The 249,351-nt window shown below is 43.5% G+C and overlaps 1 protein-coding gene across 7 annotated transcripts; it reads right to left on the bottom strand.

Annotated features, from left to right (window-relative positions):
* Positions 1–5,844: 5,844 nt before the first annotated feature.
* LIMS1 (LIM zinc finger domain containing 1) lies at positions 5,845–215,296 on the bottom strand. Of its 7 annotated transcripts, none has more exons than XM_030201468.1 (13): positions 215,156–215,296; positions 146,969–147,023; positions 111,999–112,115; positions 53,518–53,677; positions 50,959–51,025; positions 42,281–42,401; positions 31,731–31,880; positions 24,005–24,155; positions 22,784–22,876; positions 17,078–17,126; positions 11,286–11,361; positions 10,905–11,097; positions 6,582–6,665 (listed from the first exon to the last, which is right to left on the bottom strand). In XM_030201468.1, exons 4-12 carry the CDS (start codon positions 53,671–53,673, stop codon positions 10,950–10,952), a joined length of 1,011 nt encoding a protein of 336 aa, XP_030057328.1. In that variant the 5' UTR covers positions 53,674–53,677; positions 111,999–112,115; positions 146,969–147,023; positions 215,156–215,296; the 3' UTR covers positions 6,582–6,665; positions 10,905–10,949. The 7 variants fall into 7 exon arrangements, with proteins under 7 accessions (XP_030057327.1, XP_030057324.1, XP_030057328.1 ...); XM_030201470.1 differs by lacking the exon at positions 215,156–215,296 and adding an exon at positions 167,510–167,526; XM_030201469.1 differs by lacking the exon at positions 215,156–215,296 and adding an exon at positions 147,613–147,780.
* Positions 215,297–249,351: the final 34,055 nt, after the last annotated feature.

Here is a 249,351-nt window from a genome sequence, read left to right as displayed (position 1 = left end):
AAATGATAAAGGGGATAGGATGACTTCCCTATGAGGAAAGGCTAAAGCAGCTAGGGCTCTTCAGCTTGAAGAGATGGCTGACAGGAGTGGAACAGGTAGAGGTGATTTGCTTGTTTATTCTTTCCAAAAATACTAGGACTAGAGGGCATGCAATGACGCTACTAAAGTAGTAAATTTACAGCAAACAGGAGAAAATATTTCTTCAGTCAACTATGCAATTCGTTGCCAGAGAATGTGGTAAAAAAAAAAAAACAGTTATCTTAGTAGGGTTTTAAAAAGGTTTGGCTAATTTACTGAAAGTCCATAAGCCATTATTAAGATGGACTTGGGGAAATTTCATTGCGTATTTCTAGGATATACAACTTACAACAACTCCTTAGTAGAGGTAATGGTGGGAGGACAAAACAAAACTATTAACTTTTGTCATATGTTGGGAAAGTCTATTTCTAGGATAAGCAGTATAAAATCTGTTTTACTGTTCTGGGATCTTGCCAGGTATTTGTCACCTGGGTTGGCCACTGTTGGAAACAGGATACTGGGCTTGATGGACCTTCTGTCTGTCCCAGTATGGTAATGCTTATGTTCTTATGAGAATCACAAAGAGCAGTGAATCCCAGGAGCGATAGGCTCCTAAAGTTGTAAGCTCTCTCAGATATCTTAAGTTTTATGAAACATGCACAGCAAATGTCTTTGTACTGTGTTCATAGAAAAGGAACATGTCTTTTTATTTCTCCAGTGTAGCAGTACATGCCACCCAGTTCAGTTTTTGTAATCCCTTTTCTGTAGTTGGTGAGGATCTGTCAGTGTGATAGTAATGGCAGAGGGAGGCAGGGAGGAGAGGGGATCAGGAGGGGACCTAGCATGTGTAATACCAGCTATGACCTTTGTTGTAGCTGGTGGGGATCTCCAAGCATCATCAGCTGAGGACCTTCTCCAATGGTGGCCAGGGTAACATAGTAAATGACAGCAGATAAAGTCCTGAATGGTCCATCCAGTCTGCCCAAGAAGATAAACTAATTTTACATGGTATGTGATACTTTATATGTATACCTGAGTTGTATGTATACAAATTTATTTCATGCATATTCAGTGTGGTAATCCTGCAAACCTGACTGGCTAGGCTAGCTCTGCCTCTAGGCCAGGGCAGGGAAACTACCATCAAGGGTAGTGATAGGAACATAGTTGAGAGATTAGGGCAGTGGTTCCCATACCTGTCCTGAGGGAACCCTTCAAGCAGTCAGGTTTTCAGGCTATCCACAATAAATATTCATGAGAGATTTGCATGTAGTGGAATCTTGAAAACCTGACTGGCTTAGCCATTCCCCCAGGAAAGGTTTGGGATGGGGGGGGGGGGGGGGGGACAGAGATGGCCGGGGGGGATGCATTTCCCCTCGCAGCATTTCTTACTTTTGCTGGCAGATATGCCCAATCCCTGCCAGCCAATGAGATCCATGGGCAGAACTGTCCCAGTTCTGCCTCTGCAGGGAAGAAGTTGGCAGCCTCTCTTCCTGCCATTGGCACTCGTCGCACATGCTCAGTTCATGCAACTGAGCAGGCATGAGGTGGGCCAGTGTTGGTGGCAGGAAGGGAGGCTGTTGATTTCTTCCCTGCAGAGACAGCGCAGGTGTAACCTCTCAACTGTGTTCCTATCACTACCCTCTATGGCAGAGCTTCCTAACCCTATCCTAGAAGCAGACCTAGCCAGTCAGGTTTTTAGTACTGCCACAATGAAGATACATGAACAAGATCTGCATACAATGGGTCTCCAATCCCACACATCTTCATTGTGGAAATCCTGAAAACCTGACTGGCTAGGTGTACTTATGTACTTAGGTGTTCTCAATCCAGCAGGTTTTCAGGATACCTACAGTGAATATGCATGAGATTTGCATACAGTGGAGGTAGTGCATGTGCATTTCTCTCATGCATATTTTAGTTGTACAAGATATATCTTGAAAACCAGACTTGTGTGTCCCAAGGACTGGGTTGAGAATCCCTGCTCTAAGACAGTATTAGAAAACACTGTAGGTGGGCAACGGTAAGTAACCTGTATAGTGCTGCATCCTTTTGAAATAGGCTCACTCTAGATTTGAGATCTATTACTTCTCGCCCTAAATTCAAGACTGCCTTGAAACTTGGCTTTTTAGGTAGGCCTTCGAGTTCTTTTATCAGATGAAGATTAATTTTCTGACCCTCCTTTAGTTATCACCATTTATTCCATTGTGTCTTTTCTTTTTCACCCCCCCCCCCCCAATCCTATCGTGTTCAGCTATTTGCATGCTAGTTTATTGTACCAATTATAGCAGGCTGCTTTTTGTGCTATACCTCCCCCTCCCCTTTTAGTTACATTCCCCTCCACAATTCGATATCGAATGGCTGGCGGGGCTGCGCAATCCCTGCCAGCGAACAAGATCCACTACCCAAGGAGGAAGAAGTTAGCAGCCTCTTTTCCAGCCACTGTCTGCACTCTTCATGCGTGCTTTTCATTCATGCTGACAGGGATTGGGCATTCTCAGCAGCAAAGGTAAGATTAACAGTGGGGGGTGGAATACATTGCCCCCCCCCCCCCCCCCCCCCGAAAAAAAAAAAAAAAACCCAATCCAATGCTGGCTACGCCCTTGGTATGTTCAGTTCTTGGACTGTCATCTTTCAATGAATGAACAAATTATGCGTGTAGTTCAATCAGCTTTCCATCAATTGTGGATGTTGTTTCGTTTAAAACCCATGTTATGTACAGTAAGATTTTTAAGAGTGTTATTCAGGCTATCATTTTGTTAAAAATTGACTATTGTAATTCTCTTTATTTGGATGTGCCAGAGTACAGGATCAAAACTTTACAAGTAGTACAAAATGCAGCTGCTAGGTTAGTCTTTGGTTTTTCCAGATTTGAACATAACTCCACTTTTGAAACAACCTCATTGGTTACCTGTGAAATATCGAGTGCAGCATAAAGTTTTGAGTATAATTCATCAAGTAATATATGGTAAAATGCCTTGGCATTTTGGTTAAGTTTTTACTTTGTCTCCATTAGTAAGGTCTCTAAGAACAGATTTCTCCAAATGTCTGAGTTTGCAATTGGTGTCTTCAGTACATTGTTTTTACTCGGGTCTTAGCTTTCTCTATAGCATGAACACTCATGTGGAATGCCTTGCCAAGTCAGCTTCGTTTAACTACTAGTTTCCAACAATTTAAGAAACTATTAAAAGCACAGCTTTTTTTCAAGCCTTCCTTTGATTACAGTACAGTTTTGTAAGCTATGAGAGCTGCACTTTGTTTTGGATTATATTAGCAGCATTTTACATTATATTTTGTTAATTGAAGATGTTTTGTCTTACATTGGTATGCATGTTTTTATGGAAACACCTAGTTTATAGGTGGGTTAGAACTGTTTAAAATAAATAAATGTTATACCTTTTTGTAAGCTGCCTTAAGATCCCTGGGTCATTTGGAGGTAGAACAAATAGTTGCAAATATGCAGATATTTTTGCTGCACATACTTTGCAGCTATTTTTTTTCAAAGTGAATACATAGGCATTGTTTACTTTTGAAACTTGTTTGTGCAATGTACATTAATTAAAAGCACTCTTGTATTAACAGTGTGGAACATAAGTCCTTTGTTTTTCTCACACAAACTAAGCATGCTGCAAGGTAAAAATCCCCATTTTAATGTGGCTAAAAACCTGTCATTATGAACCCCAAGCTGTGAGGGCAATTTTCAAGCAGGTCAATTTACCTGCATAAATGGCTTTGGAAGTTGCCTTCTTTCTTTCTTTGTTATATTTGTACGTCGCGCTTTCCCACACATAGCAGGCTCAATGCGGCTTACATAGTAACAAGTAGAGTTACAAAGTCTTTAAGAAGATTATACAAATTATAGGAAACGTAATAATAATGGGGTAAACTGATGAGTAAATTGAGCATAGGAGGGATTAAGTATAGAAGGAAATGAACGTTAGGAGGTAGGCGTAGGGAGGATGGAAAGGAAAAGATAGGAGGGAGCATATGGGTATGGGAGACATGGTCAGTGTATAACAATCGTCAATATAGAATCATGTGGGTAGGCTTTAGTTAGTTGGATCATTGGGGAAGGCTTTCTTGAAGAGATGGGTCTTCAATGCTTTCCTGAAGGGCAAATGGCCATATCCAAAGGGCAAATATCCACATTATCTTAAGTATGTTTAGATTCCATTACACTGCAGGCTGCCACCACCTCCAATGATATGCTATTTCAGGCCTGGTCTTCTTGTTTGGTTCTTACTAGTCCCACATGTACTCCAACACCCAGTTTTCTTCCCCTGTGTTACCACCAAGTTTTATAATAACCCAAATGGCCATCAAAACTAGTGCTGCAGTTGTTGGATATAGAGGCCAACCGAAACAGAATATGTGGCCAAAATTCACTACTCAGTTTCAGCCAGAATCAAAACCGAACCAATCATGTCTGACTGGATCCACCGACCCACCCCCACACCTGCCCACCCCAACAGGGGAGAGACATGGTCCTTTGAGCCACCTAACCCCCTCTTCCCTGACCTACCTTAAACCCTGGTACCAATTTCGAGATTGCTCTTGCTTATGTCGGTGCCAGTCTCAAAATGGCTCCCAGGACATCCTGCGGAAGTCCTGGTGGCCATTTCCATTAAACAACTGGACCACCAGGGTTTGTTAAGGTAGGCCTGAAAAGGCAGAGGTCTCTACTGGGAGGGGGTATCTGTTTCTGATGAAAATACCCAACCACAACCCAGATTTTGGGCTGATTTTGGTGCCAAATTCAAAATTCCGTCAGCCTCTAGTCCGAAAATATCTGGCCACACCAGAGGTTCCTTGTGGGTTAACCCCGGCCTTCTTGAAGTCTGTAACTGTGTTGCGGTCAGATTGTTTTGAAGTAAATCTATACTAAATTTTGCAGTCTAGGAAAATATAACTTTGGGATTTATAGGAACATTTCATATTTTCTTGAGAAAGCAACAGGCAGCCAAGCTATTCATTTTATAGACTTTATTGATGTTGAAAAACTTTTAAATAGAAAGTGAGAACCAAACAGCAGTTAATTTTTTTGCAAATAGAATATATAATTTGAGATTTCAGCTTAACCTACATAATTGAAAATTTTTAGCTATTAATCCTCAAGTAAAAATAGTTTAACAAAAAATATCCACCTTTTCTTGTTGTATTTTAATGTCAGATTCCCATGTGGAAATGTGACTGTCAATGAAACTGGATTCTATCTGAATCTGAAACAAAATGATGCTGTTATACAAAGATCATCAAAAAGCCTCACATTATCAGGCTGTACCCACATTTATGGCTATAATAAGCAAGCCTTCGCAAGACTGTACTCCATTGTACTATAATATAGGCACATAAAATTCTTGATGCATGCTCTTATAAGAAACGCATAGGTGCAATATTGAAATGAAAAGTAATGTAAAATCTCTTGAAATGCTTAACCCAAACTTTCTGCCTAAAAAATAATAAAATAAGAAATAAAAGAATACATATTATCTTGATAAATATTTCAGCTATTACATTAGATAATGAAAGAGCAAGAAAAGCAATGTGAGAACATGCACAGACATAACTAATTACTCAGTAGAATATATGACATAAGTATTTCCCATTTTTTCTTTTCTTGTTATTGTGAAATGTATTCCAGGTTTCCTATTTAACACTGATTTGTATCTGCTGCTTATGTGAAGTATCTGAAGGCACTAGCCTTGCAATGGCTGTGAAACGTTTGCCTGAACACTATTTTTGGTTTAGCTTTTGGGCTGCCTGGCAGTTTCTTCTTCGGGGCTATGAGCATTTCTTTTTAATGACCCATTTTCCTCCGTTTATTTTTTATTTAACTGTGCACCCTCATAAAACAGCCATCACGGCATCTGTCTTTACCCCATGACTCCTTCAGAAGCTGGTTTTCATATACCTGAGTCTGGCCTACAGATACTGCCACTGCAACTCTCCATACCCAAAGACAATAAATATTGTCTCTGCAAAATCCCCAGTTCTGGTTGGCCCAAGAAGATGAAGACAGGTCTGGGAATCGCACTCAGATCTCCTGCATGTCAATAGTTAACATTACCACTAAGCAGTCTTTGTGACCCTATTCAAAACATGTGTAATTTGGAAGTTAAATATAGAAGATTACTACTAAAAAGTGAAGCTATGAACTTGCTGTATTTTGTGTAAAGCATTTTAGCATCCTTTGCATCTTCTGTTGTTTATAATCCACATAATATCTCGATATAGATATAACATACAAATTACAGCTCTAGAACCAAGAATGCACATTTGTAACAATTTACTAAAGCATAACTAGTTTGTTTTACAGTACCTGATGTAATAAAATATAAATGTATCTTTTGCAGACTATGTAGGAGAAATAACTCCAGCATAAAACTATTAACCAATGTCTATCAAAAGAAATTATTTTCTGTTTATCATGTTAGTGCAGATTTTAGCATCAACAAATTTAATCTCATGCTTTTCTGCCTTTACACAGCTGTAACATTTTGTCTTGTTGTCCAATTCAAAGAGAGGAGACTATTGGTTATTTTCTTCCTAAGGTTTCGGCCAGTTTTTTCAGTCTTTTCTTCAATTCCAGGGGGAACTTCTCATAGCACTTTTTACAGACTGGTTTCATGTCAAATTCCACAAACTTGTTTCTAAAATATGACAAATAGTAAGCAAATAAGGAATCGATTAAAAAGACTTCTCCTTGGTGTTTTATGGAAAATACATACAATGGCCTAAGCATCTTGAGTGCTTAAAAAAAATTCTTAGCCAATCTGATATTCAAGAAAATCGGAGGGGGGGCACTTACTAGCTTATCAAATATACTCATTTTATATAAATACATTGAATTTACCCCCCCCTCTTAATTACAAAGTGAATGGACTGTGTCAGCATTAACGCAAGGCATTGTGAAAAGGGGGGGTGTTAGTAAACAACCAGATTTCTTTCTGATTTGCATGCAGTTAGTGTTTGAAACCCATAATTTATATATTTTATGCAGTACTAGCCAGCGACTACAAAGCAACAATCTAAATGGCTGATGACATTGCCTTATCCCTTCTTCAATGAAAGATCACTATACAATGTTTCAGTATTCCTAAGAGGACAGTTAGGGGGCCAGGGGCTGTGTCTAGACATTTGTCTAGTACTCTGCTCCTATTTTTTTGCATTTCCAGTTATTTTGAAACAATTTGCACTGGGATATTGCACCAAATGCCTTCATACACAACTCTGCAGTCTCACCATTTTGGAGTTGCATCTAGCTCAGCTATTGCAACAACCACCCTTGTCTGGGGCCATAGGCCACAACTTTCTCCAGACCTTGATACATGAATATGCTCAATATGGCCTACAGATGCTGCATTAGAGCAACCACCCAGACAACCATATGCCAGACTGTCACTGAAACCAGATCTAGTGCATGGAAGCATGTAGCACTACGACTGTTGTCATTAAACCACCCCTATTATCTCATTTTTAAAACCGACTACAGCCACCCAACATACATACCATATATATGTGTGTCATTGTAGATAACCCCCCTATGGTCCATTGAATTCACACAGAATAATGTTAAGTCATAAAATTCTAGATACAAATTAGTGCCCGTATTTTACAAGGAAACAATAGGAATATAAAATTACAGGAGACATATTTCTACTAAAAAATAAATTTAATTTCTTGACTAGAAGTCATAAACATGAAATCCCTAGACTTTTTAATTGGGTCATGGAGGCATAGGGACATACCTGACTTACCAGATGTTAAACACAGTTGATGACAAGAGGCAAGTGAAACTCACATCACACAGCATGTCTCCTGAACTGTACAGAATTCTAGCTACTGTGCTATTTCTCCTTTTATGAGGGATATTATAAATATCTATCTTAGTTTATAGTAAGCCATTTTTTTTGGTAAACAATTTGAAAACTTATGAATAGAAACACAAAAATAGTTCACTGAGCTTAGTGAAACTACTAGCAATAATGCTGTGACAAGGTGGAGGTACCCTGCAGAATATGGCCAAGTCCTCAAAAGGGTTAAAATCATCATGTTGCTTCCAGAAATCCTGGAGGAATTCTGTGCAATACAGAATTTGCACAGAATTCCCCACCTGTGCCGAAATCTTGCATTTGCTGGACAGAGTTCTGCACAACTGTTGGCAGCTCTCTTCTATCCTTCCTCCCTTCCCTGTAGATATTGAGGCAACAAGAGGAGGTGGTAAGCAGCTGTACATCAGGTTGTGTCCTCCTCTGTCCTAGGTCCAAATGTTTTTCTGAACTGCAGGGCTGTATGGAGGCCCATACAGTTCAAATGGGACATGGGCTGATCCACAGTCACTTACTTCCTCCTCTTGGTACCGTGATCAGAGCACAGAGAAAAGACCAGCAGACAGATGTAGGGACGGGGGGGGGGGGGGGGGGGGGGGGGGGATGACTCAACTAGAGCAAGCTGGCTGAGGTGTGCTGCAGGGGTAGAAGTCACTGGAGTGATGTAGGGGGTATACGCCATGAGGAAGGGAGATAGATGTTGCCGGAGAGAATTGGCTGTGGTGTTCATGAGGGTAGGAGTCGCTGGAGCAAAGGGGGGGGGGGTCACTGGAGTCAAGTTGGGTGTGCGCGTGCTATGGGACGGGTGGTTTGCTGGATGAAGCTATAAGCATGTGTCAAGGCATTAGGTGGTCACTGGTGCAAGCTAGGGGAAGAGTGCCATGAGGATGAAGGTTGCGGGAGCAAGTTGCGGAGCAGTTTGCCGGGACAAACTGAAGTAGTGTAACACAGGGTAGGGGGGTTGCAGGAGCAATACTGTAAAAGCTGGGGGAAGAGTACAACATAGGTGGGGTTGAGGGGTTGCTGGAGTAGGCTTGGGATTTCTACAGAAAGCTAGATGTGTATTGAGGGAAAAACTAGAAGTGGGAGTATATGGTGGGGGGAGGGCAGAAAGGAGAGGCTGGGGTATGTACGTGAAGGGGAGGTAAGGCAAGGGAGCAGTATGTGTTGAAGGGAGAAAGACAGAGGGGTAAGGTATATACCTGGGTGGATGAGATGTGAGGGAAGAATATATGCATTGGGGAAACCCCAACAGGATTGGAGGTCTTTCTGGGAGATGGAGGGAGACAGAGAATCATGGCTGGAGCAAGAGAGAATTGACAGGGGGGAGATGTCTGGCCTTATGAGGGGGAATTTTGCACTACAAAATTTACAATGTATGCAAAATTTTTAAATATTGTGTGCAGAATTTTCAAAAATATTGTATAGAATATCTCCCATGAATAAATCTACGACTAAGCAATACAAGGCATCAGCAGAAATCACAACACAGCTCTAGGAATGTGCTTATTACACATGCAAATAACAGCCTAGGAAGGAGATTTTCTAGGATTCTGGGAAAGTGGAAATTTTCCACCACACTTTGCAACGACGGAATTCTCAATCAGGTAAGCCTAAAAAGGTACACCCTGTGAGCCATTACAAACCTGCTGGTACTAAGGAGTTTTGCTGTGCTAATGTAAAGAGCAAGGCTTGATAAAAATAATTGCTGTAGAGATAGCAAAGAGCAAGTAATGTAAAAGGAGAAGATTGTCAGAAGAAAGCTAACTGATGTGATCTGCTAGAAGGTTAAAAAAAAAAAAAACTTGGCTTGGAAATTTGTTTTCTCAGGCCCCAAGCTTGTGTCTCACAATGCCTGGTTTCCTTTTTTTGTATATAAATTTGCAAATGGTTACTACTACTAGCCAATTACAGGGCATATTTCAAAGTTCTCATTGACATCAGGAAATACTATAATCTCCCTAGGGTTTCAATTTTTATTTTGAAGAGAGAATTGACTTGCTTTGCATATTTCTGTACTTTATACTATACTCAGATACAGCACACATCACATTTTGTGATAAATGTGAAAGTGTGGTGACTGACGAGAGGTGGACAGCAAACTGAAATTAGGAACCTATATGATGGAAGAGACTTCCAAATCCATCTAACCTGCCCATCTTCTTCACCTCCTGCAATACTGCAGACCCTATGTTAACTTCAGCTTTAGTGCACCATTGCAATCCCTGCCCTCTCTCTTTTCTGGGGACCCCAACCCCAAATGTGGGCAAAAATACGTGTGTTGTGTGTTTGTATTTCTATCTGCATACAGAATGGGCAATTTTCAAGCAGCTAATTAAATCATTTTGAAAATTGCCTTTGGTAAGCCCCCTCTCCTGTAGCATACATGACCCAGGTCGTTAACTCACAGTTTACAAAGTTTATGATATATGTTCCACATCACTGTAACAGACCACCTCTGGGATTACCCAACCTCTGTATCATCCTAGAGAAGTGTCACAATTGGGCTTACCAACAATTTGTATAGATGTTATAGTCACCTTTTTTTTTCAGCAGGCTATATTGCATACCAGCAAAGAAAACATCAGAACTCAGATGAGGAGACATTGAATTTTTATTAGTATGTTGATATGCTTTTATATAGTTTTATACTTGTGTTTATATTATGTATGTTTTTGCTGTGAACTGCCTAGAATCAGAGAGCATGTGGGATATAAGAACTTTTACACCCCAACAGAACCTTCTGTAAAATGTCTGAAAAAGGGTTAGTTTTGTGAATACAATGACTGAAAATGTCCCAAGATAGGACATGCTAGATATGATCTCAATCGCTAAGATTTATGCTAGCCGATATCCTTAAAACAGATAAAACTGAAATGAAAGAAATCTATTCAATATACTGGTTTCAGTGTTACACAAAATCAAAAATATTTTCTAGGATAGGTTAATGTTTATTTTTTAACTTCTTAGAACTCCAAACCACATTGTAATTTGCTGGTATTCAACACCTGATTAGACACACACATGCCAAATAAAATAGTGCATTCTTTATGGACTAACCAAAGCAAGTGGTAGAAGAGGTGAATGCAGAAAGAAAAGGAAAGTTTACAAACAGATCGGCTTTTTCTTTTTCTGCTTATCTTTGTCTTTTGCTTCTCTCTCACGCTTGGCAAGTCGACGCTTAAATTCTTCAGGTATCTGCTCATAGCAGTGTCTACAGACGGGTTTTAGATCAATTTCAACAAATTTGTCCCTTTTGCGTGTGGCAGCAAGGAATGTAGGAAAGAAGAGCAGAGAGTTAAGAAGGAATGTCAACTGAAAGACAGCAACAATCAACCCATAAGTCAAATTCTGCCTTCATATTTGCCCAGAGCTATGCATCTCTGGTGGTACAGTGGTCTCTGTAAGCATGCAAAAATTACTTTATCCTTAAACACTTACTTGAGCGTTAATTTAGTGTTGCAAGTGGAACAAGCAAAACAGTTCACACACCAGGCCTTGTTCAGAGCAGAAACAACTGTTGCCAAAAAAAAAAAAAAAAAAAGGTTATGAATACCACCTAGCTTTCAGTAAAAATACCATGTACCTTGAAACCCTTTTGCTTTTCACAAAAAAAGATTACAAATAATGTCTGTTCAGTGTACAAAAAAATATTAATTTTATTTTTTTTCCATGTATTTTTATACCACCTTTCAAAGGAACATCAAAGTGATTAACAGAATTGATATAATATTTATTGTATTTATTTAGACATTTATACCCCACATTACCCTGAATGTACTCGTGTTCAATACGGCTTATAATAAATAAAACAGACAAGGGTTACAATACCATAAACAAAATATCAAATACGAACTGGGTAGCACAAATAAAGATACAAATAAAAAGTAAATAACAAACCATTGATGGCCAGTTACAATCTAACACACTCCATCAATGGGGTAGAAATCTCTCAAAGAGGAAAGTTTTCAGTCTTTTGTGAAATACCAAGTAACCAGGCTGACCCCCTGATTGCCATTAATACAATAGGGAGGTTGAGTAGCACAATAAAATTCAAATCAGACTGGAGTGATACAAACGGAACATGTAAGGAAGTTATTGTCTAAATTTAAAATATCTATATATATAAAAAAAAAAAAATTTTGAGAAACAAAACACCAAATCTATTTTATGGAAACTGAACCACAGGCCCAAACCCACGACTTGTAGAAAAATGAAGGTACATAAAGACCATATAGCCTATACAGTCTGCCCCTCCATACCATCTACTTTCCTTTTCTCTCCCTTATAGATCCTATGTACTTGTCTCAAGCTTTTTTTGAATTCTGACACGTTTTTTTTGTCTCTCTCCACCATCTCCTCTGGGAGGCCATTTCATTAGTTCACCACCCTTTCCGTGAAGTAGTATTTCTTCAGGTTACGTCTGAGGCTATTCTCTTTCACCTTCATCCTGTGCCCCCTCATTCCAGAGCTTCCTTTCAATTGAAAAACTTGCTGCCTGTGCATTTATGTCACATAACTATTGAAACATCTCCATCATATCTCCCCTCTCCCTCCTTTCTTCCAAAGTATACATATTGAGATCTTTTCTGTCCCCATACGCTTTATGACTAAGACCAAGCTCCATTTTATTAGCTGCCCTCTGGATCATCTCCATCTTCTTGAAGACGCAGTCTCCAGAATTGTTCACAATATTCTAAAGAGGTGTCACCAGAGTCTTATACAGGGGCATCATCACCTACTTTTTCATACTGACCATTCCTGTCCCTAAACACCCAAGCATCCTTCTACCTTTCACAGTCACCTTTACCCACCTTAAGATTATCATATACAATCATTTCAGATTAAAAGCTTGCTTGAATAACCAAGTTTTCAGTGCCATCTTACTATATATTTCCGATAGGAAACTTCCACTATAACTTCATGTGGAACAGTTCCAGAGCAAAGGACATGCAATTGCTGTGTGATGCGAGGAATCTAACCATAGGCATCTATGAGAGAGAACTGTCAGTTACACTGTGAGGATCGAAGAGTCCAAGTAGGGCGATATGAAGAGAGACAAGAGTGTAAGTAAGAATGCATTTTTATATAAAAAGCCCAGTGAGTTAAGAAGAGGATCAAGGAGGACTTTTTTTTTTGCCAAAGATCTGAACAGCTTCCAGGTGCAGTGTATTACTTTGGTTCATATTGACAGACACTGGTTTAAGACAGATAAGTGACACTATTAATCATGCATAAGTTTATGGTGCTTTATTTTGAGTATAGGACTAAGTTTCGCACACATTTATCTGAAATCTTTTTATTAATGTACAGTATTAATGGCCAAATATAACGAAGATAATAAAAAGGTTCAATCAAAATAAAACTTAATGTGAACATGTGAAGAAACAGTGTGTTTTAAAAGCCTGTAAAATGTAGTGGATATTTTCCTGCACAGATTATGTTCTGAAGTGTATTTCTCCTATTTGGCCAGCAGGTGGTGTTTCTTTGCTATAAAGCTGTTACAGAGAACCGAGGGGGTCTTTTACTAAAGCTTAGCTCGAGTTATCTGCAGCAGGGCCCATTTTATTCCTATGGCCCATGCTGCACAGAACTCGAGCTAAGCTTTAGTAAAGGACCCCCTTAGTGTTTTTTCTATAGTTTGACACAAACAGGAAGCAAGAAGCAGTATATATTTGAAATCTTGTTGACTGGGCTCTGATTGACCCAGGAGCTCATCTCATTTGGACTTTACTGGTTTTGAGTTTAGTTTCAGCCCAGGAGAAGGAGAGAGAGATCTCTTTGATGAAGCTCTGTGAATAGATATATGCCCTGATCTCCCCAGGTACTTTCTAGGAAGTATGCTAGTTAGCATTATAATTGATCCATATTTCAGTTACCTGTTATTGTTTGCCAATTGCACTATTTTGTTCTACTGTTCAATATCTTTTAAGATTTGTTCACCCTGTTTGGACTGACAAAGAATCCTGATAGTTTGTGTGTTGGGTCTGTGGGTGCTTTCTAGGAACTGTGGGAGCACTGGGAGTGTCTCCAGTAACCTAGAAATCACTGGGGATAATTGTAGAGCAGGATACTCGCCCAGAGGTGATTGTGACCGAGTTGGTGGGAGGAGGGTGCAGATGCTGGCGGACCCGAGCTGTGCTGGGGATAAATCCTCTAAGTGGCCGTGGGGTAACCCCAGTCGGGTGGCTAGGCATTTCATGACAGAATAGTATTAACTTCTGTGAACTGCTATATGTGACCAATAGCTTAGGAGAGAGGCTTTGTTTCTTATAGCCTTCTCCCCCTCTAATACCAAGTATCCCCTTCTAGCTCTTACCACCCCACCCCTCCACCTACTCTGTTTGTTGAATTAACTTAAAATGAAAGGGATGTGAACCCAAGCCCCTAAGCTTAACAGAGGAATCATAATTGCATCCTATTCAAAATCCTTCTCGGATTAAGGGGCTTAATATAGGAGTTTCGAACAGCTAAAAGTATGCAACTGGGTCCTCCATTGCCAATATGAAGGGGCTTCAGAGTGAATCCACTGTTGAAGAATACATTCCCCCCCCCCCCCCCCCCCACTAAGATGCTCATATACACCTTGTTTTTGACCCCTAGGTCCCCTGCACAGGCCAAAATTAAAATTTCAAAAGTGCCCTGTAATCATGATGTTAAGGGACTGACTATTTAAATGATAACCTCCTCCCAGAAAACCCTTATTTTGGGGCAGCCCAGAAAGCATGGAAAAATGTATCTTCACTTTTCCCACACTTAATACGTATCAGGCTCTATGAAGTATTCTATATTGACATGTACAATAATCAGCCTTGTGTGCCACCTGAGGAATGTCTAACTAGTTTCATAAAATTTAGTAGTCCTAAACCATACTTTTTCCAAGTTTCTAAGTTCTGGAAAGATTTATGCAAGCCAGAGATAGTCACTTTGTTGTCTGGGTCTGTTTGAAAAAAAAAAAATCCCTAAGTTTAATTCCAACAGGGCACTGTAGATTATTAAAACTGAGGAGTTTATATAATGTGATCATTGACAGTATGCAAATTGAGCACTCCGACAAGCCTGCAAATGTTGTAGAAGATCTTGAAAAGATTTTAATGTGCTTGCATCCTGTAAAAAATGTTCTACAACTGTGAAACCAGCTCTTTCCCACTTTAGAAAATCAGGCTGTCCAATCCAGGAGCAAAAGTTGCATTACCTTGAATGGGTAACAGAAATAACAAAGCTCCCCATAACCCCTCTAGATCCTTCCAAAGTTCCAGCAAGGGCTGGAACAGACAGCTCCATTTCAACTGGCACACATTTAATAGAAGTGAACACAAGTGAGCACAAAGGCACTTTCACATCATTTAGTGCCACGGGAAGACCTGATGAAAAGATAACTCACATGGTCACCTCAATACAAGGACCAGCTTTTGGGTGTAAGTTATGTTTGAGGGTTCTTCCCACTTACAAAATAATTTTATTAAGCTTATATATTGCTTAGCTATTTAAACTGGTTTTATTTGTAAACCTCTCATATATATATTTATTGTGGATATCTTGAAAAACCAGACTGGCTGGGTGTGTCCTGAGGACTGGTTTGAGAATCCTTGCCTTAGGCTTATCTGTACCTTTTACACCTGGGGTATTCTGCATGCTTTATTTTTAATTTTGTGTAGAATTTCTCCCATCATAAAGGCCTGGCTCCTCCCCACCCTAGGCCTGACACAAACAGAGAAACTGACAGCAGATAAGATCATATAGCCTACTCTTAGGTGCTGGGTGTTCTAAAGGTACAGAAGGAGAACTGCCTTCAACCATTTGGCCTATCTTCATCAAATATGCCTAATGCACTAAAAGATCAAAGTCTGGAGAAAATGTGGAAGTAACATCTATAGATCTCTGAGAAAGAGGTTCTGAAACAATAGGAATCCCAGGGATTGACTGATTTGACAACGTGGAGCCTGCTCTGCAAATTCAAAATGGTCACTGCTGCTGTGAAATCAGCAACAAGATTGCAGCTGTGCTGAAGAGAAGGAGCTTGCTCAGAAGCAGAACTGGAGGAGACTCCTGTAGAAACCAAGGTGCTGTCCCCTGGGTCGGCACTAAGAGAGGCTGATGGAGACTTACACAAAGCACACTGACCAAATGAAAGAAGTGATTGCACTCCACAGCAGGAGCACCATTTGATTGCCTCTGCAGGAGCCACCATAAGGAGAGATCCCTCCCCCTAACTCTGACGCAACCAAAACGAATCCTGAACAGAAAACTGAGCCAAGCCAGTTAGAAGATGGACAGGCAGGAAAAAACAGAAGTAAAACATGGCAAAAATGCAAGAAGAATCAAAGAAATAGAAAGTCAGTCAGACCACCCTGCTTACACTCGCTCAGGCTGCACGTCAAACTGCATTTTCAGGCTACACAGGACAAGCACTCTGCTCCCTCTGTTGAAAATGCTCAACTCTTTTTTTTTTCCTTTTTTTTTTTTGTTTCAAGGAAGGATGACAAATGTCTGAGGAGGAGAATGAAGAGAAAAGAAGTAAAGGAGGGACCCAGCACCTCCAGCCACCCACAATACCCCCTTTCTCAACTGGGAGCCAGCAGAAACTGTGGTACAGAAGCTAGCCTGAAGAGAATTCCAGGAGCTGTGGAGCACATCCACATCCACCTGCTGGAGATAACACTGAACTATTGGAGCAGTACACTGGCAATATAAGGTCAATTCTGTACTGTATCTCCACTTGCTGGTCAACGGGCATAACCCGCATCTTCTGGAATAACCTAGATGGATGTAAAGGAATCATTGTTTCTTTTACTGAGCATCAACAAGTAGAAGAGAAGTTCCCAATGTGCAACCCCTGTTCACATGGCTATGACTTGAGTCACTCAACAGGAATGAGCTATAATTGCTGGAAAACATCAAGAAAGTGGAGATTAATACCTGCCTCTGCCACTAATTTCAGCTGCCTCTGCCCCTAATTTCAGCTAAGTCTCAGAAAGAAAGGTCAGGCACAAAACTAGACTTTTGACTAAACCTAGATTTTTATGGTTGGTTAATTAAATATAAATAATCCCATTCTTCATATATGAGAGAAGAAATGAGGCTTTTTGTTTCCTCATTTATTTTATGCAGCAATTTTGTAAGACCTGTAGCTGATTTCCTCAAATTTCCAAGAGCATAGCAGTGACAGTCTTTTCCTAAATTGCTTCTGCTAGGTAATTGTAATAAGAAAAAGTAAATAGAAATATACTTACCATCACCTTCAATTACATGGTTACAGTGGAAACAAACATCACCAAATAACTGGCAAGACAAAAGGTTTTGAAAAAAAAAAAAAAGATATCTTTAGATATAATCTAGATGTAATCTAGATATTATAATAAAGCAGCTCCATCAAAGCACTTTGTTTTGAAAGAATCAAAGATTTCAATCCATGTTATTACAAATATTACAGCTTTAATCAATCCAATACACCTCCCTTCGCCCACAAAAAAAAAATAGAAGAACTTGTGTTTTGTGGATGAACAACTCAAGAATACCACCAGCAAGCTCAAACCAAGCAATATTCTTGGACGTGCAAGGTGCTGCTCTGATAAAAGACCTGGAAACATGGTTGCACATGCTAACAGTCTGTGTGACAGCCCTATCCCCCTCTTCCTCTGAATTTTTTAAAAATGTTTTTATTAACCACAACATAAGTAATACAGTATTTGTCAATGCAGCCAACAGACTGTTCAATTTCACCAAACAAACAAATACCAACTGAACTTCAATCCCCAGTTTTTGATAATTTTCTCCCTCCCCACCCCCCCCTTCCTCCCAATCCAAACCCCTCACCATCATGGCTGAATCCCCTGAATGTCCTCAACACTAGTCCATAGTCGCTCTAGTCTTTTGCATCAGGCTTATATCTGCCCAATCTCCTATCAGTCAGCTGCTCAAGTCCCACAATTCTCGATTCTCAATTTCCAGTCTATGATAGTGGGACCTATTCTCTGTTTCCAATGGGCCACAATCTCCAACTTTGTGGCTGCCAGCACCAGTCTTAAGCCGCTTTTGCCATTTCTGGCCCCTTTTATTTCCCCACCCTAACAAACACCATTTCGGTTCCGCCGGGAACTGAGTGTCCAGGATGCTTGTCAAATGCATAGCAACATCCACCCAAAAAGATTGTATAAGTGAACATGCCCACCATACATGTAAAAAATTTCCCAATTCTGCTTCACACCCACCGCCAGCATTGATCCGATACCGTAGGGTACATTCGTTTTAACCTGTCTGGAGTGTAATACCATCTGCTTAAAAGTTTGTAAGCATTTTCTTTAATTAACACACATACAGATGCCTTTTTCACCTCCAGACATACCCGCTCCCATTCTTTCACACTCATTTCAATATGTAAATCTCGCTCCCATGCTGTCATATAGGGTAATTTGTGCATTTTGTCTCCCCTGATGTACTTGTATAATCTGGAAACACCTCTCCTCCCTCCTTCCAGAGTTTCCCATATGTTTTCCAATGTCTCCCGTTCTCTCGGATCAGATTGTAACCACCCCTGCCCCCTCATATAATGCCTGACCTGCATGTATGCATAATAATCCGAATCTGGCAAGTCAAACTTCCTCTGTAAAGTTACAAACTCTCTTAATACCCCTTCGGACATAAGATCCCGGAATCTCCACAGGCCTTTCCGATTCCATTCCCTAAATACCCCCCCCCCCTCGTCCTGCAGGAAACTCAGCTTCATGGGTACTATAAGCCAGGGTAGAGGTTTTCACCCCCTTCCTAAATTTGCCTTTTAATAGATCCCATGTACGTTGCAAGTGTGCTATAAAAGGGCTAATATTCCTCTGATGTGTAGAGAGTACATCAGTTCAGACCCCCACACTCCTTTCTCCAGACAGCACCATGGCGCCAAGTTTTGCTCTAAGGTCGCCACAGGCGATCTGCCTCCTTTGCTCCATTCCGCCACCTGCTTTAGCTGTGCTGCCTGATAGTACCATGTTATATTGGGTAGCCCTCTCCCCCCTTTCTTCACACTCCCCCACATAACTTTTCGAAATTCTCGCCCGCCTTCCCCCCCATGCAAACCGGGAAATTTCTGATTGCAATTTATGCAGAGCCGCTGGAGGGACTTCCACTGGCAGTGTTTGAAAGAGGAATAACATCCGCGGGATCAGGTTCATCTTAACCACCGCTATCCTGCCCCACCAGGATAACAGACCATTCTTCCACCTACTCATATCTTTGTGCAGTTCCCTAAATAGGGGGGCATAATTTAATCCATATAGTTGTGCTAAATCCCGCAGTAGCCAAACTCCCAAATATTTAAAACTATCCCTAGCAGGCCTGAAAGAAAAATTGCGCAGCACCGTTTCTAAATTACAAGCGGACCCTGTTATACTCAAAATTTCAGATTTATCATAATTGACTTTAAATCCGGACATTTCTCCAAAAACTTGTAACTCAGTGCAGATGTAGGTTAAAGTCTCTTCAGGATGGCTGACATAGAAAAGAATGTCACCCGCGAACAAAGCTATTTTATGTTCCCTTGCTCCTATATGGAGACCCTGTACTTGGGCTGTTTCCCTAATCTTCTGTGCTAGAGGCTCAATTGCTATGGCAAAAAGCAGGGAAGACAGGGCACAACCCTGCCGGGTACCTCTTTGTATCTGCACCTGTTCCGAATATCCACCATTCACTTTTATCCGTGCCACCAGAGCTGCACATAATCCCTGAAGCCAAGTTAACACCCCTGGGCCAAACCCCATGGCCTCTAATACCTCCCACAGATACTGCCACTCCACCCGTTCGAAGGCCTTTTCTGCGTCCGTTGTTAAAAGCACAAAGGCCTCCTCCTGCCGCTGAGCCTCCCAAATGATATTTAGAGTTCTCCTGATGTTGTCAGCTACCTGCCTCTTAGGTATAAAACCAGCTTGATCTTTATGAATCAACTGAGGTAGGAAAATATTAATCCTCTCAGCCATTACTTTAGCCAGTATCTTAATATCAATATTTATTAGTAAGATAGGCCTGTAAGAACCACATATTGTTGGATCTTGCCCTGGTTTGGGAAGAACCGAGATCCCCGCCTCATACATACTCTTACTTAAAACATTCATTCCCTACCCTCACTAATAGTGGCCCTAATTCCTTCCCCAGTATCTTATAGAATTTTGCAATATACCCATCAAGCCCAAGTGCCTTCCCCCCTTTTCAGGCCTTTGATAACTCTATCATGATAGGCTTGATGTTCCCTCTGCTGCTCTGTAAGTCTGTGTAGGCCTAACCCGCTTAGGTATTTTTGAATCCCCTCCTTGCTTGAGCTTATTGCCTTAGTATACAGGGTTGAGTAATATTGGGCAAAACGCTCCCTAATCTCCTTATCCTGATATACCATTTGATCACCTGCCCCCTTCAATTTAGTGATAGTGTTACCTACCCGCCTTTGTCGTAGGCTACGTGCTAACATTCTTCCAGCTTTATTACTGAACTCAAAAAACTTCTGCCTCACTAGATTTCTGTGATACTCCATCTGTCTCATTTGTATTTGCAGTAGTTCAGCCCTGCATTCCTGCAGCTCCCCCCAGGTGCCAGGATTCCGCCCTCCCTGATGTTGTACTTCTAAAATGACTAGCCTCTGTCGTACTCTCAATTCCTGATTTTGACTCTCTCTCTTCCATTGACTACCTTTCTTAATCAAGTGCCCTCTCACAACCACCTTCAGAGCATCCCAAAGGGTCCCGTCAGAGACATCTCCATTATCATTATATGATAGGTAATCCTGCACCACAGTTTTAATTTCCCCACAGGCCTCTATGGTATCAAGTAAAGATTCATTTAATCTCCAGAATCTGTGCCCCCTTTCTCTCCCTAACCCCTTCCAAGAAATCCAAATGGGGGCGTGATCTGATGCATGAATGGTCCCAATTCCTGAACCCTTCCCCATAGTTTGCGGGAGCCCCAGAGTGTATCTATCCTTGTATAAGTATGCTGCGCATGAGAGTAGAACGAATAGGTCTGCTGCCCGGGATGTTGCATCCTCCCAACATCTATCAGATCCAGCTCCTTGGCCAATCTTAATAATTTAGCCGTATTGGCCTGCCCGCCTCCCTTCTTACCTTTGGAGTGATCTAGCTCTGTCAAAGCCCAGTTAAAATCACCCCCCAGAATAACCTCTCCTGACACAATTTGAAGCAATTCCAATCTTAAAGCCTCAAAAATTCCTCTGGATTTCTTACAGGAAGAAAGGGGGGGGGGGGGGGAGCTGCCAAGAGGACCATAAGCACATGCCACCTCAGTCCCGCACTCAGTACAATCTTTCTGTCCGTTCTATTCATTTGAGCAGTGTCGTGCCCTTCATACTTCTGTCAGTGAAGGAGGAACAGAGCGGAAGAAGTGAGTGGCAGAAGTCTTCAGTAAAGAGGGTGAGAATCGCAGCATTTTTGGGGGGTTTAATTGAAGTGGTTCATTATACATTAAAAATGGGACCCCTTACATAGTTTCAAAATACTTTATAATTGTTTAAACATTTAGTATGACCTTTGAAAATACATTAGTATAATGGGTTTTTTTCTTAGTTAATTTATAATTGATGTTCAAAGCGTTCTCCTTCAACCTTGACATTTTCACAAAGTCTGACGCCACTGGCCTGTTGGCTCAATGAATTCTGGGGTTTCATTAATTAAGAGCTCAACTGTTTTGTGAGCTTGAAGCGCTAGAGCGCCCATCCTGCTGAAAAAATAAGGTACTCAGAAATGTCTGTAATTTCAGGCAGGACATTTCTGGATTATTTGCAAAAATGTTGGGTGTCCCATTTTTTCTGAACACTTTGTGTAAACATTTATTAGTAGATAAATTTCAAATTTATTATTCAGTGACGTATACACACAAAAACGAGAATGAAATAACGAAAAGCTTAAGGAAACAAAGAAAACTTTAAAAAAATGTTTTATTAATGCAGCCATAACAAACATTGTAAACATACACCATAATTTGCATGTCAACAATTATTTAAAAAAAAAGTTAAACTAACTTATAAAGATAGATCATATTAATTTCTTCAACTGTAGCACTCCTTTTCAAGAGGTCAATTTTCCACAGAAAAATATTCTTAAATTTTCAGATTTATCTTGATTACATATCTTACTCTTGATGGAACTTTGTACCAAAAAGTTCAAAATTCTGCGCAAAAAAATTTTGAAATTCTGCAAGTTCTTTTAAACATCCACCCTCTCCCTGCAGCCACACTTCATCGATCTTACAGCCCCCCCTTCCCTGTACAGATACCATCCATGTTTATTTTTTTCAGCCCTCCCTGCTCCTGTACCCACACTTCACCCACCTTACAGCTCCCCTCCTCCTTCCATGTACACAAATACCAATCATCTTTTCCCAGCCCCCCCCCCCACCATCCCCACAGTCACCGGTCCTGTGTGGAAGGAGCTGCAGAGGCACATATCGGGAGTACCTCCTAGGGCAGGAAAGAACCATACTCTTTCCTGTCCACTGCCGCTGCTCTTCCCAGTACCACCACTTTTTCAACATGGCCACCGAGACTTCCTGCTGCAGTCTTGCAAGATTGCTGCTTGAAGTCTCGGTAGCCATTTTGAAGAAGCAGCGATACCAGCAAGAGTGGTAGCAGTGGGCAGGAAAATGTAGGGTTCTTTCCTGCTCCCAGAGAGGCCACTAAACAGACCACCAGGGCGTGTTAAGGAAGGCACAGGGAGGGCCCACTGAGGCTCGGGGCGGCCACCTGGCCTTTACCATAGTCTCCGTTTCCGTGGTACTGTACTGCACTGCGGGAACAGGAACCGCGATAAAGATTCTGCATGAAAAAAGTAAATTCTGCGCAACTGGCAAATTCTGCACTGCGCAGTTGTGCAGAATTCTGGCATGAGTAATATCTTGTTAAGACAAATGACTACATTAGTGTGATGTACAGTGAAATGTTACCTTACCTGATTGTAATGTGTTTCACAATAAGCCAAGCCTTTCCTCTCGTAGTGACGATGGCCAAGAAATGGCTTTTCACACTTTGCACACACAAAATGCTGCAGAAAGAATTGATGTTAGATTTAGAGGTTACATGAGTATTTAGCTAGAGGTCACGAGTTCCCTTCCAAGGTACTAGTGAATGTACTGTAGAAAATCTGATAAATACGAGCTAAAATCCTATGAACTCTTCTATGCCTACATCTAAATAAAAGCAATGCTACAGGACAAACCAAAAAGCTTGTGGTAAGGTTGCATAAACAGACTAGGACATAACACAAATTATTTGTAAGCTGTAGAAGACAGTTCCAGCCTTTGCTAAAGGGATGTCTAGCACAAGCACAGTGAGCTATAAACCCAATTTATTAAGTCTTCGAGGGGTTTATGCAGAAAGCCACATGTTTGAGTCACGTGTTGATGGCTGAGCGTGTGACTTCTACGATAAAATTAATTCCAAATATACCACAGAAAGGCAGTAGATCAATAAGCATGAAAATTGCTGAGGCATTAAAAAAACTAAGTAGTAATCTCCAGCTCATTGTGAAAATGTCCCCCTTCCAGACTGCATGAGCAGTTGCTGGGACTGTATGGCCTGAACATCACAAATCCCTGGCAGTCCAGTGGCCCCACTTCTGACCCCTGATATGACCTGCCCCACCATTAAAAAAAAAAAAATGACCTGGTGTCTCGTGGCCTCCCAAACCTTCAAGAGACAGGAGAAATACCCATTTGCTCCTGCCTCCATCTTGGAAAAGGCAGGCATCACTTCTGCTTCTTGAAGGCATGGGGGGAGGGGGGTGTTGAGGAAGGGTCATCATCCAGGGGGCCTGGAGGGGTCATGGGGGTAGGAAGATTTTTTTTTTTTTAAATGGCAGGGGAAGGGCACTAGATTGCCAGGGCTATTGCTTTGAGTATCAGGAAGGTGTTGCTAAAAACCAGGCCATTTGCTTTTCTGTCCCAATACAGAGGGTGAGCTAACCCTTCTCCACTTCCTCAGAAGTGGTGGTAAATTTCTCATGTTGCACTTGCCTTAAAATCTGTTTCTGTGCCATTTATGAAAAAAAAATTGAGATGCCCTCCTTTTTAACCCACATCATAGATATTGTCTATAAGATATGAAGAACTCCAGGGACCTTCATAAATAGATATGCATATTTATATTTATAACATATTAAGTTGAAGATTACCTCCACGTGCCACTGTTTTCCCATAGCATTTACAACACGCCCTTCAATTGGTCTTCTGCATGCTCCGCAAATGGGGACACCCATTTTATCATGGCAAGGCAAGCAGTACAATTCCCCTTTAAGTTCACGGGCATCAGAAGTAAGTTCCTTGCTATTCAAAGGAAAAGGCAGAGCAAATAAAACACAAAGAAATAAGAATATATACAATAAGATAAAACCAATGAATACAATATACAACATATCTATTATAATAAATATCAATAGGACAATGAGAGAGAGGAGTCGAAGATGACCCTAAGGTTACGAGCCGATAAGACAGGGAGGATGAGTGTGTTATCCACACAGAGAGAGAATGGGGGAAGAGGAGAGATTGGTTTAGGGGGAAAGATAAGAAGCCCAGTCTTGGTCATGCTTAGGTTCAGATGGTGGTGAGACATCCAGGCAGCAGTGTCAGACAGGCAGGCCGATACTTTGGCCTGGATTCCTGCTGAAATTTCTGGTGTGGAGCGGTAGATCTGGAAGTCATTAGCGTAAAGGTGATACTGAAAACCATGGGATGAGATCAGACTACCAAGGGAAGTCTAGAACCAAATTGAAGAATATTTAGAGAACCAATCCAGGAGGCTTAATTTGAGGCTGATAAATTTTCCTAGATCACCCTTAATTACACCGTTACAAATGGTTAAAAAATATCTAACTGAAATTCTAGGTATGTCAGAGGATTCTTTACCACCTATAACCTGGGCGTTTTATTTACAAGGTAATATTAAAAGGGATTCAGGTATTTTACAACCTCAGGGAGGTGAAGTAATGAACCTCACATCCTTTTTAGAATTCTCTTTAGAGGTTATAACTCAAAGAACAACTATGTTGGACTCTTTTGCTCTGGAGATGGACAGAGATGCAGTGTTAAAACCTTTCCTTGAGACACCTGGACTCTACATTTTTGGGATCTAAAATAAGAATTTACCCTGATTTCTCTAGAGAAAAGATGCAAAGTTTTTTTAGCTTTGCGTCTGAGGATTCTGGCAATAGATGCAAGCTTTGTACTTTAATTTCCTTGTATTTGTCGTACACTATTTCAATCTAAGCAATTTCAATTCTTTGATCCCAAACAATTAGAATTCTTATTAAGCAAGGAAGAGGTTAATGTAACAGTCTAGTCATAGCTTGGAGTAAGCCACCTGGGTAAGCTGTATCATTAATTTTAGTTAATTATAAGATGTATAAGTATATATATCTAATTCTTTTTTGTTATTACCTTTCTTGGATCAATTACCTAAAGATTATTGTGGTTGATATTTAATGAAAAATTTAGCTAAATGATCTATATTTCTTTAGATTTATTTTCCAAATCTGTGTATTATCACTCATAAGATGTACATTATGACTGTTATAAAATTTAATAAACAAAATTAAATATAAAGTGAAAAAAACCCAAATTGAAAATTACTCAAGCCATCATTCAAATCCAAGAAATCTTGCTGATTTAGAACTACCTTTTCCAAGATCTTAGCCAAAAACTTTACACTTGAAATAGGATGATAATTATTCAAATCATTGAGATCTCCTTTTTCATTCTTTATAATTGGAATCACAAACATTTCTTCAGATTAGTAGGAACATCAGCCTCTAACAAAGATTTATTAATCAAGTCACTTATAGGTCCCATCAAATCAGTTTTCAAAGCTTGTATTACTGAGGGGGAACAAACATCCAAAGAACACAGATTTGTATTCAATTTCATCAAAATCTCTTCTACCTGCTTTGGTGTGGACAAGGTGAAATCAGTCCATTTAGCAGATATGGTGGAAACACACTGAGATCTAAAATTTTGAAGAGATTGAGAAAGCAATTGAATCTTATCAAAGAAAGAGCCAAAGTCATGACAAGTTAAATTACCAAATAATTTAGTCAACCTAGAGCAAGTGAATTTCTTCACTATTGAAAACAGTTCTTTAGTTTCACTAGGTGCTTCAGAAATCATCTTATCAAAATAATCTTTTTTCGTAAGTTGCCGATACTCTTGCAAACCACAATGTAATATTCCAATGTATCTTGATTACACATTTTACACCACTTTCTCTCTCTCTTCTGTAAGTCTTGTTTTGCCAGATTAATATCTGAAAACCAAGGAGAAACACAAGCTTTTTCTGACACTAACTTCTAAAGGAGCTATCACATCAAAACTGTCCACTAAGAGGATTCCCAGAAATTGATTTCATTTTCTACTTTTAAATCATCCAAATAAGAAAGTTTAGGACACCAGGAGGAATGCAGTTCCTCTACCTCAAACTGGGGATATACTAATTTTCATTTAGATAAGCTAGAAGAATTCAAACCAACATCAACTGACAGAGTAACAGAAATCAAGTTATGATCTAAGCGTGGAGATGGTAGGATAGAGATGATGTGCTGTGATGATACTTGAATTCACTGTTTGCTGATCTTTGAAAGTAAAGTGACCATTAAGCAGCTTCAAACTCCTCAAGTGTATGCCAAAGTACCAGCGGAAGCACTGTCTGGAAACAGCTGCAGAGTTTAGTGTCGCATGATGAAATGCATGCTGAGAAACACCATGCACAGAAATTGCAAAGATGATCCATTACTGGAACCAACATCTGGTTACAAGGCTCTTACATTGCCGAACCTCAGAGACACCATGAGTTGCGCCACTTCAGTGGTGGAAAAGAAACATGAAGCGTCACATCTGGTCATTGCTAGACTGGCTATGAAATACTTACGAACACCAGCTACAACTGTCCCTTGTAAGCACTTGTTTTCCTTATCAAGACACACAGGCCTAGATTCAGTAAATTGCGCTAAAAAATCAGCACAGAAAAAATTATGCGTCAAACACTATTCTATAAAGGGCGTCTGCACTTTATAGAATAGCACCTAATCAATGCCTAACCTTAAGGCTCCTGCTGAAACCAGGTGTAAATGCTGGCACCTAAATTAGGCGTGGATCAGGCATAATCTATAAAAATGTGTGTAACTTAAAGGAATGTCCCCTAAATATGCTCCCTTGAAATTACGCAACATGTTACGCGCACTCACAGAATACAATGTGCACGCAATTCCAAATTATGGCCAATTAACGTCAATAATTGGTTAGCAGCCAATTATTGGCGCTGATTGGCTCATTAATCAAGTTGCACATGCAATTCGGCTGTGTGTGCTAATTTGTGTGTGCAACCTTAGACGCTATCAGACCTGTGAGTTTTTGTACCAAGTAGAGCGCTGCTGAGCCCGGTACTCAGACCAGGTTCTGCTTGGCAGCCAGACAACCCCAGGTTTCACTTGCGCTGACCGCCGTTCCCCAGAGGTTGAGCCCCTAGGCACGGGTGGCCTGCAGGGCTTACAAGATGGAGCAGGAAGCGGGGTGATGAACGTGACGGCCAGACAGGCAACAGGCAAGAGAGTGCTCCAGGTACAGGCAGAGTCAGGAGGCAGACAGCAGACACAAGAGTAATCCAGGTACAGGCAAGGTCAGGAGGCAGGCAGCAGACACAAGAGTAATCCAGGTACAGGCAAGGTCAGGAGGCAGGCAGCAGACACGAGAGTAATCCAGGTACAGGCAAGGTCAGGAGGCAGGCAGCAGACACGAGAGTAATCCAGGTACAGGCAAGGTCAGGAGGCAGGCAGCAGACACGAGAGTAATCCAGGTACAGGCAAGGTCAGGAGGCAGGCTGCAGACACTACTACTACTAGAGTAATCCAGGTACAGGCAAGGTCAGTAGGCAGGCAGCTGACACGAGAGTAATCCAGGTACAGGCAGAGCAGGCAGCAGACATGAGAATAATCCAGGCTAAGTCAGCAACAAAGAACAAAGTAGAGGAGAAGCACACTACTGAGCAAGTAACACCTACCAAAGTAGAAGCAAGAAGTCTAGGGAGAGCTCAGCTGATAAAGTGCTGGCATCTGACATCAGCAGGGGAAGGACGAGCCGGAAGACCAATAGGAGAGAAGCAAGGGAAGCCAGGCAGAGGAAGAGCAGACCCAGGTTGGTGGAAGCAAAGCAATCAAGGCGCCTGGAAGCCAGGCAGAGAGAGAGCACAGCCAGGTGCATGGAAGCAAAGCAATCAAGGAGCCTCCAGCCAGAGAAGAACTACACACACATGGCTCGGGGCGGTGCCAGTCAAGTGTGCGTGTCGACGGGACCCTGTGCAGCCTGAGGATGCCGCTTGCGTTGAGGTAGGGGACATGACAGTACCCCCCTCCTTAAGGGTGCCCCTCTGCCTAGGTCCGGGTTTGGATGGGCAGCGGGTATGGAACTCCTGGATCAATTCTGGTGCGTGGACGTTGGCAGCGGGCTCCCAGGAATTATCCTCGGGACCAAAGTGCTTCCAGGATAGCAAATAGAGCAGTTGTCCCCTTTGACGTTTGGAGTCCAGAACCTCATCTACCTCAAATTCAGGATCCGGCTCGGAATCAGGAACGATGATCTTCTTTGGGTGCCATTTCGAGGTCAAGAATGGCTTTAGCAGGGACATGTGGAAAGTATTGTGGACCTTGAGATTACCTGGTAACTGGAGACGATACGTGACAGCTCCCACCTGAGATCGTACTGAAAAGGGTCCAATGTATTGGGGAGCAAACTTGAAGGAGGGTAAATGGAGTCTCAAGTATTTGGTACTAAGCCAAACTTTTTGTCCAGGTTGAAAGGTCAGAGCAGACCGCCTCTTACAATCTGCGAAAAGCTTGCATCTAGCAGCGGCTCACTGAAGATGTTGTTGGACCCTGCTCCAAATGTCCCAGATATCAGTGAGGGTCTGTTGGAGCTGAAGCGAGGCTTGGGTCTGAGGAATCGGAAGTGGTAGTTGTGGGTGGCGCCCATATACTGTAAAAAATGGTGATGTACGAGAGGCAGTGTGGAGACCGTTGTTATACGCGAATTCAGCCCAGGGGAGTAATGTGGAGCAATTATCCTGTCGGTTATTAGTATACATTCGCAGGAAGGTCTTGAGCGTTTGATTGACCCTTTCCACTATTCCATTGGTCTGTGGGTGGTATGCAGATGAAAAATGGGTGGTGATGCCAAAAGCAGAACACAGTGCTCTCCAGAACCCAGAAGTGAATTGAGATCCCCGATCACTTATGATCTGGAGAGGTAGACCATGTAAACGAAAAATATGCTGGATGAAATTCTTGGCAAGAGTAGCGGCCGAGGGGAGAGATTTCATGGGAATGAAATGGGCCATACGGGAGAAACGATCCACCACTACCCAAATGACTGTGTGACCTTGGGATGGTGGTAAATCAGTAACAAAGTCCATGGATACTTCCTGCCAAGGGAGCTGTGGAACTGGCAGTGGCTGTAAGAATCCCCACGGCTTGCCAGGAGAGGATTTGTTTCGGGCACAGATGAGACAGGTGGAAACAAAATGTAAGACATCCTGAGCCATGCGTGGCCACCAATAATACTGAGATTAAATGAAAAGTCTTGCGGAATTCGGAGTGACCAGCAAACGTGGAGGAGTGTCCCCATTTGAGAACCTTCTTCCTGGACTGGGGTGGAACAGAGGTCTTCGTGCTGATGGAAGAAACTACAGTCATGGAGGCAAAGAAAAGAAACCAGTGTGCCTGTCACGGGTTTAGTCTCTTAGCATCCTGAAGGTATAAGAGATTCTTGTGGTTGGTGATTACTGTGATGGGGTGCAAGGCCCCATCCAGGAGATATCGCCATTCCTGGAGAGCCAATTTAAGGGCCAATAATTCCTGGTCCCCAATGGTGTAGTTACGCTCTGCCGGAGGAAATTTTTTGGAAAAAAAGAAACAGGGATGATGCTGGCCAGAGTGTCTGAGGTTTGAGACAGGACAGCCCCTGCCCCAGCGAAGAGGCATCCACCTCTAAAATGAATGTTTTTTGATATCCGGGCTTCGAAGCACAGGAGCAGAGAGAAAGGCTTGCTTTAAGGTGGCGAAAGCCTCCTGGGCCTCCGGTGTCCAGTTCCTCACAACAGCACCCTTCCTGGTCAGTGCGGTAAGAGGGGCAGTGATAAGGGAATATTGATGGATGAACTGCCGGAAGTAGTTAGCAAACCCCAAAAAACGTTGCAAGGCCCAGAGACCCTGGGGCATGGGCCAATCCCGGATGGCTCGGAGTTTGGTCCCATTTGGAGCCCCTCTGAAGAGACGATATATCCCAAGAATGGAATAGACCGTTGATGAAACTAACACTTCTCTAGTTTGGCGAAGAGACTGTAGTCCTGGAGGCGTTGGAGAACGGTGTGGAAATGACGAGGGTGGTCTTGAACAGAAGCAGAAAAAAACAAAATATCATCCAGGTAAACTATGACTGAAGTACAGGAGATCTTGAAAAATCAAGTTAATGAATTCCTGAAAGACCGCAGGTGCATTACAAAGGCCAAATGGCATGACATATTAGAAATGCCCTTTATGGGTATTAAAGGCGGTCTTCCATTCATCCCCATGTCAGATTCGGGCCAGATTGTAGGCGCCTCGGAGATCCAGCTTGGAAAAGATAGATGCTTCCTGCAGACGGTCAAAAAGTTCTGGAATCAGAGGACGCGGATACCGGTTCTTAATGGTGATTTCATTAAGACCCCGGTAGTCTATACAAGGTAGCAGAGAGCCATCCTTCTTGGTTACAAAGAAGAAACCTGCCCCCGCGGGAGAGGAGGAGGGTCTGATGAAGCCCCTTTTGGAGGTTTTCTTGAATGTATTCCCGCATGCTTCCAGACCTGATATGCACCGGGGCTGTGGGGCTGCTCGTAACACCCACCTCTTGTGATTCCAAACCCCCCTCCCCCCTTTAAGCTTCTATCTACCACCCAAGGGCCCCCCTTCCAGCAAAAGCCTCAATGCCCTTACCTGGTGGTCCAGTGGTTGCTGGGCAGAAGCGATCCCCTTTCACTCCTGCCCAGCTGGCGCCACATCCAAAATGGCACCCCTAGCAGTAGTCTCATGCTAATCCCATGCTAATCTCCAGCAGTATGAGACTACTGCTAGGGGCACCATTTTGGATGCTGCGCCAGCCGGGGCAGGAGCAAAGGGAGATAGTTCCTGCCCAGCGACCAGTGGACCACCAGGTAAGGGCCGTGGAGGGGGAGGAGCCCTCACTTGGGGGGGGGGGGGAGGAGGAGGAGGAGGAGGAGGCCTGGCTCAGGAAGGAGATTGCTGCTTTGAGGAGTGTGTGTGTGGTGTGTTACAAGTAGCCTCGCAACCACTTGAACAGAAGAATCAGGCCAAGAGTGTTCCTGGGAAGTAAAATAACCCCAGGATTTTAACGTGATTTCTGGGCCATAACATGACCTGCGGTGTGCACCCACTGCAGAGTGCAAGTCATGTTAGGGTAAAATAGATCAAGCTGTGTTAGTACCTTTATGAGGCAAATAACACAACTTAAAGACCTAATGCACCTTGATAAGGTCCCCTCTAAAAATATACACAAATTTCTATAGAGTCTTCCATCCAAGTAGCACTGTAATCCACATCATAATTCTGTACTGCAAAAATACAGGCAACTAGCCACCCACAATTTGAGTGCATAACCCTATGATTACTAGCACTTGGAATGCATGTACACTTTCAAAGGAGTAAAAGAGAACAGTGATCATCATCATACAATTACCAGTTAACCCCATAAGCAGGATATTAATGTCACAGAGGTCATGCGTCAATTTGTTTTTGGTTTGACTTGTAGCTCAGTACACTAACCACTAGCTCCTCCCTGCACATCATTGCATAAAAATGTACTTACCCGCAGTTGGCACAGTTAAAGTGATCTGGATGATAGGGATCATTCTTGAAAATAAGAGGTTGCTCTTCAATGATTGCATGGCATTTCTGACAAATATATTTGCCCAGACCCCTGGCTTTCTCTCGGTTGTGGCAAGGACGACAAAGGTGCCTATGAATATTAAACAAAAACAGTCTGGGGAGATCTAATGGGATTCAGTTATAAACACGCATTCAGCAAATGAAGGAAAAAAAAGCAATGAATGCATAAATGATTATTATACTTTTGGTGTTAATAAAAAATCATGGGAATTTTTTTAACATTTCTGAATAATGGTTATTACTTGGAGCTTCATAAGAGAAAATAGTCACAGTAATGACAGGTGGAATTACCCTAGTTTTCTGCAAAAAGGTCTTTCCAGTTCCATCCACCAGATGGGAGTGAAGCTTCTTTTACATCTTCAATGTTGCCACAGGCAAGAAATAGTTTCATTACATATGTCATAACAGTGTTTGCTTTCATTCTGTCAATCATTTACAGCAAACACTGAGGGAAGAGTAAAAACATCTAAAGCAAAATTTATAAGTTTGCTTTAGTCAATTTAGGACAGCTGATGTTGCTAGATCATAACTAGAGAATGACACAGGGACAAAGTTTGTCCCTGCCCCGTCCCCGTGAATTCTGTCTCTGTCCCCACAAGTTCTGTCTCCATCCCCTCCCCGCAAGCCCCGTCTCCATCCTCGCCCCATCCTGTTCCCGTGGGCTCTGTCCTCATCAACAGAAGCCTCGAACACTTATGATTTTATATTTAAATCTTTTTGTTAAAGAATAAAAATTAATATGCTTTGCAATTGTGTATAAATTGCAAACAGAAAACAATAACAACAACGAGCAGCTATAATAACCCTCCTTCCCACCATCACCTTCTAACCTTCCAACCCCAACAATAGCCGATTTCTACTACGATAAGGAATCCTAATCCACACTGTTAAAATGTCCAGGAGTATAAAATACAACCCATTCTGTATGCCCTATGAAGCACTGTTATGTTTTTTTTAAATCTGTGGATGAATAAGAAGTAATCAACAATCCCAGGATTCAATCTAGCTCTCCTGTCTTCCACAGTCTTTCTTACAATAGAAGATGTCTTCTTAGAAGATGTGCTCGTAGCAGGATGTACAAGATCCCCCATGCAAATTTTGCTAGTTGAGGCCAGCATGTTTGCTTGTTTTTCCAAAAATTCAAAACATCATTGTAGGTATCACTCAAACATAAATAACAGTCCAATTAATTAACAGGCTTCAAAGTAGAAAATGACACGCGGACAATGTTTGTCCCCGTGGGCTCTGTCCCCGTCCTCATCCCCATGGTTACTGCAAGTCTCCATCCCCATGTCATTCTCCAATTGTAACCTCATGAATGCATGAATGCATCAAGTGGGTACTTTTACAGAAGAAACAACTTTAAAGTAAGCATTAGTTGCTTAAAACTACCACTGCTACCCTTGTGAGCAGTCATAACAACATAAATGTTGCCATACTGGGACAGACTGAAGGTCCATCAAGTCCAGTATCCTGTTTCCAACAGTGACTATCCAGGTCACAAGTACTTGGCAAGATCCCAAAACAGTACAACAGATTTTATGCTGCTTATCCTAGAAATACTGTCAAAATACTATAAGGCGTTCTACTTATTATGTCCAAAAGAACAAAACTGGTATACTCAAAATAGAAAAGTAGAAAAGTTAATGCCACCAAGCACCGTTCTAGTTGAATATCAGGGACGTCTCATACAGTCACATTTGGCCGTGCATGCAAAAAAATACTTGTGTCTTCCAGCCGTGACAATCTTTAATCATTGACGACCCCCACCATCCAATTTTTATAAGTATTTTTTATGCAAAAATGTTAATGTGAAAGTGCTTGGGGCACACACTTTAAAACAGTAGGAAGGCCTCTGTTTTCACCACCACTATTTGTGCTGTATCATGTGAAAGCTCTGGCATTTAACAACTACGTGAGACTTTGTCACTTATCTGCATGCGTATTGAGGAGCGTCCAGGAAAACCACCAATACACGGCGCCATTTCTTTGTTTGCATAGAGAGAGCATGAGGCATTCCAGGAAGTTGAAACCGTAAGTCTTGAGCCAAGTATTTCAGTAAGAAGGTATTTAGAAAGTATTTTTATTTATCAATTTTTTATTTGTGTGTATTGGTGGTTTTGCAGGATTATCCCTTGACAAAGCAATCCAGCGAAACAGGTCCTGTCGGGATAATAAGTTCAGATCCTTGGTGGATTGTAACCTTTACAAGATACAATCTGAAGGTAGGGAAATAGAAGTTAATAAAAACAGAAAGATAAGGTGATTTTTTAATTAGACTAACAATATATTTCAAGATTAATTTTATAACGATATCTGAGCAGGAAAAGCATATGGTGAATTTGGTTCTTACCATATAATTTCCTTTCCTTGAGTCCTGCTAGACCAATCCAGACATGCATGTCATATTCCCCCTGCCAGCAGACTGGTGGAGATGGAGAACACAATGCATTTTCAGTGACATCACTGCTATAATGAGTGGTACCACCCTGGAACTTCCCAGTACAAATGAATGTCAAAGCAAAATAATGTAAAACTGACCCTCATAGGGTAACAGCCTAGACACTGTCCATACTGCCTGTCCCGCTGGCAAAGGCTCCATACACTTATGATCAACTAACTTGAGGAAGATGACCGTACCTGAGGAGAACATTTGTTGCATCCCTGGGCAGGAACTGGATTGGTCTAGCAGGATTCAAGGAAATCATTTAAGAACCAAATGTCACCTCTCATCATCCTACTAGATCAGTACAGACAAGGGAAGTACCAAAGCTTCACACAACCTGGCAGGAGGAAGACAGCACTGCCTCCCCAAAAGCAGAATCCTCTCAAACCTATACAAAGGAATGCAGTGATGACCTCATGGCCACCTTCCAAATATCTTCTGGGTCACAACACCTAAAAGTCAGTCCACAAGGCCATGTGAACTGCAGAATGAACTCAGATTACCTGGAACTAGCCAACATTTCTGAAGTATGCCAAGGCAATTGATCCACCAAGGAACCAATGACTGATGCCACTTCATAAGGGACAATAAATAGAACAAACAGCCTAAACAGTCTTCCAGAAAGCTTTCATCACCTCCAGCTACAAGAGTAGACACCTAATTATATCCAATAATTGGGGCATCTTATCCTTTAGGAATAGCCTAAAAGTTAGTGCAGTGGCCTGAGAATCAGGTTTGATTCCCACTGCAGCTCCTTGTAACTCTGGGTAAGTCACTTAACCCTCCACTGCCCCAGGTACAAAATAAGTACCTGTATATAATATGTAAACCGCTTTGACTGTAAGCGCAGAAAGGCGATATATATCAAATCCCACCCCCTTTTCCCTTACATGCTTCTTCGAAAAGGATGGAAGACACATCCCCTGGTTCAAATGGAATGGGGAGGCTACCTTTGGAAAGAAAGTGGGAACAGGAGAGATTTGATTTACCAGAAAAAGACAGAAGCCCTGCCAAGAGAACCTGTAGCTCAGAGATTTGACACATGGAACAAATAGTTGACAGAAAAACTAAAATACTTTCAAGTTGAGATCATTCAACGCAGGATGCTTCAACAGTTTAAACAAAGCACCCAATAACCTGATGAGGTCTGAAGAACTAGATTAGTGGTTCTCAACTCAGTCCTTGGAACATAACTAACCAGTTAGGTTTTCAGGATGTCCACAAGGAAAATGCATGAGATAGATTTGTATACAATGGAGGTAGCACAAGCAAATTTCTCTAATGCATATTTTTTGGGGGAATCTTGAAAATCTGATTGGCTAGGTATGCCGGAGAACTGGGTTAAGAACCACTGAATTGATGTTCCCACCGTGGAACCACCCACCTAAAAGGGGGATGGAAATACTTGACCCCTTGAAGAAAACAAAACCTCTGGCTGGGCTGCCAAACACCGCCCAAGAGTCTGACCCAAATAGGAGGCCAGAGCTGCCACTTGAATGCTCAAGAAATTCAAGGCCACCTCCTTCTCCAGCCAATGTTGCAGAAAGGCAAGAATTTTCCAACAACACACCAATAATAAATCACTCCCCAGACCAAAATGTAAGGCAGCAAAATGGAAGCTCTATAGGCTTAGAGGAGGGTTAAAACTACTGAAGATGGAGTAGCTTTTCCTACACAGCTGCCACCACCTCTCAAGAGCCAGACTAAGACTAAAGGAATATGGACTCTGCATATCAGGCCTTGTCGCAACAGATCTTGACCCTGGGCTAGCAGGAACAATGATTCAATTACTAGCCCATCATATCTGCTTATCATGGCCTCCTATACCAATCCAGGGCCACCAGGAAAGGGTATACTCCTGAGAATCCATCTGAGCAGAAGCTAAGGTGGGAACATGACTATGACCCGGTCAAGTAGTTCTAGGGGCATCCACTTCGAGGTTCTGGGGGGAGAGGGGGGAAGAGTTCCACCACTATAAATTCTGCCTGCACCGATAACAGGGAGCAGAAGAGGAATATTGAAATCCTAGTGAGATGAAAATGCTTCTCTAAAGAGGCCTCATGTGTGCCCTTGACAGGGTGCTGGTTCAAGAGTCACTACCATATACCCCAATATCGGGTATATAATTCCATATTCGAGAGCTTTCTGCAACTGAAAGCCAAACACGAAGCAGTTTAGCAAACTTGTCCTGAGGCAAGAACGCTATTCCCAGTTGGGTGTCAAAGTGTGCCCCCAAAAGTTATGGTGACTGAAGGCATGAGCTTGCTCTTGGCATACTTCACTATCCATCTCAGACTCCTTAGCATCCCTAACAACCCTGCGTGCATCTCTCCCACTTCATCTGGATGAGCCAGTTATTCAGGTACAGATAGACCATGATGCCCTGCTTGCTAAGGAAGGCCATTACTTTGAAGAATGCCTGAAGTGCCATGGTGAGATCAATATATTATTCAAATTTAGTGGGAATAGAAAAACCAAATCTTAGAAAGTTGTTGGTTAATTCTAATTTGACATACTCTATTTCAATTAGTGTTGTTCAGCCTTCAGCTGAAGAACTGGCTGGTTATTTTGCAACTAAAGTGAATTCTATTTATTATTCATTTGATAGTATCTCTTCTTGTAATGTGTTAGAATCTACATCAGTTACAGGTGGAGGGGCATTTTCGAAAGTAAAGTCCAAGTTTCGATTTGGACGTCCTTGCAAACAGCCCGATCCAGGGGCGGGGAAACCTGTATTTTTGAAACAAGATGGACGTCCATCTTTTGTTTTGAAAATACAGTCAGGGACGTCCAAATCCTTAAATTTGGTTGTCCCTAGATTTGGACGTCCTTAGACATGGATGTTTCTGATTTTCGAAACCAAAGACGTCCATGTCAGAAACGACCAAATGCAAGCCATATAGTCATGGGAGGAGCCAGCATTTGTAGTGCACTGGTCCCTCTGACATGCCAGGACACCAACCAGGCATCCTAGGGGGCGCTGCAGTGGACTTCATAAATTGCTCCCAGGAACATAGCTCCCTTACCTTGTGTGCTGAGCCCCCCAAAACCCACTACCCCTAACTGTACACCATTACCATAGCCCTTACTGGTGAAGCGGGGCACCTAGATGTGGGTACAGTGGGTTTGTGGTGGGTTTTGGAGGGCTCACATTTACCACCACAAGTGTAACAGGTAGGGGGGGATGGGCCTGGGTCCGTCTGCCTGAAGTGCACTGCAATACCCACTAAAACTGCTCCAGGGACCTGCATACTGCTGTCAGGGAGCTGGGTATGACATTTGAAGCTGGCAAAAAATATTTTTGATGGTTTTTTTTAGGGTGGGAGGGGGTTAGTGACCACTGGGGGAGTAAGGGGAGGTCATCCCCGATTCCCTCCGGTGGTCATCTGGTCATTTCGGGCACCTTTTTGTGCCTTAATCGTAAGAAAAACATGACCAGGTCAAAACGTCCAAGTGTTCGTCAAGGACGTCCTTGTTTTTTTCAATTATGGGTGAAATCTCGCCTTCGCTACGCCTCCAACACGCCCCCTTGAACTTTGGCCATCCTTGTGATGGAATGCAGTTGAAGACGTCCTAAATCGAGCTTCGATTATACCGATTTGGACGTCTCTGGGAGAAGAACGTCTATCTTCCGATTTATGTCGAAAGATGGGCGTCCTTCTCTTTCGAAAATGAGCCCAATAGTGTTCCAGCAGATAGGTGCTGGTCATCTTTTGATTTAGTTTCTGTTATTACATCAATTAAAAAGGTAGCCTTTTCCAATTGTCCTTTGGATAAGATTCCTTCCTATTTGATGAAGGATACTCCTTCTGATGCTATAAATCAGTTAACTCTATTTATCAATACTACACTAGATAATGGATGGTTTATATCTGATACAGGAAATATATATATATTTTTTTAATTTTAAATTTAAAAAAAAGCCATATATAACATTGTCTATGAAACAACATCCAAAAAATATATAACCTTAACAATAACTCATATATGGCTAACAAATATCTTTCCCTGTGCTATCTTAAGTCAGGGAGCTCTCCTTTCCTCCTGGTATGAGGTTGTAATTGAGGACCCCTTCCTTGGTGGGCTGAAAGTAACTGCTTCTGGGCCAAGCAGTCTTGAGTATAGAAGTTTTATTTCAGGAAAGGGAAAAAAAAAAGTTTTTGAGTTCCTCTATGCCCACTCTTATGTAGACCATAGGAAATCCCATCTGGCAAGAACTGTTCTGACTAATCCTCAGAGGGCTCCCAAGACACAGAAGGCTAATCTATGCTGTACCCTTCCCCTGACACTAGCAAACACCCGTTAAAACAAACACTGATATAGTTGTAGGCTTATAGTTATTTAAAGGAAGAGTAAAAGCAAACCTTTTTTTCTTAAGCTTGTTCCTTTTTTTCCCCCCCTGTTCCACAACCTCAATCGAGTATAAGCCATAAAGGAAAGGATTACAACCTGATTCTTCAGTTTCCACTGGTTCTGGAGTTGCATCTAGCTTTCCATGCTGTCTTGGTGTTTTTGCTGGAAGCTGCCACTCCCTATTTCTGGGGAGGGTTCACTGCATATTCATTAACCCCGCCAGGAACTCTCCATCAACTCCTTCTCCTGTCCCCAGCTGCTGGGTAGCCACCCTGAATTAGGCTGACGACACTCCCTGCATGCTGGCTGAGCGCTTATGTTCCTTCCTTCCTCTCTCCCTTGCCTTAGGAAAGGCTCTCTCTGATAAGAATTCAGGGTTAGTACTCAGAGGAATGGAGAGTTGCTTTTTCCTCTACAACGTGTCTCTTTTCCTATCAAACAGGTGTGCAACCCTGCCTTTCCTCACACCGAGCATCCTTAAGATGGGCAACACTGGACGACTTGTTTGTGGTTGTATCTCCCCCAGATCCTTGACAAGCTTCTCCAGATATTTACCCATTCAGCTTCCCCTTAAATGTACCACCTCCAGAGTCACATAGCCTCCACACATGGCTACCTGAATACCCACGGCACATGAAGCAAAGGTCTACTTCAAAAAGAACCTCGACCTTTTTATCCTGGTGTCCTTGAGGACTGCACCATCCTCCATTAGAATAGTTTATTTTAAAAATTTATAACCCACATTATGTAAAAATTCTAGGCAGGGTACAAATGAAACACACACTAATAAAACATACAATAAAAATAAAATCAGATGGTTGATCAAATCAAAAGCATCTGATATCTAGTATGTACATAAGTACATAAGTACATAAGTAGTGCCATACTGGGAAAGACCAAAGGTCCATCTAGCCCAGCATCCTGTCACCGACAGTGGCCAATCCAGGTCAAGGGCACCTGGCACGCTCCCCAAACGTAAAAACATTCCAGACAAGTTATACCTAAAAATGCGGAATTTTTCCAAGTCCATTTAATAGCGGTCTATGGACTTGTCCTTTAGGAATCTATCTAACCCCTTTTTAAACTCCGTCAAGCTAACCGCCCGTACCACGTTCTCCGGCAACGAATTCCAGAGTCTAATTACACGTTGGGTGAAGAAAAAGTTTCTCCGATTCGTTTTAAATTTACCACACTGTAGCTTCAACTCATGCCCTCTAGTCCTAGTATTTTTGGATAGCGTGAACAGTCGCTTCACATCCACCCGATCCATTCCACTCATTATTTTATACACTTCTATCATATCTCCCCTCAGCCGTCTCTTCTCCAAGCTGAAAAGCCCTAGCCTTCTCAGCCTCTCTTCATAGGGAAGTCGTCCCATCCCCACTATCATTTTCGTCGCCCTTCGCTGTACCTTTTCCAATTCTACTATATCTTTTTTGAGATACGGAGACCAGTACTGAACACAATACTCCAGGTGCGGTCGCACCATGGAGCGATACAACGGCATTATAACATCCGCACACCTGGACTCCATACCCTTCCTAACAACACCCAACATTCTATTCGCTTTCCTAGCCGCAGCAGCACACTGAGCAGAAGGTTTCAGCGTATCATCGACGACGACACCCAGATCCCTTTCTTGATCCGTAACTCCTAACGCGGAACCTTGCAAGACGTAGCTATAATTCGGGTTCCTCTTACCCACATGCATCACTTTGCACTTGTCAACATTGAACTTCATCTGCCACTTGCACGCCCATTCTCCCAGTCTCGCAAGGTCCTCCTGTAATCGTTCACATTCCTCCTGCGACTTGACGACCCTGAATAATTTTGTGTCATCGGCGAATTTAATTACCTCACTAGTTATTCCCATCTCTAGGTCATTTATAAATACATTAAAAAGCAACGGACCCAGCACAGACCCCTGCGGGACCCCACTAACTACCCTCCTCCACTGAGAATACTGGCCACGCAATCCTACTCTCTGCTTCCTATCTTTCAACCAGTTCTTAATCCATAATAATACCCTACCTCCGATTCCATGACTCTGCAATTTCTTCAGGAGTCTTTCGTGCGGCACTTTGTCAAACGCCTTCTGAAAATCCAGATATACAATATCAACCGGCTCCCCATTGTCCACATGTTTGCTTACCCCCTCAAAAAAATGCATTAGATTGGTGAGGCAAGACTTCCCTTCACTAAATCCGTGCTGACTTTGTCTCATCAGTCCATGTTTTTGTATATGCTCTGCAATTTTATTCTTAATAATAGCCTCCACCATCTTGCCCGGCACCGACGTCAGACTCACCGGTCTATAATTTCCCGGATCTCCTCTGGAACCCTTCTTAAAAATCGGAGTAACATTGGCTACCCTCCAGTCTTCCGGTACTACACTCGATTTTAGGGACAGATTGCATATTTCTAACAGTAGCTCCGCAAGTTCATTTTTTAGTTCTATTAATACTCTGGGATGAATACCATCAGGTCCCGGTGATTTACTACTCTTCAGCTTGCTGAACTGACCCATTACATCCTCCAAGGTTACAGAGTACAAAATCAAGTGTCCTTGTCAATATCCTTGTCAATATCTGTTTTAATGACATCTAAAGTTGAAATCAATAATGTTTCAGTATCATGATAGGCTGGAAAGCCATACAGATGTCAAAATATTGTTAGAATCAATAAAATCAGTTGGTTATACACTAACTTTTCTATGACTTTTGCCAAAAAAGGTAAACAATAGATGGGTCCTCTGTGTCACAGCTGTGACAAGGCATCCATCCTAGGGAGCCTAAATAACCCTTCCAGGCCTCTAGAGTCAGAGGATAAAAGCTTGCCTATGATCTTAATGCCCTTGAGTTCCTCTTTCTGGAGTCTCCCACTCTGTGAGGACCATCCTCCGGAAGACCTGGTGAAGAAGGAAAGACCTTGATGGAAGTTTTAATGTCCTTGAGGTTAGCATCGCCAATTCCTCCTGTGACACCTCCACTATCTGAAGAGAAAAGGTGGCCTAGGAAATCAGGGAGGACAACTCCCACTCCTTAAATAATCTTAGCATGGATGACCCCTTACTCTCAGCTGGGGAGAGTTCCCCTTAAGCCATCATCCATCTCTAGGACATCCTCTGGGGTGAAAGGAGTCCCTGGATTTGTCCTGGGCCTTTTCTATCAGGCGTGCTCTCTTGGGACCAAAAAGCCATGTCCCTTCAGGATATCCAAAGGCCTCAGAATGACTGAACATGGACCCCCAGTATCCTGTCCCAAGACAAAGCCTTCTGCAAAATATCCCAAAATTCTTGATGAGGAGAGCAGCTGGAGAGTGGCTTCCTAACTCTTGGGATCCTGGGCTCTTTAAATCCTTTGAGAGGCTTAAATGCTTGCTTGCTGACACAAAGTGGGAAAGGACTTTGCAGGAGCTGAAAGTGACACCTCCCCCAACATAGCTGCCATTCTTACAGACACATTCGTGAGCCTCTCCTACTGCAGTTGCACTGCAATCTGGCGAAAAGCACTGGAAATGGCGCACGTAGGAGTGGGAACTACTGCCAGGATGCTGCAGTAGCCCAGTGGTACTTCCTGTTCAGAGAGCGGTAAACTTAGTAAAAGACCCCCTTAAAGACTTACAATTGCATATCACTCTTCATAATCAGGCAAAATGGTTGCAAGACCTACCTGCCAGCATTCTTGACAAATCCAATATCTGCTAGAATTTGCTGACAGAGATCACAGCAAAAGCATTCAGGATGCCAGCTATTATTCATTGCTTTAATAACACGACCAATGATAAATTCACCTGTGAAAAAAACAGAATACAATAAAGTATATACTAGAGAAAACATGACAAGGAGGAGAGAAAAGACAGTTTAAATGCAAAAAGAGAAAAAAGTCCCAAATAAAATCCCAATAGAAACAAAATAATCTCATCTAATCAGATGTTTCTCATAAAATTTACAATAAGGATCTTCTTACATTAGCCTACATAAATTGGTTTAAATTGCTGCAATTAAAATCATGACTCCTTATCACCTACTATTTCCTAAGGGTGAATTTGTAACGTTATTTTCTAGGATTTACCAATACTCATGCATGTCTGTCTTACATCTAGGCTAGCACTGTTACTACTCTTGTGTTCTCAAACACATGAGAAATCAAATTTGCCAAGAATTGTCAGGCTGGCTTTGTGTATCCTCATGCTCCAGACAGTAAGAGGCTTCTGTAATAAGTTGCCCTATCCATTCGCACAGCAATTTACACTCAAGTTTCTGTGCTAATCTTACTCCCAATGTAGTAAGATTTTTTTTTTTTTTAGTGTAGAAAAATCAACAGTAAACCCACCATGCTAAAAGAGCTGAGTGGAGTACAGGCACCAATCTCTCGCCTGGCTACGCTGTGCTCGTAGTGGGTACCGGAGCAGAGCAAACATCTGACCAGACAATCCGGTGACCACTCCCATGAATCTTTAGTGCAGAGATGAACCCATTACTTCAAAGAGTAGTAAATAAATGGATTCAAGATATTGGAGATTAACATTGAAACTGAATAAAGGCCCGCTTCTGGCAGAATGTGTGCATCTTCAGGAACTTCATTACAGTTTTTTTCTGTGTACATATAATCATCCTGCCTGTGCACAGAAAACGGGCTTTTCCCACATATGGAAATGTTTTAAGTGTGGCATGGCTGATGTATAGGGGAAAAAAACAACAGTGAAGGCAACAAAAGTGGCTAGAGATCTTTAACAATTAATCAATCCGACTTGACCTGGCCGTGTTTCAGTGTCAGGAGTCTGCTACTCTCAGAAGGAGATTAGGTACAAAACAAAGTCGTCCCTTGACATTAGTGTTGAGAGACAGATTAACAACTCGATTGACAAGGGACTTTTTTGTTTCATACCTAATCTTCTTCTGAGAGTAGCAGACTCCTGATGCAGGCCCTGTCAGTGAAACACAGCCAGGTCAAATCGGATTGATGAATTGCTATTAAAGATCTCCAGCTACTTTTGTCACCTTCACTGTAGTTTTTTTTTGCCTGTACATAGCATCAGCCATGCCACATTTAAGACATTTCTGTATGAGGGAAAGCCCATTTTCCGCACATGGGCAGGATGAACATACGTACACAGAAAAAATTTGTAATGAAGTTCTTGAAGACACGCAAAGGAAGGAATCTGATCATCTTTTATATAGGGGGGAAGGGAAGAAAACTGAAAAGTTTTCATTCACTATTTTCTTGTATTTGTATACAGTTTTGTATTCCTTAGCATAATTGTTATCTTTCAGTGTTTGTGAAAAAGAGATTTACACATAAAACTTGGCAAACATTTGCTTTCCATCTGCTCATTGATGGGGTGGCTGCCTGTCTCTAAGCTGCCACAAACACCATCTTGGCAGCCAGGAGGAAAAAATTAAATTAAATCTTTACAGTTTGAGTATTTCCTCTAGCTCTGAAGCAAAGTCCAATAACATCAAAGTATAATCTATCAGGATGGATCTCTTCGTGACTGCAAGAATCTTTTGGGGCATTCTCCCAGAAGCTATGAAAATACACCTCTAATAGTAACATAGCAGATGACGGCAGAGAAAGACCTGTACCAGAATCAAGAGAGTGTCTGACATATCTTATGTCCGCACATTTTTCTGGTTTATTTGGTTGTGCTGTTTTTTTTCAACATATATACTAGAAGATTCACAACTGCGGTCTTCAGTACATTTGGTTTAATCAGATCTACCATATTTTGACAGTAGAGGATCATTGTGTAGCCCCTGAAGCAGCCCTGCTGGGCGAAACACGGCCTGTGTCGGGCTGTACTGTATATAATTTTTAATATATCTATTAATAAATTACATTTTTTCATCATGACTTGATTGGCATCTGCCATTTTCAGGGCACAGACTGTAGAAGTCTGCCCAACACTAGCCCCGCCTACCACCACCGATTCTGCCACCCAATCTCCACTAAGCTTCTGAGGATCCATTCCTTCTGAACAGGATTCCTTTATGTTTATCCCACACATTTTTAACTCCGTTACCTTTTTCATCTCCACCACCTCACCCGGGAGGGCAATCCAAGTATCCACCACTCTCTCCGTGAAAAAATACTTCTTGACATTTTTTTTTGAGTCTGCCCCCCTTCAATCTCATTTCATGTCCTCTAGTTCTACCGCCTTCCCATCTATGGAAAAGGTTCTGTTTTGTACTCTCTCTAAATGGGCAGTGCACATATAAATTTTATGAGTATTTAACCATATCTCCTCCTGTTGTTCTTTAGTGCAGCCGTCTCCACTATCCTTCTCCCACTTTTGTTGATGCAAATGAGGTAAATGTGTTCCATTTTTATTAAACACTTTATATATTTTAGCTATCAAGCCTATGCCCTCTTGCAGATTCCTGAATAGCTCTTCAACTGGTTTAATTTCCTTAATTAACAATGTTGCTGTGAGTGCAGAAAATGCTGTACCTGCAACAGCAAGAATATTCGGGGATTTGACATGCAGTTTACCTCAGACTCCCGCTTAGTAAGAATAGCTTGCTGTCCCACATGCAGATAGAGCCATCTTCTTTAATTGATTTAAATCCCCCTGGCGCATCTTCACCTGGTTTAAATTCTTTCTCTAACAGGATGGGTTTGACTGGGGACAAGATTGGATTGAACTTGAGCCAAGCAGCCACTATATGCCACATCCCAGATACTAGCCCAATGATGGGCTGTTTAAACAAGTTCTAAACTATCCTCTCTTCTTATACAGCAGGGCCTCCAAAGGGACTCTTTCCAAACCTACAGCCTCTATTGCCTGCCAGCGCTGATCCTCTTGATCTGCTGCCCAATACAGTGCTGTTCCGAGTTTAAAATTGTGAAGTGATAAACCTCCTCTTCTATCATGTTTGAATAAGTTTAAGAGCAGTCTGGATCTTATCATTCCATATAAATGTAGTCACCAATTTATCAAGTAAAAAAAAAAAAAATCTCCCTGGGAAAAAAACAAGGAAACAATGAGAATAGAACTAATTATCTGTGGCAAAATATTCACCTTACATTAATTCTATACAGAAGTGAAGGGGCAGGAAAAATCCAGTGAGCCATATCCTGTTATATGGATTCTAGCATTGGTGGATAATGCGAATTATAAAGGTCACCTAAGTTTGCTGAAAATATAGATCCCCATGTATTTAAATTTTTTTCTACCACTGAAATGGATGCTTTGGTTTTATTTGATTACCACCTCCTTTAGAAGGTTAACTTAAGTTTATACCCCGAGACCCTGCTGTGCTCCTCACATAAATACAAGAAGTCAGGGATCAATTTTCTTGGATTAAAAAAAAAAAAAAGCATCATTGATAAAGCCAATCTGTGAGGAATCCCTCCTATTACTACTCCCTGGACATCAGGTGAATCTATTTGTGCAAAGGGTTCCAGGGATATTCCAATAAGAAGGAATAAAGGGCATCCCTGCCAGATTTCTTTTCCTCACTGAAAAATTGGTGTGGGCTCCTCATTTATCCAAATTTTTGCTGTAGGCAAGTGAAAAATCGCTTTTCTCATTGACAAAGAAGGGGCCAAAGCTCAAAGTTTCCAAGAGGCAAAAAGAAAACTCCATTCCACTCACATCTAAAAGATACAAACACACACACACAAATCTCTGTAAACCTGGAAGACGTAATGGAAAATTGAAGAGCAGCAAATCACCAGGACCGGATGGTATACATCCCAGAGTATTGATAGAATTGAAAAATGAACTTGCAGAAATCAAGCATGGTACTGGAAGATTGGAGAGTGGCCAATGTAACCCCGATTTTTAAAAAGGGTTCCAGAGATGATCCGAGAAATTACAGACCAGTGAGCCTGATGTCTGTGCTGGGCAAGATGGTAGAGACTTTTATAAAGAACAAAATTACAGAGCATATTCAAAAGCATGGATTAATGAGACAAAGCCTAAATGGATTTAATGAAGGGAAATCTTGCCTCACCAATCTACTACATTTCTTTCAAGGGGTGAATGTGGATAAAGGTGAGTCGGTCGATATTGTGTATCTGGATTTTCAAAAGGCATTTGACATAGTACCTCATGAAAGACTCCAGAGGAAATTGGAAAGTCACTGGATATGAGGTAGTGTGGTTAAAGGATAGAAAACTGACAGTAGGGTTAAATAGTCAGTATTCTTGATGGAGAAGGGTAGATAGTGGGGCTTCACAGGGGTCTGTGTTGGGACCGCTGCTTTTTAACATATTTATAAATGATCTAGCTATGGGAATGACTAGTGAGGTAATTAAATTTGCTGACGATGAAGTTATTAAATTGCAAAAGGATTGTGAAAAATTGAAAGATAACCTTACGAGACTGGGAGCCTGGCATCCAAATAGCAGATGTTTAATGTGAGCAAGTGCAAAATAAAAATGAGGATATTATAATGCCTTTGTATTGCTCCATGGTGCGACCGCACCTTGAATTCTGCGTGCAATTCTAGTCACCACATCTCAAAAAAGATATAGTGGAATTAGAAAAGGTACAGAGAAGGGCGATGAAAATGATAAAGGGGATGGGACGACTTCCCTATGAGAAAAGGCTGAAGCGTCTAGGGCTCTTCAGCTTGGAGAAAAGACGGCTGACGGGAGATATGATAGAGGTCTATAAAATACTGAGTTGAATGGAACAGGTAGACGTGAATCACTTGTTTACTTTTTCCAAAAATACTAGGACTAGGGGGCACGCAATGAAGCTACAAAATAGTACATTTAAAATAAATCAGAGAAAATATTTCTTCACTCAACATGTAATTAAACTCTGGAATTTGTTACCAGAGAATGTGGTAAAAGCAGTTAGCTTAGCGGGCTTTAAAAAAAAAAAAAGGGTTGGATAGCTTCCTAAAAGAAAAGTCCATAAGCCATTATTAAAGTGGACTTGGGAAAATCCCCTGCTTATTTCTGGGATAAGCAGCATAAAATGTATTGTACTGTTTTGGGATCTTAACAGGTACTTGTGACCTGGAGTGCCCACAGTTGGAAACAGGATACTGGGCTTGATGGACCTTTGGTCTGTCCCAGTATGGCAACACTTACATACTTATATATATATATCATTTTTTTTCTTTTTTTGGATGGGGCCCCCATGCACTGAACAGTTTACCACCTCCTTTGCCGTCAGAGCAGAGATTTCATATATGTAAAGGGCTGTTAAAGACCCTCTTTTCAATAAGCCCTTGGTTTGCAGACATCGGTGTGAGCGATTAACCTCCAAATTGTATTCTATTTATTAATTGGATTGTATGGCTCTAGTGTATGTATGTAACCTTTCCTTTTTGAATTAATTTTCTTTTGTTTTTTTATTTCTTGGTTAAATTTATATAGTGTACACCACTCAGACCTGCTGGCCAGAATGAGCCGTATATTGAGTTCAATAAACAAACATAGTAACATAGTGACAGCAGATAAAGACCTGAATAGTCCATCCAGTCTATTCAACAGTAACATTCATTATCAATTCAAGATTTAAATCAACAATGAACGTGATATTATTTACTTGATCATGGTCTTTCTTTGGTGTTTCTGGGATATAGACCATAGAAGTCCACCCAGCTCTGTCCTGGCAGGTTACACTAGTATTCTATAAAGGAGACGCCTGCTTCCCTTTACAGAATAGACTCTTTTTTTTTTTTTTTTTTTTTTAACATTTTTTATTGATGCTGCAACACAATGAACGTTTTCATACAAACTCTGCACAGATCAAACATCAGATCCCAATGTGATTGTGCAATAATTGCTAAATAACAGGCATCAATTTTTATAACTTTTAATATTACTGTCTACCCCTCCCACTTCCTCCCTTCCCCCCTCTCCCATTCTCCTCTGGTAGCCAATTGCTTATTCTGTCAATGTTGTACCCTGATATTACAACTTCACTAAAGTGTACCTTTAACTTCAACAATGCTTATCAATTAAAAGCTCCACCATTACTGCATGCCTTGTTATAGAATTGCTTCCAGAGTAGGTAAATATTTTAAATAAATCACTGAATATGGAAACTGTACTTTTGGGGGAATTCTGCACAATTGTGCACTACAGATTTTGCACAGAATTTCTTACCTGTGTTGCATTCTACACTTGTCAGTCAGAATGCAGCAAGGACATAGCCAGACTTTGGCGAGAGGGGGGTCCAGAGCCCGAGGTGAGGGGGCACATTTTAGCCCCCCCCCCCGCCACCCCTCCCCTTTCGATCCCCCCTTCCCGCCGCCGTCAGGTACCTGTGCTGGCGGAGGTCCCCAACCCCCACCAGCTGAAGTCAGGACGACTCACACAGAAACAGAATCCTTCCATCCAGATCAGCTGCAGCAACGCGCTGGCCCGGAGACCGGCGCTTTAAAGGACTTCAGCTGGCGGGGGGTTGGGGACCCACACCAGCACAGGTACCTGACGGCAGCGGCGGGGAAGGGTTGGCGGCGGGGGGGGGGGGGGGGGGTCGAAAGGGTCTGTGGTGGGGGGGCAGGGCTAAATCTGGGGGGCCCATGCCCCCGTGCCCCACGTAGCTACGCCCCTGGAATGCAGCACAGGGACTAGGAGGCAACATCCCCAGCTCATGCAGCCAGGAGGAAGTTGTAGCATGGCTGAGTTGTTTGGATGAGTAGTAGAGTAGCTTCATGTCAGGCTGAGTTGTCATCTTCTGCCCCCACCCCGAATTTAACTGCCAATTCAAACTCCTGCTTCCACTTTGACTACATCCTGTTGTGATTAGCATTGGGGGTACAGGGGAGAGAACAGAACAAGTTAAGGGTGTGTGTGCTTGCTAAAGGGGAGCAGAGGGAGTTAGAGTTAATAAAGAGCTAGTGGAGGAGAGAGAAAAAAGGTTGGGGTGTCTACCCTGGTGAAGGCCAGAAAAGGCTGGGATTGGAACCTTGGATTGGGGGAAGGGGGAGTTAATGAGGGAGATCAGACCTAAGGAGTGCTTAATGCTAAATTGGAGAGAAAGTTGTGGAGGGTGTGCAGAGCCTGGGGAGAATGAAAGCTGAGAGGGTATCAGATTTCATGCAAGAAGGAGCCAGGCCTTATGAGGAAGGAACTCTGCATCAAAAACTTTAGAAATAAAGTCCCGCATAAGTTGAGAAATTTTGAGTAACTCCCCCCCCCCCCCCAATAAATGGTTGTCTTATCTATGAGGCTGACAAAATTTACCCCCCCCCCCCCCCATCCCATTGGCAGCACGATCCTGGGCCAGCACCTCACTCCCCCTACCTTCCACCTCTGGGGTCCAAAATTGCTCCCTCCTCCCTTCACCAGCCCGCGGGTTCAGTGTGTCAATCCCCAGTGCTCTTGCTGTGTACCTTCATAAGTAGCTTCTATAGAGATACGGCAGTGCAGCGATCCACCTATGCTGCTTTTGGCCTGCCCTGGAGCAAACTCTCTGATCCATCTCAACCCCTCTGACTCCACTTCCTGTTTGGCAGGACAAATTGGAGTGATTCAGAGCAGGCCACCAGCAGCCTAGGTCAGAGGATCACGCAGCTCTATAAAAGCTACTTTTGAAGGTACTCAGTGAGGGCAGTGGGGACTGACATGCTGAACCTGCAGGCTGGTGGAAGGAGGGGAGGGAAGGGGAGAGGGGGCGAGAGGTACAGGCCCAGGAGGAGGGAAACCTCAACTTATGCACAAGTGACAGGACTTTTGACCATTTTTAGTTGTAAAACTTCCCTCGACTTATGCATGGGATCAACTTGTAGTCAAGTATATATGGGTATGTAGAATTGTAAAATATTGTGCACAGGAGTTCAAAATGTTTACACATACCTTTTCAACACTTTTTTTAAACACACAGAATTCCTTTCTGAGTAAAGCTGGAGGAACAAGAAGTCAGGAAGGTGAGAAGTTTGAAACAAGAAGGAATGAGGAGAGAGTACAGTGCTGTAGAAGATCAAGAAAAACATTTAACGAGAGACAAAGTTTGGAAAGCAGTTTATTCAAATTTTGGCTCTTACAACAAAACCATATTCCATGATTCAACTCTTGCTTAGTTCATCTATCAAGTTTTCTGACAAGCCCAACTTTCCAAGCATGCACTTTAACAAAGTTCACTCTCAGTTGGGATGGGGGGAGGGAGTTAGGGAGGATCATTAATACTGATTATGCAGGTGTGGGGTCCTAAGAATCAAAGGCCCTGGACCAATGTTTTGATGTTGTATTTGTTAGTATCATCTTCTGAGGCATTTTTTTTTAACAGGAGGATAGAGGTGGGGGTTTACCTTTTCTTAGTACTGTATATTTCTGATGTCAAATGGTTCGATAATTCAATAAAAAGATTTTAAAATAATAACGTTTAAATAACAATGAATTATTATTGATGTTTCAGCAAACAAATTGTTAGTACTTACCACACTGATGGCAACATGGAGCAAAAAGCATTTGGAAATCATGTTCACAGTATTTTCTTCCCTCAAACTATAGGAATAAAAGCACAAAATTAGAAAATGTTATGTTGCATACATTATATCAGTATAAAAGTTCATACTTTATAGACACTACTATTGTCTTAAAAACCTGCTTAGAATGTTTATTGTTAATGTCATAGAACAATATATTGTCTTGACATCTTTGAATAAGGTTTATTTAAAAAACAAAAAAAAAGCAAAGTTGCTTACTTTTAATATGTTTTCTGGAGGCAGCAGAGCACCACTCATACATTGATGACTTTCTTAGAATCTTTAGGTGTTCTGTTTCTCACTATACCCAAAATGTGTATAAAACTTACTGAAAACCAGACTTATTGGGGATTCTTGAGGGATGGATTTTTGTAACCACTAATTCAGACCATACACAGCTAATTAGAAAGACAGTTTTTAATTGTTCAATATCAACTTGAGATGACGCAGCAAGCAAAGTGACATGGGGTTAACCTCAGGATAACAATCTTTTCAAATCGTAAATGATTTTTCTAAGCATGATAAATCAGAGGTATTTTCATTTTCCATATTCACACTATTACAAAAGAATATTGCTTCACAAGTGGATGATGTCAGCCAATCATTCAATGGAGCTGAAAGAGAACTACTTTCCCATAGCTCACTAACCCATTTAGAGAGATTGCTGCCCCTTCCCCCACCCCAAGGCAACTCAGAACGTAGTAGAAAAGTTTGAACATGCACAGCTCTTCCCACATGCAATGGTCTTGTCAGCTGCTCAGTTAGTTCTAAAGCTGTAGAAGGAAAAACTCCTTTTTGGAGGTCAGTGATTATCAATCTTGCTGCCTATGGAAAACATCTGTTAAATTTACAGGTAAGAAACATTGTTTTTTTCCATAGACAATCAGGATACAATGGATGACTCCTAAGCTTAGGGCTGCTAAATTGGTACTGAGTTCAGATCAGCCCACAGTGTCTGAGTGCGAGTTATTTGTTAACAAGGACATATTGGCCTTCATAGCTGGATTGAAGGCAGTGCAGTGTTGAGACATGTTCCCAAAGAGAAATGAGTCACCTTGTATCTTGACCACATGCTCTCTGAATGAGGATTATTGTGATGAGTTCCCTACAGAGCTCAAGATATCTGTAATCAAGACTGTTGCCACCACTGTGCAAAGAGTATGTCAACTGCTAGGCTGAATTTGTGAAACCACCACCGATATAAATGCAGTTAAGGTGGGGGGGGGGGGGAGGGAATGTTGATTTCATTTGGAATTTGAGACAACCTTTCAAGGAGTAGTAGTTAGAGAACATGAACAGCCACAGCTTGTACTCCAATTTTTGTAAGTATGCTCTGGGCTTTGACTGAATGACAGAAACCTGTGTCAGCGTAAGGCTGTGTTCTGCCTTCCTTAAGAAAGGCTTTTGATTTTTTAAAAGTGTCAGACTTGTCCTATAAATGAAATGTGATTGTTTGAATGTGTGGTGGAGTTTCAAAGTTGAAATCACCACCAGGTAACCTCCAAATCTATCAAAATCAGCTTTTCACCCACTAACCAGTATTTCATGAAAATACTTCTTGAATATAGGAATTCTCTTTCCAGACTTTGCTCAGAAAAGAGTTTAACATTTATAAAAATCCAATAATTCTACTTTTTCATGTTAAAAATCTCTGGATTCTTCTGACTATAGTTTCAATTGCAGTATATGGAAATTACACCTCTCTCTCAATCTATTTCTCTATCGAGTTAACATTGTAAACCATTGTAAAATATTATTGTGCATCTATAGCGGTACGACTGAAGTCTATAGAACGGGTAACAGTGAATCAATATTTCCTTCTTTCAAAAAGTACAAAGACCAGGGGGCACTCAATGAAATTACATGGAAATACTTTTAAAACAAATAAGAGGAAATATTTTTTCACTCAAAGAATAGTTAAGCTCTGGAACTTGCTGCCGGAGGATGTGGTAACAGAGGTCAGCGTATCTAGGTTTAAAAAAAGATTTGGCCAAGTTCCTGGAGGAAAAGTTCATAGTCTGCTGTTGAGATAGACATGGAGAAGCCACTGCTTGCCCCGGATTGGTAGCATGGAATTTTGCTACTAATTGGGTTTCTGCCAGGTACTTGTGACCTGGATTGGCCATTGTTGGAAGCAGGATACTGGACTAGATGGACCATTGGTCTCACCCAGTATGGCTATTCTTATCAAGCAATTGCAATAAATAATGACGTTTCTTTGATGTCCAACTAACTTTCTGCCATCTATCCATGAGCACAAGACACACAAAAAACTATTCAACATGGCATGGGTGACTATACTACTTTCATGTTTCTTCTTTATCATTTTACCAATGATCTTTCTGTAACACTAAATGTCTATTTTCTAATGTCATTCCACTATTCATGATGTATTGTAAGCCACACTGAGCATGCAAAGAGGTGGGAAAACGTGGGATACAAATGCAATAAATAAATAAATAAATAAAATATACATTAGGAAGTATTAGAAGTTAATTCTGACCCACTCACCTCATAGAAGAGTCCTTCTGGGAACTGCTGGAAGCACTGGGCACACACAAAGCACTGTTCATGATATAGCTCACCATTACTGTTAACAATCTTCTCAGCAGGTGCAAAGCCTGCCCGGCAGCGCTCACACATGGCATTAGCAAGAGCATTTGCCATGTTGCTGTAATGAAAGGAAATAAAAGCTTAGGTGCATCTGTCTACAACGAAGGGATAATTAGTAACATTACAAATTAAATTATATAAAAACTATATAAATGTCTGGAAAATAATGACCAGTACAACAATAAGCATTACTTCGCCATGAGATAAACAGATACTTCCAAAGATTTATGTACTCAGATCTGATTAACCCTGATTCTATAAAACACTCAGTGTGAATCTGAACTAAATGAAGCAAACATCATAAAGAATACAAAGAAAGTTACATAGCAATATAAAATATAAAAACAAAACCAAGAAATATAAAAGTTAAGAGAGAGAACTAATTTCCTAAAAATCACAAGAATACAAAAATCTTAAATTCTCAAATAAAAGCATAAAGCAATCAATCATGAAAATAATACATCTACAAATAAAATACTGATAGTGGATGAAATCACTGGGTTAGGTAGGATTAGTCCAGAAATACAATAAAAATTAGAAGATCAGGATTCTGCACAAAGTACTAAAATCAAGGGTGCTAATTAGCACAGATGGCAAAGGTTGAGTTTTACAGCTTCACCAGCTGTCCTCTCAGAAACCTGGAGATTTTAAGGCAATCCAATAAACAATTCACAACAAGGGGCATTTTCAATATGATATGCTAAAAACGTCCAAAATTCAAATGGGGAATATAGTCATTTTCAAAACAGAAAAATGTCTTCTTTTTTTTTTCAAAAACAGCTAAAGTCCAAGTGAAAAATGCACAAAGTCAAGCCATTGGGATGTAGGAGGAGCCAGCATTCTTAGTAGACTGGCCACACAGACATCCCAGGAGCACAGATGGTCAGTGGCTCAGCTGTTTGGGGAGGCTAAAGTAGGCAGAGCCAGGCCTGAGTCCTTAATTGCCTGAAAGCATATAGAAAGGACATCAAAATTGTGGCAGATAATACCTTTGGATCATTTAAAAAGTGTCAGTAGCCGAAACCTACTTCTCTGTAGGGGCCTGTAGTCCATCTGCCCCGTCCTTTTTCTCTCTCACATCCCACAGCCAGTCTGCCTCTCTCTCGAGCGCAGATATCTTCCCCTTCCACTCCCACCTTCAGAGAGCTTGTTGATTTTGCTGCCTCATGAGATTGGGAGCTGCAAGGTCAACAGGTTCTTCATGAACCTCAATTTGCTCAAATATGTCTGAGAACTCCATGGCTGCACAGTGCAGTTGGAAGGCACTGGGGAGGAAACTGCTGGACATGGGGTAGTGGAGGGAAGGAATACACTGGACCAGAGTGTAGAGATGCCAACATTATGATGTTATGACAAACTAAAATTAACTTTTTCATGCCACCTCATTAAGGCTAACACAATTCCTTCACTGTAAAACACTATACACAAACTTATAGTACAATAAGGTACAGAATGTGTTTTCAAACAGCAGCACTAACTTCCAGGACTCAAAAAGCAACAACTTTAGGCATGACAAGGCAGCACTGTAAATATTACACCATGCCCTAAAACACAGATACACCATCTAGTGAAAAAAATTTAAACAAACAGGACTGCAACAAGATCTCTACACAGACTCTACATGCTAACAGAATGCCATACCTTGCTCACACACACAAAACACAGAGACCCTTAACAAATGTGAAACAAGGGACCATCAGTAATAGAGATACGACGACAAAAAACTGAACTGGAAACCTCAGGAAGTCAAACTCTGCACACATCACTAAGAGAGAAAAAGAAACTCAAATGTAAAATACAAGATATGTATTTCTAAAAGCTGACATAGTCCAATTAATAAATTTAGAATAAAATACTTTTTTCTACCTTTGTTGTCTGAGTATTTTATTTTTCTATTCACTTTGGTTCCAATGTCTCTTTTCTGCTTTTGTGATTTTCTCCGTCTTTTCAGGGCTCCTGTGCATAAGATGTTTCTTCTCTCGCCATGTCCTCCCTCCATCTTTCCTCTGTGTACCTGTCCCTCCCCTCCATGTTCAACATCTGCCCTCTTAACATCCTTATCCTCCTCTATATTCATCATTTCTCCTCTGTGTCCCTAGGTTGACCTGTCCTGCATTTCCATCCTGTGTCTATATTCCTTTCCGTGATCAGCATTGCCCCTCTGTGTCCAACATTGCCCCTGTTTGTCTCTATTGCCTCTCTGTGTCCCTGTCCCTATGCTCCCTCCATGCCCAACATCTCTTCTGTCTTCCTGTCCCCTTCCTCCCACCCATGGGGCCAGTATCTCTCTTCCTTCCTGCTTCCCCAGTCCAGTGTCTTTCCCTCCTTCCTCATCTCAGTCTCTCTTCATCCCCTCCCTCTCCATTGTCTTTCCCCCTTTCTTCCTCTCCTCCACTCACTCAGACTGAGTCTTTCTCCCCCACCTCCCACTCTTTTCCTTTCCTCCAGTCCAGTCACTCTCGGTCTCTCTCTCACTTCCCTTTCTCTCCATCTCTCCTCCAGTCTAGCCAGTCTCAGTCTCTCTCTCCCGCTGATCCAGCGTCTCTCTTCTTTCCTTGCCCCCTCCCCATTCCAGTGTCTTCCCCTCTTCCAATCCAGCAGTCTCCCCTTGCCTCTTCCTGGCCCTCCTGTATCCAGCACCTTTTCCTGCCTGCCCCCCCCCCCAGGTCCAGTGGAGCAGTACCTACTACATCTCACTCTCCCTGGGTCCAGCACCTCCTTCCTCCTCCATTACTTCTAGTCCAGTGTCTCTTTCATCCCCCCCCCCCCGCCATTGCAGCATCTATCCCTCTCCCTCTTTTCAACCCCCCCATGCAGCATCTATCCCTCTCCCTCATTTTTCCCCCCATGCAGTATCCCCCGCCCTCATTTCTTCCCCCCCCCCCCCATTGCAACATCTATCCCTCGCAATCCCTCCCTGCAGTCCCTCTAATTTGATTAGATCGCCATCGGTAGCGCAGCAGCGGCAGTGTACTAACTAAAAAGCTTGCTTCAGGGCTTTGACTCGGCAGCCTTCCTTATGATGCATCCCACCCTCGCAGAAGCAGAAAGTTGTGTCAGAGGTGGCAGGACATGTCACAAGGAACGCCGTCAGGCCAAAGCCCTGAAGCAAGACGTTTTAATTAGCAAAGTGCTGGTGTGTCACTACCAGTGACAATCTAATCAATACCGGGTACCTATATCCAGAACAATGGGGCACCCTAGGAGGCACTGCAGTGGACTTCAAATAAATGCTACCAGGTACACATCTTACTGCTGCTTCCTTATCTTGTCTGCTGAGCCCCCAAAAACCCACTACTCCCAACTGTACACCACTACATTAGCCCTTATGGGTGAAGGAGGCACCTACATGTGGGTACAGTGGGGTTCTGGTGAGTTTTGGAGGGCTCACAGTTTCCACCACAAGTGTAACAGGTATGGGCCTAGGCCTACCTGACTGCAGTGCACTGCACCCACCACTAGACTACTCCAGAGACCTGCATACTGCTCTAATGGACCTGAGTATAACATCTGAGGCTGGCTGGAGGCTGGTAATGTTTTTAATCATATTTCTTTTGAGGGGGGAGGGGAGAGGTGGTTAGTGGCCACTGGGGGAGTAAGGGGAGGTCATCTGGTAATTTAGGGCATGTTTTGTGGCATATCTCTATATATAAAAGGCAACACCAACGTTCTGAAGCCTCCAGCCGGAAGTGTGAAGCGCCAGAGATATCCGGTTTCCCCATGAGTGAAGGAAAACAGCACAGCACGAAATCCCTGTCTGTAACAGTGAAGGACTTAGAGGGGGGAGGGGACAGAGACGCCCTCACTCTCTCTGTAACACAAACACAGTACAGCAGGAAACTTAACACTGAAGGACTGGACTCGGAGGGGGGAGGGAGAGAGAGAGAGAGGGCAGAGGGCAGGGACACACACACTCCCACATGCACACTCTGAAGAAAACCTTGCTAGCCCCCCCGTTTCATTTGCATCAGAAACGGGGCTTTTTTTTACTAGTTAGTTAATAAAACAGGTCTAGACCAAAACATACAACTTATAGCCCTGGATGTTTTTGGTTTGTTCCATTATCGCAGAAAAATGTCGTGTTAGGAACGGCCAGAGCCTGCCCTTAGCACACCCCTCACATGTCTCCTTGTGATTTGAACGTACTTCTGACAGACTTCATAGAAAAACGCCTAAAAACAGGTTTTGAAAATACCAATTTGGACGTTTTTGTGAGAAAAACATCCAAATGAAGATTTATGCCACTTTTTGGACATTTTTCTCTTTTGAAAATGAGCCCCATAGCCAACCAAGAAAGTGTAAGTGGGAGTGGAGATATTAGTAGGAAATCAGTGGGCTCAGAGCACTGTGGCTCATGCAGCAAGAGGCCTGCAGAGCAGGAACAGGAATGTACACAGAGCAGGCCATGTGATGACAGAGCACCAGGTGCAAATGCTGGCTGAATTCAGAGGCTTTCAGGTAGATTTTCTCACCAAGCTGCAGGAGGTAAAGGCTGGCATAAAATGGCTTAGAAGAAAAATTGTATGGCCTCACCTCTACAGTACAGACGTTAGAGAGAAGGATCTCAGACTTGGACTGAGGAGCCAGGAACAGAAGAGATGTTCACACGGATGCAGCAGCAGCAGATTGGGATGCTATAGAATAAAGTGATTGATCCACTCAAGCGTTAGGATAATTGGAGGCATATTTTCAAAGCAGTTTGGGAGGCTAAGTTCCATAGGTTTCTATGGAACTTTGGGAGGCTAAGTGCTTTGAAAATGAGCCTCTTGGGATCCCAGAGCGGCATGAGGGGAATAATGCCTTGAATTTTGTAAGAAAAATGCTAACAGAACTATTGAATCCAGGGGAGAAGGACCAAAGATTGAACCAGATTGGGTCCTAGCATTCTGGGCTGGAAGAGGGAATGGCAAAATATTTCTCTACCCTTTCTGGTTAAAGTGCATACATTTACTATTAAAGAATGGATTCTGTGAAGGGCCAGAAATATGAGGCACTTGATATTTGAGGAGCAACATGTGACCTTTTTTCCCAGATTACGATGCTGAAGAGAGACATGCTGCTTATTTTGATGTAAAGAAAGTGGAAGGACTTTACTACATCAGAGTGCATTGGCATTCTTTATATCCACAAACAAGACCTGGAGTAATACCACCAATGGACATACACGTGGAGTAGATGTAGTAGTTTTGCATGGATGAGAGTGGAGTTGGGAAATGGCAGCGTGTAGTGATCAGATGTGGCAGGGACTAGCCTATACTTCTGAAATACACTGATAAAAGATCAATCCAATCCTCATATGAAACTGTTCTGAGAGACTAGAATGATATGAGCGGGGGGAGTCAGCTGGATTTCGTGAAACAAAAATTGGAGGGAGGTGGTAGCAGCATTGCTAGTGGTATATCTAGAAAGATTTGAGACATGGGGCTTGCCAGTGGCATACATGTTTCCAGGATCACTGTGTGTGTGAGTGGGTAAGATGAGGGGGGAATTGCTCATGGGCAAAGGCTTGCCACCTGTTCTGTTGGGAGTAAGGGCTTGGCAAAAGAAAATGGGAAACGGGGGCATGACTGACTTGGGTACTTGGTACGATATGTGTGTGTATGAGGGATGTAAATGGTGCCAGATGATTGCAGTTATGAATAGGTGCGTATGGAAAGGTTATAAAATGTGAAGGGGGTGAATAACCTCATCATGCTAAAAAAGATACTCCATGTTACAAAAAAGAAAAAACCCACAGAAAATAAATGGTCTAAGAATATATTTTTGACTAGTTTTCAGAGGACAAAATCTCCTTCAAATCAGGATCTGTACTTGGACCCCTTCTTTTTTCAATCTACACCTCTTCCCTGGGCTCACTGATCTCATCTCATGGTTTCGAGTACCATCTTTATGCTGATGACACCCAGCTTTACCTCTCCACACCTGACATTACTGCGGAAACCCAGGCCAAAGTATCGGCCTGCTTGTCCGACATTGCTGCCTGGATGTCCAACCGCCACCTGAAGCTGAACATGGCCAAGACCGAGCTTATTGTCTTCCCACCCAAACCCTCTTCTCCTCTCCCTCCACTCTCTATCTCAGTTGACAACACCCTCATTATCCCCGTCTCATCTGCCCGCAACCTTGGAGTCATCTTCGACTCCTCCCTCTCCTTCTCTGCGCATATCCAGCAGATAGCCAAGACCTGTCGCTTCTTCCTTTACAACATTAGCAAAATTCGCCCTTTCCTCTCTGAGCACACCACCCGAACTCTCATTCACTCTCTCATCACCTCTCGCCTCGACTACTGCAACCTACTCCTCACTGGCCTCCCACTTTGCCACCTATCCCCCCTTCAGTCCGTTCAGAACTCTGCTGCACGTCTTATCTTCCCGCCTGGACCGATATACTCACATCTCCCCCTCCTCAAATCACTTCACTGGCTTCCGATCAGGTACGGCATACAGTTCAAGCTTCTCCTCCTAACCTACAAAGCACTCAATCTGCAGCCCCTCCCTACCTCTCTACCCTCATCTCCCCTTACGTTCCTACCCGTAACCTCCGCTCTCAAGACAAATCCCTCCTTTCAGTACCCTTCTCCACCACTGCCAACTCCAGGCTCTGCCCTTTCTGCCTCGCCTCACCCCATGCGTGGAATAATCTCCCTGAGCCCATACGCCAGGCCCCTTCCCATCTTCAAATCCCTGCTAAAAGCCCATCTCTTCAATGTCGCATTTGGCACCTAACCACTACTCAAGAAATCTAGACTACCCCAACTTGTCATTTCGTCCTTTAGATTGTAAGCTCTTTTGAACAGGGACTGCCCCTTTTTTGTTAAATTGTACAGCGCTGCAGAAATGTCAAGTAGTAGTAGTAGGATAGTATAATATAAATAGCAGGAAGGAGATGTTGACCTCTGAAAACTACTCAAAAATATATTATGTTAGACTTCCTAAAAGGGTATCTTATTTTCCGTTTTTTTCTTAATTTTTTTTACCATAGTGATTGGAATGTCAGTTTTTGAAATTTACACCTTCTATCTTTAAATTTTGCAGAGTACCGGGGTCATGCTTCACTATTTCTCTTTCTCTGGTGTTGCACTTTATGCAGTGTTTGGTTTGTTGGTGTATTGATGTACTAGTGCCCACTACAGAGTTTAAGGTGCTGTCTTTCCTAGGTAGGCCCTTGTGTGACTCCTGGATGTTGGTGCTATTATGGTATGATATGGTAGAATTACTGTAAAGGTCCTGAGTTTTGTATTACTTCACAATGTGCCTGGTATGGGATTTCAAATATATCATTTCTTTTCAGTATTAGCTCAAGGCAAGTTACATTCAGGTACAGTAGGAATTTTTTTTTTGTTCTTGGAGGGCTTACAGTTTAAGTATGTACCTGAGGGTAAGGAGTTAAGTGACTTGCCCTGGATCTCAAGGACTGGCAGTGAGATTTTCACCCTGGCTTCCATGGTTCTCAGCCCACTGCTGTTAGGTAGTTAATACAGATAATGCATATTCCAAACACATTTGGTAATTAAACTAAAGGCCAGTATATCTGAAACCCACCTACCAAAAAGAAAAAGGGGGGGGGGGGGGGACAAATCACTTTATGCATTGCCAGTAACCACAGTATTTCTGTTAAGTGCTGCTTAACACCACTGTTCACATAGAAGCATATTTTCAAAGCACTTAGCCTTCCAAAGTTCCATAGAAACCTATGGAACTTTGGAAGGCTAAGTGCTTTGAAAATATGCCTCATAGTCAACAGAAAGATACTGGACAGGGAGAGCCAGGGCTAACATCTCACACTTGAAGATCAAGCGAAAAATACAGCAAAAAAATGTTCTACTCAATGTGAAAACTTAAAAGAATCAAACCTTTCTTCCCAAGGGAAGTATTTCGCAGCCTAGTACAATCAATGGTGCTAAGCCATCTAGACTACTACAATGCCATTTATGCTGGATGTAAAGAACAAATCATTAAGAAGCTTCAAACCGCTCAAAATACAGCAGCCAGACTCATATTCGGGAAAGCGAAATACGAAAGCGCCAAACCCCTAAGAGAGAAACTACACTGGCTCCCACTAAAAGAACGAATTGCGTTCAAAGTTTGCACCCTGGTCCACAAAATCGTTCACGGGGAAGCCCCGACCTACATGTCAGACCTTATAGACTTGCCTACCAGGAATGCAAAGAGATCAGCACACACATTCCTCAATCTCCATTATCCTAACTGCAAAGGACTAAAATATAAATCCACACACGCGACCAGTTTCTCATACATCTGCAGGCAGCTATGGAACGCACTACTGAAGGCCATAAAAATAACGCAAGACCTAACTATCTTCCGAAGGATACTGAAAACAAATCTGTTCAAGAAGGCATACCATAAACACCAATCTTAAACACCAAAAAATGAGACTTTACACGACATAGACATAATTGAAATCTTATCACTTGAGTGATCAACCTCCTTACCACTAATGAATAAGCATAACCACTTCAATCTCTATGTCGAATATGGTCTCTCCATAGTCGATGACCTAAAGAATGATACAACCCCCAATTTCGTACTCAGGAACGTTCATGTATTACTATAATTTATTCTTCCAATTTCTTACTCAGGAACTTTCATGTATTACCATAATTTATTCTTCCTTAACATATATATGCACATGATATATATCTATACCATGATCTGTTCACGTATGTTATGTTACATGTATGTTACCATGTATGTATTCAACTTAACACATTACCATTTGTAATTCTGTTACCCGGAAATGGCAACCACCATTACGGCAAATGTAAGCCACATTGAGCCTGCAAATTGTTGGGAAAATGTGGGATACAAATGCTACAAATAAAATAAACAAACATAGCTAAGTATTAAAGTACCTACATATATTTCCAGAATTACATTACACTCTATTTTTATATCCTGCTAATACCAATAAGTTCTAAGCCGGTTACATATAACAAGAGAGCTAGGACATTCTCCTAGGATATCAAATTAACAAGGGATAATAATTAAGAGGTGAATTTTCTAAACTAGATATTTTCTAAAGGAGAGATATGAGTGAGAAAAAGAAAGTTGCACTGCAATATCCTTCCATAAACATGCTGCGTGAACAGCAAACAATCTATCAAAATGGAAAATCTCTTTAGCCCTCCAGTTGATGGAAAAGTAGAAAAAAAAACCTATTAATATCACCTCTCCTGGCTCTTTGAAATGAGACAAAACAGAAATGAGTAAATAACCAGGAATTTGACAATGCAATATTCTATAAAGAAAACATGCAAATTTAAAGTTTACCTGAGACTCTATGGGCAACCATGTCTATTTAGAAAGGAGAAACACTGTCAAATCTAGAAAGGCCATATATCAGTCTAACTGCCATATTCTGCACCGTTTGAAGTCTTTTAAATGAATGTTTTAGTACAGCCGAAGTATACCACAGTATGATAATCAATGAACCAGCCACTCAAACTGAGCAAATTCAAAACATTTCCTTATAAAATGCAATTTTTTCATCATAAAAAAACATTTTTAATAGCCAAGTTTATGTGAAATTCTAATGAGATCGAACAATCCAAATAAACACCCAGAATTTTAATATTTGGGGAAAGCGTGAAATCTACATTGTTGATTTTAATCAGAGGATTTAAATCTGGATGAAAATGAAAACACAAAATTTCAGTTTTCTCCGAGTTTAATTTTAGCTTATGGTCCTGCATCCATCCTTCCACCAATTTCTTACATAAATGAATGTATTATCTAAATCAGTAATCGACTGTATAGGAATTAGTACTGGAATATCATCAGCATAAATATAATGAATGAGCCATGTTTCTCCAATAAAACGCTTAAAGATTGCATAAATATGTTGAATAATACTGGAGAAAGTGAAGAACCCTGCAGAACACCACAAGGATTACTCCAGCTAATGGACAATTCCTCATGTGATTTTACTCTATACAACCTCCTAGTCACAAAACCTCTGAGCCAATCCAACACCACTCCTCAGTCACCCCTTCAGAAAAGATAATGGAACACTCACGCGTTGAAAAAAAAAAAAACACTCTACAGATGAAAACTAAAGACTCAACATGGCACTGTGTTTTGGCCAAACAGGCCTGACTTAGGAATCCCTATGGGTAACAAATGAACAAGCAGTCATAATACAAATAAAATAAATGCAGAAATAACAAATAAAATGCTTAGAATAAATATATTGTGAATGTAAAAAACAACTGCAAAGTACAGTAAGGCAAATATAAAAAAAAAGTCCATGATAGGATTACAAGGAGGAATACTAACCTTGTGATAGGGTGATAATATTTCAAGTCAATACCATACCCGCATAGTTTCTTCTTTTCTTCCCCAGTCCATAAGCGCGCAACGTGCTGACTCTTTTTGACTTGCACATGGTTTTCTACTCGTGCACGTTTCTTATTCTGCTTCTGCATGTTTTGTGTTTCATATTTTGCCTCCTTAGACCAATACGTTACAGCCTTTTGGCTAACTGAACTATCAACTTGAAACATCATCATTATTACTAGGTTAGTATTCCTCCTTGTAATCCTACCATGGACTTTTTTTATATTGTTTGCCCTACTATACTTTTATTTGTAGAGTCTTTTTATTTGATGTAAATCCTGTTTATATTTCCTATCATCAAGTATTTTATGTATTGTTTTAGTTTTTGACAACTACATAAGTGTTTTGGACCAATAATTCTATACTTTTTATCTTAATAATTGTACTTTGTCTTTTACATTCCTTTACTATGTATAGTTTTAGTTCTTTTTATTATGTAACTCTTAGGATCCATGAACATATTTATTTGATGTTTGCAATTGTACATTTATTCACAATGTATCTATTATAAGCATTTTATTTGTTATATTTCTGGATTTATTTTATTTGTATTGTGACTGCTTCTTCATTTGTTACCCATAGACTCCTGAGGCAGGCCTGTCTGGCTGAAACACAGTGCCGTGTTGAGTCTTTAGTTTTTATCAATAGTGTTTTTTCAATGCTTGAATGTTCCATGGTCTGTTTCTCAAGAACTAAAATCCAATTCCCACTCCTGTTCCTCTCTATTTAACTTAACATCACAGAACTTTTGGCATTATCCCACAAATTGTGAGCCCTCTAGGGATAGAGGAAGTACATATAATACGTATAGTACTGTGTACAGCGCTGTGTACATCTAGTTGCACTACAGAAATGATTAGTAGTAGTAGTATATGTTCTAGTGCATCATGATAATTTGTTAATAAAAACAGCAAGAACTGTATTCATCTACAGCATTTCAAGAATTACTGGAGGAGCAGCCTAGTGGTTAGTGCAGTGGACTTTAATCCTGGGGAACTGGGTTCGATTCCCACTGCAGTTCCTTATGACTCTGGTCACTTAATCCACCACTGCCCCAGGTACAAATAAGTACCTGTATATACTATGTAAACCTCTTTGAACATAGTTGCAAAAAACACAGAAAGGTGGTATATCAAGTCCCATTCCCTTTCCCTACAAATGCTGGATACAGATACCATTATACATTTACTAAATTTAGGCCATGAACAGAGATTTGTATACCTCAGTTTTTAAGTACTGACATAATACAATTCTAAGAACAAATTGTCATAGAAATTATATAAGCCCAAACACCACAGTAATGCATTTTTGGAACCCCCAATCTCCAAAACTTGATTAACTTACAATCTTGCATAAAAATCACACAATTCTTTGTACATTTTCACGTCACTGCGTCTACGTTGCAAGTTTGATACTGGTTTCTCGCTCTCAGTATCATTTCTCTCATTATCATGGTCATGAGCAACCATAACATGTCGAATTTCTGAATGTTCAGGAATCATGTAAGGGTGCCCTCTGTTCTGGAATTCCATCCTTCCTAATACAATTCACAAATTCCACAAGATGTGGCGATTATCCCGGTCAGAAATACACAGAAGACGCGAGTGTCCCAGTGATTTACTTCCAGAGTTTCAAGTCAGTTGCCCAAGCTTTCTGACAGCACTGCAGCGTTTGCTTCCCATTAAGTTCATCTGCTGCATGCCTGAACTGCCAGACTTCAACCAACCAAAGTGCACTAGCAGGAGCTGAGCACATTCCACTCTACTGATGTTCCTGTGGACGCTGCAGTTTAAAATACTGATGTAAAGAATTCCAGGCAGGCACAGTGGAAATTTATTGCTTTACTTTATTTGGATTTGCTATACCGTTTTAACCAACAAAAGGAGCCAGTTTACAGGCTAAATTCAGAAAGCACAGAGAAAGGAAGTACAAATTTGTAATAGGACAGTAAACCAGAAAGGAACTGATAGAGACAGTAGGATAGACAGGGGTAATGAGGGGAAGGTCAAAAGTAGAGTCAAGAAAACTATCTTTAGCGATAGCCCGAGAAAGCCATTTTAAAAAGTCAGGTTTTACTGTAAGCTATGACACACTGGTTTAGGAGTTTGAGGTCCAAAAGACTTTTACAGCACCCTCTGTTACGTAACCTCTATATCAACATTTTCTCAACAAAATTTTATTCAGAAAACCAATTTTACTAAACATACATATTTGTTCTATCCAAACCAGAATTTGGGGGGGGGGGGGGGGGGGGCAAGGGTAAGGTGGCAGAGAGGGATAGTTATCAGGGCAATTACCCTAAGCCTGCCTGAAGCTCAATGAGAAATAGCCTGAAGATGGTATTTGGGATCCCCTCTCTAGTTTCTGCCCTGGGACCCTAGCATGGCTAACACTGACCCTGCATTCTATCAATCAAGTATGTATATGATCTTTGAAACAGAGGCTGTGCTACATCACTAGCTACAAGTGTAGCTTTTTATATTTTGTTCTAATATCAGACTTTTTATTCATCTGCACAAGTCAAAGATACATACACTTATTCTAGATCATACTTTCCAAACATTCAAAGGCGTTTCTTTTAGGTTTACACATGAATGATATGGGCTTTAAAGGAAGATTACCACCAATTACGCTCAAGCCAAAGAGCATCATCACAGATCCCCTCCCAATATGAACCAAGGTTATTATCAGGGATGTAGCTATCATTGAGCGAGCCCAGCAAAGCACACACACAGGTCCTGGCAGCTCATCTTCCACCACGGTCTTCAGAATGTGCGGCAGAGGCAGTGATGTAAACAGACTGCCTCCAGCCGACCCCACTATTACCTTTCCTTTGCTGCATCCTGCCTCTGATGTCTCTTCCGGTGCACAGGATCCAGCAGAGTTAAGGCATAGGGGTCACGGGGGAGCTGGAGGCAGTCTGTTTACACTGCTGCCTCTGCTGGCTATCTGCCACACACTCCGAAGACCATGAGGGGGAGGAGGATGAGACAGAGTCTACATTCACACTGGGGGAGGGGGGAGCAGAGGAAGGGGTGTCAAAAGTAGATGAGAGAGAGAGAGACCTGGGGAAGGAAAGATGCTGGACCCAAGGGGATGAGTGGAGGGCCCAGAGACAGATGCCAGACAAAGGGAGGGGGATGAGGAGAGATGCTGGAATCAGGAGTAAGTGGAAGGACTGGACCCTGAGGGGGAGAAATGCTGGATTATGGGAGGGAACAGAAGAGAAACTGGACAAGGGTGGGGGTGTGAAATAAGGGGAGGAGAGACAAGCTGGAAAAGTAGAGGGAATGTAGGGACACAGACAGAGGAATGATGCTAGAGACAGGGGAAGGAGGAGGGACACCAAGAGATCAGGAGCTGAACATGGGAGGAGGATAAGGTCACTGAGGAAAGATGGATGGTAAAGAGAGAAAAAATGTGAAAAGGACAGAAGACCCTGGGGATGAGAGTTAAAAAAAAAAAAAAAAAAAAAAAGAGCAGGAGAAAAGCAAAAAAAAAAAAAAAGACACTGGGACCTTACTGGTTGGGAGAGATGGTGTTATGGTGGCCCTTTTTTTTTTCTGCCCAGGCCCCATTCAATCCTAGCTACACACTGGTCATAACTGTTGGGCAGTTTTGAAAATATTCCTACAAATACAGCCTATAAAGCTTAGGACCTTCTAGAAGTTTCAATCATATGTATTACAGAGGTGTAAGGGTGAGTGCATCTGAAGGATCTGTGGGGAGGGAAGTGTATCACCTGGGATACTGGCATTTGACTTCTGGAGAAGGTACCTAGATCTGGACCAGATTTGTCCTGGCCTAGCTTCAGACCATCTGGGCGATATTCAGCCACAGTCAGCCATGGACTAATCAGACCTAGTTATTCAATGCTGGGCAACATCCAGGCATTGCACTGAATATCTGGGTCTTTGGTTGACCTGAACGTATTCAGGTGCCACCCCCACATACCTAACTGGGCAAAGATAGGACTGCTTTTTATGCAGTCCTGTCTTCTCAGTTAGTCAATGTTGGTGCCTGCATACCTATCATAGATGCCAATATATCTTCCAGTCCTGCCCCCAGACCACCCCCAGGAAGTAACCAGACAGTGCCATGGCAGTCACACCGGACTTTCAGCAGCAGAGTAATTTTAAATAGTCCACTGGAGGGTAGCTAGGGAACCTGATCCCAACAGAAACATGGTATGCGCTCCTCTGAGCAGAGACCATTTTGCTAGAAAACGTGTTTTTTTTCACCAAAACTTACCCATATTCCTTCTTGTCTATCAGGGGTGTCCACTTGGCATAGTTTAAGCAGGCAGGAGCTTCTGCTGCCTGCTTAGCCCACTTAAACCATGCTGTGTACAAAGACACCAAAAGGGTGTCCTATCCCAAAGAGTGAGATTCATCACTGTAATGGGTGAAAGTGAAGGCCAATGTGGGGTTTTCTAGCGGTGCACCTGTGGTATACATTTGGAAAGATCTTTAAATTGTTTTGCTTAATAGGTGCCGCCGAGGCTCTAGGGAGTGGTTCTCAATCTTTTTTTTCAGTTGGACCATCCCTGATGGATGATGCCTACATATATGACACTGCATGCATCACCCTTGAGGACCTTTGGTATGATTCAAAGTTCTTATGAGTTAAATATAAACAGTCTGCATCTGCAAAAATCCAGCCTCCCCCCAACAGGTACAGATCAGAACCAGAATATTTCTCCATGGAAGTCACAATGCTCAAAGATCTGGCAGAACCAAAAATATCCTACTACTTAGGGGATATAAATGGAATACCGGAGTAATCAAATAACTATACACACAATAAATCCAGTAACTGTTTTTGAAATACAAAACACCCGTTTATTATATCAACGTGCCTTCACACACGACACTACTATCAATTAAAACTACATTCATCAACCAATCACCCGTTTTAAACCCATGGTTTTTTACAGCAACCCACAGTAATAAAAATTACTTTATATCATTAACATAAATTACATTAAATATAACTACAGTACTTAATGTCCTCAAAAATTGCACTGAAGGAATGTCTCTTAGTGCACTGCTGAATGTGCTGAACAATGCTCACGTCAGTTGGTTCATAAATCACTTATCAATTGATGCCGCACTTATCTCACGCTCTTCAGATGATGAAGATATCGATGTACCCTCTATCATGTAAACGGTCATCAAAAATCAATCTTCCTCCAGTCAGCAATCCTGAACACACCTTGCCAAATGACACCCCTTATGTTCACTCATGGGCCAAGGATGAGAGGTTACTGCAACCACCTCTTAATCAAACATATAACGACTCTTCTGAGGCAACACAGTCTCACTTCTGCAGTGTTAGGGTAACCTAGTTACAGGATAGATGTGAGTAACGTGTCTAAAGTAGACAGGCTTCTCCAACTAGTTCAACCAGAGGAAGAGATGCACTTTAGCTTTACAGTTGCCCCTGGTTTGGGACTGCAAAGTTCTAGGTCCCATCAAGCAGAAAATAGGCTATGGCATTGCAAAGTACAGAGAACATAGAATCTACACAGTTTGTGTCTGACAAAAATACTTTGTATAAGATGCTAAACAAATCCAACAACAAATGTTTGATATTACGTGTTTATGCTTGCTCAAGATTAAAATGCAAAAATAATCCCATGCGATAAGATCTTTTAATTTTGTTTTCCCATATGAAACCTAATACATTTACTATGCAAACTTACAAAGCTCACTACATATCATCTACTTTATCTTATTTGTATTTGAACAAACTGGATTTTGCCCCTTATGGGTGTATTTCTTAATCTAAATGACTTCTTGTCTTGTTATTTGAGGAACTACAGATGCAGGTGTAAATTAGATGGGTAATTATGCAAGGCTTCACTAGCATCAAATTGCTAATCGAGAAGTTCACTGAAAAGTCAAAAATGTCTTCCTTTGACAGTATTACAAGCAAGCAGAAAGCACTTTTACACTGTTTTTAGAACATCTTTTCCACACCTCCCTTTGATGATTATATAAGAATATAAAGAAAGCTATATTTGGTCAGACCAATGGTCCATCTAGCCCATTATCCTGCTTCCAACAGTGTCCAATCCAGGTCACAAGTACCTGGCAGAAACCCAAATAGTAGCAACATTCCTTGCTACCAATCCCGCGTAAGCAGTGGCTTCCCCATGTCCGTCTCAATAGCAGACTATGGAATTTTCCTTCTGGAATTTGTCCAATCCTTTTTTAAACTCATACGCTAACTGCTGTTACCACATCCTCCAGCAATGGGGTTCCATAGCTTAATTATTTGTTGAGTGTAAAAAATATTTCCTCCTATTTGTTAAAGTATTTCCATGTAAGTTCATCGAGTGTCCCCTAGTCTTTTTACTTTTTGAAAGAGTAAAAAAAACAATCAATTCACTTTTACTTGTTCTACAGTACTCAAGATTATAGCAACTGTGTGCATTTTGAAAAGATAAGCTCAAAGTGAAATCTGTAGTGAGTCCTAAATGTTTCACTTCATTCCACAAATAGATGTACCAAACATACATATCTGAGCTCGAAACAAGGTACTTAGCAACAGCAGCTGTACCAGACAATTTTTATTGCAATCTAGTCAAATCTGGTCAAAGAAACTCCAGACCGCTCAAAAGACTGCAGCCAGGCTGATATTTGGTAAAACACGATTCAAAAATGCCAAACCCCTCTGAGAAAAACTGCACTGGCTTCCTATCAAAGAACATATTACCTTCAAAATCTGCACCCTGGTCCACAAAATTATCTATGTCGATGTCCCAGGATACATGACAGACCTCATAGACGTACCAAACAAATATAACCGGATTATCTCGAACATACCTATGAGGCAGTGAGCAAAAGAAATTGAATAATTCTGAGAAATCATATGAAGGGTTAATTTTGTTTAAAGGTGCTCAGATATTATTTTAAATTCTCAGTTCTGCTAGCAAGTGAAGGAATGTTATCTGGTTTAGGTTATTTACGTTTGCCGGGCTGGGTTAGAAAGGTCAGAGACAGGAATTTCTTTCAACCTTGTGAGTGATGGATTGCTAAGCAAACACATGTATTCTATTATGAGCCGGTATATAGCAGGCTGTTTGTTTAGGATTAGTTTAAAATGCTTAGAAGAAATACTGTTTAGAGAGAGGCAATAGATTAGTATTTACAAGTTTTTGATATTTAGAATATGTCTTATAAGAAATACTGATTCTGTGTAGTTAAATGTAGAATACCTTTTTAAATCTAATGTTACTCTCTGCTGTATTTGCAAGGACTGCAGTGAAGAGGTCAAACATGTGTTTTGACTTATCTGCAGTTCTGGCTGGTTCAATGTATAAGCTGATAGGTGAACGAGGTCAGGGCTAGTTAGCTCTCTTCTCCTTGATTAATTATAAGCTAAGTGTAGGACTGGCCTCCTGAAAGAAATAACAGACCATAGCCGTATGCTATTAAATAAGATTAGCTTTTGACCCCTTTAATGAATGCCAGAGTCCAGTAAGCAATTTAAGCTATAGATGAGAAATCAATCATGATGAGAAGATAAGAGTTCTAGTGCCATATTGTTTGGCTTGAGGGGCCCCAGGTTAGAGGTCAGTTTGAGGAATACCAAACCTATGTAACTGATATTTCAAAAGTAATGATTGGTTGAGGCAAGGTGACCAATCTATTCCTTAACCAATTGGGAGTAAAGGGGGTTAGGCTAGGAGGAGGGCTTAGGACCCTATTTAAGTAGGAGCAGAAGCAGTTTATGTCAGAAGGAGCTCAGAAGAAAGAGAAGGACAGAAGGAGCTCAGAAGAAAGAGAAGGACAGAAGGAACAGATAGAAGAAGGAGAAGACACAGAGAGCTGAGAGAAAGACACAGAGAGCTGAGAGAAAGACACAGAGAGCTGAGAGAAAGAGAAGAAGAGACTTAATGCTGATGTCCTGCTTTGTTTGCTGGCAAATAAAGAAGATTTCTCTCTCATTCTGGTGTGTGCTGTCTGACTCCTGAAGTATCACAAATTCCTATCTCAATTCCTGCAACAATTCTTGGTGGCAGCGGTGGGATAAATCCTGCATTAATCCCAGCACCCAACTGACTGGAGAACATTCGCCGGGTATGTATTCTGTATTTTGTATTGTAATCCTAGCTAGGAAGTTGTAAACCAGCCCCTCAAGAAAGAGGGAAGGAGAATCTGATCAATTCTCAGCGAAGGCCCTAGTACCTTCTAGTCGCGGGGACTAGAAGCGAAACGCTTGAGCTTATCTGTATCTGAGAAATTTGAAATTGTTGGGTGGGATTTTCTGTATGGAATGTGTGATGCTTGAATGTTAGAAGAGTGCAGACCCCTTACTGCATTCTCAAAAACTCCTTCCCTCTTTGTGTGTTGTAACTGTAAGCATTATGGGTGGGACATCATCTAGAACAATTGCTACCCCCTAGATTGTATGCTTAGAAATTTCAAAAAAGGCTTTTAATTAATGATTATGGACAGACTTTAAGCTCAAGTACTTTAAGAACCTTGTGTGAAGTTGAGTGGCCATCTATGGGAGTGGGGTGGCCCCCTAGTGGCAGCTTAGATATTGAAGTAATCCGGAAGGTCTACAGCATAGTAGTAGGAGGACCAGAATATTCTGAACAACTCCCTTATATAGATTCCTGGGACAGCCTTGTGACTGACCCTCCCTCTTGGTTGAAAACTTATATGGGATCCCCAGTAAAATTCATGTTAGGCCGTGTTCAAAGAAAGATTAGAAAATCTAAACTAGAAGAGGGAAAGAGCCCTAGGAAGCCTACCACCCAATCGGTGGCTTCCGCCCCTACCCTGTCTGAGAAACCCATACTCTCTGATGACCCCTCAGATCTTGAGCCACCACCTTATGGCCCATTGTTGGGGTTCCGTGCTACCCCCAGAGATCCACGCCGCCCAGCCCAAGCCTCTCCAGCACAGGCTTCTCCGGATAGTTCTTCCCCTCCTGTGCCAAACCTGCCACACCCTAGGTTGGACTTTTCACCTGGCCTCTACCCTTCTGTGCCAAATCCTCTCCTGTTAACCTCTGAAGACCCGTTTTGGGTTCCACTCCCTGACTCCTCAACTCCCGACAGCCCAGCCTCTCCTTCTAATACCCCTACCCACTCATCAGGGGCCCGGCATCCCTTTCAATGGACTGACTCACCTGTGACCACCTCTCAGTCTATGAGTACCCCTCCCCATCCCTCAGGATTTCAACCTACCTCTACTGAATGGGTTAGACCCGCTGCAATTACCTTTGAGCATGATAGGAGGGTAGCTCCTAGCTCTACCTCAGGTTCCATTCCCACCTCCTCGAGAGTTCTGCCACTTCGTCAGGTAACTACCACTCGACCGGATCCTAATAATCAGGGTCAGGTTATACAGGCACAGGCCTATCAGTATGTACCCTTCACAACCACCGATCTCCTGAATTGGAAGACGCATTACCCCTCTTATACTGAAAAGCCTCAGGCAGTGGTGGACCTAGTGACTAGCATTATGGCCACCCATAACCCAACCTGGACTGATTGTCAACAACTTCTCCTGACCCTCTTCACAACTGAGGAGAGGCGGAAGATTTTGCAAAATGCTGAGGCCATCACGCGAGAGCGTGTCCCCGGGGGGATACAGGACCCAGAGGGATGGGTTAGAGCTCGGTTTCCTCGCGCAGCTCCAGATTGGGATCCAAATGATGGGCAGCACTATGAACTGTTGTCTGGCTATTGCCGGGACTTACTGGAAGGTATGAGGAAAGGCATAAAGAGGCCCATTAATCTGGCAAAGGTCTCTGAAATTCTCCAAGGGGCAACTGAATCCCCTGGGGCCTTCTTAGAGCGACTAATTGAAGCCTACAGAACATACACCCCATTTGACCCTGAAGCCCAAGAAAACCAGAGAATGGTGAATAGCGCATTGGTGGCCCAGAGTATGCCAGATATCCGGAAGAAGTTGCAGCGTCAGGAGGGATTCGCAGGGATGAATACCACCCAGCTAATTGAGATCGCAACCAAGGTTTTCATTAATAGAGATCAGGAGGTGCGCCGAGAGGCTGACCGGAAGATGCAGAAGAAGGCCGACCTTTTAGCGGCAGCCATTACTAATTCCACTCTTAATCGAGGTCGACCTCTAGCTAATGGGAAGCCAAAGTGGGATCCCGGACCACCAGCCAGGCCCCGAGATTCCTTCAATCAATCCCGGCCAAGGGGGGAGAATCCCAGACCAAGATTGGAGAAGGATCAGTGTGCCTATTGTAAGGAAAGAGGGCACTGGAAAGATGAATGCCCCCAGAGGCGCCAGGGACTGAGAAGGGGACCAGGAGATCGAGGAAGCCGAGGCCGAGTTCGAGAGGGAAGATATGAGCCTCCTGAATCTGACATCATCGGGATAGCCGAGATGGCAGAATGGGACGAATAGGACAGACCGGGTTCCTACAAACTGGGCTCCCAGGAACCTATGGTCAAGTTAACTATAGGGAGCCGCTCAATTCCATTTATGATTGATACAGGAGCTGAACATTCTGTTGAGACGGAGCGATTAGCGCCTGTGTCTGGAAAAACTGTCCGAGTGGTGGGAGCCACGGGGGTGCAGAACCGGAGGCCTTTCCTGACAACCCGTAGATGCCAATTAGGCTCACACATAGTCACTCATGAATTCCTGTATATGCCAGACTGTCCAATCCCTTTGTTAGGCCGAGACCTGCTGTCCAAGCTTAGGGCCCAAATTTCCTTTGACTCTGATGGCCAGACTTCAGTCTCCTTTCGGCCCCCAACATCCAGCCCTAAGGGTATATTGAGTTTCTGCTGCCCTCTTGAAGAAGAATGGCGGCTGCATCAGTCACAGGGCCAAGTTGACCTACCCCTGGCAGACAGCTTTCAGGTCAGAGGGGTATGGGCAGAAGATAATCCCCCAGGGTTGGCCCGAAATATTCCTCCTGTACATGTAGATTTACTTCCAAGTGCCCGGCCAATCCATCTTCGCCAATACCCAATTCCCAGAAAGGCTCTGGAAGGGATCCAAGCACATTTGAATCGTCTGTTATCCCATGGAATTATTCGTCCTTGCCAGTCTCCATGGAATACGCCACTATTGCCAGTTCAGAAGCCAGGGACTGAGGACTACCGGCCAGTCCAAGACTTACGAGTGGTCAACAAATCCACTATCTCATTACACCCTGTAGTGCCTAATCCATATGTCCTGCTAGGATTGATACCTTCTGGAGCTACCCATTTCACAACACTAGATTTAAAAGATGCCTTCTTTTGTATTCGGGTGGCCCCCGCCAGTCAATTGCTTTTTGCCTTTCAATGGGAAAACCCAGTAACAGGAAGGAAGCTTCAGTATACATGGACCCGCCTGCCACAGGGGTTCAAGAATTCCCCCACTATTTTTGGGACAGCCCTAGGACAAGACCTTAAGACTTTTAAATCTGAGCCTTCCAGGCGAGTTTTACTCCAGTATGTAGATGACCTCCTGATTGCAGCAGTGACCCAGGAAGAGTGTTTTGAGGCTACTAGAGAATTGCTGGAGCTACTCTTGGATGCAGGCTATAAGGTCTCACGCTCAAAGGCCCAACTTTGTCAGTCAGAAGTGAAGTATCTGGGCTTTTGCATTTCCCAGGGAAGTCGGAGATTGGATGCTAGTAGGAAGCAAGCAGTAGCTGCAATTCCCCCACCCAAGTCCAGAAGGGAAGTTAGGGAATTTCTGGGAGCAGCTGGATTCTGCAGAATTTGGATTCCAAATTTTGCATTGATGGCGAAACCCCTATACCAAGCCACAAAGGGGGGTGAAAAGGAACCATTTGAATGGGGATCTACTGCTCAACAATCTTTCATTGCCATAAAGAAAGCCCTACTCCAAGCCCCTGCGTTAGGCCTTCCTGATGTGGAGAAACCTTTCTCATTGTATGTCCACGAGCGACAGGGGGTTGCTCTGGGTGTGCTGACCCAGATGATGGGATCCTGGCAGAGGCCTGTTGCATACCTGTCTAAACAGTTGGATGGAGTGGCTAAAGGATGGCCAGCCTGCATGAGGGCCATTGCAGCAACAGCCTTACTGGTCCAGGAAGCTGATAAGTTGACCTTGGGGCAAGAACTGGTTGTTAAAGTCCCCCACGCAGTTCTTACCCTCATGGAGTATAAGGGCAATCACTGGTTTACAAATAACCGTATGGTTAAGTACCAAGCTAGTTTGTGTGAGAATCCACGGATACACCTGGAAACAGTGGCTACATTTAATCCTGCCACTCTTTTGCCAGCATCTGAGGGACCACCAGATCATGACTGTATCCAAACCATGGATGAAGTGTATTCCAGTCGACCAGATCTTAAAGATGTTCCATGGAGGGACCCAGATGTAATTTATTTCACAGATGGAAGCAGTTATGTGGAGAACTCCAAGCGACTGGCAGGCTATGCTGTGGTGACAGAAGACAAGGTGATAGAAGCAAGGGCCCTGCCCCAAGGAACTTCAGCCCAGAAAGCAGAACTTGTGGCCCTCATACGAGCTCTGGAGTTAGCAGCAGGACTGGTAACCAACATTTATACTGATTCCAAATATGCCTTCACAACTCTACATGCTCATGGAGCTTTGTATAAGGAAAAGGGACTCATAAATGCTGCAGGCCAACCTGTTAAGTATGGATCTGAAATACTTCAGCTGCTAGAGGCTGTGTGGGCCCCTAAGAAGGTAGCTGTCATTCATTGCAGGGGACACCAAAGAATAGATACTCCAGTGGCCCGAGGGAACCACCATGCTGATCGGGTGGCCAAGGAAGCTGCTCGAGGACCCCCAGCAAGTACTGTGACCCCCCTGTTCCAAATCCGACTGCAAGAATGGACGCCTATATATACCCAAGTGGAAGAGAAATGGGCTCAAGAAGAAGGTGCAGTAAGGAGACCTGATGGTTGGTTACATCTCCCTGATACCAGAGTTCTGGTGCCACGCCACCTAGCTTGGCCTGTAGTGTCTCAAGCTCATGACCTATCACACTTAGGGAAAACAGCACTAGCCCGCCTACTCAGTCGAGTAGTGGTGCTGGAAGGATTGGATAGTCTGGTTGCCACTGCCTCTGCCCGATGTACTCTCTGTGCCCAGAATAATGCCCGCCAGGGACCCCGTATTCCACCAGGAGTTCAGTCTAGAGGACTAACACCCTTTGAGTCCCTAGTTATAGACTTCACAGAAATGCCCAGGAGTGGTAGGTTCCGATACCTCTTAGTCATGGTCTGTACCTTTTCTGGGTGGGTGGAAGCATATCCTACAGTCACTGAGAAAGCCACAGAAGTAGCTCGAGCCCTCCTTAGGGATGTCATCCCCAGGTATGGACTGCCCCTTGCCATAGGTTCAGATAATGGTCCCGCCTTTGTTGAAGCTACACTTCAGGCCCTGTCCCGCGCATTGCGCATTACCTGGAAATTGCATTGTGCCTACCGTCCCCAGAGTTCAGGGCAGGTTGAGCGAGCAAACAGAACCTTGAAAAATAGCCTAGCAAAGATTTGTCAGGAAACCCAATTGAAATGGCCACAGGCACTGCCACTAGCCCTCTTCCGCCTCCGATGCACTCCAACTAAAGGAACAGCCCTTTCTCCCTTTGAAATTGTGTATGGGAAGCCCCCAGCCATTTTACAGGGAATTAAGGGAGACATAGGGATTTTAGGGTCTGCCCAGGTGCAGGAGCAGGTAGCCCTCCTGGGTAAGATAATTTCTGAGCTTCAGTCTTATGTGAGAGAAATAAACCCTGTCCCCTTCCAGGCTCAGGTACATTCCTTCCTGCCAGGGGATAGAGTTTGGGTGAAAGACTGGAAGCTCCAGCCTTTGGGGCCCCGGTGGAAAGGACCTTTTACTGTTTTGCTTTCTACCCCTGCAGCTGTGAAGGTCGCAGGGATTACTCCATGGGTCCATTGGTCTCGAATTAAGTCTGCTGACCAGACTGAGCCCAGCACGGATCAGACGGAGCCTAAACAGTGGAGAGCAGAAAGTGATCCAGCGGAGCCATTGAAGTTGCGCTTGACCCGAACCAAAGAATCTACTAGCTGAAAAGAAGGGTCAACTGCATACTGCAGGAGCGGCTGAACTTCGGCTTCATACTGAGACTCTTTCTTGCCTGATTCTGGCTTTCTTGGAATTTGAAAGCTTGATCCTTATCAGTTGAGGGTCTATCCCAACTGGTATAAGAACTCAAAGACTGAGAACACTATATGAGAGTAATCTGTGATTAGCACAGACTGTTGAAATATTACTGCTTAATTAGTTTGCTGTATTTGTTTTAGATTAGGAAGAAAGAAAATGTTAGTAGTTTGGATGCTTTTGTTGTTTTCTACTCCTTGCCTCCTTGTTCCTAATACCCCAACTCGCTCCAACCTTTGGTTACACTCTGTCCAGGAACTAATTAGCCAGGCAAAGATTACTTCCCCTTGTATTGTGTGTTCCCGATTTTCTCCTTATACCACAGATGTTCCAGCTGTTCCTGTTCCTGTGCAACTCCCAGCTCTTATACCTCCCTACTTTTCGAGTTCAGGTCCTTGGAGCCAGGATTATACTTGGTGGTCCTTTTATAATGCTACTTCCCCCCTCTGACTCTTCTCTAAGGCCAGTCTTTACGTCTTCCTATCCAGCTTCTGGAGTGTTTTGTTTAACAAGAGACATCTCAACTGTTCTTCCCATTCCCTGTAACTATACTAATGTTCTCCCAGAGAAGGAGGAACCTGTGTGGGTAGTTTCTCCAGGTACTCCTATGTGCCCTATTACCATACCTGTAGATTATGACCAGGGTGATTACCTGGCTCCTAACTATACTACTGAGAAAACTATAGTGTCCCATCCCATTTTCTACTTTCATAAGTCCCCGGGGTATGAAGGGGTTGCATCATATGAGCGGTCTGTTACAATTGGGGATTGGCACCTATGGTGTACAAAGTCTCCATTTCTTCTTCGTTCCCCCTGGGATAGGGGCTCGCATTATGGGCATCCTAATCTCCATCCTGTGCCTACATTTATTGGGAACTTTCGTCGCCCTCTCCTTGGTCATTACTGGCTCTGTGATAATGTCCTCCACATGATTCTTCCCTCCACGTATGATTTTTGTGTATTGGTAACCTTGAATTATTTTCCTAAAGTTATTCCTCTTAAGCCACCATCCCCGCACCGCTCTAAGCGAGAGGCTTTGTCCTTACCTTCCTCCGTTGCCACAGAGGATGAGGCGATTGAATTAGCCCTCCAGTATATTAATTCTACTTATCCTCTGACTAAAAAGAGACTTGTAGCCCTTTCTGCCACGGCCTGGATTCCAATTGGAGGCCCGGTAGCGGGTATTACTGAACTAGGTATGGCTACTCGGAGACTTCAGTCCCTACTTCATGTTTTAGTTCATGAGTTGAATGTGGTAGTCAATGCATTGCAGGATCAAATTAATGAATTAAGTATAGTTTCTCGGTATAACCGTATGGGCCTTGATTATCTCTTTGCAGCCCAGGGTGGCCTCTGCACAGTGCTAAATTCTTCAGAGTGCTGTACTATTGTCATAAATAGGACGCATGTAGTTAGGCATGCCATGGATAAAGTCCTACAGTTGGCCAGCCTTAATGTGGAGGATTACCGAGGAGGATTAGACCTTACCTCCTGGTGGTGGTCATTGACCTCCTGGATACGTCCCTTGTTCATTTCCCTAATAGTCTTAGTTTTAGCAGGGTTTTTGTTTTGTTTCCTGGCCTCATGTGCTTCGGCAGTATGCCGTCGGACCTTAACAAGTAGGGTAATGGTGGTTCATAAGTCTATTCCTAGTTAGGACCACTATAATCTCCAGAGTCTGAGTTGTGAGACTTATCTCTGCATAAGCTGATTTTAGTCTCAAAGGGGGGAATGAGGCAGTGAGCAAAAGAAATTGAATAATTCTGAGAAATCATATGAAGGGTTAATTTTGTTTAAAGGTGCTCAGATATTATTTTAAATTCTCAGTTCTGCTAGCAAGTGAAGGAATGTTATCTGGTTTAGGTTATTTACGTTTGCCGGGCTGGGTTAGAAAGGTCAGAGACAGGAATTTCTTTCAACCTTGTGAGTGATGGATTGCTAAGCAAACACATGTATTCTATTATGAGCCGGTATATAGCAGGCTGTTTGTTTAGGATTAGTTTAAAATGCTTAGAAGAAATACTGTTTAGAGAGAGGCAATAGATTAGTATTTACAAGTTTTTGATATTTAGAATATGTCTTATAAGAAATACTGATTCTGTGTAGTTAAATGTAGAATACCTTTTTAAATCTAATGTTACTCTCTGCTGTATTTGCAAGGACTGCAGTGAAGAGGTCAAACATGTGTTTTGACTTATCTGCAGTTCTGGCTGGTTCAATGTATAAGCTGATAGGTGAACGAGGTCAGGGCTAGTTAGCTCTCTTCTCCTTGATTAATTATAAGCTAAGTGTAGGACTGGCCTCCTGAAAGAAATAACAGACCATAGCCGTATGCTATTAAATAAGATTAGCTTTTGACCCCTTTAATGAATGCCAGAGTCCAGTAAGCAATTTAAGCTATAGATGAGAAATCAATCATGATGAGAAGATAAGAGTTCTAGTGCCATATTGTTTGGCTTGAGGGGCCCCAGGTTAGAGGTCAGTTTGAGGAATACCAAACCTATGTAACTGATATTTCAAAAGTAATGATTGGTTGAGGCAAGGTGACCAATCTATTCCTTAACCAATTGGGAGTAAAGGGGGTTAGGCTAGGAGGAGGGCTTAGGACCCTATTTAAGTAGGAGCAGAAGCAGTTTATGTCAGAAGGAGCTCAGAAGAAAGAGAAGGACAGAAGGAGCTCAGAAGAAAGAGAAGGACAGAAGGAACAGATAGAAGAAGGAGAAGACACAGAGAGCTGAGAGAAAGACACAGAGAGCTGAGAGAAAGACACAGAGAGCTGAGAGAAAGAGAAGAAGAGACTTAATGCTGATGTCCTGCTTTGTTTGCTGGCAAATAAAGAAGATTTCTCTCTCATTCTGGTGTGTGCTGTCTGACTCCTGAAGTATCACAAATTCCTATCTCAATTCCTGCAACACCTAAACCTCCACTACCCAAACTGCAAAGGACTTAAATTCAAAGCAACCTATGCATCCAGCTTCTCCTATATAAGCACACAATTATGGAATGCACTGCCAAAAGCTGTGAAAACAACCTATGACCGCCTAAACTTCAGGAAATCACTTAAAACCAACCTGTTCAAAAAGGCATACCCCACCCACCCAACATAAATGCCTACACTCTGCAACACAGCAAAACTAAAGCTTGTAATGGACACCATATAACCTTTCCACGCTTCGATCCCCATTGTACCTTAAACACATGTACCTTTATTCGACCACAACATCACCTTGTATTTGTTTCTCTACCGGATAACGCCTTTACGATACTATATATGGGGCTCATTTTCAAAGCACTTAGCCTTCCAAAGTTCCATAGAAACCTATGGAACTTTAGAAGGCTAAGTGCTTTGAAAATATGCCTCTAAGTAAGCCACATTGAGCCTGCAAATAGGTGGGAAAATGTGGGATACAAATGTAACAAATAAATAAATGACCTCATTACACTGGAAGAGCTGCTGTATCACAATTGCTCCCAAAAGATCAATAGTGCTCATTTATATCATTGCTGAGTTATTTTATAGCAGGATTACAAATATATTAGCAAGGCACTTAAATAGAGGCAAAACAAAACAGCTTAAATAGCATGAGGAAACATACTTTTCTATTATGTAAAAACTATTAAGCAAGTTAATATTAGTACTTTTTCTCCTGTCTGCATAGTATAATGCACCTTCATAATGATGCATTAAATCAATGTTCAGTGATGAAAATAAATAGGAAAAAAATGATCATGCAATGCCAGTTTGATACCCAAATGTAGCCTACCTGTCCCTCATAGTCGGTAGAGCTTAGGTGCTTTGCAAAACTGGTAACTGGAGTGGAGTAGCAGCCTACTAGTTATTGCAGTGGGCAAAGAAGCAGGTAAGCCAGAGTTAAAATCCCACCAACTCTCTTGGGCAAGTCACTTAGGGGTCTCTTTTACTAATGGATTTAGCTTGTACTAATGATTAGACACTAATTATTCCTATGGACATCTTAGTGCAGTGTTTCCCAAGTCAGTCCTGCAGTACTATTACTACTAATCATTTCTATAGCACTACTAGATGTAAGCAGCACTGTACACATTATATACAGGTACTTTCTCTGTCCCTAGGGGGCTCACAATCTAAGTTTTTTGTACCTGGGGCAATGGAGGGTTAAGTGACTTGCCCAAGGTCACAAGGAGCTGCAGTGGGAATAAAACCCAGGTTGCCAGGATCAAAGCCCGCTGCACTAACCATTAGGCTACTCCAGTCAGGTTTTCAGGATATCTACAATGAATATGGGATGGGAAAGGGAAATGGGACTTGATATACCGCCTTTCTGAGGTTTTTGCAACTACATTCAAAGCGGTTTACATATATTCAGGTACTTATATTTGTACCAGGGGCAATGGAGGGTTAAGTGACTTGCCCAGAGTCACAAGGAGCTGCAATGGGAATCGAACTAAGTTCCCCAGGATCAAAGTCCACTGCACTAACCACTAGGCTACTCCTCCACAATGAATATGCTTGAAAGATTTACATACAATGGAGGCAGTGTATGCAAACAAATCTCATGCATATTCATTGTGGCCTGACTGGCAAGGGGGTACTCCAGGACTGACTTGGGAAACTGATTTAGTGCATGCTAATCGTTAGCGCACGCTAAATCTGTTAGTTCATCTTAGTAAAAGAATCCCTTAAATACCAGTGGCATGGCATTTCCTCCCTGCCCCCCCCCCCACCCCGAGTGATCCCCAAGCCTCGCCAGCTGAAGACCTCCATCAGAATTCCTTGGGCCATCTGAACACTGGTGAAATCAGTGGCACCCCTCATGCAGTTATGAGATGCTTACTTCTACCAAAGGAGGAATTACCAAGTACTGATTGGAAGGTATACAAAGTTTGGTACCTGCCAATTCACTTTTATATATGTTTTAAAAAAATTATTTCCTATCTGTTAGCATCAGCAAACAGTTATTTTGCAAAAATTGCAGGGAGACGTGGAGGCGTATTTTCAAAGCACTTAGACTTACAAAGTTACATAGTAACCTATGGAATTTTGTAAGGCTAAGTGCTTTGAAAATGAGCCCCAATTGTGTTTAACTGTGTACCACACAGAAGTTGTATACACTTCAATTCACATTGGGATTCACTGAAATACACAAATTGATCAGGGATGTCTAACCTTTTGGAAAAACTGTAAGACTGACTGACACTAGTCATTTTGGACAAAAAACAAAGGCAAGTCAACCATAATCAGTGGCAGAGAGGAAAGAAAAGCAGTAGTACAAAGAGGATTAGGCAATAGAAAGGTGTGGAAGTAGATGCAGAACCCAAGCTCATTTCCACAAAAAAGAGAAGCAGATGTTTAACAAATTATAAATCTGCCGAGGTGCTGGATTTCTTTGCTATTTTCACTCTTTACGCATCAATTTATTGTGTTCTAAAATAAGAAGCCAACAATTCTCTTATCAGTGGATGCACTGCATCCATCCCAACTTTACACATTTTTTTTTCTAATTAGCCAAGGCAATTTTCTCATCTTATACAGTATATGTGATCCGTTTCTTGGAAAAAGCGACTAAAGTAGCAAATCCAAAATGTTGATAATGGTTGATTTTTTTATGTCACGGCTCCACAAACTGTCTGCAACAGTTACATGTTTGAACTTCTGTAACTATTTTGTTTTTCACAAGAAAAGGATGGGGTTTGGACTGCTGTATTTCTTTTGGTTAATTGTTTTCAAAATCCATGAAATCTGAGTCAGTTGTATCAAGGGTTGACTGTACTTAGTTTTTTTGTTACTATATTCATTTCTTCCCCCAACAGAACTGTTTCTCACTTATTTTACCAGATTACTTAACTAGTTGATACCTTTCCTTATCTCTGCTATATCACTTCTCCGCACCCTGAACCATTCATCCTGCATATGTGGCCCTCTCATTCCAGCTCTAACCCCAATGCAGCAGTTAGTCTCTCCAAGTAATTCTTCCACAGCCTTAGCAGTCACTCTTTCAGAACTCCCACTTCCCTGAATCCCAGCCTTTTACTGCCTCTGGAAAATTTTGTGCAACCAGTTCTTCCTAAGTGCCAGAAATTATACTTTTCCTAAGCAGCTTTAGATATAGATAAACTTAAAGCAAGAACATGAAAGGTCTTGATGCTTCTCCCCAGAACACCACCAAAACAAACCTGCAATTGAAGGGATTATTTCCAAAACCTGCTAAGTCTATATTAATTAAATTAGACTTAGAGGGGGTTTTGGAAATAAGCCCTTCAATTTTCCTTTAAGCTTTATATCATACAATAAGAAAAAAAAAACTTGACATACAGAACAGATCCAGCGAGGATCCAACCTATCTACAAGGCTGGTTACCGTATATACTTGTCTATAAGTCGATCTCATGTAGAAGTCAAGAGCAGTTTGGAACTAAAAATGGCCAAAAATGTTGTGACCCATGTATAAGTCAAGGCTACATTCCTACCCTTCCACATAGGCAGCATGTCCTTCTGCTATATACCCTTCCTACTCCCCAAACACAGGCGGCATGTCCTGGTTTTTTTTCAGTACATATAGCCAGTATGACCCCCTCAAATACACCAGTATATCTTTCTGCTTAACCCCCCTCCACCACACAGCCACCGCATCTCTGTCTGTCTGCTGTCCTCCCACACACAAGCATTTTTTTCATTGCCCACCTACTGGTATACACAGCAGTTCTTTTTCATTGGTCCCCCCTCCCCCTGCCGAGTACCTTCAAATCTCCCTTCCATAGAGCAGTGGCAGTGCATCGATACACCTACGCCGCCTGCAGTCTGCTCCAGAGTGCTCCCTCTGACTCATCCCACTCCCTCTGACTCAACTTCCTGTTACTGCATGGGTAGGATAGGTCAGAGGGAGCGCTCTGAAGTAAACTACAGGTGTCCTAGACGTACACTGGTGCACTTCTGCTACTCTGTAGAACAGAGATTTGAAGGTACATAGCGTTGTGGGGGGGGGGGGGGGGGGGGGAGGGGAGGGGAACAGAGATGCTGAACTATAGGCTGGTGGAGGAGGGAAGTGGAGGAAGAGAATTCTGGATCATGCTACTCTCGGGGGGAAGGATTAATTTTCTTAGTGCTATGGGGAGTTACCATAGATAAGATAACCCTGCTTTTTCCAATGCATTTTAGAGCACAAATTTCTCAACTTATAGGCAAGTATATAAGGTGTACTCACAGACCTTAATGCGAACAAAGTAGAGGAAAAGAAATGGATTAATGGGCTATTTCCTGAAGGTGTCATTGCACATGGGCCTTTACATCTACTTCATGGAAACAGTTTTAGAACAGTTAAACACGGAGGGGGATTTTTACAAAAGCGCGGTAGCATTTTTAGCATCTGCTAATGATTAGCATGCACTAAAAATGCTAGTGCGTCTTTGTAAAAGGGGCCCTGAGAATTTAAGTAGAAATCATCTTGAAAATGCTAAGGGCCGAAGATCAGAAGTCACAATGGGCTCCTTTTACAAAGGCGCGCTAGTGTTTTTAGCACTCGCTAAAAATAAGCACATGCGTCTAGTATTTAGCTATCATTAGAATGCACTAAAACCACTAATGTGTCTTTGTAAAAGACCCCCCTATGTTTTAAATATGCTTACACAATATTTCTAGTCGGCTAATGCAGCTCATTTATGCATCCTATGAAAAAACATTTTGGAAAATAAACCTTTAACAGGTGTTCTAAACAAACAAAAACAAAAAACCACAAGAGTGCAGAGAGTTTCATTTTTAGATCAGCTTGCAGGCCTGTGGATATTTGTGAGTCTACAATCATCATGAGGAGACTCAAAGTTACACTCTAAATGTTTGTCAGAAAACCACTAAAACTTGAAAGCACTTCTGTCAAAGCAATTTAAAAAATGTTTCTAATTTGCTCTTAGTAACACACTTGGTTAATAGTCTCAAATAGGAGCATGCCCTGTGGTATCTAATTCATGCAGTTTGTATGGTACTATATGTGCTGCTAAAGACAGTATGGGCCAAATCAGATCCAGCATGTGACAATCTTTTAAATATGGCTAGCTCACTGGTGCAGAGAAGTTAAAGTATAGCAGCGTAACTAAATTTTATAAAATAATGTGGTGAAGTTATAGCACCACCACTTGTATTTCTAAATACAGCACTCAAGAGGAAATGTTCTTTTAAGCTCATCATATACTGGTCTTTTTCCCTCAACACAGTCCCCATGCAATGTGTGCACTGCACTGCAAGGCTTCCCTCTGCACACATTTAAAAGTATAAAATTAAATGTTTACAATATACATAGATTTCCTGTAGCACTAGATGTCAGCTAGATACAGGTCAGTAAAACAGAAAAAAATGGTTTTGTAGCAAGTCATAACACAGCTTCAGTGTATACAAATGTCAGTCAGAAACATGAAATGTCTGGGGTGGTTAATATTATGACCTGAATGGTTTCAAACAGAAGCTATAATTAACCTCTTAACTAAACTAAACACTCTGTCTGCTAAAGAGGTCATCTACTGTGTCCATGAAGATCCTTTTAAGGATGCAGTGACTCAACACCAGACTCTCTGGCTCTGATCTACATTCTTATTATAGCTATAGCACCATGGGAGATATACCACTGTGTGGTGACCTTCAGCTAGGTTAACAGAGAAAAACTGTCAGGAGTATCACTACTTCACTGAGCAGAATACCAGTTCTACAGGGAAGAGTGCTTTTAAGTAAACAAACACACTAACTTTATAGTCATGCAAATAGTGGTACAGATTGTGTAATTTTGTCATTCATAAACTGCCAGATCTAACCAGACTATATTATGCACAAAGAAAATCAAATCACATCAACTCCTAGAATCCCCCCAAAATCTAAGCCAACCCAAAACAGCCATAACATCAAAAACTACATTCATCATAACCATAGGAGCCTGGGCAACTTTTCAGCACTCTATCAGAAGAGCCCCCAACCCACCAACATTTTGCTCTCTAACATCCTCCATACCAGCGAACCCTCCCAACCCATACTGCTCTGGCAACCTCATAAACCCCACCCCCAAATCCATCCTAGGATCACCCTAGCCCCATCACCAATTCCAACCCCAACTTGTTTAAAAGTAGAATCTCAGCTTTGGGTCCATATAATAAAAATTAATCTCAGCATCAATTTTCCTTAGTGTAAGGAAAGGTTAAATTAGGTCTTACCTGCAAATTTTTGTTTCCCAAGTCTCTCCAGATCAGTTCAGACATTTAGGTTTGTACCATCTTACCACCAGGTGAAGACTGAGAAACTACTGCGTTGTAACGTCAGTATTTGAATAACAAAGCAGTAGACAAGTATATAAAAAGCCAAAAGACTTCCCCCCCCCCCCCAAAGAACTAAAACACTTTCAAATCCTGAGCAGTATAAAAAAAATCAGACAATATGTAGCACAAAGCTTGACAAATCCCAGGCGCCAAGTTACCATGGTGCCTAGAAATTGCACATTGGCGCTCGGGATTTAATGTCCCCCCCCCCCCCCCCAAATTTTTGTTGTTTTTTTTTGTAACACTACCCGGCATATGTTAAGTTTCTGCACCACGATTCGGCTCTCTATGTAAGCTTGAACCGCGTGGTGCAGGAAGCTTGGGAGTCTTGCGACTTTAAGTCCTGTGGGACTTGAAACTGCAAGACCAGCCTGAACTTCCTGTACTTTGCGGCTCAAGTTTACACAAGAGCTGAATTGAAGTGGGGGCTAGGAAGCATACTGTTTGCTCTGTAAAGGAAGCCTACAAGGTGAGGGGAATAGGTAGCAGAGAGAGGAGAGAAAAACAAACAAAAAAAAGAGTGGGTGGTCTGAGGAGGGAGGTTGACAGAAAGACTGGGTGAAGGCTGGGGGATTAAGAGAGACTGGGTGAAAGCTTGGGGGGGGGGGGGGGAAGGCATGTATGGCCGAGAGAAGGGCAGGTATGAGCAAAAGACTGGGTGAAGTCCGTGAGGAAGAGATATGTGTGAGCGAGAGAGAGACTGATGGGGATGCAGGTTTTGGCGACACGTGAAACAGAGGCAATTGCCTCTTCGTTTCATCTATCTAAAGGGTGCTGTCAAACAGCTGAGAGCATGCTTTGGAAAGGGAGACTACTGGCTCTTGCCAGTGATTTGCAGAAACTGATGTACTAAAGGAAGAGAGACCTTAGTAAACTAATTTCTAAACGAGCTATTGCTGATCTGGAAGGGGATTCCCCCTCTCCCATAACTTCACTGGGGACAATGTCAGATGGATGGTGCAGGAGAATCAAAAACAGATGTCTGCTGTTGGTGCTTAGATTTTGTGACAATTTGTCAAGGCCTGATGTAGCATATAGCAAAACTAACACAACAAAAAGTGTTAACAGTTCTGTAAGAAAATAAAATATATATTCTACTGAACATTAACCACGAGTGGGTTCTGGACAGGTCTGGAGGGAGTCAAGGAACGAGAATTAGCAGGTAACACCTAATTTAAGCTTATCATCCTACCAGACCAGTCCATACGCTTGGGGCATACCAAAGCAATAAATTATATAGGTTGGAACCTATCCCCATCTTCAAAACCTTGGTTCGAAAGACATCATGCACAGAAGACCAAGTTGTCACTTTACAAAATTCATGAGGTGGAATTAGTGTTCCACCCAAGAAGTGGACTGGCCTCTAGCACAGTGAGCTTTTAAAACTGAAGCTACAGACATGCATGGAAAATATAAGCTGATGAGCTGCAGTGGCTTTAGACACTGGTTCTCCTTTACAGGCTCCTCCAAACAAAAACAACCTGCTTTCCCTTCTTTCATCCATTCTCTTAGGATAGTTCAACACAGGGGCGTAGCCACGGGTGGGCCTGCCACCCAATTTCAGCTCAGGCCCGGCAGGCCGCCCACCCAAGCGCACACACACTGCAGCAGAAACGGTACCCGCTCTGGCTCATCTGATCGCTCCAGACTCGCAGCGGCAAACTGGCACGGGCGGCGCCAGTAAAAGCATAAAGCATCCATGCTCTTCGACTCCGTCCGTCCTTCGCTTCCCTGCCTCTCAGCGCGTCCCACCTTTCTCTGATGTCATTTCCTTTCGGGTGGGCGGGATGCGCTGAGAGAGCAGGGAAGCGAAGGACGGACGGAGTCGAAGAGCCTGGATGCTTTATGCTTTTACTGGCCGCCCGCGCCAGTTCGCCGCTGCAACTAGAGGAGGGAAGGAACTGGAAGCCATTTAGAAAATCTTTTTCTACTCCCCCGCGCAGCCGTCGCCGTTCACTCAAATCACAGGAAGCAAACCTGTGAGCTGCTACCTGCATCCACGTTGTTGTTCTTTATTGTTGGTGAGCAGAGGGAAGGATGGGATTGGGAGGGGTGGTGAGTACAGAGTATGGGGAATGGGGGACTAATGAAGTGGGTGAAAGATGGGGGGAGGAATTTAGGAGACTGGGTAAGGGAGAGACAGAGGGTGGACTAGGAGTGCTGGAAAGGGAATGAGAGGGAGATGGTCAAAGGGGAGAGAGGAGCATCGATGGACATGGATGGGAGGACAGGGGAGAGAGGAGGGTTGCTGGACATGGGTGGATGGAGGAGAGGGCAGGGAGAGAATTGTTGGTCTGGGATGGACGTGAAGGAAGGAAAGACAGGAAGGAGATGCACATGGATGGAGGGGAGGGAAGACAGAGAAAGGAGATGCACATGGATGGAGCGGAAGGGAGAGAGAAGAAATGCTGACCTGGATGGAGGGGAGGGAAGAGAGAGGAAGGAGATGATTCACACGGAGGGGAGTTACATCATCATTTCTTTCGGAACAGCGCTATGTTTTTATATGCCATATACATTTTTATTCTTATTTTGTATTTTTTGTGTTTACAGCATCGTTTAAATGTTATTCATGTGATCTCATATGTACTAGCCCCTCACGCCAACATGGTATGTGGTTTCTTATTCTACAGCACGCCTGTAAGGGTATATGTATATGCTAGTTAGGCGGTTTCCCCTAAGTTACGTTTCGTTTTTCTCCGTAGTTTAAGGTGTTCCCTCTTTAGTATATGTTACAGATTTTTCTATTTTTGATTTTTGCTTTTTCATTTTAATTTTTTATTTTGTTTGTTCTTCTTATATTTTATTATTACTTTAAGTGCTACTTTTCAACGAATTATCAGGCTATTTTTTCTGAGTTTCTTCTGTGTTTTATGATTTATGCCTCATCATTATGATTTTTTCTTGAGACATTCACATATCCTTCGGCATTTGCTTGTTTATTTATTTGTCAGCCGGGCCTTATTTTTCTTTTCCCCCTTTTTCATATGCATTTTCCATTTTTCATTTTTACACCCATGTGGTCTTCTTCATTATTCTCCATTACTCCATACATATTTTTCCTTTGAGATCCCTGTTCATATTTTTGAGTCCTACTCATTTGTATTTTTATTTTCACTTTATTCTGTTATATGTCTGTATGGATGGTATGTATTTATTTATTCCACTGCTTTACATATTTATTATAGATATCGTTTTCAGCAGCTTTAGTGCTAATTGTTCATCTGATCTACAAGGCACTTTTTTCTACAGATAATATTAGGTATGTTCTCTATATCAATATCATATTATGTTGTGTATTTTATTTTATTCTATTCCCTGTCCTCATTATCTCTGTGTGGGTAATTACATAATTTTACTTCTTCATTTATATATTTATTATATTATATATATCTTCCATTTTTCATTCTGATGTTTTAATGGTTTAAACTTGTATAAGAAAGTTTAGATGTATGTCTATGTTTTTATTCATGTTTTTAATTATATTTGTATTTTTATTCATGTCTATGTATATTATATTATTTTATAGACCCCTGACGCAGGCCTTACGGCCGAAACACGTCACGTGTCGGGTCAATTCTGCTATTGTTAATAAAGACCTTGTTCAGGAAGACACTCATTGTGAGAGGACTCTTTTTGGATCCACTGTGTGTTTTGCCTAACGGAGTAAAGAGGACATATAGCAGCAGAATTGGATACTGGGCCAGCATGATCAGAAAAACAAAGTCACCAGACAACAAAGGTAGAAAAAAATCATTTTATTTTCATTATAGTGTTTGGAATATGTCCACTTTGAGAATCAGGTGCTCAACATTAAAAATTTATATTTACTTACTTATTTATGGCATTTTATCCCACATTAAACATGAATTAGATTGGCACCTGGGATCATTTAATTTTTTTTTCCTGGAGAGAGTAATACATTGCCTCCACCCCCAGGCTCTCTCCCCGGCTATAGCCAGCTCTGCAATTTTGAGGGGAGGTGGACCGGGGGGGGGGGGGGGGGGCGCAGAGGTGGACCAGGGAGAGAGCCTGTTGTTAAACATTTACCAGCAAACCACTGTCTAGTGCCCACCCATCCAACCTGTTGGCCCACCCAAAAATTGACTTCTGGCTACGCCACTGGTTCAACACTTGGCCCAGATCCAACTTATACAAGACTTCAGACTCATTTATTTCTCTTTTCCTTGAAAACAGGCAGGAAGATAACTGGAATAAATTAAAAGCATGAATCACTTTAGGAAGAAAGGATGATATTGATCAAATCACTGAAAAAAACATGAGAAAAAAAAAGTTTCCTACAGGACAAGGCTTGCAATTCTGAAATGAGTCAAGCAGAGCAAATGACAACAAGAAAAAAAACAGTTTTAGGAGTAAGATCCTTCATGGAAGCTCCCCTTAGAGGTTCAAAGGGTGTTACAAGGGCAAACAAGACGAGGTTTAAATTCCAAGGAGGGAAGACTGGATGATGAATTAATTTTACTGCCCTGAAAAAAGAAACCACATCCTGATGGGAGAACAGACATATCTTGCACTAGTCCTCTGAAACAAGCTAATGCTGCCACTTGTACCTTCAAGGAAGCAAGAGCTAATCCCTTATCCAGTCTATCCAGCAAAGAGTTCAAAATGTAATCCGTTTCAGAAACGGATGACATTTTGGCCCTTTTCTACGTACCTATTTTCAAAGATTCTTCTTATCCAAACATATGCTAAGTAGCAGACTACTTTCTGGACAAAACAAGGATCAAGATCACTCTGAGTAACCTTTCTTCCTAACTGCACCCTCTCAAGAGCCAAGCCACAAGACAAAATGGAAAAGTGACCTGCATGCTAATTGGACCTTGTACCAATAAAGAAAAGTCAGAGGCTCCTCCACCTTCATCAGATCTCCTTACCAAGGCCTCCCAGGCCACTTCAGAGCCACGAGAACTACCAGTCTTGTATGTGCCTGTATCTTCTGTAATACCCTGGGCCTGCCTATCAAGGGCCACATGGGAAAAAACATACAGAAGACCCTTCCATGGCCAGGGCTGAATAAAAGGATGTAGCAGGCCCCAGCAATGTATTACTTGGGGAAAAAGCTTCCTCCATGAAACTCCATGCTCTTGGATCCACTGCATTTCTGCCTAGGAAGTCCGCTTGCACATTTTGGATTCCTGCTACATAAGCCACTAAAGTGTATTCCAGATTCTTTTCTGCCTGTTCCATCAATATAAACACAGATAGACTAGATTGTCAAAAAAGGATCATTTGGTGTACTCTATCTTTCCATTTATACTTGCCCATAGTGCTGCCACAGTCTTACTTGTCTGTGGTTTCTCTCTCCCTCCACCACTGAAGTCTCTTTGCATCTATCCACCAATTCTGACTTCTATCACCTCTGTGGGAAGCCTATGTATGCACTACTTTTTCACTAAGATGATATCTTCACATTCCTTTTGAACTTTCTTCTGTTCAGCTTCATATGACATCTTGTCCTTTAATGTTTGTCTATGGAAACTGTATACAGCCTGTAAAAGTGCTAATGACTGTATATTTGATTTTTGATGCTTCACCATGCACAGAATATTCCCTAGGAAAAATGTTTCTAATTAAACAGTATTTTGTAATCCCCAATATCTCTTGTACATAGCAAAAACTGATTGAATAAAGGGAAGAGAATAAGGGGAAAATATAAAATCTGTACTATGAACAAATTCTGGAGTACAATACTGTAGAAGACGAAGTGTATGAGGAAAGACTTAAAGATCTCAATATATATACTTTGGAAGATAGGTGGGAGATGAGATACGATAAAGATGTTTAAATACCTCCGTGGCAAAAATACACAGGGGGTGAGTCTCTTTCAATTGAAATGAAGCTTTGGAATGAGGGGGCATAGGATGAAGGTGAAAGGGGTCAGACTCAGACGTAACTTGAGGAAAAAGCTTCACTAAAAGGGTGGTGAAATTGTTTAACGGCCTTCCCAGTGGAGGTGGTAGAAACAAAATCTGAATCTGACTTCAAAAATGCTTGGGACAAGTATATAGGATCTCTAGGGGGGAAAAGGGATGGTAGATAGCATGGATGGGCAGACTGGATAGGCCATATGGTCTTTATCTGCCTTCATTTTCCCCCTGTTTCTGTGTGTCTATTTTGTCTGTTTCTATTACAGACTACTCTCATAAATCAAAATTTCCCCTAACAATATATCACAAGCCTGTGGTAGGCAGTTAAATACAAAAGGGTATTTAGTGAGTCAACTGAAATGCACAACTTCATGTTTATGGTATCAGTCATTTCCTGGATAGCAAGAATCAGACGTCAGTTATTACCTGGAATCAAAAGGTTTTGTTTAATAACCAAGTATGCATGTAGCAGAGATGAACAACTAATGCAAACAGTATCAGGCAGGAAAGGAGTGGGAGTCTTCATTTCTGCAAACAGCACCAGTACAATATCTGGCTAAAGTAGATGCAATTGCCTGTAGGCACCATAATGCTGTATCAGCCACAGCATCAGAAATGTACACGGTGAATATTAGACATCTGGCAAGCTACACTAACTTATTTGTTAACTGGAAAGGTGACTCCAAAAATACTACATTTAGGCTTGAGATAGCTCAGAAGACAAAGCGGGACACAGGATTCCTAGAAGTATGACAGAGGGTGTTTCTAGATTTCTTGAAAGGTAGCAACCCTGCCACAACCACAGTAACCCTGTTCCCTGCCTACCACTTCTGCCTCTATCCCCCCCCCCCCTCACCCTTATTCCCTTCCCTCTTACTCAATCAGTTTTTGCTATTTACAAGAGGTAATCGGGATTACAATTTTAAGTTTATGCATCTCCAAACAAAGCCAAACCAAGTTGTCAAGTCTTGAACATAGAAAAACATGAATTTCCAGGTGCTGTAAAATTATTTTGGAAACAGAACATTTAAGGCTGATTTCCTTTTGCTAGGGAATATGACAAAGTGCTTTGGACCACCCGTCTACCCCCACAAAATAAGGGGTCCTTTTACAAAGGCACGCTGAAAAATGGCTTGCGGTAGTGTAGGAACAGGTTTTGGGTGCGCGCATATCCATTTTTTTAGCATGTGAAAATTGTTGTGTGTCCATTTTGGGTCTGAGACCTTACTGCCAGCCATTGACCTGTCGGTAAAGACTTATGCGGTAACCGGGTAGGAAAGACCTATGTGTGCCAAACGTCACTTTGCACGTGTCCGTTACGTACGCCCAAAAATAAAAAACTTTTTTCAGACACGTGTATCAGACACGCGCCAAAAATGAAATTACCGCAAGATCCACACAGTAGTCTGTCAGTAACTCCATTTTGGCGTGCATTGGGCGCACGTAGACGCTTACGCAGCTTAGTAAAAGGACCCCTTAGAAAACATCGAGGCAGCCAAGGGGTCAATGCTTTCAATCATGGGGGATGGAGCAACATGACAGACACATCATCCAAACACTCTGAACAACCCTCCAAGTATCAGAATGGTGAAACAGAAATAGAAGGCTAGGGTTTTGCCAACTATTCCTAGCATTCCCTCTTCACCTGATCCTATGGATTAGTCTGTTGTTCAGTGCAGAACTGGAGAATAAACCCATTGAAAGAAACACCTTTGGAAGAGGGCCCAATGGCTACTTTGGCCTATGAAATATTACTAACTCCCAAGGAGAGACAGCAGCCTCTCAATCCTTCTGTAGCAGTGTCTGCTGCTACATCTGGGGAACCCACCAGTTTGACAGGAAGAAATGCTAATATTGGACCAGAAAAACTGCATTAAGCTTGTGCCCCAGTTTCTGGAACCCTGGGGTTCAAGGGTTCACCCTCCCCATCTCAAGTTCTTTACCAGTGGAACCTGTAGAGATTTCCCTCAATTCTATATGGTCAGTGATGAAAGGGGCTTGGTAAGACCCTTTCTGGGCAACTAGTACAACTTTCGTCTCAAGTACAAGTCCTCATGACCATTGTGGGTACACGTTGATGAAATAATTTAGTACAGAAGCCATTTGGATGTTGTGGAACTGAGAGTCAAGAGCATGATTAATGAAGAGCTTACTGGCTAAAGAATGTTTTCGTGCATAAGAAAACTGATAATTTGGAAAACAACACGAGAAAAAGAGGAACCTTTGTTTTGTTAATTTTCCAAAGATTTTTAAATTGTCAAAGTAGTACTTTTTCGACATATTTAAGATCTTGCTGGAGGTTACTCCACCTGTTCCTGCTTTATTATTTTCACTTTCGAAAAGACAAGATACAAACTGATGAACAGAAGGACATTCCTCAAATTTCCTCAGAGTTCGGATTTCTCAGCTTTTCTTGAAATTTCTGTTGCATCAATTGAGCAGGAAGCATTGATCGTTACCTGGACAGCAATTTTGTGATAAGGCTGCTCTTAAATATAAGAATTCTTTGATTTTTAATGCAAAGTTAATATATTTCTTGATCTTGTTAGTACTGCCCAATTGTGAAGGAAACAATTTCTTATAATGCATCAAAGTGTTACACATTGGAGTTATGTTCTTTCGAAAATATCATTCAAGTGTGTGGAGAGATAGTACAGATGTATTTTTTTGTTCTGCAGCCTGTTCAATTGTCTTTTTGTTTAATAAGTAAATCCAACCCTCACTGGATTTGCCCAGTCTTAGATGATGTGGTTCAGGATTATGTAGTCTTCCAGAATGTATAATAGGATCTAGCCTGCCTTAATAAGTCCTGAAAATATTGCCTTTTCTCTTATTCTTTACTTGTATACTCAAGATTTTATATAGTAGTTTTTTTTAAATTACCTTTTAAGTTATTTTCTTTGATTTTTTTAATCTACATTTTCTTTTACAATGTGTAACTTGAAGGTCATTGTTTAAAGTGTATAAAAATTAGGTCTGCACATTAATTATGGTTAATGCTGTAATTGATGTGCTCAGTTGTGATTAAGAAAATAATGGCAGCTAGTAATATTGTACTATAGCATCTCCCCCAAGATCTCAATTTTGATCTGTTATTTTTTTGGATGCTAATATCTCAATCTCTCTGGATGTTTCTAGAACCTTTGTAGATTTTTACTAGCTAAAATATAAACAATTGTTATTCTGGATGTAAAATTTGTTGCTCTTTCCCTATCTTTGTGTGGTAAAATTACAGTGGTATGAAATAAATTTTGATGACACAATTTAACTAGAGAATTGCCTTAAAGTATGCTGAATTGATCTTGTCTTATTCATTGCTGTTTCTTCTTGGTCCATCTTTAGAGATCGTTTTAAAACTAAATAGCAATATGATACTATTAGGTGATTCTGTTTTATTTTATTATTTATATTTACTGTAGATTATAGTTTGTATTGATATTTCTTGATCAATATGTTCCTGTATATTGGTATTCCAAAAATCAACCAATCTATATTTTAAGTCTGTCTAATAGTTTCACTGAAAGTATGAGGTAAACACCATAATCACTTTTACAATGGAAGAAAAAAAAAAAAAAAAAAAAGACCTCAGTAACGCCTGTGCCTTATCTCTCTTCTAGGCTACAGGCAGCTACCATCATTAGTCTGAAAAACCTCCACCTTCCATTAATAGTTACTATGCATTTTTTTTACCTTTCCCCCAAATTTTTCAAATTAGAAAACTGTTCACTTTGTGATCAAACTATGGCGAAGTGACTTGGCTTGCTTCAGCAGTGCTCTATGGAGTTTCCCCGTTTCACATTTCAGCTTCTTCAGGAGCTGCCATGTATTCGCTAAGTTCCCACACTCTAAAATCAATATAAACCATCAATTCAGTGACGATTCTTCTTTGACGCCCATAAGTAAAGTTCTTAAAAATGTAGGGCTTACCTTATATCACCACTGCTTGTACCCGATAACTTTTCAAAATGGCTCTGCCTGGTAACTAAGACGCCTACTTTAGTCTACCAACAGGCAGTCACTTCCGGTTTGCTATATGAGTAACTTATGCCTTTACTCAATCAATTGAAAGGTGCTTTAAAACCTTCAACAATTCTCAATACTAATAAAGAAGACTCTCCAGTCTATATTTATATTTAATCCCGATGGCTGTAAGGTATTCAACCTAAATATCCATTCTTGCTATCTTCTAACCCTTCAGCAATGTCGCTCACAAATATATTGAACAGAATCGGCACCAGCACCAATCCTTGAGGCACTCAACTACTCACCCTTCCTTCCTCAGAGTGAATTCCATTAACCACCACCCTTTGGCGTCTGTCTGTCAACCAGTTCCTAATTCAGTTCACCACTTTGGGTTCTAACTTCAGCATGTCAAATTTTATTCAAGAGCCTCCAACGAGGAATCGTGTCAAAGGTTTTGCTGCAATTGAAGTAGATTATATCTAGTGCACATCTTTGATCTAATTCTCTGGCCACTCAGTCAAAGAAGTCAATCAGATTTTTTTGGCGCAATTTACTTTTGGTAAAACCATGTTGTCTCGGATCCTGTAATCTATTGGATTCCAAGAAGTTCACTATCTTTTCCATTACTTTTCCAATAGCCAAAGTGACGCTTACCAGCCTGTAGTTTCCAGCTTCTTCTATGTCACCACTTTTCTGAAGAGGGACCACATCCACTCTTCTCCAATACCACAGAACCACCCCCGTCTCCAATAATTTATTAAACAAATCTTTAGGAGGACCCGCAAAACCCTCTGAGCTCCCTCAATATCCTGGGATGGATCCCATCCGGTCCCATTGCTTTGTCCAACTTGAAATTTTCAAGTTGTTCATAAACACTTTCAACCATCCCAGTGAGTCAGCCAAGTCCTCTATCAAAAACGTTCTCTAGGAGGGTCAAGCAATGACCTAGCTTGATAAAACAATCAAATTCAGTTTGATACAATAATCAAATTAAGTTAGAAACTAACTTTTCTCTTTTAAATCTAAATATTCCCAAGAATTATAGCAGTTTTCATCAATGTAAATGCAAATAAAACCAGTTGTAAGACTAAAGCTGCTTTTTTTTTTTAACCTAGGACTGGCAATGGAATTTTGGGATTCCTCTTTAGTGAGCTATAATTCAATTTTTCCTTCAGACTATGAAGTTTTCCCTTTTTCTTTTTTTCCCCTGTATTAAAGTATGGAAATTTCACTGTGTTAAGTTTGACTTCAAAGTGTATTGTAAATCTTTACATATATCAAGATGACTCACATATTGACAACCTGGTATAATAAACCACCATCTGACTGCCAGCATAATATACAAGAGGAATGAAACGTCAGTCAGTCACCAAAGCATCTGTATTTGGCATAACCAGGCACTCATAAATTCTCTTACATATCTGAGCATCTCTACGAAAAGATGACTAAAGTAGGAGATTCAAAATGTTGAGAATGGCCTTTCATATCATGGGTCTACAAGCAATTTGCAAAAGTGACATATTTTAATTTCTGTAACTTTTTTATTTTTTCACATAAAAGGATGGGGTTTGAACTGTTGTATTACAAATTGTTTGCTCTAACAGAATTCATTAAACCCTCATTTTTTATGTTTCTGGAGACTTTAATTTCCTTTGCCCAGGCATGGTCATAGATGATCTATTCCAGTGGTTCCCAAACCTGATCTTGGAGGCACCCCAGACAGTCAGGTTTTCAGGATATCCAAAACGATTGCAGTGGAGGCAATGCATGCAAATCTCTCTTGTGATTTTCCATTGTGGACATCCTGAAAATTTGACAGGCTGGGATGCCCCTAAGACCAGGTTTGGAAATCACTTGTCTATTCTGTTCTCTATATAAGGTGCACATGGACAAAGCCCCCCACCCCACCCCAAAACATAAGCTAGGACCTATAGCATGGTTTTCTCTCCCAGTCCAACAGCCTCCAACTGATCAAGTTCTCAGGATAACCCTACTAATTATGCATGGAGATCGGCATGCAATAGGGATAGTAGAATGCAAATCTCTTTCAAGCATATTCATTAGAGATATCCTGAAATCATGACCCATTGACATCCCACCAGGACAGAGAGTGAAGATCATGAGCCCACAGGCCACATCAGGAAGGGGTGTTCATGGCAAAAGTAGCCATTCTGTAATGTATTTCTTAGTAGTAGTTCTTTGTGGAATAAGACAGCTCTGATAACCTGGAATTTATCAGGCCACTGGATAACAATTTTTTTCTATTTACACTTATGTCATGAAAAAAACAAGAGCCAAGCTTGGAGAGAGAAAAAAAAAGTATACGCATGTCAATTTCACACTTCTGCTGTACAGTCTTGCAAAATTATTGTAAATTGCTTTTCAGGCCTTTTTTTTTTTTTTTAATTTAGGATGGAACAACAATGTACTTTAAAGATGAACAGCCTATATTTTCCTCCTGTGGCTCTCCACTGACAGATTGGAGCAAGTGAAATTTGACAGTAGATAAAGGCAGTGCATGTCTGTCAAACAGTCCTTCACTTTATAATGGTCTGCTCCATTAAAACACAAGAGGATCTGAGGCTAGAGAGAAGCACTCAGGATTTGCAGCCAGAAAGTTAATCTACATTGTTAAAGTTTAATTTTTATCATCCTCTCCTCTACCCTTCTAAAATTGCATGCTGCACTCCACAGTGCTCACCAAATATTTTCTCTATATAATCAATAAGGGAAATTAACTTTCTATAAAATATCTCAAAATGTCTCAGACATCCTTCAACTCAGTGACAAGTCACAGAATGCACTAAAACGCATGCATTTACAGACACCACAATATCCAAAAAAAGTTAACAAGTTTGAGGCACTCAGGCAAACTGAACTACTAGAATCAAGAGATCTGTAGTATAAGCATTCATTGTGAGAGGAAGTACAACTGAGGGCGACACATTCCTCCTTTCATTTTTGCAATGTCAGCATTAATAGAGGAATCATCTATAAGTAGTCTGGTATGCACATACACAACCCAGCAGAAAACAGAAAAACTGTTCTGTCTTAAATGCAGCAATAACAAAAACAAACAAACAAAAACAACCCACACAAAAGCTCTTCGTAGCTCAAGTGGGAGGTATCTCCCCAAACACTACGCTTATAAATCCTGGGCAATGCAGAACTGTTACCATATTTTTTCAAGACACTAAGATGCTATGCTGTGCATGATCTGCTTTGTTTTATGGCACCTATTTTTCAAGTGAATAAAATGTATAAAAAAAATGAAAAGCTGATGGTTTTATGAAATGATTCTCTGGCAGCAAGAATTTTTTTTTTTTTTTGCTGATACTGCCACAGTAAGGTCACGCGAAGTGGTTCTACTGCATTCTTTGTCTCAAGTCCTTTCAGCGAGCAACAAAAATTTCCAAAGTTGTGTGTGGCGAGGGTCAAGGGGGAAGGAAACATGATCTAACAAGCTGCATCAGATCATCCTGCTCAGGAAAAATCTAAAAGCAAAAGATAAGAGCGGCAGAACACTTCACATTCAATACACAGAGTTTTAAAGCTCTAATGTAATAATTAAAAAATTATTTTACAACACTGAGAATTGTTTTACTGAAACTTGAAAAAGCACAGTTGTCTATGATGATTGGCTGGTGCTATCAGTGACTGGTGCAGCCTAGCTCCAGCTAATTCCTATTGCTCATCCCCACACTCTTCGTTACCTCTTATGTTTTCTCTCAAGCACCATAACTATTTGCATTCTCAGATCATCTGCTCTAGCAATTCTTAGATTTAGTTCCCAGATTAATACAATCAGTAGGCCTCATCTCACATTTGCATTTCATTTTAAGACAACTATTATTTATTTTATTTATGCTAACCCCACACAGGTATCAAATCAAATGACAATCAACTGGAGTATGGGCTTTGCAAGAGTTTTAAAAAATAGCAATGAAAGATGTACAGCTTTTATTCTAAGCATAATATACTATGCCTTAAAAGAAAGGCAACCTGGAAATCAGAACTAGAGAGGAAGTGACAATTTCCAAAAGCAGAAAAGCAGACAGTCTGCCAACACACTACTCTTGGCAGCACCTACAATGCAAACTCAGGAGCAGCAGTAAATGCCCAATAAGCTAAGGGCAGAGTCTCAGTCATCAACTTATGTCAGACTCACCTTAACTTCTCTTCATGTAACCCATTAAGTCCCAAGCTAGCTGAGGTTTCACGTCTTCTCCTATAGAGACCTGAATGAGATAACTCTTTCAGCTGTAGTGCAGACATGTCTTTTTTTTTTCCCCCAAGTTTATGTTGAGTTCTGAAGTAGCCTGGAGAGACTGTGCCAAGCAACGCCTCTACACACCTGCCCGAATCAGCACTGCTAGGCTCTAACTGCAAGCAGCTACAGACCAGCTTCCTGTTTCTCATAGGTCCACACCCTTCAGAAAGGCAATAGGTTTCCCTTATCACAGAGGCTCACACCTATGAAAAGCCTTCCAGCCTAGAAAAGCTTTCTGAATGTTTGCTGACAAGCATGCGCAAGTGCCTTATCTTCCCAGATTGCACACGAACCCCATATTCAAATCAACTACTCTTATCCTTCAAAGCCTAAGTAGACATAATAATCTAATCATCCATTGCCTATTACCACTGTTTACATATAGGGAAAACGAACAATAAATGATAGGTCCAAGCATGTCCATTCTGGGGTGTGTATAAAAAAAAAGGCAGCGCACAAAATTCTTAAGTTTATAACCAGCAAAAACTTGGATAGGGAGGAGGTTGGGGAAGAGAGAAGAATAACTAAATAGGCATCTAGAGAAACAGACTAGAGAAAACAGTTTTCATTTATTTCATAACGTTTACATTGAAACTACACAGAAGTAAAAACGTTCACATAAATAAAAATAATCACACAAAGTAAACTATTTCAATACTTGAAATACAAATTATACTTATCAAAAGTTAGAGAAAAGCAGAAAAAGAAATGCATAAATGAACAAAATCTCATTTACAGACGTTTTCAATATGATGACATTTAAACAGTTTTTTTTTTCTAAGCAGATATTAGAGTCTTATCTTCAAAAGTGATAAAATACTCTGGGGTCTTTTTCCCAAGCTGAGGTGAAAGTTGGCCTTAGTGTACCCTTACACGGGATTTACCCCCACACGCTAAGGCCATTTTTACTGCAGCCAAAAAATGGACGGATTTTCAATTTGTTCAGTTAATGGCCATGTGCTAATGTTGCCATTAGCGCATGGCCATTTAAAAGAAAACAACAAAAAGTCGCCTGAGCAGTTACCAGCACCTATTTTGTAGGTGGTAAGGGATCCCGTAGTAATCCTGCACTAACCAGCGTGTGGTAATTTTGACACGAATGGCACTGGAATGTCTACTCTTCTTCCTGACACCCTTCTTCCACACAAAACTAAATAATATTTTCTAGCATGCAGGTAGTGCACACTGATTGGGAACTTACCACAAGATGTCTGTGTGCATCCCGAAGTAAGTCCTTGTCACGGTCATCGTCACCGCCGTCCATGCCTTGCGTATCTGTGCTGTGTTCCTCCTTCTTACCTACTAAAATTACCTGCAGTTCCAGTCAGTGACCTGGGGGGGGGGGGTCACTGTTGAGTGGTGGAGGCCAAGCTGGTGATGTCATCAGCACTGAGCACTTCTTAAGCTGGCTTCTGAGAGTGCTCAGAGTTATGGCAATTACCTTGACAAGCCTGGGCCCTGCCAGCTCTGTTTCATTGTGAGGTTGTGGCCTAAAGCTTTACTACAGCTTTCACCTTATGCTGTGTTCCAGTGGAAATCTGCCTCCAAGCTGGGGAGTCCTGAGGAGTTAACGCTCTGCCTTCAGCTTTCACCTTGGCTTAGGTCCAGTGAAGCCTGCTGCCAGGTCTGTGAGTCCAGAGCCTCCCATGCCTCAGTTGAGATTCCAGTCGCCCACTGTGAGTCCTTACTCGCTGTATGCAGCGAGTGGCATTGTGCTGTGTTTGGGACTGTGTGGGCTGGATGACGGGGAATGCTGCAGGTGCAGCGGCTGAGGCCATGTCATGAGGTATTTCTGGATAAGGGAGCGGTGCTTAGAGCATGGAGGGGTCCGCGTGGGCTGATCCTGGCCCTTGGGTGCTGTGCAGGGCTGTTGAGTCTTCTACCTTGGGAGCATCGGCTCAGGTTTGGCTTCTTCACCTTGCTTGCCTTGGGAGTGTCGGCTCGGGCTTTCTTGCTTTATCTTGCTTGCCTTGGGAGCATCCGGCTCAGGCGCCTCAGTGACTGTTTGCTTATCTTAGGTGACATCCCTAGTCTTCTGTGAGTGGTGAGTCCCGCTCTTGCCTCCACCTGCGGTGTAGGTCCTCAAGAGATCTTTTCTCTTTGTTTTGCTTCTGCTCCACTTTGATTTTGAGGGAATTTACCGTGGTTGTTCCGCGGTTCATCTGAGTGTACTGACAGAATGAACCCTTTCCTTAACCGCTAGCGGTGTTACCTCTGTCAGCTAAGTATTGCCTGTTTGTCTTTAACCCGCTAGGGCGGGCCTTTTGACTAGTGTATTGTGTTCTAGTATATGCCTTATGTTTGCACTGCTGTGCTAGTATTGAGAGGTGCAGCTAGGCTACTTATGTTTGATTTCCCTATACTGCTAGACTGTTCTACTTTATCTTTACTGTATACGTTATGCTTTGCATTGTTTATGCTAGTAGTGAGATGCGCTGTTAGGCTGCTTATGTTTGATTTCCCTATACAGCTCGGCTGTTCCACTTTACCTTATTCTATATTTCATGTTTGCCTTGTTTCAGCTAGGTTAGACTGTATAGCTAGGCTGCCTGTTTTCCTTTTAGCCCTGTGTTTTTTTGCTGTTTATAAAGCTGCCTCAGTTCATCTCCACTTGTAGTCCGGTCCAGTTCTTGGGAGCACTCTTAGTTCTGAGGGGACTTGGTCTACCCAGAGGTGGTTGGGTGATTCTCACATGGCCACCTCTGGGCCAAGGGCTCACAAACGCCACAGTCCTTTTAAGCTGCAGCAAATGCAAGCTAAGAGCATACCGCAGCTTAGTAAAAGGATCCCTCTATTTGCAGAGCTGAAGCCCCTCTTCACCCCTTATTCTGACCATTAGGCAAAGTCAACCAGTCATCTCCCATTGGCTATCTTAACTCTTAAGGGTGATGAAAGAGATTTTCACATGTATATGCAACCGTCAGAAGTAATCAGTCAAATTATTAAGGCTGTACAGACCGCAAGTAGGAATTTGGACAGAGCAAAGGCAAAGTCATGATTTACACATGTATTTCATAAAATACATGTAAATTACATGGTAACAGTTACAGGGCCAGATTCTATAAATGGTGCCGAAAATTTGGTGCACATAAAATTCGGTGCTCAACGTTACTCTATAAACGGTGCTTTGGAACTAGTGCTCTTTATAGAATAACATTGAGCGCTGAATTCAACACTCAACTTTGGGTGAAAGGACTTATGCCAGCTAAAACCTGGTGTAAATCCAGGCACACACATTGGGTTTCGATCCACACTATTCAGTAACACTGCGCACATCTTTTGTGAACACCCTGACCCACCCATGCCCCTCCCATAACCACATCTCATTTTGTGTTGCACACAATCCAATTTAGACGCCCACTGTTACAGAATAGCATGTAGCCAGATCGGTGCCCAATCATTAGCGCTTGTTAGCTCCAATAATTAAATCACTGGAGCATGTTAACTAATTATTTTGGGTACCAATATGGGATCCACGCCAAATTTTTGGCACCCTTTACAGAATCCAGGAGCTAGTGTACATAGCTTCTTGATCTAGGCGCTATTTTCTGTAGGATTTGTCCTAGTATTTTTAGAATGATACATATGTGCCTATGCATCTTTAAAAACAGACTGTAAATAGGTACTTTATTGCCTTTTATACATAGGTGTCCATAAAATTATTTTCAAAATATCCAATTATACTGATCCAGCTTTAAGGAATTTATGCTGGCTCCATTATCCACTAGAGCTAGTTTTAAGATGATGATCTTTGGTCTTTAAGCTCTAAGTACCTTACAAACCTAGTAAAACTCTTAAGAGAAAAGATAATCGATCATAAGAAGATCTTGTTTGATGCACGGCACTTAAAGGGTTTTTTTTTTTTCAAGCATTGGCTCCTACCACTGGAATTCTTTGCGCCTGTGAATCTGCTGAAAGTTGAGAAGCACCTTCACTTTCAGGAACATGTAAAGCTTGGCTATTTTGTTAATGTGTTTATTGCTCAGGGCCGTGCCGACACGGTAAGCGAGGTAAGCATGGCAGGAGGGCGCCCCACTGCACCATGCTTACCTCGCCCTCTTCTCCCCAGATCCTTGTCCTTTTTTTTTTTGTTTAAATTTACCTCTCCGGCGCGTGGCACCGTAGCGTTAGTGAGGAGGCGGCGCTCCCCCGCCCCGACGTGTCAGTCTCTTCCCTTCGCTCGGTTCCGCCTTCTTCTGACGTCAGAAATGACGTCAGAAGAAGGCGGGACACTGAGCGAAGGGAAGAAGACACGTCGGGGCGGGGGAGCGCCGCCTCCTCACTAACGCTACACTGCCACGCGCCGGAGAGGTAAATTTAAACAAAAAAAAAAGGATCTGGGGAGAAGAGGGCGGGTAGTGTAGCGATCGTTTTCGGGGGGGGGGGGGGGGGCACCGGCGGGGCCAACTGCAGGGGGGCGCCGGAGACCCTAGGCACGGCCCTGTTATTGCTTTTTATTGCTTATGCTATTTTTGTCTGATTTACATTGCTTGTGTCACACTATAGGCTTTATAAACCACTTAGAGTTGTAACACTTAAGACATGAAGTGCTAAATCTGCCAACACAACGGGCAAACTGTCTCAAAGCTGCACAAAATTGTCTCAATCTTGCTTACAGAAAAGCCTCAACAAACAAGGAGGTCTTTATAAGTCATTTAAACTGTGAGGCCTCTGCACATAAGCGTAGCTGCCCCTTCAAAGAATTCTACAAGGAAATCCCTGCTATGGAAAAGACTGAAAGCTTTGTATCATATCTCATGTGGACAGATGGATCGAGGGAGAGACATATTGCCATCTCTGATCTTAAACTCCTACTAGGACAGTGCACATGAATACAATTCTTCAAATATTTTGGATCAGACAAGTATATTGCTTGATTGATGAATAATACAGATAACATTAAAATGAACCAGAAATTGAACAGGTAACCAAAGTAACAGCACATCCCAAGATAAACAGCATTGCAGGAATCCAAACGTGACAACACCACGCTCTGGAAAACTCCACAAAAATCATAAGGCGGCAACATAGGATTCAACCTAAACAGCCCAAATTGGGCAAAACATGCCTGAATAACATTCGCCACCTGATATTTCATAGCAGGGCTGCCAAGAGACTGGGCCAGGCCCGGGGCAAGGCCGCCCCCGAGGTCATCGACGTCGCCGCCGCCACAGTCCCCACCCACTCTCCCCTCCATCCGCCACTGGGCCAGGCCCCCTGCATTGAAATCATCACAGCGCCTCACCTGTCACCTTGCTCCATGACTGAAAGCGCAGCCAGCAGTGGCAGATTGGATTCGCCTCCCTTCGGGCCTTCTCTCCCTGTGTCCCGCCCTCACGGAAGTTACATCAGATGAGGGCGGGACACATGGAGGGAAGGCCTGAAGGGAGGAGAATCCGATCTGCCGCTGCTGGCTGCGCTTTCAGTCATGGAGCGAGGTTACAGGTGAGGCGCTGTGATGATTTCAATACAGGGGGCCCGGTCCAGTGGCAGTCGACGGAGCCGAGGGCGTGTGAGATCGGGGACTGCGGCGCCAGGCCCCCCTTGGAGGCCCGGGCCTGGGGAATTTTGTCCCCCCTGCCCCCCTCTCAGCAGCCCTGTTTCATAGTCAAACTCGAGTCTAGAGAAACACCTAAATTTTACAACCTTTTGAACTTGTAATCTCATCTCATTTAAATTCAAAGATAGTGGCCAAAATTCTTCTACATTTCTCCCTACAATCATCACTTCAGATTTGCCAATATTCAGTAACAGCCCATGCTCGCTCATCCGGCTATTGATTTCATTCATGTAAAATTCCAACCGTGTTTCAAGACAAACCCCTCCCCCCCCCAAGAGGTAATAGGAAAAATATTGTAAATCGTCTGCATATAGATAACTAACTCCCAATCTCCTAAAAACTGTACCTAAAGAGGCCATATACACATTGAATAATAAAGCTAAGAGGGCTAACCCTTGAGGGACCTCCCTAACAAAACCTCCTGCGAGACTTGTCCTCCACTCCTCACACGCATAGACCGTCCTTCCAGATAAGCAACAAACCACTCAAATACTTGCTCTCTCATCCCTAAACCATTTAATTTAGATAACAATAACTGAATATTCAGAGTCAAAAGCCTCAGAAATGTCAAGAGATATCAAACAAAAGCAAATATTCTCATCAAATTGTTTCCTCATCTCATCCACTGCAGACAATAGAAGAGACTCAACCCCATGGGCTCAGCGAAAGCCAGAATGGCATGCATCCAAACAACCAACCAACCAACCAACCAACCAACAAAATCCTCTAGTTGACAACATAACCTTCTCCAGCACTTTAACCCAAAAAGGCATATATATACCCTGGAGGAAAGGAGAAACAGAGGTAATATGGATACAGACATTCAAGGTACTAATCTGCAAACAAACCTTTTCCAAAGATGGGAAGGCACTAGAACTAGAGGGCATGAATTGAGGTTGAAAGGGGGCAGACCCAGGCATAATGTCAGGAACTATTTTTTTCATGGAGAGGGTGGTAGATATCTGGTATGCCCTCCCGTGGGAGGCAGTAGAGATGAAAACAGTAACAGAATTTTAAAATGCGTGGGATAAACACAAAGGAATCCTGTTTAGAAGGAATGGATCCAAAGGAGCTTAGGAGAGATTAGGAAGCAACACCGGTAATTGGGAAGCAAAGCTAGTACTGGGCAAACTTTTATGGCCTGTGCTCTGATCATGGCTGGACAGATTCAGCTTAGAAGCTGGAGAAGAAGGACAGTGCTGGGCTACGGTCTATGCCCAGAAAATGTCAAGGACAAAGACCAGGTATACATATGAAATATCACATACTATATGTAATGAGTTTATCTTGTTGGGCAGACTGGATGGCAGGTCTTTATCTGCAGTCATCTACTATGTTACAACTGAGATAGGGCTAAACCCATGACTAGGTGAACAAAGCAGTTGCCCATGGGAGGAGGGGCAGCAAGAGAGCAAGCAGAGTTTGTCTGGTAGCATAGCATGGCTGGTAGGAATCTCTAGGCTTTGTGAGATGAATAGATATTTGAGTTGGCCACTTAGTTGGGCAAGTGCATCTGCAACAACTCCCTACCACTCTTCCATTTCCTCTAGAACGCTGGCACTACCGGCTCAGTGAGGCAAGTGCAAAGCTGATTTGCCTAGGGTGCAAAGTACCCTTGCTCTGGGCCCTGTCTGACTACTTGTTCTCATTTACTGGCCAGTCTAGAAATAACTTATTTACTGAGAAAAAACATTGTTGCACCCAAAGACTAGCAATAGTCAGAGGAATCATCAGATCAAGCTAACCTGAAGCCCAGCCTTAATTTTGTTCCCTCCTTTGAGCTGAAGAAATAAGTCTGTAAAATCAATGGATATATATTTTATTTCATTTTATTAGTCACCTAACAATCCCATGAGCTCTAGGCAACTTGTTTTTGTTTTTAAATATTAGAAATAAAATTAAAATAAAACAATCACTGAAATAATACATTACGTTATACAAACCAACAAATAGAAAAAATTAATCACAACTCATTCCTATACAGCAGGGTTCTCAACCCAGTCCTTGGGCACACTTAACCAGTCAGGTTTTCAGGATGCCCGCAATGAATATGCATGAGATGAATTTGCATGCCCTATCTCCATTGTATGCAAAGTTATCTCGTGCATATTCATTGTGAGTGTACTGAAAACCCGATTGGCTAGATGTGTCCCGAGGACTCAGCTGAGAACCCCTGCTATATAGACTCAGTTTTCCCCATCCCCCAAAAAGCCTTGTATCCTTCCTTTTTACCATCCCATCTCTCAATTCAAACACTAATTAACCAGTGCCCTAAATTTGATCATCACACTGGTTTTATATAGGACTTGAATTGGCTCTCTATGTGCATAAGTACATAAGTAATGCCATACTGGGAAAAGACCAAGGGTCCATCGAGCCCAGCAACCTGTCCACGACAGCGGCCAATCCAGGCCAAGGACACCTGGCAAGCTTCCCAAACGTACAAACATTCTATACATGTTATTCCTGGAATTGTGGATGTTTCCCAAGTCCATTTAGTAGCAGTTTATGGACTGTCCTTTAGGAAACCGTCCCAACCCCTTTTTAAACTCTGCTAAGCTAACCGCCTTCACCACTTTCTCCGGCAACGAATTCCAGAGTTTAATTACACGTTGGGTGAAGAAACATTTTCTCCGATTTGTTTTAAATTTACTACACTGTAGTTTCATCGCATGCCCCCTAGTCCTAGTATTTTTGGAAAGCGTGAACAGACGCTTCACATCCGCCTGTTCCACTCCACTCATTATTTTATATACCTCTATCATGTCTCCCCTCAGCCGTCTCTTCTCCAAGCTGAATAGCCCTAGCCTCCTTAATCTTTCTTCACAGGGAAGTCGTCCCATCCCCGCTATCATTTTAGTCGCCCTTCGCTGCACCTTTTCCAATTCTACTATATCTTTCTTGAGATGCGGCGACCAGAATTGAACACAATACTCAAGGTGCGGTCGCACCATGGAGCGATACAACGGCATTATAACATCTTCACACCTGTTTTCCATACCTTTCCTAATAATATTCAACATTCTATTCGCTTTCCTAGCCGCAGCAGCACAATGAGCAAAAGGTTTCAGCGTATTATCGACGACGACACCCAGATCCCTTTCTTGGTCTGTAACTCCTAACGTGGAACCTTGCATGACGTAGCTATAATTCGGGTTCTTTTTTTCCCCACATGCATCACCTTGCACTTGCTCACATTAAACGTCATCTGCCATTTAGCCGCCCAGTCTCCCAGTCTCGTAAGGTCCTCTTGTAATTTTTCACAATCCTGTCACGATTTAACAACTTTGAATAACTTTGTGTCATCAGCAAATTTAATTACCTCGCTAGTTACTCCCATCTCTAAATCATTTATAAATATATTAAAAAGCAGCGGTCCTAGCACAGACCCCTGAGGAACCCCACTAACTACCCTTCTCCATTGTGAATACTGACCATTTAACCCCACTCTCTGTTTCCTATCCTTCAATCAGTTTTTAATCCACAATAGGACATTTCCTCCTATCCCATGTCCCTCCAATTTCCTCTGTAGCCTTTCATGAGGTACCTTGTCAAACGCTTTTTGAAAATCGAGATACACAATATCAACCGGTTCCCCTTTGTCCACATGTTTGTATACTCCTTCAAAGAATTGAAGTAAATTGGTCAGGCAAGATTTCCCCACACAAAAGCCGTGCTGACTTGGTCTCAGTAATCCATGTCCTCGGATGTGCTCTGTAATTTTGGATTAGATTAAAAGTCTTGAATAAAGGAGCTCCACCCAGGGCCGCCGAGAGACTGGGCCCGGGGCAAGGCCACCCCTGGGGCCCCGCTCCCACCGCCCCTGAGGTCTCCGCTGCTCCCCCCCCCCCCCCCCGAGGTCACCGCCGCTCCCCCCCCCCTCAGTCTGCCACCGGGCTGGGCCCCCTGCATTGAAATCACAACGCCTCTCACCTCTGTGTGAAAGCGCTGCAGGCAGAAGATTGCCTCCCTTCGGCCCTCCTTGTGTCCCGCCCTCGCGGAAGTTACATCAGAGGAGGGCGGGACACAGGGAGGGAAGGAGGTCCGAAGGGAGGCGATCTGCTGCCCTGCTGCCTGCAGCGCTTTCACATGGAGGTGAGAGGCGCTGTGATTTCAATGCAGGGGGCCCAGCCCGGTGGCAGACTGTTGACGACGGAGGGCGGGTGGGACTGCGGCGCCGGGTCCCCCTTGGAGACCTGGGCCCAGGGAATTTTGTCCCCCCCCCCCTCTTGGCGGCTATGGCTCCATCTATTATAACATCAACTTAAAAAAAGAAAAAAACATAACAGCTAAGTGGCATGCTCGTACGGGAAGATACATTTTCAAGGATATACAATTATTTGAAGAGTAAGGTTACATGAGGAGTAGCCTAATGGTTAGTGCAGTGGGCTGAGAACCAGGGGAATTGGTTCAGTTCCTACTACAGCTCCTTGGACCCTGATCAAGTCAACACTTCGTTGCATAAAGCTTAGGGGCCCTTTCACTGAAGTGCATTAAGGCCAAAGGCAAGCTTAGCAGTCAAGAAAAAGCTTACCACTAAACTGTGTTAAAGTGTTTTGCATTATTTTACCTGTTAGTATGCACTAAACTGCACATTCCATTTTTTTTTTTTTTTACATTTTTTCAGTTGTGGGGGGGGGGGGAGTAATGAAAGTGGAAGCGTTTCCTGCTAGCGTGCTCTTATGAGCGCGTTCTAACTGGATAACATGGCGTTAACGTGGGGGCCCCGAGCACCTCCTAAATACGACACAGTAGGTGCTTAGGTTAATTTTTTTGCATGCATTGTGTGCTAATACAAACATTAGTGCATGACCTGCAAAAAATGAAAAAGCTTTAGAAACATGCTGTGGTAAATCTGGGCTTTACACACGGGACAGTCTCATGTTAGAATACGCTAAGCCCATATTTCAGTGTACCATAGTAGAAGGGCCCTTTAGATTGTGAGCCCACTAGGGGCAAAAAGTACCTGTGTATTGTATGTAGACCACTTTGGTTGAACCAGAGAAAGGCAGTATAACATATGCAGGATCCAATCCGATGCAATGCAATGGTGTAGTACCTTTCAAGTCACAAGCTTGCAGCTCTGGAATTACAGAAAAAAACAAAAAGAACAAATTTTGACATCATGGAAACAACTTAGTAACACAGGGGCCCTTTTACAGAGAGGCGGCAAGCACAATGTGGGCTTACTGTTTGCTCTTCTGGGACTATCACCGGACCAATGAGGCCACCAGCGGTAGTCCTGTCCCGAGCGCGCGCCATTTTCAGGGAAGAAAGAAAACCCCTGGAAATGTCTTGCGTGGCGATAAATTGGCAGTAATTGGGCATCGCCACAAGCTGCCCAGTTACCGCCGGGTTAGTGTGGGAGCCCTTATCGCCACCTCAATGGGTGGCAGTAAGGGCTCCCAGCCGCATGGCCGTGCGATAAGAGTTCTCTTACCACATGGTCATGTGTGCTGGGGGCCTTTTTGCCCGCTGCGGTAAAAGGGCCCTGGTGCATGGAAAAAATGGCCTGTCGCTAGTGCAGGGCCCTTTTTCCCCACAGTTTGGTAAAAGGACCCCACAGTAAGTGACGGCAGATAAAGACCTGAATTGTCCATCCAGTCTGCCCAACAGACATATTCATTGTTGATTTAATAATGAATGAGAGAGTATATACTTGATCAAACTAAAGACATTTCTGTTCAAAAAGCCTTTCCTGAAATCAAGGTACAATAAAAATTTTCCAGGATGGGATATTTGATTATTTCATATAGGTATGGTATAGTAAATGACAGCAGATAAAGACCTGCACAGTCTTTCCAGTCTGCCCAACATGGTGGCCAGAGCTGTAGCAACTAACAACATTTTACTCTGTCAGCCTTAAGGTATCTTCTCCTCGTCCTCTGGAGTTACACTCATAAAATATGACATGAATGTGAAATAAAATAAGCACACTTGTTCTTGGTCTGTCCTTGCTATTTTTAGTCAAAGCAAATGCCACCTGGAGTGGCAACTCCAGGAGGCCCAGCAATAAAGACGCCAACCACCACCAGTATGGCAACAAAGATAAAATTTATTAGCACATCAACCCAACACTGTCATGTTTTGGCATCTGCCTGCATCAGAGGTAGCAAATCTAAAAACATTTATAAAATACAAAGTAAAAGGAATCATCAATATTTTATATATATATTCAATGATAAAGCAACATTATTATGTCAGTATTTTAGATTTTTTTTTTTTAGATTTACTACCCTGATGCAGGCGGATGCTGAAACATGGCAGTGTTGGGTTGATGTGCTAATACATTTTATCCTGGTTGCCATACCAGTGGTTGGCGGCGTCTATACTGCTGGCCCTCCTGGAGTTGCCACTCCAGGTGGTATTTCTTTTGACTGTTTTTTCACTCCCTCTGACATTTTTTCTTGCTATTTTTAGGTCACAAACCGTAATAGTCTGCCGGGCACTGTCTTTACTTCCCAACTGCTGGACTTGCTGTTGATGCCCACTTCAGTCCATCCAGATCTGTCTTTCCCTATTCTTCACATTAGGACAAGGAGTTCAGTTTGTGATATCGTGTATATTTGATTTATAAATAATAATAAATTGCCTTGAAATGTACAAAATAAACTCTAAATTGACTAATTACATTAACTATGCTATGAAAATATGGCAAAGACCACACTCCAAATACAATATGAAAACGTAAGGCATGTCATTCCTAATACCAGAATCCAAAGAGGAAAATTTCAGAAACAGACTCATCACTCTTGTTTTGTATAGCTCTTAATCCTTTTAATACACTTCAACTCTTTGGGTTATGGATTTAGCCTTAATCCTATAACTGGCACAGACTCAGAGGTAACATCACACCTGGAGTTTGTAAATGACTTAAAGCTCTACAGGTCCAGCGATAAACATTTGGCGGAACAACTCTTGTTTAAGTAATCAGCTTTCCAGATGACATCAGAATGACTTTTGGCCTGGATAAATGTGCTAAAGCAACCTTCCTAGGAAGAAAATTGAATAAAACTAAAAACCATCTCTGACCGATGATATTGCCATCAAGGAACCTGAACAGGAACAGGTACATAAATATCTAAAAGTAGAGGAAGAACAGCAGTCCAGCACGAAGTACTGAGAGAAATGACCAAGAGTATTACAAGACATTAAAATGGATACTGAAAAGTGTGATATCAACCTGCTTGCAATTCCGGCACTTTGTATAGCATTTTAAAGGCCAGAAAGAATTGTGGACTGGTCTCTTAAATAGCTTGAACAGCTGGATACACAAATAAGGAAACTCCTTCATGCTCATGAGGTAGTCTAGAACAATCACTGTATGCTGAGACTATGTACTCCTAAAGCCAAAGGAGGAACGGGCATCAGAAGTAGATTATGTATATATTTATTTGGATTTTGCTCACACCTTTTTCAGTAGTAGCTCAAGGTGAGTTACACTGAGGTACACCGGGTACCATCATAGCCCTTCAGGCCTATTTTAACAGCATCAACAGATCCAAATGCACAAAAAAAGCTGAAGTATGACAGCAAGCTTCCAGAATTTGATTCAAATCATAAATCTTGGACTGGCATTCCAACAAGCAAAAGGAATGAGAGAGAATCTACCTGTAAGTACAAGAGTGGAACCAACAGAATATGCAAAGCAGGAGAAAAAGCTCTTTAAAGAAGTGGATCGGCAAACAAGGAAAAACAAGTGGCAAATGCACAAATACAGTGGGAAATATAGTTACTGCAAGAGCCCTACATGGATCAAGCTCGGGCATATGAACGGTTAAGGCAGGAGTTCCCAAGCCTGTACTGGGGGAACCTCAGCCAGTCAGGTTTTCCTGATATCCACAATGAATACGCATGCGATTGATTTGCTTTCACTGCCTCCTTGGTATGCAAACCTATCTCATGAATATTTGTTGTGAACATCCTGAAAACCTGACTGGCTGGGCTTCCCCCATGAAAGATTTGGGAATCACTGCATCAAGGAGAGGAGAACTGAAAACTAAGGATGAGAGATTTATAGCTGCAGCCCTGGGTAGCAAATTACAGATGAGATGGCTCATAGCAGGCACAGAAAATACTTTGTAGATTCTGTAAGGAACAGCTGGAAAGGGTTAAGTACAAAATGCTGACGATGGAAATTTTTTATATGGAAAGACACAAGGTAGTACGTCTCATTCACTGGAAACGCTATAAACATTATGCTCTCACGGTGCAGATGTTGAGGTTAGAAATTGATTCTATCCAACTGAACGAGGATGTCTCCCGTGTCCCACTAAGAGATTGTATAATTTCAAGTGGAGAAGTTTGCCTTCTGATGTGAGGAGCATAGATCCGTTTTTCTGTCCTATACAAAGCTACTTAAATACCTTCTGAGTCTGGCCTAGAAACCAACTCTGTACAGATTCACCTCAGTGCAATTGGTGCTTACCATCACCGTGTGGAAGATAAGTCCACCTCTGCTCAGCCTTTAGATGTTCGCTTCATGAAGGGCTTGCTTTTTCTTAAGCTTTCCATCAAGCCCCCTCCAGTGTTGTGGGATCTCAACATGGCACTAACCCAGCAGATGAAAGCTCCTTTTGAGCCGCTTGACACCTACCATTTGAAGTATATGCCCGCAGGGTGAGTCAGCTCTAAGCCCTAGTGGCAGATGCACCTTATACCAGATTTCATCAAAACAGAGTAGCTCTCCACATGCATCCTAACTTCTTGTCTAAGGTGGTGTCAGAAATTCATCTTAACCAGCCAATTGTTCTGCAAACATTCTTCCCAAAACACCATATCCATCCTGCTGAAAGAACACTGCACGTTTTGGACGGCGAAACAGCCTTGGTCTTATCAGGAGTGGACTGAAGCTCATAGACCGTCATTTCCCAAACTGTGTGCTGCGCCAAACTCCCAGGGGTGACGCGGGGCACATGGGAGTTCACACGCCGAGTGCTGTGCTGTTAAGAAATTGAGCAACTATTATGTGGATTGTTTAGCTTGCTGGAAACAATGAGGCCCTTGCTAAAAATTTATAGACAGCTGGAACAAAGACTGCTGCGGTGTTATTTACCTTCCTCTCTCCACCGCCTATCCGCCTGCTGCAGGCTGCCATTAACAATGTAAGTGGTGTCTTTGGCCTGCCCCCAAAGCCTTCTTTGTACAGCATCCCACCTACCCAGGAACAAGAAGTGCTTGTACAAAGACAGCTTCTGGTTCCAGGGCAAGCTGAAGGCAGTGCTTACACATTGCTACTGATGCCGACTGCCTGAAAGTTTGGAGGCCTGCTCCCACCCTGGGACCCTGGCTACTCATTACTCAGCTGTCAGGGAGGGAGGCCGGGGCTGCAAGACATTATGTTGCCTCCCTCCTGTGCTTAGCTCCAGGTTCTTCTTCATCTTCTCCCCAGGAACAAGGTAAAAAAATGGATTATAAGGAGGCATGGATTGGAGGGGGGAAGATGGTGCATTGGGGAAGAGAGGGAGAAATATTGGACATGACCTGTGGCCGGAGGGGGAGAATGCAGACCTGTGTGGCTGGGGGGGAGGGGGGGTGACGCAAAAAATTGCTCAGACACTAATGGTGCCGTGAACCAAAAATGTTTGGGAACCATTATCATAGACGAGATGGGGGCTACCACTGGTAAGTGAAATGATGGTCACTGTCTGATCGAGAGAATAACCCTAACATACTGCTCAGATAAGTTTTTCTTTTTTTGTGGCACAAAGACCACAAATGATTGTAACACTGAGTTTGCAGTATTTTAGATCAATACCACAGCCTGAAGGCAAAGGGAATACTGTTTTGGCATTGAAGTTTATCTTGTACGGTTTATAAGGAGCTTATTTTGCCTATGATTGAGCTGCTTATTAAGAATGCTGATTATAAGCACCATAGCGCTTGGATGCCTTTTCCTCCTTTTTTGAGAACCTTAACATATTTATTTGTGATATTATATTGTGGGTTTATATTTGGTATCGCATGTCATGGTAGAAACATATGATTTTCAATGTTTATGGAACCTAAAGCGCATTTACTTGCAAAAAGTGAAGGAACAGTGGAAGCATGGTCTAGTAATACCACAAGCCGTTGGAGAAGCCAGCATGTTAGCACTGGTTATGGCTCTAATAGTAACATGACTATCCAGCTGTTAAGGTGACACTGGGGTGACCTACATAGAGACGCCATGGTTAAATCCTGAGCGTAATGAGCATAGGGAATCCAGATGTTCTGTAACTTGATCTTATTCTGCCATCATTTACTATGACAATGGGATAAGATAGGGGAGAGCAGAGGGGATATTAGAAGAAACACAGAAGAAAAAAAAAACAGAAAAGAACACAAATGAAAGATTTTAAATATTCCAGGCAAAAGTTAACACAAATTTTATGATACACATTTTAAAACAATTGTATATTTTAAATATTTTAAAAACTGGTTAATATAAGTCTATATGCAAATGTTATACAGGTAACTGGGATCTTTGCTCTCTCACCTACCCACGCCCATCCTGTTAGACTGTCACTGAAATGCTTTGATGTTTCACTTATATATACTGTCATCTACCAACATTTGCTTATTTCCGATCTGACGAAGAAGGGCAACCTTTGAAAGCTAATCAAGAAATGTATTATGTCCAATAAAAAAGGTATCATCTTATTTTCTTTTCCATGTTTTATTTTGTTTTTTTTTCTAGTGATTGCTCTATTAAGAAATCAAAAACTCAATCAAAACAAAAAAACAAAACCAGTTTCTTTTTAAAGTGACAGGCTAGATAACGATAGTTCTTAAAATGGAGAGCTAGTCTTCCCTAGGAGACATGGATCTATCGAAAGTTGTGAATTACTTATTTAATGGTTCCTATTAAATTTTAAGGAAGGTTTTATAATCTGTGAAAAATGATCACCCAGAATACTCCACTTTCTGGATCCTTTTCCATCTACTCTCTTCTTGGATTAGTTTTCTAATGTTAGTGGCTCAATATAGTCTAAATTGCTTGTATTTTTTTTAACGTATGTCTTATTTGTGTTCAATTTACCTAATTTTGGGTCACTTGATTTACCTTTTGATGGAATGGAAATTTGTTTTGATATAATCAATAAATATTACTTAAACTCAAAAAAGGGTCATCTTCCAGGGCACAAGCACTTGAATAAAGCAAATTGCACTCATAGTAACATAACATAGTAGATGACGACAGAAAAAGACCTGCACAGTCCATCCAGTCTGCCCAACAAGACAACATATGTGTAAACCTTACCTTGATTTGTACCTGCCTTATTCAGGGCACAGACCGTACAAGTCTGCGCAGCAGTACTTCCCGCCTCCCAACCACCAATCCCACCTCCCATTACCGGCTTTGGTACAGACCGTATAAGTCTGCTCTCCACTATCCTTGCCTCCCAACCACCAACCCCTCTTCCCCACACCTGCTCCGCCACCCAATTTCGGCTAAGCTTCTGAGGATCCATTCCTTCTGCACAGGATTCCTTTATGCATATCCCACGCATGTTTGAATTCCGTTACCGTTTTCATCTCCACCACCTCCCGCGGGAGGGCATTCCAAGCATCCACCACCCTCTCCGTGAAAAAAATACTTCCTGACATCTTTCCTGAGGCTCACCCCCCTTCAACCTCATTTCATGTCCTCTCGTTCTACCGCCTTCCCATCTCCGGAAAAGATTTACCTTTCAAATATTTGAACGTCTGTATCATATCACCCCTGTTCCTCCTTTTCTCCAGGGTATACATGTTCAGGTCAGCAAGTCCCTCCTCATACGTCTTGGAACGCAAATCCCGTACCATTCTTGTAGCTTTTCTTTGCACCGTTTCCATTTTTTTAACATCCTTCGCAAAGTACAGCCTCCAAAACTGAACACAATACTCCAGGTGGGGCCTGACCAACGACTTGTACAGGGGCATCAACACTTCCTTTCTTCTGCTGATCACACCTCTCTCTATACAGCCTAGCAACTTTCTCGCTACAGCCACCGCCTTGTCACACTGTTTCGTCGCCTTCAGATCCTCGGATACTATCACCCCAAGATCCCTCTCCCCATCCGTACCTAGCAGACTCTCACCGCCTAACACATAAGTCTCTCTTGGGTTTCTACTCCCTAAGTGCATCACTTTGCATTTCTTCACATTGAATTTTAATTGCCAAACCTTAGACCATTCTTCTAGCTTCCTCAGATCCTTTTTCATGCTTTCCACTCCCTCCCGGGTGTCCACTCTGTTACAAATCTTAGTATCATCTGCAAATAGGCAAACTTTACCTTCTAACCCTACGGCAATGTCACTCACAAATATATTGAACAGAATCGGCCCCAGCACCGATCCCTGAGGCACTCCATTACTCACCTTTCCCTCCTCCGAGCGAACTTCATTTACCACCACCCTCTGTCGTCTGTCCGTCAACCAGTTCCTAATCCAGTTCACCACTTCGGGACCTATCTTCAGCCCATCGAGTTTATTTAAGAGCCTCCTGTGGGGAACCGTGTCAAAAGCTTTGCTAAAATCTAAGTAGATTACGTCTATAGCACGTTGATGATTTAATTCTCTAGTTACCCAATCAAAGAATTCAATGAGATTCGTTTGGCACGATTTCCCTCTGGTAAAACCATGCTGTCTCGGATCTTGCAACTTATTGGCTTCCAGGAAATTCACTATCCTTTCCTTCAGCATGGCTTCCATTACTTTTCCAATAACCGAAGTGAGGCTTAACGGCTTGTTTCCAGCTTCTTCCCTATCACCACTTTTGTGAAGAGGGACCACATCCGCCATTCTCCAATCCCTCGGAACCTCTCCCGTCTCCAAGGATTTATGAAACAAATCTTTAAGAGGACCCGCCAGAACCTCTCTGAGCTCCCTCAATATTCTCTCTCTTAATAAAGATCTAGAGAATCGGAAATGGAGTGCGGAGAACACGGGAAGGAGCGGTGATTAGGAATTCTGGAATGGGGGGGTCACTAATCTAAGTGGTAAGATGCAAATAGGCATGGGAAGTTGGGGGGGGGCAGGACGGGAGCAGGAGGTTTGGGAGGGGGGAGGATAGACGTCCTAGTTTATAGATAAGTTTTCAGTTTCATGTTAATAATGTTTAAGATTTGTTATTGTGAGAGTTCGGGTGTAGGTGTACCACATAAGTTAGAACATCTGTGTTATATACTCCCACCCAAGTTGATAGGGTGAGAAAGAGGGGAGGAACAGTTAAAAAAGGGAAGACCAATATAATAGGATATTAAGGGTGGGGACTATTAGAAAGGCTGCATTATGCACTGTACCTGCTGTGTGGAAGGAGTATGAGCTTCCTTAGTTATATTAAACATAACATTGTTGTAATACAACTCAAGGGGGGGGGGATGGAGGGGGGGGGTAAACTAACTGAGAGATGTGGTCACTGGGGAGAAGTTTATAATGTTCTCAGTGATCCCTCAATGGCATGTGATGGCATAGATATGGCATGGAGCCTCCTAGGCCCGTGACTCATGGGGTCATCAGAGTCCAGACCCTATGGGACAGGGAGGGAGAGGGTATTGTCTTTGGAGGGAGGGAGAGCTGGTATGGCAACATTTCAATACTATATGTACAGTGGACCTTTCATATGTGGTAATTTCATTCACAAATGTATACGGGTGAATCCAATAAAAGTTCATGTCTAACATGGATGGGGGGGGGGGGGGGGGGGAGGATGGGGAAAAACTACAAAATTTGATGACTGTAAGTAAGGTTATATGTTTGTTAAGCTCCTGCCTTGAGAAATGTACCATGATATGGGCACTGTTATGTTGGGAAGAATTTGTGTTTTGGTTTGTCGTCAATAAAAACCGTTGAACTCTAAGATAAAATGAGGTAGTATATGGACTTTAGCAAAATATACAAAAGTCAAAAATATGAAGCACCTGATTTATGGGCTGACCTCGTAGTTCACATGGGCTCAGTTCCCACTTCAATTGGCACAGGCTGGGGATGTAGCAGAAGGAATCAATTATTGAACAATGGCAACACCTAGTGGCCAGTGTGAGAGTCTACTGTAGCATGGTTCCAGAAGGATTCCTGGTGTATGGACAGGAACTAAAGGACTAACTGCAATGACTGGATTGGAATAAGGGAGGTGATAAAATTGGGGGGGGGGGAGGGGAGGAAATTCCAGATGCTTGAAAATTTAGATGCAGTGCATTAAATTCCAGTCCTGGTTCTAATTCACGTAGAAATTCAAAGGAAAAAGGAAAACTAGGAAGTTTTGTCAGTACATGGCTTTGTGAGCTCTGCTGTTATCTAGAAACAAAGCAGCACTTCCTGGCAGAAAAAAACAATTACAGTGAAAAGGACACCTGAACAGAACTGCAGAATATGCACAGTACAGATGGGCCCAGATAGGGTGACATGAGAATGTTTTCTCTTTTATGGCCTGATATCAAAAAGACTAACTGCCTACAAATAGAAATACATTTTATATTAATATCTGAATTTCTGCTGCATACAATGGTATCAACTACAGTAGCCTGGTTATAGCATACCCTCTGAAGGACTATCAGATCTATACTAGATAATTTGATTTTAAGAATTGTTTTTACTTAAGATTCATCATATACCAGTGGTTCCCAAACCTGGTCCTGGAGGCACCCCAGCCACTCAGGTTTTCAAGATATCCACAATGAATATCCATGTCAGATTTCGCATGCACTTCCTCCACTGCATGCAAATCTCTCTCATGAATATTCATTGTGGATATCTTGAAAACCTGACTGGCAGGGATAACTCCAGGACCAGGTTTGGAAATCGATATATACATTTAAAAGGATTCTTAAAGGGGTTAAAGTGGGGGGGGGGGAAATGTTGAACATGTCAGCAAAATGCTTGCAGAGCTGCCAAGTTACCCATTCTAGGACGGCAACATTTTGGTTGGTTCTGGATTTCTGCCAACCTCATCCTGGTGCATTATGGGACCTGCAGCACTAGAATCATGGACTACAAATACTACACTGCTTTGGGATGTAAGTTTAAAACCAGGACAAGCCAAAGAGTTATCCTCCTGGAATGAGTAACTTGGCAGCTCTGTGCTCCAGGAAAAAAAGGATTATTATAGGACCTTCTCCTGTATAAACTCAAAAATAAGGCATTACTACAAACTAGGCCAGAACCAGATAACTCTCAGGAGCCAGGTAACCAGAATGGCTAGAACATCACATCTTGCCACCTGGGATTTGTCAGAAAGGTACAAGGCAATGGCAGTGGAAGGAGAGCAGAGGACCACAGGGCTGCAGGGTAAGAGCCTTGTAATGGGGAAGGTGCAAAGAATGGGCTGAATGGGAAGGGTGGAAGAAGAAAAAAGGGGCTGCAGAGTGAATGAAAAAACAATTATTCAAAGAAGAGTGTTTGGGGAAGAGAAAAGGAGAGATGACAAATTGCAGAAGAATATTAGGAGTCTGGCAAAAAAAGATAATGACAACATGAAAAAAAAAACCCATTGGGGCTCAGTTCAGAGTTAATGTTGGGGGGGGGGGGGGGGGCGGATCTGATTAATTTGGTTGTAGATGGTTGTAGAGATTCCTTTATACATTCCTTCTTATCCATTATGAGGATCTCTTTGAAGAGCTGCCTGACCAAATCTGATCCAGATCTAGGAGCCACCGTCACCATTTAGGAATCAAAGAGGCAGAACTGGGATACAAGGTTAAAGTAAGCAAGAGAAAAACAGCTGTGGCAGCAGCATCAGGAGGAACTACATATTAGACGCAATAGTGAACAAGTGTAGTAGCTGCTAGAGAATGACATGGGAGATGGGGCCACGACGTTAACTGTGGGGCCGGGGACAGAGCCCGTGAAGATGGGGACATTGCCTGCCGGGATGGGGAAAGATTTTACCCGGGAACAGAGCCCGTGAAGATGGGGACATTGCCTGCCGGAATGGGGAAAGATTTTACCCGTGTCATTTTCTAAAAGCTTGAGACTAGCCTTAAAAGGATGTTCCAACTAGATGGAACAGCATCTATAAAATGCTAGTATCAATATGTAAAAACTAATATCTTAAATAGCTAGCAACTGACTTTATTTATTTATTGCATTTGTATCCCACATTTTCCCACCTTTTTGCGGGCTCAGTGTGGCTTACAATACATTATGAATGATGGAAATACAGTTTGTTACAATTCAGTTATGGATTACATTGTGAAGAGTTATACAAGACAAAATCAAAGTATCATTAAGGAATATATCAATGGAAAAGGACATTGAAACATTGGAAGGAAAACAACGGGAAACAAGAGGGTCTGAGGACAATATATAGTATATAATAACGAAAAACATATGGTATACATTTTCTGTGATTAAAGGTATGAGTGTGGTGAGATTTCAGGATTGAGAATTCATAAGTGGATGTGTTGTTGTATAACTGAACTGTGAGTGTGGATTTTATATGTTTTGGTTCTTTCCGTAGATTTTATCAAAAACATGTGTTTTCAGTAATTTGCGGAAGTTGGTTTGTTCGTAGATCGTTTTCAATGATAAACTGAAGAAACTGCTTTTGCACGTGCAGGACGTCAGAAACAGAACGAAGCCTTCCACGGAGAGCAAGAGGACCTCAGCTGGCAGGGGTTGGGGTCCCCCACCAGCGAAAGTAGCACACGGCGACGGCAGTGGAGGGTTGGCGGCGGGAGGGGGGGGGGGTCGACGTCGTTGGCAGGGGGGTCCAGGATCAAATCTACAGGGGCCCAGGCCCCCATGGCCCCATGGAGCTACGCCCCTGCTTCCGCCAGAAGATCAGAGCTGGCCAGCGTGTGAAACAATGCGCTCGCCAGCTCTGATCACTAACTGCATGCAAATGAGGGTCTCCTGCATTCTTCCCTAATGATCAGCAGGCAAAGGCCAAACAAGGGCACTGCTCCCACTGCAAACCCTACACCAGCTCGGAGTTGGCCTTAAGATTTGCCAGCAAGGGAGGAATGGGGGAGACCCACTGAAGAGGCTTCACAGGTCCAGAATTTTCTCCCGGACCTGTAAAACCTTTAGCCTGCCGCCCTCAACACAAGGACTGGCCCCTCCACCCCAAAATACAAAAACCCTGGTGGTCCAGTGGGACCACTAGCTTTCCCCCCTTCCCACCCTCCGTACATTGAACAAAAATGCCCTAGTAGTTCAGTGGACCACTAGCTTCACCCCCTCCTCCCACATGCCAACATCAACTAAAATACCCTGGTGGTCTAGTGGACTGCTAATCCCGCCCCCTCCCAGCCTACCTTGCTGTAGTAGTTGGAGGAGGGAGGAACTAGCACTCTCTCCCTCCTCTTTGGGCACCTCCTCAAAATGGTGGCACCCTGCTTGGTGCTTCCTGAGATGCGCTTGGTGGGGCTTAACCCTTATATAGAAGTTAACTCACCCAGCGCATCCCAGGATGCACCAGGCAAGGCGTCACCAAGTTGAGGAGGCATCCAAAGAGGAGGGAGGGAGTGCTAGTCCCTCCCTCCAACTACTACAACAAGGTAGGCCACGGGCGGCGGGGCAACATCAGGAGATAGGGATAGCAGTCCACTGGACAGCTAGGGCATTTTAGTTGAGGTTGGTGGGTGGAAGTGGAAGTGGGGGTGAAGCTAGCGGTCCACTGGACCATCAGGGAATTTTAATTGATGTTGGCGGGGGGGGGGGTGAAGCTACCAGTCCACTGGACCACCAGGGCATTTTTGTTCAATATGGGGGGTTGGGAGGGGGAAAAGCTAGCAGTCCCACTGGACCACCAGAGTTTTTGTGTTTTGGGGATGGGGGGCCTGGAGGTTCATCGGACCTCCAGGCGTGTTGGGGAGTGGGGGCTTAGGTTTGACAGGTCCAGGAGAAAATCCCAGACCTGTCAACCCTCTTCTGCTGATTGACAGGTCCAGGATTTTGACAGCTCGGTCCTGTCAAACAAGTGTGAGAGGACAATCCTCCCACACTTCACCACTATGATCAGAAATAATAGCGTGCCTAAATTTGCATGCTATTAGTTCTGATCATAGAGGTTTTATAGCCCCGCGCTATTTTTAGAGAACTGTTTGGAACAGCACAGGGCTTCTGATCATCAGCCTGTGAATCTCTGAGAAGGCTGTACCAAAACCAGATTGAAATGGAAGGCTCAAGTCCATCAACAACTCATGATCCTCCACAATCCACATTCCAGAAAAAGTGACACCACTGTGGAATGCCCACCTACAAAAGAATTAATATGGATGTCAGCAGTTTTATGAATGACTTTTATGGACAATGAATCAGACAGTTATTTATTTTCGAGTGATGGAGAGGTTTTGAATTTTTGGAAAAACAAGCAAATGTGCTGGCCCAAACTAGTAAAACTTACACGGGGGATCCTGTGCATTCCTGCTTCCAGCGCATCTTCTAAGAGGAAGTTTTCTATTATGGAAAGACTGTGGAAGACAGGCGAGCTAGACTGAAACCTGAGATTGTTGACGACTTACTATTCATCCACAGATTAGAAAATCATAACAGTGCTTCATAGGGCATATTTCTCCTAGGGCATACACAGTGGATTGTACTTTGTCGCTTGGACATTTTAACAGGATGGATTAGGGTTCCTTGGGGTAGCACAAGTCAGATATTGCTGGGGTTGGAAAGTTAGAGGGTGGCAGGAGGGGGGGTGTTATTTCTGTTTCAGACTGCTTGACCGACATAGCTGTCTGGATGTCACTCTGCCACCTGAAACTGAACATGGCCAAAACTGAGCTTATTGTCTTTCCCATCAAGCCCACCTCGCCCCTCCCCCATTCTCTATTTCAGTAGATGGCAACCTCATCCTCCCCGTCTCATCTGCTCGCAACCTAGGAATTATCTTTGATTCCTCCCTCTCCTTTTCCGCTAACATCCAGCAGACGGCCAAAACCTGTCGCTTCTTTGTCTACATTAGCCCCTTCCTCTCTGAATACGCTACCAGAACCCTTATACAAACCCTTGTCACCTCTCGCTTGGATTATTGCAATTTGCTTCTCACTGGTCTTCCGCTCAGCCATCTCTCTCCTCTCCAGTCTGTCCAAAATTCTGCGGCACGACTTATTTTCTGCCAAAATAGTTTTACCCACACTAGCCCACTCCTCAAGTCACTTCACTGGCTCCCTGTCCGCTTCCGCGTACTGTTCAAACTTCTCTTACTGACCTTTAAATGCATCCATTCTGCAGCCCCCCATTACCTCTCCTCTCTTATCTCTCCCTACATTCCTCCCCGTAATCTCCGCTCGCTGGACAAAACTCTCGTCGTCCCCCTTCTCCTCCACTGCTAATTCCAGGCTTCGTTCCTCTTCCCTCGCGGCACCTTATGCCTGAAATGGACTTCCTGAGCCTGTACATCTAGCTCCATCTCTACCTGTTTTCAAATCAATGCTGAAAATCCACCTTTTCACCACTGCTTTTGGCTCCTAACCACTACTCAATTCCCCTATCCTTGTTCCTTCTCACCCAGTACTTTCCTCACCCTTAATTGTCTTGTCTGTCTGTATTTCTAGATTGTAAGCTCTATCGAGTAGGGACTGTCTCTCTGTGTCAGGTGTTCAGCGCTGCGTGCGTCTGGTAGCGCTATACAAATGTTAATAATAATAATCTATTTGTGATTTATAAACAATTGCACAGAATATTGTTCCTTTTTATACTTTAATATAAACATTTAAATATAAAATCGTAAGTGTTCGAGGCTTGTGCAGTTGAGGACAGAGATTGCAGAGATGGGGACAGGGACAAACTTTCTCCCTGTGTCATTCTCTAGTAGCTACCACTCGGGGAGTATTTTATGGCAAAGGTTTTTTGTATTGCAAACACTGCTACGCAAGGTTTTTGTGAAGCAACTTTTAAATGCAAGAAAATCTGTAAATATTGTGTGTCCCACACATTAGTGTTTTCAATATGCTTGACATCTCCTCCTTCTGGGCAAATAAACGCCCTTTTAGGTATTGTACCTATCCAAGGAAATAGCAGCATATCCTGTCACGCATTTCAACTCAGTTTACCAAACTAAAGAAAATATTAGCTTAGAATTAACCACAAATTATATACACAGTTTTGCTGTGAATATGACTTTATGAGGCAGACTATTGTACTGCTATGGTGACAGCACCATCTTGTGTTTAATTTCTCACAGTCTCTTCTTTCCTGCAAGATTATGCCCGTCATCTGTCCCTTATACAGAAGGCATTCAAATATGGGGTGAGAATTATAATACTGAAAACCTGAGTCCTTTATATGAGTGCAAGGCCATAAAACAAAGAAGCAGTCATTTGAGCCACTACCGAAAGATTTCAGCTCCTAAGGGAAGGACTGGGAGCCATACTATGCCACATGCAGGGATCAGTACTGGGACCGGTGCTATTTAACATATTTATATGGAAATCTAAATGACAAGTGAAGCAATTAAATTTGCAGATGACACAAAACTATTCAAGGTTGTTAAAACATGTGCAGACTGTGAAATATTGCAGGAAGACCTTAGGAAATTGGAAGACTGGGCATCCAAATGGCAGATGAAATTTAATGTGGACAAATACAAGGTGATGCACTTTGGAAAGAATAATCTGAATCATAGTTACCTGATGCTAGGGTCCACCTTGGGGGTTTGCACTCAAGAAAATAATCTAGGTGTCGTTGTAGATATTTTAATACACTGAAATCTTCTGCTCAATGTGCGGCAGCATCCAAAAAAGGGAAACAGGATGCTAGGAATTATTAGGAAAGGGATTGTGAATAAGATAAAAAAAATACTATAATGCCCCTGTATCGCTCCATGGTGCAACCGCACCTTGAGTATTGCGTTCAGTTCTGGTTGACGTATCTCAAAAAAGATATAGCAGAATTAGAAAAGGTTCAAAGAAGAGCGGCCAAAATGAGGATGGAACTCCTCTCATATGAAAAAAGGCTAACGAGGTTAGGGCTCTTCAGTTTGGAAGAGAGACAGATGAGGGGAGATATGATTGAGGTCTACAAAAGCCTGAGTGGTGTAGAAGTAAATCACTTTTTTTACTCACTCCAAAAGTACAAAGACTAGACACTCAAGGAAGTTACATGGAAATACTTTAAAAACAAATAGGAGGAAATATTTTTTCACTCAACGAATAGTTAAGTTCTAGAACTCTTTGCCAGAGGATGTGGTAACAGCGGTTAGTGTACCTGGGTTTAAAAAAAGACTGCTATCAAGACTGCTTGCCCTAGGATTTGTAGTATGGAATGTTGTCACAATTTTGGTTTCTGCCAGGTACTTGTGACCTGGCCCGGCCACTGTTTGGAAACAGGATACTGGGCCAGATGGACCATTGGTCTGATCCAGTACGGCTACTCTTATGTTCTTATGTTATGCAGGGTAAAATAAAAGTGCTAGCACTAATGCTAATAATATTGTGATTAATTTGTTTTGAAAACCAAAGAATGAAGGCAACACTGTGCCTTTTCAAGTATTCCATTGCTCCCCCCCCCCCCCCCCCCCAGTGGTGTGCTGGTAAACGTTTAACAGGCTCTCTCCCTGGTCCACCTCTGTGCCCCCCTCAAAATTGCAGAACTGGTTATAGCCGGGGAGAGAGCCTGGGGGGGGGGGGGGGGGGGGCAATGCATTACTCTCTCCAGGAAAAAAAAAATTAAATGATCCCAGGTTCCAATCTAATTCATGTTTAATGTGGGATAAAATGCCATAAATAAGTAAGTAAATATAAACTTTTAACATTGAGCACCTGATTCTCAAAGTGGACATATTCCAAACACTATAATGAAAATAAAATTATTTTTTTTCTACCTTTGTTGTCTGGTGACTTTGTTTTTCTGATCATGCTGGCCCAGTATCTGATTCTGCTGCTATCTGTCTTCTTAACTCCGTTTCCAGGGCTTCCTTTCCATTTATTTCTTTACTTTCCTCCTTTCTTCTTCATTTCTTGCCCTACATCCGTAAGTAAAAAGCTGGGTCCTCCGCAGACTTGACTGTCCAGTGGATCCAGCTTCTGCCTATTTTCTCCACCCTTGTGCAGTTATTCTCCTCTCTTCCTTTTCCCTCATCTCATCTCCTTCCTCTCTCTTCCCTCCCCTCCATCCATCTCCAGAATTTCTTCTCTCTCCCTTCCCCTCCATCCATGTGCATCTCCTTCCTGTGTCTTCCCTCCCCTCCATCCATGTCCAGAATTTCTTCTCTCTCTCCCTTCCCCTCCATCCATATGCATCTCCTTCCTCTGTCCTTCCTCCCCTCCATCCATGTCCAGAATTTCTTCTCTCCCTTCCCCTCCATCCATGTGCATCTCCTTCCTGTCTTCCCTCCCCTCCTTCCACGTCCAGAATTTCTTCTCTCCCCTCCATCCATATGCATCTCCTTCCTGTCTTCCCTTCCCACCCTCCATCCATGTCCAGCAACTCTTCTCTCCCCCACCCATGTCCAGCAATTCTCTTCTCTCTCCTGCCCACTCCATCCATCCATATCCAGCAATTCTCTTCTCTCTCCTGCCCACTCCATCCATCCATATCCAACAATTCTCTTCTCTCCCCTGCCCCCTCCATCCATCTCCAGCAATTCTCTTCTCTCCCCTGCCCCCCTCCATCCATCCATACCCAGCAATTCTCTTCTCTCCCCTGCCCCCCTCTATCCATCCATACCCAGCAATTCTCTTATCTCCCCTTCCCCCCCTCTATCCATCCATACCCAGCAATTCTCTTCTCTCCCCTGCCCCCTCCATCCATCCATACCCAGCAATTCTCCTCTCTCCCCTTCCCTCCCCTCCTGCTTACATCCGTGTCCAGCAATTCTCCTTCACCCCCATCCTCCCTTCCCATTCATATCCACCTGCCTGCCCTCTTCTCCCCCCAACATCCCCCTTTTTCTTCCTGCCACTGTGCTACCCTGCGGGGTTTAAATCTCTTATTACCTCTGTCGAAGTAGCCGTGTCATTGAAAGCCCTGCCCGTCTCTAGCCTTCCTTTCATGAGTTCGTTCCCTCAGAGTCTCGCCCTCACGAAAAGAGGAAATGACGTCAGAAGGCAGGACTCTGAGGGAACGAACTCACGAAGGGAAGGCTAGAGATGGGCAGGGCTTTCAATGACGTGGCTGCTTTGACGGAGGTAATAAAAAAGATTTAACCCCCCCCCCAGGACGGCGCAGGGCGGGCGTAGGCAAACATGGACTGTGGGAAGTGACGTAAGCATGGCTTGTGGCGCCCTCCTGCTATGCTTACCTCGTTTGCTGGAGCCGGCTCGCCGTGCAGAACAACAGGCTCGCAAGATCTTTAAAAATTTAACAACCAGCTCCAGCACACCACTGGCTCCCCCCCCCCCCCCCAACCAACAATATACATATTTTTGCCTCAGACCCGCACAGCAGCCAGTGCACCATTCGTGTATCTGGCAGGGATCCCCAAACCCTGCCTGCCAATGACATCTGGAGTCGGCCACCGCTCAGTCAGAAAAGCGTAGCATCATTTTTTGTTGCTAAAGCTTGCACCATGGATATGCTGTTCTTACATGAGTGCTGAGCATGCCCACAGTGCCATGTCGGCAGTAGAGAATTGCTCGGGGACAGAAATCCAATCCGCCCCTGCGAGTAACGTCCTCCGTCCCCATAAAAAAAAAAGTATCTCCTGAAAGTTAATTAGTTTTTATTGAGTTTTAATGAAAATACAAAACACAAACATTCACCAAGGAAGAGGACAATAACCAGTCAGTCAGAATATTGGGCACGGACACTAAATGGTAGTAGGTATTGCCCAAAGGAAATCTTTACTGAGTCATACGATAGCCAGAACTCCATAATTATTCATTTTTGAACTTTCATGTGCTTTCGATCTTGTTGATCATAAGTTTATGATATCAGTGTTGAACGAGATAGGCATTCAGGCAGGGCAGGGATTTAAACTGGTTTTCTAGGTTTTTGTCCTCTCAAAGATACACTGTTAAGAAATGGTAAAATTATGTATAATCATACCTGATAATTTTCTTTCCATTAATCATAGCTGATCAATCCATAGACTGGTGGGTTGTGTCCATCTACCAGCAGGTGGAGATAGAGAGCAAACTTTTGCCTCCCTATATGTGGTCATGTGCTGCCGGAAACTCCTCAGTATGTCGATATCAAAGCTCCATCCGCAGGACTCAGCACTTAGAGAATTACACCCACGAAGGGACACTCTGCCCAGCTCACCACCGCCGAAACGGGGGAGGGGAATTAACCCAGCTCATCCCCACACAAGTGGGGGAGGGGAATCCGTCCAGCTCATCCCCGCGGAGCGGGGGAGGGACACCACACCCGCCGATGCGGGGGGATCTGGCTTATCCTGCAACCGCAACCGCGGGAGGAGCTGACTGACCCTAACACCGCCGAAGCGGGAGGGGTACAAAGCTGCCCTACAGCCGCACGAAGCGGGAGGGAGTGCCGGCAGAATTTATGTCTCAATCCAGCCCCGTAAAACGGAGGGGAGAGGAATGCAGCAGCTCACTGTAACACAAACTCGTCTCAACTCTTGAAGAATCCAAGTGAAAGAAGAACTTGAACATGAAGTCCTCCTGAAGTAACTGAAGGCTAAACTTGAACCTAAAATTCAACCAGAATATAAACAGTACAGATATCTGGGAGGGGCTATGGATTGATCAGCTATGATTAATGGAAAGAAAATTATCAGGTATGATTATACATAATTTTACCTTCCATATCATCAAGCTGATCAATCCATAGACTGGTGGGATGTACCGAAGCAGTACTCACCCAGGGCGGGACATAGAAATCCCTGACCTCAACACTGAAGCTCCAAACCGGGCCTCCGCCCGTGCAGCCACAGTCAAACGGTAATGCTTGGAGAATGTATGAGCCGAAGCCCAAGTTGCCGCCTTGCATATCTCCTCCAAGGAGACGGATCCGGCCTCTGCCATCGAGGCCGCCTGAGCTCTCGTGGAGTGAGCCTTCAGCTGGATAGGCAGCACCTTCCCCGCGGCCACATAAGCCGCTGCAATGGCTTCCTTGACCCATCTTGCCACTGTAGGCTTAGCAGCCTGCAGACCCTTACGAGGACCTGCAAACAGGACAAACAGATGATCCGATTTCCGGAAATCATTGGTCACTTCCAAGTATCTGATGATGACTCGTCTCACATCCAGATATTTAAGAGCAGAGTACTCCTCTGGGTAGTCCTCCCTACGAAAGGAAGGGAGACAGAACTGCTGATTCACATGGAAGCGAGAACCAATCTTGGGCAGGAAGGAAGGCACTGTGCGAATAGTCACTCCTGCCTCAGTGAACTGCAGAAAAGGCTCTCGACATGAGAGCGCCTGGAGCTCGGAAACTCTTCTGGCTGAAGTGATAGCCACCAAAAAGACTGCTTTCAACGTCAGGTCTTTCAGAGATGCCCTCGACAAGGGTTCCAAAGGCGGCTTCTGCAATGCTCTTAGCACCAGGTTGAGATTCCACGCAGGCACCACTGAGTGCAGAGGAGGGCGCAAGGTGATTAACTCCCTTGAAAAAGCGCACCACATCTGGCTGCGAAGCCAGGGAAACACCCTTCAGGCGGCCCCTGAAGCAAGCCAGAGCCGCTACCTGGACTTTAAGGGAACTGAGCGACAGGCCTTTCTCCAGACCTTCTTGCAGGAACGCCAACACTGAAGAAATTGGAGCAGTGAAGGGAGAAAGTGAGCCTGCTTCACACCATGCTGCAAAGATACGCCAAACCCTGGCGTAAGCAGTAGAAGTAGAGCGCTTCCTCGCTCTCAGCATAGTGGCGATGACCTTGTCTGAGAAGCCCTTCTTCCTCAGACGCTGCCGCTCAATAGCCAGGCCGTAAGACCAAAGGGAGAGGGATCCTCCATCACCACGGGACCCTGATGTAACAGGCCCTGCTCCACTGACAGCCGCAGAGGATCGTCGACTGAGAGCCTGAACAAGTCCGCATACCAGGGACGTCTGGGCCAATCCGGACCCACCAGGATTACCCTGCCGGGATGCTTTGCCACCCGGTCTAGCACCCTGCCCAACATGGGCCAGGGCGGGAACACATAGAGGAGCTCTTGTGTCGGCCACTGTTGGAGAAGAGCATCTACTCCCAGGGATCGAGGGTCCCGTCCTCTGCTGAAAAAGCGCGGCACTTGGCCATTGGCCGATGACGCCATCAGATCTAGGCTCGGCTGGCCCCAGCGCTTCGTGATGTCCAAGAACGCCTGAGCAGATAGTTGCCACTCTCCGGGCTCCAAGGTATGGCGACTGAGAAAGTCCGCCTTGACATTCATGACTCCGGCAATGTGGGCCGCTGAAAGCTGCTCCAGGTTCGCTTCCGCCCACTGGCAAAGACTCATAGCCTCCTTGGCTAGAGGGGCGCTCTTGGTACCTCCCTGGCGGTTGATATAGGCCACAGCCGTGGCATTGTCCGACAGGACCCGTACAGGCTTCAACACCAGTACTGGGATGAACTCCAATAACACCAACCGAATGGCTCTGAGTTCCAGGAGGTTGATAGACCACTTGCCTCTGCAGGAGACTAGAGCCCCTGCGCTGTCCTTCCCAAGCAGTGGGCTCCCCAGCCCATCAGAGGCGTCTGTCGTGACGACAATCCACTCCGGGGTCACCAGAGGCAATCCTGCAGACAACTTGTCTGTCTGCGTCCACCAGCTCAGCGCCTTGCGCACTGCTGGGTCCACGGGAAGGCGCACAGCATAATCCTCCGACATCGGAGTCCAGCGCAGCAGCAGAGATAGCTGTAGTGGTCTCATATGAGCCCTGGCCCAGGGCACTACTTCCATCGTGGCCGTCATAGAGCCCAACAGCTGCACGTAGTCCCAAGCCCGAATAGGAGAGGCTACTAGGAACTAGTCCACCTGAGCCTGAAGCTTGACAATCCGATTGTCTGGCAGGAACACTCTGCCCACTTGGGTGTCGAATCGAACTTCCAGATACACCAGGGACTGAGTCGGGCGCAGCTGGCTCTTCTTCCAGTTGATGATCCATCCCAGGGAGCTCAAAAGAGCAATTACCCGGTCCATAGCTTTGCTGCACTCTGCATAAGAGGGGGCTCGGATCAACCAGTCGTCCAGATAAGGATGGACTTGTACTCCTTCCTTTAGCAGGAAGGCCGCTATGACCCCCATTACTTTGGAAAAGGTCCGCGGAGCAGTAGCCAACCCGAAAGGGAGGGCTCTGAACTGGAAGTGTCGTCTCAGGACTGTAAAATGCAGAAAGCGTTGGAGAGGAGGCCAGATGGGAATATGCAGGTACGCTTCCTTGATGTCCAAGGAAGCCAAGAACTCTCCTGCCTTCACTGCCGCTATAACAGAGCGGAGAGTCTCCATGCGAAAGTGCCTCACTTTCCAGGCCCGATTGACCCCTTTGAGGTCGAGGATAGGCCGGACAGAACCTCCTTTCTTTGGAACCACAAAGTAAATGGAGTAACGTCCCTTGCCAATCTGATTTTTTGGCACCGGAACGACCGCACCCCGGCGGATCAGGTTGTCCAAGGTCTGCTGCACTACCACAGCTTGACCGGAGACTTGCAGGGAGAGAGTACAAACCCGTCTCTTAAGGGTTGGCAGAACTCTAGCTTGTAGCCATCTCTGATGACTTCCAGCACCCACGCGTCTGAAGTCATAGTGGTCCACTCGCCCAGAAACGAGGACAGCCGTCCTCCAATCTGCACTGGGGCGTGGACCAAGGCCCCGTCATTGGGTACGAGACCCTGGGGGAGGACCGGAGGGAGCACCTCCGGGACGGCGGTCTCTGCGAAAGGAATGCTGCTTGGGGGAGAAATTCCTCTTGAAGGAAGAGGGGGCAGAGGAACCCGACTTGCCCGGGCGGTACCGATGGGCTTCCTGCAACCGTCCTCTGGAGGTATCGGGACGAGTACTAACCCGAGCCCTGACCTCTGGTAATTTCTTGCCCTTAGACGTGCCGAGATCGGTCACGATTTTGTCCAGCTTGACCCCAAAGAGCAGCTTGCCTTTAAAAGGCAATCTAGCCAGGCGGGATTTAGAGGCGTGGTCAGCAGACCAATGTTTCAGCCAAAGCCACCGCCGCGCAGAGACTGTCTGAGCCATGCCTTTAGCTGAGGCTCTCCAGACATCATACAGCAAGTCTGCCAAATAGGCTAAGCCCGATTCCAGGGCCGGCCAATCAGCCCTCAAGGAATGATCCGAGGGGCAAGCCCGCTGCACCATAGTCCGGCACGCCCTGGCCACATAGGAGCCGCAAACTGAGGCCTGCAAACTTAAAGCAGCTGCCTCAAAGGACGACCTTAAGGCCGCCTCCAATCTTCTGTCTTGGGCGTCCTTTAGGGCCGTGCCACCTTCCACCGGCAACGCCGTTTTCTTAGTCACCGCAGTGATTAAAGAATCCACGGTAGGCCACAGATAGGCCTCACGTTCACTCACAGCCAAAGGATAGAGGCGGGACATAGCCCTAGCCACTTTAAGGCTCGTTTCCGGGACATCCCATTGAGCCGCAATTAAGGTGTGCATGGCATCATGCACGTGGAAGGTTCTAGGCGGGCGCTTCGTCCCCAGCATAATGGCAGAGCCAACAGGGGCTGAGGGAGAGACGTCCTCCGGAGAGGAAATCTTCAAAGTGTCCATGGCCTGTAACAACAGGTTGGGCAAATCCTCTGGGCTAAAAAGCCGCGCTGCAGAGGGGTCATCCGCTCCAGCCGAGCGGGGATCTATCTCCTCCAAGGAATCCGCAAAGGATCGTTGGGAGACCTCAGACACGCTGCCCTCATCTACATCGGAGGAGACAAAAGTCCTCCAAGGCCTGGAAATCAACCCGAGGGCGTTTACCTCTGGGAACCTCAACCTCTTTATCAGAAGAGGGAGCAGGGGCAGCGTTTTGCATGAGGAAAGCCTGATGCAGCAGCAAAACAAACTCGGGGGAGAAACCCCCCAGACTGTGCACTTCCGCAGCCTGGGCAACAGCCCTAGACGCACTCTCAACCGGCGCTCGCAATAGCGGGGGAGAGACATGCTGCGCATCCAAAATGGCGTCCGGCGCGAAACTCCGTGAAGGAGCCGCGCGGGAAGAACGGCGCTTAACTTTAGCCGCTTTTGTGCCGTCGCCCAAATTAAGGGCGTTCATGGCATTAATGTCTCCAACCTCAAGGGCGGCCCCGAAGAAGCCGTCCGAGCCGCGTGGCCGGCCAAGATGGCGGAGGCGAGGAGCGGGGGATGGGCGTTTATGGCGGGAAAAAACCGCCACGCCGGAGGAACGACCAGGACATTCATCGGTCACTAAACTATCACCCATCAAGGGCGAATCAGGTTGTAAAACCCCGCATCCCCTCTAGAAGCGCTCCAGCGATCCGGGGAGCGACCCTTTGCGCCCTCGCCCTCCGACGCCATTGCCACGAGGAGAAGAATCGGGGAACCCCCTGCCCGCTATAAAAAGGTAAAATTACCTGCTTGCCGCTCCGAGCTGTAACGAACTGGTGTCCCAGTGAGTAGCTGCAATGAACGTTTAAAGAAACGTCGAATTAAACGCCTTTAAAGACGTTTAAAAATTTTTTTTTTTTTTTTTAAACGGAGCCAGCGGGAGGGGGGAGAAAAGGAGGGACCTGGCACCACCAGGTTTGCACTTGCTCAAAAGAGCTCTCAACCCCAGGCCTCAACAAAACCTAAGGATTAGGCTTGGAGGCCTAGCCAGAGCTGCTGCTGTGTGTGACCACCACCTGCTGAGATAGAGAACATACTGAGGAGTTTCCGGCAGCACATGACCACATATAGGGAGGCAAAAGTTTGCTCTCTATCTCCACCTGCTGGTAGATGGACACAACCCACCAGTCTATGGATTGATCAGCTTGATGATATGGAACAGAGGTTTTGTCACCTCCTTGGAGGGCCAAGTTGTGGAGTTTCTCAAGGTTCCCCCTTTATCCCTTACCCTATTTAACATCCTACTTCAATCACTGGATACAGTTTTCATCTGGTTGAACTTGGATCTTTAGAAGAAATGTGGAAAAGAGCCCAAGAGCAAAGCCTGTGGTTGAGGGCAGTGTTCAAACTGCGTCCACCATGGGATAGAGATCAGAGGCTTTGTACCAGCTCTCAAGATGAAAGGACATGTTTATTTTTGCCTTGAAACTTGGTGCTTGTAACATTGTGCACAATATTACATGCACTGGCTTCTTCTGCTGGTAGATTTTAGCTAGAAAAACACCCAGAGAATTTGCAAGGAAGATAAATCCTGGATACTTTTGTCCTGGGCACAGCATGCACAGGGATGACACAGTGAACGTGTGGAAATGCAAAACCCTACCCCCCTCTAATGTGACAGCGCCAGCCTACATGTGAGGCACCACAACCCTCCGCTTCCATTGGTCTGTTTGAACAGAGGCTCTTTCCCCCTCTCCTTGTCTTTCCCTCCACCCTGTTGACACAGACATCTCTAGATCAGCAGGAAAGAAGCAGGCACTGGTTTAAAGGCATGGCTGTCCCCAGGGGAACCCCACAGAAACTTCCTCCATCCCAAGGATACTCCCACAGCCCTGGAGGGGATTCCTGCAAACCCCGTTCCCGTGCAGGTCTCTAGTCAGCAGCTGAAAGTGCCACTTACTATTGTGCTTTTCTGAATGGGGGTGGCAAACTCCCGATGTTTGTATTTCACATTTAAGTTTGGTAGGGAAGTGGGGTGGGAGGGGTAAAGATGGGAGTCTACCCATGCTGCCTGTTTGACCCCCTCTCCAAACAAAATTTAAAAAAAATTATTTTCTGGCTATGCTGCTGCTATCACCTGTTAAATTAGTGTTAAAACAACTGCTCCTAGCCACATGCTATCCACACAACAGTAAACAGCACAAACTGTGGCAAATGTGTGTGGGAGGGGGCATTTGGTTCTAAACAGGGTGTTGGGGGAGGGGGGGTCTTATCAGGGAGGGTGGCATCGGGAGTTCGCCATCCAGGGATCTGGTCATAAGTACAAAAGTGCTGCCATACTGGAACATTCCGAAGGTCCATCAAGCCCAGAATCCTGTTTCCAACAGTAGCCAATCCAGGTCACAAGTACCTGTTAAGATCCCAAAACAGTACAATACATTTTATGCTGCTTATCCTAGAAATAAACAGTGAATTTTCCCCAAGTCCATTTTTATAATGGCTTATAGACTTTTCATTTAGAAAGTTATCCAAAACTTTTTTAAGCCCCACTAAACTAACTGATTTTACTACATTCTCTAGCAACAAATTCCAGAGTGAAGACTACTACTACTACTATTTCGCATTTCTATAGCGCTACAAGGCGTACGCAACGCTGCACAAACATAGAAGAAATAAAGTCCCTGCTCAAAGAGCTTACAATCTAATAAACAAAAAATAAAGTAAGCAAATCAAATCAATTAATGTGTACAGGAAGGAGGAGAGGAGGGTAGGTGGAGGCGAGTGGTTATGAGTCAAAAGCAATGTTAAAGAGGTGGGCTTTCAGTCTAGATTTAAAGGTGGCCAAGGATGGGGCAAGATGTAGGGGCTCAGGAAGTTTATTCCAGGCGTAGGGTGCAGCGAGACAGAAGGCGCGAAGTCTGGAGTTGGCACTAGTGGAGAAGGGAACAGATAAGAAGGATTTATCCATGGAGCGGAGTGCAGTGCACGGGAAGGGGTGTAGGGAAGGACGAGTGAGGAGAGATACTGGGGAGCAGCAGAGTAAGTACATTTATAGGTTAGTAGAAGAAGTTTGAACAGGATGCGAAAACGGATAGGGAGCCAGTGAAGCGACTTGAGGAGAGGGGTAGTATGAGTAAAGCAACCCTGGCGGAAGACAAGATGGGCAGCAGAGTTTTGAACCGATTGGAGAGGGGAGAGGTGACTAAGTGGGAGGCCAGCAAGAAGCAGATTGCAGTAGTCTAAACGAGAGGTGACAAGGGTGTGGATGAGGGTTTTGGTTGAGTGCTTGGAAAGAAAGGGGCGGATTTTACGGATGTTGTAAAGAAAGAAACGACAGGTCTTGGCGATCTGGTGGATATGAGCAGAGGAGAGAGAAGAGTCAAAGATGACCCCAAGGTTTCGAGCTGAGGAGACAGGGAGAATGAGAGCCATCAACAGAAATAGAAAATATGTTCTCCAATTTGTTTTAAATTTACTACTTTGTAGCTTCATTGCATCCCCCTAGTCCTAGTATTTTTGGAAAGAGTAAACAAGTGATTCACGTCTACCCATTCCACTCCACTCGTTTTATAGACCTTTATCATACCTCCCCCACCCATCTTTTCTCCAAGCTGAAGAGCCCTAGCCGCTTTAGCCTTTCCTCATAGCGAAGTCGTCCCATCCCCTTTATCATTTTTGTCACCCTTCTTTGTACCTTTTCTAATTCCACTATATCTTTTTTGAGATGCGGTGATCAGAATTGCACACAGTATTTGAGGTGTTGTTGCACCATGGAGCAACAGAAAGGCATTATAACATCCTCATTTTTGTTTTCCATTCCATTCCCAATACCTAACATTCTATTAGCTGCTGCCGCCACACACCAAACAGAGGATTTCAATGTATCATAAGCGATGACACCTAGATCCTTTTCCTGGTCAGCGACTCCTAATGTGCCAGGCTGCTGGTAGCATACGCACCTAATGCCACCTCATCGGATCCACCCATAGGTCCATGCCACATCTACCGTGCAGTAAAACTGGTGCTACCTGCTTAATGCAGCTTAGTAAAAAAAAAAAAAAAGGTCCCTTAGAGGCATATTTTCAAAGCACTTAGCCTTCCAAAGTTCCATAGGTTTCTATGGAACTTTGGAAGGCTAATTGCTTTGAAAATATGCCTCTTAGGTGCACCTAAATAAACCTGGCTGGAACAGAAGGGACTTAATAGCCACAGCTTTTACTTAGGCTTGAGGTCAAATGTGTAGGTGAGTCATTCCTTCTTTGAGAATAGGCTTTCATCGTAAAAAAAAATGACCTGTGTAAGAAGCTTCTAATCTGCAGAAGTTTCATTACAAACAAAAGATTTTCATGCTGTCAACTCCCTTTACAAATGACAATATGATGAGTAAATTATCATACAAGACTGAATATACTGTTAACTCAATAAAGGTTTCCTACTTTGCCATCGTTCCTGGAGGTGTCAAACTGCAAACCAGTCTGGTTTTCAGGATATCCCTGATGAATATTCATAAGATGTATTGTATACAATGAACAGTGCATGTATATCTCTCATGCATGTTCATTAATCAAATATCACTTGAGAATCTATACTGTACCTAGTTACAAGCATTAATACTCCAATACTACAAGTAACTACCACTTTATTATTGAATCTTCTTGAATCTTCTTCATATCTTTATTACAATTTAAATTTCACATATCCCCAAAAAATTTCTTAAAACAGTGACAACCATATTTTCACTCCTCACTCATACCATTCACTCTCAATCAAACTAGTTAGGAGTGAAAATATGAAGACTGAGGCACTGTTTTAAGAAAAGTTTTTGGGATATGTGAAATTTAAATAGTAATAAAGATATGAAGAAGATTCAATAATAAAAAAGTGGTAGTTATTTGTAGTACTGATGCATATTCATTAGGGATATCCGGAAAATCTCACAGGTTTGTGGCTCTCTATATTGCAGTTTGACACCCCGAACAGTTTTCCAGTTTGCAGCATTTGAGATCACCACGCTGCCTGAATGCAATGTTACAATCATTTGTGGTCTTTGCCAACAGGAAACTGGGAATAACAACAGCTCTCAAGACCCTGCAATTTTGTTAAGAACAGACCAGTGACCAATGGTTCAGTACCTATTTTAAGAGCACTTTGCTAACATCAAATATCCAGTAAAAGGTTGCACTGAAAAACATGAAACCACATAGCCAGAGAAAGGTTGAATTAACTTGCCAGAGACTAATGAAAGGAATGAAGAAGTATCACAGCAAACTATTGGTGGGGGTGTGGGGGGGGGGGGGGGGGGTCATGGTTTTCAGAAAATATGCAGGCTAAAGAGAACTAACCTTTTGGGAGCTCCAAATTAAAAAACTGAGAAATACTAGAGAATCCCAGGCTACACCAGCACACATACCAGCGATGTCACAGGATAGTTTAGTTTTCTCTATCTCCATCTGCTGGTTGAGAAATGGCACTACCCACTGGTTTGAACTGGTGTAGCACTGATAAGGAACAGCACTTTCAAATGAAAAACTACATTTCTTAGGGGCCCTTTTACAAAGTGTTACAAAGAGGCAGTAGGGCTATCATGCAGGCAGTGTGCGCAGAAACAGCATCCTGTGGTATTTCTAAGATCAGCTCATGCCGTTTCCCATGCTAGAAAATAATCTAGTGCAGGGGCGGGGAGTAGACGTTCCCAGCAGTAATCAGGCAGCACGGGCACATTGCCACACGCTGCCCGATTACTGCATGAGTAGCATGTGAGCCCTTACCACATACTAAATAGGAGGCGGTAAATAGGACTCAAGATGGCATTTTGACCCATGTCTCTGCTTGTATATGTGGAAGCTTTCCGCTGTCATGCCAAAGTGTAGAGACCGTCCGTCTGCTGTAGCCTCTCAGTGGCCCGCCACACCAACTTTGGAATGCTTGACTTTTTTTGCAGAGAGCTGGAGTGCCATTGGGTTCGGAGAGCTGCCTGCTTGCAGTGACTGGGGTAAGTGGAGACCCTGGTTCCTCCCTAGGGCATGATGTCACCTTGAGCCCTGACCATACAGCGCCAGTTTGCCGCTCACAGCGTCTCTTCCTCCACACCAGGAAGTTCTGCCTGCGGTGATGGATCAATGTGAGGCGGTTATATATCCAGCGACGGACTTGGGAGTCTCAGCTTCTCTGGATTCCCAATCGGCTACTGTAGGTCCATCCTGTCCTATGGGTGAACCTTTGACTGCAGTTGGTGAGCAGGGGATTTCCTCTTTGATTCAGCAGGTATCTTCTCCACATTTTCCTTCCTTTTTGACTGAAAAGCTGGCTGAAGTAACCCTTGATAATTTATGGGCTCTAATACTAAATCTGGGTAAGGATTTGTGCCCCTAGGTACAGATGTTAGAGCAAGAAACATAAGTTCTCAAATTGAAACTTCAAAATGTTGACTCTGATGTTAAAAAATTAACAGAGAAAATGGAGAAAGAGAAAGACTGCTCAAAAGATCCAAACAACTGTGATTAAAGATGTAGTAAGTTTGAGGAGAAAAACAAACTTTTGAGAATTCCTTAAGAAGTAATAACTTACGATTTATAAAATTTCCAAGAGTTTTTTTCTCTTACTCCTAGGAAAGTCCTCAGAAGATATTAAAGAACATTTTGGTGTGCTTGAGGAATCAATGCCTCCTTTTTCTCAATTATCTCCCTAGTAAGCCAGTGGAAAGCCAATTGAATGTACAACAAAATGACTCTCCTCTAGATGTATCGGCTCTACTGGAATCTTTGGATTCCGAGGCGGCAATAGCATCAACTTTGTTGGCTACAGATAAAGACTGGTTATTGAAGATGTTCTTTAAAAATAAGGATAAGACATTTTTAGGCTTTAAAATTCAAGTTTTTCCAGATGCATCCAGAGACATTCATAAGAGATGTAGTCAGTTTCTTTTATTTAAACCAGGGGTGCTCCAGATTGGTGCTACTATGTGTTTTTTGAGCCTTCCCATCTTACTGACTTTCTAGCAGCTAAAAGACATATGGGGGTTATTTAACATCGATTAGCTCATTTGAATTAAGTATTTCCATCATGTTAGGTTTAATTTCTTTGTTATATTTTTCTTCTCAAGAGTTTCTATTACTGTAGTGTCTAGAATCTGTAATATAGTGGACTTGAGTATAACTATTCATTTTTCTGTATTGCTTTAATGTTTCTTATTACTTATTTGTTTGATAGTTTTACTTTTCTGTACAAGTTTTACTTGGTTGTAAAATTTGAAAAGCTAACAAAAAAAAAATTGGAGGCGGTAAGGGCTCAGGCAGTAATGGACACCAGCTAATTTGGAAAATTCGGCCATTTTAGAGCCACGCTAAAGAGTGGCCAGAGTGTGCAGGAAACCCACATGCTAAAACTACCACCAACAACTTTTTAGTGCAGTTTTACTAAAACTGATTAATCCTTTCACTGATTAACAAAATAAGGGTTTCTTTTCTTAGTTTGTTAATCAGTGAAGGGAAAAAGAAGCAAAGCGTACATCAGTGAAAAAGGGAATTTACTAAAATATATAATGTAAATATATGGTGATGGTAGCCAAAAATTAAATTTATTGGGGGGGAGAGGGGGGAGAAGGATGAGCACACAAACTACTCCCATTAGGTTTGGAAGAAAATCTTTCAACGGAATACAGTTTTCCCAAGTATAGCCTATTCAGACAGCAGACTCAAAGCATTTCTATTTCCTGGCTGAAAAAATTCCATACTTCATGCTTCCCCCTCTTAATAGAGTTCCATTATCAGCAAATTATGCTTCCGGCCATCTGGATAGTACTGTAATTTCTCTCATCAGTATGTTCTTCCTTCTTGGGCCAGCTGCATTAATTATTCCTACATTTTGGTAACTTGTGTGTCATGTTGTGGATCCATGAGCTTAAATCTTAAACACTTCAATTAGGATCACCGAATTTTACTTTCCCTTGTATTTTTCTCAACATGTTATTTAAATAATTCTATATTAGGTCTGCACTCATATTTAAAAATAGTATGTGTATTAGCTACCAAGCTACCAGTCTTTGGTTGCTATAGATCAGGGCTGTGGCCCCATCTAGCTTCCAACATTAAGACATTCCTGTTCTCTCTGGCACCAAGCAATAATGAGCCCAATATTTAAAGACACCAGAGCTTAGCACCATTTGAATATATAAATAAAGCTATCTGTTAACTTAGACTACTTTATGTGGCTGACAACTGCACCAACGCTTATATTTTTAAATAGCAGACCTAACTTTAAATGTAGCCAAATCTCTCTGCTAAATATACTGTGGAAGTGCTGATGCTGCCTTCACCCTGCCCTACTGCTGGCCCCTTTTTATACTGATGACATTGGGTCAATCAGGGGACCTTTTACAAAGGCACGGTAGCACTTTTAGCGTGAGCCAATGATTAGTGCTCGCTAAAGGTTAGAGATGCCCATAGGAATATATGAGCATCTCTAGCATTTAGCGCATGCTTATTTTTAGCACGCGCTACAAACGCTAGCGCGCCTTTATAAAAGGCCCACTCAGTGAGTTAGATGACCCAATTGAATCCATGTAAGCATCAAAAATCAAGAACTGAGTAAGTTGTGTGTTCATTGGTGGGTAGTGAATGCCTAGCTTACAATTTATACTGAGCCCAATATAAATATTTCTTATTACAATTAGAACACTTAATTCCAGCAGTACTAGCCCCAGCAATCCCTTCATTTCTTACTATTTCTTTTTGTTCTCTCCGAAGGCACACTTCCTCCTCCACCCTCCCAAGATCCTCTCTCTCCCCACCCTCCCCTCCATTTACCTTTTTCCTGTTCCCCAGAATAACCGTCAGAAGGTGGCTCCTCATCCTCCTTTCCTGCGTGTGGGGTTTGGGTGACTATCACCTTCTTCCTCTGCAGTTTCCAGCCTCTATCTCTCCATGTAGAACAGTCTTGTGAGTGCAGAAAAATGTCACAAGCCAAGCCTCACCATACTTTGCCAAGCATGGGGGTCAGGTGACAATTATGGGGGTGGAATGTGAAGGTGTGCTGTCAGAAGCCTCTGCACTCCTCCCAACTGAGCTGTTGGAAGCAGGGCAGAACACATGCCACAGCCCCCACGCTGGCCCAATCACCAATCTAGGGGTAGTATATCCATGCGTTCCCCACGACAGGTGGCCACACCCTCCTATAACAGTTTTATTATTAGAAATACAGAGTATGCCATCAGCAAAAGGACTGTAATGCCCACCTTGTCTGCCCTGATTCACCTTCCACTCAACATTACTAACCCTTCCCTTCCCTCAGAGAACCTTTACGCTTGTTCCATGCTTTCCTTAACTCTTATGGTTTGGTCTTTACCGACTTCATTGGGAGGCCATTACATGTAAGCACCACCGTTTCTGTGAAAAAAAATCTCTTTATATTATTCTTAAGCCTTCTCTTTCACTCTCTTCTAATAACCCTTGTTCTTTCTTTCCACTAAAAGTGGCCTGCTGCCAGGGGCATAGCTGGATTGAATGGTCCCCAGGCAGAAAAATTAAGATGGACCCCTATAACACCATCTCTTTGAAGGTGGTGGGGACCCATTCAGAGCTCCAGTAACCAAACCATGCAAAAAAAAAAAAAAAAACACACACACTCCAAACATATATAGAACATGCAAGCAGAATACCACATTCTACATGTATAGCAATACTAGTGAAACAAACTGAAATGCAAGCTAAGCAGATATGCACATTTCCCAAAGCTGACATATTCAAATTAATAAATTTGGAATAAAATATTTTCTTCCTTTGAGAATTTTATTTTTCCATTCGGTCCCAGTGCCTCTTTTCTACATGTTTGTTTTGGTTTTTTTTTTTTTTTTTAAACTCTTTCCTGGGTCTCCTGTTCATTTGACATTCCTTCTTTCTTCATGTCCACCATCCATCTTCCCTCTGCATCCTTATCTGTCCTGTCCAGCATCTCCTCTCTGTGTCCCTGTCCCCCATCCTATCCTATATTCAGCATCTCCCCTCTGTCCTTATTCCTCCAGTGTCCAGCATCGCCCCTCTGTGTGTCTGTCCCCATGTCTCCTTCATGCCCAGCATCTTTTCTGTGTCCCTATGCGTCCCCTTATCCAGCTTCTTTCTCCTCTTCACTTTCTCCCACACACTCCAGGATCAACATCTTTTCCCCACCACCCCTGCCTCTCCCCTCACAGTCTTGCTTTTCTCCCCCTCCCTCCTTCCCTTGCTCCAGCGTCTTTTCCACACCCCTCTTCCCTCCATGGGTATAGTAGCTCTTCCTCTTCTCCCTCACGACTAACCTCTATTCCGCTCCCTCCCTCCCATCTGCAGGTCTAACATCTCTCCTTCTCTTCCCCCATGGTCCTCTAAAGATGTAGTAGGTCCCAGCAGCCAGCCTCCTGCCAGCCCTGGGGCCTTCCCTTTGCTGCATACAGCTTACAAGAAATAGCATCAGAAAAGATGGGCTGTGGCAAAGGGGAGGCTCTGAACTGGCTTATCATCACTGCTGCTGCTGAGACCTAATGCGTGATTGGAGAACCGGGAAGGGAAGGAAGAGGCAGAGATAGCATACCACACCATAGAGGGAGAGAGCAAGAAGCTTGAGAATAAGGCAGCCGTCCAAAAACAGGTGGTCCTTACCAGTGGCTGTCCCCGGGCTTGTTTAAGGTTAGCTACACCCCTGCCCACCACCTGTATATTTTAGCTGGAGTTATTTGAATATCTCCATTATAGCTCCCATAGAAACAAAGAACATGATGGCAGATAAAGATCATGTGTCCACCTTCTTAGGTTTACAATCTCCTTCTTCAAATCTGTCCCCATATGCTCTATTTATTCATTCACATTTATACACTGCAGATTCGTAAGTGCTCTTTCAAAGCAGAAGACTATAAAAAGATCTCTCACACCTCCAGCTAGACTTTTCAACTGTTAGAAACATTAAATAAGAAGTTACACGAACTGTTGAAGTCAATGAAAGATCTAGAAGACAAAGAAAAATCTCAGAGGACTGTCCTAACTGGTCTAACCTGCAAAACAGAATCCACTGCAAACCACCTGCTGAAGCGTTTAGCTGATGGTGGAATAGCGGTCCACAATACATCATTACTTACATAATCTGCATGGGAAAGTTGCAGAAGGAAACTTTTTCTATGACTGTTTCTATGACACAGAAACCATTGTCTAAGGTATGAAAAAAATTTCTGCTAAGCCTGAAGCTTTGTGGTCACAATCACACAAGTACACATTGCCAACAATTAAAAACACAGGAGCTGGGCATGAGGTTGATGATCTATGCCTTAGGATTGTAGGGAAGCCAAATGGCACAGAAAATACTGAGCACGTGGAAAGAAAAATGGATTAAATTAAATATTAGTACATCCAAAATATTATCAAAAATCAAATCATGAAATACTTACAGAAAAGGGGAAGGGTCTGAAATAGTCTTCACAGTACCCAGATTTGATTGAAAATCTGCAAAGAGAATTCAAAAGACGTCTGAGTTAGAACAGTGGGGGGAAAAATTCCAAATTCAATACTAGAAAAGCCTCTTAACAGGCTACACGAAATGTCTGGAAGCTGCTTCTGCCACAGGAAGCATTACAAACTGCTGACTGAAAAGGTGTCCAAACTCTTGCGGCTGCTATATTCACCGTTTTCTTATTTTGAATCTGTTGGAAATAGCAACTACATAACAATAATGCCTTACAACTTGCAGAATATTTTTTAAACTTTGTACCATGTAAAGGTTGTGTTGGCTTCTGTTTACTTACAGACTTATTAAAAATACAGTTTAAGGGATGTCTAAACTTTTGCACACAACTATGCTTCTGTAAAATCAGGAAACTTCTGTCTAGCAATTAAAGAAAGAAGCACAGAATTACAACTACCAGACATCCTCATAACAGACTTTTATGTAAACTTTCCATATAGGGTAGCATTTCATTCTTAACCTCCTTAACCAGCAGCCGCCTCCAGCATCTGGGATCATTTAAACATATAGAGTAGCTGAACATATGCCAAACAGACTGATGATCAACAAAAGAGTCACTTCCATACTTACAGCCTATATATTTATCAACCAAGTCCTGCTCAAAAATCCTGTAGTCCTCTGGCTTGTCTGTTGTACGTAAGTCTCCAAAAGTTATTATGGATATGGTAATTGAAAACCACTTCCTGCATTTTGGCTACATAGTATGTTCTACAGTAAATGTGCAGGATCCATACAAAGCACGTCCATGCCAGGGTAAAGAAAAACACAAGCAATGCAGTAAGTTCTACATTCCCTTCTGCTGCCACAAGGGAACAATAGATTATTATGAGTTTGCTTATATTCTGAAAAAGAAGGGAGCTTTTGTTTAATACTCCTACTGGTCACTTCAGAGGCAAAAAGTAACACTAGGTTTGCAATAGATATTGAGATTCCAGCCCAAATTCAATGGTGTAAGTTCAACTGAATGTTTAGATTTTAGAAATCTGGTTGGCTGGAATTAAAAGCTATTAATGGCCTGGAAAAGTTCACATATGGATCAACCATCTCTTTAAAAGCACAACACATACACAATAAAACCCCCACTAACTAATATTCAGCCAGCAGTGTTTTATTAAGTGCTGATCGATACTGGCTGAATAAGACCTGAATAATCAATGCCAGACAGTATCTGGGCACCTGCACTAAATGTCTGGGCTGTCCAGACGTGCTGACCACCAGCTCTTATGCGAGTCCCATGCAATATTCAGTCAAGACCCTCATAAGATATTTATATGGGTTTCAGATAAATATTGGCCTGAGACCCACGTAAGGGGATAACCTGTTCCCCCCCCGCCAAAGCACAGTGGGCTCTCCCGAACCCCCTGCACCTCCTCCCTAGCCTTACAAGCCCTGGTGGTCTTCAGGGCAGAAGCAAACCCCAGTCGCTCCCGTCCAGGCAAGTTCCTTTTTCAAAACTGCTGCCACAACCTCTAGTGGTAAACTCGCACTACTCAGTACCTATAAATCCTTTACGCCTTTGCCGGCAGCGAGTAGCAATTCTTTCCCGTTGCTTTCACCAGTTCCAAGCCTTCCCTTCGATGCAACTTCCTGGTCCCGCGAACAGGATCTTGCATCAGAGGGAAGGCTCAGACCGGCAAAAGCAGATGTTGCTGCTCACTGCCAGTGAAAAACTAAAGGATTTAAAGGTACTGGGGTGGGGGGGGGGGAAGGGGGAGGGTGTTGGAGGGGAGTACAGTTAAGTGACCCCCCCCCCAAATGTCCTGGAGGAAGAGATGCCAAGAGTCTTCAGCTGGCGGCGCTTGGGGATCCCTGCCAGCCACATCATTGGTGTGCTGCTGCTGGGTAGCCTTGAGTCCAAAGTGGGTGGGCTGTGCCCACCCATGGCTATGCCACTGCCTTACACGTTAAATTTGTTTACTACTACTACTTAACATTTATAAAGCGCTACCAGGGTTACGCAGCGCTGTACAATTTAACACAGAGGACAGTCCCTGCTCGAAGGAGCTTACAATCTAAAGGACAAAAAAGTGCAGTCAATCAAATTGGGGCAGTCTAGATTTCTTGAATAGATGAATAATGGTTAGGTGCCGAAAGCGACATTGAAGAGGTGGGCTTTGAGCAAGGATTTGAAGATGGGCAGGGAGGGGGCTTGGCGTATGCCTAGGCATCAAGATAATGTTCTTGGGGCTTCATTGTGCAGTGTAAGATAGTAGACGTGCTTCCTTTGCTGCTAAAAATACAGGCAGCCTGACTGAGGCTCAAGGCAAAAGAGCTGTAGAAGAGAACTCCCCCCCCCCCCCCTTTTTTTAATTTTTTTTTTTTTAGAGCCCAGACCTGTTACAGTCCTTGTGGTGCTGAGGACCAGCAGAAAACTGGGTGGAAAGGATCGCCACAAAAAGTGGAAGGGCAGAAGTGCTATGACTTCTGGTTTGAAATCTGATGGGTTTCTTATATTCCCTAAACAGTAGTAACTCACAAGTCAAAACTGCTGGAAAGGATAATGAGATCAAGATCCTGAAAATCTGAATTTATTTTATTTAAAAGATTTATATCCCACACAAATCTACAATTCCTGACAGCTTACAAATATACATAATTATTAAACTGTACAACTATAAATACTAAGAACAGAAAGAAAAAAAATCATGATCAAATTACATGACAACATTTAACTTCCCATTATTAAGGACAATGGTGAACTTTTGAACAACCATGCCAAGCTATCTTGTACCTATCAATACTATACTATCAGTCACACGTCTATAACTAGGTAGAAAAGCGTGGAAAGGCTTAACAAAAGCATCTTTGGCTGCTTCCCAAAACTCACTGTTTGCAAAATAAGAGCCTGCAACTTGGAACGCACTAGACTGATATTCAGTTTAATTCGGCAAAAGGTTGGCGCATCCAGAAGTCACTTGTCTGCCAACTGTAAGACTCTCAAAGGTTTATAAATTTGTAGCAAGGAAGCAATGCATAAAGGGCTTGGTTTTCAAGGCTTTATGAACTAATGCAACCATCTTATACTGAACATGCCAAGCAACAACAACCAATGAAAACAAAATCCCTAGTGGCCCATATCTTACCCCTAATATATTGTGGAATCAGACCCCTAACAATAAAGGAAATGCTTCCGTTATTTGGCAACCTGACCCCCAGTGGTACTGTGGTAGGTTTCAACATGTCACTAGTGGTCAGATGTTTCTGTTTTGCAAGATGGTTGCACTGGAGGCAGAAGGAAGTGGGCATTGCTCCTACCTCCTGACCAGAGCAGGTAGGGGGAAGCGGGGGATGGTAGGAGGTGCTTGGAGCTCAAATGGCCACCAGGGTTATTCTTTGGGATGGTGGGCTGGGAGGGTTTCCAGGCCCACTTAGGCCATTGGGATCTTTGCCAACCAGGGTCATCCAACATGATGTGCTGCACTTCACCTCAGATGTCTCTGCACTTAGAGGCTGATCGTACTACCTTTAGCATGGTGGATTTTTCCCACACTAAAACAACTTCCTACTTCACATGTAAGAATATAGTGTGGGAAAATCGAAGTAAACCACCAGGCTAAAGTATAGCAAAGATTATACTGGCCCCCGAGCAAGCAAAGACAGTCTGCATAGAATCTGTGACAAACATGCACCCCACTCCTAAAGAATCAGAGATCTCCGAGAACATTACACCTAGGGAAGTTTTGCACAACTGTGCAAAGCAGAATTTGCACAAGACTCCACAATTTAGACGCAGAATTCTCTACAGGGATTAGAGTGTGAACAAATCATATGTCTTCCTTAATCCATGAAGGGACACAACCCTGTGGCACCAGTGTTGATCAACACAGAAGAGGAAAATGGCTGTACCCACCTCCAAGTGATTGGTGAATTTATACTGCAGAGCTGTATGGTGTCTTGCTTGGTTTAAATTCAGCTGTCAAAGTCAAGGCAACAGACTGAGTATGAAGCCCAGTGTTCAGTCACTCTCTTCTTATGCTGATCAGGAGAGAGGAGAAGAAAGAGGGCAATGTGCCTCATAGGGTGGGGAAATAGCACTATGGGTGGGTAGGGGGGAAGGAGAGGGTGTGAGGGACAGCTATGGGGAGATATATATATATATATATTATATACACAATAGTAAAAAAGGCCCGTTTCTGACACAAATGAAACGGGCGCTAGCAAGGTTTTCCTCGGAGTGTGTATGTTTGAGAGAGTGTATGTGAGAGTGACTGTGTGTGAGAGAGAGAGAGAGTGTGAATGTGCGTGAGAGAGAGAGAGAGTGTGAATGTGCGTGAGAGAGAGAGAGAGAGTGTGAGTCTGGGTGCGAGTGTGTCTGTGAGAGAGTGTGTGTTTCACACAGATACAGTGTGTGCGAGAGAGAGAGTGTGTGTGAGACTGAGTGTATGTGTGACACAGAGAGAGAGAGAGAGAGAGAGAGAGTGAAAGACATAGAGAGAGAGAGAGAGAGAGAGAGAGAGAGAGAGAGAGAGAGAGAGAGAGAGAGAGAGAGAGAGAGAGAGAGAGAGAGAGTGTGTGTGACAGGGATACCTCCTCCCTCTGGTATCAGTCCCCCCTCTCTCTCTATCTGGTGTCTGAGCGTTACTGTGCAGGACGCTGAGCTCTGGTTGTGCTTCAAGGAACTGACCAATCCTATTTAATAGAATGCACCTCCAACATTCTGAAGCCGAGAAACCTCGTGTGGTTGGTCACTTCTGCTTGTGACGAACCCAGAAGTACGTGATGTCAATTCAGGAGATGGATACAGAGAGCAGGAATGCCTCAGCCATGCAAGTCAGCTTCAGAATGTTGGAGGTGCGTTTTATTATATAGGGGATATTTAAAAAAAGGTTTGGAAAAGATCCTGAGGAAATGGTGAATAGACTGTTAAAGTAGACTGAGGAAAGTCACTGCTTATCCCTAGAAGGTCAGTAAACGAATTGTTCTATTTTGAGGGGTCCTGCCAAATATCTGTGACCTGGCTTGGCACTTTTGGAAACAGTATACTGGGCTTTAAAGAACAATTCCAGTTTACTGACCTTCCAGGGATAAGCAGTGACTTTCCCCAGTCTACTTTAACAGTCTATTCACCATTTCCTCAGGATCTTTTCCAAAGCTTTTTTTAAACTCAGCTATGCTAACTTAGCAAATTCTCTGGCAATGAGTTCCAAAACTTAACTATGTGTTGAGTGAAGAAATATTCTCATATTTGTTTGAAACGTTCTACAACGTAACTTCATAACATGTTGCCTAGTCATTGTATTTTTTTGTTTCCTCTTTCAATCTATTTGCATTAATCCATTCCACTCCATTCAGGATTTTATGGACCTTTATCATATCTCCCCTTTAGCTGTCTTCTCCAACCTAAGAGCCCTAGCATCTTCAGCCTTTCTTCCTAGGACAGTTGTTCCATCCCCTTTATTACTTTGATCACACCCTTCTTTGTTCCTTTTCTAATTCCATCTATATCTTTTCTTTTTTTTTGTTACCAGAACTGTACACAAATCTCAAGATGTGGTCACACCATTAAGTGGATACAGAGGCAATATGATGATCTTTGTTTTATTCTCTATTCTTTTCTTGACACTGAGCACCAAGTGTCTATAAAGTTCTACTTCAGGTATGCTGCACTATTTCCCATCCCCCATCTTTCTTTGCTGTCAGCCACATGCAGGAATTTCTGGCTGGTCACAGGCTCTGATGGGACCTCATGTTGCTAGGGCAACTCAGCTACCTGGTATAACCTGTTACAAATGTAATTTACTGAGAAGAGGTATGGCAAGGACACCAATTGCAAGCCTCCAGCACATATGAAAGACCCAATTACCAGTCTCCAGCACATACAGTGGGGGAAATAAGTATTTGATCCCTTGCTGATTTTGTAAGTTTGCCCACTGACAAAGACATGAGCAGCCCATAATTGAAGGGTAGGTTATTGGTAACAGTGAGAGATAGCACATCACAAATTAAATCCGGAAAATCACATTGTGGAAAGTATATGAATTTATTTGCATTCTGCAGAGGGAAATAAGTATTTGATCCCCCACCAACCAGTAAGAGATCTGGCCCCTACAGACCAGGTAGATGCTCCAAATCAACTCGTTACCTGCATGACAGACAGCTGTCGGCAATGGTCACCTGTATGAAAGACACCTGTCCACAGACTCAGTGAATCAGTCAGACTCTAACCTCTACAAAATGGCCAAGAGCAAGGAGCTGTCTAAGGATGTCAGGGACAAGATCATACACCTGCACAAGGCTGGAATGGGCTACAAAACCATCAGTAAGACGCTGGGCGAGAAGGAGACAACTGTTGGTGCCATAGTAAGAAAATGGAAGAAGTACAAAATGACTGTCAATCGACAAAGATCTGGGGCTCCACGCAAAATCTCACCTCGTGGGGTATCCTTGATCATGAGGAAGGTTAGAAATCAGCCTACAACTACAAGGGGGGAACTTGTCAATGATCTCAAGGCAGCTGGGACCACTGTCACCACGAAAACCATTGGTAACACATTACGACATAACGGATTGCAATCCTGCAGTGCCCGCAAGGTCCCCCTGCTCCGGAAGGCACATGTGACGGCCCGTCTGAAGTTTGCCAGTGAACACCTGGATGATGCCGAGAGTGATTGGGAGAAGGTGCTGTGGTCAGATGAGACAAAAATTGAGCTCTTTGGCATGAACTCAACTCGCCGTGTTTGGAGGAAGAGAAATGCTGCCTATGACCCAAAGAACACCGTCCCCACTGTCAAGCATGGAGGTGGAAATGTTATGTTTTGGGGGTGTTTCTCTGCTAAGGGCACAGGACTACTTCACCGCATCAATGGGAGAATGGATGGGGCCATGTACCGTACAATTCTGAGTGACAACCTCCTTCCCTCCGCCAGGGCCTTAAAAATGGGTCGTGGCTGGGTCTTCCAGCACGACAATGACCCAAAACATACAGCCAAGGCAACAAAGGAGTGGCTCAGGAAGAAGCACATTAGGGTCATGGAGTGGCCTAGCCAGTCACCAGACCTTAATCCCATTGAAAACTTATGGAGGGAGCTGAAGCTGCGAGTTGCCAAGCGACAGCCCAGAACTCTTAATGATTTAGAGATGATCTGCAAAGAGGAGTGGACCAAAATTCCTCCTGACATGTGTGCAAACCTCATCATCAACTACAGAAGACGTCTGACCGATGTGCTTGCCAACAAGGGTTTTGCCACCAAGTATTAGGTCTTGTTTGCCAGAGGGATTAAATACTTATTTCCCTCTGCAGAATGCAAATAAATTCATATACTTTCCACAATGTGATTTTCCGGATTTAATTTGTGATGTGCTATCTCTCACTGTTACCAATAACCTACCCTTCAATTATGGGCTGCTCATGTCTTTGTCAGTGGGCAAACTTACAAAATCAGCAAGGGATCAAATACTTATTTCCCCCACTGTATGCAGCACCTATGATTGGTCCAGGCTAGAGAGGTGGATGCGCACCACAGCCTATAAAACCACACTGCAGACAAAGAAACTCTGAAAAACTAGGCATGCTTGGAAAGAGAGTTTCAGATCTGTCCAATGGCCTATTTTATCCCGAAGGGGGTACTCTTCCCCCTTCGTAGAAACTAATTCTCTGTATCTAAGAATCTTTATTCATTCATTCTTTCTTTCTTCCTTTCTTTCTCTCTGTTCTATGACCTTTGTGTGAGGAATAAATTTTTCTTCCTCCTTTTTCTCTTCTTTATATAATTAGTCTGATTACTTATAATTACCAGATGTACTGATGTTAGATTTTGTAAGTTTGCTATAACTTTACAACTGATATCTGATGCTATGCTAGTGGGTGAGTAATAAAGGACTTAATTCTCTGATTCCTGTCTAATTTTTCTATAATATTTTATAATATTTCGTAAGTTGTTTAGAGAATAGCAAACCAAATGCGCAGCCTAGTACAAAATTTGTGACCCCAACATTTCATGGAGCGCTATATTTTTCTTGCTTCAAGTTTTATTATAATGTAGCCCAGAAATTGTCCTGATTGAGTGCAGATCAAGAATAGTGCTGAAAGAGTGTAAGAGAAATTAAATCCGTCTGATCACCGGTACCCAACGCCAATTTTTCCCCCATTTTCACCACAATTCGTAAGTCTATAACTGCTATTCTGTTAGGGAAGATATTATTATGTTATTTGAGCTCTGTTTCAAATCTTTGTTCACATTCTTTGAATTTTTCTTTGTTGCTAACGATAATTCCTTTTTCTGTTTTGACTCCTTCGATTACTAAAGCTACAGTCCTTTATAAAAAGAAAAAGAAAAGGCACAGGATTGCTAGAGAAAATTCCTTCTTTGTGGCCACAGGAGGCTTCTTTAGATCCTTGTTTTTTTAAATGCCAGCTTTCATGGCTCTAAAACACTGTAACTAGGGATATATTTTAGTTATAGTCAGTTACAACTATCTAAATTAGTAAAATTATTTCAGCATTTATCTTTTCCTGAAGTTGATGAAAAAAAAAAAAGCCCCTCTCTTTTAAAACATTTTTCTTTTGCTTCTTGGAGGAAATTTTAAACAGAGCACAGCTAAGTTCTTTCCTTTGTTCCTGACTGCATGGCTTGGCTTAAATAAATTGTAGGTGTCTGTTTTCCAGAGGAACAGTAAGCTGTACTTTGTCATGTTTACTTAGCAATATTCCTTTGTTTTCAATTCAATGCTAGAAACTTAACTTTGTTTGAGAGCACTAAACTTTTCTTTGAAATGATTACTATCTCTTGCTATCCCCTTCTCTGTGTGAGCTTTTGGAATCCTGCATTCCAGCAGTACTGATAAGGATTAAATTAAGTTTTGTCTTCAGCCCCAAGCAATTAACTGAACACCTTAGCTGACCTGGCACTGCTTTTGCATCATAAAAGGAAAAAAAACAGTTTGCCCTACTCTTTTCAGTTTTAATCCTACTTGCCCAAATCTATTTGTTTTATACAATTCTATGTCACTGTTTCCTTGCTGTATATGATTACTAGATAACTATTTTGTTTTCCTGATAAGCTTGTTAAGAATTCTACAGTTTTACTTTCAGGATATTTAAGCTATTAGGAATATTTGGTCCACATTCCATATGTGCCAGGGATGGGTTGTTGGGGAGGAGAGGAAATCTAATTTTGGCAGGCATTAAACTGGAGGAGAGGAGATAGGCTTTTATGATGGGACAATTCTACACAAAAGAATTACAAATAAAAAGAACGCAGAGTTTTGAAATACTATATGCAAAATTCCCCCAGGAGCAAAACAGTACCTTGTTCCCAGGAATTCAAGGGCTTTCAAGCTATGTACAAAAAAGCCAGTGGGAGATCCATGAAGCATTGTTAATAAAGTTTTGTTTGTTGAAGCAAAGTACTGCAACCAATTCCCTAGAAATCGAGTCTGGACCTTTCTCTCAGGTGATCCAACACAAGAGTACTCACAATCAGTGTTAACATTACATAAGTACATAAGTAATGCCATACTGGGAAAAGACCAAGGGTCCATCGAGCCCAGCATCCTGTCCACGACAGCGGCCAATCCAGGCCAAGGGCACCTGGCAAGCTTCCCAAACGTACAAACATTCTATACATGTTATTCCTGGAATTTTGGATTTTTCCAAGTCCGTTTAGTAGCGGTTTATGGACTTGTCCTTTAGGAAACCGTCCAACCCCTTTTTAAACTCTGCTAAGCTAACCGCCTTCACCACTTTCTCCGGCAACGAATTCCAGAGTTTAATTACACGTTGGGTGAAGAAACATTTTCTCCAATTTGTTTTAAATTTACTACACTGTAGTTTCATCGCATGCCCCCTAGTCCTAGTATTTTTGGAAAGCGTGAACAGAAGCTTCACATCCACCTGTTCCACTCCACTCATTATTTTATATACCTCTATCATGTCTCCCCTCAGCCGTCTCTTCTCCAAGCTGTATAGCCCTAGCCTTCTTAGTCTTTCTTCATAGGGAAGTCGTCCCATCCCCGCTATCATTTTAGTCGCCCTTCGCTGCACCTTTTCCAATTCTACTATATCTTTCTTGAGATGCGGCGACCAGAATTGAACACAATACTCAAGGTGCGGTCGCACCATGGAGCGATACAACGGCATTATAACATCCTCACACCTGTTTTCCATACCTTTCCTAATAATACCCAACATTCTATTCGCTTTCTTAGCCGCAGCAGCACACTGAGCAGAAGGTTTCAGTGTGTTATTGACGACGACACCCAGATCCCTTTCTTGGTCCGTAACTCCTAACGTGGAACCTTGCATGACGTAGCTATAATTCGGGTTCTTTTTTCCCACATGCATCACCTTGCACTTGCTCACATTAAACATCATCTGCCATTTAGCCGCCCAGTCTCCCAGTCTCGTAAGGTCCTCTTGTAATTTTTCACAATCCTGTCGCGATTTAACGACTTTGAATAACTTTGTCATCAGCAAATTTAATTACCTCGCTAGTTACTCCCATCTCTAAATCATTTATAAATATATTAAAAAGCAGCGGTCCTAGCACGGACCCCTCAGGAACCCCACTAACTACCCTTCTCCATTGTGAATACTGCCCATTTAACCCCACTCTCTGTTTCCTATCCTTCAACCAGTGTTTAATCCACAATAGGACATTTCCTCCTATCCCATGACCCTCCAATTTCCTCTGTAGCCTTTCATGAGGTACCTTGTCAAACGCCTTTTGAAAATCCAGATACACAATATCAACCGACTCCCCTTTGTCCACATGTTTGTTCACTCCTTCAAAGAATTGAAGTAAATTGGTCAGGCAAGATTTCCCCACACAAAAGCCATGCTGACTTGGTCTCAGTAATCCATGTCCTCAGATGTGCTCTGTAATTTTGTTTTTAATAATAGCCTCTACCATTTTCCCAGGCACCGACGTCAGACTCACCGGTCTACAAATGGCTAATGAACAAGGAATTATAACAGCAAAAGAATACAGATATTTAATGCGTAAAGATTCAAGTGTTCTGTGTATTTATTTTGCACCTAAGATCCACAAGTCCCGTGATTATCCCCCGGTCGCCTGATAGTATCGGGTATAGGATCTTTATTTGAGCCTCTGTCACAATTCCTGGACTTTTATTTGCAGCCTGAAATATTTAAAATTCAGTCATACATTCGAGATTATAATGATATGCTGGATCATTTGGCCTCAGTACAGATACCACAAGATCAGTCAATCATCATGTTGACGCTAGACGTCACAGCTTTATATACTAGTATCCCGCAACAGGCAGCTCTCCAGATTATCAAACAAGTCTTAATCAGTAAAGATTTATCTGGAGCTATGATCCAGCTATTATTACAAATGGCTTCCCTAGTGATAGAACAAAAACTATTTTGTATTTTTGGATCAGTATTTTTTGCAGATTAGAGGGATCGCCATGGGAGCCTCAGTTGCTCCCACGGTGGCGTACCTCTATATGGGTGACTTTGAAACGCAGTATGTGTACCCTTTGGAATTTGCTCAAAAAATTGTAACTTGGAAGAGATGCACTGATGATGTGTTGGTTATATGGTTGGGTACAGAAGAGGAATTACATTTGTTCTTGAGGTAATTGAATTGTTGTGACCCCAATATCCATTTTGAGGTTCAATCATTAGGTAATAGTGTGCAAATTTTGGACATTAATATTGAGTATGAACAAAGTCATGTTATCATTAGTACTTACCGAAAATCTACGGACAGGAATACCATTCTACACTTTAACAGTCATCATCCCCGCCAGTTAAAAGAAAGTATTCCTATTGGGCAATTTTTGTGTATAAATAAGTTATGCTCTGATAAAATTTATTTTGTGGAACAGGCACAAGAATTGTCAGTTAGATTTCAACAACGGGGCTATCCTATACGAACCACACGCTCTGCTTATAAGCGAGCTAAACACACGCAACGATGTTGGTTAGCGCAGAGGAGTAGTAGGGATAATAGTAGATACATAAATTGTATATTACCTTACTATAAGCAAATGCAATTGATCCAAAAAATTATATTAAAACATTGGCCAATATTGTCATTACATAGAGGGCTAGTGGAGAAGCCCCGGTTTTCTTGTACACGGGAGAGAAATATGGGGGATATCCTGTTTAAAAAAACAATATATTCAGTCATCAGCAACTGCAGAAATTGGAGGGCATGGTCAGTGTCAGAAGTGTGTGTACTGTAAGCATGCAATTTGTGCAAATCGAGTATGGGTAAAAAATATTAATAGGCAGTTTTATTTAAAATCTAAAACTGACTGCAATTCAAAGAATGTAATTTATGGCATTTGTTGCCTGTGCCAGTTATGGTACATTGGGGAAACTACACGAAAAATAAGAATGCGTATAGCACAGCATTTAAGTAATATACGATTACAAAAACGGGATACCCCTTTAGTTAATCATTGGCTATCACACCATCATTTAATTCAGGACTTGCAGTTTGTAGTTCTTTTTCAAATTCAGAAAGGACGGGGATGTACAGAAAGACAGTTGATATGAAAGGAGCACAGGTTAATTTATAACTGGAACACTGTTGAACCCAATGAGCTCAATAAAGAAGTTGATTGGCCTTTATTAATGACCATATAAAAAAAGGAGGGGGTAACAGGCACATCCGGTACATTGCAGGAAGTGAAAACACACCGGAAGTTGTAGAGCTCCAAATGGTGTGCCTAACAGAGATTTGAGGTTGTTTAAGGTATGTGTATTATATTTTTGGTTTAGAAAGTTATTATGTATGAATGTGAGGAAGTGTAACTGTGTGATTTACTTAATTGTATAAGGTCTCCAGATGAAGTGATAAGGAAACACAGCCAGTGTTGAGACAAAAAATGAGACCTAAAATTAACATATGGGACCAGCAGAAATTTTAACTACAATGAAGTTTGATATCCTATACTTTGAGGATTCAAAGTTCTTTTTCAGCTTTATGGATTTGTAATCAAAAGGTCATCGCTCTTATGATAAGGAAAGCCTGAATTGAAGCTACAAGATACAATCTTGAAACATACTGTGGACTTAGAACCTTTGTTTGTTCAAATTTTGACAGCTGCATTTTGAAGGACATTAATATTTTTGAGTCAGAAGGGATGGAATACTATGACATTTAATTTGAAATGTTAATATATGATTGTTGTAATAAATATGGTTATTCAGAATTTGCAATGTATGTATGAATGAGGTGTTGGTTATTATTATTTAGAGCTGAAATTGTATTAGCCAAGAAAAATTGGTACTTATGCATATTCATTGGGGAAATCTTGAAAACCTGACCTGGCAAGGGCCAAGGTTGGACACCCATGTTTTAGATTGTCCAAGAGTTGATCTGTGGTGTAAGTCAGAGCTAGAGGCTGACTGCATTTCAATTTTGGATTCAACACTGAAAGTGGGCAAAACCCACAAACGTTTTCTAACCCCCCCCCCCCCATCCAACCACTTGAAGGCCCTCACTGGGACTACCTTAGGAAGCCCTGGTGGTCTAGCTGCCTCTTCAGGGGGCAGGAATGAACCTCCAATCATTCCTGCCCGTGTCACTTCTGCCAATGCAATGGCTGCAAGACAGCCACAGGAGATCCTGTCAGCCATTTTACAATTGGAACCACCAACATGGGCAGGAGATGTGCTTCTGTTTGTCCTGGTGTCAGGAGTAGCAGCACTGGGTAGGAATGAGTGGGGTTTGGTCCTGTCCCTGAAGAGGCCAACAGACCACCAGGACTTCCTAAGGTAGGCTCAAGTAGGGCCCACAGTGGTTGGGTAGGATGGGGGGAGAAGAGTTTTGGGTTTTGGTCCACCCTAGTTGCCTGGACAGTACAGAGTGGTGTATAGACTAAACAATATATCAAAAAGGAAAGTGGTGATAGGGAACAAGCTGGAAACTACAGGCCGGTAAGCCTCACTTCGGTTACTGGAAAAGTAATGGAAGCGATGCTGAAGGAAAGAATAGTGAATTTCCTGGAAGCCAATAAGTTGCAAGATCCGAGACAACATGGTTTTACCAAAGGGAAATCATGCCAAATGAATCTCATTGAGTTCTTTGATTGGATGACAGGAGAATTGAATCAGGGACGAGCTATGGACGTAATCTATGTAGATTTCAGCAAAGCTTTTGACACTGTTCCCCACAGAAGGCTTTTAAATAAACTGGATGGGCTGAAGATAGGACTCGAAGTGGTGAACTGGATTAGGAACTGGTTGACGGACAGACGCCAGAGGGTGGTGATGGAGTTCGCTCAGAGGAGGGAAAGGTGAGTAGTGGAGTGCCTCAAGGATTGGTGCTGGGGCCGATTCTGTTCAATATATTTGTGAGTGACCTTGCCGAAGGGTTAGAAGGTAAAGTTTGCCTATTTGCGGATGATACCAAGATCTGTAACAGAGTGGACACCCCGGAGGGAGTGGAAAACATGAAAAAGGATCTGAAGAAGCTAGAAGAATGGTCTAAGGTTTGGCAATTAAAATTCAATCTTAATCCTAATAGGGGATATATATATAATAGGAGGTACCTAAAACATTAACAACAAACAGTACTCCTGTTCTGTAAATTACAAAATCTTTATTAGTGAAAACAAACCAGTGCATTAAAAGCATTACCAAATAGTATCCCTGCAACTCACTCACACTGCCATCCACACCAGACTTATACCCTGATCACATATGTAAATCCCACACAGAACATTGAACAAAAACCCTAAATTGCAGTTTCTTCAGCCTCTGTGTATCACCAGAGCACAATCTCAAAAAAGATCAGTCAGTGAGCCTTAAAAAACACACAAGGGCACACAAAACCCAGTTCTTAATAATCACAGCAGATATTGAACGTTACTGATCTTTGTATCCAACAAGTTCTCAAGTGAAGAAAAAAAACTCCACTGCAATGTAAAGCCACTGTTCTTATCCCTGTGATAAAAAAAAACCACAGGGAAACACTGGGAATTGCAGAGTCACACAAATCTTCTGTGATCCTCCTGCACACAGTCAAACCTTTAAATTAAAGGCAGCCAAAGAATGCTTCAGGTCAGTGGGAGGCTTCCAGGGATAGGTAAATTAAACCCACATAGTTGGTCTTTTTTGAGATTGTGCTCTGGTGATACACAGAGGCTGAAGAAACTGCAAATTAGGGTTTTTGTTCAATGTTCTGTGTGAGATTTACATATGTGATCAGGGTATAAGTCTGGTGTGGATGGCAGTGTGAATGAGTTGCAGGGATACTATTTGGTAATGCTTTTAATGCATTGGTTTGTTTTCACTAATAAAGATTTTGTAATTTATAGAACAGGAGTACTGTTTGTTGTTAATTAAAATTCAATGCCAAGAAATGCAAAGTGATGCACTTTGGGAATAGAAATCCACGGGAGACGTATGTGTTAGGCGGCGAGAGTCTGATAGGTACAGACGGGGAGAGGGATCTTGGGGTGATAGTATCTGAGGATTTGAAGGCGACGAAACAGTGTGACAAGGCGGTGGCTGTATCTAGAAGGTTGTTGGGCTGTATAGAGAGAGGTGTGACCAGCAGAAGAAAGGGAGTGTTGATGCCCCTGTATAAGTCGTTGGTGAGGCCCCATCTGGAGTACTGTGTTCAGTTTTGGAGGCCGTATCTTGCTAAGGATGTAAAAAGAATCGAAGCGGTGCAAAGAAAAGCTACGAGAATGGTATGGGATTTGGGTTAGAAGACGTATGAGGAGAGACTTGCTGACCTGAACATGTATACCCTTGAGGAAAGGAGAAACAGGGGTGATATGATACAGACGTTCAAATATTTGAAAGGTATTAATCCGCAAACGAACCTTTTCCGGAGATACGAAGGCGGTAGAATGAGAGGACATGAAATGAGATTGAAGGGGGGCAGACTCAAGAAAAATGTCAGGAAGTATTTTTTCACGGAGATAGTGGTTGATGCTTGGAATGTCCTCCCGCAGGAGGTGGTGGAGATGAAAACAGTAACGGAATTCAAACATGTGTAGGATAAACATAAAGGAATCCTGTTCGGAAGAAATGGATCCTCAGGAGCTTAGCCGAGATTGGATAACAGAGCCGGTAGTGGGAGGCGGGGCTGGTGGTTGGGAGGCGGGAATAGTGCTGGACAGACTTATACGGTCTGTGCCAGAGCCGATGGTGGGAGGCGGGGATAGTGCTGGGCAGACTTGTACGGTCTGTGCCCTGAAAAACATAGGTACAAATCAAGGTAAGGTATACACAAAAAAGTGGCACATTTCTTGGGCAGACTGGATGGACCGTGCAGGTCTTTTTCTGCCGTCATCTACTATGTTACTATCCAGCTTATAATCGAAAGTGATCGCCGGCCATCTTCCGACACAAATCGGGAGATGGCTGGCGATTTCTTAAAAGCGGCGAAATCGGTATAATCAAAAGCGGCATTTTTGACAGCATCGTCGCTTCCCCGTTGCTTCGCCAGCGAAAGTTCAAGGGGGCGTCGGTAGATTAGCGAAGGCAGGACATGGGCGGGCATGGGCGTGGCTACCAGATGGCCGGCTTTCGCCAATAATGGAAAAAAAAGCGGCATTAAGCAGTATTTCGCCGGCTTTACTTGGTCCTTTTATTTTCACGACAAGCCTCAAAAATGTGCCCCAACTGACCAGTTGACCACTGGAGGGAATGGGGTATGACCTCCCCATACTCCCCCAGTGGTCACCAATCCCCTTCCAAACTAAAAAAATAAAACTAAAAACCTTTTTTGCCAGCCTCAAATGCTGTACCCACCTCCATGAGAGCAAAATGTGTTCTATCCTCCGACAGCCTTTCCCTGGTTGCGATGCGGCTCTCGGGTGAGTGTGACACCTTTTCTGTTAGGTGCCCTGCAGAGTCACATTAGCAATGCATTGTGGTGGGTGTAGGGTACTGGGTTCTACTCCCATGGTGCTTTTCCCCCCTGTTAACTGGGTCAGAGTGTGCCCTGTTTTGTTTCCTGTTGTAGTCCATGCGGTAGTGGCCATTTTTGTAAGCCAGTTTTAGTTCCCTTTCCTGTGTTACCCACATTAGAGAACGTAGTTCTTACCTTGAATGGTGCTGAAAGAGGGCATTGTACACCATTGTGCCAGCTCTGACCTACTGCTAATCTTAGTACCAGGGGACTCTGATCTACAGTTAACTGTGAGTAAACGTGGTTATTTCAAGAAAGGACTTTTTCAGAGAGATTAGTCTTCAGGTGTGAACTGGTGTGCCAAAGTTATACAGCAGCAATAAGTCCTAGAGGCTTTATGCAGGTCCCTGGAGCAATTTTAGTGGATGCAGTACATTTGTGGGTAGTGGGTTTGGGGGGGAGGTTGGGGGGCTCAGCTCCCAAAGTAAGGAAGCTATGCACGTGGGAGATTTTCTGAAGTCCACCGCAGTGACCCCTAGGGTGGCTGGTTGGTGTCCTGGCATGTCAGGGGGGCCAGTGCACTAAAAATGCTGGCTCCTCCTATGGCCAAATGCCTTGAATTTGGCCGCGGTTTGAGATGGCCGACATAACTTTCCATTATCGCTGAAAAACAAACCCGGCCATCTCAAACCCGGCGAACTCCACAGCATTTGGCCGGGCTAAACCGTATTATCGAAAAAAAAGATGGCCAGCTATCTTTTTCGATAATACGGTTCCGGCCAGCTGTAGCACCGCCGCCAACATAGATCGCCGGCGACGTTCGATTATGCCCCTCTATGTTACTATGTATGTAACTGCATTTAATACAGGAAAGCTCAGCAGTCGCACAGGAAAGCAGGGACAGAGAAAGGACCAAGCAAAGGAGAAAGACCTCTAGCTGAAGAATCCAATCCATCTGATCAGTCCAATCCTTTAAAAGCCTGCCTAAAAAGCCAAGCTTTAAGATTGGTCTTCAATTTTCTTTTAAAGGAAGCTCATAATGAAGGAAGGATGCAGAGTGCAGCTATATTTGTTTCCTTTTGTTATGCAGTTAAAACTGTTATTTTCTTTGTTTCTGGAGACAAAATTACTGAATTTTGTTTGCTAATTTTTTGGGGGATTTAGAGGGCTACAAGACCCAGATTAAATTAAATTAGGTTATAGTTCCAGAAGACTTAAGCTAGGATCTCCAGACTATTGAAGATAAGGCATTTTTGTGAAATGTCTACTTGTTATATGGATAATTTCTGTTGAGCCAACAGGGTCCCTGAAGAGCTCAGCAGCAGCAGCCTTTGCCTTCCCTACTGTTCTACAGTTCAGCCGGTTGCCTTGATTGTTCTGGGCTAGTTTCAGAGAGATTCAGACAGGAGAAACCATACAAAAATATCTATTTTGGGGGTGTGGGGGGGGGGGGGGGGTATGCAACATAGAAACTTGTTTTTTAGGTAGAGACCTTACTAGTTGACAGCCTCATTCATAAATCTAAACTGGTACGTGCTAATAAGCCATCAGGCTGGCCTCATGAACATGCTTGGTTTTAAAACAGCAACAAAATGCATATCTGGAGTAAGACAGCTCTGAGTTGCACATCCTCATTTTCAGAAATTGTGCAAGATTCAGAATTATAAGCCTAGTTCTAAGTTCTAAACTTTAGATCTTGAAACTGTGCATTGTATGTTCAGTCTCCCATTTTCAGCACATGGCTGAGGATACTATTAAGTCAGTATAAGCTTAGCACTTTGTTTTTTTACTATACAAGAATTTATTTTTTGTTACATTTGTACCCCGCGCTTTCCCACTCATGGCAGGCTCAATGCAGCAGGCAACGGAGGGTTAAGTGACTTGCCCAGAGTCACAAGGCGCTGCCTGTGCCGGGAATCGAACTCAGTTCCTCAGTTCCCCAGGACCAAAGTCCACTACCCTAACCACTAGGCCACTCCTCCACTCAAGTATGTTTGGCAAGAGGGCTAAGAGGAGTACTACTACACAAGTTCTATATGCCAAATAGAGCCTTATGGATGTGGTATACTGAAGTCTGGATAAGGGAGATGTGAGGCCCCTGCTGACAGAGGCACAGCTAGCTGGATCCCTAGAACCCACCGGGAATACTATCTTTGAATGGGAAGCAAGAAAGACTGGGTGGAAGAGAGAAGATAGATTTACCCTTTAAACCCACAAAATCTAAGTGTTGTATTATTTTATGCAACAATTAGGGAGAATATCAGTTCTACAATTTGATTGCCTAAATGATTCACTGATATGCCAGTATTTTGCAAAATTTAAAGGTACTTTATTACAACACTATATATAAACATTCACATACAGTCTCAGTTTTGGGAAGTGTCTTTTGTTGTGGCTACTACATTATATTATGTGGCGATTCCTATTTTTTCCATTGCTTGCCTGATGTTTCCCTCACATCATATAAGAGGAATTCTCAGCGCAGTTCAAATGTACTAAGGCTCTGTTTTAATATTTTTTTAAATACTATTGTGAACAAAATTAGATAATTATCCTTCCAGGCATCTGTTTCCTATACTGTATTTTCTCATTTCGGTAGGTTTCCCGTCCTCCCTCTGTGGTTTAGATTCATGCTTACTAAGCAGATCAACTTCTCAGTTTGTTGTTCACAAGCTTTATATATAGTTGTGGCTCTGAATTCCAAGAGTGTCAAACTGTCATGTCCATGATTTTAAAATGTTTCTGAAAATACTTTTAAAAAGAAGAAAAAAACAACAACTTTCTATTTAGCCCCTAGTAGGGCTTGGGAGGGACTAGGCAAAAAACTAAAGAAGTTTTTTTTGTCAGCCTATTTATTAAAGGGCAAAGCAACTCATCCTTAATCTGAATAAAAGAGCAAGGGTGAATGATAATATGCAAAATAAAAACAAAAGTCAAGCTCTATGCAGTTTAACCACCGGTTCCCAGGGATGTTTATTTCTAGGATAAGCAGCATAAAATGTGTTTTTATGGGGATCTTGCCAGGTACTTGTGATCTGGATTAGCCACTGTCGGAAACAGGATACTGGGCTCAATGGACCTTCGGTTTGTCCCACTATACCAACACTTTCTTATTTATTATTTTCTTTTTTTAAATATCCCCAAAGGATCAGTAGGGAGGGTCCAGAAACAGACTAGCCATAACCCTGGAGGTTACACTACTATGAGGACCATTAGTTGTTATTATTAATTGCATTTGTACCCCACATTCCCCCTCCTATTTGCAGGCTCAATGTGGCTTACATAAATTTGTTAATATTGTCATTACAGGGTGTCAGATCAGGTTCAGTTAGTAATGTGTAGTGATTAGGAAGGGAAAACCCTGGAGGTTACACTACTATGAGGACCATTAGTTCTTCAGGGATAAGTTAGTAAACCTCTTGAGTTGGCAGGTCTTGTGTGCAACCTTTCCAGCCAGTGCAACTTTTTGTGTATTAGGTAAAGGATTGGTTTCAACTAATATCCAGTATAACATTTTATTTATTTATGACATTTATATCCCATGTTATCTCAAATAGAATTCAAGTTCAATATGGCTCACAATATAACAAAAGTAGAACTGACAAGGCATTCTGATTAACCGAATAAAGTGTGAGTGTGTGTGTATATATATATATATATATATAGCGAATGCTACATACCTGTAGAAGGTATTCTCCGAGGACAGCAGGCTGATTGTTCTCACTGATGGGTGACGTCCACGGCAGCCCCTCCAATCGGAAACTTCACTAGCAAAGTCCTTTGCTAGCCCTCGCGCGCCCGCGCGCACCGCGCATGCGCGGCCGTCTTCCCGCCCGAAACCGGCTCAAGCCGGCCAGTCCAGTATGTAGCAAGACAATACACTTCAAGGGAAGACACAACTCCAAAGGGGAGGCGGGCGAGTTTGTGAGAACAATCAGCCTGCTGTCCTCGGAGAATACCTTCTACAGGTATGTAGCATTCGCTTTCTCCGAGGACAAGCAGGCTGCTTGTTCTCACTGATGGGGTATCCCTAGCCCCCAGGCTCACTCAAAACAACAACCATGGTCAATTGGGCCTCGCAACGGCGAGGACATAACTGAGATTGACCTAAAAATTTTTACCAACTAACTGAGAGTGCAGCCTGGAACAGAACAAACAGGGCCCTCGGGGGGTGGAGTTGGATCCTAAAGCCCAAACAGGTTCTGAAGAACTGACTGCCCGAACCGACTGTCGCGTCGGGTATCCTGCTGCAGGCAGTAATGGGATGTGAATGTGTGGACAGAAGCCCACGTCGCAGCTTTGCAAATTTCTTCAATGGAGGCTGACTTCAAGTGGGCTACCGACGCAGCCATGGCTCTGACATTATGAGCCGTGACATGACCCTCAAGAGCCAGCCCCGCCTGGGCGTAAGTGAAGGAAATGCAATCTGCTAGCCAATTGGATATGGTGCGTTTCCCTACAGCCACTCCCCTCCTATTGGGATCAAAAGAAACAAACAATTGGGCGGACTGTCTGTGGGGCTGTGTCCGCTCCAGGTAGAAGGCCAATGCTCTCTTGCAGTCCAATGTGTGCAGCTGACGTTCAGCAGGGCAGGAATGAGGACGGGGAAAGAATGTTGGCAAGACAATTGACTGGTTCAGATGGAACTCCGACACGACCTTTGGCAGGAACTTAGGGTGAGTGCGGAGGACTACTCTGTTGTGATGAAATTTAGTGTAAGGGGCCTGGGCTACCAGGGCCTGAAGCTCACTGACTCTACGAGCCGAAGTAACTGCCACCAAGAAAATGACCTTCCAGGTCAAGTACTTCGGATGGCATGAATCCAGTGGCTCAAAAGGAGGTTTCATCAGCTGGGTGAGAACGACATTGAGATCCCATGACACTGTAGGAGGCTTGACAGGGGGCTTTGACAAAAGCAAACCTCTCATAAAGCGAACCACTAAAGGCTGTCCTGAGATCGGCTTACCTTCCACTTGGTAATGGTATGCACTGATTGCACTAAGGTGAACTCTGACGGAGTTGGTCTTCAGACCAGACTCAGACAAGTGCAGAAGGTATTCAAGCAGGGTCTGTGTAGGACAAGAGCGAGGATCTAGGGCCTTGCTGTCACACCAGACGGCAAACCTCCTCCAATGAAAGAAGTAACTTCTCTTGGTGGAGTCTTTCCTGGAAGCAAGCAAGATGCGGGAGACACCCTCTGGCAGACCCAAAGAGGCAAAGTCTACGCCCTCAACATCCAGGCCGTGAGAGCCAGGGACTGGAGGTTGGGATGCAGAAGAGCCCCTTCGTCCTGCGTGATGAGGGTCGGAAAACACTCCAATCTCCACGGTTCTTCGGAGGATAACTCCAGAAGAAGGGGGAACCAGATCTGACGCGGCCAAAAAGGAGCAATCAGAATCATGGTGCCTCGGTCTTGCTTGAGTTTCAACAAAGTCTTCCCCACCAGAGGGATGGGAGGATAAGCATACAGGAGGCCCTCCCCCCAATCCAGGAGGAAGGCATCCGACGCCAGTCTGCCGTGGGCCTGAAGCCTGGAACAGAACTGAGGGACCTTGTGGTTCACTTGAGATGCGAAGAGATCCACCAGGGGGGTGCCTCACGCCTGGAAGATCTGTCGCACTACACGGGAATTGAGCGACCACTCGTGAGGTTGCATAATCCTGCTCAACCTGTCGGCCAGACTGTTGTTTACGCCTGCCAGATATGTGGCTTGGAGCACCATGCCTTGACGGCGAGCCCAGAGCCACATGCTGACGGCTTCCTGACACAGGGGGCGAGATCCGGTGCCCCCCTGCTTGTTGACATAGTACATGGCAACCTGATTGTCTGTCTGAATTTGGATAATTTGGTGGGACAGCCGATCTCTGAAAGCCTTCAGAGCGTTCCAGATCGCTCGCAACTCCAGAAGATTGATCTGTAGATCGCTTTCTTGGAGGGACCACCTTCCTTGGGTGTGAAGCCCATCGACGTGAGCTCCCCATCCCAGGAGAGACGCATCCGTGGTCAGCACTTTTTGTGGCTGAGGAATTTGGAAGGGGCGTCCCAGAGTCAAATTGGAGCAAATCGTCCACCAATACAGGGATTCGAGAAAACTCGTGGACAGGTGGATCACGTCCTCTAGACCCCCAGCGGCCTGATACCACTGGGAGGCTAGGGTCCATTGAGCAGATCTCATGTGAAGGCGGGCCATGGGAGTCACATGAACTGTGGAGGCCATGTGGCCCAGCAATCTCAACATCTGCCGAGCTGTGATCTGCTGGGACGCTCGCACCCGCGAGACGAGGGACAACAAGTTGTTGGCTCTCGCCTCTGGGAGATAGGCGCGAGCCGTCCGAGAATCCAGCAGGGCTCCGATGAATTCGAGTTTCTGCACTGGGAGAAGATGGGACTTTGGGTAATTTATCACAAACCCCAGTAGCTCCAGGAGGCGAATAGTCATCTGCATGGACTGCAGGGCTCCTGCCTCGGATGTGTTCTTCACCAGCCAATCGTCGAGATATGGGAACACGTGCACCCCCAGCCTGCGAAGCGCCGCTGCTACCACAGCTAGGCACTTTGTGAACACCCTGGGCGCAGAGGCGAGCCCAAAGGGTAGCACACAGTACTGGAAGTGGCGTGTGCCCAGCTGAAATCGCAGATACTGTCTGTGAGCTGGCAGTATCGGGATGTGTGTGTAGGCATCCTTCAAGTCCAGAGAGCATAGCCAATCGTTTTGCTGAATCATGGGGAGAAGGGTGCCCAGGGAAAGCATCCTGAACTTTTCTTTTACGAGATATTTGTTCAGGGCCCTTAGGTCTAGGATGGGACGCATCCCCCCTGTTTTCTTTTCCACAAGGAAGTACCTGGAATAGAATCCCAGCCCTTCTTGCCCGGATGGCACGGGCTCGACCGCATTGGCGCTGAGAAGGGCGGAGAGTTCCTCTGCAAGTACCTTCTTGTGCTGGAAGCTGTAAGACTGAGCTCCCGGTGGACAATTTGGAGGTTTTAAGGCCAAATTGAGGGTGTATCCCTGCCGGACTATTTGCAGAACCCACTGGTCGGAGGTTATGAGAGGCCACCTTTGGTGAAAAGCTTTCAACCTCCCCCCGACTGGCAGGTCGCCCGGCACGGACACTTGGATGTCGGCCATGCTCTGCTGGAGCCAGTCAAAAGCTCGTCCCTTGCTTTTGCTGGGGAGCCGCGGGGCCTTGCTGAGGCGCACGCTGCTGACGAGAGCGAGCGCGCTGGGGCTTAGCCTGGGCCACAGGCTGTCGGGAAGGAGGATTGTACCTACGCTTGCCAGAAGTATAGGGAACAGTCTTCCTTCCCCCGAAAAATCGTCTACCTGTAGAGGTAGAAGCTGAAGGCTGCCGGCGGGCGAACTTGTCGAATGCGGTGTCCCGCTGGTGGAGAGACTCTACCACCTGTTCGACTTTTTCGCCAAAAATGTTGTCCGCACGGCAAGGCGAGTCCGCAATCCGCTGCTGGAGTCTATTCTCCATGTCGGCGGCACGCAGCCATGAGAGCCTGCGCATCACCACACCTTGAGCAGCGGCCCTGGACGCAACATCAAAAGTGTCACAAACTCCTCTGGCCAGGAATTTTCTGCACGCCTTCAGCTGCCTGACCACCTCCTGAAAAGGCTTGGCTTGCTCGGGGGGAAGAGCATCAACCAAGCCCGCCAACTGCCGCACATTGTTCCGCATGTGGATGCTCGTGTAGAGCTGGTAAGACTGGATCTTGGACACGAGCATAGAGGAATGGTAGGCCTTCCTCCCAAAGGAGTCTAAGGTTCTAGCGTCTTTGCCCGGGGGCGCCGAAGCATGTTCCCTAGAACTCTTAGCCTTCTTTAGGGCCAGATCCACAACTCCAGAATCATGAGGCAACTGCGTGCGCATCAGCTCTGGGTCCCCATGGATCCGGTACTGGGACTCGATCTTCTTGGGGATGTGGGGATTACTTAATGGCTTGGTCCAGTTCGCAAGCAATGTCTTTTTCAGGACATGGTGCAAGGGAACAGTGGACGCTTCCTTAGGTGGAGAAGGATAGTCCAGGAGCTCAAACATTTCAGCCCTGGGCTCGTCCTCCACAACCACCGGGAAGGGGATGGCCGTAGACATCTCCCGGACAAAGGAGGCAAAAGACAGACTCTCGGGAGGAGAAAGCTGTCTCTCAGGAGAGGGAGTGGGATCAGACGGAAGACCCTCAGACTCCTCGTCAGAGAAATATCTGGGATCTTCCTCTTCCTCCCACGAGGCCTCACCCTCGGTGTCAGACACAAGTTCACGGACCTGTGTCTGCAACCTCGCCCTGCTCGACTCTGTGGAGCCACGTCCACGATGGGGGCGTCGAGAGGTAGACTCCCTGGCCCGCATCGGCGAAGCTCCCTCCGCCGACGTAGTCGGGGAGCCTTCCTGGGAGGTGGCCGCGGTCGGCACCGCACGCGGTACCGACGTCGGGGACCTCAACCTGGGCGATGGGCCAGCCGGCGCCACGCTCGACGGTACCGGAGGCGCAAGCACCGCCGGTACCGGAGGGGTAGGGCGCAACAGCTCTCCCAGAATCTCTGGGAGAACGGCCCGGAGGCTCTCGTTTAGAGTGGCTGCGGAGAAAGGCTGAGAGGTCGATGCAGGCGTCGACGTCAGAACCTGTTCCGGGCGTGGAGGCTGTTCCGGGCTGTCCAGAGCGGAGCGCATCGACACCTCCTGAACAGAGGGTGAGCGGTCCTCTCGGTGCCGATGCCTGCTGGGTGCCGAATCCCTCGGCGACCCAGAGCTCTCGGTGCCGACACGGGGAGGAGACCGGTGTCGATGCTTCTTCGATTTCTTCCGAAGCATGTCACCGGAGCTCCCCGGCACCGACGAGGAGGACGTCGAATCCATCCGTCGCTTCCTCGGGGCCGAGACTGAAGAAGGTCGATCTCGGGGGGGCTGTACCGCAGGAGCCCTCAGGGTAGGAGGAGACCCACCCGAGGGCTCACCGCCACCAGCAGGGGAATGGACAGCCCTCACCTGCACTCCACCCGATGCACCACCGTCCGACGACATCAGCAGACGAGGTCCTGGTACCACCGACGTCGATGCAGCTATCCGATGTCTCGGCGCCGATGCAGAGGCCCGATGCCTCGATGCACTCGATGCAGGGGCGGCCGAGGAAGATGGTCTGGACGCTGACGACGTCGATGCACTCGAAGATCCCGGTGCCGATGCCGACGAAGAGCCCGAGAACAACACGTTCCACTGGGCTAGTCTCGCTACCTGAGTCCGCCTTTGAAGCAGGGAACACAGACTACAGTTCTGAGGGCGGTGCTCGGCCCCCAGACACTGAAGACACGACGAGTGTCGATCAGTGAGCGAGATAACCCGGGCGCACTGGGTGCACTTCTTGAAGCCGCTGGAAGGCTTCGATGTCATGGGCGGAAAAATCACGCCGGCGAAATCAAAAGCCGAAATGGCGAAATTTGGAGCACCAAAATTTAGAGGGAGAAAAAAATCTCGACCGAGGCCGAAAGAGGCCTACCCCGACGACGAAAGAAAACTTACCGGGGCAAAAAAGCTAGAAGTACGGGGAGGATTTACACGAAACCCGGCGAGGGGTTTCCGGAGCACTTCCCGACTAGGACAAAGCTTTCCCGAAGGAAAAAAACACGTTCAAAACAAATTGGACGCGCGAGGTCGACTTTCCGGGGCTCGACACGGCGAAAACACGACCGTACCGAGTGCGGACAAAAGAAGACTGGCCGGCTTGAGCCGGTTTCGGGCGGGAAGACGGCCGCGCATGCGCGGTGCGCGCGGGCGCGCGAGGGCTAGCAAAGGACTTTGCTAGTGAAGTTTCCGATTGGAGGGGCTGCCGTGGACGTCACCCATCAGTGAGAACAAGCAGCCTGCTTGTCCTCGGAGAAATATATATATATATATATATATATATATATATACTGTATATATATATACACACACACACACACACACACACACACAGCATAACATGAAACTGATCATATGACATGTTTGTAATGGACAGAGTTGTTATTGCAGTTTAGTTATAGGGTTAGTTATTTCTATTGTTAGAGGTTGACCTTATCAAGTGAGTTTTCAAATGTTTATGAAATATGAGCTAGTCTTCAGTTTGATGGAGTTGTTTGGGCAAAGAGGTTCATCTGGTTGTGCTTTGGTATGAAAATCCAGCATTGTGGATAGTTTTATATTTGATTTTATTACATTGAGGAAGTGTAATACAAGAAAGTCTCTGGATGATTTTTTAGCATTGCGTATTGATAGCTCTATAAGATTCTGCATGTAAGATGGAGATGAACCATAAATTATTTGATGGGTGAACGCACATAATTTGAAATTAATGCGTAAACTTATAGATAGCCAGTGTGGTTTGAGTAGAAGCAGGGTCGCTTTGGAGTATCGGGTAGTTTTAAGTACAAATACGAGCTTGCTGTGCTTTGAGCAGTTTGTAATTTTCTGATTAGTAAGGTCTTAAGTCCTGCATAGACCACATTGCAGTAATCAAATTTTGACAGTACCACGGATTGAGTTTAAGACCTTATTTTCGAAATACAGTTATCAGATCATTATCTTTTTAGTTTCCATAATGATTTGAATTCATTAGACACTAATTTGGATACTTGTGGTTCAAATGAGATGATGATGATGATCCAGGATTATTCCCAGGATTTTTAAATTATGATCCAGTGGATAAGTTTTGTTATCAATAGTAAAAGTAGAAGTAGTAATTGGTTGGTGAGGGTTTGTTAGTATTAAGAATTTGATTTTCTCTGTTAAGTTTCGGTTTGAAATTGTTTGCTCATGATTCCATTGGTTAAGATTTCTTCGAAATCTTTGTCACATCATCAGCATACATTAGACTCCCAGAATGTCTGATCTATTGCCAGTTTACACTGGTCTTAGTCTTTTGTTATATATAAATTCACCCCAAAGCCGTATGGCAATGCCAACACAGCCCATTCAATGCGTCAGCATTATTGCACCGGCAGCCACTAGCACAGCTATGTAAATTGGGAGGTCAATAAACTAAATGGATAAATCTGAAAATGGTTCCCAAGCATAAGGACCCGAACTTAGTTTCTTAGAAATCTTCGACGTTGGATTGTCTCATTAAATCTGCACTGAATGAAATACTTTATTTTCCAATAAGTGTTCTATTGACCTAATCAAAGTTTTTAAATCAAAGAGCAAGAAGGCATAACTCTTAGGATAGAGTTTGACTTACTAACAGCAGCATACCATCAACCAATCAGCAGCCAATGATCTGAACAAACTCTGTCCTAGTACTTGAGGATAAACTGGGTTTAACCCATAGGTGAGAGCCCTGCGGGTGCCTGGGCACTCCCAATATTTTTATAATATATTTTATTAAATTTGCAACAGAAATCGCCATGCTGCAGGGCAGCAAAGAAGGCAGGAAGTAAATGTTTCTGCATCAAGGAGGTTTAATGACAGGAGACAGCATGAGCTTATCTGGCCCATTATCTGGGCTGAAGACAGTGGGCAGAGCTTGCTGCCATATTGATTAGACCAAAATAATAGGAAACTTGAGAGGTTTATATTGTTTTATTAAACTTCCTAGTTTTTGCATTCTCTCTGTTAGGAAGGGATTCGGGGGATGTAAGGGGGGTTGGGGAGTTTGAGGGCATCTGTGAAGAGGGAGAGGGTTATATTCAAAATGTTTGATATTGCGCACACATCCTAGCCTAGACTGATCAGGAGGGAAACGGGCCGAGGATAGCCAACTGCCACGAAGAATGACGCCAGGGATGTCCCAAGAGGATTCTGTCAAGCAACAACCAAACCAGCACCTATCAACCCACGTGACCCTCGCGCATTCAGTGAGCCTCAGAAAATGGGGACAATCGCCAAAAAGAGCGGGAACTGGTGCCAATGAGCCATGACACCCCACCACCAGCACCAACACGATCTACACCCGAGAAGAGAGATTAAGCCCACTCTGCTTTTTTTTTTTTTTTTTTAAACTGAGCAGAAGAGGAAGGGTAAAGTTGAAAAGGAAAAATCCTATACGTACTGCCAAGCGGGAAGTCAGGCAGCCGTTAGAAGACGAGAACATGCACACAATCTGAAGCTGACAGCAGCAGGAAACCACCAAACATCACTGAGCGTGAACTAGGTGCCAGTAAAAACAGGCTGATCAAACAAGACAGAGAACTAGCCCCGAGAGGGTCTCCACGAGAAGAGCAGCCTGTTCTGCCAAGAGAGCCAGACTGGCGACAAACTGTCAGGTAAACAACCCAGGACAGGAAGAAAATAAGGTAGAAATTAGTGCAGGAAAGTAAATAATGAATAATGACAACATGGATGCAGTAGCTGAGTTTGTTTTGGAAGTACCAAGATGAAAGCTGCTGGGGGGAAACTGGCTTCAGCTTTTTGACATCATGCCGTCTGTCATTATACCTCCTTGTTCTGCATACAGTTACTGTTCCTGCTTCCCTCTATAGCTTATTGACTAGAATGTTTGACCAATGGGCTATAGGAGGAAGAGAGCAGCTTATTGGCTGGTTGTGTCCGATAGGTTTCAGGGGGGAGGGAGCTGTTGTAACCAAGGATTGAGGTACTTCCTGACTGCAACTATCAATGGGGAGATGAATAGCAGCAAATAGTCTTATTTCCTTTTCCCACTGTTTGAGTCATAACTTTGATATGACAATTTTATGTATTGTATTACAATAATTTGTTTAGCAGTTAAGTTTAAAAAAGATAGAAGAGTACTGGAGAGGAACAAAGGAGCAAGGAAGGGGTGAAGAAGTCTGAAAAGGATTACTAACTGGCTGGGAGACAATATAGCTGTGAACGGCTGGAGATGGCAGAAAGCAGCTTTAATGGGAAGAGAGGCTAGGTGTAACATGCGCTGGGATTGGAACTGTGGGGAGCACAGAGGGGGTGAAAAGAACTGAAAGGAGTTACTGGTTGGGAGAGAGAATAACACTGTATAGAGCTAAAGGGGCCAGAAAAACAGCTGTAAGGGAAGAGAGGCTAGGTAATGGGACCAGACGGAGTGGAGCTGTGGGACAGGAATAGAGGGGGGTTACAAAAAGATGAAGGAAGTTATTGGCAATAAGAGAGAACAACGCTGTGGAGGAGGCAGAAGGGAACTGTATGGAGAAGAGGCTGAGCGACAGGGAAAGGTTGAGAACTAAACTGTAGAGAAAGGAACAGGAAAGGGTAAGTCAATTGAAAGGGGTTACTGCTTGGGAGAGAGCATTCTGTTGTGAAAGGATGGAAGAAACAGAAATTAACTGTAAGGGGAAGAGGGGCTAGGAAGACAAAGGAAACTGAAAGGGATTACTGGCTAGGAGAGGAGAATAATGCTGTGAAGGGTTGGAAGAGGAACAGAGGCTGGGAGTGGAGCTGTGGGAAAGAATACAGGGGGCTCTGAAGGGGTGAACAGAATTGAAAGGGGTTACTGGTTGAGAGAGAATGTTGCTGTAAAGAACCAGAAGTGTCTGAAAGCTCTAAAGGGAGGAGAGGCTGGGTGATGGGCACTGCAAGTGGGTGTGTAGCTGTGTGAGTAGAGAAGAAAGGCTAGGATTGTGAGAGGAAGTCAGAGAGTGTGGGCAGTGATGGGGGAAGATATTTGGGAGAAGGAAACGTGATTTCAGAGAGAAGAATAGACAGAAGGGATACAAACTGAAGAGGAAAGAGGAGCAGAAGGAGATGGAGAATAGCTTGTGTGGGATTGGAAAAAGAGGGCTGAGAGAGAAAAGGCAAGAGGAAAGGTGGGAGGGGGGAGAAACATGAAAGTGAGAAAAGGCATGAGGGGGTGACACTAGAAGTGAGATGAGAGACAGGCTATGGAAGAGACAAACACATGAAGTAAAGAGAAATGAAAAGAATGGAAAAGAATTTATAAAAGACAGAACATGAGGTCAGAGAAGAAGCATAAGCATAAAAAAGTCTAAGAATAATCAGAGACAGTAGATACAAGATACACTATAGAAACAAAAGTAAAGGTTTCTGTGCTAGCTGGGCTAGATCAAGGGTGAGGAATAGCTGGTATTTTGCTATTCTCCTCCAACCCTATGGTCACCAGGATAAATAAGTTATTTTACTAAAGGGACATGGGGGAGCAGAGGGAGTTTTGACAGTATGTAATGCCATGGTCTGAAAACGTTCTGTAATGGAGAGGACCATCAAGTCTCAAACTGAAAGAAAAATGAAGAGGAACATCATGCTTTATGTTTGTGAAAAAGGAACATCATCTTTTCTGAGTGTAGGTGGGATAGATAGGCCAGGCTGGACTGAAAGGAATATGACTGTGTTATAGATAAGCTGTGGATGGGAAGGGAGAGGGAAGTGAGGTTGTGGGTGAATGGGATTGGGGATGGAGAGAGATATTCAGTGCCTCCCTTTTTTTTTTTTAGCCATGAATCCTTCTAGTTTGTGCATTGTCTATGCTCTGCATTTAAATATGGCCTTGCCAGTTGTGACTAAGACCCTGCTATACTTCTGTTTTCTTTTTCACAGACATGGTAATGTGTGCCAAGTTGAGCACCTCCAATCAGTCATTCTGAGAAGTTGGCTCCTATGGATCACCCATATGACAAGAAACTGGATTTATACTACTAAGCACTTAATTTATGACTTGCTACCATCAGCAGGAAAGGTAGTGGCCCGGAAAGGTCTCACAGGACTCATGAAAGATGGCCAGAAAAAGGCACGTAGAATTTGGTGTTTTCAGCTAGAAAAGACAGCGGGAGCAGGCAAGGAGCCAATACCTGCAGGTGGAGGACAGAGGAAGTTAGAGAGGAACTGATTGCTAAACCTGTCATTAACAAAGGAGCACAAATAGCAAGCAATAAAATCACTGCCTAAACGAATAATGCAGAAAACAAATCATAATTTTAGTAGTTATCTATTCTAACAGCTTGTTCCATTGTGAAGCCATTAAATACAGTGCACTCCATTTAAGTGCACATCGGATAAGCACATGCTCTGTTTAACTGTATGTCGTACTTCGGTCCCGTTTTTGGCGCAATCAATTTCTATGGGGACAAACTTCGGTTTAGCGCACCACTGAAGATAGATACAAGATTCGCTTATATGCATGGTTTAAGACAGCTCCTCTGCGGGAAAGACTCTGCATAAGTGTGCACAAGGAATATGGAAGCCAAATGGCGCGTGACAAAGGGGCGGTAAAATTGAAATCTCGTTGGTTAACTGCCACAGGCAGAATAAGCAAAAGAATGTTGTTAGAGTGTACACTGGAGTCGTCGTCATCGTCACGCAACTGTAAGACTAACACTGGCTGAACGAATAGAAGTTCTTAAAAAATTAGAAAACAAAGTCAAGCATCTATTGCTAAAGAATATGGTATCAATCCCAGTCAAATTTCACGTATCTTGAAGCAGAAAGACCAGCTTCTGGAAGACTGGCAAAACAATACAAATCCGCACCGGAAATGAAAACAGGCAGGAAAAGCTGAGGAGGTAGAAGATGGTCATCTTCGGTGGTTCTCTCAAGTCAGGAGCAGACAGTTTCCTGTCAGTGGTCCACTGCTTATGGAGAAAGCTAGGCAGCTAGCTGAAAGTCTCAGACTAACTGAATTCAAAGCCACTGTTGGATGGTTGGAAAGATGAGAGAACAACAACATAAAATTCAAGGAACAGCATGGTGAAAAACAAGACGCTGATGACTTTGGTGCAGAAAATTGGGTTGTTTCAGTTCTTCCTACCATCTTGAATGAGTTTGCACCGCGTGACATTTTCATTGCTGACGAAAACGGACTCTACTGGCGAGCGATTCCTGATGGAACACTTGCATTCAAACAAGCCAAAACTACAGGAAGTAAAACGTCGAAGTAAAACGTCGGACTGACTGACGATCCTCCTTTGCTGCAATATGGATAGGAGTGAGAAGTTGGAACCACTCATCATTGGAAAGAGCAAACAGCCCCGTTGCTTCAAGAATGTTAAGCAACTTCCTGTGTCATATGAGGCTAACGCAAATTCATGGATGACTGGGGAAATTTGGAAGCAGTGGCTAAAGAAGTTACACACTAGAATGCGGGCCCAAAAGCATCAGATTTTGTTGCTTTGTGATAATTGTGCTGCACACAGTGATGATGTCAGGCTGTCTAACGTCAAGGTGGTCTTCCTGCCATCAAACACTACCTCTCTGATCCAACTTATGGATCAGGGCATAACAGCCAATTTCAAACATTATCGGGCTGTTGTGCTACGTCGTCTGATGAGCATTATGGATGACCAGACTGGCAAGGATAAACGTGCTGTTGAACTGGCTCGTAATCACTGTTGGATTCCCTACATATGCAGAAAGAAGCCTGGAATCATGTTACACAGGCAACCATTGTGAACTGCTACAAGCAGGCAAGCTTTGTTAGGGATGTGGAGAGGGACGAAACAGATGCAGCTGTTGCAAACGCGTCAGATGAACAGGCTATTGACATCCCAGCCGGTGTTACTGAAGAGGAGTTTCATCACCATGTAGCTGTTGATTATGATCTACAAACAACTGACGACAGCAGTGATGTCCAGATATGCGCCTACACGCAGGCAACGGCTGATGATGAAACAGATGATGAAATGAGCAGCAAGGCACATGCTGACGAAATTCAACAACCTCCTGTCACTTTTGCAAGAGTGCTGCAGAGTCTCAACACCGTGCGGGCCTATCTGGAGACCACTGGATGTCAGTGCTATGACAGCTTTTACCGTCTGGCAGACGTAGTCTATGGAACTCACAGACACAAGAGTGTACAGAGGACTATGACTGATTACTTCAAGTAAGCTTAACATCAGTTAAAGGAGACTGTATACTGTATGTATAATAAACAGTACTGTACATATGTTTATCAGATGTCAAGCTTCTTTTTTGGGTCGCAACGGTTAAGTGCACGCTCTGGTTAACTGCATGTTGTATTTCTTTGGTCCCAGACCCTTGCACTTAAGCAGATTGCACTGTAGCTCAGTCATCAAGGACGGAAGAGATTAAATTAGTTTTAATCATGGGGTTTTTTCTAGGGGGGTTTTCCTTCATACAGCAGTAGTGAAACATGAAGTCATGTCAGAAGAATAATCTCCCAAGCCCACAAATGAATCAGATGAGTACCACAATATTCAATATCAAACATATAAATGGCAAGTGACCGACTCACCTGCAAATGCGCAGTAGAGACTTCCCTCTCTGTCCCGCCCCCGCGTCAAGACGTGATGACGTCAGAGGACGGAACAGAGAGGGAAAGAAACGCTGCGCTGAGGAGTGGACCTAGAACACGGAAGGGGAAGGAGAGAACCGCCGAGGTCGCTACCGCCCCCCCCCACCCCCCGAGGTCGCCGCCAGCACCCCCTCCACCCGGGCCGGGCCCTCTCCTCTCCATTGAACTCACAGCGCCGAAACCGCAGCAGGCAGATCGCCTCCCATCAGCCTTCCTTCCCTGCCTGTGTCCTGCCCTCACCGACGTTACGTCACACAAGGGCGGGACACAGGCAGGGAAGGAAGGTCGACGGGAGGCGATCTGCCTGCTGCGATTTCGGAGGTGAGGTGCTGTAAGCTCAATGGAGAGGAGAGCCCCCAGCCCGGGTGGAGGGGGGCGGCAGTGACCCCCGGGGGGGGGAGGGGAGGAGAAATGCTGGACATGGATGCAGGTGAGGGAAGACAGGAAGATGCACATGGATGGATGGATGGATGGAGAGGAGGGGACATAGGAGAGGAAAGGGGATAGAGGAAAATAACTGGATGTGAATGACAGGGGAGGACGGGGGTAAGAATGAGAGGGGAAGACATGGGGTAAAAGAGAATCACTGGCCATGGGTGGGGAGGACAGGGGAGAGAGGAGAGCTAATGGACATAGATGGATGGAGGGGAGGGCAGGAGAAATGCTGGACATGGATGGAGGAGAGGGAAGACAGGAAGGAGATGCACATGGATGGAGGGGAGAGGGCAGGGGACAGAGGAATTTTGCCAAACAAAAATCTCGCCCATTTTAACGGGCTAAACGGCTAGTTTATTATTAAGTTGAGAGAAATCTTTGTTGAAGGACAGATGATGAAGGGGAGTAAAACTTGGTGATGTTCACCAAGTTATCACCACTGAGGCCTTATTAAAAATAACAGTTTGGGGAATAAATTATTTATTGTATTGATAATACTAGGAACGGACTGTGAATATTGAACAACCAATTCAATATAAATATTACACTTAACAGGGATGACAGTTTCTATTATGACCTCAGTCTTCAGGGAAATCTCAATATACAGATCTGTAAGCCAGCTGAGTACTGAACTCCAACACAACCAACCATCTTATCCACCAGATGGAGCCAAGTGTCTATCAAGTTCACACATTGTCAGGTGTGTCCTTAACTTTTCAAATATGGAGATACTACTTAAAAAGTTTCACACCAACAAGAATATGTAAAAGTTCATATGCCTAACACTAGAAAGAAGAATAAAACTGCAGTATCTTGGTGCAGAAAATGGGAATGCAAGTTACTGTGCCATAAAGGAAGGATGACTTTTGTACTCTGCAAGTAAAAATAGCTGTACTATTCCATGAGGGACAAAATGTAGTCAGTTTTAAAAAAGGATAAAACCTGACTACACGTGAAGGTTCAAATTACTTCATAGTCCACCACCACTGGAAAAAAAAAAAAAAAGCTTACTTGGCTCATGAAATTTGAAATTCCAACCACAAAGACAATCTTATTTGAAGAAAGCCCAGAAACAGCACTAAGTAACTATTGCTCATTTTAGTTCCCGGGGCTCTCTAGATGTTGCTCCTTTTTTATTATTTTTTTTTAAGTTTTTGGAAATGTCATAGTTTGGTACTGTAAAATTGAATTATAATATTCAGATGAATATATAAACCACTCCTCAAACTGGGATATATATATAAACAAGTGAGAGGGGCTACTGTCGCTCCCATCACCATTCCTTTAATCTGCAAATAACACGTATCCAAAAGTTGGAAATAATTCCTTCCCAGGATTAAGCTCGCGATTGCACTTAAAAATGTCACTTTTCCCCAATTGTTCTTGTTATAAACACTCACAAATTAAAGCTACAGCTCCTGGGGAATGTTCCGAATATAATGTAGTCACATCCATAGTTCCTAAAGTTACCTCACCCTCAATATTTACACTGGTTTGATCTAACTGATTAATTAAATCCATCAAATCCCTCACATACAACGTAATTTGAAGTACTGAAAGTTGCAGGAAATTTAAACAAGGGCTCCAATAAGGATTCTATACCTGATACAGTAGGGCAAGGTTGTCCAACCTTGGTCCTCGAGGACTGCAATCCTGGCAGGTTTTCAGGATTTCCCCAATAAATATGCATGAGATCTATTTGCATGCACTGCCTCCATTGTATGCAAATAGATCTCATGCATATTCATAGGGGAAATCCTGAAAATTGAACCTGGCGAGGGCAGAGGTTGGACACCCCTGCAGTAGGGTGCCCAGGGGGTTCTACTAAGGACTTGTGAATCTTTGGTACAAAATAAATGCCAGGAATAACTGGAAACTGCTGATATAAACAGTTCTAAGTGTAATTAATCCTCTATTGAAAGCTTGATCCAACAATACTTTAATCTCCTGCTGAATTGATATTGTTAGATCCATTGTTAATTCTTTATAAAAGTTATCACCTAATTGGCAAAACACTTCCCTTTCATAATGTGTTCCAACACCACTATAGCCCCACCCTTGTCTGCCCTTTTAAATCACTACTGACTCATCTTCTATTTCCAATCCAGCAGTTTTAAAGATTAAAAAAAACTTGCAGACAGATCTAGGAAGAAGAAATGAATAAGACAGGAATATAACTAGCTTTACCCTCTAAAATCTACATCAATGACCACACCACATTACTTGACAAATACTCAGTGTTTTTCCTCCCCCTGATCCCCCCCCCCCCCCCCCCCCCGGATGAACTAACCTGACGGATCAAATGCCTCCCTGTAAGCAAACAAGGTGGGCATTTTATCACTTACCCTAGCAGATCTGCAAGATACTCATTAGGGAATTCTGCTTAAAAGTATCAAAAATTCTGTGCAAAGCATTTACACACTTTGCAGTTTGTTGAACTACCACAGCAAAAATACTATAATACATTAAGGCCTAGCCTATCCCCTCTGTTGTCTCACCCCCTTTACTGAACTGCCCCCAAAAACCTAAACCCTCTCTCCAATGTGTCCTCCCCCCCCCCCCCCCACCCAATCTACCTTCAGTCAAGCTTGTGCTCCCTATCTTCCTCAGGCTCAGCCAACCCAGCTCTGAGAACTGACACCTCCAGTCTCACTACCCTCCCTCTCCCACTACCCCTTCCTCTAGTTCTCTCTACTCAGCTCTTACCCTCCCCCTCACCACCACTCACCTCTTCCTTAAATCCAGGCTCCCTACTCCTCCCTCCATCCTGGCCTGTGTGGTAGATAGTGTCATGGTATCCTATCAGTGCTGCCTACCTCTGCCTTCCCTCCCATCTCTATTCACTGCACTAATATTAAATACAAAATAAAACATGTAAAAGCTAGAAAGATAAGACAATCTATGAACAGATATCTCCCTTTAGAGACTTCATCAAGGCTTCTCAATCAATGTATCACAAAGTTCATAAAACGCTACAGTAGCAGCAGCCCCATGACAATTTTCTCCTTCCTTGGGTAGGCAGGCGCATGGTGCTTCTTACATCTGCCTCATCCTCCACGGGCATCAATCTAAAGCCTCGTGGGACCAACAGGCACTGTCTTGGTAATTCTATGACCTGGCACCTAATGCATGTATTATAGAATAATAGCACTTACATGCATCACAGTTGCTAATAATGCGCAATTATGGGCATTAAGAGCTAGGCACTATTGTATAACATGCAGAAGTCACTTGGGAGAGAATTCAATAAACAGCACTGAAAAAGTTAGGCACTGAAAAAAATTCAGCCCTAAACGCTGTTCTATAAAGAAGTGTGCCTTTTATAGAATAGAATTTAATGCAGACATCATACCTAACTTTTGGCTCCTGGACTTATGCCAGCTGAATCCAGGTTTAAATGCCATTGCCAAGTTAGGTGTGGTTAGGCAATATTCTGTAATTCCATGCACAACTTTCTGGAATGCCCCCAACACGCCCATGGCAAGCACCCTTTTGAGATGCACACCATGGGAGTTAGGCGCTATGACTTATAGAATACCGTGCATCCAGATACGTGCAAAAATTTTCATGACCGCCATCAATAACTGGTTGTTAGCACTCAATTATTGATGATTCATTGCTCATTATCCAATTTATCTGTACACGCATCTCGGAAGAACACCCAAAGTTGGGCACACAACTTTGGGCACCATATATAGAATCCAGGGTTTAGCAACTACAAAAGGGAATACACCTGGGTGGAGCTTAGGCAGGCCATGGGTGTGCAGCCAAGCTATGTGTACAACTTACAGAATACTCGGTTAAACATATTGCACAACACACGTAGGCATACCAACTTACACCAGCCATTGACTTGTCATAAGTGGGTGCAAGTAAATTTAAATCACAGACCAGAGCGTGCACAATATCACTCTGTTTATAAACTAATCATATATAAGATATCTACAGGTGTCGATGTATTTGTTATTGTTAATGGAGGAAAAGCCTCAAACAAATGTCAGGAAACTCCTTTGTCAATTCTTCAATCAACCTTAGGGAGGCCCACATATTCATCACTGGCAGAAAAACCTCCTGTCTTTATTGTTCTTGAATGTTCATATAAACTATTCACAGTTACTCTTGAACCAAAATATGAAAAGAAACTTATCTTTCCAGCTGACCAGTTTGCATGTAAATTTAGACATGTCAACACGGCTTTGATCTAGTATCCTGTAACAGAATAGACACACCCTGAAGCTGTTATAGAATTGGCGCTGCGCACGACCCATTGTGGTGCTTACAACTTGGCTGGAAAGTCAAAAGGAAGAAGTACTGTCAAAAACTAGGATGTACACAATATTTATTAAAACTACAAAAATAAGTTTACAAGTAGTAATAGCTCCAAGGGGAGTTTCATAAACCCGTACAATCCAAAACAATTCTTATGTCACTACCCAATATATTCTGACAAAGTCCCATCCCAGTTTTTGATAGTTACTTTGGGGTTTTTTTGGACTTTGATTTTTGCAGTGTTTTTGGCCTGTGTGTGCACCTACATCTTGGTGGCAATTTAAAGAATTGCTCCCCCTGTGTTCAAATAGAGAAGAACTAGTAAGAAGAGACAGCAGCCTCATGTGTCGCATTCCTCATGGCCAAGAAGAGATGTGTGGAGGAGGAATGCATGAGGTAGGGATGCAGACGAAACAGGATATCCTGGTGTTGGTGAGAAGAGGGGGAGAAAACGAGTATACGGGGACAGGGCAGGAGGTACAGAAGACAGAATCTTGCATTAATTGTGTTTAGTGTATAATGAAATTAAAAAGTTAAAATGTTAAGCAGCATTGGTATACGATGCACATATAAAATTGTTTAGCCATTTTCAGTCTGAAGGCATTTAAAAATGCATTTGACGTGATTTGAAAAGCAATGACAATTACAACACATTAGCTAGTAAATAGCTTTTTGTAAGCACACTTGTGCACAAGTCTTTCTAGCAATATAAAACACTGCCCAAAAATATCAAACCCATTATGGGGAGGAAGGGAGGACTGGGAAGGAAAACTGGGTGGGGGTATAGGCATCTATAATGGAAAATAAATAAAATGCAGCATAAATGGATGTTAACTCATGTGCTACATTATAATTGGTTAATGGCAATATAACATGTTCTTTCATTGGCTGTTGATGTTTTTACATTTCTTTGGCCAATAAAACCTTTTAAAAAAATGTTGAACTTATGTCAACTATAATTTGTTAAGAAAAAAGGACAACAGAAACAGGCCCCAGTTGAAAAAGGAAACTTCAGTTTTTGTAGCACGTGCATGGAATTCCATAGGGTGTCCTATTTATGCACAAAGGACTCGGATAAGATTCCTGGCACCATTATTCAGTAGAATGTGCTTGCATTTGCAAAAGACATGAAAATAAACCACATGTGTTATGTTTGCATCATCTCTTTCATATGACTTCCCTAATAAAAGTTTGGTTGGGTCTAAGACCAGCCCAATCTGGGTCCCCAAAAAATGGCTCCAAGCTTTGACCAATACTCACCCCCTTCCCCAATGCCTCCAAACCCCTGACTAAGCCAGCATCAAGACTCCTCCCTACCTGCTTCCAGCTCAGAACAGTAGCCTATTGGTAGCTAGCTCACCACCAAGTTGATTGCTCTGTCAATGCCTTGCTAACTCTAACTACTTCCCTCACTGTCGGATCAACTCTAAATGCTGATCCCAAAGCATTTAGGGTTGCCAGGCTGGGATGGAGAGTTTCAGGAAGGAGATGCTAGAGAAGGTTGAAGGGGAGTTCACTGGAAGCCTGGAGTCTTTTTGGGAAATGAATCCCACCTAGCCAATAAATAAATAATTAAAAGGTAGGTGGGAAAGGGATTGATAGGGGAGCCCCAGAATCCAATCAAAATTTTCTCATTAAACATGAAACACACAGAGCCCAACGTGACACAAACAGAAGATACCATAATCACACAATTTATTTTTTCTATACACCATTTATAAAAGTTAAGGCTGTAACTCTCCTCGTAATAGCTTGCAGTTACTTTGTGCCTTGGCAGTGGGAAGGGCTCCAGATGAAGGATGTTACAACACTCTTATGAGGCCATTAGGACATGGCTGTGCCATCAGAAAGCGACTCCACCCCTCACCCAATAGCTGATTAGAATTGGGAAGCTGACCATATATAGATGGAAATAGCTTAATGGGAAAAGATTCAAATGAGAAAGAGGATAGAAAACCTCCCTTGTTAAACAGGTTAAGGCTGTTCAGCTTGGAGAAAAGACGACCAATAGGGGATATAAGTTGATAAAAAAATCATAAATGGGGTGGAAAGGTTAAATAGGGAGTCATTTTAATATTTCAAACACTAAAAAGAGGAACACTCCATCAAAAACTACCACCTAGCAGACTGAAAACAAAATTAAAGAAAGTTGTTTTTTAACCGCACATTAAGCAAGCATTGGAATGTGTTGGTTGATAAAGGATGGGGTCAAATATGTTTGGACACTGGCCAGTGAGAGCCATTGCTTATCTCTAGAAATGAGCAACGAGAAACAGACTTACGTTTTGGGATCTACCAGGTACTTGTGACCCAGACTGGCCACTGTCGGAGACAGGGTGCTGGCCCCCTACCCAGGTACCTTGTTGCTGACTTACCTGTAAAAGTTTCTTCTGGAAAATGTGGGCTTTGTGTATTTATACACTTCCTAGCATCTATGCTGCAAAATAATGTTTGTGTAATCCTTTCCTGTTTTCACATGAATCACACCACTGTAGTTCCGTTTCAAAGGCGCTTATGAGCAAAAATGACATCTTCCTAGTGCTGCTCAGTACATTTACTAGTTTATCCATAGTTTGGCATCTCACTGCCATTTTGAAGGCACACTGTTAAAATTAACAGAGTTACTACCCCACACAAGCAGTCATTGTCTTTAAAATAACTGCTTCTGCAAAGTCACTGTGAAATATGATTTGAAAGAGAAATGCTTGTATAACTTTGCTAATACAGAGCTTGGATTTCTATTGGTAGTTTCAAAAGAAAGAGCACTGACTTCCACTGGGAGAACTGCATCTTGTGATACATTCTGGCATTAAGAGAGAGAAGACAGCAAGCTGGCTGTAAGCATACTGATTCTAAGGATTAGAAACAAAGTCGTTGAAATAAAAATCCTTCTAGAAAATAAACACAGGTTAGTAACTAAGACAAGGAGCACAATATGTAATAACCTATGCGGACAGAACATCATCTATAAGAAAATCTTTGCTTAACTCCCAGTGCTCATCACTACTCTTGCTTTACCGAAAACTGTTTTATTTTAGTTTAGCTGAAAAGGGAACAAAAATAATGGACTAATTCGGCTGACTATATCCTTGTAAATAAATGGACAAAGGATGGTCAGAGTACCAGGGACCCATGTACAGCAATCTCATTTCAGACAATGTTCTCTGTACCATTTAAAAGCATTCTTCACTCTTTGGCCTGGCTAGCACAGACTTCATTTACATAATAGAATCTGGAGTGAGGGTCATGAAGAGCAAGGAGAGAAAGGCTTTTTAGGAGGATGCAATGAAAGCCACAAACAAGTTCATTCCCACTGAGTTCCTGCAGACCTCATATGCTGGAACTCAGTCAAAAGCAAAAGATTCCCAGCACTGTAAAGTGCCTTATTTCTAATCACATTCACAGGATAACAAATCTTTGGGCCGTCAATACACTTTCTAAAAAAATCACTGCTATTTCACGGGGTACATATAACCAGTACTAACTAAAGTTTGCAAAATGATCAGCTTGCTCTCCTCTCTCCTACCCTTCCCATCCATGTCTAGCAATTCTCCTCTCCCCTGCCTTCCCCTCCCATCCATGTCCAGCAATTCTCCTCTCTCCCTTTCACATCCAGCTCGATTCTCCTCTCTCCCCTGCCCTCCCATCCATGTCCAGCAATTCTCCTCTCTCCCTTCCATGTTCAGCGTGATTCTCCTCTTCTCTGCCCTCCCCTCCAATCCATGTCCAGAGATTCTCCTCTATGCCCTCTCATCCATATCCAATGATTCTCTTCTGCCTCATCTTCCCCAGCCCTCACCTGCCCAGTTTTCAACCCGCGAGTTCTAGCCTTAGCCCCCTTCTCAGCTGATGCTAGTTCCAGTACCAACCCCACCCCACCCCCCACCTGCCCACCCTCTTCTCCAACAGTCCCTTTTTGTTCCTGCCACCCTGCATTTAAATCTGTTCTACCTCAAAGTCAAAGTGGCAGTAGCAGTGAAAGAAGCCGACTCGCCTCAGGCCTTCCCTTCCCTCACAGTGTCCTACCCTCATAGAAACAGGAAACTACATCAGCACTGATGGGAAGGGCCTGCTTCTTTCACTGACACTGACGCTTTGACTTTGAGGTAAAACAGATTTAAACTCAGGGCAGCAGGAGGGGACTGGGAGCTGGGGCTGAAACTGTGAGGCAGCGGTAAGCATGGTTTGTGGCACCCTCCAGAAGTCAGTGCCCCCCCCCCCCCCCCCCCCCCCCCGCTTACATCGCTTACCAGGTTGCACCAGCCCTGTATGTTCTTTTCTGAAACTAGCTATGGTCTCTTGGATTATATTTACTTTATTTTCTTTATCCGATTTTTGCTTCGATAGTGCTATCAACTTCCCTCTTATTACTACTTTAAGACACTTCCTTATTACTTTGGGAGCCTGCTCACAAGTGTCATTCAATTCCAAACAGTCCTCTACTTTCTTCCTAAGCTGGCTTTGTATCCTCTCATCTACCAACAAGCCATCATTGATTCTCCCAACTCCTGTCCCCCCTATTCAGTTCTCCTTGGTCTAGGTCAAACCACACAGGTGCGTGGTCAGACCAGGCAATAGGATCTACCTTACTGCTATTTCAGTTTTTAGCTCCTGGAACCACTGCTGTAGTTCCACATATCCGGCATCTGATCTACTTTCCTGCTCACAGGCAATTCTTTTGCTCTGCATGCTTGCCAGTCATGTTTGTTCACCTCCCTCATCATTTTTGCCAGCAGCATTTCATGGATACAGCAGAGCAGAGATTGGATCAGAATCATTGATACAACAAGAGATAGCAGTAAAACCCCTGATGCAGCACTAGTGAAACGGGGGCTCCCTGTTGGGTTGGGGAATGGAAAGCACCGAAATGAGCAGAACACTACAGCGGGTCTGATGAAGCTAAGTGATTTCTAGCGGTGTTCCTTGTTTGATCTCATTCAATAGAACTTTATAAGTGTCTCAAGAGTATATAAATAACTGATCTACAGAATTGTGTAGGCACACAGAATTGCTAGTTAGCAAGAAGAGCTAAAATAAATCTTCTGAGTGGATTGAATTAATAGTAATTGATGGAGTTTTTCTGAAGCTATATGATGGAACACCGAGCCTACGCCTTATAGCCTTGCTATGTTGGGCTGGCTGGGTGGCAACACTGATAGCTTTTTTCTCCGTCTAATTAAAACTTATTAGACTAACTAGTATTTCTATAGGTGGGTGTGTCCTACATGATATTTACACAGCCGGTGTGAGGTTGTGTTGTGATTTTCAATTACATTTTAACTGCCAGACCCTCGACCATTCTTTTAATGTTCTCATTGTTTCTACTCCCTCCAGGATATCCACTCTTTTGGCTATTTTTGTGTCATCTGCAAAAAGGCACACCTTTCCTTCCAACCCTTCAGCAATATCTCCCACAAATATATTAAACAGAATAGGCCCCAGCACCGACCCCTGAGGAACTCCACTGTTCACCTTCCTTTCCTCCGAGCGGATGCCATTTACCACCATCCTCTGCCACCTGTCGGTCAACCAGTTTCTTATCCAGTCCACCACTTTCGGTCCTAAGTTCAACCCTTTCAGCTTATTCACGAGTCTTCTGTGGGGGACCGTATCAAAGGCTTTGCTGAAGTCCAAGTAGATTACATCTAGCGCATGTCCCTCATCCAGTTCTTTGGTCACCCAGTCAAAAAAGCCAATAAGATTCGTTTGGCAGGACTTTCCTTTGGTAAAGCCATGTTGCCTCGGGTCCTGTAACCCGTCGGTTTCAAGAAAGTTAACTATCCTTTCTTTCAGGAGCGACTCCATTATTTTTCCTACCGCCAACATGAGACTTACCGGTCTGTAGTTTCCCACTTCTTCCCTGTCTCCACTTTTGTGAAGAGGGACCACATCTGCTCGTCTCCAATCTCGTGGAACCTTTCCCGTCTCTAAAGATGTATTAAATAAATCTTTAAGAGGTCCCACCAGGACCTCTCCGAGCTCCTTCAGTATCCTGGGATGTATCCCATCCGGCCCCATAGCTTTGTTCACCTTCAGATTCTCCAGCTGTTTATAAACTCTCTCTTCCGTAAACGGCGCAGTAGCCATTCCCAGACGTTCCCTCGGCAGCCAACCACGGTCCTTATCCAGGATTTTCCTCCGTGAACACCGAAGAGAAATAATTGTTTAGCATGTTCGCTTTATCTTCATCACTCTCCACATAGCCATTCTCATTATCTTTCAGTCTCGCAATTCCATTCCTATCTCTTCTCCTTTCTCCAATTTATCTGAAAAAATTCTTGTCACCTCTCTTTACATCTTTAGCCATTCTTTCTTCCACTCGCGCTTTTACTAGCCTTATTTCCCTCTTCGCTTCTTTCAGTTTAATCCGATAATCTTTTCCGTGATCCTCTCATTGCGTTCTTTTGTATTTCTTGAACAAAGCCTCTTTTGCTCTTATTTTTTCAGCTACTTGTTTGGAGAACCTTATAGGCTTCCTGCTTCTCTTGTTTTTGTTTACTTTCCTCACAAAAAGATCAGTCACCATATTTATAGCAGCCTTTAGCTTGGACCACTGTTTTTCCACTTTTCCTACGCCTTCCCACGCCAAGAGCTCCTTCTTCAGGTATTCCCCCATTTTATCAAACTCAGTATTGTCTGAAATCCAGTAATTTGAGTTTTGTGCGTCCACACTCCGCCTTCGCCCTTATATCAAACCATACAGTGTGATGATCACTATTACATAGGTGGGCACTCACCCGGATATCGGAAACACTACCTCCATTAGTGAGCACTAGATCCAGCATCGACCCTTCCTTCGTGGGTTCCGTCACCATTTGTCTGAGCAAGGCACTTTGACAGGCATCCACAATCTCCCTATTTCTTTCCGATCCCGCAGACGGGACGTTCCAATCCACGTCAGACAAATTGAAATCTCCCAACAGTAGCACCTCCCCTTTCATACCAATCTTTTGAATATCTTCTATCAGATCCTTGTCTAACTTCTCCGTTTGCGCAGGAGGTCTGTAGATAACTCCCATGTGGATACAGGTTCCATCTTCTCTTTCCAGGACGATCCATAAAGCTTCTTTTTTTCCCCCAGGTTCCCCACATTCCAGCCGCTCTGATATTCTCTCTCAAATACAGAGCCACTCCTCCACTTCTTCGGCCCTCTCTATCTTTCCTAAAAAGGATTATAGCCCGGTTCGGTCACATCCCATTCATGAGAATCGTTGAACCACATCTCCGTAATAGCAACAATATCCAAGTTTTCTTCAAACATCAGGGCTTGCAAGTCTTGAACCTTTTTACTTAGACTACGAGCATTTGTGCACATAGCTTTCCATGTGCTTAGTGAGTTTGGGTGTTTTTTTATTATATTTACATGACCTTTCCCTCTATCATCATGTTTATTCTGGGAGTGACTTTCCGAAATCCACTGTTTCCTTTTGTCACCCCCACCCTCTAGTTTAAATGTCTAGAAACATACTGTCTGAATTTCTCCCCAAGGATCCTTTTTCCCATCACAGAAAGATGTAGCCCATCATTACAGTACAGCCTGTTATTTTTCCACGTATTACCCCATTCTCCTATGTATCTAAAACCTTCTTCTTTACACCAAGACTCAAGCCACTTATTAAATTCCTCTGTTTTGCGTAGTCTTTCCTCTCCCCTCCCCAATGTAGGAATTACTTCAGAAAAAGTCACAGTCCGAACCAAAGATTTCAGTCCCTCCCCAAAATTCTGGAACACTGTGCTGTAAACTTGCTATTGTTGGCCAGACCATTTCTCCCCAGGTGAATTACAACATCAGCGTTAGAAGCCTCGCTCTTCTCGGATCACTTTCAGTATTTGGTCTGTACATCTTGTACCTGAAGATCCTGGAAGACATTTCACTATGTTGGAACCCCTGAACTGTGCTCCTAAATAAATGCCTCTGATAATGGAGTCTCAATTTGGTTGCAGCTCCTATGACAAGCAGAAGTAGAGTCTGGTGATCATATTTGCAGCAGACAACACCACAAAATTATTCAGTCACAAGTGGATTGTGAGAATTGCAGAACGACCCTCCAACACTGGGCGACCATGCATCCAGAAGGCAGATCAAACTTAGGGGTCCTTTTACAAAGGCGTGCTAGTGTTTTTAGCGCACACACGCCTTTGTAAAAGACGCCCTTAGTATGGACAAATGCAAAGTGATGTACATAGGAAAAGAACACCCCAAACTACAGCTACACAATACTAGGTTGCACACTAGACATCACCACCCAGGAAAAAGATCTAGGCATCATCATGGACAATACACCAAAATCCCTTCTTATTGTGCTGTAGTAAATGGGAAAAAAACACATTAGGAATTATTAGGAAACAAATAGAAAAAAAACCTTAAAAGACTGTATATAATGCCTCTGTATTGTTCCATAAAATGACTGCATCGAGCATTATATGCAATTCTGGTCACTGCATCTCAAAAAGACATAATTGAATTAGAAAGGTACTGAGAGGAGTGACCAAATTAATAAAGGAGATGGAATGACTCTCCTATCAAGAAAAGCTAAAAAGGTTAGAGCTCTTTAGAGTTGAGGGGAAATATGACAGAGAACAATAAAATCATTAGTGGGGTGGAAAGGTAGTCCATGAACTGGCTGTTTACTCTTTCAAAAAACTACAAAGACTATGGGACATCCCATGTTACCAAGTAGCACAAGTAAATCAGAAAATATTATTTCTCTTAGTGCATATTTAAAAATATTTATATATTGTTTTGCTGAGCACAAAGAGACTATCCAAATCTGATCACAATATAGCTATAAACTACCAGTTTCTATATATGGCACCAGGAGTTTGGCTATGAAATTTGCTAATTAATTAGTTTATGAGCCAATTAGTTGCAATGAATAGATAATTATTGTACTTAAGTGAAAAAAATTTGTCCATCTCTCTGTGCCCTATTCTATAACCTCGTGTGCCTAAATCTCCTAGGGTGCAACTCAAAAGGGGGCGTGGTGGGAATATTCCTAAAAGTTGCATTCGGGGGTTATAGAATAGCTCCATTTCTGCACCAAAATATCCAGAGTTGGGTGCTGGCATTTACACAAGGTTTCAGTTGGCGTAAATGCCGGCGCCAAATGTTTGGCGCATAAATGGGCTCTGAATGCTATTCTATAAAAAAGTGTTCATCCTGGAGCGCTGTTTATAGAATAGCACTCCATGCAGATTTTTTTCCAGCGCCAAAATCTTAGAATGCCCTCCAAAATCCTCAAAGTCAAAAGCGAAAATAACTGAGCTCTAGAATTTGTTTCTGAAAGATGCAGTAAAAGCAGTTAATATAGCTGGGTTAAAAAAAAAAAAAAGGTCTGAACAAGTTCTTGGATGAAAAGTTCATAAACTGTTATTAATAGGGCATCTCTGTGGGCAAGGAACACGGATCCTATATTTTGGAATCCTGCCAGGTACTTGTAAGGCAACGGAACACCGAGTTTGATGGACCTATGATCTGACCCAAAACTGTAGTTTTATGTCCTTATTTTTAACTTGGTCTTGCATTCCAGAATCGTTCTAAAATTTTCTTTAAGTGATCCTGTATGAAGAGTCGCCTTGGTCTGCTCTGCAGTATGTGACCTTATATTTACACGTGTTGATTCTTATGAACTTGATGGGACAGTCCAGATATTAAAGACGACCTCCTTTACATTTTCTGCATATACTACATTAGAGAAGAGTGGGAAAAATCCCTTACGTTTGTGGTATTCATTTCCAGTCCTTGAGGACTGCAAATGGGTCAGGTTTTCGATAAAGTCCCTATGAATACACATGAGATTCAAAGACCATCCTTGAATGCCACTGCTTTACTTTGAATGTCTTTCCCATGCAGGCTTCTGTACATGCTAGCCAGTTTGCAGTGAGGTATATTGCAGGAACTTGTGCCGCTCCTTTCTTTCAGTTTTTGTTAGAAGTTCCATTTACTAATTTCTGCCTCAGATTAGATGGTGGTCAGAAGCCAGTACCAGCAGAGCACAGAAACTTTCAGTGACTCATACTTCAGAATTAACAGCATTAAACCAAAAGTACCATTGCCAAGATATCTAAACCTCTGGCCAGAGCGGAAAACAAATGCTTATATGACACAGAAAAGTTACAGGACCAGACTCCAAGGCTATGATTCAGAGCTTCCCAGATAGAGGCAAAGGCAGTCAAGTTTTCAGAATACCCACAATGAGGCATATTTTCAAAGCACTTAGCCTTCCAAAGTTCCATAGGTTTCTATGGAACTTTGGAAGGCTAGTGCTTTGAAAATATGCCTCTATATAGTGTGTAAAATAAACCTACATACCCTGTTTCCCCGAAAGTAAGACATCCCCCGAAAATAAGACCTAGTAGAGGTTTTCCTGAATTGGTAGATATAAGGCCTCCCCCGAAAGTAAGACCTAGCAAATTTTTGTTTGAAAGCACGGCCACCGAGAGCCAGACAAGGACGCCCCCGGGCCACCCCCCCCACCCGAGGTCGCCGGGCCCCCCCCCTCCGTCACTCCTGGAACTAATCTTAAACGCCTCCTTTCACCTTCGCAGCAAGCAGCAGCAGGGCAGGCCTCTCCTTTCTTCTGTGCCCCACCCTCGCGGACGTTACGTCAGGTGAGGGCGGGACATGGAAGGAAGGAGTGGCCTGCCCTGCTGCTGCTTGCTGCGAAGGTGAAAGGATGCATTTAAGGTTAGTTCTGGGAGCAACGGAGGGCGGGAGGGCCAACCCGATGGTTTCCCCGAAAAATAAGACAGCCCCTAAAAATAAGACCTAGAGCATTTTGGGGGGCAAAAATTAATATAAGACAGTGTCTTATTTTCGGGGAAACACGGTAGAATATAGGCAGTGCATGCAGCTCTCGTGTAGGGGAATAATCGAACGGCGCCGGCGAAATACATGGCCGGCGATGTATTTTGGTGGTGCCGCAAACAGCTGGCCAGACCCGTATTTTCGAAAAAGATGGCTGGCCATCTTTTGTTTCAATAATACGGTTCCGGCCAGCCAAATGCCTTGGATTTGGCCGGGGTTTGAGATGGCCGGCGTCGTTTTTTTAGCGATAATGGAAAGTTATGTCGGCCATCTCAAACCCCGGCCAAATTCAAGGCATTTGGCCGTGGGAGGAGCCAGCATTTTTAGTGCACTGGCCCCCCTGACATGGCAGGACACCAACCGGGCTCCCTAGGGGTCACTCTGGTGGACTTCAGAAAAGCTCCCACGTACATAGCTCCCTTACTTTGGGAGCTGAGCCCCCCAACCCCCCCCCCCCCCCCAAAACCCACTACCCACAAATGTACTGCACCCACTAAAACTGCTCCAGGGACCTGCATACAGCCTCTAGGACTTATTGCTGCTGTATAACTTTGGCACACCAGTTGACACCTGAAGACTAATCTCTTTGAAAAAGTCCTTTATTTGAATAAGCATGTTTACTCACAGTTAACTGCAGATCAGAGGTTGTGCCCCACTGGCAAAGAGTCCCCTGGTACTAAGATAAGCAGTAGGTCAGAGCTGGCACAATGGTGTACAATGCCCTCTTTCAGCACCATTCAAGGTAAGAACTACGTTCTCTAACGTGGGTAACACAGGAAAGGGAACTAAAACTGGCTTACAAAAATGGCCACTACCGCATGGACTACAACAGGAAACAAAACAGGGCACACTCTGACCCAGTAAGCAGGGGGAAAGCACCAGGGGAGTAGAGCCTACCAACTACCAATACCTACACCCACCACAATGCATTGCTGATGTGACTCTGCAGTGCAAATAACAGAAAAGGTGTCACACTCACCCCAGAGCCACATCACAAGCAGGAAAAGGCTGTTGGAGGATAGAACACATTCTGCTGTCATGGAGGTAGGTACGGCATTTGAGGCTGGCAAACAGGCTGGAAAAAAAAGTGTTTAAAGTGGGTTTTTTTGGGTGGGAGGGGGTTAGTGAACACTGGGGGAGTACGGGGAGGTCATCTCCGCTGCCTTCCGGTGGTCATGTGGTCAGTTTGGGCACCTTTTGAGGCTTGGTCGTGAAAATAAAAGGACCAAGTAAACCCGGCGAATTACTGCTTAACGCCGTATTTTTGTTTTCCATTATCGGCGAAAGCCGGCTATCTGGTAGCCACGCCCATACCCGCCCATGTCCCACCTTCGCTTCGCCGCCAACACGCCCCTTTGAACTTTCACCAGCGAGGTGACGGGAAAGCAGCGATGCTGTCAAAAAAAGCAGCTTTCGATTATACCAATTTCGCTGCTTTTCCGAGATCGCCGGCCATCTCCCGATTTGTGTCGGGGAAATGGCCGGCGATCACTTTCGATTATGAGCTGGATAGGCATCTTCACTGTGAATTTAAGCTGACTGGTTGTGGTGGGGGGTCCCTCAGGAACAGTTTGATAAGACATGCTCTTAATTTATCAAATATTAAGTAAAATCTTAATTTATCAAAGATTTACTGAGGAAGGGCTATATAGCTAAACACTGATATAAGAAACAAAGGAGATGAGGAATAGCTTAGAGATGTAAACCATCGGGCTGAGAACCAGGAAAGCTGGAGTTCAAGTCTTGTTTCTCTTGCTGGCTCTCACTGATTCTCGTTGTGGCAAGTCATTTCACCCTCTAAGTGGGCTGAACGCCCCCTTGGACAGGGAAACACACATACATGATTGCAACTTGCCTTGATCTCAGATTTGGAAATGTTTGAGTAGTTAAATCTAAAATCCAAATCTGATCAAACCCAAAATTACTTATATTTCCCGACTACTACATTTTTTGACAGTCCTTTACCTTATTGTCCTAAAGATTTTACTTTACAGATTTATAAATGAGGTCAGACCTTTGAAATTCACTTAAGGAAGCAAAAATCATACCTGTCACAGCACTGGGTCGTCCCCCCACCACCACCGGACACTAAGTAGGAGGCAACACAGTATCATGGAATTGAATCAAGGACATGTGATAGATGTAATCTAATCTACTTAGATTTCAGCAAAGCTTTTGACACGGTTCCCCACAGGAGGCTCTTGAATAAACCTGACAGGCTGAAGATAGGACCCAACGTGGTGAAATGGATTAGGAACTGGTTGATGGACAGACGCCAGAGGGTGGTGGTTAATGGAATTCGCTCAGATGAGGGAAAGGTGAGTAGCGGAATGCCTCAGGGATCGGTGCTGGGGCCGATTCAGTTCAATATATTTGTGAGTGACATTGCCAAAGGGTTAGAAGGTAAAGTTTGCCTTTTTGCGGATGATACCAAGATTTGTAACAGAGTGGACACCCCGGAGGGAATGAAAAACATGAAAAAGGATCTGCAGAAGCTAGAAGAATGGTCTAATGTTTGGCAATTAAAATTCAATGCAAGGAAATGCAAAGTGATGCACTTGGGGAGTAGAAATCCACGAGAGACATATGTGTTAGGCGGTGAAATTCTGATATGTACAGACGGGGAGAGGGATCTTGGGGTGATAGTATCTGAGGATCTGAAGGCGACGAAACAATGTGACAAGGCGGTGGCCGTAGCCAGAAGGATGATAGCCTGTACAGAGAGAGGTGTGACCAACAGAAGAAAGGAGGTGTTGATGCCCCTGTACAAGTCGTTGGTGAGGCCCATTTGGTGTACCGTGTTCTGTTTTGGAGGCCGCACCTTGCTAAGGATATAAAAAGAATTGAAGCGTGCAAAGAAAAGCTACACAAATGGTATGGGATTTGTGTTACAAGATATATAAGGAGAGACTTGCTGACCTGAACATGTATACCCTGGAAGAAAGAGAAACCGGGGTGATACGATACAGACGTTCAAATATTTGAAAGGTATTAATCCGCAAAAAAATCTTTTCTGGAGATGGGAAGGCGGTACAACTAGAGGACATGAAATGAGGTTGAAGGAGGGCAGACTCAAGAAAAATGTCAGGAAGTATTTTTTCACAGAGAGAGTGGTGGATACTTGGAATGCCCTCCTGTGGGAGGTGGTGGAGATGAAAATGGTAACGGAATTCAAAAATGTGTGGGATAAACAAAGGAATCCTGTTCAGAAGGAATGGATCCTCAGAAGCTTAGCGGAGATTGGGTGGCAGCACCGGTGGTTGGGAAGCGGGGCAAGTACTGGGCAGACTTCTACAGTCTATGCCCCGAAAATGGTAAGGATAAATCAAGGTTAGGTATACATATAAAGTAGCACATATGAGTTTATCTTGTTGGGCAGACTGGATGGACTGTACAGGTCTTTATCTGCCGTCATCTACTATGTTACTATGTTATCATGTATTTTGTTTCAGCCTGTTTCCTTTTGTTCCTTTGGGCCTCCAAGTTTAATTGGAACTAGGCCAGAGATTCAAGTGCCCATGAACCTTCATGTGTAGATACCCAAGCATTTTCTCTCCTGCTATATCCCCCCTACTACATGTCTTGCCTAATATTCACAGTAATAAATCCTCTAGCTGGTTCCAGAGGAGATCCGGGAAATTATAGACCGGTGAGTCTGACGTCGGTGCCGGGCAAGATGGTGGAGGCTATTATTAAGAATAAAATTGCAGAGCATATACAAAAATATGGACTGATGAGACAAAGTCAGCATGGATTTAGTGAAGGGAAGTCTTGCCTCACCAATCTAATGCATTTTTTTGAGGGGGTAAGCAAACATGTGGACAATGGGGAGCCGGTTGATATTGTATATCTGGATTTTCAGAAGGCGTTTGACAAAGTGCCGCACGAAAGACTCCTGAAGAAATTGCAGAGTCATGGAATCGGAGGTAGGGTATTATTATGGATTAAGAACTGGTTGAAAGATAGGAAGCAGAGAGTAGGATTGCGTGGCCAGTATTCTCAGTGGAGGAGGGTAGTTAGTGGGGTCCCGCAGGGGTCTGTGCTGGGTCCGTTGCTTTTTAATGTATTTATAAATGACCTAGAGATGGGAATAACTAGTGAGGTAATTAAATTCGCCGATGACACAAAATTATTCAGGGTCGTCAAGTCGCAGGAGGAATGTGAACGATTACAGGAGGACCTTGCGAGACTGGGAGAATGGGCGTGCAAGTGGCAGATGAAGTTCAATGTTGACAAGTGCAAAGTGATGCTTGTGGGTAAGAGGAACCCGAATTATAGCTACGTCTTGCAAGGTTCCGCGTTAGGAGTTACGGATCAAGAAAGGGATCTGGGTGTCGTCGTCGATGATACGCTGAAACCTTCTGCTCAGTGTGCTGCTGCGGCTAGGAAAGCGAATAGAATGTTGGGTGTTATTAGGAAGGGTATGGAGTCCAGGTGTGCGGATGTTATAATGCCGCTGTATCGCTCCATGGTGCGACCGCACCTGGAGTATTGTGTTCAGTACTGGTCTCCGTATCTCAAAAAAGATATAGTAGAATTGGAAAAGGTACAGCGAAGGGCGACGAAAATGATAGTGGAGATGGGACGACTTTCCTATGAAGAGAGGCTGAGAAGGCTAGGGCTTTTCAGCTTGGAGAAGAGACGGCTGAGGGGAGATATGATAGAAGTGTATAAAATAATGAGTGGAATGGATCGGGTGGATGTGAAGCGACTGTTCACGCTATCCAAAAATACTAGGACTAGAGGGCATGAGTTGAAGCTACAGTGTGGTAAATTTAAAACGAATCGGAAAAAATTTTTCTTCACCCAACGTGTAATTAGACTCTGGAATTCGTTGCCGGAGAACGTGGTACGGGCGGTTAGCTTGACGGAGTTTAAAAAGGGGTTAGATAGATTCCTAAAGGACAAGTCCATAGACCGCTATTAAATGGACTTGGAAAAATTCCGCATTTTTAGGTATAACTTGTCTGGATTGTTTTTACGTTTGGGGAGCGTGCCAGGTGCCCTTGACCTGGATTGGCCACTGTCGGTGACAGGATGCTGGGCTAGATGGACCTTTGGTCTTTCCCAGTATGGCACTACTTATGTACTTATGTACTTATGGTGGATATGCACCACAGATCCTTTCAGAACATCTTCACCGTTTAAGTGTTGCCATTAAGCAGTGGCAATGATGCCATCTTCCCCATCCCAACAGGCACTTGGGCTGCTGCCTCCACAGTAAAAGCCCACCCTTAACAGCACTGGACATAGAAAACTAAAATTTGGAAACTGAATGAAGCCAGCCCCTCAGTCAGTGGGTTGTCAATATTGTGGTTGGACAGATAGGTACCACCACCCCTAGAGAATTGGCTTCAAGAACATTTATACTGTATTTAAGAGATCTTCTAGATAAATACAGGTTATATATACAATTACTCTGACATCTGTATTTTTCTTAAAGAAAAAGTACACAAGTATTGCCATACTGGGACAGACCAAGGTCCATCAAGCCCAGCATCCTGTTTCCAACAGTGGCCAATCCAGGTCACAAATACCTGGCAAGATCCCAAAAAAGTACAAAATATTATATGCTGCTTATCCCAGAAATAACCACTGTATGCATCTGAAAAGCTTTGGTGACTGGGGGTGCCTTGAGCATCTCTGCCTACACACTTTTAACTTTCTGTATTTTCACTTTTCTTTTACCCCTCACCTTTAAAAACACACTTTTAAAATATACCAAAACTATCAAACTCCTCTCTCTTCTCATAGGAAGACCAGCTACCAGACACATTACACGTTTTCTAAAATAAATGCTTTCCATATTTCTATTATAAATTCAATTGTCTATGTCTCAAAGCTCAGTCACACAGGATACGTTTTACATTGGTATTTAAAATTTTGCAATAACAGTTCCTCCTACTCTGAAAAGTGATATGGTATGAAATGCTTTGCACTGGTCTTCCTGAACGTCAATTGAGTTTATAGGAAAATGTATTTCAATTAGTTACAAAGCAGGGACAAGACACAAGCCATTCATACCTTTCAGTCTGATTAAATTAACAGGCCAGTTCTCTGCACTCACAAGAATCATCCAATTGAAATTTCCTGTAGTTTTCAAATAGACACTTATCACAAAGTTGAGTCATGGCTATATTTCTAGCACACCGAGTTCAGCAACGTCATAACCTGAGTGGATATCCTCAGCCTGCATTAAGAAGGTTAAAGCCGAAATATTTCAGGAGATCGGCAAGGACCAGAAAAAAAAATTACTGGCTCTTTATATAAGCTAGCCCTATTCAAAGGTATAAATGTATTCATTAAAAAAAAAAGTCTTTTATCCCATGCTACCTACCAAAACTAAGTGGCTTACAATATACACAAAATCATCAACAAAACAAAATCTTTTTTGGGACAAAATTTTAAATAAAATGTGCAAACATTTGTGATATACCATTTCTAGGTTTCTTCTCCTCTTTAGCTAGTGTCCAGAAGAAAACTGAAAAGAAGTGATCCACAAAAATGTTATGCAGAGCACAATATGTCTCTTTTTTTTGGGGGGGGGGGGGGGGGGGCAAGTAAGTTGTAATGGTTTTTAAACACAATTTTTTTTTTAGAGCATTATATGCAGCTCTTCCCTCATTTAAAAAGGAACACACAATGTGGTCAACAGTGTGGAAGAGTTAATGCTCTGCCTCTTGACCTTATCATGGACTCGAAACAGGTGGGACCCCAGTCAAGCTGGGATAATTACACTGACCATTTAAAAAAAAAAATGCAAACAAAACAGTTCCATCACTGGCTCAGAAAGTGCTGGGTTGCCAATTAAAAACTACAAATAGTACAGAACCACATTTTCAACTTGTACCAAATTGTTTAGGTATTTTTGGAGGTATACAATTAATGCTGCTTTCTCTCTGTGGTGTAAGCTCTGTAACGTTATCTTATTCAATTAGAATTACATTTATCATATCGGATATACTTCCTGATAGCATAACTGGGTGGTTTACAAAGTAATACATTAAGATCAAAATTGTAAAGGAACGCCATTTAGTGTGATAAGAGAAGGTAACGTGCATAAAATCATAAGACAAGTCAGGTCGGCACAAACCCTGACAAGAACTTTGTATTCTCATTGTGATCTTGCATGCTCTTTCCAAATGGCAGAAAGTCAGAATATTCTAGACTGCCAAAACGTCTGGATAAAAATAGAAAGGCAATATGTGCCCACATGTGTGTTGAGAAGGGGGGGGGGGGGGCCTTGAGGACAGGTCATTTCCACTGTTCCTCACTCTAACCCCCACTGTTTAGTCTTTACCACCAGGGGAAAAAGAACTGGAGGGGGAAGGGAGGAACGACTCCAGACACTTAAGAGTTTGGACAGTATGCAGTTCAACTCTCTCGGCAGTGGTGTGGTGTCAGAAGGAAACATCTGTTCTGGTAATGGAACTGTACAGTATATTGAAGACATCAGCAGCTCCTTTTGCTCTGCTTTTGTTCCTATCCTCCCAGGTGAGCCATACAAGGGCTGAGAACATGATAACTCTGCACAGAATGGGAATTCTGTATTGAACACAATTCCCTTCACACTAAAATGGAGTGGGATGGTTGGTCACCCATAGCTTGTGTTAAGTATCTATTTGAAAAGCACAGGAAATTCAACTGGATGATTCCCGTGAGTGCAGAGAACTGGCCTGCTAATTTAATCAGATTGAAAGAGTATGAATGGTTTGTATCTTCTCCCTGCTTTGTAACTGAAATACATTTTCCTATTAGTTCAATTGACGTTCAGGAAGAGCAGTACAAAGCCTTTGCCACACCATATCACCTTTCAGTGTAGGAGGAAGAATTATTGCAAAATTTAATATACCGATGTAAAAAGTATTCTGTGTGGCTGAGCTCTGAGACATAGCACAACAGAATTTATAATGGAAAACACTGTATGAAGAAGATGTACTATGTGTCTGGTAGCTCTCTTGATCCTGTGAGGGGAGAGAGAGAGGAGTTTGACAGTTTCGGTATGCTTTAGAAGTGTGTTTCAATAGTGAGGGAAAAAAGAAAAGTGAAAATATAGAAGTTAAACCAGATGATCTCTCTGATTCATAGTGGTAAATGGCTGCAATTGCATTTTCTTATAAAAGATTCCAATACAACATCCCAACGGAAAACAAAATGATTAATTAATAAAATTGTGCAATCTTCAGGTACCTTGTGGTTCAGTGGTAGTACTGTATGCTGTTGTGTAGGATTTGGGTTTGGATTTTTATTTTTCTCTGGAAGAGAAACTTGGGGACGCTGTAACGGTCATGTTGAAAGTCCTTGAGGCAGGGAGTCTCCATCATCATGTAATGATGATCCCTAGTGGCCATATTTAGCACCCATGATTGAAGGATGGTCCATGGGCTTGTATCACTGTTTCCTCTAAGCGGAGAAGATTCCTCCACCTTACTGCCCTGCAATAGCAAAAGAAAGTGCCTATTTTTACTGAAGCACTTGCTTCCTTTTGCCATTGCAGGTCTTCCTTCCTTCAGTCCTGTCAGTGGGTGTGGGGGGGGGGGGGGGGTGTTATTTCACTATCACATTTTCAAGCTGTGGACGACTTCAGGGGGCCTGCCTGTCCCTAGCGATTGAACACACAATATTAACCCCCCCTCACAAAAACAGACACACAAACTGACAGCAATGCAGTTAGAGGACTCCCACTCAGCTTAGGAGGAACACTGCTTGGCTGAGGTCAAGATTGAACCCCAGCCCTGGTTTTAAGCTGCAAGCCCAAAAGGAGGAGAGGCACTGCCAAGCCCCAAAGCAGAGCAGTCCTACACTGAAATTTCAGAGTGTTTGTTAATTCTCTCAAATGAACGTTTAAGCAGACCACCCAAAACCTCTGGGGTGCTAGGTAAATTGATCATAAAGTGGAGGGGAAAGGAAATGAACCCTGCATACGGAGGCAGCCCTTCTGTTGAAATATCATGGCCTGGGTGTCATTTTGAAATCATTTGGGTAATAAAAGGGCAAAGTTCTGTGATAGTGAACACAAATTCTCCTATTCTTTGTTTTTTCATAGAAAAAAACTTCTTTGCTAAGATTGTGAAAAGAAGGCTAAACACTCACCCTATTCTTCAAAGCCAACAAGGAGAAGTAATGTTTTGTTTATTAACAAGGTAACTCAATTTGTTCACTGTAACCATTGGGCTTAAGAATCTGCATGCCTGCAGACATTTTTTTTTTAAAGCATTATTGTCATATTTATTCAGCCAAATCCTAGCAAGACTTTATTTCTACTACGTCCCACCTCTCTGGTCACTTAACCCAACTGTTTCACTCTTGAAGCTTTCAAATTAGCAGAAAACTGATTTCCTACCTAACTTACATTCCATCTTTATGGTATTTAGTAAACGCTGTTATATATATTCTAACATAACTTCAGCTTTTAAAAAGCAAACTGAACAGCACTTTCTAAAAGATGTCAAAATAGTTAAAAGAACCAATTAACTGAGGGGCCAATGCAAAAAAAATATCAAGAGCCTAGCTGCGTGGTTTATCGCAGGACGTGGACACTTTAGGAACAGAATACAGAGGGGTTCGGTGCGCAAGTAAAAAACACAAAGACATATGTTCTATGTATGTTAAAAATGTAATAAAAATACTAAAAAAAAAAACCACAAAGACATGGCCACATGCTGCTTGAACATGCAGTGTAATGAGCTCAAGTATTCCACACAATGCAGAGGGCATTCCGAGATTTTGCCATGCAACTACTGCAAGACTTGTTTTGCCAAGCTTCAAGGCTGTGTAGAAGAGTTTCTGGAGAGGATTTCATCTCAGTCTTTGAAATTTAAGACTGAGATGAAACAGTTTTGTCTTGTTTTGCAAGCAGAGGGAAGCCTTTCAAAGTTTCAAAAGCAAACGGACGGTAACAAGATATGCTTGAGTGTCCCAATGAAACTTATAGTGAAAGCACAGAGACACCTGTAGAGGCCGAACCATATTTTTTTTTTTCAGTTTTAAGCAAAACCAAAACTGCAGCCGAAACTTATCACCTGGCTTCGGCTGAAGCCTAAACCGGAATGGTAAACGAAAGTTTACTTGTGTGAATGTGAACCAATGATGCCCACTGGGGATCCTCAGAGCTTGCAGTTGCAGCCCTCTGCTAAATCCCTTCAGTCCCAGGAACTGCAAGCAAAGGCTGACAACTGGGAGAGCTTCTCAACGTTTGGGCATGTTTAGGTTCCCAAGTCAATGGAAATGTAGTTAAATATCCTCTGAAACAGGACCTTTGCGTGAACTTGTTAAAGAAACAAAAAAAGAAAAAGAAGATTACAAGCTTTTTATGCTTACCCAAACTATGCACAAGAGAAAGTAGCATCAAGCTGTTTCCTGTTTTTGCAATTAGTTATAAGACTGATTAAGGACAAACATGATATAGATTCTTCTTAAAATGGGGTAAACGGAGTCCACACACTGGTCTACACTATACCAGTGTATAGTACATTATACCAGCCTGATGCACAATCCAGAATAAAAATAAAGCACATTAATGTTACTAAATGCGAGGACTTTATGCTCTGAAGTTACAATCAAGAACAATACAATTATCAAATTATTTTCTAATATATAAACTTCATTTCATTGTTATTTCTCTGCAAACCAGTACTTGACAACAATCACTGCAATTGCCTCTCTCAGACTAACTTCTGCATGCTACAAGTTTGATTAACATGCTGCATCTTCATCATACCTAGAGCCTGGAAATTCTTAAAACTACCCAAATAATATTCAATCCAGAAATATATAATTATTTAAATAATGAAAGGCCATATTTTACCTTCAAGCAAAATAGCCTCTGCACACATAAACCTCAGCTAATACTGAAAACAAACTAAAAGCCACAGTGCTTTTACACTGGTTGACTTTATGCCACATTTGGAGTGACAGCTGATCTCGTATCTCCACAGAGAGGCTAATTCCTAAGGAGCTTATCATACCAAATTTGGGGGTCTGTTTATGAAGCAGAACTAGTGGCTGTCCATGCATAGTGCCAACACGGCTTATTCAAAGTGAACGGGCCATGTTGGCATTAGCGTTGCTTAGTAAATCAGAGCGTTACAAACTTAAATTCCTGCTAAAAACTTTGTACCAGAAGTATTAATTTGGAGCACTCTATTTACCATTATTACCAGCATTACTAGTAATCACATTACACACACACAAAAAAAAAGAATGCAAAGGGAAAGGTATTTGATATACCGCCTTCCTGTGGTTTTTGAAACTACATTCAAAGCGGTTTACATAGTATATACAGGTACTTACTTGTACTGGGCAACGGAGGCTTAAGTGACTTGCCCAGAGTCACAAGGAGCTGCAGTGGGAATCAAGCCCAGTTCCCCAGGATCAAAGTCCGTTGCACTAACCACTAAGTTAGTCCTCCAAAGAGTAGTCCCCTCCACCCCAAACCACCTTATAATCCTCAAACTCTTGTGGTCTTAGGGGTGTAGTCATGGCAGAAGAAATCCCCAGTTGCTCTTGCCCATGTCCACTCTACTCTCAAAATGGCTACCATGACCTCTTGTGGCAGTCTCGTGAGATTACCACTAGAGATGACAGACATTTGATCAGCAGAGCCTAAAACATACTGTCAGTTTCGGCTGAAGCCATGGCCGTAACCTTTGGCCGAAAACAAACTGGGCAGAAAAAGATTCCGGGTCGGTTTAGGCACCATAACCAAAACTGAACTTCGATCAGCCTCTAGACACCTGTTTTTTGCGCCTGGCAGGTGTCCCCTCTATTATGTGCAAGTATTCTGCACATAAATTTTGCATGTCATTAGCTTACTGCATGGCATGGTACTGCGCTTGCGGTAGAAGTCATGTGATCAGATATCCATATGTGCCTCTACTATGAGCCTTTGTGCATCAGCCCCCGAGACCTTTACCAAATACCATGCCATATATCTATCAGAAGAACACCTTGCTGAGGCTGCAAAGAATAGCTTCTGGCTTGATATCTGTCAGCTGTGCTTTATTTGAAATTCTGTCTGTATGTCTCCATGATCCATTTAGGAGATTAGTTGCTGCCAGTGAATAATTGCTATCAAGGATGAATCAGGAATGACAAGCCCTGGCAAAATCTGATTGTATGCACATATGACTCCCAGCAGAAAAAAAACAAAGCCCGATAAACACCACAAGTGCTCTCCAAAGATGAGAACATAGTACTGTAGCATCTCAGCTGAACAAACTTTCCACCAGACTTTGCTTGTAGGAAAGACTCAGAAACCTAAAAACCTCCCTTAACAAAACCAGAGGAACTAAGTAACGAAAAGGTTATTAGGTCTCTCTCTCTCTAAGGAAGAGCTAGTTGCTGGATGTAAAGCTCTGAATGCAGAAAAGGTCTAAATAGTACAAGAAATGAATAGAGTACAAGACTCCACACACATTGACAGACATAGTCAATGCTTGCTTTGCTTGAAAAACCAAAGGCCTAGTGCTAGATTTCACAGCAGACATAATAAACTTGCCAATTTCCCTTCTCTACCATATGAGGGATTATTCAATTAACAGAAGCGTCTCACTCTACAAGAGTAGCTTTAATCCAGGGCACATACACACTGGACTGCTTCTAAATGTGACATACCATATTTAAATATGATAAAGATTTGGCAACAGAACTATGAGAAGCGTGTGTCATTGGTAGTCGAGAGTGACAAATTCAATCCCCACCGCCTTCTTTTCAAACACACCAAACAGGAGGACAACCCTGTCCCCTTACATTTCAAAGATGATACAAACCGAATTGGAGCGTAAATTTTCTCAACTCCCAGGGTAAATGGAGTTGGTGACATCAAGAAACATTTTGCAAGGCAGTACCATAGTACCCAACCACTTCAATGTACAGTGCCTGTAAAAGTGTTCACACATACAATTTTTTTTAACTGTCTAAAATATACAATTAAAAATTAACTGAAGAAACAATTGTAATTTTTAAATAGCATAATGTGAAAAAAATATACAAATGTATGAAGACTTATAAGGCACTGTAGAGAGAAAAGATCAAATATGTTACTTTATAGATCTGGCTTTATCTACAAAGTCCAAATGAGACCCATATAGGGTAAGGGTAAAAAACAGCAACAGGAACAGACTGGGCTCATAGCATCCTTACCTACACCAGTGATCTACACAAAATATCACATCTGGCCACATCTTAATTTCAATTTATTGATCTTATATAGGCCATTACATCTAACAAGCAAACACCAAAAAAAAAAGTTGCAGTCACAAAGTCTCCAGACGTTTCCAATACACCTGAAACATCAAGTGTGGAAACCTCAGTTTGCTTAAGCCTCTCTCGATTTTTCCCAGCATGCAAAATAAAATATATTGTTCAATGGGGGCACAGTATTTTACAGAAAGTTCAAAACATTATGGAAAACCTCTCTAGGAGCCACTGAAAAAACACAATGAAAAATTAATATTTGCAAGTTTAAAGCCCTTGCCTTGTTTTTCATAAGTTCTAATCTCTGATGTGCAACAATTTTGTCCACCACCAGGTAAGATTGTGTACTTTTAATACCTTTTACCTCCTGGTCCAGAGAGGAAACTTTCTCCTTGAGTGTACTTGCCTCAGATTCTATCACCTGCGCTTTGGCCAAAGATTGAGAGGCAAACTGTGTAAAGACTTCATAGAGTTTATGCACAGAGTCCACTGCTCTTCTAAGGTGACAACTGTGGGCTTTACCAGGGGAGGAACAATGAGAGATGAAAGGGGAGTCTCCGTAGTCACTCTTCCTCCTTCACTGGAGAGTCATCCGACCCCCCTGTCCCCAAAGACTCCAGCGCTGTCCCACCAACTGGGTGTTTCCCCTGAAGCTGAGGCAATCATACCAAGCCCCCCCTTGCTCTTGACCCTCAGAAAGGTTCCAGAGAGCTGGCAGTACTGGTGGAGAAATTGGGTTCAGTGAAGCGTCACTGCCCAGTAGCGCAGCCGTCTCTGTCCCGCCTGCCACAGCAGGAACAGCTGAAGCTGGCTGCATCACTGTTATACATTGCTTAATAGTACGCTGCCCCAGAGCCGTTGGGATTGGCATCCAGGTCGGAGTTGGATTCCTCACTCTTCCCAGTCTCTTAGGTATCAGAATTCAGGTAATACTATGAGAGGTGGCCATCTTAGATCCCCCTCTTACAGCATTTTACTTTGCCTTCTCTTTCTAGAATTTTGATCCCAGTTCATCTTTCCTAAGAAACTTCAAATGGGGGGGGGGGGGGGGGGGGTTTAAAGTTGGGTTAAAGATATTCTTCATTGAAAAGGCTTTTAAAGGAGTGACGGGGTTCTATGCACTGGGGACTGAGGTACTAGCTGTTAGTACAGACTTTTATTCTCCTTTTTACAATTTATATGTTTCATATTTTATGATTGCAAACCACTGATGTAAGTTATGAAAGTCAGTTAAGAAAATCTGTGATTAAACAAAACTGTATTGCATCCTTCAGAAATTTACTAACAGTGCTAGGTTTGTTGGTTGTTTGTTTGTTTGTAAAGGGGGGTCAAAACTTTTTATTAAAAAACCTTTGGTGATATTTCAGCCAAGGTTAGCAAAATTGCCCCAAAGCATAGATGTAAACTTCTCTCACTAGATACAATTTGTCTAAGAAAATCTCTCATAATGAATGGCGTAAGATTTGGGTTTACAAAGTTTGAGGAACTTCTCACTACAGTCTGGTATGGCTCAAGACAAATATTCTGAAACCCCTTGTCTGGACATTTGAGTTCCCTATGGATTTCTTGCCCAGATCCAGTTTGTGGTGAATTTATGCCAAATGATGAGGGCGTGCCTAACTAAAAGAATGAAAAATATGTACAGCTTGTATGTTCATGACTGTCTAAGGCAGAGCTCCTTGACAAATGGGAAATGTAATTAATCAGGCCTCAACAGCTTCACAAAATACCCATACCATTAAGGGAGAAAAATGCCAGAAATGTACACAAGGTGAACAAGCCAGTACTAAAATGATTAAACAGAAAAGGCTTTAGCAAAAACCAGTTCTTTAAGCCAGCCTTAAATTTATCATTTATCACCGTTTGTTATACCGCTCTTATTAAGCATAAATCAAAACCGTTTACATAAATAAAAAATTAAAATGAAAGGAATGCCATATTAAAGGTAAAAACATACACAACAGTCATTCAATAAACTATAGAAAGAATAAAAGGTAAGGGATCCATGGGAATGGTCAAAAAGTTAATAGGGAAATCTAAAATAATACGGCAATGCTGTGTTTCTAATCTCACGTCAATACAACATCAGGTTAAAAGAAAGCCAAATGAAATAAATGGGTCTTCAGGTATGTACGAAACACAGAATAGGAAGTTTCTACTGTAAGGGTACATGGAAAAGAATTCCATAAGGAAGATGATAGAAAAAAAGAAGGCAGTACCCCGAGTTGATGCCTATCGGGTATGATATGGGGATGGAAGGACAAGGCTGTGATTATTCAGCGAATGGAGGCCGTGAGCTGGAATGTAAGGAATGGTAAGAAAGGCTAAGTAACCCAGTTTACCTTCATGAATGGCTTTAAAAGTAAGAGTAAGTATTTTAAACTTAATCTTAAAAGGAACTGGGAGCCAACGTAGTGATTTTAATAGAGGAGTCATGTGGTCGCTACGTGTAGCCCAACAAAAAATTCTGGCCACTGTATTTTATAAAGTCTGAAGGCACTTCAAATTTGATTTGCTAACCCCAGCACATACATTGCAATGACCGTAATATTAATTTACATAAGCGTAGAAAAGAACCCGCAGGCTAAGGGATCAAGATAATTTCTAACTGCCATGAGTCTGCAGATAGACCGATTCTGTAACAGAGGAAATCTGTTGATTAAACAAAAGGGCTAAATCTAAGTACACTCTTAAGTATCTGAATAAGGAAACTGGATGATCAAAAAGAGTAGGTACAAGAGAAGGAAGGGTTAAAAAACCCATAACCCAATAGGCTACTGTTTTTTCAGGATTAAGCACAAGGCAATGAGTCTGTAGCCATTTAGCAACATCACTAAGACAGTTTTGAAGAGGTAAAAGATCTGGATAAGAATATCACCTGCATAATAATAATAAATAATAATAATAATAATAATAAATCTGAATCAAAAGTGCAAATGGATTAAAGAAAAGATTAAAAAAGGGAAGGTGAAAGAATGAACCTTGTGGGACACCACAGGAAAGAGTGTATGATGGAGGTACACTCTTGGAACATACAATATTACAGATAAGATAAAGAAGTAAGCCAATTCAAAACCGTACTACCAATACAAATAGAAAAAAGTCTGTCTATCTAAAAGAAGAGTATGATGGACCAGATCAAATGCAGTAGAAAGATCAAGAGAAAAGACAAGCGCATTAAGACCAGTATCAAGTTTACTATATAGCTCGTCGACTAAGGATGTTAAAACTGTTTCAGTACTGAAATCTGAACGAAAGTCTGATTGACAGGGATGTAGAATATTTATAGATTCAACATGTGACTGAAGCAAAGACAACATTTTCCAATACTTTAGATAAAAACGGAAGATTAGAAATCGGTCGAAAGCTACTAGGACTGTGGATAAAGACTAGAGTAGGCCAAATCAATGCAGATTTAAAAGGAGAGGAAACAATACCCAACTGAAGATATTGCAAAATGATTGCATGAATAATTATTGGAAGAAGGCAGAGAGTTGGAAGTGTAAGTCACTTTGATGGAAATGGATCTAGACAACAGGTAGAATTCATATGGGATATAATCTTAAAAAGAGAGTCTAAGAAGGGATAGAGTCCAATGTGTATTAATTCACTTGATGAAGAGGACATAGCCATAGGAAGAGCTGGGAAACCAGATTGTAATGTGGTGTTTTTAGACAGAAAATACTGAACCAAAGTCTCAGAACAAGGAACATTGCTCTCGTTGATCAAAAAAAGTTGTTTGTTCGAATTAGATGCTGAACTTATGAGTTTTGAAAAATATGATTGTTTCGCTTTACATCTTTGTACAGAATAAAATCCAAGACATCTGGCAATGCTTAAGAGCAGTAGGCATTCAATGTTTACCCCAAAGATGTTCAGCACGTGTCTCACATTGAGTTAAATTCAAGCCAGGATGACAGTTGACATCCACGAGATGAATTCTGTATGAACTGACATGGCGAAATTGAATTAAGGGCCTGATTTGGAAACTCCCCTGTCCGGTCCCCCTAACCCCCCTCCCCCCGTGTGTATCCTGCAAATTAACTCAGTAGTGATCCAACATGTGACTTGTTGATCAGGGACCAAAGAGGTAGGGAACATACGAGGAAAGGTGAGCAGGTGTGTCAACATGGTGTAAACACCTTGTCCAGAACCTGATGATGAACGGGAGAAAAGATAAAAATGGTCTAACCATGATAAGGGAAAAAAGTGGAAATTTGAAATTATAGATAAAATACCATGTGTTTAAAGACCAGGTCCAGCATGTGCCTAGCTGAATGGGTGGGAAACTGAATGTGCTGATATAAATTAAGTTCTAATAACAGACGAAAAATATATTGATCTTGGATGAGAAGGAAAATCAATATGAATATTGAAATGGTCTAAAATAATAAGACTAGAGTCACAGTTTACTAAGCCACGCTAGAGGCGCATTAGCATTTTAGCATACACTAAGCATTAGAACACACGCTAACCATGTAGATGCCCATAATAATCATATGGACGTCTACATGGTTAGTGCGCACTAATTTTTAGCAGGTGCTAAAAACCCTAGTGCATCAGTAAACAGGGCCCTAGGAAATATCATAAAAAGATCTGCAACAGTTTGGTATATTAGGTCCCATGCCTCAGATTTTAGTGGGGGGGGGGGGGGGGGGGGGGGAGGGGGCAATAACAATATGCAATGCCAAAGAGGAGGAAGAAATTTCAATTAAAAGCATTTCTGGTTAAGGAAAATCAGGTATGGGTAGTTCTTTATTAAATCATCAACATGGCATACATTGTAATGAAAACCAGAACAAGGCTTCCGACACCTGGGTGGGTCCAATTGTGGAAACAAGTGAATCACAGGCCAAGTGGAAAATAGGCATTCCTAATGATGAGCAGGAATCTACAGCAATGAGAGTGTAGCTGGAATCGCTTCTGAATATAAGTCCATGCATCATAGAGGTTTCAATAAAGGGTGCACTCACAAAGGCTTAAGATCTTTGCTTTTTTGACATGAAGGAGGAAGCCCAAAGAAGTCATCACGATGCAAACTTTCAAGATCATAACTGAAAAAAATCTGACATGCCACGATTCCAAAGATCAATGTTTCCTAAGAGTGTCCTAGTGTACCCCCTGGCCAGTCAGGTTTTCAGGATATCCACAATGAATATCAATAGAAATAAAACAAAATAAAACATGGAAAAGAAAATAAGATGATACCATTTTTATTGGACATAACTTAATACATTTCTTGATTAGCTTTCAAAGGAGCAGACTCTGGGGGTGCTTGAGCATCCCCAATATTGAGAAAATTGCTTGTATGTGTCCAGGGAGGGGTTACTGCAATTGGGCTTAGAACTAATAATTTTGAAAAGTTGGCTCCTATGTGAATTGATACATATTCTTTTCATTCAGAAAGGTTAGCGAAATTGCTCACCTGTAGCAGGTATTCTCAGGAGATAGCAGGACAATGGGTAATGTCAACAACAAAGTCCTGGTGTGGATGTTGCCCAGTGTTCTAAACTTTCTAGAAGCTTTTGGCAGGCTCAACTTCCCACTTGCTCAACTTGTGCAGGACCTGTAGTTGGATAAAAAGCAAAGAAAATTCAACTTCTATGGAAGATGGGCATCTATGTGGGCTACCAATGCAGCCATGGCTCTGACATTATGAGCCTATAACGTCAGCCTAGCCTGAGCATAAGTAAAGGAGATGCAATTGCTAGTTAACAGGATACAGTATGTTTACTGATGGCTGTCCCTATCCTGTTTGGGTCAAAATAAAAAATAAAATAAAGTTGCTCCCCACCCTGGTTTTTACCTTTGATGGCAGGGATGCCCAAGCCCTGGAAGATCTGCAGCCTGTGCTTTCCAGCTTTTGATACCAGCACTCTTTAAGTGATTTCTTGATTCCAAATGGAGGGCGAGGGGAAGACTGTTCTATATATAAGGGGCTACCATGCTGAAGCATAATTTTCAAATTATGTCAAACCAGATGTTGGGTTGTAAGGAACCATTAAGAGTTTTTATTTAACAAAGTTTGTGTGGGAGCATAGGAAATAAGTAAGTCTGCTAAAAATGAGGGATCTCCTGAGTGCATTACTTGATAGGTCATGATAGAATACTTGTAAGCAATACGAGAGGTTAAGAGTAACCAGTGTTCAGATTAAAGAGGAGTGACACAATTAAAATGTTTCTTATTATGAAGCAACTTTATGGCTGTGTTTTCAGTGAGTTGTAACCTTCTTACTTGAGAGAGGGGGAGACCATGATAGAGAAAATTATAGGGTAAGTAGTAAAGCCCTGAGCAAAGGAGGGTCAAGAATAGATTGAATGGAGCTAGTTTGTCTTAGACTATAAAAGCATTTACTGACTACATTTGAGATTTGAGGATGAAATAACAGTTTGTTCAAAATAACTCCAAAAGATCTTCACTTTGTTTGTACAGGAGACTGGGATGCCAATTGCCTAGGTAAGGAAAAATATGCATTCCCAGTCTGTGTAGCAAAGCTATGACTACTGCAGGACACTTTGTAAATATTCTGGGAGCAGATGCGAGCCCAGATGGCAGGATGCAATACTGGTAGTGGTGTATACCTACTCAAAATCTGAGATACTTCCTGTGACATATCTGAATGTAGGCATGAACATCCTTTAAGTCTTCTCTGTCTGACCTTCAAGGCCCTTAAAGGAAACAGCCCAGAGTACTTGAACAGAATCTCCCTCTACACACTGCCAAAGTCACTAAGGTCTTCCCAAGGAGTATCCCTAACCATACCTTCGCCAAAGGGCATCACACAATGTGATACTCACCAGCGAGCCTTCTCCAGAGTAGCCCCACACTCTAGAATGCACTCCCTAAAAGGCTTCATTTAACACAAGACTCTGTATTTCAGGAAGCAGGTGAAAAACTTGGCTCTTCACTCAGGCTTTTAATGCAAGAGAACAAGAGATAGTACAAGGCTATCTAGCCCATTATATGGGTTGAAGCCAGTAGGTGGAGCTTGCTGGCAATAGGCAAGAGATTCCTGCCACACTGGTTCACCTAAAACAATGACAAACGCTATTGAAAACAATAGCAAAAAAGTATTAGAAATAACGGACTGCCTATGCGTGGTCCATCTGTAAAAAAAAAAAAAAAGCAGTTCCAGTTGGATAGACAGTGCCTTAAAAGATGGAGGACAAAATAATTTTTATTTAATTTGAAAGCTTATTTAATTTGATAGCTTCCCATATATAGATATAAATATCATAAAATAAAAACGGAAGATCTAAAACAGCTTCAAAAATTACTGTAGCTGATGGAGACAGCACTAATAAAGGCTGTATTGTGCTCATTTTTCTACACTGTTTTATACAATATAATAATACATGGACAAATCTCAGTGAGGATGTCCTATTTACTGATGGGTTAATCTTAACTGTTGTAATCTGCCTTGGGAAGCCTGGTGTTATAAAGATTGGAAGTAAAATTAAACTCTTCTTTCATTGGGGCACATGGAACCACATTTTCACCTAATCTCTTTTGTACAAATAGATTAGTCTGTTCTGATAATGTTTCAGGGACAATTGGTTTTCATAAGTCAAAATAATAAAAATAAATACTTTTTCATGCAGATCTCTCATCTGTTAAAGTAAATGGGCTATAAGCCCCTAATGCAGTCCATTGGCTTTCTTATATTTTGTCATTGTGATGACAAACTATGCCACTGGAAATACAGTGAGACAGAATAACAGAATTCAGTAACATTCAAAACTTATTTACATTATAATTGTGTTCGCATTTGGGTATTAACAGAGAAAATGCTGTTATCAAATTGTATTAGGAAGCTTGACATCAACTTGGTTAACTTCTGCTGAATATCAACCAGCTAATAGTTTTAAGGCTAGATTTTGTTTGTTGAATTCATGCTGACTCATTCCCCCTCCACCATATTTGTTCCTCCTTGGTTAATTTTAAACAAGAAGCTATGAAATGATTTACTCTGGTCTTACAACAAGGACATCCCATCAAGATATATATTGCCATTTGGAAAATATAAATGTCATTCAGCTCCACCTGTTCTACTGCTGCTTTCCCTTAGCCATCATTATTCCCAGGACTCATCTATATGTAAACACACAGCCGAGAGACAAAGATTCACCCCCCCCCCCCTCATAAAAGCATGCATTTTACAACCAAACGTACTTTAAGAACAAATATATATCACAGAACTGGAAAACGTTGGCACATTTAGACAGACCTGGACTTCAGCATGAAGGTAGCTCTACTCTCATTATTCAATATCTCTCTTTTAAACAATAGTAATAAACAATATTAAGTGCATTTTATAATATACCACTACATTTCACAAAACAAAACGAATAAGTTCCCACAAACATCTTTCTCTTTTGATCTAGGCACAGGCGGGGGTGGGGGGGTGGTGGAAGATTTTAAATGCTCCCAGATTTCAACTTAATTAATGTTTAATGTGGGATACAAATGTCATAAATAAATACGTAAATAAATAAATAGAAACTCTGAATGTTGAGCACCTGATTCTCATAACATGTGTTTTAGTGGCCCTTTACCAGGAGAAAAAACAAATCTCTGCACGAATATAACATGTGCTATGGTATCCCTAAAACCAGCCCCTCCAAATGACACCAATTACAATTTATAACAAATTACTCTCTACCTATGAAAAAAAGCTATTCCGTTATACTTCCTCTGTATACATCCGTATGCTGCACAAGCTGGCATGTTTGAAAATATAAGCGAGATTAAATAAAAATGCTACCAACAATAAAGAATGACAACATGGATGCAGCAGCTCATAGGTTTCTTTGCTTTGCGTGTACGTGGAGGACAGTTGCATGGGGGGGGGGGGGGGGGGGAAGACAGGAAACAGAGATCAACCTAACTGGCTTCAACTTTCTGACATCATGCCATCTCCTGTTCTTTGTCAAACCTCCTTGATTTAATGGTAGTAGTAACTTGCTAGTCAGATACATGAGTGGCACCGTTTACACATACTGTAGCAGATGTTTATCCACTCCTACCCTAGCTGATATTCATGCACCTTTCTGACCTCATGTGCAACTTTCTTTAAATTATTCCCCTTATAAAATTTTTATAACACCTGTTAATCTGTCTTATCTGTATGCTCCATCTTTGCTTACACCCTATGCTGTCTATTAAAATGTTTTATTGCTTATTGAATTGACATTGAAATATTATACCATTCTTATTTGAATATATTTACTGCTGTAAATATCTATTGCCTATGTTTGACTTATTCTTGCTCTATACCACCTTGAGTGAATGCCTGCAAAAAGATGCTAAATAAATCCTAATAAATAAAAATATAAAATCCAATCAATCATTTTCCTGAATCATGGGAAGAAGAGTGTCTTGGAAGACCATCCTGAACTTTTCTTTGACCAGATATTTATTCAGGACCCTTGGGTCTACATTAGTACGGAATCATCATCTTTTTGGGCCAAAGGAAGTACTTAGAATAGAATCCACACACCCATTTCTTTCCCTAGTGGAACAGGCTCGACCACATGGGCCTTTAGAAGAGGACAGAGTTCCTCTGCAACCACTACCCGATGCTGAGAGCTGTGTTTTGAAGCTCTTGGGGGGGGTGGGGGGGCAATTTGGAGAAAGTTGACAACAATAAGGGTGTAACCCTTCTAGACTATTTGAAGAACCCACCAGTCTGAGGTTATAAGAGGCTACCTTGCTTGGAAAAAAAATCAGCATCCATCAGACTGGTAAGCCATCTCTGCTGGGGCCAGTCAAAACCTCACCCCTTGCTTAGGCTGGGGAGCTGGTTGGGACTTTTGGGCTTGCTGCCGCCGAGGGCAGGAATGTGGAACCTGGGATTGCTGAGGGTGGCAAGTTGAGAAAGTGAGCTTACACTTTTGAGAGTAGTAAGAACTCTGATTAATACCTGAAAACCTCTGATAAATGGAGACCACAGAAGAAGTGGGCTGAGATACAGACTTGATGGTAGCAGAAACCTCCACCTTGTCCCCCAAAAGAATTTTCTCCTTGGCAAGAGACATCCACCAGTTTCTCTTGAACTTCCAGTTCTAGGTCAGAGACAGGCAGCCATGAGAGTCTGCATATGCCAATCCATAAAATGGAAACCCTAGATGCCAAGTCAAAAGCATCATATATTGCCCAGGCCATATGCTTTGACACTCCTGCTTAAGTTCTTCAAGTAAATGCTCATGTAGAGCTAGTAAAACTAGATGCAGGAGATAAGCATCAAATCCTGAAAACCCTTCCTCCCAAAAGACTTAAGAGTCTGAGCATCTCTATCTGGTGGTGCCGAGGCACAGGTCCTCAAAATACTTGCTCCTTTGAAGGACAGATTTGACCGCAATGGAATGATGATGAAACTGCCGCTTCTTGAATTCTGGAGCCTTCTAGACTCTATACATAGAGTCTGCCTTCTTTGGTATAGGCTGCACAGTGAGATGGAGTATCCCAATTACTCATCTACTCAGTCTTAAGGATGCTGTGCACAGACACTGTCGCAGCCTCCTTGAGGAGGGGTGGGGGGGGGGGGGGGGGAAACAATCCAACCCTCGACCTCCAAATTAAATAGGATGCACTGAGCCATCTCCCTCAGAAAAAGGACAAAGTTCCTCTGGGGAACACTTTTTGATTTCCTGGGTTGGAAAGGGATCTGAAGGTAGGCCAAGGGATTTCTCCTCAGAGGGCTCCTCTGGCTCTCTCTGACTCCCTGGAACAGTCAGTATCACACTTAGCAAAGTATTTTTCATGAGGCATCAGCGTGTGTACCTACTTCAGTCCACTGGACACACAACCAGCTCCGGGGCAAGAGCACTGAGGTACAGGTGTTCTCCTGGACTCCAGAGTTCCTTCCTTCCCTGATGAGCTGGAAAGAAGGGCTGTGGATTCAGTACACCAAACCTTTGACTCCAACTGACTCCTATTTTTCTACTGTCTGACTCAGACTCCTACTCCTACTATGTATAGTAAATTTAAGAGAAATTTAATTACAGAAACATAGGATATTTTTTAGGACTAATACGCCACAACATATATTTGAAGTTTAAACAAAGAACCCGAACAAACAAATGCTGTCAAATAAAAATATGCAATATATCGTTATGCACTTAATATTTCAGTAATTCAAAATAACAAACAAAAATGAACTTACACAGAAAAGCTGGTATTTAAGAAAACAAATCACGTATAAGTTACAAAGGGTGTGCTTTACTAAAGCTTAGCTCAAGTTATTTGCAGCAGGGCCGATTTTATTCCTATAGGCCCTGCTGCAGATAACTCAAGCTAAGCTTTAAGACCCAAAATAACCTATATTTTCATGATAACTATCAAAACTTTTACTTTATTGTAATATATCCAGCTCATGTTCAGAAACTGGTGAATCCAATAGCACACAGGAGAAATGTAATAAATCTTTGAAGAATCTGTCCTCAGAAAAGAATCGTCTCAGTCAGATCCTCCTTCATGGATGCCCTCAAATCTGATCCAATTATTATTCTCAGAGCTGAGAAAACTTCAACACTAACTTGGGTCGATGGTAAAGCAGTAACCACCAGAGCAACATCTCTAACAATTTCAGGATATAAAAGGAATGGCTTTTTGCCCTGTTAGTTTTGATGAACGATCAAATTTTCAACTTTTTTTGTGCTTACGTTTTAACAATTTATTGATAACAGAGCATAAACAAACAAGCAGCATGGGGCAAAAACATTGACAGTAAAAATCAAAGAAAAATCGCACAAGGCCTTAAGTTAACAGAACCAGTCATCAAAAAAATGTTTTGCAAAACGACCCCAACCCCAATTACTAACACAGAACCAGAGAAAACTCCGGGGTCCACGACCTTTGCTCTTAGAACCAAGACCCCCAATAAAAGGGCTATAGAATACCTCCACCCATTCCCCCCCACTGATCCCCAAAACCCTTTCCCCACAAATAGCCATCTATAACACAATTCTCCCAAAACTGATTCAGAAAGAAAAACACCGCTCCCTTGATTACAAAGAATTCAACAAAAAGCTAGGACTCAATGTAGACAGGCAGTCCACACCAAACAATTTCTTCTTCTTCAGACAGCCTTGTACCGCCCTAGCCTCCCATGTAGCCAGCTGGTGTACCCGATTACGCCACTGCCACACCGAAGGAGCTTCCACTGAATTTTTCAACTTTTTAGTGCCAGAAATTAAGTTGAAATTTACTCAATTTGTTCTCTATGTGTTTGGAGGAATCCTTTTCTATGCGGAGACAATTTGCACGCTGTTTTTGAGCCAGATAGTTTATCACAATCAAATTCATCTTTAGTTGATGTTGGTGCTGCAATATGTTCAGTCTCAACTTCTTCCTGACATTCCTGCAACCCATTCATTCTAACTGCGACCTCCCACAGAGCACCTTTCCATTTAGTCAGCTATTCATCATCCAGTGCATTGGGCATACGTAAACTGCTGCCAAAAGAATCTTATTTTCCAGTAATCAGGTCTCTTTGCTTCATTGACGCAGAAATATCATCTGCAATTAAGGGAAGGGGAAATGGGACTTGATATACGGCCTGAGGTTTTTTTGCAACTACATTCAAAGCAGTTTACATATATTCAGGTACTTATTTTGTACCAGGAGCAATGGAGGGTTAAGTGATTTGCCCAGAGTCACAAGCAGCTGCAGTGGGAATCAAACTCAGATCTCCAGGATCAAAGTCCACTGCCCTCTTAATCCTCCTTTTTGGGACAGATGAAACATCAGGTTCTTCCACTCCTTCAAGAATACACCTGAAGTTAAATCCTCAGCTTGTAATTTTTTAGTCACTGTAAATAGGTGACAATGAGGGGCATAATCGAACGCGAACGCTCATGTGTAAAAACGTCCATCTCCGGAGACGGCTCCGCGAAGAGGCGGAGCGAACTGTAAAATCGAAACGAGATGGCCGTCCATCTTCGGCTTCGATTATACGTTTCGGCACGCTGAAATCCCATCATTTGTGTCGACTCTAGAGATAGACGACACAAATGGTGAGATCGCTGGACCTAGAGATGGCCGTCCGCGGTTTTCAGCGATAATCGAAACTGCTGCCGGCCATCTCAAAAACGGACCTAATCCAAGCCATTTGGTCGTGGGAGGGGCCAGCATTCGTACTGCACTGGTCCCCCTGAGATGCCTCTATGCCAGCCTCAAATATCATACCTAGCTCCATGACAGCAGTATGCAGGTCCCCGGAGCAATTTTAGTTTAGTTGGTGCTGCGCGGGACCCATGCAGAGAGCAAAAATCGGAAGAAAAAAAAAAAACATGCAAGTGCAGTCAGGGACGTCCAAAAAAAAAAAAAAAATAGTAATACTGGGATTTGAACCAGCCACCTTCTGATTACAAGACTTGTGCTTTAACCACTGCACCACTTATTCAGCTGCCTAGACCTCCTTCCCTTTCCATTAAGTCCCTCCAAGTTTCTGTCAGCCAATCACAGCTCGTTTAGCTGACACCGATGTCAGGTAAATGAGCTGTGATTGGCTGACAGAAACTTGGAGGGACTTAATGGAAAGAGAAGGAATGTCTAAGCAACTGAATAAATGGTGCAGTGGTTAAAGCATAAGTCTTGTAATCAGAAGGTGGCTGGTTCGTATCCCCCTATTACTATTGTTTTAATTTGGACGTCCCTGACTGCACTTGCATGTTTTTTTTTTTCTTCCGATTTTTACTCTCTGCATGGGTCCCGCGCAGCACCAACTAAACTAAAATTGCTCGGGGGACCTGCATACTGCTGTCATGGAGCTAGGTATGGTATTTGAGGCTGACATAGAGGCTGGAAAAAATATTTAAACAGTTTTTTTTTTAGGGTGGGAGGGAGTTAGTGACCACTGGGGGAGACAGGGGAGATCATCCCCGATTCCCTCCGGTGGTCATCTGGTCAGTTTGGGCACTTTTTGGAAGCCTGGTCGTGAAAAAAAACAGGACCAACTTTGTGTGGACTAAATGCTCGTCGGGGACGTCTTGCTTCTCTCCATTATCAGGCGCGGAGGTCCACGCCCCGGAACACCCCTGTCCTGCCTTCGCTACCGTTTGGCCACGCCCCCGAGAATTTCGCCCGTCCCTGTGACGGAAAGCAGTTGGGGCCGTCCAAATTCAGCTTTCGATTATACCTGTTTTTGAGACGGATGTCCATCTCCCGATTTGTGTCGGAAGATGGGCGTCCGTCTCTTTCGAAAATAAGCTGGAAAGTAACTTCCAATTCTATCACCTGTGTCAATCAACTTTCACTTAGCATCACTTGAGGGTTTGCCATGTCCACAAGAAAGGGTTTCATTTCAAGTGCTGAATCATTAAGGTAAAATTATGTATAATCATACCTGATAATTTTCTTTCCATTAATCATAGCTGATCAATCCATAGACTGGTGGGTTGTGTCCATCTACCAGCAGGTGGAGATAGAGAGCAAACTTTTGCCTCCCTATATGTGGTCATGTGCTGCCGGAAACTCCTCAGTATGTCGATATCAAAGCTCCATCCGCAGGACTCAGCACTTAGAGAATTACACCCACGAAGGGACACTCTGCCCAGCTCACCACCGCCGAAACGGGGGAGGGGAATTAACCCAGCTCATCCCCACACAAGTGGGGGAGGGGAATCCGTCCAGCTCATCCCCGCGGAGCGGAGGAGGGACACCACACCCGCCGATGCGGGGGGATCTGGCTTATCCTGCAACCGCAACCGCGGGAGGAGCTGACTGACCCTAACACCGCCGAAGCGGGAGGGGTACAAAGCTGCCCTACAGCCGCACGAAGCGGGAGGGAGTGCCGGCAGAATTTTAAGTCTCAATCCAGCCCCGTAAAACGGAGGGGAGAGGAATGCAGCAGCTCACTGTAACACAAACTCGTCTTAACTCTTGAAGAATCCAAGTGAAAAAACTTGAACACGAAGTCTTTCTGAAGTAACTGAAGACTAAACTTGAACCTGAAATGCAACCAGAATAAAAACAGTACAGATATCTGGGAGGGGCTATGGATTGATCAGCTATGATTAATGGAAAGAAAATTATCAGGTATGATTATACATAATTTTACCTTCCATATCATCAAGCTGATCAATCCATAGACTGGTGGGATGTACCGAAGCAGTACTCACCCAGGGCGGGACATTGAAATCCCTGACCTCAACACTGAAGCTCCAAACCGGGCCTCCGCCCGTGCAGCCACAGTCAAACGGTAATGCTTGGAGAATGTATGAGCCGAAGCCCAAGTTGCCGCCTTGCATATCTCTTCCAAGGAGACGGATCCGGCCTCTGCCATCGAGGCCGCCTGAGCTCTCGTGGAGTGAGCCTTCAGCTGGATAGGCGGCACCTTCCCCGCGGCCACATAAGCCGCTGCAACGGCTTCCTTGACCCATCTTGCCACTGTAGGCTTAGCAGCCTGCAGACCCTTACGAGGACCTGCAAACAGGACAAACAGATGATCCGATTTCCGGAAATCATTGGTCACTTCCAAGTATCTGATGATGACTCGTCTCACATCCAGATATTTAAGAGCAGAGTACTCCTCTGGGTAGCCCTCCCTACGAAAGGAAGGGAGACAGAGCTGCTGATTCACATGGAAGCGAGAAACAATCTTGGGCAGGAAGGAAGGCACTGTGCGAATAGTCACTCCTGCCTCAGTGAACTGCAGAAAAGGCTCTCGACATGAGAGCGCCTGGAGCTCGGAAACTCTTCTGGCTGAAGTGATAGCCACCAAAAAGACTGCTTTCAACGTCAGGTCTTTCAGAGATGCCCTCGACAAGGGTTCAAAAGGCGGCTTCTGCAATGCTCTTAGTACCAGGTTGAGATTCCACGCAGGCACCACTGAGTGCAGAGGAGGGCGCAGGTGATTAACTCCCTTGAGAAAGCGCACCACATCTGGCTGCGAAGCCAGGGAAGCACCCTTCAGGCGGCCCCTGAAGCAAGCCAGAGCCGCTACCTGGACTTTAAGGGAACTGAGCGACAGGCCTTTCTCCAGACCTTCTTGCAGGAACGCCAACACTGAAGAAATTGGAGCAGTGAAGGGAGAAAGTGAGCCTGCTTCACACCACGCTGCAAAGATACGCCAAACCCTGGCGTAAGCAGTAGAAGTAGAGCGCTTCCTCGCTCTCAGCATAGTGGCGATGACCTTGTCTGAGAAGCCCTTCTTCCTCAGACGCTGCCGCTCAATAGCCAGGCCGTAAGACCAAAGGGGGAGGGATCCTCCATCACCACGGGACCCTGATGTAACAGGCCCTGCTCCACTGGCAGCCGCAGAGGATCGTCGACTGAGAGCCTGATCAAGTCCGCATACCAGGGACGCCTGGGCCAATCCGGACCCACCAGGATTACCCTGCCGGGATGCTTTGCCACCCGGTCTAGCACCCTGCCCAACATGGGCCAGGGCGGGAACACATAGAGAAGCTCTTGTGTCGGCCACTGTTGGAGAAGAGCATCTACTCCCAGGGATCGAGGGTCCCGTCCTCTGCTGAAAAAGCGCGGCACTTGGCAATTGGCCGATGACGCCATCAGATCTAGGCTCGGCTGGCCCCAGCGCTTCGTGATGTCCAAGAACGCCTGAGCAGATAGCTGCCACTCTCCGGGCTCCAAGGTATGGCGACTGAGAAAGTCCGCCTTGACATTCATGACTCCGGCAATGTGGGCCGCTGAAAGCTGCTCCAGGTTCGCTTCCGCCCACTGGCAAAGATTCATAGCCTCCTTGGCTAGAAGGGCGCTCTTGGTACCTCCCTGGCGGTTGACATAGGCCACAGCCGTGGCATTGTCCGACAGGACCCGTACAGGCTTCAACACCAGTACCGGGATGAACTCCAAAAGTGCCAACCGAATGGCTCTGAGTTACAAGAGGTTGATAGACCACTTTGCCTCTGCAGGAGACCAGAGCCCCTGCGCTGTCCTTCCCAAGCAGTGGGCTCCCCAGCCCGACAACGAGGCGTCCGTCGTGACGACAATCCACTCTGGGGTCACCAGAGGCATTCCCGCAGACAACTTGTCTGTCTGTATCCACCAGCTCAGCGCCTTGCGCACTGCTGGGTCCAAGGGAAGGCGCACAGCATAATCCTCCGACATCGGAGTCCAGCGCTGCAGCAAAGAGTGTTGAAGTGGTCTCATATGAGCCCTGGCCCAGGGCACTACTTCCATCGTGGCAGTCATAGAGCCCAACAGCTGCACATAGTCCCAAGCCCGAAGGGGAGAGGCTACTAGGAACTGGTCCACCTGAGCCTGAAGTTTGACAATCCGATTGTCTGGCAGGAACACTCTGCCCACTTGGGTGTCGAATCGAACTCCCAGGTACTCCAGGGACTGAGTCGGGCGCAGCTGGCTCTTCTCCCAGTTGATGATCCATCCCAGGGAGCTCAAAAGAGCAACTACCCGGTCCACAGCTTTGCCGCACTCTGCATAAGAGGGGGCTCGGATCAACCAGTCATCCAGATAAGGATGGACTTGTACCCCTTCCTTTCGTAGGAAGGCCGCGATGACCACCATTACTTTGGAAAAGGTCCGCGGAGCAGTAGCCAACCCGAAAGGGAGGGCTCTGAACTGGAAGTGTCGACCCAGGACTGCAAAACGCAGAAAGCGTTGATGAGGAGGCCAGATGGGAATATGCAGGTACGCTTCCTTGATGTCCAAGGATGCCAGGAACTCTCCTGCCTTCACTGCCGCTATAACAGAGCGGAGAGTCTCCATGCGAAAGTGCCGCACTTTCAAGGCCCGATTGACCCCTTTGAGGTCGAGGATAGGCCGGACAGAACCTCCTTTCTTTGGTACCACAAAGTAAATGGAGTAACGTCCCTTGCCAAGCTGACTTTCTGGCACTGGAACGACCGCGCCCAGGCGGATCAGATTGTCCAAGGTCTGCTGCACTGCCACAGCTTTGACCGGAGACTTGCAGGGAGAGAGTACAAACCCGTCTTTTAAGGGCTGGCAGAACTCTAGTTTGTAGCCGTCTCTGATGACTTCCAGCACCCACGCGTCTGAAGTTATTGTGGTCCACTCGCCCAGAAACGAGGACAGCCGTCCTCCAATCTGCACTGGGGCGTGGACCAAGACCCCGTCATTGGGTACGAGACCCTGGGGGAGGACCGGAGGGAGCACCTCCGGGACGGCGGTCTCTGCGAAAGGAATGCTGCTTGGGGGAGAAATTCCTCTTGAAGGAAGAGGGGGCAGAGGAACCCGACTTGCCCGGGCGGTACCGACGGGCTTCCTGCAACCGTCCTCTGGAGGTACCGGGACGAGTACTAGCCCGAGCCCTGACCTCTGGTAATTTCTTGCCCTTAGACGTGCCGAGATCGGTCACGATTTTGTCCAGCTCGACCCCAAAGAGCAGCTTGCCTTTAAAAGGCAACCTAGCCAGGCGGGATTTAGAGGCGTGGTCAGCAGACCAATGTTTCAGCCAAAGCCACCGCCGCGCAGAGATTGTCTGAGCCATGCCTTTCGCTGAGGCCCTCAAGACATCATACAGCAAGTCTGCCAAATAGGCTAAGCCCGATTCCAGGGTCGGCCAATCAGCCCTCAAGGAATGATCCGAGGGGGAAGCCCGCTGCACCATAGTCAGGCACGCCCTGGCCACATAGGAGCCGCAAACTGAGGCCTGCAAACTTAAAGCAGCCGCCTCAAAGGACGACCTTAAGGCCGCCTCCAATCTTCTGTCTTGGGCGTCCTTTAGGGCCGTGCCACCTTCCACCGGCAACGCCGTTTTCTTAGTCACCGCAGTGATTAAAGAATCCACGGTAGGCCACAGATAGGCCTCACGTTCACTCACAGCCAAAGGATAGAGGCGGGACATAGCCCTAGCCACTTTAAGGCTCGCTTCTGGGACATCCCATTGAGCCGAAATTAAGGTGTGCATGGCATCATGCACGTGGAAGGTTCTAGGCGGGCGCTTCGACCCCAGCATAATGGCAGAGCCAACAGGGGCTGAGGGAGAGACGTCCTCCGGAGAGGAAATCTTCAAAGTGCCCATGGCCTGTAACAACAGGTTGGGCAAATCCTCTGGGCTAAAAAGCCGCGCTGCAGAGGGGTCATCCGCTCCATCCGAGCGGGGATCCGTCTCCTCCAAGGAATCCGCAAAGGACTGTTGGGAGACCTCAGACACGCTGCCCTCATCTACATCGGAGGAGACAAATTCCTCCAAGGCCTGGGAATCAACCCGAGGGCGTTTACCTCTGGGAACCTCAACCTCTTTACCAGACGAGGGAGCAGGGGCAGCGTTGTGCATGAGGAAGGCCTGATGCAGCAGCAAAACAAACTCGGGGGAGAAACCCCCCAGACTGTGCACTTCCGCAGCCTGGGCAACAGCCCTAGACGCACCCTCAACCGGCGCTCGCAATAGCGGGGGAGAGACATGCTGCGCATCCAAAATGGCGTCCGGCGCGAAACTCCGCGAAGGAGCCGCGCGGGAAGAACGGCTCTTAACTTTAGCCGCTTCTGTGCCGTCGCCCAAATTAAGGGCGTTCATGGCATTAATGTCTCCAACCTCAAGGGCGGCCCAAGAAGAAGCCGTCCGAGCCGCGTGGCCGGCCAAGATGGCGGAGGCGAGGAGCGGGGGATGGGCGTTTATGGCGGGAAAAACCGCCACGCCGGAGGAAGGACCGGGACATTCATCGGTCACGAAACTGTCACCCAACAAGGGCGAATCAGGCTTTAAGACCCCCGCATCCCCTCTAGAAGCGCTCAAGCGACCCGGGGAGCGACCCTTTGCGCCCTCGCCCTCCGACGCCATATGCCACGAGGAGAAGAATCGGGGAACCCCCTGCCCGCTATAAAAAGGTAAAAATTACCTGCTGTCCGCTCCGAGTTGTAACGACCTGGTGTCCCAGTGAGTAGCTGCAATAGACGCTTAAATAAACGTCGAAATAAACGCCTTTAAGGACGTTCAAAATTTTTTTTTTTTTTAATGGAGCCAGCGGGAGGGGGGAGAAAAGGAGGGACCTGGCACCACCAGGTTTGCACTTGCTCAAAAGAGCCCTCAACCCCAGGCACTCAACAAAACCTAAAAATTAGGCTTGGAGGCCTAGCCAGAGCTGCTGCTGTGTGTGACCACCACCTGCTGAGATAGAGAACATACTGAGGAGTTTCCGGCAGCACATGACCACATATAGGGAGGCAAAAGTTTGCTCTCTATCTCCACCTGCTGGTAGATGGACACAACCCACCAGTCTATGGATTGATCAGCTTGATGATATGGAAGTAGGTATTGCCCCAGCGTGTGGCTTGATCAATTGCTCATTTTCTGGCTTATCTCTTTAAAATGGAATCAACTTTAGGTGTTCTTGCAGCAATAACTACGTTCCTCACCTTGTCAATCAGAGCACCATCCTTTACAACAAGTTGTATATGTTTTTTGAATGCATTTACTATCATTGTTACAGTAACTGTCATTAACAAAATATCTTTTAACTGATGTCTGAAGTTTTCTGGTCCTTCGTCTGGCTAGAAGCACTGGGCATTAGTTCCTTGCTTTTGCCGTCCTCTTTCTCACAAACAGTTTTGAATACTTCTGGATGAAAGCTCTCTAAATATATCTTTTGAGACTGAAGTTCTTGTAGCAGCATTGCCATCACTGCCTGAATATATGCTGATTTTGGCATCACAGCTGTGCCACATGTATGACTGTGGCATCATACACCGACAAAATATTTTACATCCTGAGTTATGGTGAAATGCTCAAATACAGCTGACTTCAAGGAAAACTTTTGATATTATGAATTTATATTTTTAAACGTTTGTAAAAAAAAACTGTCAAAATAAAATTCCAAAATGTCTCCTTCCCTTTCTTTCAGTTACAAGCTTAATATTGATCCCTATTCTCACTCGCACACTCCCTTCTCAATTCCTTCACTCATATCTCATCTCCTCCCTAACACACACACACACACACATCTTAAACCATTCCTCCTCCTCTCCAATCCAGTCTCCATCTTTCAGTCCTTGCTGTCAGTCCAAGCTTTGCGGTAGGACAACAGCTATGATGTTTTGGATTGCAGTGGCACTGTTAACTACAGCAGAAGATGCTGAAGTGCTATATGCCACGGTTCAAAAGCCAAAACACGTCAGCCCAACACAGCATACAAGGAAGATACAACCTGAGGAACCATGCTGCTCTCTTCCTAAACATCAAGCTCAGATCAATGCAGATTAAAAATGGGGAGAGGTATGGGTTACCGCTGCCTTCACTTTGACCCCATCCAATGGCTTCAACACAATTTTGCAGAGAATAAAAAAAGTTCCACAAGGCCTGTATTTTGCAACCCTTGTTTACACATTTATGGTGGCATGGAGGGGCATAATCAAACGGGGCGCCCAAGTTTTCCTGAGGGCGTCCTCGCAGGACGTCCACGCAAAGGGGTGGGGAAACCCGTATTATCGAAATAAGATAGGTGTCCATCTTTCAGGTCGAGGACACCCAAATCTCAACATTTAGGTCGACCTTAGAGATGGTCGTCCCCAGTTTTCGGCGATAATGGAAACCGAAGACGCCTATCTCAGAAATGACCAAATCCAAGCCTTTTTGTCATGGGAGGAGCTAGCATTCGTAGTGAACTGGTCCCCCTTACATGCCAGGACACCAACCGGGCACCCTAGGGGGCACTGCAGTAGACTTCAGAAATTGCTCCCAGGTGCATAGCTCCCTTACCCTTGGGTGCTGAGCCCCATCAAAACCCACTCCCCGCAACTGTACAACACTACCATAGCCCTCAGGGGTGAAGGGGGGCACTTAGATGTGGGTACAGTGGGTTTTGGAGGGCTCACATTTACCGCCACAAGCGTAACAGGTAGGGAGGGGGATGGGCATGGATCCACCTGCCTGAAGTGCACTGCACTCACTAAAACTGCTCCAGGGACCTGCATACTGCTGTCAGGGAGCTGGGTATGACATTTGAGGCTGGCATAGAGGCTGGCACAAAATATTTTTAAAGTTTTTTTAAGGTGGGAGGGGGTTAGTGACCACTGGGGGAGTAAGGGGAGGTCATCCCCGATTCCCTCTGGTGGTCATCTGGTCATTTATGGCACAATTTTGTGGCCTGGTCGTAAAAAAAAAAAAAAAAAAAAAAGGACCAAGTCAGCCAAGTGTTCGTCAGGGACGCCCTTCTTTTTTCCATTATTGGCCAAGGACGCCCATGTGTTAAGCACACCCCAGTCCCGTCTTCACTATGCTTCCAACACACCCCCGTGAACTTTGGTTGTCCCCGCGACGGAAAGCAGTTGAGGACGCCCAAAATCGGCTTTCGATTATGCCGATTTGGGCGACCCTGTGAGAAGGACGCCCATCTTCCGATTTGTGTCGAAAGATGGGCGCCCTTCTCTTTCGAAAATAAACCTGATAGTGTCCTGAGTAACCCAAAAAATTGAGGAAATGTAACGGTTTTCTTATGAAGAATCACAAGAACATTTGTACACTTTCACCAAACAGTGCAGCTTCCAGGCAAAATATGTTTGTTGTGATTTACATTGTTCTCTACACATCAACAATTAAACATGCACTTGCAGAAAAAATAATAATCTGAAAATCATTTGATTCACTCCTCAGGGATACAGATTAAAGGAGGGAAATCGGGTGGGGGGGGGGGGGGGGGCGAGGAGTTGGGCATAAGTTTCATATAGTCTCCTTAGACAGAGTTAAGAGTAAGGTAACTCATATGGGTAAATGTGGGAAGTACTCTGAACACCTGTCCAAGCTGGCTTTTTAAAAGATCTACCCAATTCAATAATTATTAAAAACATATAACCTGCTTTTCCAACTGTTCAAAGCGGGTTACAATACATACAAAATACCATTCAGAACAAACAAAAATCAAATTTAAAGCATTTGAAATGTTCAAAAAAAAAAAATCCAGAGTAGCATTAGCTTCTACCAAAAAATGTCATTTAATTCTTTTTTTTTTCCATCTTAGTACAGTATATAGCGAATGCTACATACCTGTAGAAGGTATTCTCCGAGGACAGCAGGCTGATTGTTCTCACTGATGGGTGACGTCCACGGCAGCCCCTCCAATCGGAAACTTCACTAGCAAAGTCCTTTGCTAGTCCTCGCGCGCCCGCGCGCACCGCGCATGCGCAGCCGTCTTCCCGCCCGAAACCAGCTCGAGCCGGCCAGTCCAGTATGTAGCAAGACAATACACTTCAAGGGAAGACACAACTCCAACGGGGAGGCGGGCGGGTTTGTGAGAACAATCAGCCTGCTGTCCTCGGAGAATACCTTCTACAGGTATGTAGCATTCGCTTTCTCCGAGGACAAGCAGGCTGCTTGTTCTCACTGATGGGGTATCCCTAGCCCCCAGGCTCACTCAAAACAATAACCATGGTCAATTGGGCCTCGCAACGGCGAGGACATAACTGAAATTGACCTAAAAAATTTACCAACTAACTGAGAGTGCAGCCTGGAACAGAACAAACAGGGCCCTCGGGGGGTGGAGTTGGATCCTAAAGCCCAAACAGGTTCTGAAGAACTGACTGCCCGAACCGACTGTCGCGTCGGGTATCCTGCTGCAGGCAGTAATGAGATGTGAATGTGTGGACGGATGACCACGTCGCAGCTTTGCAAATTTCTTCAATAGAGGCTGACTTCAAGTGGGCTACCGACGCAGCCATGGCTCTAACATTATGAGCCGTGACATGACCCTCAAGAGCCAGCCCCGCCTGGGCGTAAGTGAAGGAAATGCAATCTGCTAGCCAATTGGATAAGGTGCGTTTCCCTACAGCCACTCCCCTCCTATTGGGATCAAAAGAAACAAACAATTGGGCGGACTGTCTGTGGGGCTGTGTCCGCTCCAGGTAGAAGGCCAATGCTCTCTTGCAGTCCAATGTGTGCAGCTGACGTTCAGCAGGGCAGGAATGAGGACGGGGAAAGAATGTTGGCAAGACAATTGACTGGTTCAGATGGAACTCCGACACGACCTTTGGCAAGAACTTAGGGTGAGTGCGGAGGACTACTCTGTTATGATGAAATTTGGTGTAAGGGGCCTGGGCTACCAGGGCCTGAAGCTCACTGACTCTACGAGCTGAAGTAACTGCCACCAAGAAAATGACCTTCCAGGTCAAGTACTTCAGATGGCAGGAATTCAGTGGCTCAAAAGGAGGTTTCATCAGCTGGGTGAGAACGACATTGAGATCCCATGACACTGTAGGAGGCTTGACAGGGGGCTTTGACAAAAGCAAACCTCTCATGAAGCGAACAACTAAAGGCTGTCCTGAGATCGGCTTACCTTCCACATGGTAATGGTATGCACTGATTGCGCTAAGGTGAACTCTTACAGAGTTGGTCTTGAGACCAGACTCAGACAAGTGCAGAAGGTATTCAAGCAGGGTCTGTGTAGGACAAGAGCGAGGAGCTAGGGCCTTGCTGTCACACCAGACGGCAAACCTCCTCCACAGAAAGAAGTAACTCCTCTTAGTGGAATCTTTCCTGGAAGCAAGCAAGACGCGGGAGACACCCTCTGACAGACCCAAAGAGGCAAAGTCTACGCTCTCAACATCCAGGCCGTGAGAGCCAGGGACCGGAGGCTGGGATGCAGAAGAGCCCCTTCGTCCTGCGTGATGAGGGTCGGAAAACACTCCAATCTCCACGGTTCTTCGGAGGATAACTCCAGAAGAAGAGGGAACCAGATCTGACGCGGCCAAAAAGGAGCAATCAGAATCATGGTGCCTCGGTCTTGCTTGAGTTTCAACAAAGTCTTCCCCACCAGAGGAATGGGAGGATAAGCATACAGCAGGCCCTCCCCCCAATCCAGGAGGAAGGCATCCGATGCCAGTCTGCCGGGGGCCTGAAGCCTGGAACAGAACTGAGGGACTTTGTGGTTCACTCGAGATGCGAAGAGATCCACCAAGGGGGTGCCCCACGCTTGGAAGATCTGGCGCACCACTCTGGAGTTGAGCGACCACTCGTGAGGTTGCATAATCCGGCTCAGTCTGTCGGCCAGACTGTTGTTTACGCCTGCCAGATATGTGGCTTGGAGCACCATGCCGAGACGGCGAGCCCAGAGCCACATGCTGACGGCTTCCTGACACAGGGGGCGAGATCCGGTGCCCCCCTGCTTGTTGACATAGTACATGGCAACCTGGTTGTCTGTCTGAATTTGGATAATTTGATGGGACAGCCGATCTCTGAAAGCCTTCAGAGCGTTCCAGATCGCTCGCAACTCCAGGAGATTGATCTGTAGACCGCGTTCCTGGAGGGACCAGCTTCCTTGGGTGTGAAGCCCATCGACATGAGCTCCCCATCCCAGGAGAGACGCATCCGTTGTCAGCACTTTTTGTGGCTGAGGAATTTGGAAAGGACGTCCCAGAGTCAAATTGGACCAGATTGTCCACCAATACAGGGATTCGAGAAAACTCGTGGACAGGTGGATCACGTCCTCTAGACCCCCAGCAGCCTGATACCACTGGGAGGCTAGGGTCCATTGAGCAGATCTCATGTGAAGACGGGCCATGGGAGTCACATGAACTGTGGAGGCCATGTGGCCCAGCAATCTCAACATCTGCCGAGCTGTGATCTGCTGGGACGCTCGCACCCGCGAGACGAGGGACAATAAGTTGTTGGCCCTCGTCTCTGGGAGATAGGCGCGAGCCGTCCGAGAGTCCAGCAGAGCTCCTATGAATTCGAGTTTCTGCACTGGGAGAAGATGGGACTTTGGATAATTTATCACAAACCCCAGTAGCTCCAGGAGGCGAATAGTCATCTGCATGGACTGCAGGGCTCCTGCCTCGGATGTGTTCTTCACCAGCCAATCATCGAGATATGGGAACACGTGCACCCCCAGCCTGCGAAGTGCCGCTGCTACCACAGCTAGGCACTTTGTGAACACCCTGGGCGCAGAGGCGAGCCCAAAGGGTAGCACACAGTACTGGAAGTGGCATGTGCCCAACTGAAATCGCAGATACTGTCTGTGAGCTGGCAGTATCGGGATGTGTGTGTAGGCATCCTTCAAGTCCAGAGAGCATAGCCAATCGTTTTGCTGAATCATGGGGAGAAGGGTGCCCAGGGAAAGCATCCTGAACTTTTCTTTTACGAGATATTTGTTCAGGGCCCTTAGGTCTAGGATGGGACGCATCCCCCCTGTTTTCTTTTCCACAAGGAAGTACCTGGAATAGAATCCCAGCCCTTCTTGCCCGGATGGCACGGGCTCGACCGCATTGGCGCTGAGAAGGGCGGAGAGTTCCTCTGCAAGTACCTGCTTGTGCTGGAAGCTGTAAGACTGAGCTCCCGGTGGACAATTTGGAGGTTTTGAGGCCAAATTGAGGGTGTATCCTTGCCGGACTATTTGGAGAACCCACTGGTCGGAGGTTATTAGAGGCCACCTTTGGTGAAAAGCTTTCAACCTCCCCCCGACTGGTAGGTCGCCCGGCACTGACACTTGGATGTCGGCTATGCTCTGCTGGAGCCAGTCAAAAGCTCGCCCCTTGCTTTTGCTGGGGAGTCGAGGGGCCTGGCTGAGGCGCACGCTGCTGACGAGAGCGAGCGCGCTGGGGCTTAGCCTGGGCCGCAGGCTGTCGAGAAGGAGGATTGTACCTACGCTTACCAGAAGAGTAGGGAACAGTCTTCCTTCCCCCGAAAAATCTTCTACCTGTAGAGGTAGATGCTGAAGGCTGCCGGCAGGGAGAACTTGTCGAATGCGGTGTCCCGCTGGTGGAGAGACTCTACCACCTGTTCGACTTTCTCTCCAAAAATGTTGTCCGCACGGCAAGGCGAGTCCGCAATCCGCTGCTGGAGTCTATTCTCCAGGTCGGCGGCACGCAGCCATGAGAGCTTGCGCATCACCACACCTTGAGCAGCGGCCCTGGACGCAACATCAAAGGTGTCATACACCCCTCTGGCCAGGAATTTTCTGCACGCCTTCAGCTGCCTGACCACCTCCTGAAAAGGCTTGGCTTGCTCAGGGGGAAGAGCATCAACCAAGCCCGCCAACTGCCGCACATTGTTCCGCATGTGTATGCTCGTGTAGAGCTGGTAAGACTGGATTTTGGCCACGAGCATAGGAGTCTAAGGTTCTAGAGTCTTTGCCCGGGGGCGCCGAAGTATGCTCCCTAGAACTCTTAGCCTTCTTTAGGGCCAGATTCACAACTCCAGAATCATGAGGCAACTGGGTGCGCATCAGATCTGGGTCCCCATGGATCCGGTACTGGGACTCGATCTTCTTGGGGATGTGGGGATTAGTTAGAGGTTTTGTCCAGTTCGCAAGCAATGTCTTTTTTAGGACATGGTGCAAGGGAACAGTGGACGCTTCCTTAGGTGGAGAAGGATAGGAGCTCAAACATTTCAGCCCTGGGCTCGTCCTCCACAACCACCGGGAAGGGGATGGCCGTAGACATCTCCCGGACAAAGGAAGCGAAAGACAGACTCTCAGGAGGAGAAAGCTGTCTTTCAGGAGAGGGAGTGGGATCAGAAGGAAGACCCTCAGACTCCTCGTCAGAGAAATATCTGGGGTCTTCTTCTTCCTCCCACGAGGCCTCACCCTCGGTGTCAGACACAAGTTCACGAACCTGTGTCTGCAACCTCGCCCGGCTCGACTCAGTGGAGCCACGTCCACGATGGGGGCGTCGAGAGGTAGACTCCCTGGCCCGCATCGGCGAAGCTCCCTCCGCCGACGTAGTCGGGGAGCCCTCCTGGGAGGTGGCCGCAGTCGTCGGGGACCTCACCCCGGGCGATGGGCCAGCCGGCGCCACGCTCGACGGTACCGGAGGCGCAAGCACCGCCGGTACCGGAGGGGTAGGGCGCAACAGCTCTCCCAGAATCTCTGGGAGAACGGCCCGGAGGCTCTCGTTCAGAGCGGCTGCAGAGAAAGGCAAAGAGGTCGATGCAGGCGTCGACGTCAGAACCTGTTCCGGGCGAGGAGGCTGTTCCGGGCTGTCCAGAGTGGAGCGCATCGACACCTCCTGAACAGAGGGTGAGCGGTCCTCTCGGTGCCGATGCCTGCTGGGTGCCGACTCCCTCAGCGACCCAGAGCTCTCGGTGCCGACGCGGGGAGGTGACCGGTGTCGATGCTTCTTCGATTTCTTCCGAAGCATGTCACCGGAGCTCCCCGGCACCGACGAGGAGGACGTAGAATCCAGCCGTCGCTTCCTCGGGGCCGAGGCCGAAGGAGGTCGGTCTCGGGGGGGCTGTACCGCAGGAGCCCTCAGGGTAGGAGGAGACCCACCCGAAGGCTCACCGCCACCAGCAGGGGAATGGACAGCCCTCACCTGCACTCCTGACGATGCACCACCGTCCGACGACATCAGCAGACGAGGTCCCGGTACCACCGACGTCGATGCAGCTATCCGATGTCTCGGCGCCGATGCAGAGGCCCGATGCCTCGATGCACTCGATGCAGGGGCGGCCGAGGAAGATGGTCTGGACGCTGACGACGTCGATGCACTCGAAGATCCCGGTGCCGATGCCGACGAAGAGCCCGAGAACAACACGTTCCACTGGGCTAGTCTCGCTACCTGAGTCCGCCTTTGAAGCAGGGAACACAGACTGCAGTTCTGAGGGCGGTGCTCGGCCCCCAGACACTGAAGACACGACGAGTGTCGATCAGTGAGCGAGATAACCCGGGCGCACTGGGTGCACTTCTTGAAGCCGCTGGAAGGCTTCGATGTCATGGGCGGAAAAATCGCGCCGGCGAAATCAAAGTCCGAAATGACGGAAAAAGAGCACCAAAAAATTTGTAAGGGAGAAAATCTCGACTGAGGCCGAAAAGAGGCCTACCCCGACGACGAAAGAAAACTTATCGGGGCAAAAGCTGGAAGTACGGGGAGGATTAACACGAAACCCGGGGGGGGGGGGGGGGTTTCCGGAGCACTTCCCGACACTTGAAAGACTTTTCCGAAGAAAAAACACGTCAAAATAAATTTGGACGCGCGAGGTCGACTTTCCGGGGCTCGACACGGCGAAAACACGACCGTACCGAGTGCGGACAAAAGAAGACTGGCCGGCTCGAGCCGGTTTCGGGCGGGAAGACGGTTGCGCATGCGCGGTGCGCGGCGCGCGACTAGCAAAGGACTTTGCTAGTGAAGTTTCCGATTGGAGGGGCTGCCGTGGACGTCACCCATCAGTGAGAACAAGCAGCCTGCTTGTCCTCTGAGAATAACAGCATCACTACTACTGCAGAAAGCTTGCTGAAACAAAAGTTCTTAAACACTATCTTGGGAAATCAATTTTAAATACGTTGGCAAAGCATTCCACAATAAAGGTGCTGCAACATTCAGTTTGTGATCTAGTTTCACATAACTGGGCATACTTTAAGTCTGAACATCCATCAAGCATTGATTTGCAGATCATAATGATCACAGAGGTCAATACATTCTCAACAATGAAACTAAAGGGAACGGAACTTCATTACTCAAAGCTTTTGGTACAAGCAACAATATTTTAAGTTTACCTTGATATTCAACTGGCAACCAACGCAAAGATTTTAGTAAGGGTGTCATAGATTAAAATGCCTTTCTCCCATTTAAATTTTAGCAGCAGCATTCTGTGCTATCTGTAACTATCTAATAGCAAAGTAGGTAACCCAACACAAACCCTGCAGAAATCAAAATATGGAACAACCAAATCTTGAATACGGTATACAGATTATTAAACTCAAGTACAGTTTCAACTGATATAATATCAATTTAAAAAATATTTTTTCAAAAACATATATATATTTTTTTCACTACAACTGTAATGTGCTCCCTCATAGATAAATATGGGTCTAAAATCTCTCCTAAATTTCAGAGGGACCTCAAAACCTAATACTTTGACCGTTAACTGTTCACATTGGTAGTAACTCAAACCACCATATTAAGGCAATTTATTATATCTTTCGTTTGCTTGAAGGTACGGTTTCAGCCAAATCTGTTTTAATTGAGACATACAATTGAATGTTGTCTGCATAACGAATGCAATGCTTCCTTTACAGTAAGTTCCTAAGCATCTACGATAAGAATAACTAGAAAAAGTGGTAAAGATCCCAGTAACTAATAAATCATCCTCTCAAAGCTATTGACATTGGCAAAAGTAATGGTGACTTATCAGTTTTAGTACAGAAACATTTCTGATCTTTTCATCCTTTTGTGAGATTGAGGGGGATCTGAACTTTTGGTCCTCTCTGAACTCAGGTTTTTCTCATGACAGAAGTACATTACTGCTTCAAACACTAATGGGAATGAAGGGCCAGGCTCATTTCATTTTTAAGCACCAGTTTGCATACCTGAATAATTCTCCACCACAGGGCCATTGAAAAGGAGTGTCCCTACCGTCACCTATTTTGTTTAGGACTAAATTCTATAAACGGCGCTTAAACAAAAAAAACATTGTCGCTGAAAAAAGTGCTAAGCACTATTCTATAAATGGTGCTCAGTTAGATGCCATTTATAGAATAGCGCTTAGCATCAGGAACTGCAACTACTTTCCCCCGTGACCATTTACACCAAATGAAACCCTGGTGTAAATCTTTGTGTCTAAATTAGGCGCGAATCCCATGAATTCTATAACAATGTGCATAAATTATGTTTCAACTGTTTTTTTATTGATGACATGACAAACACCACAAGTGCAATAGATCAAATACAAATTCAAATATCAAAAACTATTGAGATAGTTATAAGAACAAGGACAGTCATCAAAATTGGGTTTTTTAAATATAAAATTGCCCCTCTTAGCTCTATCCATTAACTCAAGTCTGTTATTCAATAATAGATGTAAGAAAATTTATATGAAAAGCAGTCCGACCAGCACAAACTATTGTACAAACTGTACGCCCCTGCCTCCCAAAGTAACTATCAAATAATAATCCCACCCAATCTAACATCCCTTTTAGTCTTAACACTTCTTAAAGAAGTCAAAACATTTTAAACATGTTACAACGTTCATACCCAGATTAAACAATCATATAGCTACTATATTCTTATTTTCAGCTCCTCCCCAAAATCCAAATTCCCCTTCCCAGTGATAAACTCTTTAACCCCCCCCCCCCCCCAAAAAAAAAAGAAAAAGCCCAGGAGGCCTGGGCTCTTATGGCCCTCCCAAGCAATCGGAGGCAGGATAGCTTCTATCAACTACGTAACCCCATTCCCTTTCAATCTCCCCCCTTTCCCCAGAACCCCAACCCTACTCAAGGTAAGTAAAGAAATCTCCTCCAGGGGAAAAAGAACCAAGCAAGAAACCCTCAGAATACATTAAGAATAAGGCTCCTACCCCGCTGAGACAGTGTGGCTAGGCAAGCGCCCCAAATTTGTTTAAATCGGGCTTTACGTTTGTAAGAACCCCTGGCCTCCCAGGACAGCAGCAAGTGCACAAGGTTACGCCACTGCCAAAAGTCAGGCGAGCGCACCAAAGTCCAGGTCTGCAAGATACATTTCCTCGCCAGCAGGCACAATTTACGAAACAGTAAAGTGCCCACTGCCGTGGGCCCCCCAAGGACCCAGGACGATCAAGCACCAACTGAACTGAGGTACCATCAATTTTACACAAGAAAAAGGACAGATATTCAGTGACCCATTGCCAAAAACATCGTATTTATTTATTTATTCAGAGCACTTATACCCCGCTTAATACCACTTAAAGCGGCCCCAAAAGGCATGGAAAAAAGTGTTCTGTCAATTTACATTTAGGACAAAGAGGTGTCTGCAAACCCCCTGCCTTGAACAACTGAACTTGAGTAAAATAAGCTCTGTGTAACACTCAGAATGCGCATTCTCTATAACTAGCACTGCTGACATGCTGCGGAATACTCCTAAGTGACGCTAAAACATCCCAGGAAGTCAAGAGTTACCCCCATATCCTGTTCCCACTTAGATTTGATCAGATTAACAATGTGCATAAATTAAAGCAATACCCCTGATCCTTCTATAGCCGTGCCCACTTTGTGGACCTACACAAAGTTTATGCGTGGACCCGGTGCCTAAATTTACATGCATAGATTTTAATTAAAGCCAATTAACAATAATTGCTTGGCAAAAATTTCAGTCAGTGCTAATTGTTTCGTTATTCAATTAAATTAAATGCACAAATTGTGTACATACATTTTTTTAAAGCACGATCTATGGAGTTAATGTATATATGGGAACAGGAATTTCTCCCTTGCTCAGAAACAGAGTAAAGCATTCTGGTCAGGTACAAAATGCAATTCAGATTGGATCCTGGCCCAAAATTTCAAGTTGTATAGGGAAGAAACCAAATTTATGGGAGGGTAAACACCCATGGAACCAAGTATATTCCTATTTCCAGATAGAGGTGAATGAATTGTCCACAGAAGTAGAGCCTTGGAGTCATTTTAAATTCAGAACTTTTACTTGTTATCCCCAAGTTCAAGCTGTGGTCAAGAAGGCCCCAACAAATCTTAGGATAGCAAGATAACTGAGATGGACTATTTTAAGTACCTCCTTGTGCTAAGAGCTAAAGCAAGATGCTCTTAGAGGGCAATTTGGTGGTCTTCGACCCCAATGTAGGGCATAATCAAGATGGACTATTTGAAGAACCCACATGGTTGGGGGGGGGGGGGGGGGGGAACCCTCTGCATTCCTCCCACTGGTGTCATCCAGAACGGTTACTGTTACAGCGGCTATGCTCTGCTGGAGCCAGTCAAAACTCGTCCCATTTTTCGAGAGGAAACTAGGGCAATGGGAGTGTCATTTCTCTTGTCCTATCCATGTAAATGTATTGTAAAATATCTAAATGTTAAATATGTTTTCTTTGAGCCTGAACAACTTAAAAGTTTCTTGGATCAAAAAAGGCTCTCCAGTAGATCCCAGTGAATAGTTTAATAGCTGATTAATATATTAAGAAAGTGAATTTGAGTTAAGCCAATTCCTTTATGATTTTGCATGTGATCTCCTTAGCTACATGAAACGACCCCCATTTCTGAGGTCTAAGAAAGAGATTAATAATATTGATGTTTGTATTGTGGAAAACTTTTTGTTTAAAACAAATTTCTAGCTCTGTGTTACTTTTACAAGATGTAAGGCTTGTTAAAATTAATAAATAAATAAAAAATAAAAATTAAAAAAAAAAACTCGTCCCATTTTGACTGGGGAGCCCAGCTGGGCCTTAGGTGCAAGCTAGGGATGAGAACAAGCACGCTGGTTGAGACTGCTGAGGAGGGCGAGGAGGAGTGTACCTATGCCTCAGACAGGATACTGGGCTTGATGGACCTTCAGTCTGTCCCATTATGGCAATACTTATGTACTGATGAACTCTCTTTAACTTGTCCGAAAACCTCCTGGATGAGGAGGTGCAGAAGACATCCAGAAGGAGAGAGTATGGATAGTATCAGTGTGTTTTTTAAGGTCTGCGACTTCCTCCACCTTCTCTCCAAAAAGATTATCCCCTCCCGGCACGTGGCATCCACCAACCTCTGTTGGACCACTGGGTCCAAGTCAGAGGCACACAGCCATGAGAGTCTGCACATCGCTGTATCCTAGGCAGAAATCCTGGATGCCACATCAAAAGTATCTTAAAACATCCCTGGCCAGAAACTTACGACACGCCTTCTGCTGCTTGACCACCTGACAAAGAGATTTGGCCTGCTTTGGTGGGAATCTGCCAAATCAGTCACACTGTACACCAAGTTCCACAAGCAGAAGCTCGTGTTGAGCTGATGTGACTGTACATAAGAGATGAGCATCGAGTCCCAATACAGCTTTCACCCAAAATGGTCCAGAGTTCAAGCTTCTCTGCCTGGAAGCGCTAAAGCAACGTCTCTGGAACTTCTGGCTCATTTCAGCACGGATTCGACCACCAGGGAATGATTAGACAACTGCAGCTTATCAACCCCAGAGGAACTATGGATCCGATACATGGTATCAATTTTCTTGGGGAGGACAGGGACCAACAGAAGGGACTCCCAGTTCTTCACTTGAATGTCATGCGAACATCTTGTGAAATGGTGCAGCCACAGCCTCCCTAGAAGAAGAGTCATAATCCAGGACATCAGCCCTGCGCTTTTCCTCCATCTCCAAATGAATTTGAATGGCAGCCGCCATTTCCTTCACAAAGCTAGGAAGGAGAGGCTCTCAGGTGGAGACTTTAGTCTCTCCTCTGGTGGGGAGGGGTTAAATAGGTTACCATAGGACTCCTGCTCCAAGAACCACCTAGGATCCTCATTGGATACCCATGAGTGCTCTGTATCAGTGTCAGCAAAAAACTCCTCATGGGAGAGCAGAGACCGAGCCTGTCTCTAGTAGGAGGAACATGGTCCTTGCTTGGAGCAGCGTCGTTGTAGGCTCCATCCTCAACTCAAGCAAAGCTTCCTTCGACGTCAAGGGGGTACCTGCATTAGCGTCACCGGTGTCGGTGTCCTCACCAAAGGCTGAGGGCCCTGTGTGGCAGCAGGTAGAGGCATGGCAGGCGCAAGCACATCTGATGCCAATCCACTCTGTTGCTGTATCCCCAAGAGCTCCTGGAGCATGGCCCAGACGCGCTCATCAAGTATCGACACTGGAAAAGGCTGGGGTGTAGGTTCAGAGACAGCCTGCTGAATTGTCTGTGTCAACTCAGGTATCTAGTCCCAGCTGCGTGGAGACCCCCACACTGGCACTTCCTCGAGGAAGGGGGAGTGCTCCTCCCAGTGCCGATGCTTCTCAGGTACCAAATTGATCAGTGCCCCAGCACCACTGGTTGAGGGGGATCAATGCCAAGCATTGACACCCTTTGGTGCTGACAAGGACGACAATGAATCTTGTCGCCTCTTCAGTGCCAGGGTTCGATGCCGAACAGTCCTGGAGGCCCTGCACAGCAGAGAGACAGGTGGCAACCTGCTCGATGCACATCCACTCCCAGTGTCGCACATGGGTCTATAGCAGCCATGGGGAACAATGCACCCGAAGTGGGTGCATGCATAGACACCGATATCTATGCCAACGTCAACGATTCAAACCTGGCTCCAAATGCTTTCTCTGAGCCTCTTTGGATAACTGTGTTCTTTTCTGCATACACAGATAAAAATACAGTTAGTAGAGTTGTGGTCCGGCCCCAAACACTGGAGACACCAGGAATGGGTGTCAGTACCAGAGATGGTCCGACTGCACCAAGTGCAGTGCTTGAAGCCACTGGGAGCCTTCAATGACATGGAAAAGAAAACAGTCAAATCAAATGACTCAATGGTGATAGAAAAATGGGCAAAACAAGAAAAAATGGGGGGGGGGGGGGGGGGGAATACCCCACCCAAAGCTCAGGCCTAAGAGGGCCTCGTGAGCCTGAGAAAAAAATAAAAAACTTAAAAATGGGAGGGGAAAAAACCCAACTAAAACTTGAAATGTGTTTAAAACACAAAACTGGTAAAAAAAAAAAAAAAAAAATACTCGCAGGGAAGTCACAAAAAAGCTCAAAACAAACACATGCACCAAACTGCGAACAGCGCTGTCTCTCTTCACTGTGGATGGAGAGAGACAGATGGCCCTATGCTCTCGAGGTGGGAGGGAAGGCAAAGTTATGTGCTCTTAAAGATATAATACGCTATAGAAGCTTTCCGCATTGGGCAACATGGATGACATCACTCACATGTGAGAACTGTCTGGCCTGCTTGTCCTCAGAAAAACAGTTTTCAACTTAGGGAAAATACAGTATACCTTTCCTAGCATTAAAAATTTACTTTACAATTCCTCTATATCTACTATACCTAAATGCAACTCTCCTTGAACTCCTACTGAAAAAGGTGAGAGTTAAATTCAAGAGAAATAAAAAAAAAAAAACACCTATTACACCTACTACTAAGAATCAGCTGCCTCTTAAGTTGAAAGAAATGAAGGGATATAGACTTCTTTAAAAGCATTTTAAAAACAGCCTCAACTAAATTAAATAACCACTTTGTCCCCAAACATAAGGCGAGATGGGTGGTCACTCTGTATAAGTAAGGGTATGCTGAAATGTGACTATACGAATGTGTTGGGGGAAGCTTAATAGGTGTTTACTTGTTTTATCTGTATTGTTCAATGTAGTATTTTTTTAAAGTGTAGTTCACTTAATTGTCCAAAACCTTTTAAGGTTTAGGTACAAATTTGGAATTAAAATATATTAAACTAAGACAAAAGATCTCTACTTACTGAAAAGCACTAGTTACTTAATACTTTTTAAAAAAAGGGAAGCAGAATTTCTAGAAAAGGGAAAGAAATTCAGAAAAAAAAAGGTCAATACACTTTGCAAGAAAAGCAAAACTGTCGATGGAGCTCAAACAGATATGATATCAGTTTGCTTCCTGTGAGTTTTGTGGGCCTTGGCTCAAGTACATTTTTCTTTCATCTCTATTGCTGATAACTTGAATTGAGCTGCCAGTCTCTACAGATTGTGAAAGAAAAAAGGCATGGTAAAAGGGGCCCAGTACAGTGTCATGAATTACAGTTCCTGGCCAACCTTATTTCAGTAAATGCTACATATGTATTCTCCCAACAAAAAGTACAATGTCTTGTTCTCCCCATTTAAAGTCTCGGGACCCTACAGGAGTTGTAGCTGCTGCATTCCTGTGGTAGTATTATCCGAAGTGGGTGTGACTGGGAAAGCCATGAACTGGATAGGCAACAGCAAATAGTGCATATAATTCTCCTCTGTAGCTGTACTGATAGGGTATTATAAAAGTACTTTCCACATCTAAAGCATATTTCATGCACAAAGGACTCTTATAAAACCACACAGAGGTAGATGTGAAAAAAAAAGTAGGTGCGCCAAAAGATAGCTCCTATGTAGACTTTGTGTGGGCGTTCCCAGGGGCACCATTTAGGTGGAGCAAGGACACAGGCTTTATTTTATTAAATGTAAATTATAGCTCACGCCTTTTCAGTAGAAGTTCAAGGCAACATACATTCAGATACAGAGGGCTTACAATCTAATTTTGTATGCAAGGCAATGGAGAGGTTTAAGTGACTTGCCCAAGATCATAAGGAGAATCAGTGGGCTTTAAACCCGTTTTCTCTGGGTTTCAGCCTGCTGCTTAACCACTAGCCTATGTACAGCATATGCACCAATATATACCATGTTCAGAGCAGGTATAAAATTGTGCAATAGGATTTGGGATACTGGAGTTATTTCTGGGTGCTCTACTCCTGTAACTTATGTGCCTATTTACATTTTGTTTTGTATTGTACCGACAGCCTGTAATCTAAAAACAAAAAGCAACTTCCTGTTAGGTTTCTGTAATCTCTGCTCTTATGGGGATAAACGTTGCATGTGAGCCATTCCCTTCAGTCTTCTGGAGACATCCCTGGCTTCATGCCTCAGCCCAAAGTACAACCTTTGGCTCTACTAGTCAATTCCAGAAGCCCTTAGTCCTTTTGGGTGTTATTTTACATTCCTCCCTTTAGTTCAGGGGTGCTCAGTGCCAGTCACTAGCCACTTGGCAACCTATCAAAAATACTGGTAGGTAAGTCATTTTATGGTTACCGGTAACCTCAGGATTTTTGTTATAGTGCTGCTGAACATCACTGTTCAGACGGCCAATAGGAATATGCTGGACTAGGGAATTAGAGCTGACTGAAAGTGTTAAAGTACCTGCATATATTTCCAGAATATTGCAAATGCTATTCTGTTTAATAAATTGTATTTTGGCATGCATTATTTTGAATGTTTTGGTACATAATTCACTGGAGTGTATACAGTATGCATAATACCTTCAGTACCAGAGATGATAGGGGAGGCAGCTGGTAGACGGTGAAAGAGTCCTTCCCTGTTATATTCAAAATGTACCTCTACTGTCTTTAGAAGAGTGGTGCTCATACAGCAGGAGCAATGTGCTCTCTAAGCTGCATTAAACATCCAGTAGCTGAGTAAAATTCAGAGTAGCTACAAACAGTTAAAGTACAAGTGAACAAGTAAGGAAAGCATACAGAGCATGGCTCATGGAATTCTTTTCAACCTCCCTCAAAGTGTACTCGTGCTCATGTGTACACAACTGAAAGAAGTATTCACTGGGTAATGTAACAGAATTTTTGCTCACAAAGCAAAAACATTATTGCTCACGTCAACTCAGTCCTTAGAGGGAACACTGCCATTAATGCAGATCAGATAATTAACATCCCTTCTAATTGAAGAAAGACAATACTATTTACTCCAAGTAACTTCTATATAGGTGATCACAGAAAACTTGATTAACATGGTGAACACAACACTAAGTAGGTGATCCAAATTGAAGAGCAATGTCAACCCTTGCAGAGCCACTCAGGTATGTAATTTGTTATATCATTTCGACAGGAATGCACTACCACTATATTCTAAATGGATTCGTGTGACAGCCTTCAGGAGGCTAATTTTTAAAGGCACATATGTTGCCTTTATAAAAATCTTATCATACAACATGAAAAATGCTGAAGTTGGAACTACTAATTCAATAGTATAGAATGATCACTTCAAATTTATCATAAGTGGTATATATTTTCATACTATGCCATACTACCTAGCAATTAGCTAACTTGTACATACTGAAACACAATATTGACTTGAGAGAATACATTTCAAGGGTTTGCCATGAAACAATTTTGCACATCCCATTTAGCCCAGATTTATAACTACACAAGGCTTCTATTACTTTAGCTGGGTGATTCATCTTGCCAACTGGCAGCCATAATTTCAAACTGCCAAAAAAAAAATGCCAGCAGCAGCACTTTTTATATTTCAACTTCACTGTATGAAGAACTAGCAATTTAACTCTTTTCATATCCTTCTGATACAGTCAAACAATTTAAAAACAACCTTTTGTTGTCCTTTACTTAACATGCAAGCATGGTGAAACCGATCAATTAAGACCACTGTTGGGTCATAAAGTTTAGATGTTTCTAGACAAGTGATTTTATTATATAGCTTCCCACCAATATGCACTTGAAAATTGATAATCTTTTATGTTGTCTTAGAGCTACAAGAGTTACTAAGGGGTACGGTTATCAACGTGAGCTATCGTCAAGATGTGCTGTTTTAGCACAGGTCCCATTTTATGAAATGAGACCTACTGTAGTTACAAATAACTGGAGTTAACATTAAAACATGTTTTAAGGGTAGGCCCGAGCATACGCTTCAGCCTTGACCAAAAGTGAACCAGTACCCCAAAGTCCAATATTTTACATTACATTTTATTTCCACATGTTTCAGAAAGAATCTCTCATAACATGTTTTAGCCTTTCCTATTCCTTGCTTTTGTGCTTTACTTCCTTCTTTTTCTGTGTATTCCCCACACTGAATCTGTAATGATACATTTTGTGATCTGCCTTGAATTACTGCAACAAGCACAGAAGTCGACAGAACAAAATTTCTATATGCCAAAGCATCAATTGCAAATATCTCATACAAAAAGCACAAAAGGAAGAAAAAAATTTCCATTTACTTGTATCCAGTATTATTGATGTTCATTCCCAAATGTTACCTTTACTGTTCAAAGTTTTGATTCAACACCTACTGCACACTAAACCACATCTAAAAACAGCTACACTGCTCTAATTCCTATCAAATTTAGGGCCCCTCTACCAAGCTGCGGCAAAAGGGGGCTTGTGCTGGTGTCGGCGAAATGTGAAAAACATGCCAATACCAGCACAGGACCCCTTTTACCGAAGCAGGTATAAAGGAAGTCTCTCTGTCCTGCAGGAAACGGCCGTGTGGCAAGTAAAGCACTTATATGGCCATTTCATGGGGGGGGGTGGGGGGAGCCCTTACTGTCACCCATTGAGGTGGCGCACGGCAC

This window comes from Microcaecilia unicolor, chromosome 4 (assembly GCF_901765095.1).
Source record: "Microcaecilia unicolor chromosome 4, aMicUni1.1, whole genome shotgun sequence".
NCBI lineage: Eukaryota > Metazoa > Chordata > Amphibia > Gymnophiona > Siphonopidae > Microcaecilia > Microcaecilia unicolor.
The sequence above is the reverse complement of the archived record's forward strand: the minus strand, read 5'-3'. Positions and strand labels throughout refer to the sequence as shown.

Excerpts from the sequence above, each read along its gene's own strand:
- LIMS1 (XM_030201463.1), bottom strand. The coding sequence starts at position 65,506 with ATGGAATTCCAGAACAGAGGGCACCCTTACATGATTCCTGAACATTCA. Across the intron at positions 17,127-22,783 it reads GTGAAACACATTACAATCAG|TTATTTGGTGATGTTTGTTT; the intron begins GTAAGGTAACAT and ends TTGTCTTGCCAG. Across the intron at positions 11,362-17,077 it reads CCATGTAATTGAAGGTGATG|TTGTTTCTGCTCTGAACAAG; the intron begins GTAAGTATATTT and ends TTTTGGCAACAG.